General features: G+C 42.0%; 3 protein-coding genes and 1 non-coding gene across 5 annotated transcripts in view; 1 reads left to right on the top strand and 3 right to left on the bottom strand.

Annotated features, from left to right (window-relative positions):
• Positions 1 to 52,079, top strand: part of LOC126187391 (acetylcholine receptor subunit beta-like 2) — a 66,812-nt gene extending 14,733 nt beyond the window's left edge. The window contains exons 5-10 of the mRNA XM_049928444.1: positions 21,934 to 22,040; positions 23,953 to 24,163; positions 46,748 to 46,916; positions 50,960 to 51,112; positions 51,200 to 51,372; positions 51,455 to 52,079. Coding sequence (XP_049784401.1) covers positions 21,934 to 22,040; positions 23,953 to 24,163; positions 46,748 to 46,916; positions 50,960 to 51,112; positions 51,200 to 51,372; positions 51,455 to 51,640 — 999 coding nt within the window. The 3' untranslated portion in view covers positions 51,641 to 52,079. The remainder of the gene's footprint in view (positions 1 to 21,933; positions 22,041 to 23,952; positions 24,164 to 46,747; positions 46,917 to 50,959; positions 51,113 to 51,199; positions 51,373 to 51,454) is intronic.
• The window catches only part of LOC126187392 (vesicle transport protein USE1), a 152,550-nt gene extending 77,822 nt beyond the window's left edge, over positions 1 to 74,728 (bottom strand). Inside the window, exon 1 of one of the 2 annotated variants that reach the window (XM_049928446.1) lies at positions 74,598 to 74,728. The gene's annotated coding sequence lies outside the window, so the exon portion shown is untranslated. The remainder of the gene's footprint in view (positions 1 to 74,597) is intronic. The other variant, XM_049928447.1, reaches the window with a different exon arrangement.
• A 32,018-nt stretch (positions 74,729 to 106,746) lies between these two features.
• On the bottom strand, positions 106,747 to 270,153 carry LOC126187389 (protein patched). The gene is made up of 23 exons (XM_049928441.1): positions 269,658 to 270,153; positions 231,841 to 232,033; positions 150,463 to 150,658; positions 144,933 to 145,002; positions 144,742 to 144,845; positions 144,487 to 144,601; positions 136,160 to 136,252; positions 130,651 to 130,772; positions 130,420 to 130,567; positions 130,188 to 130,328; positions 128,512 to 128,670; positions 128,333 to 128,428; positions 127,871 to 127,996; positions 125,413 to 125,781; positions 123,241 to 123,396; positions 122,560 to 122,872; positions 119,445 to 119,854; positions 118,797 to 119,123; positions 117,541 to 117,683; positions 116,669 to 116,768; positions 116,195 to 116,446; positions 115,641 to 115,767; positions 106,747 to 108,126 (listed from the first exon to the last, which is right to left on the bottom strand). The coding sequence occupies exons 1-23, from the start codon at positions 269,817 to 269,819 to the stop codon at positions 108,032 to 108,034; spliced, it is 4,017 nt and encodes a 1,338-aa protein (XP_049784398.1). The 5' UTR covers positions 269,820 to 270,153; the 3' UTR covers positions 106,747 to 108,031.
• On the bottom strand, positions 218,376 to 218,450 carry Trnas-gga (transfer RNA serine (anticodon GGA)). The gene has a single exon. It is a non-coding gene; the product is annotated as a tRNA-Ser (tRNA).
• Positions 270,154 to 288,358: the final 18,205 nt, after the last annotated feature.

The raw sequence follows: 288,358 nt of genomic DNA, 5'->3' as shown, positions 1-288,358 counted from the left end.
GCAGTTGTAGGGCACGTTGCCGAACTTCTTTATCAGGAGCAAGCCGTAGAATAGCATCCCTAACCATTGAATCAGCATAAGATTCATGATGAGTGTCCATGACAAACTGACATTTCCTACTCAGACCGTGTAGTTACGCCGCCCAAGCCCAGTAAGATTGATGGGCTGTTTACGACACCGGTAGAACGCCACGCGGGCGGCAATGACGTGGGTGTTTTTTCGGTAATAGTTAGACAATAAGTCACACATTTCCTGGAAGGACAGAGAGGCAGGTTCCCGCAGAGGTGCTAACTGAGATAGCAGCTGATAGATCCGTGGGGAAACCCAAGATAGAAATAACGACTTACACATCGGAGCGTCGACAACGCTGAAAGCCAAGACGTGTTGCCGCAAACGCTTCTCATAATCCTCTCAGTCTTCAGCGGCCTCGTCGTAAGGAGGGAACGGAGGCGGAGAAGAGGACGACAGACGATGAGTAAGCGATGTCGACAACGCCTGAATAGCAGCCGTCAGCTGGGTTTGTTGTTCAATGAGCGCTTGCATAAGCTGTTCCATGTCTGCCCAGACACGAACGCGCAATACACCAACGCAGGAAAAAAAATATCCGACCTCGTCGCCAAAAAGTGTTATAACTTTTAATTCACTAATAACATGCGTAGATATACAAACGTAGAAACAATAGTGGGTTTCATGCTACCAACTCCGTAGCTGTCACTCAACTGCCGTGCCGTGACATGCGGCCGGCGCCGTTCATAGCCAGGTGGCGCTCCCGCGCTCAGCCGAGCTGCGGAGCGCCTCTATCGCCGTGTTTGTGTACTGACGTAGCGGCACTTATAAATCTCGTGGCACTGTCACAACAGTAAAGCCACTGCAAAGTGCATAGCAGGCGGTATTCCCCATAGTACCATGTACAAGGATTTCTTCTTTTTTCTTATGTGTATGTAATGCCAGAACAGTGATTGCTCAAACAGCTCTGTAATTAATTTAATTTTGTCTTTGAGGTCTGCACAGGAGTGATACAAATGGGCAAAAGATGAGAAACAGAGTGAGTACAAGTCCAAAGTTGAGGGTTGCATACACTAGAACTCGAGGTGCCACTGTTACATCAATGCTAGACCGGCTACCTTCCTTCTTACTACAGTTCTGAGAGTATGATGAGCCTGAAAAGGCCAGTGCTGTGGTCACTTCCTACTTGTTGATTCATTCTCTCTTACTGAAGCATACAGGAGTGAGGCCAACTCAAACTTAGTACTGAAGTCTAGTGCACAATCTCACTACAGTACGGTAGCATTGGCAGGGCAAATGACCGATTGTTGGGATCAGATGGCCTCTGACAAAGCTGCCTTTTGCAAGATTGTGAAATGTGTGAGACAAAAATAGAGTGATGCAGTGTATACAATAGAAAATGTGGTGCATCAGAGGAAGAATGATGTTTGGAAATGTTTAACACTATATTCCAAGCTTCACATGAAAAGCATGCAAAGTTCATCCAATTAAAACAAAATTGTTGTTTTCTTGTTTGTTTCACCTCCACCATATAGTCTACTTGCATCCAACTACAGATTCGAGTGGAATAGGCAGTGGAAAAGATTTGCAAGTTGAGTATCTGAGTGTATAGAGACAGGGAGTTTGGAGTTGAAATTGTACTACCTGCTGGCAAGTTTAAAGCAAGTATGTGGAGCTCTTTCTAATCTCTAGTAGGGGCCCCTAGATTCCTCATTTAATACTAACTCTTGAAACTTTGTAAGTAAGCTTTCACAGGATAGCTGATGTCTATCTTCAAGCGTCTGCCAGTATAGGTTTTTCCATGTTTCTGTGACAATCTGCTTTGTGAGTTGAACAAACCTGACTACTTTTGCTGCCCTTAAAATTCAATACAGCCTGTTAGTTCTGTGTGGTATGGGTCTCATACACTTGAGGAGTAATATTATAGGTGTGTCACATGAGTAATACGTAAGCAGTCTCCTTTGAAGAGTGACTGCTGTACAGGCTACCACCAGTCTATGGGGTATCGGTAGTAATGAGTTAACAGTTTGAAAAATTTTTCATAACAGCCAGTACTTTGATACTTCCTGTCATGGCCTGTGAACCAGTTTCAACAACCGTTACAGCCTGGAAGTAGTTATTTCCAGTTAGGATTGCTTGTGGGCAAAGTGTTCCCATGCGTTGACTGTAAAAGCCAACAAAATGAGTGAGGGAGGTATTACGAGCTGGATGCAGGGGATATGAGTGGAGTGTTGGTTGCACAGCTGACTCTCTCTCTCGGTGGATTTCTTTCCCCCTCTCCTTTCCTACGTCCCTCACTCTTCTGAGTGACTGGTGCTGCTACACCAAACCAAGGGCACGCCCATTGTACTCTGTAATGCAGAATATATTTTGGTTTTACCTCTTAAATGCATTGTTTTCTTATGAACATGTCTGGATGACCCACATGATGACCCATGTCCACCTGACGGCTTGTACTTGCATTTTTCCAGTAACCTACCAAAATCTGTCACTTTACCCATGACTGATTCTATGTTTCAACTTCATGTCTCCACAAACTGTTATAACCAGACATTTGCATGATTTAACTAACACCAACTGAGACTCTCAGTATTGTAGTCACAGAATGCCACTATTCTGCATTTTATGAAGAGCACAATTTTACATTTCTCAAAGTTAAGTAGGTTGTCTATGTGACCTGATGCTTTCCCATCATACATGCTGTTTGAAGGGTTCTCGGATGTCAAGCCAGATACAATTGTCAAATGCCCATGATATTTTGGCAAATAACTGTTTCACCATCATCAGGTGGTCTATCATCACCACCTGATGATGGGAGATCGTTGTTCGCTGAAATATCGTGTGCATTCATGATTATATCGGGCTGGACACCTGAGAACTATTATCAACCTCTGACTGAATATTTTGGTGCAGTTTTTTTTTTTTTTTTTTTGGGTAGCACTTCATTAAAGAAAAGAGGTGTCACTATTTTGCTAGGAGATTTAGAGGTCCTGTGGGAGATTATCCAGCCCACAGGAGAACAAACAAGAGTGGTGAGAGATTAGTGGAACTGTGTAGGACACACAAGATGAGAATAATGACCACCCATTACAAAGATAAGTTAAGCAAGAAAATAAAGTGGGTCAGCCCTGAAAACAGGATTGGGGAAAAACAGCTAGACCATGTAGCAATCCGCGAATAGAATCACAGAGAGATTATGAAAACAAAAGTGAGGAAAAATACCACGATGGAATCAGATCACCACCTTGTCGAAATAAAATGCAGATGGATACCCAACAGAGCAAGGAAATGTAGGACCATAAACACCCACAGAATCGACCTAGATCTTCTGAAAAAACACAGAGCAGAGTATGCGAAGAGAATGGTAGTTCAGAGCGATTGGAAGAGAGTGAGAGGAATGATGGAAGAAGAGGCAGTGCAACTGGCCACTCACAACAAGAAAAGGAGGCATGAGTGGTGGACGGAAGAATGTGAGAATGCAGTCAAGACTAGGAGGAAAGCATGGATGAAATGGAAATCCTGTAAAAAGCAAGAAGACTGGTCGAAATTTCAGAATGCGAGAAAAATTGCTAACAAAATGATCAGAAATGCCAAGAGAAGTAGATGGAATGAGAAACTTGAAGAAGCAAACACAGCCTTGAAGAAACACAAACCACATATCTTTTTCAGAGAAATGAAGAGCAGAATTAAAGGTTTCGAGGCATAAGAATCCTTCGTAATAGTACAAGATGGCACAATAAAAATTGTGCGAGAAAGAGGTGTGCGAGGAAATGGCTAGGAATTTTAGAGATTTGCTGAATGCAGAAGCACCGACAGTAAAGTGGACCCCTTACGCTCTACGGACAAAAGTCAGCATAGACAATGTACCCAACATGGCAGAAGTTGCAGAGGCAACTAAAAACCTCAAAAACAACAAGGGATTAGGCAATGATGGTATCTGTGCTGAAGAGATCAAATGGGGTGGGCCTGAAATAGAAAGAAGTATGTACAATATAATAATGGATATCTGGAAAGAAGCCATTATAATACCACTAAACAAGAAAGGGGACAAGAAAGTACTGGATAACTACAGGGCAGTCTCTATCATAAACATAGGGTACAAGGTTGTGTCGAGAAGCTTGCTCAACAGAGTTGAAGAACAACTGGGGCAGACAATAGGAGAGTACCAGTGTGGCTTTAAAAAAAGGGAGGAACTGTACAAACAGATATTTGGAATAAAAATGATAATAGAACACAGGCACAGGGAAGGAAAAAAGACAATAGTGACATTTGTGAACTTTCAAAAGGCCTATGATTCAGCTGACAGAAGTATTCTGCCTGATGTGTTATAAGATAGAGGACTGGATGCTACATCACACACAATAATAAAGGAAACGTTAAGCAACACTACTGCCAGGATCAGGCATTGCAGTACGCTGTCACACAGTTTTGAAATAAAAACCGGAGTCCAGCTAGGGGACGGATTGTCACCAATTTTATTTAACCTGGTTTTGGATGAAGTAGCGAGACAGTGGAGACAACTAAATAGTAACATGAAGATCAAAGAGGTGCAAATAGGGTACAAGGTCAAACATAATGCAATAGTGGACTGTCTGGCATTCACAGATGGCATGGCACTTTTAAATGAGACAGAATAGGCAAAGACAGCACTAAAAATTTTAGCTGAAACAGCAGAAAAAGTCAGACTGAAGATTGCATGTAAGAAGACCAAGACATTGAACACTGAGTCTGACTGGAAGATAGATGACCAAATGGTTGACAAAGTCAACAGTTTTTGCTATTTTGGGGAGAAGATAACTGGTGGCATACAAAGCAACAGTAGACAGGGCACAGCTTTTGCAGAAGTTTCGGTATGCGCTGAATTTAACACATGACAAGAAAAATCTGTCATGGAATTCAAAACTGTGACATTACACAGCAACTGTAAGAAATGCTGCTCTGTATGCATCAGAAATGATCACACTTGGCAAGAGAACTTCTATACAGCTGGAGGAGCAGCAGCGGAAAAATTTGAGAGGCATATGGGACACCAAAAAACATGGGGATATCTGGATACACAGAACATGACAGGAACTGTATGAAAATATTTAACCCATATCGAGTGAGATACAGAAGAGGAAGTTACGATTTGTTGGGCACATCGTGGGGCTGGATGAAGAGAGGTCGACTAAGAAGATATGGAATGCAACATGTCATACAGGAAACAACAGGTTGAAGGAAGTCAGAGATGACTGGAAGGCTGTAGGAATAAAAGAAAGGAATCTGCAAGCAATAGTACAGGACAGGGAGAAGTATAAAGGGTTGGTGGATGGTTACAGGTGGCTGGACAACAAAATCAAAGTTTCTTAACAGAAGAGGAAAGAAACAGAAGAAGCAAAAGAATGAAGACGTATTGGGAAGAAAGAAGACTTGCAAAACAAGTCACATGTGATCCTGAATGGTCTTAACAAAGCAGAAGAAGAAGAAGAAGAAGAAGAAGAAGAAGAAAAAGAAGGGAAGGGTATTAACAAAACAGAAGAAGAAGAAGAAGAAAATAAAATGCATCATCTGCAAAAAGTCTGACATTACTATTAATATTGTCTGTTTGATCATTAATAAACAAGCTGAACAACAACAAGGATTCACACACTTCCTGGGGCACAACTGTAGTTACTTCTACACATGTCAGTGACTCACCATGCAAGATAACATGCTGTGTCTTCCCTACCACAAAATTCTCAAACCCGCCACAAATTTTAAGTGATACCTTATACCATTGTACTGTCATTAAAAAGCACTGGCGTGCTACAATTCTGAAAGTTTTTCAGAAGTCAAGAAATACTGCATCCACTTGTTTGCGTTGACCCACGACTTTCGGAGTGTCATGTCAGATGAGTACAAGTTAGGTTTCTCATGACTGGTGTTTTAAAATATATGCTGGTTGGTATGGAGAAGGTCATTCTTTCCAAGTTACATCATTACATTTGAGCTCGGAATATGTTCCAAGAACCTATAACAGATGGATGTCAAGGATACCGGATAGAAATTTTGTGGATCACTTCTGCTACCCTTCTTGTAGATAAGTGTGCCTGTGCTTTCTTTCAACCACTAAGCACAGTTTTTTGTTTGAGACATTCTTGTTATACTGTGGGTCAGAGCGTAGCTATCTCACCTGCAAATTCAGCACAGAGTCTGCCTGGGATTCTAATGGACTGTAGGTCTTGTTCAGTTTTTGTGTCAGCTGTTTTTCAATGCCACTGCCACTAATATCTATATCCAGAATGAGATTTTCACTCTGCAGTGGAGTGTGTGCTGATATGAAACTTCCTGACAGATTAAAACTGTGTGCCAGACTGAGACTCTAAATCGGGACCTTTGCCTTTCGCGGGCAAAGTGCTCTACCAACTGAGCTACCCAAGCACGAGTCACGCCCCATCCTCACAGCTTTACTTCTGCCAGTACCTCGTCTCCTACCTTCCCAACTTAACAGAAGCTCTCCTGCAAACCTTGCAGAACTAGCACTCCTGAAAGAAAGGATATTGCAGAGACATGGCTTAGCCACAGCCTAGGGGATGTTTCCAGAATGATATTTTCACTCTGCAGCGGAGTGTGCGCTGATATGAAACTTCCTGGCAGATTAAAACTGTGTGCCGGACGGAGACTCTAGCTCAGGACCTTGTCTTTCACGGGCAAGTGCTCTACCAACTGAGCAACCGAAGCACGACTCACGCCCTGTCCTCCCAGCTTTACTTCTGCCAGTACCTCGTCTCCTGCCTTCCAAACTTAACAGAAGCTCTCCTGCGAACCTTGCAGAACTAGCACTCCTGAAAGAAAGTATATTGCAGAGACATGGCTTAGCCACAGCCTAGGGGATGTTTCCAGAATGAGATTTTCACTCTGCAGCGGAGTGTGCGCTGATGTGAAACTTTCTGGCAGATTAAAAACTGTGTGCCGGACCGAGACTCGAACTCGGGACCTTTGCCTTTCGCGGGCAAGTGTTCTACCAACTGAGCTACCCAAGCATGACTCACACCCCGTCCTCATAGCTTTACTTCTGCCAGTACCTCATCTCCTACCTTCCAGAGTGAATATCTCATTCTGGAAACATGCCCTAGGCTGTGGCTAAGCCATGTCTCCGCAATATCCTTTCTTTCAGGGGTGCTAGTTCTGCAAGGTTCGCAGGAGAGCTTCTGTTAAGTTTGGAAGGTAGGAGACGAGGTACTGGCAGAATTGCAAATTGATACAACATTTTCCTTCTGCTCATCCTTCCTTATTTTCAAATTATCAGTTAAAAATGTTTTGCATGGACCTGTATGAGGTGCTACGTTCTTTGCTAAGCCCTTGAATTGTTATTCAAATGTTTTAACAAACAATTTTTCTCACCTTTTGCATTTTTTCTGTTTTTTAGTTTAACAGACATCCCAAACGTCGTTCGTTTTCTACCAACTCATTTCCACTTTTAAATTGCTCATGGCAACTGTCTTCAGAGTTACAGCATTATTGCCATTGACCTATTTCAACATTTCATGAGTTTCTTCGGCAATTTTTTGCGGCATGAAACAGGACTATTGAGCTGCACAATGCATGACACACGCAGTAAACACCACCTCACCCTGGCGTCTCTGGACCCTGACTGACAAGTCAGAATGTGTTCCAACTTGATGCTGGCTGTCTCAATGGATCAGGCTACTGGACAAATTACATCAAATGATTGTACTGTTTGCACTTTCACCATATTTTTTTGATCACACTTCGTACAAGCTCATTTTGTCAGATATTAGAATCATTGTTTAACATTAGGATTTCATTTTATTTTGCCACATAATCTGACAACAAATTTCAATTCAAAATCTTAAGTCTTAAGAGAAAATTGTTTGTAGAGTAATTGACCAGAACATTTCTGGAGACCGAAGAGCCAAAGTATTATTTTCCTCTCCACACGCAAAATAAATATTTCATTCACCATGTTTTACACTGATGCAACTTTACATTACTTAATGAAATCATTGAATAGAAACATAACCTGGAAAAGGAATAGATAAATAGGACATGAGTGAACGAGACTTTTTAAAATGGATCACAAAATGAAGGTTAAACAAATTTACACATCATTATGTGCTCTTTCTCCTAATTTTCTTCCATCAGCAGCTTCTTCCCTTTTCCAGTTTAATAAATAATAAATATTTTTGTGTCCCTTACACTTGTCTTTATTTACTCTGTTTTTAAAATCTTCCTTTCCTTGAAGCTATCTCCTCCTTAACTCAGTTTGTCCCTGAATATAAAAAAATACCCCAGTATTTTATACGAATGTGTGGTGTCTTGTTCTCTTGGACACGTTAGGATCATTGTTTGGTATTTTGCCACAGAATCTGATCAACAAATTTCAATTCAAAATCATACGTCTGAAGGGGAGCCGGAGGTGCTTATGCTGCCCATGTTAAAATCACTAAGTTTGAGGAACATTTATGAATAAACTACCAAATAGAAAAATTTGAATTTTTTTTTACATGTAGAGTGGTTTAGTATTGCAGTTATGACGGAGGGATTTTGGAGTATCTTTTCTAGTTTCCTTCCAATTATTATTTTTATTAATGACCCAATTTTTTTTACAAATAATTGCTTTATAATTAAACTGAAATGAAACTACTGGACATATTGCCAAATTGCTGTGTTACAATGTAAGTTTGACCACTAGGAGTGCTGTATAATAATTTCATCTCTCTAGCTTGAGTGGATTTTGAGAAAACGTTCCTTATATTCGAAAAATTCTAATTTACGGGAAATGGCTATCAAAGTTTCTCAATACATTCCTGCACTATAGGATGGATTATCAGGGTCTTCTTCTTCATCCTCCAAAAGCTTCCTCTTCTGTCTTCTTTTCTGGCCTTTTGTTCCATCATACGTCATATGCCTTTCTCTTCTTTCTGCTCCTCTTATCCTTTCTCTGTCAATATTTCTTAGTGCTCGTACAGTGTTCACCCCAGCTGTAAATCCTAATGCCTTCAGAACTTCACACTTCACACTGTTCCCTTGGTTGTAGGTTGCTATTGCATCATAAATGCCAAAGTGCAGTGTTTTTATGCTTACAAACACCCTTTTAGGAATCACTTTCCAAATCAAATTGTTTACGCTCTCATTAGGATTCTGCGTCTTTCCGTGTAGACATTTGTGTAACAATTCTGGCTGTGGCAAGTCATGAAAAATTGGTTTTATTGTTCCCTCCTGATTCTTGTACATACTGCATATTACCCGCTTTACACAAGAAGTATAATACTACCAACAACAGGCGCAACACTGAACTAATTCGAAACGGTAAACAGCAAAGAGACGATGTTCCACGCTCTTATTCATTGTAGTATCGCAACTTGGTATTATTGTTAATTTTCTTTTCCCTATGTTCTTCCCCTTCTTATATACAGGGTTACTAAAACGTGGCATTGTAACCAGAACAAAAGTGTACGACAATATTAAATGGAGCAAGATGTTCGAAATTCTGAGGAAAATAGAAGTAAGCTGTAAGGAAATACGGGTAATATTTATCACAGAAAACAATATAGCCAACCCTTGCACACTCGCTGTATGCGTAACATAAGGCGCTGTATGCGTAACAAGCCGAGAAAATCCCAAGCAGTTCACCAGGAAGTCACGAGAGGGTGTTCGATGCATTCAGCGGCAGCCCATTTCCTCTGCAGGCATGGGGGAAAATGGTAACAACTCCACGTCTAGGGTGAGTAGAACAATAATTCAAAGTTTACATTAAAGAGGAATGTTCCAATTAATTTTCGGTAGGAAAAAAAAAAAAATATCGTAATAATTTTTTTGATTTGACCACCTCCGGCTCCCCTTAATAGAAATTTGTCTGTAGAAAAAAGAACAGACACCATACAGAATCCACAGCTATTATACATTATATGTAAACTGAAGGTGAGGAGGTGAAGAAGGGAAAGGAGGGAAGGGATCACTGCTGTCAGTTGCATCGGAACATTATGCGGGATCCGTGGCTACAAGTGAAAATGTGTGCCGGACCGAGATACAAACCTAGGATCTCATGCTTACCAGGCGGCCTGGTCTGGTCTGGTCTGGTCAACTCAGTGCCACCGAATCTGTGTGAGGCCCCGATGCAGCAGACAGCAGTGATTCCCTCCCTTTCTTCCCCTCTCCACTTTCACTTTACATGTAGGTATAACATTTGCGGATTCTACATAGTGTCTGTTCTTTTCGTATGATCCGATTGACCTAGCTGGGCAATGAATCCACCTTCTTCAGTGCAGATGCACAAATATGTCCGACCTCCTTTGGGAATTTCAGAGAGCAAACATGGAGGAAATGGACAGGGGCTGAGCATAGATGGCACTCTATAGTGATGGAGACCGATGTGTTCACCAGGGTCCTGAGGGAGCCTCTACTAGGCTAAAAGACTTTACTATATTCAGGAACATATTCTGTAATTTTTCTACTTTCTTTCACCTCGTTTATTTGGTACACTGGCACTGTTATGAAACTACTTCTGTCACTGCGACACTGTACCCATGGCTAACCTGCTGCACCATGTAATACAAAAAAATGTGAACTGAAACTGAAAGTTGTTGGTCTTTAATCTGAAGCCTGGTCACCTACACACACACACACACACACACACACACACACACACACACACACACACATATCCATCCGGATATCTTTTTTTCCCCCTAAGGTAAGTCTTTCTGCTTTCGGGATTGGAATGACTCCTTACCCTCTCCCTTAAAACCCACATCCTTTCGTCTTTCCCTCTCCTTCCCTCTTTCCTGACGAAGCAACCGTTGATTGCGAAAGCTTGAATTTTGTGTGTGTGTTTGTGTGTCTATCAACATGCCAACGCCTTCGTTTGGTAAGTTACATCATCTTTGTTTTTAGATATATTTTTCCCACGTGGAATGTTTCCCTCTCTCTCTCTCTCTCTCTCTCTCTCTCTCTCTCTCTCTCTCTATATATATATATATATATATATATATATAAACAAAGATGATAAGACTTACCAAACAAAAGCGCTGGCAGGTCGATAGACGCACAAACAAACCCAAACATACACACCAAATTCAAGCTTTCGCAACAAACGGTTGCTTCGTCAGGAAAGAGGGAAGGAGAGGGAAAGATGAAAGGATGTGGGTTTTAAGGGAGAGGGTAAGGAGTCATTCCAATCCCGGGAGTGGAAAGACTTACCTTAGGGGGAAAAAAGGACAGGTATACACTCGTGCGCGCGCACACACACACACATATCCATCCGCACATACATAGGAAGGGAAGGAGAGGGAAAGACGAAAGGATGTGGGTTTTAAGGGAGAGGGTAAGGAGTCATTCCAATCCCGGGAGCGGAAAGACTTACCTTAGGGGGAAAAAAGGACAGGTATACACTCGCGCACACACACACATATCCATCCGCACATACACAGACACCCTCATTAAGTTTTATTTACATTCCCTCCGCAAACATGCCTTCACCCTAGCCAGATTACACTCCCATATTTTATTTTCTCAGGCTTGTCTGACATTTGGCATCACCCCCAAAGGCCTCACACTTAAAGTTCCCATCTCTGGCTGCAACCCTTCTTTCCATCAGTCCCTATACCAGTTCCAAACTGAACAATCCATTGCCCTCACCCACCTAATCCTTCACCTACACACCAACTCAGCCAATCAACACACCCGACAACTCCTATCCTTAATAAAAGTCCTCAATCTTTCCTCTCCCACATCCACACCGGCTATTCAGAGCATCCTCCTACAGGCCAACCGCCAATTAGAACAGCATGCCACCCTTCACCTCAAAAAACTATCCAATCTCCTGGTTTCCCACCTCCGGAAAGGCAACTCACTCACCCTTCACAACCTTTCCAGCAAACCTCAACCTCTTCTAATTGCACACAAACTTAGTCTCTCCCATCTACTCAATCTCCCACTTCCAGCTCCACTCCCTCCAAAACCTCAAAATTCCAATCAACACAATCTGGAACCACAACACCCTAATTCATTAGTTAACCTTTCCTCCAAACCTCTCTCCCAATCCGAAACCTCTGTCCTATCCAAAGGCCTCACCTTCAGCCCCACTCCCAGATTCAACCAAACAGCCCTCGTCAAAGATTTACTGTCCTACACCGTACTCTCTGATGGAAATATCACTTTGCCACGAAGAAAAATGATCCTAATCCTACTCCTAATGATCCAGGTGTCTGTGTATGTGCGGATGGATGTGTGTGTGTGTGCGCGCGAGTATATACCTGTCCTTTTTTCCCCCTAAGTCTTTCCACTCCCGGGATTGGAATGACTCCTTACCCTCTCCCTTAAAACCCACATCCTTTCGTCTTTCCCTCTCCTTCCCTCTTTCCTGATGAAGCAACTGTTTGTTGCGAAAGCTTGAATTTTGTGTGTATGTTTGTGTTTGTTTGTGTGTCTATTGACCTGCCAGCACTTTTGTTTGGTAAGTCTCATCATCTTTGTATATATAAAAGACAACGCGAAAATTCTACTAGGCGATTTCAACGCACTAATCGGCAGAGAAAAACGCTACAGAAAAACAGTAGGAAATTTCCCTGCACACAAATTCACCAACAAAAACGGCACCAGACTGATCGAACTCTGCCAGCAAAACAACCTCAAAATCATGTCAACCTCCCTGATGAAAAAGCCCAAGAAACAAAAGACGTGGCGATCACCAGTTCACTCACTAGGCGAATTCCAGATAGATCACGTGGCAATCTCCTATGAATACCAGAAAGAAATCCACGATGTCCAAGTGAGAAAATAGATTCGGACCACTACCTAACAAGAATCAAAATCAAACTCACACCAAGAAGACAACACAAAAAGAAATTGACCTCACCGAAATTTGATACAAGAAAGATCAGAGAATCGAACATCACAGAACACTGGGAAAAACAAGAGGTGAAAGATTGGACCAGCTTTAAACAAAAAATTGTGAACACAGCCAAAGAACTGATCCCGCTGACTAGAAAACCCAGGCACCCTTGGTGGAACACTACCTGCGAAATCGCCCTACAAAATCGAAGAACAGCTTTCACAAACTACAACAGCAAGAAAACACAAGAAACACAGGACAACTTCTATGAAATTCGAAGACAAACATCGAAAACAATAAGACAAGAGAAACGCAAATACATAAACGATCAGCTAAACTCCATCGAAGAAGACTTCAGAAATTTCAACACACGGGATTTCTACAGGACGTTCACCAACCAAGTCAAAGGATACTCACCACAGAACCTCTGCTTCAGAAAAGAAGATGGAAAACTGGCACTTACCAACAAAGAAAACTGTGAAGAGCTCGCGAAGTACTGCTGAAGAACCTAGGACCAAACTCGCTAAACGAAATCACACAAATCATACAGAACACCTGGACAACCGAAATCATACCTGACGTCTGGAAGACCGCACTCATCCACCCGCTACACAAGAAAGGTGACAGGACAGACACAAACAATTATAGAGGAATTTCCCTGCTACCGGTCATCTACAAAATTCTATCAACCTGCCTTCTCACCAGAACGCAAGGACAACTGGAACCCGCCATCTCGGAATACCAAGCGGGTTTCAGACCCAACAGAGCCTGCCCCGAACAAATCTTCAACCTGAAATCAATCATAAAATCCCACATGACAAGCCCCAAAAAAATCATCTGCACAAATCATCTGCACTTTCGTCGACTTCAAAAAGGCTTACGACTCGATCGACAGAAAGTCCCTCATCCAAATCCTCAGAGAAAAAGGCCTGGACCAGAAGATTCGAAGACTAATCGAACAGACACTAACCAATACAAAATCCAAAGTCAAATTCATGGGCGAAATCTCGGACCCCTTTGAAATCCACACTGGCCTAAGACAAGGAGATGGACTATCCCCGCTATTGTTCAACATCGTCCTGGACAAAGTAATGAGCGAATGGGAAGCTGAAGTCAGGAGACAAAACACCTGGAGACCAGTCACATTAGGAAAGAAAAGAATGGAAATCCCTTACCTAGCATTCGCAGACGACCTAACGATACTGACCTATGACCCAACATCAGCAAAAACACAGATCGAAATCCTGAAAGAATGCGCCGAGAAAGTCGGCCTACAAATCTCTTTTGAAAAAACGCAAGTCCTAACAAGAGAAGGCGACGACATCACAACCAAGTACGGCAAAATTAAAGGGGTCACACACTTCAGATACCTAGGCGAAATCATCGAACCGACCGGAACAGAGAAACTGGCTTACAAAGACAGACAACAGAAGACACGGAAATCACTAGGCATGGTACGAAACGTCTACAACAAACAATGCATTTCCAGAAACACCAAGATCAGACACTATAACACAGTGATCAAACCCGCCGTACTGTATGCCAGCGAAACACTAGCACTTAACAGGAAAATCAAAATTGAAGAAATCAAAAAAGAAGAACGCAAAATCATGAGGAAAATTTTAGGAGGAAGACCCACACCAGATGGCTACAGACTACAGAAGAACTCAACAGTAGAAGCATATTCAAACATCGAGAACGATATGAGAAAAAGGCGCCTTAAATTCTACGGACATTTAGATAGACTCCCTGAAACAAGACTCACCAAGAAAATTCTAGAACACATCAAGACACTTAAAGTCTCGACACCCTGGATGGAAGGAGTCCGAAAAGACCTACAAGCAATTGGCACCACAAACACCACAGACAGAAGCACCTTCCGAAAACACATAGACAATTGGGAAGTAAAGTCAGAAGCGCTAAAACAGCGGACCAAACAAGAATGGTCTGAGGAGAGAAAAGAGGCCCTCTCCAAGAGAATGAAGGAGTACTGGAAGGACAAGAAGAACAAGCCTTCAAAGTCATAAGCTTAACGATTTCCTTTTAGGGAAAATCTGCCAACAATAATAATTATATATATATATATATATATATATATATATATATACAATAGAGGGAAACATTCCACGTGGGAAAAATATATCTAAAAAGAAAGATGATGAGACTTACCAAACAAAAGTGCTGGCAGGTCGATAGACACACAAACAAACACAAACATACACACAAAATTCTAGCTTTCGCAACCAATGGTTGCCTCGTCAGGAAAGAGGGAAGGAGAGGGAAAGACAAAAGGATAAAGAGGGTAAGGAGTCATTCCAATCCCGGGAGCGGAAAGACTTACCTTAGGGGGAAAAAAGGACAGGTATACACTCGCACACACACACACACACACACACACACACACACACACACACACACATATCCATCCGCATATACACAGACACAAGCAGACATTTGTAAAGGCAGGCGCGCACACACACACACACACACACACACACACACACACACACACACACACACACACCTACCCTACCTTTCACACACACACAAAAAGCAAGCACACATCATGCACACACAACTACCAACTCCAGCATCTCGGGCTGGAATGCAGCTGATGAGACTTACCGTGGCCTTTACAAATGTCTGCTTGTGTCTGTGTATATGCGGATGGATGTGTGTGTGTGTGTGTGTGTGTGTGTGTGTGCGAGTGTATACCTGTCCTTTTTTCCCCCTAAGGTAAGTCTTTCCGCTCCCGGGATTGGAATGACTCCTTACCCTCTTCCTTAAAACCCATATCCTTTTGTCTTTCCCTCTCCTTCCCTCTTTCCTGACGAGGCAACAGTTGGTTGCGAAAGCTAGAATTTTGTGTGTATGATTGTGTGTCTATCGACCTGCCAGTGCTTTTGTTTGGTAAGTCTCATCATCTTTCTTTTTATATATAAGTCACATCATCTTTGTTTTTAGGTATATATATATATATATATATATATATATATATATATATATATATATATATATATATATATATATATCCAAATTGAACCATGCCTGGAACAGTTCCGTCCTCCGTCACAGCGGGACCCACCTCCTCTTCCTCAAAATCACCCTCTCCTAACCTTCCAGGAATTTCTGACTTCCAGCCTTGCCTCTCAATCCTTCTTAAAAAACCTTAATCCTACCCCCAACATCACCACTGCTGAAGCCCAGGCTATCCGTGATCTGAAGGCTGACCAATCCATCGTCATTCTTCCGGCGGACAAGGGTTCCACGACTGTGGTACTTGATCGTCGGGAGTACGTGGCTGAGGGACTGTGTCAGCTTTCAGACAACACTACTTACAAAGTTTGCCATGGTAATCCCATTCCTGATGTCCAGGCGGAGCTTCAAGGAATCCTCAGAACCTTAGGCCCCCTACAAAACCTTTCACCTGACTCCATTAACCTCCTGACCCCACCAACACCACGCACCCCTACCTTCTACCTTCTTCCCAAAATTCACAAACCCAATCATCCCAGCCGTCCCATTGTAGCTGGTTACCAAGCCCCCACAGAACGCATCTCTGCCTACGTAGATCAACACCTTCAACCCATTACATGCAGTCTCCCATCCTTCATCAAAGACACCAACCACTTTCTCGAACGCCTGGAATCCCTACCCAGTCTCTTACCCCCGGAAACCATCCTTGTAACCATTGATGCCACTTCCTTATACACAAATATTCCGCATGTCCAGGGCCTCGCTGCGATGGAGCACTTCCTTTCATGCCGATCACCTGCCGCCCTACCTAAAACCTCTTTCCTCATTACCTTAGCCAGCTTCATCCTGACCCACAACTTCTTCACTTTTGAAGGCCAGACATACCAACAATTAAAGGGAACAGCCATGGGTACCAGGATGGCCCCCTCGTACGCCAACCTATTCATGGGTCGCTTAGAGGAAGCCTTCTTGGTTACCCAGGCCTGCCAACCCAAAGTTTGGTACAGATTTATTGATGACATTTTCATGATCTGGACTCACAGTGAAGAAGAACTCCAGAATTTCCTCTCCAACCTCAACTCCTTTGGTTCCATCAGATTCACCTGGTCCTACTCTAAATCCCATGCCACTTTCCTTGACGTTGACCTCCACCTGTCCAATGGCCAGCTTCACACGTCCGTCCACATCAAACCCACCAACAAGCAACAGTACCTCCATTATGACAGCTGCCACCCATTCCACATCAAACGGTCCCTTCCCTACAGCCTAGGTCTTCGTGGCAAACGAATCTGCTCCAGTCCGGAATCCTTGAATCATTACACCAACAACCTGAAAACAGCTTTTGCATCTCGTAACTACCCTCCTGACCTGGTACAGAAGCAAATAACCAGAGCCACTTCCTCATCTCCTCAAACCCGGTACCTTCCACAGAAGAACCCCAAAAGTGCCCCACTTGTGACAGGATACTTTCCGGGACTGGATCAGATTCTGAATGTGACTCTCCAGCAGGGATACGACTTCCTCAAATCCTGCCCTGAAATGAGATCCATCCTTCATGAAATCCTCCCCACTCCACCAAGAGTGTCTTTCCGCCGTCCACCTAACCTTCGTAACCTCTTAGTTCATCCCCATGAAATCCCCAAACCACCTTCCCTACCCTCTGGCTCCTACCCCTGTAACCGCCCCCGGTGTAAAACCTGTCCCATGCACCCTCCCACCACCACCTATTCCAGTCCTGTAGCCCGGAAGGTGTACACGATCAAAGGCAGAGCCACGTGTGAAAGCACCCACGTGATTTACCAACTGACCTGCCTACACTGTGAAGCGTTCTATGTGGGAATGACCAGCAACAAACTGTCCATTCGCATGAATGGACACAGGCAGACAGTGTTTGTTGGTAATGAGGATCACCCTGTGGCTAAACATGCCTTGGTGCACGGCCAGCACATCTTGGCACAGTGTTACACCGTCCGGGTTATCTGGATACTTCCCACTAACACCAACCTGTCTGAACTCCGGAGATGGGAACTTGCCCTTCAGCATATCCTCTCTTCTCGCTATCCGCCAGGCCTCAATCTCCGCTAATTTCTAATTTCAATCTGCCGCCGCTCATACCTCACCTGTCTTTCAACATCATCTTTGCCTCTGTACTTCCGTCCCGACTGACATCTCTGCCCAAACTCTTTGCCTTTACAAATGTCTGCTTGTGTCTGTGTATATGCGGATGGATATGTGTGTGTGTGCGAGTGTATACCTGTCCTTTTTTCCCCGTAAGGTAAGTCTTTCCGCTCCCGGGATTGGAACGACTCCTTACCCTCTCCCTTAAAACCCACATCCTTTCGTCTTTCCCTCTCCTTCCTTCTTTCCTGACGAAGCAACCGTTTGTTGCGAAAGCTTGAATTTTGTGTGTATGTTTGTGTTTGTTTGTGTGTCTATCGACCTGCCAGCGCTTTTGTTTGGTAAGTCTCATCATCTTTGTTTATATATATATATATATTTTTTTTTAGACATGTCTGCTTGTGTCTGTGTATGTGCGGTTGGATATGGTTGTGTGTGCGAGTGTATACCTGTCCTTTTTCCCCCTAAGGTAAGTCTTTCCGCTCCTGGGATTGGAAAGACTCCTTACCCTCTCCCTTAAAACCCACATCCTTTCGTCCTTCCCTCTTTCCTGATGAAGCAACCATTGGTTGCGAAAGCTTGAATATTGTCTGTATGTTGGTGTGTCTATCGACCTGCCAGCACTTTCGTTTGGTAAGTCACATCATCTTTGTTCTGTGCCACAAATTTATTTTCTCCTGAAATCCACTCAGTGTCTCCTCACTGGTTATCTGACCTACCCATGTAATCTTCAGCATTCTTCTGTAGCACTGCTTTTCAAAAGCTTCTTTTTCTTCTTATATGACTTAATCATCATCCACATTTCACTCTTATATAAGGCCACAATAGAGACAAGTACCTTAAGAAATGACTTCCTTATACTTCAGTTTATATTTAATGTTAAAAGCTCTATGTTTCTCGGAAACGCTTTTGGCAGTTTGCATTTTATATCCTTGCCACTTCAGCCTTAGTCAGTTATTTTGGTACACAATAACAAAACTCACCATCTACTTTTAGCACTCATTTCCTGGTCTAACACACATGGAATCGCCTGATTTGACTACTCTCCATTACCCTTGTTTCACTTAATGTTCATATTATAACTTCTGCGCAATACACTATCCATTTTGATTAACTGATCTTCCAAGTCCTGTGTCTTCTCTGACAGAATAACAATGTCACCAGCAAATATTACAGAAGTTTTCATTTCTTTTCCCTGAACTTCAATTATCTCTGCTTTCTGTCACATTCTTTGGCTAAATACTCATAAAATTAGTAAGTCCTCCTCCCTTCACCCTTTAAAACTTTAATGCAGGAGTCTCAGTTTTACAACAATGCAAGAAAAGACAGATTGCTACTTACCATAAAGAAGGCTTGTCAAGTTGCAGACAGGCATTATTAAAAGACACTCCATAAAGAGTTCAGCCACAACCTTCATAAGTAAAACACACACACACACACACACACACACACACACACACACACACACACACCTACCCTACCTTTCACACACACAAAAAGCAAGCACACATCATGCACACACAACTACCAACTCCAGCATCTCGGGCTGGAATGCAGCTATCATGTGGTGGGATGCAAGCAGCAACCTGGAGGAGGTGGGAAAGTGGAAGAGGAAGGGGTGGGGATGGTGGAGAGTCAGTGAAGGAAATGGTTGGTGTCTTTGACGTGGGAGGCTAGATTACTGGCAATTGATTGGAGGTGTCAAGTCACTGAGGGCTGAAAATCTTTCAGTGGGGGCACAACAACCAGCTACAATGGCGCGTCCAGGATTGTTGGGCTTGTGGATTTTGGGGAGCATGTAGAAGGTACATGTGCGGGATGTCATAGGGGCAAGGAGTGAAATGGATTCAGGGGAGATTTCTGGAAAGTGCCTAAGGCTTAAAGCAGGGACTGGAGTTTGTGTTGGACTTCTGGGATGGGATCACTCTGGTAGAGTTTATAGGTGGGGAAGTCAGATAATTGGTAGAGGCCTTCTGCCAGGTAGTCACAGCAATTCATAACAACAGTGGTGGAATCTTTGACTGCAGGTAGTGTGGTTAGATCAAGATTTGTTTTGACATTGTTATGGCTGTTCTTTCTTCTACTTAAAGATTGGTGTTCTGTCTCTCCTATCATCTCCTCCCCATTCTCATTTCCCACCTTGTTTATTTGCAGCCCTCATCCAATGATCTGCCCATCTCTCCCCACTCCTCTCCTTTTCCCCCCACCTCTCTGCCCCACACCCTTCTGACACTGCCCCTGTTGGCAGTTTAGTCCCTGCACACTCCACCAGACAGAGTTCATCTCTCTCCCCACCCACACACTACTATCCCTTTCCCTTCCACTTTCCCATCCCCTCCAAATTGTTGTTTCCATCCCGTGTGCCAGTTGCATTCTGGCCCGAGATGCTGGAGTTGGCAGTCATTTGTGCATGGAGTGTGCTTGCTTGTGTGTGTGTGTGTGTGTGTGTGTGTGTGTGTGTGTGCGCGTGCATGTGTGTGCCTGCTTTACACTAAGTAGCAATCTGTCTTTTCTTAAATTGTTAATATTCCTAGCTGGAGTTTCCATTGTTTGATTGTCTCAGATTTATAGTACGTAAGTAGGGCCTAAGGCTAAGCTCGATCTTGATGGTTGTCTTGAATACCACTGGGGCCACTGGCTTTTTCTTCTAGCAGAAGGGTTAGAGGGGAAGTATAAGGGCTGAAGGAAAAGGACTGGTGAGGTTTATGAATTGGGAAGAGTTTGGAAAAGTTGCCCTGGACCCTAGGTCAGGGAAGAATTATTAGACAGGAAGAGATGGAAAGTTACTAGCTTACTGATTACTAATGAAACTCACATAAAAATTAAAGTATTGCTATCCAAAACTGTACTGGTGTGAGATAGTATTATGAAGAAACAAATGAATCATCTCTCACTGAAAACTCAATTCCCTACAAGGGTAACTAAATTACACTCATCCCTCAAATAGTAACATTACTGGATGTGATAAATGTTCATAAATGCAGGTCATTAAAAACTGATTTGGAACACACACACAGGGTTGTACTGTAGCTTAATCTGGCAGTGCGAGCATTCATAGGAACCGTCTTAAGGCCTGTCTTGAGTACTAAAACGGTTCTTTAGTTACAGGTGTCATACTTTGTGAGCATCTTTTGTAGCTGGCATAGGATTTTTGACAGGAAGGAGCCGTGATATCAGTTTCCATCTGATCAGTCTTTCTGTTAGTTATTTTCATCTGCAGAAGAAATCCAACTGCTTTCAGTAGCCTCACTCCTTTGATTTTAATGGAGGTAAGAACCTGCTTTGCTGGTGACAAGTTGAAAAGTTTTAAAATATTTTTAACCAAATTTTATAACTGAATTCATTATTTTACCTCTCTTATGGAAAGATATAACTGCCATTTGGCTGTGTAATATCCTTTATTACATGACCCAGATTTCAGCCTTAGACAATTACCAAGTGTTACAAATGTCAAAAATAATGTCAAAAATCGTCTGACTTTTTTGGAAAACAAGACATCATTAAAATATTTCTCTTCAGTTACATAAACCTGATGTTATTAAGTAAAAATGAGAACATTTTTGTGATATGTTATGTTTATGTTGGTTGCTGCTTACATACAGTGAAACGAAGTCTGAAGCTGTAATTTGGTCATTCATTTTATTTCACAACCTCATCATGTACATAAGTTATTCAAATTGCCACCCATTTAACACATCACAGCAATGTTCTCCCTTCTACTTACGAAACATCAGGTTTATATAGCTGAAGATATATATTTTAACAATAACTTGAGTTCCACACAAGTCAGAAGGTTTTTGACACTTGATAATGGCCTACCACTGAAATCTGGATTGTATAATAAAGCATATCAAACAGTCAAATGGTGGATATATCTTTACATAGCTTTTATATGACTGTGGCTCCACATCAAGGAAAAATCGTTTTACCTATAATTTGCTGTGATATGTTAATGAACAAATATAAATTGCTACTTTTATGTATGAATCTGTATTCTGTAAATTATATGTCTGTTTCAGAAATGGAATGATGAGAAAATGAGGTGGAATCCACTAGCGTACAACAATGTTTCACTTCTGTATTTCACAAATCGAGAAATATGGCAACCAGATATTATTCTTGTCAAGTAGGTCTACTTCTATTATTCCTTGACATGTAAATTTTAACGATAAATATCATAATATTTTATCAAAAGACATTTTTATTTTTAAAATTATTAGCAGCATTCTTCATTTGCAGTACAAACCTAGAATGGTACTTTAGAAATTCTATCTGTTTCTCCAATAGGCTCTTACGCTATGTTTTCTATGGCATTCAAAGTGTTAAAGCAGATAAGGAATTCCATGGCACAACCATATCTCACCAAATTAATTTTTCCGAAGATCACAGATTGTTCTGCACTACATACAGTAAATTCATTTATCAAAGGGAGCTCGATTATACAATCAGGGAAAACCAAACAGCAGCTTTGGGAGAATCAGGCCTAACAAAACTCTACCATCTAGTGAGCAAGATGTATGAGACAGGTAAAATACCCTCAGACTTCAAGAAGAATATAATAATTCCAATCCAAAAGAAAGCAGGTGTTGACACATGTGAAAATTACCGAACAATCAGTTTAATAAGTCACGGCCGCAAAATACTAACACGAATTCTTTACAGATGAATGGAAAAACTGGTAGAAGCCGACCTTGGGGAAGATCAGTTTGGATTCCGCAGAAATGCTGGAACACGTGAAGCACTAATGACCCTGCGACTTATCTTAGAAAATAGATTAAGGAAAGGCAAACCTACATTTCTAGTATTTGTAAACTTAGAGAAAGCTTTTGACAATGTTGACTGGAATACTCTCTTTCAAATTCTGAAGGTGGCAGGGGTAAAATACAGGGAGCGAAAGGCTATTTACAATTTGTATAGGAACCAGATGACAGTGATAAGAGTCGAGGGACATGAAAGGGAAGCAGTGGTTGGGAAGGGAGTGAGACAGGGTTGTAGCCCATTCCCAATGTTATTCGATCTGAGTATTGAGCAAGCAGTAAAGGAAACAAAAGAAAAATTCGGAGTAGGAATTAAAATCCATGGAGATGAAATAAAAACTTTGAGATTCGTCGATGACATTGTAATTCTGTCAGAGATAGCAACGGACCTGCAAGAGCAGCTGAACGAAATGGACAGTGTCTTGAAAGGAGGATATAAGATGAACATCAACAAAAGCAAAATGAGGATAATGGAATGTAGTCGAATTAAATTGGGTGATTCTGTGGGAATTAGATTAGGAAATGAGATGCTTAAAGTAGTAGATGAGTTTTGCTATTTGGGGAGCAAAATAACTGATGATGGTCAAATTAGAGAGGATATAAAATGTACACTGGCAATGGCAAGGAAAGTGTTTCTGAAGAAGAGAAAGTTTTTAACATGGAGTATAGATTTAAGTGTCAGGAAGTCGTTTCTGAAAGTATCTATATGGAGTGTAGCCATGTATGGAAGTGAACTGTGGATGATAAATAGTTTAGGCAAGAAGAGAATAGAAGCTTTTAAAATGTGGTGCTACAGAAGAATGCTGAAGATTAGATGGGTAGATCACATAACTAATGAGGAGGTATTGAACAGAATTGGAGAGAAGAGAAATTTGTGGCACAACTTGACCAGAAGACGGGACCGGTTGGTAGGACATGTTCTGAGGCATCAGGGGATCACAAATTTAGCATTGGAGGGCAGCATGGCGGGTAAAAATCATACAGGGAGATCAAGAGATGAATACACTAAACAGATTCAGAAGGATGTAGGTTGCAGTAGGTACAGTGAGATGAAGAACCTTGCACAGGATAAAGCAGCATGGAGAGCTGCATCAAATCAGTCTATGGACTGAAGACCACAACAACAACAACAACAACAACTGAATAATCAGTAAGACAGCTACAATGACATTGTCTTATCCACAGTTTTTCTGTACCAGTTTTTTTTAAATACCATTCTGTAGATTTTCTTTCATTTAAATAGCTATGTATGGATGGCTTTTAAATTTCACTATTTTTCAGTTCTGCTGGTCATGGTTCAGGTCAATTTGGAGAAACTCGAGTACTCGCAAAATCAGATGGTTCTGTATCCTGGTTGTCTCCAGTTCATTTAGAGTCTTGGTGCTCATCAGATCTGAATAACTGGCCAAAAGATCAACACACCTGTGAACTTACACTAACCTTTGCCTCTAAAAGTCAGTTGCTTCAGATGATGACTGACAATAGTACAATGGTATGTACAAAATGCTTTGCTTCTAAATATCAGTTGCTTCAGATGCTGATTGACACTAGCACAAAGGTATGTACAATATGACTAAATTCTCAAACAACCAGTAAAATGAAAGGATTTTATCATTGGATAACTAATGATGCCACCTTATTCTCGTAGATTTTACGCAGTATCAAAAATAAAATTAGCCTTTCAGTAAGTGTTTGAGATGTTATATTTCATAAAATTTGGGGGAATGAATGTCATGAAAGGTGGTTTGGAAGTGTAGAGCACTGTTTATTCTAAAGTTGATATGGTACAAGCTATAGCTATAAAATATAAATTACACTCCGCACAATGGATACCAACCTGCTGCTACATAATACAGGGTGATTCAAAAAGAATACCACAACTTTAGGAATTTAAAACTCTGCAACGACAAAAGGCAGAGCTAAGCACTATCTGTCGGCGAATTAAGGGGGCTATAAAGTTTCATTTAGTTGTACATTTGTTCGCTTGAGGCGCTGCTGACTAGGTGTCAGCGTCAGTTGATGCTAAGATGGCGACCGCTCAACAGAAAGCTTTTTGTGTTATTGAGTACGGCAGAAGTGAATCGACGACAGTTGTTCAGCGTGCATTTCGAAGTATGGTGTTAAACCTCCTGATAGGTGGTGTATTAAACGTTGGTATAAACAGTTTACAGAGAATGGGTGTTTGTGCAAAGGGGAAAGTTCTGGACGGCCGAGAATGAGTGATGAAAATGTAGCACGCATCCAGCAAGCATTTTTTCGCAGCCCAGGAAAATCGACTCGCAGAGCTAGCAGAGAGCTGCAAATTCCACAATCAACTGTATGGAGAGTCCTACGAAAAAGGTTAGTTATGAAACCTTATCGTCTGCCGCCAGGCAGCCCGTGACAGAGCACTTCATCACTGGCCTCCAAGAAGCCCTGATCTTACCCCCTGCAATTTTTTCTTATGGGGGTATGTTAAGGATATGGTGTTCTGGCCACCTCTCCCAGCCACCATTGATGATTTGAAATGAGAAATAACAGCAGCTATCCAAACTGTTACACCTGATATGCTACAGAGAGTGTGGAACGAGTTGGAGTATCGGGTTGATATTGCTCGAGTGTCTGGAGGGGGCCATATTGAACATCTCTGAACTTGTTTTTGAGTGAAAAAAACCTTTTTAAATACTCTTTGTAATGATGTATAACAGAAGGTTATATTATGTTTCTTTCATTAAATACACATTTTTAAAGTTGTGGTATTCTTTTTGAATCACCCTGTACTACAACCATTAAATCTAGCATGTAAAAATATGTAATACTTTTCTAAGCTGCAGGAAAATGGAATATGAAAGGAGGCAGTCTTTCTGTACATTCAGTAAAGAACATCAGATAAGCAGACAGGCAGGAATTACAGCTTTTGATTTAACAATCACTTTCTCTTCTCTCATTGCATACTAAAGTGCATTTTTTTCCAATAGGATTTAACATCCAGTCAATACTAAATTGGAGGAGATGAATCACTGTTTTCCAGGGGCTATGATTCTCAACAGCATTCTGCAAAGAGGGTTTCTGTGATTTATGACCCATCCCTACAGTTTTTTCCTACTCACATGGTGAAATTACTAACATTCAATATGGAGTGTCTCACAGTTCCATGTTGGAGCCCCTTCTCTTCTTCATTTATCTCAATGATACAAAATACTGTACTCTTAATTTTAACATAAGCTGTGTGCAATACTTATGACAGTCTAGAGGTACTGTGCAACAGTGTTACCAATGAAACAGAATACTGTTGCAGTGAAAGCTTTGTAAATCTAAGTGCTACAAACAGTGCCACAATGGAAATTTAAAACTAAGAAATACAGTTTGGTATGGAATTATCCACAAGAAACAAATTTGTGAAAAAGGAAATCTGGATAAAATTATTGGGAACCACAATCCAGGACAACCGTAAATGTGACATGCATACAGAATCACTTATTATTCTCATCAAATTTGAACTATATGGTAGAAGTATGGAATGCAACATGGCAAACCAAATGAAATATGTTAACACTGCAGAAAAAAGCTGCCGGAATTATTTGTGTGCCAAAACCAGAGAATCACGACATAACTTTTTTCCTAAATTAGGTGTGCTTAGCACTGAAAGTGTATATACAGGGTGATTATAATTAAACTTTCAAAACACTGTAGACATAACACCACTGGTAAGAATGAAGTCAAATTCCAACAGAATATTATTGGATAAGGGGGAAAACATACGGCAGAAGAAAAAAAATTGTGTGAAAATTGATCAATAGATGGCGTTATGTGTCATAATATGTAAATGGAAACACCTGTCATGCGCACGACCCATTGAAGATGGTATAAACACGCCAGGTACACAGCTTTTCCTCCTTTCACATCTGCGACGTTCGCCATGACTGCCTCAATCCAGGTTTGTGCTCTGCTTGTAAAGCTGTATTACAAGAGGCATAATCCGTATCACTTCTGGCAGGGGGGTTACCTTCATAGTCTCAGATGTTATTGAATTTAGCATATGTTAAAATTCAGGAGTAAGTAAGAAACACATATTTTTTTGTCTTCTCCAAAAAAATTGCTGCCTCAAGATACAGGCCTCCAAAGATGAAACTGCGAACACCACTTTGAAGATGCGAATTTTGGAAATTTTTTTAAAATGCTGTGGCTCTGTAACATTTGTAGATATTACATTAGAGGTTTTTTTATTTAAAAGATAATTGCTTTTTGACTACAACGGCATCCTCTGTTTGGACATATATGTCAAAGTTCTTTTTTTATAATTTACAGATTTTTTTTTCAAAAATGCCAATCCAAAAAAGTTAGATTTTTTTCTGTTGATTAGTACCATGTAGTACTATATTCTCTGCAATGGAGAGCTTCCACTTTTAAGTTGGAAAGGTTTTATTTTAAATCATCATTTTTTTTTAACTTTCAGGGGTGATGTATGTCTTCATTGAAGTTGTTTCTCACTAATTTCTTTGTTACAATTTTTATTTCTATTGTCTTTGTTGCAGTACTTCTTATCACTTTTTTTGTTGCAGTTATTTCTTTTCACTTTCATTGTTGCAGATATTTCTTACACTTTGTTTTAGTTTCTTGTCAGTTGCTTTGTCGTGGTTGTTCATTGCAGGTTTTGTGTATTGTAGTTGTTCAGTGCTCATTTGTTTACTGAAGAGGCTTCTACGAAATCTGAGACCATCCGGTGAGTTCTGCATTTTCGTGAGGAATTTGCCAATTGACACAGTTGCAGTGTGTGTTGTGAAAAGGACTGTTTGAAATGTCTTCTGACTGGGGCCACAGGAGAGTGAATTGTGCTGACAGATTGCATATCCACAAAAGAGTGATATATAAGACACACGACTTTGTTCAGGTTGGGAATAAGTGTTCTCATTTGAAGACTCTGCTTCAAAGTGAAGATATTTCCTGTGACGCCTTTGTGTGTTCTAAATGTTTTGACAGAATAACAACAATGATAGTATCTGAACAAGGTGAAGCCTCTCATGGTGCAGATGATGCAGATTTTGCATCAGTAGAGGAAGAATTAAATACCCTGAATCAGTCAACTACAGAGATAGGTGTTAGTCCTATTAAGAAACCGTGGTCAGTGAAGTCGAGTCATAAGCTCAACGCATCACAAAAGCACAGAGAAATTACTAAAGCTACAGATGAATACACTGCAGCAAATCTGACCACACTCTTCAAAGTAGAAATTCCATCTTCAGAAGAAAATGAACCAAAGCATTCTTGCACCTCTTGCCAGGAATTTTTCACAAATATCAATTCAGCTGTTTACCATTGTGCATCCTACAGTGAAAAGGTGCAAGTATTAAATATTATTCCAGAGATATTTTCAAAGAAAACAATTTTGAACCACATTCCATCAGTATCAAAATACATGGCAGACAAATCAAGAAATGTGAGGTCTGTAAAAGGAGTCTTTATATGAACAGATCCCTATTATGGTCATCCTTAGAAGCAGCTCAAGTTCAAATAGTGCAGTCATTTTATCTGGAAGATAAATGGGACTGTTCTTGCCAGAGTGCCAACATAAAAGACACTATAAATGTAACAGTAGAAGGTCAAAAAGTTGTGAAAGTGAAGAGGCACATGACTCGCAGTATTAAAGAAACTTTTGCAGTTTATAGGAGAAACTATACAACTTTACACATTGGAAGATCAAAATTTCATGCATTATGACCTAAGTGGGTAGTTCCACACCTATCCAGAGATATCTGTGTATGTGCGTACTGCGCAAATTTTGAACTTTGTGTGGTAACTGTGAAGAACTTACTGGAGCAAGTGAAATATAACACCTTGGTTGGGCATGTGAAGTCATTAGTAGTCTGTGGTGTAAAGTGAGAGACTTGTTTGTTTCAAGAATGTGGTGACTGCCCTGGAAAGGGAGGACTGTCTTTACAGACACTTGGCCTGGAAGACGTAGCAGATAACTCACAGAAATTACATATGTGACATGGGATGAAAATATACTACTTAAGAAAACTGTAGCCTTTGACAGTTTCACTGATGAACTTGGTAAATGGTCAGTGAAAGCAGTAACACACCAGTATCTGAAGAAATTGCAACAACAACACATTGCAGAAGTGAAAGGGTGTGTACAGGCTGAAGAACTGTGTTTAGTGCTTCACTGTGATTTTGCTGAGAACTGGTCTGTAATTCGCCCACAAGAAGTACAAGGGTATCATTGGAGTAATGACCAGGTTTCAATTTTTACAGGAGTGACACACTTTCAAAGCAAGACCACAAGTGTTGCAGTTATAAGGGATGACAAAGAACATGACTCCGCACATGCTTTGCTAGCAATGCGCAAAATTCTTCAACTGCAAACAGGGGCCGAGAAGATCATAATTATTTCTGATGGTACTCCTAGTCATTTTAAAAATCATTACCAGCTGTTTGAATTTGGTAAATCACTTGTGCTAACTGACTGGGTATACAGTGCTACTGGTCACAGGAAGGGGCCTTGTGATGGTATAGGAGGCCTGCTAAAGCACCATGCTACAGAACATAATCTTTCCAGGCCACATAAATACAGCTGCAGTTCAGAATGCTCAGGATTTTACGAGAGTTGTGAAATCTTACACATCCACAGTCCTCATTCTTTTGTCCAAAGAAGAAATCGAAGAATTCCGTGAGCAGAAAAAAGAAGAATGGTCCAAACAAGCTACTCCTGTGACAGGAATTCAGAAGACACATTTTTGGACTCAAAGTGATGGGCAAACACATATTGCACACACTTTAAAGAGCAAGAAAGAAGAAATTATGTTCGTTCGGCCACCACCTCAGAAACAGCAGGATAATATTCAGATTCACAAGCTGAGAAGGGGGATGTTTCAGTACAAAACAAGAGTGCATAGAAACCTTTAAGTCTTAGGACCTTTCTCATACATTTTGGAACCATTTAAAATGCTTGAAAAATGAGTCTCTTACTCATCTTCCAAAATTAAAATTATGTTAAATAAGACTAGGTTTTGATTTTTATGAGCCTGTTATGTGATAATGTGGTAATAAAACAGGTTTTATGTATGGCAAAAATTTCAACTGTTTGTCAAACCTGTTCAAACTAAAAGTGGAAGCTCTCCTTTTCAGGGAATGTAGAACTATATAATCAACAGAAAAAAATCAAATTTTTATGGATCCGCATTTTTGAAAGGAAAATTTATTTCTATAAATTATAAAAAAAAAGTTCAGAATGCTATAGTAAAAGAACTTTCACAGATAAGGCCAAATGGAGGATTCCTTTGTAATCTTAAAGCAATTACCTTAAAAACAAAAGGTTCCAGAGATAGAGCATTTTAAATGTTTTTCCAAAATTCACATCTTCAAAATGGCATTGTCATCTTCAGTGGGCTGTACCTTGGAGCAGAAAATTTTTTGGAGAAAACCAAAAAGTACGTGTTCCTTATTTAGTCCTTAATTTTAATATATGCTAAATTCAATAACCTCTGAGACTACAAAGGTAAGATTTTTTCCTAGCCTGCCTGAATTGATACGGACTATGCCAAGAATGACGACTGTGCACACGTTGCTCTGCAGAAGTTCCAGACACTGATGGGTTCGAAAAAAGATGTTGGTCCGATGACTGCTGTGGGTCTGGAGAAAATGATTCGGAAATTCGAAAAGATGGGTTCTTTTCGTGTGCAATCTGGTAGAGGGAGGAAAAGAATTGATTTGATGTCAATGGAAGCTGTGGCCACAGCAATGCAGGAGGAAATGAGTGGTGGTGTGCAAATGTGTAGTGCATGGAGAATTGTCCGAACAGTGGACATACCAGTGAGCATGATGCGTAAAATCCCATGAAACATCATTCTTTGCTATCCATTCAAAATTACCCATGAGCACAAGCTGCTTCCTGTTGACCTGCCAGCAAGAGAGACCTTTGCTTTAGAATTTCTTGCTCGCATGGAAGTGGACAATGATTGGCCGTGGAAGATTTTGAACAGATGAAGATCACTTCCAACTGGCAGGATATGTCAATACACAGAACTGCCGAATATGGGCAATGGAAAATCCGCACACAAATCAACCAGTACCACTCTCTGTAGCATATCAACACTTCTCTCAATTCATTTAATCACAGTCCAGTCTTAATGGCAGTCTCTGCTAAGCACCCTAAAGTTTCTATCTCTCCCTCTGACATCGCTATAGCTGCAATGCTGCTTACATATCCCAATAACTGTGATGTTGCATTCAGCTTCACCTTCCTGCCTTCTCTTTCCATTTTCTGAACTACTTTCTCCGTGATTAAATTATAAAAAGCAAACAGAATGGCTTCAACTTGTCGTAAATGTGTTCTGATGCTGAATTCATTGGACATCTCCTCCTGGTATTGCAGCTTGCCTTTTGTCTCCACTGTACACACCTTTGCCAAGTTAATTAACCTCCTTGGTATGCCAAGCACATCAGGATGTTGCACATACTTAATTTGTGTGTATTATAACAAGCCTTTGAGGAATCTACAAATGGTTGAATTCCCAGCACTTCTCCCAATTTGTCTCATGGTGAAAATTTGACTCACAATTGATCTTGCCTAAAGACCTGCCCGATTCTCTCCAACAATATGTCCACGAAAAGACCTTAGCTTTTCAAGAATTATTAGCACTTTGTACAATACACTTAGTGAAGACATACCTCTTTTGTTGCTACAGTTCCTTTTACTGTTCTTGGGCAGTGGGACAACAGTAGTTGACATCCACTCTTTTGGTGTCTTCTCCTTTCTCCAAACTTCACTTATGAGACACTACATATCTTTCTGAAGTGTTTCACCTCCTGCATTAAACACCTCTGCCATTATCCTGTCTTCTCCTGGCATCTTATATTTCTTCAGGTTATTAAAATCACTTTCTATGTCCTGTTGAGTCACTTCAATTTCTTTGTCCTCTACACCCTCTCCAGTTCTTCCTCTGGGAAGACCTTCTCAAGATTTCCAACAAACAGATCAACATGACCAAATCAATATTTTAAATTCTGCTGTTTCCAAACACAAATCTCATGTTTACAACTGTGTTGCAAATGGACTAAGCTTGTAATCCAATATTCCCAGTTACAACACGGGCTAATAAAAAATTAAAAACTTCTGTGAAACATACCCTTACAAGTAATAGTTATAAATTATTCACATACACAAAACTCATTAATATACTGCTCTACTGCTTTGACTCTTAGCTTATATAACACCCCTTTCACAGAACAAATGATAGTATTAATAACTTTTGTAATGATTTAAACACATTGTTTCCAATTGACACTGTGGGTAATTTTATATTAGTAACAGATAATTTCAACCATTAAGTAAAAATGGCCACTTTTTGAACTAATATCAAATCAATAATGGAAACTGGATTTAAAAATATAAATCAGCAGTGTAATTCACACACTTGGCCTCTAATGAAAGGACATGCCACATATCGCAATAGATGTCTCCTATTTCAAAATGGAAATCTTGCCAATGGCTCAAAATTTTTAGTGTAACCCACTCTCTTATTTTCACAAATCTGTACTCCAACATTACTCAGTTGTTGCATGAAATTCAGATTCTTCTTTCAGCAATAATGCAACTTCACCTGAATTGCCTTCCAGAGCATTTTTTTTTTTTTTAGATTTAGTTATACAAAATTGTTGGCAAAGAACAAATCCCATTTGTCATTACATAAGGTTTCATTCTGGACTTCATTTAAATTTTTTGAACTTAGTATCCAGGTAGAATGATTTGTTGGACAACCAGTACCACTAACTCCATTCATAATGTAAATATTTTAGAAGGAAGTGTCACGTGGTTTTTGCTCCATTCCAATTGTGAATAAAGTACGTAAAAACAAAAGAAATGAATTCCAAAATTTTGTAGACCATTTGTTTCCGAGTAGATTTTACATCTATCTTCTCACAATGTTAGTGACAGTGCAACTGAAGGGGTTATGTGGGAATGTGCATGTGGTGTGGATAACAACTTAAAATCCAATCTCTCTCATCAACTCGGTGAAAATCAAAGTTCTAAACTGTTCACAAGTTCTATATGAGCTTAGAGCCCCCATGTAATACTGCACAAAACGATTTACCTTCACATTACACAGCAGAAACACTTTAATGGGCCCCCATAAATGTGGCTGCACTTAAAAGTTTGGCTATGTTCGCCCATGGGGCACGAACTCATGTTCGTCACAATTTACCCAATGTTCCATGAAAGTATTTAATATGAATGCAGGCAGTATTTGCTACACAAAAATCATGTGTGCCCTCACAAATTTTTTAAAGTTTCACAAATTCGAGTTTATTTCCAACAATAATGTAGAAAAATTGAAAGCCACAGTTCACAACAAATTAATTTCAGAACCTGACGAAGTTTCTTAAGATCTTGGAAATGGTTAATAAACCATTATTAATTGTATGACTTATCTTTAGAAAACAATTTAAGTTCCACAGTATCAAAAAGTATAAATTCCATAATGGCTACACCTTCTAAGCATGGCTTGTATCATGCACCACCCGATAAATAACAAGTCCATCAGATGCCGAAAGATTTCTATGTTTGAAAGTAGGAACACTGAATAATTCACATATACAAACTAGTGGCTATTTCACTGCTCATCAGGTAAAACTTTCTTGAAACACAGTCTCACCGCTTCCAAAAGTGTCCGAACATAGACTCCCCACCAAAAAGCCTGTTCACCCAGGAAACCTCATTCAAACACCACTGAAGTCAAATAATTATTGAACATGAAAAGTACTGAAATTCTTAATTTATACAAATATGATACATCAAATAGCATGGAAATTTTCTGAGAACTATTAAGCTGTTATTAGTTCTCTTTTATCTGCCACAGTTTATTTATAAACAATAATTTCTACGATTTTCCTCCATTTTTGGGTTTATAAGTGTGAATATTAACAAAAATTTAAATTACACATTAAATAATTTCCTATATATTTAAAGTTTCTCTATTTATTTAATAAGAAAATCTGTTTTTAATTGCGTGAAATCCACTTTTCAGTAAATCTATTCCTACAGTTCTGCGAGATGTATCCGTAGAGCCTTCGTGTGTTGCAGTTGCATAATGCATTGCCGAGATATTAACTTTTACAGTTCAGGAATTGTTTATAACATTTAACTTACAATGACTTATAAACTAATGTGGGTACTGAAAGCACATCTTCACATGTGGCATCCATCTTTTCTGCTTCGAAGGAGCCTACTGTGTTTTCAGTGACACATATGGTTCAGTATTTATTAATTTTGGGGTAAGCTTTAATTCTGCACTGGATGCGAAAAGTGGCCATGAGAAACGAGCAGCCATTGTGCTGCCCAACCGACAGGTATTTTCCCATCACACAGTCACCTTCTGTGGAGTATAGTGGAAAACTCGCCCTCCATGTGCTCCTGTCAAGCTAATTTCAGCTGTCAACAAGAATGTGACTCGATCTTAACCCCACTTGTGGATCCGCAGTTGTGTGTTTGTGACTGAATAAAGTGTCTCTTTCCTTTATAATTGGCTGACATGTTACAAATATGTATGTGTAACACCACAAAAATGATGATTTATGAAAATAGTGCAACCAAAAATCTTTCATTTTGTACATCAGTCAATGAGGAGTATTATTTTTATTATTATGCTATTTGCAATTCAAACACAACACAATGGCTAGCATATCAAATATACAAAGTTCTAGGAGAATGTGAATAATTTAAGCAATGCCAGGACATTTTCGCAGATAGGTTAAGATGAGGTCAGAGTTGCGTTGAGTGGGATGCATAGAGGGGCACAGAGGGGAAGGCAGGAAGAGGAGTTGAGGATGGGTAGTTAGCAAGCCAAAGGGATGCAGCAGGTTTGCTGGCTGGGAATGCAGAAAGGTGGGGTGGCATGTTCACAGGCTGGGCATGTGATAAACAGGTACTGGAGCTGATGAGGTGCAGCACACAATGAAAGTGATGTGGATTGGGAGGAGTGATACGACAGAGGAAGGAGGAACTGTTGGATGGAGAGTGTGGGGACAATGGGTTGTTAGAGACTGAGGCCACGCGTGTTACAGGAGCAAAAGATGTGTTGCAAGGACAACTCCGTTCTACATAGTTCAGTAAAGCTAGTGATGGAACAAGGATCCAGATCGCCCAGGTTCTGATGCAACCATTGAACTTGAGCACGTTGTACTCTGCTGCACGTTGTGCCAGGGGGTACTGAACTTTGTTCTTGCCTACAGTTTGGCAGTAACCATCCATTCTGGTTGGTTGTCAAACTTACATAGAAAAAGCTGTGCAGTGATTACAGCAGCCTTGATAGTTGACTACAAACGTTCCCTTGAATGGATCCCTCACCACCATCTACAATGACCATTTTTTCAGATTCTGCCAGACCCTACCCCTCACAAACATGGTACGTGGAAACTCATCTCCTCTCCACATCACAGGTAACCAAGAACCACCTCTGCAAGATATTGTTACTGTGCAATCCTAACTACATACATCACATCTCCAAAATTGAAACCAAATGCTCTCCAACACCTGGAAGGTCATTCCAGGCAATACCTCCATAAATTGTCAAAACCTGTTAACATCCTACTCCGAACCTGGAGAACAATTGCCTATCAACACCTGTCCTCCACAGAGTGGCACTGAGACCCCTCATTGACACCTCACAGCACCCAGACCCCGCCTAGCTGACCTTTTCAATTTGCCACATCCTCCAAAACTCCCTCCAAGCACTCCACAAAATCCAGAATCAAATCCTACAAAGTTTCAGTCCTATCCGAAGTCCTTACTTTCAGCCAACACACAAGTGTAACCATGTTGGGCTTGTCAAAGACCCACTCTCATTCTCTCAATACCTACAGTGGAAACACTTCTTTGCTACCAATCCCTCCAACCAAAGCCAACCTAATCCCAACACTGAACCCTGTTTCTCCCAATTCAGGCCACTATCCAACCATGAACCCCAACCCCTCTAAACACCTCCTGGTCACCTTCCAGGAATTCCTTACTCTAACTTGGTCTCACCATCCTCCCCATGTCCCTTGCTAAGAACACCAATTTCTCAACAGAAGAAAGGTCAGCCATTCACACCCTCAAAACAGATCCTGATCTAATCATCAACCCTGCAATCAAAACCTACACCACTGTCATTATAAATCACAGTGACTACCCGACAGAATGCTCCTGCCAACTATCTGACTCCTCCACTTACTAGCTCTGCCACAGAGATACCATCCCAGATGTCCAACATAGTCTCCAATCCCTACTGTAATCCTTAAGCACATCCCAGAATCTTTACCCTGAGTCCATCTCCATCCTCACCCCAACAGCCCACACAACCACTTGCTCCTCAAAAATTTACACACCCAACAATTCTACATGTCCCATTGTAGCAGGTTATTGTGCTCTTATTGAAAGATTTTAGCTCTTATTGACCAACACATCCAGCCAATTGCCTGAAGCCTAACCTCTCCCATGAAAGTCACTAAGCATATCCTTTACTGACTGTCCACCATCCCCACTCCTTTACTGCCAAGATCCCTACTCATCACTGTAGATGCCACATTCACATAAAACAACATCCCTTATAACCCTCACCATGCAGCTACAGATCATTTCCTCTTCCAATATTCTTCAGAGTCCACATCTCATGCTCATACACCTTACCATATCCTGATGCACAACCACTACTCCTTTGAGGAGGAGATATACAAACCAATCCATGGCACAGCCATAGTCACCCACATGTCACCCTCCTATGGCAGCCTTTTTAAGGGCCATCTAGAGGAAACCCTCCTAGCCTCCCAAAATGTCAAACACCTTGATGGTTCAGGTTCATTGCTAATATCTACTTAATATGGACTCAGGGCCAACACGTCCTATCTTCATTCCTCCAAAACCTTAACACCTTCTCTCCCATCGGCTTCATCCGGTAACCACCAACAGTACCTGCATTTAGACAGCTGTCATGATCAGCCCTGGGTATAGCGCCATGATCAGCCCTGGGTAAACACTGCTGTAAGGCGTGTTAACACTGAGCTGAACAGGATGCTCCAGACACCGGCAAAGTCTCACATGAGTGTTGTTCCAGTTGATGCTATTGGTAGGTGGGGTTACACTACACATGGCCTGCACCTTAATAGGAAGGGAGAAGATAAGTTAGCTTCTCTATTAGCAGGTTCTGTAAAGAGGGCCACAGTCACACATGGGGTGATCCCTGTGGTTATTGGGACCAAGCAGATAGGTTTTTTAGGCTAAAGCCAAATTCCAGACAGACACCAACCAGAGAAAATAGAAGAAAAGAAACTTTATGCACAGCAAATAGGGATAAAGCTAAGGGTGGTATCAACTTACTTCACCAAAATATCAGGGGAATAAAAAATAAAGTAGATGAGCTGATAATGTGTTTAGATGATCTCAAAAATAAGAATGAGATTGATATACTTTGTCTGTCTGAGCATCATGTAACTGTGGGAATGGAAAACGTCAGTACGAATGGGTATAATTTAGCATCTTACACTTGTAGATCTATTATGGATAAAGGAGGAGTTGCCATTTCCATAAAACAAGGGTATAAATACAGAACTGTTGAAGTAAGCAAATTTTGTGTTGATTAGCACTTTGAGGTTTGTGCATGTGAACTTCAGCTAGATAATGTTGTGTTGATATTAGCAACAGTGTACAGGTCTCCACTATGAGATTGGGAGCTATTAATAAAAAAGTTTGACTCCCTATTATGCTGTCTGTCAGACAAAAAGAAGAAGTTATTAATCTGTGGTGATTTCAGTGTTAACTTTCTAAGCAATTCTGACAGGAAAAGTGAACTAGAAGTGTTGTTAACAACATATAACTTAGAATCAGTGATCAATTTCCCTACACCTATAGCTCAGGACAGTAGTACTCTAATAGATAATGTATTTGTACAGCAAGAGGATGTAGAACAAACACATGCTTTCCCTGTGGTAAATGGATTATCTGACCATGATGCACAACTGATTAATTTACAAAACCTAACAGGGTGCACACTTCAGAAACCATTAAGTAAAAGTGTGAGGGTGCTCAATCCGGTATCTATAGATCACTTCAGAGAAAGTTTAGGAAATGTAAACTGGGAAGAGGTATATAATGAGCCAAATGCTAATGATAAATGCAGCATATTTCTTGATAAATTTATATCCCTTTTTGAACATTGTTTTACAAAGAAAATTACTAAATTTAACACCACAAACTTTTCAAAGAAACTTTGGATTACTACAGGTATTAAAGTGTCTTCAGAAAGAAAAAGAAAACTGTATGAGACAGCAAGAACTAGTAAAGATTCAGAAGTAGTTTTACACTATACAAATTATTGTAACATACTGAGAAAAGTTGTAAGGAAATCAAGGAATATGTATGGTAGAGAAGAAATTAACAACTCCAGCAATAGAATCAAATCAATATGGAATGTTGTTAGAAGGGAGACAGGAAAAGTAACCACTGGGGTAGGTAGTATTACTGATAAAGAGAATGAGACCATCTTAACCAACAGTACACAAGTAACCAATGTATTTAACAATCACTTCTTACATGTAGGAGAAAAAACAGGTGAGAAAAGTTCAAAAGAAAAAGCCAGGCAGTACATGGAAGAGTCAGTTTTGAAAAATTTTAGTCAGGTTAAGTTTCATCTAACAGCCTCTTGTGAAATAAGGAAAATTGTTAAATCTTTGAAAAATAAATGTTCTGATGGAGTAGATGACATCTCTAACAAGTTATTAAAACAAGGTGGAGCAATTACAGCTGATGTTTTGAGTCACATCACTGACTCAGGGTATTTTTCCAGACAGGTTAAAATATGCCATTGTCAGGCCTCTCTACAAAAAGGGGGAAACCACAGATGTCAATAATTACCAACCAGTATCCTTGCTTAAAGCATTTTCAAAAATCTTTGAGAAAGTAATGTACTCAAGAGTGGTTAGCCATCTCAACAGTAATGGGGCACTTAGTAAATCACAGTTCGGATTTCAGAAATGCTGTTCCACTGAGACATCAATATTCAGTTTCACTGTCCACATAACAGAGTCTTTAAATAGTAAAATGTCAGCAATAGGAATATTCTGTGACTTATCCAAAGCATCTGATTGTGTGAACCATGACATTATGTTAGAGAAATTACAAATCTATGGTATAAATGGAACAGCATATGAGTGGTTTAAGTCATATCTACAGAACAGGAAGCAAGTCTCTTTATATGCTTCAAGTGATTCAAAGGAGTTTGCCGCTTCATCTAACTGGGCTGAAATTACATTAGGTGTTCCACAAGGTTCGATCATGGGTCCCCTCCTGTTCCTGATATATGTGAATGACCTCCCTTCTTATGTGAAACAAAATGCTGAACTGACACTGTTTGCTGGTGATACAAGCATAATTATTAATCCAGTAAAAGAAAGTCCGATAGAAAATTATACAAATAAGGTCTTTGGAAAAGTTATTAATTGGTTTTCTGCGAATGGGCTTGCTCTGAACTTTGAAAAAACACAGTACATCCAATTTTCTGCACATCAAAAGAAGTCAGTAGCCAGGGTAGAGAATACTAAGTTTTTGGGTGTACATATAGATGAGAATCTTAATTGGAAAATTCATATTTTGGATCTCCTAAAGCGACTAGGTTCAGCAACTTTTGCAATCAGAATAATTGCCAATTTTGAGGATGTAGAAATTAGTACGCTAACATACTTTGCATACTTCCACTCTCTGATGTCATATGGAATAATATTCTGGGGCAACTCAACACTTAGGCAAAAGGTATTCGCTGCTCAAAAGAAAGTAGTTAGAATAATGTGTGGGGTTCATAGTCGCACAGCCTGTAAGCATCTGTTTAAAAGGTTCGGAATTCTTACAACTGCTTCACAGTAGATTCACTCAGTAATGAAATTTTTTCTCAACAACATGGACCAGTTTAAAATCAGCAGTGACATTCATGATTACAATACCAGAAAAAAAGAAAGACCTACACTAGCCTTTAATTAACCTATCTTTGGCACAGAAAGGGGTAAAATGTGCTGCTATAAAACTTTTTGATAAATTACCAGATGAAATAAAATGTCTGACAGACCGCAGGAATAGTTTCAAAAACAAATTGAAATCATACCTCCTTGACAACTGCTTCTATACCATAGATGAATTCTTGAATATGAGTAAATAAATCTGGAGATATAAGCACTCCGTCTTCAGGCCACGAGTGGCCTACTGGGACCATCCGACCGCTGTGTCATCCTCAGTGGAGGATGCGGATAGGAGGGGCTTGGGGTCAGCCCACCACTCTCCCAGTCATTATGATGGTATTCTTGACCAAAGCAGCTACTAATCGGTCGAGTAGCTCCACAATTGGCATCACGAGGCTGAGTGCACCCTGAAAAATGGCAACAGCGCATGGCGGCCTGGATGGTCATCCATTCAAGTGCCGACCACACCCGACAGCGCTTAACTTCGGTGGTCCAATGGGAACCAGTGTATCCACTGCGGCAAGGCCGTTGCCCAAATCTGGAGATATAATATATGCATTTTGTGCCATTTAAGGGAATGGGATAGATAACAGAAATATTCAGGTATAACTCTATCACGTAAAAAAAAAAAGAACTTGTTTCCTGTGTGCATTTCTTGTGCATTTGACATGTTCCACATCATAACGGTTTTTCCATGCTACTGATCAATGGAACACATAACTAACTAACTAGCTCACCCTTTCCACTCTGAAAAAATCACTCCCATACAGCCTGGCCATCTTGGACAGCTTATCTGCAGCGACAAGAATTCCCTTGCCCAGGGTGCTGAAGTCCTCATGAGAGCCATCACAGACAGGCATAACCCCCACCCCAAAACCTAATCTGCAAACATATTTCCCATACCATATCCTTACAAACCCCTAATTCTCCCATCATCCTCAAGAATCAGCTACAATGGAGCATTTCCCCTGGCACCCAGTATCACCCTAGACTGGAACAACTGAACCATATTCCTACACAAGATTCTTCCCACCCTTCCTAAAATGGTATTCTGCCATCCACTCAACATCTACAACACCCTTGTCCGTCCTTATGCTGCTGTCACACCCAACCCTTATGGAAGACCCTGATGCGAGACCTGCTCAATCCACCCACCCAGCACTACTCCAGCCCTGGCACAAGCTTACCTTATCCCATCAGAGATATGTTCGCCTGTGAAAGCAGACATCTCACCATCCAACCTTGCTGCAATCACTGCACAGCTTTTTAATTATGTTGGTGTGACAACCAACCAGCTGTCCACCAGAATAAATGGCCATTGTCAAACTGTGGGCAAGAACAAAGTTGACCACCTAGTGGCACAACATGGAAATGAGCAGAATATGCCGAATTCAAAGGCTGCTTCACAACCCAGGCTATCCGGATCCTTCCCTCCAACACCAGCCTTTGTTAACTATGCAGACAGGAGTTATCCTTGCAACACATCCTTCGCTCCCATAACACTCCTGGTTTCAACCCCACTAACCCACTGTCCCCACACTTTTCACCAACAGTTTCCCCTTCCTCTGTTCTATCACACCTTCCAAATCCACATCCCCATGTCACCTTCAGTGTGTGCCACACCTCACCAATTCTGGTAATGATGTTTCACATGCCTTACACCAGCAACCACTTCCTCCCATATTCCTAGCCAGCAAATCTACTGCCTTCCTCCAAGCTGCTAGCTACTCAGGCACAACCTTTCTCCCTGCCTCCTGTCTCTCTTTCTTTCTCTCCCCCTCTCCTCCCCATCTGACTCAACCCCTTCTCTACTGTGTGTGTATATGTGTGTGTGTGTTGGGGGGGGGGGGAAGGGGGGGGGACATGTAGCAAATTTTCTACCTCATTTGTGTGTACCTGGCGATGACTCTTCACTTGTGCTATTCAGTAAATGGCCTCCTTTACTCCTAAATTATTTACTTTTTATACAATGCTAGTGAAAATAGTCATATCATCATAGAAATCCAGTTAATCTTAAATGGTTCCTCACAATCAACAATGAAAAAAAAACACGTAGAGAAACTCTGTGACCCTGGAAGAGCGAAAATTATGAACCAAACACTGCATTCCACAACTGTTTCACCTTTGCAAAGAAGTGCATTATATCTGATGGCAATTATTTTGGTGTGAAAAATACCAACACTAGTAAACACTGTTTTTAAGTTAAATATATTTCTTTGAAATGACATACCTACAGACACTTTGAGATAATGATTTACATTGCAAAATTACAAAGAAAAGGGATGCTTTACCTTTAGAATGTGAAACTCCAAGTACTGCTGAAAGACACAGAATATAAAGAAAACACCTATCCCAGAAACTTTTAGTTCTCTCCTGGGGATATACATGGGGAATTGGAAAGGAGGGGTTGGTTACTCAGACATCAGTTTTAGAGGGACTCAAGTATTGTGAAGACAAGGGAAGACACAGACGGAAGATGAGGCAACACAGAAAGCTGTGGCTTCAGTCCAGAGTTGACAGAAGGACAGAGTGAGACGTGAATATGGATTGAGAGGAAGAGAAATGAGATGTAGAATGAATAGTACCAATCAGAAATAAGAGGAAAGCAGAAAAAAAGATGTCTTCCCAGTTTTCTTAGTCTACTGTTGTCCTCACCACAGGTAGGTCACTCTTGTCCATGTGTCTGAATCGAATGACCCTCCAACTAATCCCTCTTTCTTCACTGAGGAAGGAACAACATAACAGTTCTGATTAGGAATTTTTCTTTCTACTTTCAAGTGTGTCTATCAAAACTGCTGGAATTTCACCTCCTGAAGGGAAGTTCTTACCAGCAATTTTGTCTCCATTCTGATTTAACAGTTCTCTCAAATGAATGTTCCTTTTGATGCAATTCCTACTTAGACTGTTTGATAAACTACCTACACAAATTTAGGCAAGAATAATTCAGCAATTCTTCCCAAAGTTAATGACACTGTTTCTGTTTCTTATATTAAGCACTAAATTAAATGTAATGTATCTGGCAAACCATTTTAGTGCAACACCGAAAGTTATTTTGATCTTCTGTTGCCGAAAGATGTTAATGCCATCTTCTGACTCGTTTATATATTTTAACTTTAATAATGGATTTTAAAATTACATTCTTTGTACAACTGTTGTTTAATACACTCTTACAATAACCAAAACATAATTAGCTCTTGTCACTGCTGCTGCTGCTGCTAATTGTGTGTTTATGGAGCCTAAACATCTAAGGTCATGTCTCCTACACATACCCTAGGACAGAATCAGTACACTTCATCTGTCTGTGTCTAAGAGTAAATTCTATGTGCAAGGGTGAGAAAGTTTCATAAATGTTTACAAAGCATTTAGCAAAGGCGGAAGGTGCGTACAAGCCCAGTATTCCCCTAGTGGGATGTGGGAAACTGCCTAAAAAGCACATCCAGGCTGGCCAGCATGCTGGACCTTGTCATTAATCTGTCAGGCAGATATGAATGGGGACCAGTGCACCTCCCCGTACTGGAAAATGCAATTGGCGTTCATCAATCATTGATGCACTTCTTTTGCCACTTCACTTTCGTAAATACGGAACCCAAGTACTTGAATTCTTGAACTCATTCAGAGATATGCCCATCAACAACAACAGAAGGAATTTATTTATTCATTTCTTGTTCCGTAGATCCAGTTAGTGAGTCAATCACAAGGATATGGAATGTGTCAAATTGTACAGGTTTCAATTTAAACTTATAATAAATACAAGGGCAATTCAATGTCAAATTGTACATAGTTTAATATATTAAAAACAAAGATTCCATGACTTACCAACGGGAAAGTCCTGGTAGATACACACAATAAAAAAACACACGAACACACACACACAAAATTTCAAGCTTTCGCAACCAACAGTTGCTTCGTCAGGAAAGAGGGAAGGAGAGGGAAAGACGAAAGGATGTGGGTTTTAAGGGAGAGGGTAAGGAGTCATTCCAATCCCGGGAAAGGAAAGACTTACCTGAGATTGGAGTGACTCCTTACCCTCTCCCTTAAAACCCACATCCTTTCGTCTTTCCCTCTCCTTCCCTCTTTCCTGACGAAGCAACTGTTGGTTGCGAAAGCTTGAAATTTTGTGTGTGTGTTTGTGTGTTTTTTTATTGTGTCTATCTACCAGCGCTTTTCCGTTTGGTACGTCATGGAATCTTTGTTTTTAATATATTTTTCCCTTGTGGAATGTTTCTTTCTATTTTATTCATTGTACATAGTTTAAGTAAGACATACTATAAATACAGCAATAGATACAATGTCAGCTAGATAACATAACAACCATTTAACAGAAAAAGGCGTTTCAAATAAAGGTTAAAGATAAGAGCACAAAGTTAAATCAGATATTAGGCCTACAAGAGTAAATACAGGTACAGCCAATTTGTTGTTACAAAAAGTGTGCTAATGCTCAAATGCACAATAAAATCAACTGAACTACTTCTAGACACAATAGGTTTAGTGATGGTATACATTTTCTTTCAGATATTCATCCACAGTATAAAAAGATTTCTCTGTCAGGTAATCTTTGAGAACTTGTTTAAATTTTGGCAGTTCTGTATGAACACATTTGATATGTAGTGGTAGAGCATTGAACAGCTTAATGCTGGAGTAGTAAACTCCTTTTTGTACCAGAGTGAGACATTTCATTTTGAAATGTAGATTGTTTTTGTTTCTGGTGTTATAGCCATGGAATTTACTGTTGTCTTTGTAGATAGAATAATTTTTGCACACAAAGGTCAGCAAGGAAAAAATATACTGTGAGGCAGTTGTTAGGATACCTATCTTCCGAAACAATTGCCTGCAAGAGTGTCTTTGATGGACCCCACACATTATTCTGATTGCTTTTTTTTTGGATGGTGAAAACTTTTTTTGCAAGTGGTTGGTTCCCCCAGAATATGATAGCATATGACATCAGTGAGTGGAAGTAGCCAAAGTAGGCAACCTTAATGGTGTCAACTTCAGCCACTGAAGAAATTACCCATAATGCAAATGTTGCCGAGCTGTTTTTTACATAGATGAAGAATGTGAACTGACCAATTAAATTTACTGTCTATATAAGCACCCAGGAATTTTGTATCTTCAACTTTCTGTATTGGTTGATCTCTACATTTTATGTTAATTTCATCGAGATTACTTTGTGATGTATGGAACTTCATATAATGAGTTTTATCTGCATTGAGTGAGACACCATTTGAGGAGAACCAATTTAAGATGTCATTAAAAACAGTATTTGTAGTTTGTTCAAGATCATGATCAATCAAATCGTCAATTAGAATTGTGGTATCATTAGCAAACAGGGTAAATTTGCTGTTTGTCTCAGAACAAAGAGGAAGATCATTAATAAAGATGAGGAAAAGCAGTGGGCCCAAAATGGAGCCTTGAGGCACACCACACGTTATCATGCCCCATTAAGACGAGGCAGGTTCTCCAGAAGAGCCATTTAGCATTACAGTCTGCTTCCGATCCTGTAGGTATGATTGTAGCCACAAGCCAACAGTACCACCTAAACCATAGTATTCTGCTTTTTTCAAAAGAATTTGGTGGTTTACACAGTCAAAGGCTTTCGTAAAATCACAAAAAATACCCACTGGAGACATTTTTTTGTTACTGGCTTCCAAAACTTGGTTGCTGAAAGAGAATATTGCCTGTTCAGTACAAAGACCGGCACGAAAACCAAACTGATATTTGCTTAAGATACTGTAAAAGTTGAGATGGTCTACAATCTTCCTGTGCATGAGTTTCTCTAGAATTTTCGAGAAGGTAGTTAATAGAGATATTGGGCGATAGTTTGTAACAATGCTTTTATCACCTTTTTTAAAGAGAGGAATCACTACAGCCAACTTTAGTCTGTCAGGGACAATCCCTTCTTGTAGGGATGTATTGTATGTGTTGCATAGGACAGGACTAACAAATTTATAACAGTGTTTCAGTATTGTACTAGAAATATTGTCCACACCAGCAGAATTTTTATTTTTTAATGATCTAATTACTCTTATGACTTCACTTACAGTAACTGGAGGTAAAGATAACTGTGGGATTCTGTTGCTAATAGCTTTCTGTAGGAGGGACAATGATTCTTCCATAGAACCATTACAGCCTGTCTTCTCTGCTGCTCTCAAAAAGTGGTTATTAAATATTTCTGCAACCAACTCAGGTTTCTTTATGATACTGTCCCCTGTTTTAATCTCAACCTGAGACATGTTCCCTGTTGTCCTGCCAGTTTCCCTCTTTATTACACTCCATATAGTTTTAATTTTATTTTCTGAGCTTTCAATTTCTGATTTTATGCACATACTTTTAGATTTATTTATAACCTTCTTGAGACTGCTACAGTAAAGTTTGTAGTGTTGTCGTTTCTATGGATCATAACACGTCCTGAGAGAACTGTATAACATCCTCTTTGTTCTACAAGATGTTATTATCCCTGTAGTGATCCAAGACTTCTTGGCATTGCCTATATGACTATTTCTAACTACTTTTTTGGGAAAGATGGACTCAAATACAGACATGAATTCATTTAAAAATGAATTGTACTTTTTGTTTACATCTGTTTCCCTATAAACTGGGCTCCAATCTATCTCTTTTAGGCTGTCATTGAATTTTTTAAGGCACTGTTCATTTATTATCCTAAAAGATTTCCTAAAAAGAGAGCTTGACGGCTGTACAAATATAATTCTCTATGACCTTAAACAATGTTGATCTGACCTACTGGCATTTCAGCAACTCTTTCTTTCTCCTATTCAAAAAATGGTTCAAATGGCTCTGAGCACGATGGGACTTGACATCTATGGTCACCAGTCCCCTAGAACTTAGAACTACTTAAACCTAACTAACCTAAGGACATCACACAACACCCAGTCATCACGAGGCAGAGAAAATCCCTGACCCCGCCGGGAATCGAACCCGGGAAACCGGGCGCGGGAAGCGAGAACACTACCGCACGACCACGAGCTGCGGACTTTCTCCTATTGTACAGATTCTGAATATTCTCCAGATCTGCAACAGAATGATTTACTAATATAACATTTTGTCATGTTTAATACATTACTGGGTAATACTGTAGTTTTTTCTTTTTCTTTTCCTAAAGGGTACTGATCAGAGCACTGGGTCAGAGTGGAACATAATTTCACACACAGTTGAATCTGCATTGGTCTCCGTTCCTGGTTCAACTGATCCATTATCTGGCATCGTTATTCAAATTACAATCAAACGAGATAATGAATCATACAAAACACTGTTTGTTGGGCCGTTCATTGGTAAGTAGTATACCATAAGATATTCTGTACAAACTCTTCTAAAAATCTTACTGATTATGAATAATGTTCTAGATGAAATTTTATAACAAGGTTACCTTTTCTCTTACAATAACTACGGAAAAGATACTTGTGTGTGTTTACTTTTTTGACACAGGCTGTGGCCGAAAGTTAATGTGTGTCTTTTAGTTGTGCCTTTCTGCAACTTAATATGTCATTTTATGGTATGTAGCTATCTATCTTTTCTTTAATTGTTGCTATTCCAACCTGGAGTTTCACTGTTTGATTTTCTCCCACAATCATACAAATAATGACTCAAAATGTGGAATAAAACTCAGGTAGTTAAACAAGATAAAACTGCCAGAATGAGATTTTCACTCTGCAGCGGAGTGTGCGCTGATAAGAAACTTCCTGGCAGATTAAAACTGTGTGCCCGACCGAGACTCGAACTCGGGGCTCCCGAGTTCGAGTCTCGGTCGGGCACACAGTTTTAAACTGTCAGGAAGTTTCAAGATAAAACTGTGTGGAAAAAATTCTAAACATAATTTTTGGTAAGGCACAAAATCTGCTTACACAAATAAACTTAATGATGAGAGGAGGTGTAAAAGTGTTCAATAATAACTACATTTAAAGAGTGAAAGCTGAAAATATAAGGGACAACAAAGAAATATATTCATGAGCTGTTGAGTTAGACACATAACAAGTGGTTTGCAGAACACACCCTTTGTCCTGTTGGTGACAGCTACATATGGTGGCAAGGACCACATGAAACATCAAAAGTGATTGTGCTTCAGACGTATTCAACAGTACAAAAGTTAGAAGGCATGTTACATGGTAGGTGTAGGATGGAAACGGGGGGTGGGAGGGGCCAAGAGCACACACACACAATCTCATATCTATTGAATGTTCCTCAAACCATTTGTGACAGAATTTGTGAGTGATACTGTGGTTTATTGTCTTGCTGCAGGTACAAGCTGCTCGATGAGTGTTATAAGTGAACAAACCCATACACATCATCAGACAATATGTTCCAGTATCATTTGCAAGTGAGAGGTTACAGCATACCTGACACATATTGCATTGCATCTCCTGTAATCATATCCCTATATGAGAATACCTCCACCACCTTCCTACAAGGTTCCCTGGTAACAATTTGTATGGAGTGTATCATGTAGTTTTTGAAGTAATCATATTCTGCCACTGGCATTTACTGACTTACAGTGCACTCTGACTCTTCAGCAAAGGCAACCTTTCTACGCTCTTTGATCATCTAATGGTGATATTCCAGTATCTACGCTAATCTCAGTGCCATGTGATGGGTACAGGTAATGTCCTCTGCACCCCATAATGAGATGCTGCTTTTGGATGGTATAGTTACCTTGACGTAGTGGCATGAGTAGAGTCCAGTGTCCATGAGATGCTGAAGATGAGTCACACATTAGGCACCCACGATCTGGTCACAATCAAACGTGTTGAGATTGCATGTCTTGTCATCCTGTGCTCAACGTCGTTATAGCCAGTGCACGGTCTGATGACATCCTACTCGTTTGCCATAATGACAGAGGTGCTCTTTATCCAAAGCATTAGTTGTCTATAGTTCAAGTATTCAGAAGTTTATTGTACTTGATGCAAAATGCTAATGTGAAAATGAGGAATGAATCTATACTTCTTATCTGTATTTCTTTTATCAACATATATCCCTACCTTAAACAATCACTTCAATACTTGCAATATCTGACTGTTACATGTACTTAATATTTTACAACCATACAATATCAGTCGTCTTATTCTCACATCAATTCATTCCCTCTCAATTTCAATTTCTTTTCTTAGTGTACAATAAATCTAACATTATTTAAGTACATGTGGACAATTATCTTCCAACCTTTTCTCGCTTGTGTACACATTTGACAGTCCCGCCTTTTATTCCTTCTGTTCACATGTACCACCTTGCAATTCTTACTGGGTCAACATATGCCTTCATTTCCCAATATCCTTTGTTGTGTGTTTCCCTTTATATTATAATTAACCATCCATTACTGTAAGAAAAAGTTTATTGTAAATAAATCCACAGGTCACTCCTGTATTTGGCAGTATGCAAATAAATACTCAATGCATTCACTGAAAGCGAAATCACTTGACATGATATAGATAATTTTAAAAGGAGTTTGCAGTTATCATCCATTACTTAACAACTGGGAATAAATTAAAAAAAAAAGTCTTGTAACATAGGAAATGAGAAGGTGAGGGAATGGTACACGAGAGACAAACTTCTTTGCAGAAGCAACTGATGTATGTATTATTAATTACATAAAAATGATTGCTACATAAAATCTCACTTCGGCTCATCATCAGTGAGGTAATGTGATCAACATAAATAAGTTTTGTAAAATACTTTCTGTTTGATGATACACATGTACTTCACCCAAAAAAATTATGTTATGTACCCGAGTGTGCATATGTTTAATTGTTTGTGACAAGTTATGACATTAATTCTCCAATATATTTCTGATTTTTGGACCTATTCCACATACATGACACCATTTTACTTAGGATTTGTGAGAAGAACATTATTATATCTTTTCTGTATGTAACATATACTCTGATAAGCCAAAACATTACGAACACTGCCTAATGCGATGTTGGATGCCGCCTGGTGGTGTTGGAGGTATGTGACGCAGTAACAAAAGTATGTAAGCATAGCAGACATGGACAAGGAATTACCGGAGTGAAGACATGGGATACAAATTGGGAAATCCATTGATATAAGTGACGTTGACAAAGAGCTGATTATTGTTACACGGAGCCTGTGAACAAGTATCTCAAAAATGGTGAAGCTGGTCGAATGTTCACATGCTATTGTCATGAGCATCTGTGGAATGAGGTATGAGGACAGTGAAACTACCACTATATGCTAAAAGATTGGATGTCCACGACTCTTCACAGAATGTAGAGCTTTGAGGCTTATCTGCTCTATAAAGTAGGATGGATGGTGATCTGTTGCATCTCTGCCGAAAGAGCACAATGCTGGTGCATACACAAGTGTTTCGGAGCACACTGTTCATCATACATTGTTGAATATGGAGCTTCGCAGTAGACCACCCCTACGTGTTCACATGTAGATACAACGACATTATCAATTACAATTGCAGTGGGCACAGAACCATCAGGATGTGATCATTGATCAATGGAAAAATGTTGGCTCTCCTGGGGAATCGCAGTTTTGCCACACTAGCTCGATGGTTGTCTCTATAAATGCCATCATCGAGGTGAATGGCAGCTTGAAACATGCAGCACACCACGGACACAGACTGTGGGAGCAGTATTATGCTATGGAAGAGATTCCCCTGCACTTGGATGGGACATGTGGTAGTAATCAAAGACACACTGACAGCTGCGAACCATCTGCATCCCTTCACATTCTTGATGTCTTCCCCAACATCGATGTCATCTTTCTTCAGTATAACTGTCAGTGTTTCGGAGCCAGAACCATGCTACAGTTGTTTGAGGAGCATTATAGTAAACTCACACTGATGTCCCAGCAACAAAATTCACCTGATGTAAATCCTATGGAACCCATCTGGGTCGTTATTGGGCACCATCACCACGTACACAAATCAGCGAGCCATTATTTACACAAAGTACATGAACTGTACATAGACATCTAATGCTGTATATCTCCACACATCTCCCAACAAACTGTCAGATCCCTGATACACAGAAGCAGTGATGTATTTTTTTCCAAAGATGGACAAATAGGCTATTATATTAAGCAGTGGTCATAATGTTTTGGCTCATCAATGTATACTCGCTTTACAACATGTTCTACATCCTTGCAGATCTCCTTGCTGTAGATCCATATAATAAATTGTTTGCTAATCTAATCTAACATGAATTTATTCTTAATAACAACCAATTTTCAGTTTATTCTCTTAGCTTTTAGATTTAATAAAAATAACATGGAAAGTTGACATTAACTGTTGCACTGATCAGTTGGGAACAGCTGTGCAGAATCAGTATTCTTAACAAATACCATTCTTTTTCAGCTTGCATTTTGATGACATTGGTGTCATTTTGGCTTCCACCTGATGGCCAATACAGAATTCTTTGTTCTTGTTGTGGTATGATCATACTGTCAAAATTTATAATTGAGTTTGGGAATCTGTTGCCAACTCCAGCTTACAATGTACCACCTATTTGTAAGTATGGCTTATTGATTAAGTTTACACATATAAAGCTGAACAGTGAAAGGCAAGATCCAACTGAACTCTCTGTATGTCTTACAGTGTTTGCATATTGCTCAGGATTAATAGCAATGGCTCTTTCGCTTTTTATTTCCACTCTTGTCATCTGCCTCACACGTTATAAGTTTAGATGTGCTCTGCCAAGGAAGGTGTGTTATATTCTGTCGAATAAGTACTTGCACAGAATTCTGTTCCTGCCACCAATAATGAATACAGTAAGTAAATGTGTTTTCCAATATGTTCTTGCTTTATTAATATGTTTTTTGTCATTGTACTAAACCATGCCTGGTGTTTCAGGAAGACTACTCTTACGCAACTCTTGATGAGTTAGGGTCAAACAACAAAGAAACTTCTCCAGAAGAAACAAAAAATACAGAACAAATTCAGCAATACTGGACAATCTTAGCCATTGTAATTGACCGTATTTCCTGTTTTACCTATGCTGTGTATTTAAGCATTTTACTTGCAACAAACAGTCCATAGTACATGTGTGTTTATTTTGACAAGCATGTCATTAAGTGATTCAAATCTGTAGTGAAATATCATTGACATCTTATTTTATGATGATCCAGACATGGCATGTTATAAAAAAGATAACACATAATATGACAACCATAATATGTGTAATGTTCTAAATTAGAAATTACTACTGAAGTATGTAGAGTGGCAAATAGAAAAAGTTATTGTTTGTCCAGCATGACACACACACACAAACACAACACACACACACACACACACACACACACGCCACTGAACTACGGAACACAAGATTACATTGGAATAGAAATTAAAAAGGAACATGACAGAAAAGATTAAAAATCCTGAAATCAGAAACACCTTATACATGACATGTAAGTATAAATGGAAGGGGCAAGTAGATGTAATTGTAAAGCAAAAAATTAAATACAAAGAAATTGGAAAACTGAATGTGTATAAGACCTTAAAAAAAAAAGATTAAACTGAAAAAATAGAAATTGATCCGTGCATTGTTCCTAACATTACTTTGCATTCATTTCATTCTACTTCTGTGTTCAGAGTTCTTTGATATTATTTTCATTTCTGCCTTTTTTAACTGTTTTACTTCCCCTATCATTATTTTTTACCTACCTATTTATTGCTCTTCTTACACATTCCCTTCAGTTTCTTCACCTCTGCACTTTTACTGAATAAATAAACATGCCTGCCTGACATAGGACTGTACCATTTTTTCTGCTTTTAGCATTTGATATGCTGCGTTTCACACAATGCTATCTAAGCATGGCAGCAAACAAATACATGATATTCCAGTCACTACAACAATTCAAATAAGGAACTACAACCTGTGAAACAAAGTAACTGACACACGAATTGTTGTAGTTTCTTGACTTTTTTGTAATTGGTTTAGAACTACAATGTTGACAAACAATTAAGTCTTTGCCTTTCAAATGTGTATGCTATACCATATAGGGAACACATAAGATCTGCACCCAAACTAAACCAAGGCCAACAGATTGTGTTGGAATGCTGATTGTTCCATACTGCTGTAGCATCATTTCCTGCTTAAAGGAAACAGATCTAGCTGAAAGAGAGAGATCTCACAAAAAGCTAATACACACAGAAACTAAAGAAGGACTCCTGTCCTGTCAGGGCTAGTATACAACTACGCATAATTCAAGTTACCATAATGTGTGAGGACAAGGCTATAATTAATTTCAATAATATTTCTCACCTCTTTCCAATTTTCCTTCTTTCATCTCTCCCCTCCCAAATACACTTTGCCACCCTTTCTCTTAAAAGAGGAATCCTTCCTTGTTTCCAACATAGATCTTTTATATGCCTGTATTGTGACTACATTTTATTTAGTTCCCTTCGATGTTAAATTACAGTTGGGGAATATGAAGTTTATTACCACAGGTAAAAGAGAGACTGAGTGTACAATGTGACTGTATGTATTGTGTATTTTGTGTGTGTCTTGCCACATTAACTGCAACAGACACAGTAAATTACTATTGGTTATCTATCCTGCAGATGTAGATTTGTGGAACACACAGTTTTACATTTATCCTGTATTATGGAAATAGTTTGTCTAGAAACACTTGGCCCTGTTCCATTCTTTATCTACCCAGCACCCTCTACAAATCTTAGGAACTGTAAGTCAGGTTTACAAATACCTTATATAATGTGGATCATACCGTAGCTATAAGAAAAAAGTCACTTCATACAGCTAGAGTGTAAGAATTATTAAAATGTTTGGAGAAGACAATGAACAAAACACAATAAAGAAGAAATTTATGTAGTTCTGGTGGACAGACAAGTTAGTCAAATAAAATGGTGAAATACATAGGTTTTTTAGTGTTGTTTGACACAAGAAAATTTAACAGGGGGTTGTTATCAAGAGTTCTCTTCTGATTTTGCCATGTATGTATGTATGTATGTAACAATGTAATATCCAGGCTGGAATACCAAAAACATTAATTAGGACAGATTGTTACTCACTGCATAAAGGAGACGGTGAGTTGCAGATGGGAGGATTTGAAAGAAGACTAAGCTATTGGATGAAATCATTCATCAGATTTAGAAAAACACACAAACATTCATACATGCAGGACTGGTAAAGGTTAAGGCCAGCAGGGTTACAGAAAAAAGGATATATATCAGGGAGAGTTCCCACCCATGCAGTTCAAAGAAGCTGGTGTTAGTGGGGAGGATCCAGATGGCATAGGCAGTGAAGCAATCAAGTTAAGCTCAGTGAATTGCACAGTATGCTCAGCAACTGGATGGTCTGGGTGCAGCTCTCCATCAGTTCCACAGTTTGGTAGCGGCCATTCACATGAACAGACAGCTTGTTAGCAGTCATACCCACATAGAATGCCACACAATGGTTGCAGCTAAGTCGGTAGAACACATGATTGCTTTCACAACTGGCCCTGCCTTCGGTCAGGTAGGAGATGGCTGTGAAGAGGTTGGAGTAGGTGGTAGGAAGATGTATGAGACTGGTCTAGCAACTAGGGCTTTTACAGGGATATGAGCCATTGGACAATGGGTTGGGAGCAGGATGGAATAGGGACAGCAATTTATCCTAATTCATATTGTTATCAGTGCAATACGATACTGACAATATACGGATGTTTCTGAAAATTTCAATATCCAGAAATAATGGCCTGAAATAAATGATTAAGTGTGCACAGAAACCCTGAGAAGGTCACTGCTACACCAATCTCAGACAGTAAAGAGCCATTAAATGAAGTGAAAATGTGAAGCAAGTAAAAGAGAGAATATTAGCATGTGAGAAAGTTTGTAATAGTGCTAAAATTATGTTCACTTAAGGAAATAGGCTTATCGTACCACAGTACTTCGACCAACACAGAACATGCTGCTAGAATAGTGATGCATGGGTGGAATCAGCGGACAGAAGAGGATCATCCGCAGTGCCAAGTAGATATTGAAAAACACAATGTGATCATAGCACATGATGACACCAACTTGTTCACAGGGACTTAACTAATGATACAGTTTCACCCATGGAGTGGATTTGACACAGCAACTATGCAATAGGCATTGATCTACAATATTTCACAGACTATAAGACACACTTTTTTCTTCAAAAAATTACCTCCAAAATGTAGGTGTGTCTTACACTCAAAATTAATATAAAAACATCCAATGTTTGATTTAAAATACCTGCCAGTCTTAAAAATGGCCATATATTCAATGCCACTGGAAACATATCTCTATCTGGCAACACTGGATTCAACTAGCAGTGGTAGTGCACCAATGCAAGGAACATGAGTTGCGGGGGTTCACAAGTTTGCTAACACTGTCTTCCTCATACAATGCCATCACAAACTCAGAACAATGTCTGGTCTATGACGCGTCATCGCAATCAGCGGTGCCAGTGGACTTGAATTGAAAGGGCTTGTGTTACTGATAACAATACAATGTTTTTGTTAATATCTACTTTCATAATGGGAAAAAATAAAAGGTATTCATATGATGTGAGCTATAAATTGAAAGTAGTATATGCAGAAGAACACTGAAACAGAGTAGGAGAGTGGCATTTCAGCCCTGCACCAACAGGAAAAATCATTCGCGATTGGCATGCTAGTAAAGAAAAACTGAAAAAAATAAGGGAGACTAAATGTGCAAATAGAAAATTGAATGCAAAATGGCCAAAATTAGAAGATGGCATACTGGAATGGATTCAAGGCACTATCAAAATGGCTTTGGAACTGATACAAAAATGATTCAAATACACACTCATAAGTCTGCACTACAGTGGAACTTAACAGACTAAAGTATAAAGAAAAAATATTATCTTTCCATTGTTTTATTATTGAACATTGAAAGATAACCAATGTGGAACTGAGTAAATAGTGAATGTGGATGAAACTCCTCTGACATTTGATGTGCCACGTAACAGAACTGTTGCCATGAAAGGGCTAAAACTATAACTATAAAAACAATATTGTGAAAAGGAAAATTACTACTCACCATATAGCGGAGATGCTGAGTCATAGATAGGTGCAACAAAAAGACTGTCACAAATAGCTTTTGGCCAGTAAGGCCTTCGTCAGAATTAGATGGCAAACACACATACATACACAAACGCAACTCACACACACAACTGCAGTCCCAGGCAACTGAGGCTACGCTGCCAGTTGCCTGAGACTGCAGTCGTGTGTGTGAGTTGTGTTTGCGTGAATGTGTATATGAGTGTTTGCCATTTAATTCTGATGAAGGCCTTACTGGCTGAAAGCTATTTGTAACAGTCCTTTTGTTGTGCCTATCTGCGACTCAGCATCTCTGCAATATGGTGAGTAGGAACTTTCCTTTTCACAATATTATTCCATTCCATCCTGGATTTTCCATTGTTTAACTACAAAAACATGTGGACATGAAAAATCCACTACATTGTTGTCCTTTCATGTTGTGCTGAGGGTGCTAAACTTAATTCAATGTACATTCTGAAGTGTAAAGCAATGTAAAATATTCTGAAATCCTGCACGTGGTGTTGTTCATGTACACTACAAAGGTTTGATGGACGAGGCTGGTATGATATTATGGATTAACAGAGTATGGGAGAGAAGGAAAGGTGCTTTATTGAAGAAGAGTTCTGTTCTTGTGCTAGATCAGTTAAGCAGTCATTTAAAAAATTCTGTGAAAGAGATACTGAGACAGGAAAATACAGAGCTTCCTGTTATTTTGTGAGGGCTTACTTCACTATTGCAACCTCATGATGTCTTCATAAATAAACCATTTAAAGTGTATATGAGAGAGGAATGGAACAAATGGATGATGGATGAAATGCAACATGAATTTACACCGAAGGGAGCTTTAAAACAACCTATATTCAAGCAAGTGTGTCAGTGAATAAAACAGCTGTGGTCTAAGAGTGAGAGAAGACATTATTGTTAAACTTACAAGAAGTGCGACATAAGTAACGCTCTCAATGGCAGTGGAGGAGGAGGAGGAGGAGGAGGAGGAGGAGGAGGAAGAAGAAGAAGAAGAAAGGTCACAACAATTTTCAGGGATTTTAAAGGTCAATTTGGTTTTATAAGCTCCTTTTTTTTTTAGTCTGGCATTTCAATCTAACAGAAAAAATGGTAAAAATATTATTTTTTAAAAAGCTGCTTAAAAATTAAGGTGTGTCTTATAACCCGTAGCATTTCAATAGTCCATAAAATATGGTATTGCATCAATCCTGTAGAATGTAATTGGACAGATAAAAAAATCAACTCATCAAGCAGCTGCAGGAGAAAACAGAGCTTGGTGGGTATCCAACTATATTATATTTTCAAAATTGATTATTTCCATCAACAGTTTGATACTCACAGCGGCAGACTGGACTGGTGGCATGCATGATACCACATGACCTCCCATTGTAGAAAAACTAAAAACATCATGTACAAAAATAGTTGGAATGCTGCATGAGAAATGTAACTTGGGACAAGTACCATTTCAACCCATCCCACATTCATGGTCACTCGTGTTAGTCATCACTGTGATAAACACAGGTTGGTGGCCTGTGCTCTCGAAAAGCATAATAGACATACGCAAAGCGTGGTGGTTCAGGGTGTTGTGAGGCCACCACTTCTGCATTTTGATAAATATGCAAACAGATACAAATTCTGTGATGTGTGATAAAGAATGGATTATCAGCTTTGCTATCAATAACGAGATTTGCAGTTGCTTGTTTTGTGCATGCACCAGCCCGGGAGACATTATAAAGTGAAGCTTACTGATGCAGTTAGTTGCTAACAGTCAGTTGGAGGAAAAATTCAAATGGTAGGCTATTAGTGTACTGAACTTTAAAGATGTATGTTAAGCTAAGTGTATTAGTAATAATAATAATAATAATAATAATACTGAACAACAATTCAAAAGAAGAGTGTGTTGCTCAAGAGACAACCGTTTATGGGAGCTGAAATTGTATTCAAATTTTGTGGCATAATTTCATCACTGTAATTCAATAATCTGTTCCAACAAAGGATATAATAAACTAATAGCAACATTTCAGTCAACTGTGCTTAATGAGTTCCACCCAGTCAATCATCAAATAATGGTGATTAATAAACAATCAGTAATCAAGGAGGAGAGGAATAAGTATACAGGGCATTTCTGTAATTGCATGCAAAAATGTAACAGGACATAAAGAATGCTCAACTGAACTATTTGAGATAGGGAACCTGGGGTCAAGCCAGCTTAAGAAGATATGGAAGTAAACTTATCTATTGCCTTGCCTGTTTTCCAGCTTATTTACAACTAACATGCATACACATTTTCACATACTATGCTGTTTATTTACATGTACAGTCTTTACTTCCAGCGAGGACACGAGGAGGATGTAACTGATTACCAGGAAGTCATGATGCAGGTTTTGTTTACTTTACTTGTCCATAAGGTGGCCCTGTTGTATCATATTTACATTGTCTCATGACAGAATGCGCTATGAATCAATGACAGATCCATTCATTACTCAGTGTCATTTAGAGACATACAGTACAATTCAATAGAGAAGTACTGGTACAGTATTTCATGGCCACTGGATTGGAAGGGGAGGTCCTATTCCATGGCCTGCAAGGTCACCTGACCTGAGCCCCCTTCATTATTTCCTATGGGAATATCTAAAGTCACTTCGTGTGTGAGCCCCTGGTGGATATGGAGATGGAATTGGCTGCCAGGATTGTGGCTGCCTGTGATGTGATTCAAAACACAACATGGATATTTGTCAGGGTGTGTCAGAATATCGTTCGTCGATGTCATGCTTGCACTGAGGTTGATGGCTATCAGTTACAACACATTTTGTAAGACAAAATACAAATGGTATGTTCATGATGTCAGCAATGGCATTTGCAGTTAACTGTGACTAATGTAAATTAAAAAGTACACAGTGATGTGATTTTATTCCTACTATCTCCTTAAACTGGCTTCTCCGACCTGTTTCCCTACTTCAAATTGTTCAGTGGAGCATCCTTTATGTCTTGTTAAATTTTTGCACACACTTCTGGAAACACAGTGAGTGCAATGGGAGTGCTCACAGCATCTTTGGATACAATATGTAACCTCGATCTATAAGTTCTGGGAGCAATATGGACAACAACAATGTACTAAAATCTATAGTAGGAAGCTCATTTCAGAGATATATATCGATTACTGAAATTAGAGTTGTCACAAATTATAGTGTAGCAGCTGTCACAATGTTTAGACAAGGTATGGGAAGAACACTAGGAAGGTATTTATAAAGCAGAGAGTACACAACAGAACACTTAATTCTTTCTTAAACATATTCCTGTACACTTTTGACCTCCCTGAAACACATTAGGGCAAAATTATACAGAAGTATGGAGAAAGGATGGGTAATATTGACAAGAGTGAATTACTTTTTGTGTTGAACAGAAAGTAATATATCATTCGAAGATAAGGTTGTCATCAAGGGTCAAAACTTCTTTAGTATCAACACTGTAAAATCATTTAGTCTATTATATAAAACAAAAGCTTCTGACTACAAAAGTGCTTTCTGACATTTTTTAATTAAAAAATCCTAGAATGCATTACTGATTTCTGTAAAAAGCCATGTACAACCTCACAAATGAATTACTGGCAGGGGTATTTTCCGTGACCTTGCAGAGAAATCTGATTGCGAGGGCCAAGCGAAACTGAAGTATTATAACTCTTCATGGAGGTAGATTAACTTTGTAACAAAAATCTGTGATTCACAATTACAAAATGTAACATAAGAGTGAAATTAAACAGTGTGGATGAGCACTAAGTACAGTATCTGACAAGATTTCAAGTTGGGTTCAAATCATGTTCCACAGAGGCCTCTTCAAAGTTTTTTTTGTGTCTTACACTCATTTTGCAGTAAATTTACTTCTCAATGGCATTTTTGGATACTAAGAAAATGAAACTGCCATTCACGCTCAAAAAGTACATCATACAAAAGTTATTTCGATGTACACTTTGCCTTCTTGCCTAGTATTAAGGGTGGAAATCTTTAATTGAGTGTAAAAGTCTTATGTTCGTCATAAAAATGCTTCTATTCTAAAAAATGTACATAATTACTACTCTTAAATCAGCATACTCACATAAATATTATGCAAGCGGCAATAGATTAAACTCTAACACTTTATGTAACTTAGTAGGCTGCAGCCATTTTCAAAATAACAGCTTTTTAGTTAACTTTACTTTTCAATTCTGGCAAGGCTTCACAGCAAACGTGCTCTGCAAGAATACTGTGGGCACAGGCCTACAAGCAACAAGTATTGTACATCCTTCATCATCACAGGGAATAGGGTGGGGACTTTGTGGAGACTTATGTAAATGATGACATTGATCCTGAGGGAAATACTTGGAGATATCTAGAATGTCTTTATATTCCCTGCCACATTGTAGGTCAATTACTTTAATCTGCAAATCAGTGCAAACAAGGTACTGCCAGATTCTTTTGTTTTCCCAGTCAGTTGCTCTAAGAATCCTGATCTATTTCATAACACAACTTGTGCTCTGTATGTAGACAAAAACTAACAAATTTCATGATAACCTTATGCAAAAACTCTTTACAAAGATTTTACAAGCTGGTTCTGAATGTTGTCTGCCATAACCTGTGAGTGAAGCATAACTGTCGTGTTTGATAATGGCATCACGTGAAACTGTTCTACCTGGGGTGGACACAATTTTCCAGCTGCAGCTACCAAGTATTCTTTTATTAAATCACCTTCTGTGAAAGGATGCAAGGTCTTTGCTAAAAGTAGTGCAAGTTTATAGCTCATTCAAATGACACTCACTTGTTTCTTTTTTCTCTCTCTTCTTCTTCTTCCTCTTCAGAGAGCTTCCTTTTAACTTTTGAAACCTCTTGTGCATGCTCCGATTCTACCCATTTTCTGTTTCCATATCTTTGATGTAGAAAGACACACAGCACCACTGTAAACTGAATTTCCTGAAAGTATTCAGTGCCTTATGGTTTTGCTTCTTTTTGTGCAAAAATATGTGATTCCTCACGCTGAGGATTGAAATGCACGAGACTGTTGGTGTTACACAATGCTGACTTGCCTTTGCTGCTATTAGATGGCACCACTGTTAAAACTGGCTCTCCCCTAATTCACAGCTGGTGCTTCTTCCATGTTGTCGCGACCACATGGTGTAATCAGATTTCTCTTCACCACATTGCAAGAGCTCGAGCATGCATGAGTGCTCATACTCAGAATCAACAAGGTGTTAAGCCCTGGTTTACAGCCTATGCGGAAACAAAGAGAATGTAGCAGTTTAACCGCAGTTAACTGTTAATGCAGACTGCACAATTAGTTTCTGTTGGTTACTTCTCGTTTATGTATATTTTGCCTCATTCTACTTCCATACATATTCTTCTTCATACATCGTCTATGGAACCTGATGAATACACTGCCACACGGTCAGGAAGCTTTTGTAAACAAACAACTTTCTTTCCCTCACGTGAAAAGGAATATGCAAGATTTGATGTATGTACCACAATATTTTTCTTTCTTTACTTCTCTACAATAAAAACTTCTCTTAGCTATCAATCTTGTAGGTTGGTTTTATGTATTTTTTTTAACACACACACACACACACACACACACACACACACACACACACACACACACACACAGGGTGGGTGGGGGTGGGGGGAAGGGAGAGGGAGGGAGGGAGGGAGAGGGGGGGGGACTTTGTGAAGTTGTGATAGACTGGCCAAGGAAATTGGCCCAAAAAGTTTTTTCAGCATTCCACAGTAACATAATCTAAACAACAAAGAAATAATCATAAATTGAAACAGAAATCATCATAAACTGAGGCAGATAAATATTCTCAGCAAGATGAAGCAACAGCAGACACTACACATGCAATCTTAGGCAATAAAATCTCTTGGTCTTCAATCATCTGATCTGTCCCTGTGATTTTTACCTGTGGGGTAAGTTAAAAGTTAAGTGTACACAATAAACTCACACAAGAGAAGAACTATAGCACAACACTGAAGACACTACTGCATCAAAAACAAATATTCACATCGGTTGTATAATATTTTTGATTATGTATTTAACCCTTTCAGGGGAAGTGGTTCCGTTTGAAACCACCTACAATTTTCTCATTTTGTTGCAAAAGGGCAGTGGCTACCTTTGGGGACACCATTCAGCAGCCTAGTTGGTGCTGCCCTCTAGCGGCTGTTACTGGAACCGCTTCAAAATCTGTAAATATTAGCAAGTAGTGAGGCGAGTTGGATAGCCATTTTTGTACGCTCTGCGCGAATGTCTTTGTTCTCAAATTGTGACTGTATTCTTCTGTATTAGGTAACTTTTAAGCATGTATTAAATGCAGAATACTGTTCTGTTTACATCAATACTATATGTACTGCAATATAACCAAAATAATGCATTTATTTCCGTGAATGTTGTGGTGGTTCCATTTGAAACCACTGTCCTGTAACGGCAGCATTAGCAGGTGTGACGAACTTTTTTATTCCAGTTTCACGTGATGTATTCTCACAGACTAAAGGATGAGGAAATTCTGGAGTGCCTTTTCGCAGATATTCCTTCAGATCCTGACTCACAGATTGACACTAATAGTGACAGTGAAAGTGATGTGCTATCTGAAGACAGTGATCTGGATTTGCGAATGAAAACACCTGTTTTATCTCAAATTATTTCGGAAAGTGAGAGTGAGGACTATTTTGACAATGACAGTGATGATAGTTTCAGCACTAATGACGATTTGCCACTGTCTTCCATTGCGAATTTTTCATGGAGAAAGGATGTCAGGGCAATGAACTTTGCCGCCAATTTTTCAGAGGAAGGTGGTGTACGAGGAAAAGTTAAAAATGACAGTGAAGGTATGCAACCAGTAGATTTTTTTTTTGTGTCTGTTTTGTGACACTATGTTAGAACACATAGTTTTCCAGTATAACCTGCACGCAACACAGAAAGGTGGCAATTTCAGGCCTCTTTCTAAAGCAGAACTAAAATAATTTTTGGCTATACACATTCTAATGAGAATCAAGAAACCTTGTTATTATCGTGATTGCTGGTCATCCCATATGGAACATCGAGATGAGTACATTTCCTCACTAATGTCGGTAAAAAGGTTCAGCTGGATTTTGACCCATATTCACATCAATGACAACGTCGTTATGCCTTCAAGGGAGAGCAGAAATTATAACAAATTATATAAAATCCGTCCATTAATCAATCAGATACTGATAAACTTAACAGAATTCTACGCACCTGCTAAGGAGCACGCTATAGATGAATGCATGGTGAAGTTCAAAGGACGAATCGCATTCAAACAATGTATGCCCCAAAAGCCAATCAAGAGGGGGTACAAAATCTAGGTCAGAGCTAATAAGCTTGGATATATTTGTGATTTTCAGATATATACTGGAAAAGTTGAAGGCATAGTGGAAAAATCCTTAGGGGAAAGAATTGTGAGAGATATGTGTAAAGGCTTGGAAAGAAAGGGATACCACATATGCTTTGACAATTTTTTTACCAGTGTCTCACTTTTACAGAAGCTAAAAGATGACGGACTTTTTGCCTGTGGAACAATTAGATCACATAGGAAAGGACTTCCTACGCTAAAAACAGACAAAGAGATTCAAAGAGGAGAGTTTGAATGGTCAGTTCATTCTGATGGCATTGCCTGCATCAAATGGAAAGACAAATGTGTAGTCATGTTGCTGTCTACAATTGATTCGTCTGTATGTGTTGAAGAAGTCAGCCGTAAAGAAAAGGATGGAAAAATCACAAAGATACCTTGCCCAAAAATAGTGAAATTATATAATGTAAATATGGGATGTGTCGATAAGGGAGATATGATGAACAGTTTTTATGCAATAGACAGGAAATCATGAAGGTGGTGGCTAAGACTATTTTGGTATATAGTTGATATTTCTATTGGAAATGCATTTATTCCATTTCGATTATGTAATCCAACAGCGAAGCAAGTGCTAAAGGATTTTTGAAGACGTGTTGCCACAGGCCTTGTAGGCAGTAATGTCTTCAAAGATAGTCCTGGCCATCCCAGTACACCGTCAGAACCATCTGCAAAAAAATTCATAACTGTTGTTCCCCATGAGAAACGTATATCGGAAACAAAACATCTGCCAAAACATGGAACCTCAAGGTGCTGTGTGCACTGCAGCACAAAGAAAGAACCCCACAGAAGCTGATGGAGATGTACTTACTGCCAGGTAGCCTTATGCTTATCTGCAGAAAGGAATTGCTTTTTACTCCATCATCAAAAGTGATGACATTTAGTGGGCAGTGGCTCCATTTGAAACCACCCTGTATGTGTTCAGTTTATGTATACTCCATTTAATTTTTACATTTTTGTCTCACTGTATGAAAATTAATACAATAAAAACAAGGAAAAATTAAAAATTAATTTTTTTTATTTTGCCCCTGAAAGGGTTAAAAAAAAGCCTCTGCTTATGTACTAAACAGCCACAGGAAACTCCTATATTTTTGGTTTTTGTTTTAAAAAGGACAGACAAGCCGATAATGTAAACAACTATCATCTAGTACCTCAACTGAAGTGTTTTCTCAAACATAACCAAGTTTTTTACAGTCTGCTTCAAAACCACACTGCAAGAATCTCATTACTATCACAAAATCAATGTTGTTTTAGCAAATGCACTTCTACATCAACAGCTATGTATGAGTTCTTAGAAGCTGTCTTTAAACCACTGGACAACGGAGAACATGCAACTTGTATACTCCTAGATCTGTAAAATTCATTTGCCGTAACTCACCACAATACTCTTATTCATTAACTAGCACAAAAATGTGCACAAGCATGTCAGACCACAGGGTAAATTCTCACCTGCAGGACACGTAGGATACAGTGATATTAAGGCATCAAAGTGTTTATCAGAATAACTACAAATTGATTCAATAAAGCAGTAAGTATTGTGTACCACTGCACTTTGTCCTAGGACCCCTATTGTTCCTTCTTTACTCTTGTAATGTAGACTATTTTACTGAAGACGGGGGAAAAAAAAATTATTTGCATGTGACACCGGCATTTTAATTATGGCTGCAGATTATATCTCAATGAAATCAGCAACATATGCTACACTTCAATATAGTAAAAAATGCAAGCAATCAGTATACTCTTTGAAGCATGGCATACACTTGGTATATGGCATCTGCAATGTTTTTATTTATATGTTTCAGTTGCACATAGCATTTCTGTGTTCTGTTTGCAACATATCATTTAGTTCTTGAGGGTGTGTACTAGATCAATATATACCTAGTGCAGACGGCAATCCACTGAGAGGGATGATGTTTTGGATCATGTTGTAGACTAGTCCTATACAGGTTTAGTTAAGACGGCAAGTGTATTGAAGAGTTCGGCATTGATGTTCTGCTTTGATGAGTTATATCACTGTTCACAACCTCCTTTTTTATGAAAAAGTTGTGGTGACAAACCGATTTGTAGCATGGTCAGAAACCCAGGTTAGTTGTAAGGTGCCAATGTTGTTGAGAGTTGGTGAAGTCAATGAATGTCATGATACTCTTTTTTTATATTTCCACTGTGCATTCCATATTACATTTATGTCCCTAAAAAATCCTTATATTTTTCCACTCTTGTCTGATATTTTCCAACTGTTAATATCAAACATATTAAAAAGGTGTTAATAACAAGGCAATTCCCACTCAAAAACCCCTACTCCCAGAGGCTTACACCTATGCTATGTCAATGACACCCTCAGTCTATTGATGATGTGTCACATTATTTACAAATCTCAGCTTTATTAGCTGGTTCCATCAAAATAAAATAATAATATATAACTGTGTTCACAAATTTCCATTTTCTCTGTTTTTTACAAGAATTAGATACAATAAAAAGCTTCGGCAATACATTACTGAAGTCTGTTATTGAAACTAAATTTGTAGGAATAGAACTACAAAATAACTTCAAATGGGACTGTTGTGTAAAACTTTTCAGAACAACGACTTGAGAAGTTTGTTCTGCTTTTCATGAATTAAGGCAAAGTGTAAGTAATTCAGTAGTGATTCAAACAAATTATGCCTATTTCCAGAGCACCAAGTAGTAATATTCCAAATTTTATGACCAAATTAGAAGTTCTGCTGAATAGTGTCAGCTCATTAAACATGAGAATAATACTTTGTGGCGATTTTAACATTGATTTATCAAAACACAGTAATGCTAAACTTGATTTGTTAAACATGACCAAATCCTTTAATATGACCCCCACAATACACTCTCCAACAAGATCAACAGAGCATACTGATTCAATAATTGATCAAATCTTCATAACTGATACTTGTTACAAATTCACTGGCGAAGTACTGAGCATGGGATACAGTGACCATGATGCTCAGCTACTGAGCGTTGACATGGAAAATAGTAAAATCAGCCCCAAAAAAGTATTTCAAAGAAGAAACTTTTCAGATGGCAATATTAGGATTTTTAACTTCCTATTAGCTAAGGAAAATTGGGACAGTGTTTACATGCAAACAACTGTTGATAATATGTTCTTAAGCTTCCATAACACCTTCCTTTATTACTTTAATACAGCATTTCCTTTTGAAACAAAAACTTCAAGCAATCAAAATAGAAAGTCGTGGGTAACAAAAGGAATCAAAATTTCTAGTGAGAGAAACAGATTTCTCCAATATTGCTACAAAAAATACATAGTCACTGAAGAATTTTCTGACTATTGTAAAGCCTACAAAAAAACTTATCTTAGAGTGATTAGACAGGCAAAACTTTTATGGAATGACAATTTCATAAGAAACTCTTCAAACAAAATGAAAGCTAGGTGGAATGTTATTAAAAAAGAAACTTGTAGTTCAATACCTAAAAAGGAAAACATTTCTCTAACGCTTAATGACTCTAAGGTCACAGATCCATACACAGTTGTAAACAAGTTCAATGAATATTTCACCTCACTAGCAGAAGATCTCATTCAGGCAAACTGCAAGGTATCGTTCTTCAATTCCACCAATACGTCAAACAGCACTAATGCTACAATGTTTGTTTATGAAACGAACCCTGATGAAATTATGAACATAATAAAATTGTTACGCAATAAAATCTCTAGTGGCTATGATGAAGTACCTGACCTCATATTAAAGGTGTGTGCTCCCCATATAGTAAAGCCATTATCAACCATCTACAACCAATCATTAAAAACTGGCATTTTTCCAGATGCTCTCAAAATAGCTAAAGTCTCACCATTACTACAGAAGGTTCCCCTGATTTAGTATCCAATTATAGACCATTATCCATATTAAGCATCTTTTCAAAAATCCTGGAAAACTTTTTTATAACAGGCTTATAAATTTCATAAAAAACCACGCACCAATCAGCATTCAACAACATGATTTTAGTAAATCTTTATCCACCCAGACAGCAATTTTTGAACTGTTGGACCACATACTGAAATCAATTGACCAACATAATATAGCTGCAGGTATCTTCTTAGATCTCTCTAAAGCCTTTGACGTACTAGATCATAAAATACTGCTTGCTAAATTGGAAAGAAGAGGAATAAGAGGTGTGGCTCACAACTGGCTATGCTCTTACCTACAAAACCGCAGACAGAAGGTATCACTTCAATACGATATTAATGTACAGAATAAAATAAATACCACAGTTTTCCTCTCGGAGGAAAGAACAATAAGATGGTGTTCCCCAGGGTTCTGTTCTAGGGCCATTACTTTACCTCATTTACATAGATGATATTGTTGAACGTATGAGCCCACAAAAAACTATCCTGTTTGCTGATGATACAAGCATAGTGTTGACTGGATCTAGCCCTGAATCCCTTCAGACAATATCTGATAACTCTATGAAAAAACTTTCTGAGTGGTTTAACAAAAATGGCCTAATTGTTAATAGTGGGAAAACTGTACGTATCAACTTCCATCTAATTCCCACATCCAGTCAAAAACTATCCAAGTAAAGTTAAATAATGATAAAATTGAAAATGTAAATGCAACAAAATTTTTGGGTCTCTAGTCCAACAAAATTTAAAATGGGACACACATATAAACAATTTATCAAAGAAACTCTCATCATTGTGCTATGGACTAAGAATACTAAAATCTACTACAAGTAAATCCACACTAATGCAAGCATACCATGCGCAGTGCCACTCATTGCTCCACTATGGAATCATCTTTTGGGGAAATTCAACTCACAGCACAAATATATTTAAACTACAAAAAAGAGCACTGAGGATAATCTGTGGCCTCAAAAAGCTGGAATCCTGTAAATGTCAATTTATAAAACTTAATGTTCTAAGCATCCCATCCCTATTCATTCAAGAAACAATCCTATTCACCAGGGAATACCTCTCCAGAACAGGCAAATTAATCCAAAACAATTTATATACACACTCATTATACCAGAGGGCAATCTAATATCCATCAAATTTTTTCAAGGACATCATCATACCAAAAATATATAACTCATCTGGGTGTCGTATTATACAATAAAATTCCAGAACAAATAAAAACTGCTCCAGATCCAATATTTAAAAATAAACTAAAGGCATTTCTGACAAAGCACTGTTTCTATTCAGTACAAGAATTCCTGGAAATGAAAAATTATAAAGTTCCTTTGTAAAATACTGTGATTAGAGTAAAACATTCTGTAGGCAAAATAATAACCTAATTTCTACTATACACAACTATGTTTCAGTTTCACTTCCCAAAATTTTTCAACTCGCTTTTTGAATGTACAAGTACACATTCTATTAGTATTAAAACTTAATTGTCTGTGAAACCTCAATGTTAATTTCATGTTTAATGTAGTTTTTAAATGACATTGTCCTTCTGTTGTGTTTCCAGTTGACATTTTCACTATTCTGTAATCTCAGTGGCTATTTGTGTAAATTTAAAGTAGCACTACATTGCCTACATGTTTCTTAGTTCCCCAAGTAAATTGTTTGTATTCTCTGTATGTGAAGTTACTATATTCATCAATGAACAATTTTGTGTACATTTTTTAAAATGATATTTGGTAATAAAAATGACTTGTCCTATATCATGTATACTTTGTACAATATGTGATCCACAGGATAAATAAATAAATACAAATACAAAATTACTTCATTATGGGCTAATCTTCTAGGGCAACTTGAACCTCATCTAAAAAGTCTTTATGATGTAGAAAAAAAGCTGTCAGGGCTGTCTGCAACTTAACACAAGAGCAGCAGAGAATGTGATACCTCTAGAACAGCTGGAAGGGATCATTTGAGCCCTAACAAGATGTGCATTAAAAATCCACAATGTGATTAAAGTCGGACCTGTACTATTTTCCATTAATCTACCCAGAAATGTGAGTTATTTCTGCAGTTCCTAAGATCTCTTCATTTATCTCACTTGCTTGTTTTGAAACATTGAAATTAAACTTTGTTATTTCCCATTCATCAGTTCATTTACTAGCTGGAATGAACTCCTTGCCTTAAGATTATTTTTGGTTATCTCACAGTAGATGATCGACACTTTTATTGCTGGCATGTCTAGGATGCAGTAAAAAACAAATGTCTGCCATCTTCTGCAAGTAAAATTAGTTGAATAATGTTGTCATTGATTTCCACACCATACTTTGTAGTGTTATAAAAGCTAACATTTTTAAGGTTTTTCTTTCATTCTTCGCTCACTGCTATTTCAGGATGTAGTGCACTGAGAAAAACAACTTCCTTATTCTTCTTCCTTTGGTACACTCTGACATATCAGTATTCTTCAATGAGGGAATGTACGTCAGACTTGTTCCCATTCATGTAGTTAGGGAGTTTTCGATGAATCTTGTTGATGATTCCCTCTTATGACATTTTATTCTGTCGAAGTTTCTTGGAAAGCTGAAGGGATGTGAAGTAGTACTCTGCTGTCATATTCCTTCCTTGGTTTAGAAATTACTCCATGAGACCAAAAATGATATACTCTCCCAATGGCTGATTGTCTGGTCAGACATTTCCCTTGCTGCAGTACGGGAATGCACTGCAGGTGTACTTGGATGTCACATTTGCAGCTATTCAAATTTGAATCTGTACCTGTCAGGTTTGCTTCGCATACACTGGGTAAAAAGCTGCACCTTGCTTTGCTTGGAAGCAACTGCTCATCAACAGTAAGATTTCCACCGGGGTGATATAGCAGAGACAGCTTTGTGCAGACTTGTTCCATATTCCAGAAATAAGAGCGCACATCTCTGCAGTAATATGTTGAATTTGAGATGGCTTCTCATTAATCCGTTAAATTGATGGAATCTGTTTGTCATCGTTTTATCCCTGATGAAAATAAGACTCTCAAAAATGTGACCAAAAGTCATTCAAGGAAATATGTTTAGCGCAAAAAGCACCTCTGGCATACACGATACCAATCACTGGCTCCAATTATATAGCCTAAATGATGATTTAAAAAAAAACATTTCAGGAATTTAATTCTGTGTGTTTTATATAACACACAACATCACTCATCCACTTGGTGGCATGCATTCGCAATGGACCCGCCCTCTCTCCTTCAGGACATTCAAAGCAATCCTCCTTCCAAGTAGTGGTGTGTTAGTAACTTTGCATTCTATTCCATCTCTAGCTGACATGTTCAACATTACAGTAACTGATCCCTGAGACTGTTCTGGAAACAAATGAGATAGGGAGTCATCTACTGATGGTAACACCTACTAATCTTCATCATCAGTTGTCTCTGACAGAAAATCGCCCTAATCCAATAAGCCATTTCCTAATTAAGTGCATACATCATCATTCGAGGCAATTATTGTTAACCAAAACAATAGGCAACACAAGAAGATTTGTAATTATTAGAACAGCAGTATTCTAAAAATGAGTTATGGCACGGGTCAATGACCTCTGCTGCTGTTGCATGAAATCATGAAACTCTACTAAATTACAATAAACAGAAATGTGAAAATGTCACAAAGTTTGGTGGAAAGATATTAAAAACTGAATTATTGTGGAATTAAAAGTTGAGGGGTCTCTTTTGACCACTCTGACTACTCCACTGTTGAAGAAACTGGGATCACGTAGACCACACTTCACACTCAGCTGAAAATAATGAACCTGCCAAGCCTACACATCTACAAGTCTGTACTACTTGCAAATGAAGATTTTTTAAACAGAACTGAGGAACTGCACCAAAATAACCATGTTCACAGCCACAACAGGAGAAGCACCCATAACACTCATGTCTCATTGTTGGACAGCAATGAATCATTTGAGCTCAAACACAGTTAGATATCTCAAACAACATGCTCTCTGTACCAACCACCATGGATCCCGAAAACATCGATCACGTGAAACTCAACTCACACTTTTCTCACATGACATACAAAAGCTTTCGACGTCAAGGCAGTCAGGTAGATGCAGTATCACTTATTGTCAAAAGTATGATCATATGGGGTGTCAAGTGCAAATTGGACCGGACTGAAGATTTTTTGATACAGAGAATGCAGTATTTTATCACGGACGGAGATTCATCGTCAGATGTAGAAGTAACTTCAAGTGTGTCCCTGGGAAGCGTGTTCAGACACTTGCTGTTCATGTTGTATGTTAATGCCCTTGCAGACAATATTAATAGTAATATTAAGATTTTAGCAGATGATGCAGTTATCTATAATTAAGTACCATCTGCAAGAAGCTGCATAGATATTCAGTCAAATCTTGATAAGATTTTCAAAGTGGTGCAAAGACTGGAAACTTGCTCTCAGTGTTCAGAAATGTAAAACTGTACACTTCACAAGAAGGAAAAATGTAGTATCCTTTGACTACAAAACCAATGGGACACACCAGTAATCAGCCAAGTCATACAACTATATAGGTGTAACACTTAGTAGGGATATGAAATGGAATGATCACATAGGCTCAGTCACGGCAAAGAAGGTGGTAGGACTTGGTTTATTGGTAAAATACTAGGGAAATGCAATCAGTTTACAAAAGAGATTGCTTACAAATCACTGGTGCGGCCCATTCTAAAATATTCCTAAAGTGTGTGGGATCCATACCAAAGAGGAGTAATAGGGGTATTGAATGTATACAGAGAAGTGTACCATGAATGGTCACTGGTTTGCTTAATCCATGGGAGAGTGTCACAGAGATACTGAAGGAACTGAACTGTCAGACTCTTGAAGACAGGCATAAACTATCCCGAGGAAGTTAATTAACAGTTTCAAGAACTGGCTTTAAATGATGACTCTAGGAATATACTATCACTCACATTGGGACCGTGAAGATAAGATAAGAATTATTACTGCACACACTGAGGCATTCAAAAAATCATTCTTCCCAGACTCCATAAATGAGACCCTTAAACCATATCTGGTGGAGTAGGCTACAGCTTTTATTCAATAAAATAATTCTTGAATTATCAAACAGCTTTAATAGACTGATGATAAAAGACCGGAAAGTTGTGTCATTTAACTTGCAAAGTATGTAAAAAAGGGTTTCAATGAAGTTGCGGCCTGGGTCATGTTTGGTAAATGAAAGAATCAATGAAATGATTCTCATCATGTAAAACAATTTAAATGTAACTGCAAAAAGTGAAGCTGTTCATGTGCCTGTGGCATCACCCACATAAGTCAATGCTAAGAGCTATTATGACTGCATAACTGGTACGTAACTATTTTAATCCCTAATTTCATGTTGCTTGTAATTTGTGAAAGATGATAATACCCAAATTCAAGGATCGCAGTTGTAAAACTGCCAGGATTAAGCTGGATAGTCAGGTAATATACAAATAACATTTTAGTGGCCAAAAATTGCAACATTCTTGAAGAAAACTCTTATGCATACATTCTTTCCAATGCAAAAATTAATGCAAAAAATCATATGTGTGTCAAAATATACCATGGTGAACTCTGTAGTAGCCTATTGTAACATCCTATTGAAGTTTTAATTACTGCACCTCTGATGGTATTACCCAAAAAACGTATAAAAATTTTCATTTGCAAAGAATAATAGATTTTTAATGTGCTGTGATGGTACAAGCAGTTCAGTGCTGCACAGAAACTCTGTGTTGAAATAGCTTCTTTGCCGTTTTAGTGTGAAGCAACATGTAATACACCCTACCCACAGCAGAATGAAATAACAAAATATGTATGTCCACATTAGCTGATTCATTCAAAGATAAAAAAGGATAAAAAATACTATTCAGAAACTGTATAGATAAAAATTGTAATCTGCTTTCACAATCATTAAATTTACCAGGTTTCACAATACACTCAATTGTCATCATATAAGATCTCTGAATAGCCATAAACCACTGAAATACAAATGAAATGAGTGTTAGTGTCAGTGGTGTTGAGAAGCAGCTGGAACAGTTGAAAACTGCACAAAGCTCCAGGCCCCAATGGAGTCACTGTCAGATTCTATACTGAATTTGCAGCTGAGTTAGTCTCTCTTTTAACTAAATCTATCATGGATTCCTCGAACCAAAAATGAGCCCAGTAGTTGGAAGAACATATGGATGTTTCATATACAAGAATGGTACTATAACTGATCAACAAAACTACTGTCCAATATCTCTGAAATCAATTTGTTGTACCATCTTAGAACATATTCTGAGCTCAAACTTAATGACCTGCTCCATGGCAACAAGCATGGATTCCAAAAACATCATTCATGCGAAACCCAACCTGCATTTTCTCATGACATAAAGCATTGGATCAAGGCAATCTGGAAGACACAATATTTCTTCGACTGCCAACAACTATTTACCTCAGTACCAAATTTACGCTTAGTGTCAAAAGTACGATCATGTGGGGTATCAAGCAAAATTTGTGACTTCATTGAGGATTTTTTGGTAAAGAGAATGCAGCATGTTCTCTTGGATGGAGAGTCACATTCAGACACAGAAGTAACTTCGAGTGTGCCTCAGAGAAGAAAGTTGGGATGCTTGTTGTTCATGTTGTACCAGTATGTTATGATCTTGTGGACAATATTAATAGCAAAATCAGGCTTTTTTTCCCAGATGATTCAGTTTTCTATAATGAAGTACTATCTAAAAGACGCTAAACGGAAAAAAATGTAGTATCCTATTACAGTAATATCAATAATTAACTGTTGGAATCAGCCAACTCAAAACAAATACCTAGGTGTAATACTTAGTAGAGATATGAAATGGAATTATCACATAGGCTTAGTCATGGGTAAAGCAGGTGGTAGGCTTCAGTTTATTAGTAGAATACTGGGAAAACGTAATCAGTCTAGAAAGGAGACAGCTTACAGATGAAACTCGTGCGATCCATTCAGGAATATTGCTCCAGCGTTTAATGTGTGTGACCCATACCAAAAAGGGCTAACATGTTATACAGAACGTATAGGGAGAGAGAGAAGAGCAGCACGAGTTGTCACACGTTTGTTTGACCTGTGAGAGTGTGTCACAGAGATGCTGTACGAAAAACTGAACTGGCATTCTTTAAGATTAATGTGATCTGTACCAAAAAAGTCTACTTAAATAGTTTCAAGAACTGGCTATAAAAGATGACTCTAGGGCTATAATATAACCCTCTACTTACTGAAGTAAAAGACCCGATCATTACTAAGTAAGAGCGTACATAGGTCCAAGCAGTTCACAACACAAATTGCCGGTGAGGGAATACCTTACGAAGGAAGACGCTGTTGCAGAAATTTCATCAAAACACCATTACTTCTAACTACATAAGGTATTATGCTTGTCTCAATGAAGCATGTGCAGACGCAAAAAAATCTTAGCATATAACTGTGTGAGAAATCATTTTAAATTTTCCCACAGGCAAAGTCGCTCCTCGTTTTTGCAATTCCTGACAAAAAAATAACGGCAACAATAACATTACTGGCGTATCATTGTTCAGAAACGCAACATTCAAGTAAAACATAGTCATCAAGATCTGTTTTAAGTTTGACCCCTTCGTATACGAGATTAGAACTAATGGTTTTACAATACATAAAATGGATTGTTGGTTTACAAGTACGTATAATAAATGCACATACTGTTATCAAACCAACCGTGAGTACTTCGTCATTCGTAAGCAGCGTACAGCAGGTTCACCGCTGTGTTGGCTAAGTGGCTACACTGACAATAACATGAGGTTTAAGAAACCTAGCCATGTGCAACAAAAGACTAACGCTGACAAATCGCTTGTTGCCCTGGTAACGCTTCTTGTTGTGTTTGGAAACAGTTCGAATACAAGTTGATGAATTTGGTGTGCATACTTATCAGTGTACGAGATAAATCGTATTACATACTGTTTCATCTGCTGCTTTATCGGATGAGACACAGCAAACTAGATCAGGTAATTGCATAAAATATACGGAAGCTTTTTTAATCGTTTACGCAGATTTTATTTCTTTCCGCATGCAGCTGAAATTTTACATATTATACGATAAATAAACAACGAATAGGACTCTGATAGTAAAGCATAATATTTTCACTTCGTTCATGATTAAAGCCGTACCCCAACATTGTCAACTCCTGCTTTCACATGTTAATTCACAAGTGCATAAAAAATTATTAAGTGGCACACGAGGGAGCTGTACGCTCATTGACAATTTGTTGTAAGGAAATGTTCAAAATATTGGGTTCGTGGCGTAAACATAGTTGTGTTCCATTTAACATCCGCCCCGTCAACTCCATATTGCCCGCATTTTTTGTAGATTTCCGCTATTTGCGAGTTAATTACGCCAGTTTAATTTTTTTTTACATATTTCCATGTATTAAGCTCACAGATCCTGTATCACTCTAAAACGATTCCTTGATGAATGAATCCCTGATAGCAATACTAGTTTGTGACAACATCGACAAAAGCTTTGAGACTCCAGGCTCCAAGAAGTTTCAGGAAATCGGTAAATTTTATCCCACCATTGTCTCCTGGTATAGCACAGAATCAGCATCTGAGTTATTAATAGCTTTTGTTTTTAAAGGCAACTTGTAATCTCACTCATTGTGAAACCTGGTAAATTTAATGATTGTGAAAGCAGATTACAATGTTTATCTATACAGTTTCTGAATAGTATTTTTTATCCTTTTTTATCATAGAACATCAAGGCTAGTTTCAAGTCATTTATTTTATTTTTTGACAAAAGCAATTAGCCTATATTGTATATTCTATGAACAAGAATGTCGTTACATGTTCAGAGAACCCACCAACCACAATGCACAATGAAGCTGCAGATTCTAATACTGTTACATAAAGCTGCTGGGGGGGGGGGGGGGGGGGGGGGAGCTCTCCAAGGTCATACTTGGATCATTTTAGCAAATGACTGACCTTTCTTATGAAATTTCAGTGAAGTTCACAATGTGCAAATTTGTCTACAGCAGTCATTGTGGCATCCTTGTTCTGAATTAAGAGTGGAAGGCTTGAACCAAACACTTGTTCATTTTCACTCCTAGTCCTCCCCCCCCCCCTCCCTCCCAAATCTCTCCACCACCATTCCTTCCCAAGGTAGTAAATATGTGTTGGTCAGAGTTTCTTTTCTCCATTCTCTGCACTGAACTGACTGACCAGTCAGAAAAAGCTCTTCCGCATGGTATATGTGTTGGGCTTTTAATGGAAAGTGAAATAAATTGTTGTCCATTCTGATAAATATGCCCTCTAGATTATCAAAGATACAAAAAAAAGTTATGTAGTTTTGGAACTGAAAACATTTTATCTAATTGAAACTTATTACGCTACATCTTCAGCATGGGACAGAGAATCTTGAAACTCGTTGAGCAAGAAATGAAACAGCCCAGCTACTACAGGATTAGACAGAACTTCAATTTGGAAACACACATTCACTGTTATAACAGTCTCCATTTTTAGTCTCCTCGATAGAATAGAAGGAGTGACCCAGGAGGGAACTTTTCAGTTTCGATTTGAAAGCGTGTGGATTACTGCCAAGATTTTAGAATTCTTGTGGTAGCTTATTATTGAAAATGGATGCAGCAGTATACTGTGTGATCCAAATGTAGATTGGATCTTTGCCTAGTATTAACTGAGTGAAAGCTGCTAATTCTTTGGAATAAGCTGATATTGTTAACAAGAAAGGGCAGTAAAGAATATATATATTGAGAGGCCAGTGTCAGAATAACCAGACGATTGAACACGGGTCATCAAGAGGTTCGCAAACCTACTCCACTTATTGCCCGAACTGCCCGTCTCTGAATCAAAAATATTCTTAGAGAATGGGAATAGTTGCCCAAAATATAATACCATACAACATAAGCAAATGAAAACAGGCAAAGTAGACTAATTTTAATGTTGAATGATTCGTACTTCCGATAACCATTTGAGCGAATGAAAATAAGCAAAGTAGACTAAGTTTCATGTTGAATAATTCGTACTTCAGATACCGTTCGGATAGTAAAAATGGCAGCATTAAGTCTTTAAACAAGATCCTGAATGTGGGTTTCCCATGATAGTTTACTACCAATCTGAACACCTAGAAATTTGAACTGTTCAGTTTCACTATTCATATGCCCATTCTATAAAATTAAAATATGGGGTTTTGTTGAATAGTGTGTTAGAAACTGTAAAAACTGAGTCTTACTGTGATTTAGTGTTATCTTATTTTGTACAAGCCATGAACTTATGTCATGAACTGCACTATTTGAAACAGAGCCAGTGGTTGCACACAACATCCTTTACTACCAAGCTCATCAGCAAACAGAAATATTTTAGATTCACCTGTAATACTAGAGAGCATATCATTTGTATAAATAAGGAACAGGAGCAGCCCCAACACTGATCCCTGGGACACCCCCACTTGACTGTGCCCTACTTGGACCCCATATCACAGCCATTCTCAACACTGTGAATAATGACCTTTGTTGTCTGTTGTTAAAGTAAGAGGTGAACCAATTGTGAGATACTCCCCATATTCCATAATGGTCCAACCTCTGGAGCAATATTTTGTGATCAGCACAATCAAACAAATGCCTTAGTGAAATCAAAAAATGTGCCTAGCTTTCGAAACCTTTTGTGTAATCCATCCAAACCTCACAGAGAAATAAGAATGTATAGTATTTTCATCATGGTAAATGATGACAGCCAAAACAGTTGCAGGATAAAGATTTATTAAAATTCTTGACCACGGTTTCGGTATATTTAAATATTCCTTCATTAGAAGTAAAATACACCTGTTCTCAGGATAAAGATTTTACTTCTGATGACGGTATATTCAGATATACTGAAACTGTGGTCAAGAATTTTAATAAATCTTTATCCTGCAACTGTTTTGGCTGTCATCATTTACCATGAAGAATTTCAACAGTTGCTGTTTCAGCCATGTTTAAAATCTTATGATAGTATTTTCAGTTGTTAAACCACTTCTAAAGCCGAACTGTACATTTGATAGTAAATTATATGATATAAAATGATACATCCTTACATACACGTGTTTCTTCTTTTATGTGTGGCTATTGACAATTCAATGCTTCTGCCTTTCCAAAGGATACCTCTGATAACTAGGAATTTTCCTTTCTTTTGTGTATGTTTATTGACAACTCAACGCCTCTCGTTTTCGGTAGTGGTAATCTTCAGTACTAAAGTATTTATATAGTAATTCATAGTTGCACAGAAAATTTCCCATCTCTTGTCTACATTTTTTCACCATAAATCTCCTAGTTTTCTGTTTTCAGTAGAACTTCCAAGACATTTATGTTTCTGGGTTAGTTAACCACAAGTTCTATGACTATCTTGGTGTGGTCTGTGGCATACCACAGTTGTCTTATAAGCCTGGTCCTGGCTACCATACACCTCTGTGCTTCACTATGGTAAAAACATTGGGCATTGCTTTTAAGTTGTTGGAATTACCATATTCATTTCAAAACTATGTTCCTCCACACCAGTACTGGTGCCTGTTCCTGTCTCCCAATTGTACCTCATGACAGTTGTGATATCTTGTTAAAAGTCTCTTGCCAGTTAGAACATCAGCTCCTTGCAGTTCTCATCAGCCTGAATTGAATGCTCTGCATATCACAGATCCACCAACAAATGACTACACCCTGTCTTTGCTCTATGACAGAGGGGCGGCCTCTGTTGCTGCCCACAGAAACCACACCACAAGAACTTATTCTGTCTGACCCATCAGTAAAAGGCTGTCTAGGTGTTTTTCTCATGTCTAGCAACAAAGATCAGGTTGCAACCTAACAACAACTTGATCTGAGGTTTTGGCATTCATCAGCAAGGGACATTGTAGCATGCCTTGTGCCAAACAATTTGGATGAAGATATGTTTGGTGCCCAGCTCTCTCAGAAACAGCTCTGATGTTGATGCCACAGCTCATTACAAGACATACTGCAAAATATTAAAGTAAGTAAATTAGTATGGACGTCAAAGAAAAGGCATTATGAGAAAAAGATAACCATATCAGATAACAAAATAAAGAAAATATGGGATCTAGGGATGGAGGAGTACGATCCTCACAGTAGAAGTATCCTCCATAAAAAATCTTTAAAATCAAAAAGTCTTGTGATTATGGCAAAATATTAACAAAATAAACTAGCCTAATTAAAGAGTGTGCTTTGAGTTTAATGCCATATTAAGTTAACTTTGTAATCAGTCATTTATCAGTATAACATTTCCTCAGTGGCTGAAATATCTGAAGTTAAGTCTTCATTTAAGAAAGGAGATAAAGAAATAACTGTACAGGTGTAGCAGATGCCGGTTCTGTCCCTCTTGAACTGCCTCAGCATCTGATGTGAGACACTCTATCTGCTGCTGCAAATAACTAAGTGATGTGTGTCTCCTCATACCCGCCCATACCTGCGACAATATTACGTCTGACAGTCCTTCTTTGCTTACAATTCCATGTAAGTGATGCCAGTATTCCCATATGTTTGCCATGTATCACTTGCTGTAGTCATTGTTCCACCACCTTGCACAGGTGGTTGATCAATGTTTTCCTCAGGTGGGAATATTGTTGGTCCCTTAGCAGCCTCAGTACAACTTCAGATGCTATACTTGCCACTCTGGAATCAAGACTGTTGGCTGTCACTGCAGATTTCGTGTGCCCATCAGTCATGCCAATCTGCACAAATGCCAGATTCCTAACAAAGCATTGGGTTCATACCTCCTCTTAAAAGCATTTATGTGTAAATTTTACTAGATTTGTATTCTGTGTCCTTTAAATTAATAAATATATAAAACTTAACAAGATTTTCATGTTTTTCACTCTACGCTTCCACAGTTATACCTATCAAAGTGAACATCACTGTATCAACTGCAAAAAGCAGGTTTGATATTCGTGAATTTCTAAAAATTTATTACTGTAAAGGCAGGGGTCTACCAAAACACAAAAAATAGGCAAACAGTCTAAGAGACAAAAAAGTTTGGTAACTTCTGCTATAGTTCCATAGTGAAGAGACCCTCCTGGGTGTAGAACATGACAGAAAGACAAAAATAAACATTAAATATTTCCTTGTTTATCGTCATTATATAGACACAGAATAACGATTCAGTAGTGCTTATCCTAGGACGTTCTTCATGTTATAGATATCCCTTTTTTCTCTACAACTTTTATATTTGCCAAATATAAGGTTAAGTAAAAATATGTTTAAGATTTCTTAACTTATCCTGTATCCATGAGGACCACTTTGCTGTGGGTCTGTGAAAAGTACATTAGCATATTTGTTTTTCTTTGGAAAAGTAAAAGATAAGCCTCTCTCAAGCCAGAATTGCTGATAGGTCTTCCTAAACTGTTCTTCATTAGTGCTTATTACAGGAAGTTCTTTGTGTTATAGATATCACTTTTTTCAATGTCACTGCTATAACTGATAATCCACTGTGGGTACATTCATAGTCAAAATGTCCTCAAATCTAGTTTCAGAGTCTGTGTGAAGGACATTTAAATGTTGAACATAGAGTTAAACATCATCATCCTGGCAGTTTATGACATGAGAAAATTCACACCATCAGTAGTTTTGCTCCATTAGTTTAATTCTAGCAAAAAAAGCTGAAATGATGGATATTGTTTTTAATGAAATTAGACTGTCATCAGTGTAACTATAAGTTAATTAACTACAGTAAAAGAATCTAGTAAAGAAGCAATATTTGGTTTCCACTCAATTAAAACTGGATTTTTGGCATCCCAAAACGAAAACATTCTCAAAAAGTCGGAAAAAGCATGTCAAGCATAAGCCTATTGACATCCAGCATACTTCAGCATGAAGGAGTAACCAATAATAGTTCTCATCATTTTCTTCATATAATTGTGCAAGTAAGGTAGAATTCAACACATTTTTTCAAATTAATTGTGCCAATGACAGATGGAAGAGATTGTTGCAATCTACCACTCAAATTTTTAGCAGCTAAATGTCATTGATGGATAACATGAAGTACTGCAAACACCCAAGGCACATTTTGTTTTAAATGGCTTATAAATCCATAATAGTACCCAAACATTGTAGGTGCTCCACTTGCTGCTGCTGATATTATATTTGATACAGGAATTGCTTTTTCCATGTATAGTCTTTCAAAATATTAAATACTGATTCACCTTTAGTGCCTGCTGTCACAGTTCTCACGCAGATTTCTTTGTTCATAACAAAATGAACATATGTCAATAACAGTGCTTCATTACCAGCGGAAGCTGACTCATTCAGTTGTATGGAGAAAAGGGGTCATTTGCAGATAATTACACAAGATATTTTCAAAATCATAACTCATTTCATCAATACATCTTTGAAGTGTTGTTGTTGAAACAAATTCTTTTGAGTATATTGTAGGCAATTTGTGTAGAACAGTTTTACAATCTCTTCAGTGGCTGCCAAAATTAAGTGCTCCCTGATAGTGCGCAGTTTTCCAGATTTTGCCACAGGTAGAGAGACATCGCAAGAGAACAAAACCCTAATCATTTCTCTGTGCCATCAAAGCGAACATACTTTCCACTGTGGGTCTCTTCTAAGTTTTTCTCTAAGTCTTTCTTTAAGTATTGGGGAGCGTTTCAAAACTGTAGCTGTTTTATCAGGGTGATACATTCCCAGATGATCCTCCAGCTTGGATGGTTTCATAGTGTCATTGCTTAGCACTTGTTTGCATAAAAGGCACGTCAGTAATCATTTGTTCAGTAATGGTGCAATGAAGCCAAGCTTAAAATAATCTACACTGTACTGTCTTCATTTCTTTTTAAATTCTGCGATGTTTAGCATCAGTTATCTATGGACAAAAATTAGGCTAATTAGGTAAATACAGTAAGACATAGCAATCAAAAGCAACCCTCTACACAATTTAAGGATCTACAGAAAGCTGCCTTCATTTCTTTTTAAATTCTTCCTTGTTTAGCATCAGTTATCTATGGACAAAAATTAAGCTAATTAGGTAAATACAGTAAGACATAGCAATCAAAAGCAACCCTCTACACAATTGAAGGATCTACTAAAAGATGAAAAATAATTTACTTATTATTTTCCGGCACCCCCAAACAACATGACATTGATTCACCTTAACTTTTGTAGCCCTTAACTATAGCCTGCTCACAAAGTGATAAATGGGTGCTCCCTAGTTTTGGATCAGTAGTTGGTCAACTTCAGCCTGCTCATTTTATGTCCAGCTGCTGCTGACCTCAGCTATGTAATGCAGAATTCAGTGTATGTAATGATTGTGAAGTGATTGTTGTGCTGAGTTGCAAATTAGTGCAAGCAGGAGTGTGAAAGTAAAGAGTTACTCCACCCTGTCTCTTATCTGATGAGATGAACAGTTACATACACTCTATCTAGCTTCAGCTCTGTAAGAAGAATTCGGAATTTTGGTTGCGACATGCCTAAGTGGCAACCACATTTTCTTTTCTTGCTGCTGTGGAACCTTTGCAGGTTGAAGTCAACCCCTGGGGACCGATATAGACCACTTTGGGATCACTGATTTATTGTAACAAGAAGTTAGTCTAATTTAATCAGCCATAAACATGGATGGCAACGTGAATGGTTATCACCTAAACAGGTTTCCTGGGATTGTGTCCACAAGTAATTCAGTGCAATCTGTCTACATCACATGTGTTTTATAGTTATGGAGGCTCTATCGCATTTCCCTTAGGCTGTACAGATGCCTTCCGTATCAGCAGATACTATGATACATTTGTGTCATGGAAGTGTTATCATGAGTGAGCCCCAATTTCAAGCTCATATATTCACTTCCTTTTCAAGGATGAATGACAGTCACCATCTCTTCCCAGTTTTGTTCCATCTATTATCAAAGCACATGGATATTCAAGATGGCTAAAGTGCTAAAAGAGTTAAAATGCTGTATGGTACTCAAAACCTTCTTGAGTAACCTCTGCACACTGCCAGTCAGTGCAAAAGTCCAATTAGGTCGAACTCCTCTTCCCAAAAAACCAGCACCCACTTTATTTTGCATGGTAAACATTCTGTCCACAGAATGTAGTGCTTGTCTAATAGTATCGGTGCTAAATCTCTGTGAGCGCCCAACATTACACTTAAAGTAACAATTGTATGTACTGCCACTTTTCATATCTTTTATTTTATTAAGTTTATCTAAAAACAAAGATGATGAGACTTATCAAACAAAAGCGCTGGCAGGTCGGTAGACACACAAACACAAACATACACACAACATTCAAGCTTTCGCAACAAACAGTTGCTTCATCAGGAAAGAGGGAAGGAGAGGGAAAGACGAAAGGATGTGGGTTTTAAGGGAGAGGGTAGGGAGTCATTCCAATCCCGGGAGCGGAAAGGCTTACCTTAGGGTGAAAAAAGGACAGGTATACACTCGCACACACACACATATCCATCCACACATATACAGACACAAGCAGACATATTTAAAGACAAAGAGTTTGGGCCAAACTCTTTGCCTTTACAAATGTCTGCTTGTGTCTGTGTATGTGCGGTTGGATATGTGTGTGTGTGTGTGCGAGTGTATACCTGTCCTTTTTTCACCCTAAGGTAAGTCTTTCCGCTCCCGGGATTGGAATGACTCCTTAACCTCTCCCTTAAAACCCACATCCTTTCGTCTTTCCCTCTCCTTCCCTCTTTCCTGATGAAGCAACTGTTTGTTGCGAAAGCTTGAATTTTGTGTGTATGTTTGTGTTTGTTTGTGTGTCTATCGACCTGCCAGCACTTTTGTTTGGTAAGTCTCATCATCTTTGTTTTTAGATATATTTTTCCCACGTGGAATGTTTTCTTCTATTACATTCATATCATTTTATTAAGTTTGTTGTTTCTGCCTGCTCAGTTGAGCTACTTAGTTGTTATTTTGTTGCATTAATTGCCTTCAAGTGACATATAATATTAATGGCTTTCACTCACATCTGTTAAAGTTAAAACACTTTATTCAAGGTCCTGTGTGAATTTCCCTCTCACCACTTGTATGAATCTGTTGCATTCCATTTACGTTTCTCCTCTTTTTCCTGCCATGAAAGGAAGACTGACATGCAAAAGTATGATTTCCCACAACTTTTGCCTGTACAGATAATGCCAGTCTTTCCTCTGGTTAAATTTCTGTAACTGATAAATACACACTTTTATTTGTTTAATTCACATTCGTTAAACTTCTGAATGTACGTGTTATTTCTTACATTTCAAGTAACAGATTATATATGTGAAAAATGGCAAGTCGCATTATGTTTCAGTGGGATATATGTGAAGTGTTTAATGACAGCCGTAGAAAATTTTTATCAAAATACATCTCACGAAACCTCTTTACAAAGGAAGATCCAGGTGTACTGCCCAGTTATTTGTTGCAGCATTGCAAAAATGAGGGTGTAGGTAGCCAGTGACATTATGAAACAACTAAGATTACTGAAATTGAAAAGGCACCAGGACATCCTGACCATATTCTGTATAGAATTTGCGGCTGAATAAGCTCCCTTTTTCAACCATAATCTACTACAGATCCCTCAAACAAAAAATATGTCCAGTAGTTGAAAGAACACACAGGTCACACCTGTCTACAAGAAAGGTAGCAGAAATGATCCACAAAACTACTGTCCAATGCCATTGACACCCTTCTGTTGTAGAATCTTAGAGCATATCCTGAATTCAAGTGTAATGAGGTATCAGGACCTCTTACATTCCAGTAACATTGATCATACAAATCCCATTTCAAACTTTTTTCACATGACATTCTAAAAGCCGTGGATCATAGGAGTCAGATGGATGCAGTTTCTCTTGATTTCCAAAATGTATTTGACTCCGTACTGCACCAATGCTTATTAATCATTTGCTTAATAGTAACCTTAGATGTTTAGCAAATAATACACTTGTGCGTAGTCAAGTACTATCCAAAAAGAGCTGCACAAATATTCTGCTGGGTCTTGATAAGACTTCAAAGTGGTGCAGAGTTTGGCAACTTTCTCTAAATTTTCAGAAATGTAAAATTGTGACCTTCACATGTTGTATTTCAACAACAACATCTTTATTAAAGAAACTTACACCAACACAGTTCTGACCCTTGTAGTCACGTAACTTCATATTTTTTGATTGGACTTGCAATACTGGTCAGTGATTCATGTCCAATGCACAGCCAGAGTCTACAATTGAAATGCACAATAAATCCGAATACCCACCATGTTTGTGTTGTAGAGAGAATCCATTTCATTGTTGATAGTTCTTCTAAATGTAGTCTTGCTGGGCATTCATGGAGCAATTTGAACTGCAGGCTTTTGGCAGGGCAGCAGTATTTATCTCTGGTCCTATAAGTGTGGCCACTGACACGAGGCAGAGGTACTCGTAACATCTTTGCTGAAGACATGACTCAGATATTCAGTGGGTCTTGAAAAAAAAATACACGTTTTTGTAGGTTACAGAGCAAGAGAAGAAAAAAGCAGATGAAGTCTACAGATGTCCCTGCTGAATTTCGGCATTGGCAGTATCATCCAATAGTTTGCACAGTATGGGATTTCACATGTTAGTTATTCCAGATAACGTTGAAAAATGACATGACACCAGTATGATCCAAAAGGTGTATTCAGAACAAGATGTTGAGAGTCCAGGGCCAATGGAAGCTGTAGGTAAGCATCTGCCTGCTCAATTTTAGGAAAGTATTATCCTGATGCTAATTTTGAATGATGCTCCTTGAGCCTCAGAATAGGTTACTAGTCGGTGATGGCTTGAGTATTGATGGTGGCCTTGAAATTTCTGCAGATGCACAACATACCCAAATCACTGAGGTGAGTGCAGCCCAACTGCTGGTGATGACAGTTCAAATGCACCAAAGGTCTGATGGCAAACTGTACTGTCCACATGCAAAAAATTTGGGAACTTTTGTGGGCTTGAGAGAGTTTTTGGCTAGGACAGCATTAGCATAGCTGAACCCAAGCTTGCAAAGGGATGCATATTTTTGAAAGACCTTCTGAATATTTGTAAACATAATGGTATTAGACAGGAAACTGACAGAACCTGAGATAGAGAAACCAAACAGTGAAACACATCTAGTGCAAATATATTTATAATTGTTTGATTGTTGGGGGGGGGGGGGGTGTCTTGATGACCACTAGGTCCAAGGAGCAATGAAACTGTTATTACATTAATTGTGTAGTGATTATGCTGCACATGAGGATGACTTATTTGTTACATGCAATGAGCTTGTGAAGTGACTTCTGCAATATCTGTTGTTCATTAACTTCAAGTTTCACAAAAAGATGCATGAGGACATCTGGTGGTGAACATGCCTTTGCTGGAATAGCATGAATATTCACTGGCACATCAGAATCATGGGCTTGTCGTTTGTTTTTACAAATTTCCGCCATTTGACCCTTTTTTCCAGATTGTATACGTGTTTCAGTGCAGTATAGGTACTGGGATTAATAGTGGTTCCAGAAACAATCCCAGGAACTATTACCATGTCAATTGTCAAGGGTGTTCCCCAGATTGTGGGTCAAGCTTGTTGGCTGTAAAGGAAGAAAACATATCCATGGTTGTGCTGCATCATGTGAGGGCAGTTTAATGGCAGGACCTTCACAGTTGTTGGGAGCCTCTTGTAGCTGTAAGTCAGCCAAGTGTGCTGTTTCAAAAGCAGAAGCAATCTGGAGGACTTCTGATAGCAAAATTATAGAAAGATTAAGGTCAGTAGAAAATCTAGCAGTCATGTTTTGGTTAAGAGAATCTGCATGAGATTTCTGACAGCCATCACTTGTAAAACCACAGCACCAATGTAGATCAGTAGACCATGTCCAATAACATTGATTTGCTTTCTTGTGACAGGACAGGAACTGAAAGTGGAAAGCCACAACATGAGCTTGAGCATGAAAATTGCTGTGTTAGAGGTTTCCAAGTGCATCAGAAGCTATCTGATCAGTGAGTGGAGACAGTATATGTAAGAGCTGTAGATTTTGGAAGCAGACCAAGCAAGAAAATGAGATTTTGGAGCTTGCGCACCTAGTACTTGGTACACTTAACATGCTGACTGGCCATTTCTCAAAACTGTCTCAATCCCCCTCATCCCCTAAAAATGATGTGGATGATAGTGGTTACACTTTTGAGTGGGGATATAATTTATGGAGATTACTTATGCTGACTGGCATTTTTTCAGGAATGCCAGTAATGTCTGTAGTTGCTCCTGGTGTTGCTTTTGTATGAGAGTGATACACTGCTGATTACATTGCTGTTGCTTGTCATGATAGTGTAATAACTGGAGACCCATTTTAATCCATTCTGAAACTCCTGTTGTGCTCCATGGGCCAAGAGTGCATTCTGATCAGGAGGTTGGGTGTAGAGTGAAGGTGAGTGGTCAGGTGCATTGCTGGAGCTGTCAGCAATACAGTAATATCTTTAATAACATTTATTTATCATGCAGAGCATACAGGGCAATAAGTGTCTTTAGGGCTGCAGTTGGTGGCCGGGCATAAGCACCCATGCTGTGAAGGAGTGCTGACACATCGTCAGTGAGTCATGACATCTCCATTGCAGATCAGTGCCATGGCTGCATGCTGTGTCAGCAACTGCCTGCCAATTTGTTCCACGGTGGTGTAGTGTGGCTCCCACATCAGCACTCTCAAATACAGCCCGTCATCCGCTCAGGTGGAGACTGACACCTGTGACCCAGGATGTCAGTTGTCATGGAGACTAGTTCCTGATCAATCACCATGATTGACCAAGACTGCAGCAGATGCTAACAAGTCGGCCAAGAGGCTATGCAGACACACCTTGCCTGGTCAGTGTGAAGATGGCAGCTGGCAGACCATCCACAGTGATTCAGTAGTGGAGGAGGGATGGCCACTCCTGAGTCTTCTCATGAGCAATGACCTAGTAGTCAGCACCAACAGACCACAGCTGTGGTATGCATCAGTTCACCTGCGTCCTGGTGTTGATGTCAGCAGCTGGCCATCATTAATCAGCTTGTTGTGGTTTCACTGAAACTCAATAAACTGTCTTTCTCTTTGGTTCTAGCAATATGGACAGAATGGCAATGCAACAGAATGTGTTCTTGAGCTCCAAAAGCCTCTCTATTTATTGAGCCAAGTCGGTACCCATGACGCGGTGGCTCTGACTATATGAGTGCATTTGCCCTCATTTACCGGATCCGCCATTAGGTCATTCCATGTCAAAGCAACCAATTGTGCTACATGATTTGAATCATGACCTCTCAGATTTTGATGAATTTTTTTCAGGTAATTTACCCACTAACACTAGTTTAAATTTGAAATTTCAGATTTTTCTGGCCTTTGATTTTTGAGTGTCAATGGTTTAAAAATAAAAAAAACCCTCTGTTTTTGATCAGTTGATGATTTTTTTAATATGCTGTAGCTCAAAAACTATACAACCTAGAGAGCTCAAACTTGCACCATTGGTTTCCTCTAAAAATTCCCTTCAATTTGATATGTAACACGACTATGCTACCTAAATCTGAAAATTTTAAACTATTATAAAAAAAAAACATTTTTGAAATTTCCAAAATACGTACCCTCAGATTTTTTTTTTATAAAAATTGTATGTGTTGTCCAGTCTAACTGACTACCTGCATGCAAAATTTCAAGATGTGCTCTCAATGGGTTCTTGTATAAAATAATATTTCACTACCGCAATACACACTAGTGAGGTGAAAAGCAGACTATTTCTAGGCTATGAATACTAAGGTAGGCCTATGTAATTCTAACAAACTTAAATTATTATGTTAGCCTTTTTATGCAACATTACCCCCTTATTGTTTGTTAATTCATTAAAAGATATAGTGTTGTTTTAATTTAATGTTCATGATTCTTTTAACTATGCATGAGAAGGAAGTGAACACATTTTAATTGGTAATATACATGCTACAAGTTAAAATTTTGAATAAAGCCACTCACCTTCATCCTTAGTTGTAATGGCAGAGATTATTTTTTTCTTGGTTTTCCAGTGTTATTTGTAATCATTTACAAGTTCCTTATATTAGAAATTGGCATATAAGTAATTTCACTTGGGAAAAAGATTAACTTTTTGATATTTGCATGGATAGAACTGTATTTCTAATACTAATTGGTATTTACAAATTTAATACACATGGTATTTATACAACTTAATTTTTAGTGAGGGTGGGTGTTAAATAATTTAAATCTGCTTCTTTTATGATCTTTTAAGATATCCAAAGCAAGAGAAGACAACCTCATTTCTTTAGCACTTAAAGTGTAGGTTCTTCCTATAGCTGTTGTTGGATTCGCTGTTTGTAAAAGAGTATTTCCTGGGACATCTAATATATCTGTTGGTTGTGGTAGTAAAAAGACTGGGCTGGACCCTTTGGGTGTAAAAAATTTATTTGGTACATGCCATTGTATTTTTCTCCAATGCATCCTAGCCACCAAGAGTCATCATATGCTACTGTCATAAAACCAGCAGTAATATTTTCCATATGTGTCGGTGTTATTTGGTTCTGTGTTGTCACATATTCAAGAGACTTGTCCAGACTAAAATGATAAGGGTTGACTGTAATTTGACATTCTGTGCAGGGTTTATATGAGTGAAACTTTTGTGTTCCCGCAATCGCTTTTGATTCACTGTACCGAGGAAGTAAGTATTCTTTGGTCAGTTCATAGTCCTATGCTGTGCAATATTCAAAGTCAGTGTTTTTTTATGTTTTCCATGGCAAATACATAAAGTGATTTGGGTGTTAAGATTTGTTGGTCATATGGCCTTTGTAAGCTGGCTTTAGCAGCTAGCCGCTTAACAGTTCCGCCAAGGCCATCGGATGCACTCTTGCCATGGGATGTTGCAAAGAACTCCCACTCTGCCTCAACTTCAAAATCAGTTTTATGCAAACACAAATTAAGGAAGTTTTTCGTATTTTTATATTGTGCAGCACTGTCATCAGAAAAGTAGCATAAGTGATCTTTTTAAGTGCAAAAGGCGAGGTTTGCTTTGTGATTTCTAGCAGTTTTTTCTGGAATACATAGAAAGCGACTGTATTATGTTTCAGGCAATCTGATATGAAGACATACTGCAGATGTTTTAGTTTTTCCTCCCATTTATAATATATGATGAAAGGATGCAGTGTAGCTTTGGTGGTAGTCCAGTGGAATGATTGTATTTCATCTTGTACTATGAAAGAGTAGTTTTCTGCAAAATCACAGTTGACTACTACTTGGCCTTCAGTTAAATTGTCCTTGATTTCTCTTTAGTATTCTTTCTGCTGACTAGCTATAAATGAATGAGTTTTTATCTTCATTAGTGTGTCCAAACACTCATCCATAAAGTCATCAGTACTTTTTACTACAGTTTCCATCAGACACCTATCTACAATTACCCACTTTTTGTAGGTAACTTCATCAATCATATCGTCAGTGAACTTTCCATTCAATAGATCTTTACGTCTAGAGACACCAGGACATTCTTTACAAATATCCATAAAACATCGTTGCGATGGTGGATTGCACATCATCGTGACTAGGCAGGAATGATAAGATTTCAAAGCAGTTTTATTTCCATCCAAAACAAAACTTTGCATTTTAGCACCATTCATCATTAGCTTAATGTTTTGGTGTAAGGTACACACACAAACAGTATATGTGCCACTTCTTCCAGCCAGGATACAGTTCCTTGGTCTTAATTCACAAAACTTGGAAAACCCAATTTTGTTTGCAGGGATCATTTCCTTAAATAATTGGTATATTTCTTGCAAATTTGCCAACACTAGCCTCTTTTGAACCTGGTTCTTTCCATCTTTATTTCTTATGGTCACACAATCTTTTTTCCCCGACATCATTCTACTAACGTCAGAATTTTAGAAGTCTTTTACACAGTCAACAATATTCTCATTTAGAGTTCCTCCGAGTTTAGTATTAGGATTTGACAAAATTCCATTTTCTTTTGCTAACAGTTTTACTGCATGAGCCATGTAGTTTGTCACTCCAAATTCTTCTTCTATTTTCTGACAGCTCCAACTCATAGGTAAGATAGACAAAATCATCATATTTTCACTTCTTTTTGTTGTTTGAGCAAACTTTTATTTTAACTGTTGAATAATCTCTGATTCATCTTTGGAATGTTCAGTAATAACTTCTTCAGGGCTCGATTCTGGTAGTAAGTTCTTTTCTAAGCTAGACTTTTATTTTATCAAGTTTTTTCTTTGTATAGGTAGGCACAGCAAACGTTTTCTTCTTTAGTGGTGACTCACCAATGAGTTACAGTGACTTGTTCAAACAGTCTACGGAAGATTGAGGATCAATAAAAGAATAGTTTACATTTTCGCTACTGCAAGGTAAAACTTCTTCTTATGTTTTGTGTTTGACACTAACCTTTTTCCTACATACAGCACATATTTTCATGCCACTAATGATTCCTAAGTCTAGAGAGTACATCCAGTCTGTTACATTTCTTAGTGATTGTACATGGACTTTCTTATGTTGTTCTACTTTAAAAGGGTTACAACATTTAGCAGCAATAATCTCCCAATTTTTCTGAGATGCCATTTCTGTAAGGTAACAAATTCTGCTATCAAAAAGTAAAAAACAAAGAAATGTTTCTATAGACAATTGAATATTGCTTATTATAATCTATGGTAGGACTGGCTCGTATTCCAAAGGAGCTTAAAAGTGCACCTGTTACATCAAGGTGGCCATAAGTGGGGTAGTGGCCAAAACTAGAGCCTTGACCCTGTATGAAAATCTCATCTTTTTTATAATAAAAAGTGAATGTTGTATAAAATTGTAAGATTCTTAAGTTATTACTTTTTTATGTATTTTATTCTCGCATTAAAATGTCATTTAATGAATTAACAAACAATAAGAGGGTAATGTTGCATAAAAAGGCTAACATGATAATTTAAGTTTGTTAGAATTACATAGGCGTACCTTAGTATTCATAGCCTAGAAATAGTCTGCTTTTCACCTCACTAGTGTGTATTGCGGTAGTAAAATATTATTTTATACTAGAACCCATTGAGATCCCATCTTGAAATTTTGCATGCAGGTAGTCAGTTAGACTGGACAACACATATAATTTTTTATGAAAAAATCTGAGGGTACATATTTTGGAAATTTCAAAAAATGTTTTTTTTATAATAGTTTAAAATTTTCAGATTAAGGTAGCATAGTCATGTTATATATCAAATTGAAGGGCATTTTTAGAGGAAAACAATGGTGCAAGTTTGAGCTCTCTAGGTTGTACAGTTTTTGAGCTACAGCATTTTAAAACAATCATCGATTGATCAAAAACAGAGTTTTTTTTTATTTTTAAACCCTTGAAACTCAAAAACCAAAGGTCAGAAAAATTTCAAATTTAAACTAGTGTTAGTGGGTACATTATGTGGTAAAAAAATCATCCAAATCTGAGATATCGAGGTTCAGACTGTTGGTTGATTTGAGATGGAATGACCCCATTGTTCCTTGCCTCAGTGTGGTAATTCAGTAATAATTCTGTGTTGCTGAACTCGTTTCTTTTCTTGGCGATGAAGTTACGTAGCGTTATCTTGCATCACCTTATTAAGAAGCACAGCAGTCAGAATGAAATTATCACTCTGCAGCGGAATGTGTGCTGCCCACGAAAGGCAAAGGTCCCGAGTTCGAGTCTCGGTCCGGCACACAGTTTTAATCTTCCAGGAAGTTTCAAGCACAGCAGTGCTTGCATTTGTGTCTGCCTATTTCTGAGGACTGTTGCGTAGTTGGTACACCCTGTTGACATAAAAATTAGTGGTCCAGCCAGGTCTAATCTACTCCATTCTGGACTCACCTGGTAAAAATTTTTAAAATATTTAAATGTGTACAGTAAAATTATTCTGCCAAACTTATAATGGCAATGTTTGCACTACCTTGTTCTCAATTTTTTTATTCCAACAATTACAGTTTTATTGGATAAATTTACACATACAGTTATATCTCCAATAGTCGATTAACGAACACTGACTGGACCTGCAGTAACAGTCAGTAATTCATGTCTGTTGCACAGCCAGAGTTGTGGCCACTGACATTTGGCGGAGATTCTTATAACATTTCCTGGTGGCACTTTCCATAGCAGAACAATGATGTGCTGCCCTTGAAGCTGCAACTGACTGATCATTAGATATCTGTGAATTCTAATTTAACATCACAAAAGTCATAAACATACTATACTATGATTAAAACATCAGTGAGTCACAATTAGATTCGATCTACTTGTGCAGGTACCTGAGTGTGCAACAGTTTGAGGTGGTATGAATTGGAATGATCCCTTAGATGTAACCATATGTAATGCAGGTGGCAGACATTGATTTGTTGGTAGGCTCACAGGGAAAGGTAATCAATCTATGGAAGAGATTGCTTACAATATTGTCATTGCTCATCCTAGAATTTGGCATGGATCCCATACACAATAGGGCTAACAAGTGATATACAACACTAACAAAAAAGGGCTGCCCAGTTGTTGACAGATTTGTCTGAGCCTGGAGTGTGTGCCACGAAATGCTGAAACCCCTGAACTTGCAAACACTTGAAGATAGACACCAACTATACCATGAAAGTCTACTTACAAAGTTCCAAGAACTGTAGCATCCTTCATATTGCCCCCATTGGATTCCAATTTTTGAAAACCATTATCTCGATTCATTAAATTGTCAGCAAGACAGAGTCCCAGAAGCTGGAAGCCAGTGCTAAAATTTTGGTATCATTGTATTCCATTGAATGTCCCATGAAAATACAATGATCTGCTACTGCTGATTTTAAGGGTTACCACAGATGGGTGTGTATTTTGTGTTCTACACAGCGTTCCTGAACCGTTAATGTCGTCTGGCCTATATATGCCGAGCCACACTCACAGGGAATTTTATAAACACCTGCCTTCCTCAATTGTAAATCGTCTTTAATGGATCCGACTAAGACCCTGCTCTTTGCTGGTGGATGGAAGATGATGTTGATATTATTCTTTCTAAGCAATCTGCCTATTTTAGAAGTTACATTCCCGGCATATGGAAGGAATGCAGATGATTTATAGTCATTAGTCTCCTCAGAGCATTGCTTCTAGTTATTATAATTGTGCTTGGCCTTCCATATTTCACACGAAGTATAGCCATTCTCTTTAAAAACACAAGTACTGAGAACATCGGCAGTTTGTGTGGGTGTTAGCAGCTGGACGCCTGAAGAATACAGATTTTTATGTGTGGGTTTTCTGTCCCCAAGACCCATCATTTTTATGGTGTACTAACATGTCTAAAAAGGGTAAAGTCCCATCTTTCTCAATCTCCATAGTAAACTTGATGTTCTCATGTAAAGAGTTTAAATGACAAAGGAATTTTTCCAGTTCTTGTCTGCCATGAGGCTATACAACGAAAATATCATCTACGTAATGCAAAAAAACCGGTGTCGCCATTAGGAGTCCCTTGTCCCCTGTGGTGGCCAATCTTTTCATGTGAGGCTTTGAGGAGAAAGCTCTTGAGCCTGCTGTCGTAATGCTTACGATTTTTTGGCGTTACGTAGATGATATGTTTCTGGGCCAAAATATCATGGCAGAATGTTGACGGGATCCGGTTGCAAACCCGAAAATTACTGGAAGAAAAAACAGGATTGTCCTACAATAAAACTTTTTGTTGAATAATTAAAACTTTATATTCTGAACAATAATTTAGGATAACAAAAGTGCATATAATTGTACTAATAATGCTCAATAATTTATATTTAAAATTAGTACGAGATTCACTTCCACGCTACAAATTTATTTAATTCCACGCTTTGGCTACAAAAATCTGGAAAGTCTCATACCCTCACATTCTTCATCTTTGTGTTTCTCCTTCCCCCAACAATTCCTGCTTTACCTATTTGCACTTCTTTCAGTTTCATCTTTTGTGTGGCTAAATACTCTTGTGTCTGTTTCATTAGCTGGGTTATTATATTTTCACCTTTCATCAACTAAATTTAATACATTGTGTGTTATCCAAGGATTTCTGATGTTTTATGTCTTTTAGGCTAATGCTTGATTTGCTGGCTTCACCTTTTCATCTCATAAGCTACTCATTCATTCCAGAATGAGATTTCCACTCTGCAGCGGAGAGTGCGCTGATATGAAACTTCCTGGCAGATTAAAAGTGTGTGCCGGACCGAGACTAGAACACGGGACCTTTGCCTTTCACGGGCAAGTGCTCTACCGTCTGAGCTACCCAAGCACAACTCACGCCCCATCCTCACAGCTTTACTTCTGACAGTATCTCGTCTCCTACCTTCCAAACTTTACAGAAGCTCTCCTGTGAACCTTGCAGAAGTAAAGCTGTGGGGACAGGGCATGGCTCGTGCTTGGGTATCTCAGATGGTAGAGCACTTGCGCGTGAAAGGCAAAGGTCTCGAGCTCGAGTCTCGGTCCGGCACACAGTTCTAATCTACTCATTCATTGTCTGTTGTATTTCTGTTGCCTTTTTCAGTTAGTTGTTGCCTAATGCTCTCTTTGAAAATCCTATCACTTTATTGTTGTCTCTATTTATCCAGGTATCATCTTCTTAATTTCCTAACATTTTTGCATTTTCTTCTGGTTTAGTCTGTATTTCACAGACAATAAAGAGCCCACCGCCATGGCTGAATGCTTAATGTTGCTGCCGTTTGTACGGAAGGACCCACTTTCGATTCACAGTACCTCCTCAAATTATTCTGAGGTAGGTGAGGTCAAATGAGGAGCAAGGCCAAATGGGAGCTGCTTGAATAAAGAAGCAGTGGCATCATCAGGATTAATTGCTGGTAATAATAGCTGGAGAGGTTGGCGAAATGCTGATTACATGTCCCATGATCATAGAAGATCCTTTGTATTACCTTGCAGGTAGCTGTCAGCCAGTCAGAACAGGCCTATGGCCTAATCCATGAGTGGTGTTTAAATGCTTTACTTAAATTAGTCAGAATCCATATCTGCTTCTGGAAACAATTTTTATAATCACAGCAGCAGCATGTTAAGCCAAAATAGTGGGTGTCTAGTAGTCTTTCAATGATTACAAACATTCATAAAACATAACACATAGACAAATACTTTTTAACTTGAATTTAATGTGACATTTCCAAGTTTTTGTGTCCTATAATATTACTGCTCAAAAGAAGAAATCAATGTTTTAAGCTGGTAATATTGAACTCGTTGTTATTGAACTAGTGTGTGTAGTGTCCCTGTGTGTATGTCTATGAAGGACAATATCTCGAGTGGTGTCTACTACTTCCACAGCATACATAATTCGTACGCATAGACAAGGTACTCCGTGGTGCAGAAGCAGCTGTCATCTCCGATGGTTGCCTGTAAAATTCTTGAAATGTAAGATAAAGAAAACTTCTATAGGATCTTCTCGAATTGGAACACTGCCATTCACATTTGGTCATTTGATAATTGTCTGCGAGGGAAATGATTTCTTTTTAGCAGAGAAAACTTTCTCTATGCTTTTGACCATGTTATTGAAACAGGTTCTACAGCAAACATCGACCAACAAATGTTCAAAGTCCTATAAAAGCTTGTAGTACATAACAGTTCATCACCGAATCCTTTGATCAAAATTAAGTACGTACAATTACCTTTGAAATGCAACAGACTGTTTTATGGCCATTACTAAACTCCACATTAAACACTAATTAAACAATATGGCGGCTAACAATGACTGTTTCATTGCACTCACTTCATACATAATTTAAACCAATAACAATAGGAAGGTTGTTGAACTGATCAGCTGATTGATCCACGATTTCTACTAGCTAGCACGGGCCAAGGGATATTATACTGCATATGTACTGTTACTTTATTTGTTACAGGGCTCAGTGATGTATCAACAGTGGAATTGAATACCGTTTGCAAACAAAATTTACTCAGATCAGCCTAATGTATCTACAGGTGACATGAGAGACAGTTACCAAAAACAGTCCAGAGAAAATGTCAGACAACAAACTATAGACAGCCATCAAGATGTGGTATGCAAAGTCTAAAGAAACAGGGAATGTTTGTGGTCTCCTTAGAACAGGCAGGCCTTGACCTAGAGTGTAGACAATTCAGGTAGTGAGAGATGCCTTCGTGAGAAGTCCCAGGAAGTCAGTCCACAGAGCCTCACATGAGTTGCAGATTTCGAAGATGTCAGTGCATCGCATCCTATGTAAACAACTTCTTGTCTATGTGTACAGAGTCCAGATCATGCAGTCCCTCTAGCCAATGGGTCATGCACAAGATAATCATAGGACCTTCTTTCCTTCAATGAAATGACAATCATATTCAGTACCTATCTTGGTATGTTGCATTATTTGTTGTGTCACAGATTCAGGACATTCTGGACTTAATTTTCCAACAAGATGGTGTGGGTTGTGTAGATGCTCTTGTCTAGTTGGATACAATATTTCCGGGAAGATAGAATGGTCCCGTCAGCTGGCCTCCATGATCATCGGATATAACACCACTGGATTTATTCCTTTTGGGTTATGTCAGGGACCAGGTTTACCAAACACCAGTGAATGACATTGCAGCATTAGGGTGCAGAATTATTAACATCATAACATCCATCTCTCACGAAATGTTGAGTAACACATGGGTGATTGGAATATTCCCTGGATATCCATTGGACAATGAAAGGAGCACATGTCGAAATTTATTAATTGTGTGTGTACACAAACTTGAATATATTACCTGCACTTCAAGATAAATGTCTTGTGTCTGTGTGTCATATTTTCTGCGTTATGCATGTTTGTAATCAGGGAAAGGCGTGGGGACACCCTGTATATTTAAAATTTAAGTTTTCTGATGGTGTTGCACATACATGATGATGTATGAACTATTGTATTTTTATAAACTTTGAGACAAGTTGGTAGTTACTTAAGCATAACTTTTATTGCAACTGACAGTGAACTCTGTTTTATAAATTCAAAATTTTTATGAGGTTTTTCCTTGACAATTTATGATTAACAGCTCTCATTCTGATGTTCATTTAAACTTAATTACGCATGTGATGATGCCAGTACCCAAAATGTCATTATAAATTAAGAACTATATTAAATGATCTAGATAATTTATTAAGCTTTGGTATACTAATATCGGAAGTCTTTTGTCCACCTTAAATATTGTGTACGCTGCTTGAAATCTGCGGCTGCTGTATTCCCACACGACACCTTGCAAGCCTCTGTTGATCTCACTGATGGATGCCAACAAAGAAGAACACTTTGTGTGCTTTGAGAATTGCTATGCCTTCCATGTGAAACACTCCTTTCCCTGCAGACATGGTATTCAAATTTTTTACTAAAATACGGTGCTCATGTTACCACTGTCTCTCTTATGGTGGCAAGAAAAGGCAGATAACTCGCAAACGAAGTGATTCAAATTTTCTTCTGCTGGTGGGCGCTTGGCTACTTGTGCCACTGTCCCCCCCCCCCCCCCCCCCCCCCAACTTTGTCAACAGTGGGGTGTGCACCATTCCCCCTTTTCATCAGAGTGCACCATCTTCTAAAGAGGAAAAAAAGAAATCCAAGAGTACAAGACTTGACTGACCCATGTATCAGGAGGCCAAGAAGAAATCTGATTGCATCCTGTATGTATGACGATGACATTTGCTAAGGCTATGACAATGTCATCCTCTCTCGCGACAGCACCCTCACCCTCCATGCCTTCCGCTTTGGGCACTCGGAGCCACTCAACTACACCCACTCCTTTGGTGGTGGGAGCTCTCCTCCTGTTCCCCAACATCCACTTTGGTAGTGTTGACTCCCCATCTGTGGGTGATGTCAATCCCCAACTGCCAGCTGGAGAAGCAACACCGTCTGCTGGCATCTCTCACTAGGAAGTGGTCCCTTGGAATGCTCCCCTCCCAGGATTCTGCTGACTGCGACCGAATGCCAGCCATTGGAGGAAGAAGTCACAGATTGGTGGTTGTAGAGCTCCGTGTTCCTCCTCTGTTCTTGAAACTAGGACAGTCAAGCCCTCCCAGACATAGAAATCATCCAAGGAGAAGAGGGACAAAAAGAAGATAGGCAGGATGATGAAGGTTCCAGTAGTCCCCATGCTGTTGGACCTTCCATGTCCTGACTGTATACCCAAGGCAGAGTTCCTGGTAACTCCACTGGTGCTGCCGAATCCCCCAACACAACCTGCTTCAGAATCGGTGTATATTGATGCTGTATCCTTGCAATTGATGGCACCAAATGACCATTGGGCATGAACTGCATCCTTTGATCCTTCGCTGCACACTTTGTTACTTCACACCCTCACAGGATACTGATTACACGATCCTCCAATGGAAATGTAGCAGTTTTTTCCACCACCTCGCTCAGCTACGATGTCTCTTATGCATTTCCCCAGCTTTCTGCAATGCCCTTCAGGACACTTGCTTCCTGAATTGCTAATTGCTACACTTCATAGCTGTCGGGGCTATTTAAGAATCAAGCTAACTGTGAAAGGGCTGGGAGGTTGCTTGTACATTCTGAGCCCTGTCTACAGCAAACATGTGCCACTCAATAAGACTTTGGTGGCTGTGGCTGTTCGTTTGAGGACTTCACTGTAATTTGTATCTCCCACCCAATGGTGAAGTGTCCCAGGCTGTGCTGTCTGCACTGGTTTCTCAGCTCCCTCCATCCAACTGATTTTGGGTGGCCTCAGTGCCCACAGCCCCTTATGGGGTGGAACTGTGACCACTGGCTGCAGTCAGGCGATTGAAATTTTGCTCCCAGAGCTCAATCTTTGTCTCTTGAGTATCGGTGCCCCCACACACTTCAGTGTGGCATTTGGATCATATTCAGCCATTGATATCTTTCCATCTGCAACCCTGGCCTTCCCTCCACTGCCCCCCCCCCTCCCCATCAATTGGAAAGTCCATGATGACCAATGTAATAGTGATCACATTTCGATCATTCTGTCCCTCCCTCAGTATCTCTCAACTGGACCTCCACCCAGGTGGCCTCTAAACAATGCTGACTGGGATGCATTTGGCACTGCCATCGCTCTTAGCAACCTGCCATGTGGAAGTATTGATATGCCTGTCCAGAACACAACTGCAGCCATTCTCTCGGCAGCAGACTTAATGAATCCCTTTCATGGGATTCTCCCATCAGAAGACACTTCAGACATCAGAAATCACTGTGATTGCAGATGTATTCTCCAATGCAATAAGCCTCAGCCATCGATGGAGTACCTCATCACCTTTAGTTGATGCCTGGGTCTGCCACCTAATAAAATGACAGAAACAAAAATACTGGGAGCATTATGTTACTACCTTTGGGCCAAGTACCCCTTCTTCACAGGTTTGGGAAAAGTTTTGATGCCTCTAAGGACACCATTCCCCCACAGGTTTATCTGGTGTCTCCATGAAGTGTGTTGTCTACACTGACGCAGATGCTGTCGCCAAATGTTGTGCTCTGCATTATGCTTGAGCTTTTGCATCTGAGAATCACGGCTTGCATTTCGTGTGCTCAAACAGCAGGTGGAACAAAGTCACTTATCTTTCACTACACATCACGTGAAGCCCTATAATGCTCCACACAATGAGTGATAATTCCGCAGTACTGTAAACATTTACTGTGACGTGGCTCCAGGACTAGACCACATCTGCAGTCAAATGCTCAAACACCTATTGGTGGATTGCCAACATCATGTCCTTGCCATTTTCAAATGCATCTGGAGTGAGGGTTAGTTCCCATCCCATTGACAGGAAAGCGTGATCGTCCTGGTACTGAAACTGGGTAAACACTCCCTTGAGCAGAATAGCTGTCACATTAGTCTCACAAATGCTTTCTGCAACTTGCTCAAATGTACGGTGAGCCAGTGGCTGTATTGTACCTCGAGTCTTGGGATCTTTTGACTCTGTGCCTAAGCTGTTTTGATGCTGACAATGTGGACTGCAGGGAGTCTGCTATCTAAACAGCTCTTGTCTGGCATCAACACCTTATCACTAGTTTCTTCGACTTGCGGAAGGCTTATGACATCAACTGGTGTCATAACATCCTCATTGCCCTACACAAGTGGGGTCTCTGGGGCCTGCTCCCAATTTTTATCTGGAACTTCTTGTTGTACTGTGCTTTCCAGGTTCAAATTGGTGCTTTTCCTAGTATCTCACGTGCAGGAGAGTGGGGTACAATGACAAGCCCTTTTTCTACTGGTTATGAGTGGTCTAGCTACAGCTATGAGACCTACAGTGTTTCCTTCCCGTATGCTGACAATTTTTGCTTTTACTATTGCTCCTCCACTTCAGGTGTTGCTGAACATTGATTGCAGGGTGCCATACGAAAGGCACAGTCCTGGAATCTCACTCATGGCTTCCAGTTTTCAGCCACCAAAACATGTGTCATGCACTCCTGTCACCATTGTACTGTCCATACACAACCAGAACTCTACCTTTACAGCCAATAGCTCAATGTGATGAAGTCTTACTAGTTTGTGGGACTTGTCTTCAATGCCTGGTCGACGTGGTTTCTCCGTCTTTGCCAACTTAGGTGAATTTGCTGGTCACACCTTAATACTCTTCACCATTTCAGTAATACCAGCTTGGGTACAGAATGCTCAACCCTTTTGTGGCTTTACAAAGCCCTGACCCAGTCCTGTCTTGATCATGGAAATCTAGCATATGGCTCGACATTGCTTTCAGCATTGTGGATTCTGGACCTGATAACCATTGTGGGGTTCAACTTGGAGCAGGTGCCTTTTGGACCAGCCCTGTGAACAGCCTACTGGCACTACAGAACAGATGCCAACAACTACAGCTCAGCTACATGATACACATTTACTGCTCCTCTGAGCATGTGAAATATCATGTCCTCCTTCTGAGTCTCGAGAGCCATCTACCACATTAGAGGCCCAGGACTGGAGTCACGATCACGTACTGCATACATGTCTCTGCCCTGAACTCCAACTTTCCTCTACAGTCGTCTTTTGTCAGGGAGCAATCGCATATGCCCCCATGGCGTGTACCCTGTTCTCAGTTCTGTCTTGGCCTAGTCTTTGGCCAAAAGACTGTGTTGACCCCATTGTCTTTTGCCACTTGTTCCTGGCTGTCCTTGATGCATTTCTGGGTTCAGAATTGGTATACATGACAGCTCTATATTCAACAAACGAACTAGATTTCCCTACACAAATGTAAAGTATTGGGAACTACGTTCCCTGCCAAACAGATGCAGTGTATTCACTGCAGAATTGGTGACCATCACCTGAGTCCTCAATCATGTTTGTTCTTGCACCATGAGACCACCTTAATCTGCAGTGACTCCCTGAGTAGCCTTCAGGCTATTGACCTGTGCTACCCTTGACACCCAATGGTTGTGACTGTCTAGGATCTTTCCGACCTCCATCAAGCTGGACGGTTCTCTTTGTCTAGACCCCAGATCACATTGGGATCTCAGGGAACAAACAAGCTGACCAGTTAGCCAAGCTGGCTACAAAGATACTGACTTTGGAGGTGGGGCATCAGAACTCAACCTTTAGTTGACCCTATGTCATCAGTTGTTGGAGGCTTGAAATGTGAATGGGTTGGCCCTTGTTTCTGAGCAAACTGCGAGTAATAAATGGAGTCACAGGGCAGTCTTCACTTTCATGCTTTTCACAGGCAATCTACCATTCTCGGTGGGCTTCATATTGGCCACACTTGGCTGACTCATGGCTACATCCTACAACGTAAGGATCCTCCTCACTGTCATTGTGGTGCATGTCTGGCGGTGGCCCACCTCCTACTGCACGGCCCTAATTTGTTCGCCTTACAGTGGAAACTTAAACTTGCAAACATGTTGCCTCTGGTGCTAGCGAGCAGTGCAGGGCAGCTGATCTGGTTCTGTGTGTTACATGTGGAGATGGCTTCTACTTATCTGTGAGGTAGGGCTCATTGGCCATGTTGGCCACTTGAGGAATTGGAGGGTTGCCCTCACCTTTTTAATTCCCCTTATTCTTTTGCGTCTGTTGTTGGTTTACTGTCCTGTCATTATTGTTCTCTTTCTTGAGATTTTATCAACTTGTTGACATCACTAACTTTTTGTGGTAATGTAGGGTGAGGAAACACTGGTCATATGCAGCAGGTGCATCTCCCATTGCATAACATGTCCCAGGGACCGCCATTTGTTTCTGGGGAGAGCAACTCACCCATCTTCACCCCCTTACCCCTCTCTCACTTCTACTTGCTTCTGTCTCTTGGTTTTATTGATTCTCGGTTACAGTGAGGTTCATCAGATTTGTCTTCAGTGTCCTCCTCCTCTGAGGATTCTTCCTGACTTGACACTTATAGGATGGAAGGACTGATAACCTCATAGTTTGGTCCCTTTAACCTCATCAGTCCAATTCAGTCACTTCTGATTATACTATATTCACATGCACATTTTTGGTGCATCCAAATCGCTAAATGTTACTCACTTTAGAAACAACTAAAGAGTAGCATTTCTTCTTACAGAATAGTATTCTGACCCAGAACACAACTAATTCCCCAACTGGGGCTCTTATTTTCTGAAACTCCATCCCAAAATAAATGCTGCTGACCATTTCCCTCCTGAAACCGCCAGGAGTACTGTACTTTTCTCTCAACCTCTGTAAAAAAACTAGCCAACCCCTGTACCTTTCCATGCCTTAAGTTTCTTACTCTTGTGGCCAACTGCCGTCTGTAGCACTGTCAGTGGTAGTATCTGATTCAATAGATAACATAACCATACATTTGCAGATGTACAACTGCTATTTAGTTTTATATGTCACCCTGACCACCACTAAGCTGTGACAAAGAAGAATGTGTAGAGAGTGTGTACTCATCACCAAGGAATTTCAATTTTTTTTTTCCATAGCTCCATCTTATCAGAATATTGCAGATGGGAAATTCCTAAACATTATGTTCTTTATTCCTACCCACTGCTTGTCCCAACCTGTGTGAGAGGCTGTGGGAACATCTTCACAGAGCACCACACAAACTAGTAAGCACTCAAAGTCAGCATATATGACAAGGGGACAGCATTCATGGTAATGGGTGTTCTTAAACTTTAAGAACTTTTTATCCTTAGTGAGCGTTTCCATACATACCAGTTCCTGCCTCGCGCAGTCAATTAGAATGCTTTCAAAATATGCCAATCACTCGTTGTCCAAATCCCATTCACAGCGTCCCCCATATTCACTGATTTCAGTCTTCATTTTCCACCGTATTTGAGTTTTTGTCTCTCTCTTCATATTCTGTTGTGTTTCTTGATGACATCCCCACCATGTGCTTTTAATTTTCTGCTTCGTGATTGCTGTCCATTATTCTCTCATCTATACCTTTAGTTTCAATCTGCCCTTTTATTAGCTCCTTTTTTTCTGCTCTCTTTTCAGATATCATCTGTTGTCATGATTTTCCAATTTTTTCCCTTCTCCTCTGCTATGTTTCACTCGCCCTGGCTTTGTGATTGACTTTCGACTTCATTTCTGAAGTGGGTCATTGCTCCATCTCTTTCCTTTCTCGTTGTTAAATGAAAGACCTTACCACTTCCCAAAGCTAATATTTTCTGCCACTGTTTACTGTGTATGTCTGTTGTTGCTTTGTAACTATAATATTTTCACCATGTATCTGTTTTTAGTTTTGTGAAGTGAGTAAGATGGTGGACATTAAGCCAGTGGATTTAGTCATTAAGGGTAGAGTTCAAACTCACATTCAAGCAGCTTGAATTATCTACTGGCCATTTATTTTGCACTGTATTGCTACATAATATGTATTTCACACAGAGTCCCTCGCAAATTTAGTGGTATCTTATAACCTAGCTTAGCAGTATCCAAATCCCGAACACAACAAATTTTCATTGTGTTGAAACATTTTGTTTCCAGCACTTCTTTTGGTTAGCTGTGGAGTACTTTCTGTCAGCTGTCCATCTGATTGCTGTGAATGCCAGCAGGTGCAATAAGTGCATCTAGATTGCTCATGTGTCTTCTGCATCAGTGAGATTGGCAGGAATGATAATGCTTTTTGTGTCAAGTGTACTCACTGGAGTTTTCAGCAGTATGATGGCCCTAAATTAATCCCTTCAGTCACATAGACTATTATAGAGCTTATAATCTCAGAGGGCAACCTAGTTTTGAAATGTTCTGCACATCTACCACCAACTGTTGTCAGCCAGTGACAATTTGTGTCATTCTGGGCACCTTGTCATAATTCTGGTCTCTTCCATAATGCATTGTAGCCATGTTTCAGTGACATTGTGACATTGTAATCTGACTCACAGTGCAACCAAATTGTTCATCGCCAGCAAATGATATATAGCTGTGAATGTTTATCTGCAGACATACAAGGGCAATCTGTAAATAAATGCCTGATCATTGCACCAAACATGAAGTGCTTTACATGCAGGCAAGATATTTATTTACTCACCATGTTTATACATTCCTCAGGTGTTTGTCTAGAAGCAGGATTCCTGTTTTTGATATTTTGAAGTTACAAACATGAAATGTAGAAGCATGTGGCATCATTGTGAGAGCCATGCAGCAACACATTTGCAAGGTTTGGTAATGTAGAAGGTTTCTCTCTCTTTTCTCTTCTGTCATGCTTCATGCATCCACTGATTTCCCCCCCCCCCCCCCCACTGTAGTGACTCAGTAACCTCACCTTACCAAAACTAACGGAACAGGATTCCTTAGACCAGACTGAATGGACATTGGTAGACCTTGCAGAGAGTAAATTACTCAATTTGAGGAAGCTGTGGCACTCCAAACTGTGGACATCCCAGTATCAGGACACAATCTATGGCCAAGGAACTTAATGTACCTAGTGTCATTGTGTGGAAAGTACTGCATGAGATGGGCACACATCCATTCAAGTATCAGAAGGTACAAGGCCTATCAACTGATGATGTGGAAAATGGAAAATCCTAAGACAACTCTTGTACTCCACCATAAACATAGATTCACCATAAAGTGTTGGCTAGTGTGTTTATGGCCATCTGATTGATAGGTGTCTTCTGCCTAACTCACTTGCTGTAAGAAACTGAAATACCTTTCTCTATGAAATATCACGGAAAATGTTGGAAAATATTCGGCAAGGAGTCAGGCAACAATTATTCCAGCATAATGGGGACCCACTCCATTTTACCATTGATGTCTGAACATTTAAACAATGTTTTCCCCAACTGCTAGATTGGGAGGACTTGAACAGTATTGTGGCCTTCTCATTCTCCCAACCTCATTCCTAAGAATTTCTTTTTTGGTGGTGGGGGGGGGGGGGGGGAGTATTTGGTGTACCAGACACTGAGAGACACTCCAGAAGAGATGGTTGCCCATTTGGCTGAAGCTGCAGCCATTATTTGTGAAACTCCCAGTTTTGCAGTGTTAGACAGTCAGTACGCAGAGGCCAGTTGAGCATTAATGTCAATGGATGGCATGTTCAGCAACATCCTTAAAACAATATTCATTACGTGGCAGTCTGAACACTGTGATCATCACTGGCATCAAAACCTTCATGGACCCTTAGTGGGGAATGGTCTACCTGTGACATTTTTGTCACATAACAAGTTTCTTTTTATCTCCTCTAAACACTTTAAAATGTGTATACAGAAGTTTTTACACTCTGTATAAACTTTTTATACTTCATTGTAAGAGCTTGTCAACGATAGAAACGTGTATTTGGTGCAGCACTTAGCAGCAGCATAAACAAAAGGTGGCTCTCAAACTTTCAGGTCTCTAGGTTAGTTGGGAGAGACCAGGGAGAAAATGAAGAGGGAAGTACTCTTGGATAATGCTGAGAAAAGTGACAGGTGAATTATAACAGTGATCAAAATATAAACATTTGCCTTGGTATAGCTATAACAGAGTTAAAATAAGTATTGAATCTAAAGTAGTTGATGTAAATAATTTTTTTAGCACTCAGGGTATCAAAATAAATAAATGCATTTCTCTTTTCAAAAGTTTATGAAAGAAAGTATATTTTTCAGTTATCATTTTCCTTGACTACACATTCAATACAGTCTTCATTTTTGATCATGACAGATTTTTTGCCACAGAAGTTTCTGTATTTTTCTGCAATATGTCTTTTTTAAATAAGTGTGACTAAGTACATACAAATTCCTTGGTTCATTTAGTTACCAAGAAAGTAGTTCATACATATGTTACAATCTTCTTAAGAGGTATTTGTATCTGTAAAACATAGTTTTACACTTGTTAAATTATTTACATAGAATACAATTTACATATATTAAGTATAGTTACATCTTTGATTGTCTGTACAATTATTTACATTTTTGTACATTTTTCGTTGTGCATTATTGCTAAGTAATATTTGGCTCCTTATAACGATCCAATATACAAATAAAGTGGCACACTTTCTGTACAAATAGTATAAAATTAAAAACTCTCATTTTTATAAATAATATATATGTATGTTTATGAATATATATACGTTATGAAGACATGACGTAAATGCATTTACAAGCACAAAACTGCATTATGCAGTTCATAAATTAAATGAAATCTGAATTGATAATATAAATAGTACTATATGATTAAAGTAATGGTGTAGTGATTCCCCTCAGACAAAATGGGGACCTGTTTTCCTTAACTCCGGGCATTTAACTACACCTTTGCCAACACCTCTTCAGTTAAAAGTGATAAAATAAACTGGGCATACTATTTGATCTAAACCTAATGCCATAACTATTCATTTAATTTCATATAAAATTTAAGTAGGTTTATTTAATATAATTTTTATTAAAATATAATCATATAACATAATTTTTCTAAGAAATCCTTTTTCTTTTTAAACATTTCTGACATTACTTACAACCAAGCTAAAATTGAAAGTGTTAGCGAATAAAGCAACATTCGGAAACTTGATTAAAAGCTTTTAGAAAATGTATTTTACTTCTTTCTATGTTTCAAAATACTGGAAAGTATGAAAACAGTTTCTTAATACAAGTGCTTAAACTAGTGCAACAAATTTCTCTAGAATAACCACTTGTGTTGACTTCTTTCTCATACAAAACTGTATATATTAATCATTGGTTTGTTTTTATGAAGACTGGTAACATTATGGCTGCAACTAATTGTATCTCTTAGAGACCAGTAGTGTAGATGTTTTAAATGACCCTGGAGTTAGAAATACATACACTTAAGGTTTTTGAGGTACACACTAATTGTGAATTGTGCAGGTACATTAATTTATACTTGTTTGTTGAATGTCCTATGGACAATGGTAACATGACATATAAATGATAGGTTAAGAAGCATTTTTGTCTGTGGAATCACGCTCAGAGCTTGAATCCCTCCGACGACTCTGGCGAGACTTGCTACTGCATTCCCTTTCCATTGTACCTGAAGAGGCAACAACAAATTTTTTTCAGCAAATTATACTTTGCAAAAGATATTTCTTTTAAAATTATAGCTGATAAATGCACAGAGTTGTAAGTGATTATTTACTTCTTCAAAATGAAAATAAGATCTTAAAAACCAAAGGTGATTATTACAACTATCATAGTGCCATTCCAGAGAACTACATACAGTAGTTCTGTGGTAGTCTTTTAGAAAGATCACACCATAGTGTCTGCACTTGCAATAGGAGTGAAGTAGATACAGCTACGAGGCTACAACCGAAGGAGTAACATACTGAATTTTGCCATTGTCTGTCAGGAAGGTAACATGAGAATAGGCTGAAATGTATACGTCACAGAACAGAATAAATTTGACATTATCGATAATAAGTGTAGTTACTGCTTGTAATGTTACCTACAGCTGTATGCTTGTTAATATTTGTGATATAGCAATGTGTTAAACTGAAGATATAGTATGTAAGAAGGTGGTGTACACATTGATCTCGGTATGCTACAGGGTGGGCAGGAAACTATCCCTAACTTTGAAGTTTAATTATTTTAAAAAAATGCAATGTAGAACAAAATTGTATTTTGGTATCAGTAGGATACAAATTGAAGTTAATTTCATGAGGCATTAAACAACAAATCTTCCAAGAGACTTCTCTCATTGTTAATACACTGGTGTTCTGCATAACTTTGTGAAGCTTCTGTAGTGCAATGCAGCCTACTTCAAGACTTATTCCATGCTTCAAGGTTCATAGGGTTGTGGATTGATGTTCATACACCTTAATCTTGAGATAAACCCATAAAAACTAATTACATGGAGTTAAAACCGGCAAGTACACAGGCCATGGATTGTCCCCATACCAGGAGATCAAGTACCCGGGGAAGATTTCCTTCAAAACAGTCATCGAATTTTTAGCAGCGTGGTCCATGGCACTCATGTGGCTGAGTGGCTGAAAGACAGTAGTCCCAAATCTATTTGTTGATGCTGTAGTTCAAAAAATTGTTGGATCATGGTGACATTGCTCTGATTTGATGGTAACAGCATGGTCGTTCTCCTCGAAACAGTAAAGCCCAATTATGCTTTCACTGTGTTCCATGGAAGTTCTTCACCCGTAACAAAATTGATTTCCAGTCAGGAACAGAGTTTTGAGGGGGGGGGGGGGTATTTGATAATGAGTACGTACCATATGCTGTACTGCAACAGTAGACCAGTTTTGGGAAAAGTGCATTTCAACAGCAAAAGTGCTCTTTTGACCAAGCCATGTTTACAACTGACAGTGGCACCAGTTGGAACTTCCACTGCTACTGCATCGATAGAGCCCATCCTCATCCTTCCTATCCTCCCTCCCTTCACAAATTCGCCTTGAGAGAAGGGATACTTCCATGACCCACCCTGTATTTTGTAACCATATTTATTTTAATTAATTCTGCAAAGTATTCAATTAACAGCCTTTCAATTGTTGAAGAATAAAATCAATGTTGTGTAGTGATAAACTGGGGTAATAGTATTACCATCAAAATACTCTAAGGCACAGCAGTCAAGAACACAGCATTTTAGGCAGTTTGTTGAATTATGCCAATGTGAGTTCTACCAGGTAACTGGCTATTTTCATTTCTCCTTTCTTCATAAATAGAATTAGTGTTGTATGGGGAAACAAAGTCAGAAATTCAGTGCACAGTGTAGAGTTACATTACGGATCTATTAATGATTGCTCAGTGTTTCTGTCAAAGAGGAGAGGAGAGGGCATAGTGAGCATTATGAAGTTTTTTGAAACTGTGTAAGGGTGCAAGCGTGACTGGGGATGGAGTTAGTTCATTGAAAACAGTACATTAATAGAAGCTAGATGCACAGGAGATAGGTAACTGCAGTAGATCGATAATGGAAAAAGCAGCTGTTTTCATACAATACATTTTAAAAATGTTAAATAAAACCTGGTGTTGATGTGAAATAAGATGTGGGCCCCATGTGGCATAGGTTTGTGTGTGACCAGTATTCAACTGCACCTATCCAATTCCTTTTTCCTTTCTGAAGATATATGTATGACAAGTTATTAATACATCTGTTCAAAAACACAGCAGACAAGTGAAAAGGAATTAACTATAGTGAAAAAAATATTCATTCTTTGACAGCATTGTAGTATATCTAAGTGGACTTCTCATTTCTGTCAAATTTCAACTTCAAGATGTATCAAATATCATGATGACACGATACATCAAATATCATGATGACAGTGACAAATGTATGTGTGCAGAAGTAGTATGTGGTGGCAGTGTTTGCTGATAGAAGATTTTTGGTATTAAAGCAAAATATTAATGAACTTTTATAGGTATATTTTAGATATCCAGTTACTTGCTGGGACTTTTTTTATGTTCTTACTATGTGTATACAAGGCAGGAGACTTAACCTGTTTGCCAACTCAGTGACAATTTCAAGGTCAGATGGGAAGTATAATGCAGTGGAAAGTGGTGTCTAGTAGACTGTAATGGTAGAAAGAACTTTTATAAATGAAAAGGAAAAATGCAGAAAAATGTAACTTTTGTACAGAGCATCAGGTAGAAGGAAGGAAGGAAGGAAGGTGCAAGGGATGAGTAGATCAGTATGTGTGTGTGTGTGTGTGTGTGTGTGTGTGTGTGTGTGTGTGTATGTGTGAGAGAGAGAGAGAGAGAGAGAGAGAGAGAGAGAGAGAGAGAGTTAGAGTATAGTGTCTTGAGATGGCAGATGAAGCTAATCTGGAATCATCTGGGTAGTCCCAGTGTCTGGCTTATCTGTAGTTGGTGAAGTCCTGTTCTGTTATTTTATGTTTGCTGGCTTAGGTCACCCTCCAGCTAATGGCCTTAAAAATATATGATCATTTGTAGTACGTCTCTTACCCTTGATATTTCATTTCTCCTGTCTCTTTACCTGTTAATCTTCACGTTATTATTATTATTATTATTATTTCTTTCTTTTCTCAGGCGTTATATCTGGTCAAAAATGGAAAGTGACGCGGACCTTGATCAAGTGTGACTTCCTTTTAACTGTTCGGTATATGTTATATTGCATTTAGGAACTTTCGGGTAATTGAACATGTATCAATAATTACGGATTTCTGTAGTTGTAAATATAAGTTTGGATGTAGCTGTATTGCATTGATGTACTGGTGGATATTGTGTGGTATGACTCCTGTAGTTGATAGCATAATTGGTATAATGTCAACTTTATCCTGATGCCACATGTCCTTGACTTCCTCAGCCAGTAGGATGTATTTTTCAATTTTTTCTCCTGGTTTCTTTTGTATATTTGTTGTATTGGGTATGGATATTTCGATTAGTTGTGTTAATTTCTTCTTTTTATTGATGAGTATGATGTCAGATTTGTTATGTGGTGTTGTTTTATCTGTTATAATGGTTCTGTTCCAGTATAATTTGTATTCATCATTCTCCAGTACATTTTGTGGTGCATACTTGTATGTGCGAACGTGTTGTTTTATAAGTTTATGTTGTAAGGCAAGCTGTTGATGTATTATTTTTGCTACATTGTCATGTCTTTTGGGGTATTCTGTATTTGCTAGTATTGTACACCCACTTGTGATGTGATCTACTGTTTCTATTTGTTGTTTGCAAAGTCTGCATTTATCTGTTGTGGTATTGGGATCTTTAATAATATGCTTACTGTAATATCTGGTGGTTATTGTTTGATCCTGTATTGCAATCATGAATCCTTCCGTCTCACTGTATATATTGCCTTTTCTTAGCCATGTGTTGGATGCGTCTTGATCGATGTGTGGCTGTGTTAGATGATACGGGTGCTTGCCATGTAGTGTTTTCTTTTTCCAATTTACTTTCTTCGTATCTGTTGATGTTATGTGATCTAAAGGGTTGTAGAAGTGGTTATGAAATTGCAGTGGCATAGCCGATGTATTTGTATGAGTGATTGCTTTGTGTATTTTGCTAGTTTCTGCTCGTTCTAGAAAGAATTTTGTTAAATTGTCTATCTGTCCATAATGTAGGTTTTTTATGTCGATAAATCCCCTTCCTCCTTCCTTTCTGCTTAATGTGACTCTTTCAGTTGCTGAATGTATGTGATGTATTCTATATTTGTGGCATTGTGACCGTGTAAGTGTATTGAGTTCTTCTAGATCTGTGTTACTCCATTTCACTACTCCAAATGAGTAGGTCAATATTGGTATAGCATAAGTATTTATAGCTTTTGTCTTGTTGCTTGCTGTCAATTCTGTTTTCAGTATTTTTGTTAGTCTTTGTCTATATTTTTCTTTTAGTTCTTCTTTAATATTTGTATTATCTATTCCTATTTTTTGTCTGTATCCTAGATGTTTATAGGCATCTGTTTTTTCCATTGCTTTTATGCAGTCGCTGTGGTTATCCAATATGTAATCTTCCTGTTTAGTGTGTTTTCCCTTGACTATGCTATTTTTCTTACATTTGTCTGTTTCAAAAGCCATTTTTATATCATTGCTGAATACTTCTATTATCTTTAGTAATTCGTTGAGTTGTTGATTTGTTGCTGCCAGTAGTTTTAGATCATCCATGTATAGCAAATGTGTGATTTTGTGTGGGTATGTTCCAGTAATATTGTATCCATAATTTGTATTATTTAGCATGTTGGATAGTGGGTTCAGAGCAAGGCAGAACCAGGAAGGACTTAAAGAGTCTCCTTGGTATATTCCAAGCTTCATCTGTATTGGCTGTGATGTGATATTATTTGAATTTGTGTGGATATTAAGTGTGGTTTTCCAATTTTTCATTACTATGTTTAGGAACTGTATCAATTTAGGATCTACTTTGTATATTTCCAATATTTGTAGTAACCGTGAGTGGGGTACACTATCAAAAGCTTTTTGGTAATCAATGTATGCGTAGTGTAGCGACCTTTCTTTAGTTTTAGCTTGATATATCACCTCTGCATCTATTATCAGTTGCTCTTTACATCCCCATGCTCCTTTGCAACAGCCTTTTTGTTCTTCATTTATAATTTTGTTCTCTGTTGTATGTGTCATTAATTTCTGTGTAATGACTGAAGTTAATATTTTGTATATTGTTGGTAGACAGGTTATGGGGCGATATTTAGCTGGGTTTGCTGTGTCTGTTTGATCTTTAGGTTTCAGATAAGTTATTCCATGTGTAAGTGTATCAGGGGATGTGTATGGGCCCTCAATGTAACTGTTAAATAATTTAGTTAGATGTGAATGTGTTGAGGTGAACTTCTTTAGCCAGAAATTTGCTATTTTATCTTTTCCAGGGGCTTTCCAATTGTGAATAGAATTAATTGCTTGGGTGACTTCATGTTGCAAAATTATCACTTCAGGCATTTGTGGTATCATCTTGTATGTATCTGTTTCTGCTTGTATCCACCGTGCATGCCTGTTATGTTGTACCGGGTTTGACCATATGTTGCTCCAGAAGTGTTCCATGTCTGTTATGTTTGGTGGATTGTCTATTGTAATGTGTGTGTTATCTATTGTGTGGTAAAATTTCTTTTGGTTTGTGTTGAATGTTTGGTTTTGTTCCCTTCTATTTTCACTTTTTTTGTATCTTCTAAGTCATTTGGCCAATACTTGTAATTTCTGCTTCTTTTCATCTAATTGCTCTATTGCTTCTTGTTGTGAGATTTTACCTAACCTTTTTTGTTTTTTTTTCTGACATTTCATTTCCTATAAATTGTGTTAGCTGTCCGATGTCTTTTCTCAGTTTTTCTGTTCTGATCTGTAGTCTGTGTTGCCATGCTGGTTTTGTGGGTTTCTTCTGTGTGTTGGTTGGTTCTGATCTCTGCCTAGTGTGTATATTTAGTGTAGTGAGTGCTTCTATATAAACCAGTAGTTGTAACTCTTCCATAGTTGTGTTTTCATTTATTTTGTTGTGTATGATTGTGTTGATAGTTTTTATTGTTGTTTCGACTTGTGGGTTATTTGGCGGTCTATGCAAGAATGGTCTAATGTCTGTATTTGTGCCTTTGTATTCTATATACGTCAGCTGAAATTTTTCTTCTATATCTAACATGTGTGTCACTTCGTGTTCTATTTGTGCTTGTTCTGGTTGCTGTCTTAAGATTTCGTTTTCCTCTGATTGTTTAATTGATGTGTGTTGTCCTTTTTTTGTTTGCTCTGGGATGTTTGAGTCCATTACTGTATTTTCTTCTTCTTCTGATTGCACATTATTTTGTTCCAGTATTTGTTGTACTTGTTGTTTGATGTTTTCTAATTCTGACTGGGGTATCCTGTTATTTTTTATTATTACACGGATCTGATCAGCTAGTCGTTGTTCTGTTAAAAATTTTAATTCTGGGTATCTGATAATAAATGTTGTATGTACTTGTGATCTGTATCCAGTTGTGTTGGTTCCTAGGTTTGTTGCTTGGTTATTATTATTATTATTTCCTTCTTTTCAGTTCCAGAGCTTGTTTCCTGCAGTTCTCAGTAACCTTTACCATTGAATCAACTTTCCCTACATCACATATCCTTACCAATGAAGACAGTGTGATTGTTGAGGAACTGCATTTTTGTTTGGGGGGAGTGGGTTCCAACTCCCCATCCAACTTTCAAAATTTTGGTTACCTAGGGCTTTACAAAGTCAGTTAAAGTGAATGCCAGGATAGTTCCTTGTCCTACTTGAGCTTGTGATCCATGTGTAATGATTTATTAATAGGGACGGAAAAAAATAGGGACAACAAAAAATAGGGACAGAAAAAATGTTTTTTTTTTGACCAAATTTGGTGCTATTTTCTGCCAAATTTGATGTTATTTTTGCCAAATCTAAAAATATTTTTTTACCGAATTTAGTTTATTTTTGCCAATTTTGGCAAATATTTTTTCAAATGCCTGTACAATTTTGTTGCCAATTTTGATATTTTTTTAAGAAATTAGTTTTTTGTTGGTTTCTGTGTTCTTTTGCCAAATTCCCAAGGTTACATTTTCTCTAGTTTTGGTTATTTTTTGCCAGATTCAGTGGTTTTATGCCAAATTAATTTCACTGTCTTTTGTAAATTTTTGTGTGTTTATTGTCAAATTAACTGTTTTTTGTCAATATTTGTGCTGTTTTTGACATCGCATCATAGTTCATTGTGCAGGAAAGGAACAGTCATTTTAAGATTATACACAAACCTCAGCTTGAAGGGGGAAGAAAAGGCAAAATCCAATTTAAACATTCAATAAATATCAGTTACGAATATTGGTAAACCTGTCTTCGCAATTTTGCATTATTTTTGCGTTATCATTTTGCTGAAAAGCTGCCCCTAGTTATCTATGATGGAATGTGAAATCCTAATCTATCAGTGTTCCTATTTGTTGTATTCTGTAGTTCTATTTATGCTAGGCACACCATAGTCTGCTTTGAGATTTTTACTAGTATTTACTTCATGATGCAGGTAGCTGGCTTATGTAATTAATATTCTAGAAATGTTCTATAACCTTTTTGGATGTTACAGTTTGCAGCAAATTAGAAGAAGTTGGATTAAACTGCCAGAAATAGTGCACTCAGCTGGAAAAAAATTTAAAGACTAAAAACCCTTCCACTTACTTGGTAGCGGTGTATGGACCTCAACCTTGACGTGAGCTGTAGCAGTGACCTTTGTTGTAACATGTGGCTGTGGTGTTGGTGTTGAGGTTGAACTTTGTGATGAATTATCACTATTCTGAGAGGAACTCTGTAAAAAAAAAAGAAACAATTTTTATGATTCTGACTTCAAATATCATCTGTTCATCAGTGTTACATGGTACTGAAGCAACAGTAAAATGTTTGTTTCCAGTTCAGTGCCTGAAATAATACTTGTTCATTTTCTCATAAAAATTGTGAGCTATAAAAACAATCCAAATCATTTCCAAAACAAGTTTGTGATGTAAATAGGAACTGTTGTATGAAATATATTAATTAATAAGTTATTAATTTGAAGTAATCTAATTGGGACAGTATAGTTAGTTATCACTGTTTCCCATAGCAGTGGAAAGATTAATGATATTAATTTCCTAAATGAATGCAAGCACAGTTTACACATTAGCAGCTAATCCAAATTTTATCCAAAAAATTCCATTTTAAGTGCAGAATATTATAAATAAAACACAAAAAGAACTCACTGAAGCTGTTGCTGGAGCATATGTTGTTTCAACAACAAGTTCCGGTTGCACAACTATTTCATGTGTAGAGTGCCAAGAGTTTCCTTCCTCAGTAATTGTTGTGAGGGAGGGTTCTGCATGCAGACGGTTGCAGTGCGCACTGCGACGCGGTGGAGCCACTTTTGTTATCCGACAAGAACCCGATCGGCCATGTGCAGGTGATGGAGGTGGAGTAGGTGTGGAAATTCGATCAGTGTGCTCGTGAGGAATTACCTACATAATCAGAAAACATTTTTAGAGCATGTATGAAATGTAACATAAGTGAAGACAGAGAAAGCGCTATATTTATACGAAATTGGTGTAGGAAAAAAATGGAAGCTTCAAATGTAAAAATCAGTGGTAAGCCTTATCTTATTTGCACACTTCATCAAGAAAAAGAATTCAGTACACCAAATTTTGTTACATGTATCTCCCATGAGTGTATGTATTTCTTACCTCAGCTGGAGGCCCAATCATCGACAATAGAACAGGAAAGAACAGGAGCCCATTAAGAAGTCCCACAGCAATAAGTATGAAGAGCACATAGAAAAAGTACCTGAAAATGAAATAAGTACATTTTACACAATTGAAGATAAGGAAGGGTCATATGTCTGACTTCATGATTAAGTGTATAAAACAGAATTCCAAACAAGGTTAGGAGTATCGTGTTCTATTTAAGGTGTTTTTATGAACAATACTAGGAAAACCATTTACATGAGTGAGCTAGTACTGATTTTCATGGCACTAGTTTTCAGTTTTATAATATCTATGAGTTTTTATGTCCTTGTAGTAAAACAGTCTTTCTAATAATCCTCAACAATTAAAAAAAAATCTTCAAATGTGTATGAATTCTTAAGGAACCAAACTGCCGAGGTCATCAGTCCCTAGACTTACACACTACTTAAACTAACTTACACTAAGGACAACACAGTGCACGGCAACAATTTGAAAGAAGTGCTGTCATTCACAATGCATTTCCTGATAGCGTATAAAAAGTCTGAAGGAGTTAAGACTTTAGCTTAATCATGACAATTTTGGTGATTGTTGTGAGTGTGCCCCCCCCCCTTCTCCCTCCCCCCGTTTTTTTTTATGCTACTGTCTGTTGGTGTTTTTAATTGTGTGTACTTATGTAGTTCCGTGATAAAAATACAGGAAGAGACTCGCATCACTTTTTTCTATTTTGTTCACATTGACAAAATCTGCATCTGTAAATGTTATTTTTGCAGTGTGCACATCACACCTGACTGAAGAAAACGAGTTTCAGAACATCTTGTGTTAATTTTAAAATAAATAATGTAGGATTCAGTTGCTATTTTCATTTTACTTACCTTACTATAAAATCAAATTCTGAGAAGGCAAGCATAAGAACTCCCAGAAGAGTAGCGAATGCCCCATGTACTACTGGTGCTAGCATGTACTCTAGTGCCAGTTTTGTCCTGCGCTCTCTACTTCCAATACAAGTCACAAAGCCCTGAGGGAAAAAAGAAGTCTTTAGTGTTTTTTAATCAGATATTGGACAAAAAAAAGAATTTCAGTACACATTATTTAAGAGGAAGTTTACTGCTGAGCAAGAGGGGATAGTTATAACCTACAAATGCTGCTATCAGAACTTGTACCATTTTTTTAAATTTAAATATGCATATATAATGTTCACATCTAGATAGGAGAGATTTCAGTTGGATAAACCAGTGCAGCATTATTTACCATTGTAGAAGCAGAAACCCAAGACATGGAGGGTAATGTAGTTGCAAAAAATGCTTTTATAAATTTATATACCTTTACAAAATACCTTATTCTCCCTCCCTCCTCTTTAAGAACATGTATCAAAAGAAAGGTGAAACTTTTTCCTCATACTTGCCACCCAGTTTAGTACTAATAAGAACAGACAACAAACTTTCATTTAAATGTCTTGTTACTAATTAATCATCTGATTTACAAAGGCAAGTGTGTAAGACAGACATACTACCAATCAGTTCTTCTCTGCATAGTTGCATATGCGGAGAAGCTGAAATGCAATACAGAGTATCATGCCAGCCAAACATGTCCTTTCGTATTTCTAGAGTCCATAAACTGGAAAGAGGTACCCTAGTCTAATCTCTGCTGTAAGGCTTGGTTTTATGAGAAACAGAAAGTTGGTCTTAACATCCTATGAACAACAAAGCCATTAGGAATAGAGTGTAAAAATGAAAGGGACAAGGGTGTTTGGGTAACTGGCTTGGAAACAACCCAGCATTCATATTAATTGTATTAGGAGAACGAAATCAGGACAGCCAGATGGAGATTTGAACCACACTACTCCTGACTTTGAGGCAAGAATGTTAAATGTAATGTAGTTAATTTCTAGAATATAATGCAATCACTGTCAAAAGTGGATGTATGTAATATATCCTGGTGGGGTATACAAAGTATTTATAAGTTCATCCAAAAACATTTAGTAATAACTGTGTAACACAATTCTGCTGTATCCTCAGCTAAAAGCAATTGACATACACAGTAATTTCACAGAAAAAGAAGGTACTTTGGTTGTTAGATGGTGGATGTAAATAATTCTAATTAAGCTAACTGCAGATAGGTGTAAACTTACCAGGCAGATGTGGACCGTAAAGTGGACACCAATCCCTACAGCAACAATGAGCAGCACTGCAGGGATGGCACTGAGCTTAATACCAAGCATGCCCATGGCACCCAGTAGCTGCAGCACGATCGCAGCCAATGAGAGTGTGATTAGTGCTGCTGCACGTGGATTCACAAGCAGAACTGTGACAACAACAAAAACTGCTGCAAGTGCACAAGCTAGTGCCAAGCTCAGTGACTGCCGAAGCCCCAGGTACTGTTCCCAGAAGAGGAATGGTATTCCCGATGGAAAGTTCGGCAGGCCACGCTCTTCAAATTTCTCACATACTGCACGTACCTGTTGTGTTAGATCACAAGAAATTACGTTTACAGAATTAACAACATGAAATTCCTATACATTATTTGTTTCAAATTGTGTAAATTTAGAACTTTTTCCTGAATATTCACTTAAAAAACTTATAGAATCTACACTGAATTTGCTGGTAAATGGGATCAAATATCTTTGACTATAAATACATTTACATATTGATGGTTCCATCTGCCCTTGTGATACTCTGACATTTTAAAATGAAATCTAGAAATCATACATCATTTGAATGTTTACTGTTATTGTTGCATTGACAAGTGTATTTAAAACATTTGAAAGCATGTGTCTTACCTCTCCAATGAGGTGTGTGATGCTCTGTGTGTCACCAAGCCCATGCAAGTAGAAAGGCATCTGTGCATATGTAAGTGGTGGTGACTTGGGGATCTTGAGACCAACATCACTAGGTGCATGCAGCCATGAACGTGGTTTGGGTCTCAAGTTGCCCTGGGATGCACCGTATGCTAGTACATCATTTGTGGCCCAGGCACTCAGGTAATTATAGAATGCCTTCGGACTTATAATGCCCTCTGCATCAACAAGGCGTAGCTGGCGAACTTGTGACTTGTCTACAGGGTTGTCCACATGTCCTGTCTGGACTAATAGCTTGTATGCTAGGATGGCTTCATCGGAGGCATTTGCATACCATTTCTCCTGTGTTATGCAGCCACGCTCCCAGTCATGATCAAATGCCTTTTGGAGCTCTGAAAATGAGAAAAGAAAATATCATTTTTGTGAGGACATCAAATCCTGAAGGTGAATTAAGGTATAACTTCTTCTTCCACATAAGCGTTCTTGCACAAATGACATGTAAGGAAGAATATGGATCTCTGAAAGGCAGATTCAAACTCCTATATAATGATCCATAATCAAGTTATTTTATGGTTCTCATTGCTGTATTTTCATTTTTTATGAGTTATAATAGTTATCTTAGCAATCCATTTCTAATTTGTCCTGAAACATTTTTTCATAGCATATCTCTTCAAGTCTAAAATTCAGACTTCTTTTTCATATATCTTTTTTTATTTGCTTTTTTAAAGTATTATTGTTGTGGTCTTCAGTTCTGAGACTGGTTTGATGCAGCTCTCCATGCTACTCTATCCTGTGCAAGCTTCTTCATCTCCCAGTACCTACTGCAACCTACATCCTTCTGAATCTGCTTAGTGTATTAATCGCTTGGTCTCCCTCTATGATTTTTACCCTCCATGCTGCGCTCCAATACTAAATTGGTGATCCCTTGATGCCTCAGAACATGTCCTACCAACCAATCCCTTCTTCTGGTCAAGTTGTGCCACAAACTTCTCTTCTACCCATCTAATCTTCAGCATTCTTCTGTAGCACCACATTTCTAAAGCTTCTTGTCCAAACTATTTATCGTCCATATTTCAGTTCCATACATCGCTACACTCCATACAAATATTTTCAGAAATGACTTCCTGACACTTAAATCTATACTCTATGCTAACAAATTTCTCTTCTTCAGAAACACTTTCCTTGCCATTGCCAGTCTACATTTTATATCCTCTCTACTTCGACCATCATCAGTTATTTTGCTCCCCAAATAGCAAAACTCCTTTACTACTTTAAGTGTCTCATTTCCTAATCTAATTCCCCTCAGCATCACTCGACTTAAGTCGACTACATTCCGTGTTAATCACTTTTGTTGTTATTGTTGCTATATTTCCTTACATTGTAAGATTGGTGCTAACAACTGATATTAGTTCAACATTATTCAAAAAAACTTTGGTCTTTCTGACTTACACTGAAGATTTTCAGTGACATTGACAAGGAGACATTACCAAACTTGACCTAATATTTTAAGCAGAAAAAGCACACTTGCAAGACATCAGCCCCAGGAAACTATCCCATACAACAATTTGGCCCTAATTTTGATAATATACTGTTCTGACCTTCTGAAAGTAAAGCTCTTAAAACTTTCACACACACTGCTTGTCACTTGCTCTACCCCACTGCAGTTGCCTTATGCCTAAAGTGCCACATCTGCCCAATGTGTTTTGAAATCTTGATCGAGAACAGATGTTATTCTACATGAAAAACAGGAAGTACTATACCAATGAGTATGTAATATGTCAGCCTCATGCACATGTAAGTTCAGTAACATTTTAACAATTTCTCGTATCGATATACAGCTATCGCAGATGTATATATGCCATAACAATATGAATAAACCTAAGAACCTGAAGAACTTTTTTGGAAAGAAGTTAGTGAATTTTGTTTTACAATTTAATCATATTAATCTCATTGAAGAACAGTGCCTCTCCTGAAAATGAATAACAGTGATGTTAAAAAAATTAAATAGTTCCACTCTACTTCAGTAATGATCCACTAATTTGTTTCATTCATATACATTGCTTTTGTGAATCGCAACATAAAAATGTTCAAACCAAAGAGATCTCAGTCATCAACTACATGTTAGAAACAGTCAACAAAATATGTTATTGTATAGTACTTCGTACTTGGGCATGAAGTGACTGCAGTAGGGCAGACTGAGTGAGAAACAACTGGTGTGAAACTTCCTGGCAGATTAAAACTGTGTGCCCAACCGAGACTCGAACTCGGGACCTTTGCCTTTCTACCAACTGAGCTACCAAAGCACGACTCACGCCCGGTACTCACAGCTTCACTTCTGCCAGTACCTCGTCTCCTCGTTCATATCAGCGCACACTCCGCTGCAGAGTGAAAATCTCATTCTGGAAACAACTGGTGTCCATAAAAATTTAAAAAATGTACTTTCAGAAGGTCATAACTACGTACTGTCAGAATTATGGCACAAATTTTCACATGTTTGATTGCTGGGGCTGATATCTTGCAAGCGTACTTTTTTCCCTTAAAATATGAAGTCAAGTTTATGATGTTTCCTTGCAAGAAAACAAAAGTGAACTGTACCTGCATCGAACAATGAACCAAAAAACTCCTTTGCGAAGACAATATCTTGTCACATACACGCTATGCAAAGGTTGCAAAGATCTGTCATGCCTACATAGCATTTGGCAGGTTTTTCTGGAATGATCTGAGATTTTTTAAAGTAATGAGATACTGTATTTTAATACTGTGGATTCAAAAAATTACTTTGTGAATGTTAAATCAAACAATGGAAAATCCGGGATGGAATGCAACAATATTACGAGAAGGAAAGTTGCTACCCGTGATATAGCGGAGATGCCACACTGCCAGTGTGGTCTCAGTTGCCCAAGTTGCATTAGCGTGCACGCAGTGTGTGTGTGTGTGTGTGTGTGTGTGTGTGTGTGTGTGTGTGTGTGTGGCCGAAAGCTTTAATTGTTAGAGTGTTAGATATATGGTGTCATGTCAACACAATCACCGGTAAATTCATTTTTCAAAACCAGTTTCTATAATCACTCGGGGAGTACTTGACGAAAAGAACACTCACCTATGAGCCAATCTCTGAACATGCTGAGCCAGAAATCTGGAAGACCACCATTGTCATTTTTAACAATGTTGGGCACCCTCATAAAGGCCTCGTGGTATTCATACAGCAGCCTCTGATTATTTGGATACTCAAAGTTTCCCTGAGTGACAGCATACATGTTGTAGAAGCCAAAATACTTTTCTTGTGCACCAAGGAATGCATGCTCTTCAGTGTTCTGTGGCACAATATCCGTCAGATCCAGCCCATCACTGACTTTAAATACTCCCCACACACTGCCAGCGAGGACGAAGATCATTAGCACCATGGAAAATACCTGTGTGAAAAAAAGAGCACAAATATAATGACTATTCCAAGATGAAATATGATAAAAGTGGTTAGCTGGATGAACTGTTCTTGGAAATTTAATTTTTGCAGTGAGATATATTTTGCTTTTAGACAATGTATATCACAGCAGTAGTAAGTTGATGGTAAGATCTATTTTCATGTTCTGAGCAATGTCTCCAATTTACATACAAATACATTTAAGCCAAGATTTTTCTTATTACCTCATACAGTAGAGAACACTGATACTGGGATTTCTGAGTTGTATAAGGTTATTGTACTCACATTTTTAAATGCTTAACTCGTCAAAACTGGCAGACAATAAAGAGGTGACTAGCACTGCATGAATGTGATACATACCTTGACACTGGTTTTGGCAATAAAAGGTGCATAATGTTGTGCAGCTGCTCGTGTCAGTGACCACCGCCAACAGCCATGTATTGGACAGCTAGTGGAATGCTGTTCACCGCTCTCTGGATCCACTGTCAGTACTTCTCGTGAACCCACCCAACATTCCTGCAAGCAATGTTGCAATTATACATTTACAGAAATGGCGCTTGAGATGTTTAAACAATTTTTTCAACTGTTCTAAAGTTGCACTAAGGTATCTGTACTCATTTCTGCTTGGACTATATGAAATACTAATTATGGACAAAAAATTATTTAATTGGTCACTGCATCTTTGAGTAAGACACATACATGTCTCATACCCTCATATTTTCCCTTTCTACTGTCAAAATGTGTGCTAGTTCTATATAATTCTGTTACTTAAGCAACGCTTGCTTGGGGATTCAGCAGTATTTCTTTAAACACTTATGAAATTCCTATAAGTTTGTGCTCTTTTGTATACACCATTTGCAGAAACTAGAGCTGTTTGTTTCCCTTTCGGAAGTTTGAGAAAAGGCAGAGTCGTATGGCATTGTTGGCTGAGATACCCCAAGGGCTTATTAAGCTATGTAATCACAAATGTCCCTTTTCATGTAGTGCATGGGAGTTGTTTCATACGTGTATCTGTTGAATACGTGTATCTGTTGAGTGCAGATGACCGCAGTGGGTGTGTGTACAGTGCGGTGCCATATTTGTGTTGTGTAATGATGACAGAAAGGAAGAGAGTTAATCCTGCAGTTGCGAGGTAGTATATTGCTCTTGAATGGCACCATCAGGCTTAATGCCCCATCTAACAGATGGAAAAACAGTCCCTCACTGCTTGAGATACTGCAGGAGGTTTGGAATTTAATACAGGGCATTGCCACAAAATCTGGTGACCAGGAGCTTTACTCCATCACCTAACCTCCATTTGGAGCAAAATACTGGTGGTGATGATTTCTTCCACCGCTAAGTTAAGTAACACCATAACACCACTCAGGTGTATGTTAGTGACCTTCTCAAGGGAGGCAAGTTAGCAGTACTGAATAAAAGTCCCATGTAAACAACAGTACTGTTCATGAAGATTTTCAGTGCTAGCTTCAGAAAAAGGTATTAGGCAACAGAGAGAGAGGCAGCTTCACTAATGGACAACAATAGCTGTGGGGAGGGGAAGGTAGGTTTCGCCTTGTTAATCTTGCACTGTCAATAAAACAACTGGAATTTGTGTTTCTTGCTTCTTATAGAATGCTACCCTGGAATGTGAATGCTTAAAAGCTTCCTTTAATCAAAGAAATTCTTTCTTGAAGAGGTTATTGTATTGTATATGACTCTCCAGAAAGAGCTATTGTCACTTATTTTTTCACAGTATTCTGGAAACACAACAAAACATTGGAATTTTGTGAGTTCTGTGCTACAGCATTGTTGTATAATTTGATAGAAAGAAGAAACTATACTATTTGTCTAAAAGGCACTTCTGATCTTTCCATGCCTCTTCCACCTATGCTGATATGTTTAACCAGTCTACTTTTTTCCCATGCATTATCATCACTTGTACAAGAGGAAATATTTTCATGCAGTTGCATTATTTTGTATCCTTATTACCTACAATTGTTATTACTAATTTCATTATCTTCATGTTACCCAGCTCAGTAGTTTTAACAGTTTTATGTTTCCTTCTTCCACTGTGTTTGCCCAGGATTATTTCCAGCAGTATTCTCCATTGTTTATCTCCACTGACTTTTTCCAGAGATAATTTATATATTCTTTCTTTCTCTGTCAATTCAGAAATGTACCTCATCCCCTAACAGGTAACCAGATAGGCATGTATATAGAGTGTGGGGCAGTGTGTTCTTACACGAACAGAAGATAATAAACTCAGCTACCCTATTACAGTCCATGTTTACGTGTTTATCTATCCCTAAGTGCCTCTGCAATATAGTGAGGGGTTATTTAGTGCTTTATTTGACTTCTAGCAATTAAAGTGTGGGTATTGAGAGACAAAAGAGAACCTGGTTGTTACCAGGCATGAAGCAGTGAGATTCTAAGTACAGCTAAACCAATATATGGAACGGAAAGATACATACTATAACCATTCCCAATATATAATTAAAAGGCACAAAACTGAAGTGTGGTGGACAGTGCTAATGTGTAAAATAAAATACTCACAGCAGAATGATGTGTTCGGGAGGTTAGTGGTGAAGGTGGAGCTGTAGAGGCACCCTGTGTCGCTTGAGGTGGTGCTGCAAGCACAGTGACAGTTTGCTGACGGTCTGGAGGCAGTGCACGTGTGATAGCTGTCAGCTTGCGTGGCTGAGGTGGGGGCGGCTCAGGTGTGATACGTGTAGCCCTGGGCCGCCCCCGATCTGACTCCCCATCTGACGTCACACAACTACTTGTAAAAGCTGGCTGCTGTGGACAAGTGCAGCAGCAGAGGACATCAGCTCGACCGGCACGTCGTCGCCGCAGGTCAAGGCTTACAATTGCAGGGTACACAAGCAACATTGCTGCCAGGTTAAAGAGCATGAGCACTGCTGCCTGTAAAGCAGAAATGTTACAATATAAATAAACATTATGGAATATTTTATAATAATAAATACTTTGATGGTAGAAATTTTAACACACCTTATACAAGAATGTTTTAAAAATAAAAAATAAGTGAAGTTAGATGGTTAACAGGTTTTTTATGGTGATCATAATAATAAGCAATTTCATGGAAGAAACACCTGTAATTTTGTAAATCCTGGTTGGAACAACAGGTATGGACACACAACTCACAACTTTGAGATCTAATAATAATAAAATAACACTGGAAATGAATATTTTAAAACTAGAGCAAGATCTCAATTATAAGACTGTGGATCACCCATTCACAAAATATGTTATCTATGCATTGTTCAGCAATTTTTGAAAAATAAAAAAAAAACTATGCCTGAAGTATTTTATTATAATTAAAAGAAATATTTTTTTAAACACACTACATAGCCTTGAAAAATTTCTTGTTGTGAATACATAGGTAACAAAACCATTCACAAGTGGTTAAGTAACAGTGCATGTGAACTTGAAATTGAGCAGTGAGGTTGACATGCATGTAGTGAACAAAAGTAGAGGACAAGAGTGAAGATGAGGGGATTGAGGAAACTGTAATCACACACTCCTAGACAATAAAAGCGTTATTAGAACAAAATTCATTTGACTATACCGATGTTGTGGCTCTTCAGAAAGTGAGAATCATTGTCAAGAGGAAAATGAATGAAAAACAAAAAAAAATTGGATAACTATTTCCCAAAAACAAACTAAGAACAGGTGATCCAAAATACACTGCTTTTTAAACTTAATTTTGTAAGGAAGTTGTTGGCACCTGTTGAGTAATGCATAAGTAATGTGAGCTTGAAAATGTGTCATGAAGCAAGTTTTTTAAATATAGTAAATAGCAGTTTCCAAAATGTGGAGTGTCTTTGTTTTTTGATCATCTGAGCAGTCTCTGGTCTGCAATAATGCAGAAGCTTGGTGTTTCACTATATTCATTTGGATGAAAAAACAGAATGCTACAACTATGGCAGTCAGAATAAAATTCATGGTCAGGTCCCTTGGTGAGAGACCTTTTTCCTTCTTTTATGCAATTTAATAATTGCTGTACTAGCCTTGTCAAAAACAAGCTTGGCCTCAAGTGGTAAAGATGTAAACTAGATTTAGCAGTCAGAAATATGACACTATGACTCTGCCAAAGTTGTTTTCAGTTTTTTAGTTTAAAGTTTGCTTATAAGGCAGAAGAAAGTATCATTTACAAACAGATTAATGGGTTGAAATTCTGCCATGCAATGGCTATCATTATTGATAGATCTTGGACACATGCCTTTTTGAGCTCTTATTATTTCTGTAGAACAGTGTTGATAAGTCAACTGAGAAACAGTAACATTTACTGTTGTGTATTCAGTGATGCTGCACATTATTTTCCTTTGCTGTTGTGTGATATGTGGTAGATATAAAAACTGAGGACAAAATTTTATGGTAATTATGTGATTGTCTGAGCACTTACATTTTTACAGGCTTGTTTGTGATAACTTATAATACTAAATGCTGGAAAGGTTGTCAATACGAATAATTTTTATATTTAGTGCTCCATCGTTATATCTGCCAGTTGGGTGGAAAAATCGGAATGTGGAAGCAATAGTTACATGAAGATTTCCAGATTATAGCTAACCAAATCCATGATTCATGCATATGTGCATATCCAGGTGTAGGAAAATGTGATAAAGGGTTATATCTGAAGCTAATTTTCAACATAATTTTGATTTAAAATTAAATTCTTAATGACATAAGAAAATGAAACACTATTAAGATTTTATCTTTTCCTCAATTAAGAAATTACGAGACTGAATTAATACCATGTTTGATAATTTTTCTAAAAAGTTACTGCCATATTTAAATAACTATATAACCTGTTTTAAGAAGGATTTCTGCTGTTATTAATTAAAGGTATAATGGAAGGGTAAAACATACATAAAAATAGGGTGTGCGATTGCAATATTTATTCAAATAACTTGTTTAAATATAACTGTTACACATTCTTCCTTTTAATTTTATTTGCAATTAGCAGACAGGTGTTTAATGTTTTCAAACTAACCTGCAGTGAAAAGACTCTGAGCGCAGGAATGGGGATGAGTGCAGCAGCAAAGAAGGCGCAAGCATTGCTCAATGATGTCAGCAGCACGCTGAGACCAGACCGCTTCAGGACCATGCCTGTTTGTTCCTGGAACAAAAGAGGCAGTCCTTTTGATGAAATACTTAATGATTGGACAATGATCATAGTAATTTTACAACTTATTTGTAATTTCGCTTGGTATAAAAAATTAGCATGTTTGATGAGTCTAAATTATTGAGACCCTGAATATTACTATGATGCAAGAGCAAACAGAATCAGCATCACAGTTGTATAGTGTCCTGCTATTTTATTCAAGTCACTTTTTCACATTTTTGTTGCAATGATATGTATAATCTTACAACGTACTTAGTTCCTGTGTGAGAATAGGATGCATTTTATGGACAAGAATAAGATGGGAAAATGCTTTATGCAATCTGTACTTACATCTGTTTGTATGTTGGTGACTTCCTGGTCAGCATAAGTGTGTGTCAAGAGAAACATATCATCTACACCAAGTCCAAGTGCTAGAAATGGCACAATCTGCAATGGAGAGCAAGTCATGAGTCAGCCTGTTGATTGGCAGTTGTGCTGCTAGAGAGAACAGCTGTGGTCAAGGTACTCACCTGCGTGGTCGAGGCATTGAAGGCGATGCCAAGCAAAGCACAGAAGCCCAGACCAGCAGCCACTGTAATGGATACTAGCACCACACCTGCCACACCCACACCTGTCTGTGAGCGCACCGGATCGCTCCACCGCAGAAGCGACAGTCCAGCATATAACAGCTGGAAATAAGTCACTTTGCTTCAAGAAAAATCCATATTCATTCCATTGTTTGCTCAAAATGACTGGGGATGAAATTGTAATGATATTACTTTTGTTAAATATCATGAATTAACTTTATGCTATGTTTTGGTACAGCTAGGTGCACTGCAGCCAAAATTAATTTTGAGATGTTTTGACACTCAAGAGAAGTGTCAGTTCAAACTATATTTACTGATATTTGTCATACTAAGATAATTCAGTTTATTATGTTGATTACAGAAGGCGTTATACTCTAATGGCTAAGTAAATTGAATACACTGGAGGGTACATGACAGTGGAAATCTTATTCACTCTTTAAAACAAAGTGGAGTGGAACCCAGTAGTGCTATGGCAAGTATAACAACTGATGCCAGGAAATGTACTGACAAACTGGATAAGTACTTTTGGGCAGCCTATGACCACTCAAAACAATTTACTAACTATTTTCTAAGAAAAATACTGTTTTGTGTGCTACTTTAGGTTCCAGGGAGAAATGGGGGAAAGAATGAAGTTTACCACATTTGTTTATGGCTCCATTGAATTCTTACCTACTGTCTGAAAAATCTCATTCCTCTGTTGTAATGGTAAATTTAACATTGTGCAAGTCAGTTTCTGGAGAACAAAGTGGAGCATTCTAATAGAAAATATTTCCTAGAAACCCCCCTGCCCCCCACCACTAAAGTCAGCAGAGAGCCTTTATTGTATGGGTCAGGAGAAAATCCTGGATCTCTGGCCCAAATATGGTATTCTGCCAAGGTGCACGTCAAAAGTTATCTTGTTATGTTACAGCTAAAATATGAGTTGCTTAATAGCTGTTGGAACTCTTTTCTAGCCGGTTCAAATGCTTAGCATTCCATGCTATCTTAGAGTCAGAAAACATCACCATTAAACTTCATTCTTGGCATGCAACAATAATACACCCTTTTGTTACGAAAAAATATAGAATACTAATAGGCCTTTGAACCCTCTGAGTACCAGTGATCTTGCATCAAACCACTGCATTATTAATTTTGTTTTGAATTACCAATGCCTTTTACATGGAACAACCGATGCTATTGCAAACCAGAGACATACTGAGGTACTTTACAAATGTAGTGCATTGTAGCAGTTATTTACAGCATTTAAAGCAACAGTCGGCATGGAGATTGTGCTGCATGGGATTTTCGAGATGTGAGATTGTGTCCAGGAAAAATTCGAAGTTGCTTTCAAATACATCACACAAAATGAGGGGTAGTTGTAAACTATACATCCCAGAGATTCCAAAGTGAAACCAACTCTTTAAAAGAACTGACTGTTTGCTTTTTGCCAGTTTCTTATTTTGTAACACATTTCTTATGTTATAATAAAGGTTAATTATGTGAAAAATTTTAAAGTGATATTTTTTCATATCGTTGGGACTTTAAAGGGTTAAACAAACTAATCTCATTTCTGCACTATTGTCTACGAGGTTTGTTTTTATACTGATAGAAGGTGATTAGTTAGTTTTTACATGGCTTACCATTAATACATATCCAGCGATTACTTTCTCTAACCGCAGTTCCGAAAATTGACTTAGAATATCATTCAATGTAGTAGTGGAAAATGAATACATGCTATATGGAGATGTACCGTTGTCTCCATTCATATACTTCTGAAGTTCCTGCAAGTGGATAAGAAAGAAGTATTGATAAGTAATGTGGGAGATACTGTCCATATTTAATTAATGTCATTGGAAGTACATAAATTCATACCTCTGAGAACCTCCTCTGCCAAGTATCGAGCACCAAGGCAGCTTTTTCAGGGGTCCATTCAACATGATGGACTTTGTACGATGCTGACCAGAAATCATATAACTCTCGTTCTCCCATCAACTGCACAACAGTTTGTAGAGCTCGAGCTCTGAAAATTATAAACAGGCATTAGTGATAGCAGGACGTAGAGTATGAACAGTGGCGAATACCAGAAAGCAGACAACAGCTTACTTTTTAATATGTCCAGTCTTATTCTTGACTGTGCCTCCAACTATCAAATCCTCAGGCCAATGCATATACTTTGCAGCAAAACCATAGCAGCCACCTGTCAGTTCTGCCCCTATATCAGGTATCTGAAATGTAAGTTGAAGAAGAAAAAAATAGTACCGTATTCACATATCAAATATTTCAGAATCATTATGGCATGAAATGTGGTTTCAACTGGATTAATGTTCTTCAAAGAAATCACTCTCTCTCTCTCTCTCTCTCTCTCTCTCTCTCTCTCTCTCTCTCTCTCTCTCCATACACACACACACACACACACACACACACACACACACACACACAATTTTCAGAGGCAAATTATTATTTGAAAAATCATTGTAAAAGTGGAAATGTTCATGGTAACATAAACAACAGAGTAAAGGGAGACTTTTGTTTCCACTCAGACACAAGTAGTGCTATATGATTGCAGCATGGCACACAAAGTTATTTGTGCAATTAGGCTATGATGAATTATATGGTGTTCTCTACTGTGCTAAAAAACTTCAAGTCACACAGACAGTTCACAAAAACCAGCAGATATATGTATAACTGAATAATCTCTGATAAGAAAAGAGGATACCTACACAGAAAATCCAACGAGGATGTGAAGCAATTCTGAAACTACTTTGTACTGAGCTTTTGTACAGTTTCCAGGGAGTATATTGTCAGTTATCAGTGAGGATCTCACTATAAGTTGTTGTAATTTTCACATCACACTGACTTGCTTTACTGTCTGAGATAGGGGTCTGAGGATCTCACTATAAGTTGTTGTAATTTTCACATCACACTGACTTGCTTTACTGTCTGAGATAGGGGTCTGTATGGGTTGGTGGCTCTTTTAGTGCCAGATGAATAATGTAGGTGTATGAAGCTCAAGTTCCTGTCGATCCTATAATTTTTCAATTTAATATACACAAGGCATGACCAGAATGCCAGGTAATTCATTTTTTGTTTGTTTGTATGTGTATGTTTGCAGTTCTAGTATACATTGAAATCATCACACTGCAATACCTTACTAATGTGCCAAACATTATGGCACAGTCCACTAATATAGGGGGGGGGGGGTTATGTATGAAAAGCTTTCACAGTTTTATCACCTCAAAATAATAATGTTAAGTCATTCATTTTTTGTTTGTTTGCGGGTACGTGTCTACAGCCATGGTGCACTTTATACACTGAGGTGATAAAAGTCATGGGATACCATGTTGGATCGCCTTTTGCCTGGTGTAATGCAGCAACTTGACATGGAAGTCCCCTGCTGAAATATTGAGTCATGCTGCTCCCCTGCAGAAATATTGAGCAATTCTGCCTGTATAGCCATCCATAACTGGTTGCACAGGATTTCGTGTATGGACTGACCTCTCGATTATGTCCCATAAATGTTTGACAGGATATATGTCGGCAGGTGTTCTGGCTGGACAAATAATTCACTCAAATTGTCCAGAATGTGCTGGGTCTTGGCTTTGTGGAGTCTTTGCCACACTTGAACACTATCATCAGCTCTTACCAACTGAAATTGGGACTTATCTGTCCAGGCCATGGGTTTTCAGTCATCTAGGATCCAGTCGGCATCGTCATGAGCCAAAGGCGCTGCAGGCTATGTCGTACTGTTAACAAAGACACTTGCATCAGTCGTCTGCTGTCATAGCCCATTAATGCCAAATGTCGTCACACTGTCCTAACAGATATGTTCGTCGTATGCCCCATTTTGATTTCTGCGGTTATTTCATGCAAGACTGCTTGTCTGTTAGCATACACAATTGTACGCAGACGGTGCTGCTCTCTGTCGTTAAGTGAAGGCCGTCGGCCGCTGTGTTGTCCGTGATGAGAGGTAATAACTGAAATTTGGCATTCTCGGTAAACTGTCGACACTGTGGATGTTGTTTACTTAATTCCCTAATGGTTTCCGAAATGAACTGTCCCATGCGTCAAGCTTCCACTACCATTCCACGATCAAAGTCTGTTTGTTGCCGTCCTGCGGCCATAACCACACTGGAAAGCTTTTCACATGAATCAGCTGAGTACAAATAACAGCTAAGCCAATGCGCTGCCGTTTTATACCTAGTGTACGGATTGCTACCGCCATCGGTATGTGCTGATTGCTATCCCATGACTTGTCACCTCAGTGTAAAGACCCTCGCCACAGTACCGTTGCACGCCGCTGCAGAAGCCAAACAAAATGTCCACTTTATCAATCGGCTGCTTCGCTTCTTTTTCTGGCTCCTCTAGCGTCGAGCTACGGTACTGTAGCGCAGGGAGTTCAATGTGTAGCTGGAATGCAGACATATAACTTTATTTTTCGAGGTCGTAATTAAAACTTAGGACTACACCTCGTATATAAATTTCGCCTCGTAGGCTTTTTTGTTGTATAAAAATGTCGGGCTGCACCATGGTGTTCAGCTGCCACTGAATGCTAAGCAATTTCATTGTCCGGCTACTATGGAAACTGAATCAACTTTGTGCTATAAACCAAGCCAGGAGCGACGCAGCCCAAAGAGAAAAATACGAGGGAAGGGGGCAGCAGACCACCGACTCGGACATGCCAGGTGGCGGCCCGTACCTTGCATTCTCGGCCTCCGCTCACCTACCTGCCGCTATTGTCACGCGGCGATACATCAAGCTACCCACCGTCGGGCCGTATTGTGTGCTGACTGGCGACTGGCGGCCGTACTTCCCATTACGAGCGGAAAAGTGTCCCACAAAAGCAGTCCCCGAAATTGAGATATCCGTGGGGCTGTGGCTTCTCGCGACCACACAAACTCCGCCACGGTGCCTTTTAGGTTTCAAAGGGAGGGAGAATCGCTCCTCGTCCTTCTCTGCACCTGTGCCGAGCGCACAGTGTGGAATTTTTGCCAGGTGTCACATATAAGCCGCGTTTTTCACCGCCTATTCCCGCATGGCGCACTCTGACGAAAGATTTAAGATGTTCAGAGTGTCAGATACAGTTTCTGCAATCCAGTTCCATTTGCCAGCGCTGTTGATTCAATACACAAGGCGATTCTGAAAAAAAAGCATGTAAATTTGTAGGTCATGATCTATAGACAGTGTGTCTTAGTTCTATGAAGACTGTGGCTATGAAAAATAAAAGTCATGGGTTACGTTCAGTAAGTCACTGTTTTTATTCCAAATAGTCTCTTCTGAATCGAAACACAGCTGAAATAGTTTTCAAAGTGTTTTCAACTAGCCACTGTAACAGTTTTTCGGAGGTGCATTTAGTACTGCAGGACAATTTTCGTCAGTGGCCTTAATTGCATCATAATAGTGTCCTTTTACTGCCAGCTTCAATTTGGGAAACAACCAGAAGTCGGCTGGGGCCAAATCCGGCGAATACAGTTGGTGATCCAGGACTGTGATCCATTTGCTGGCCGAAAACTCGTCTACAATCTTCGCTTGTGGGATGGGCTGTTATCATGGAGGAGCAACCAGGAACCTGCCTCTCGGTATTCGGGTCGAACACGAATTCTCGCCCAGAAATGTTGGAGGACCCAAATCGCTTGATGTTGCCACACTGCTCCATTGCCGGCGAGCGTCAGATACGTACTGTTGTTACATTCGCGGCCAGGATGCCTGCTGCAGCTTTTGACTTGTACAGCTGTTTTTGAAACTTCAAGGATCGTAACACCGCAACTCACCACGAGATAGCCCTGCAGTTTGGAAATTCACACAAGCAGTCGTGACGTAATGGGACACACTGTGTCACCCCATTTACATGAGGCTCCCAGAAACGGATTTCGTGAACCGATTTCCTAGTACCGCTTCTGGGTGGTCATATAAATATTTCAAAATCTATTTTAGATATCCGCTCCTGGTTGTCGGTTTTCCAATTCCGCAATCGATTTTCGCTCCCATGTAAACGCAGTCGGTTTTGAAACTTGCTTGGGCTGTCAAGTTTCGTCTAGTCTTTGAAAATTTTCGGCTAATATGGACGGAGTGGCTTTTTGTATAGTGAAAGGTAAGTAGAAATTAAACTGAAGCTGTTTACATCTCGCCTACTTGAAGAGAAATAGCGATTGTGTTGACTAAATCAAACTGTAGCGGCTGTTTCCCAGGCACCATATTTAACTGGCCTACAAAATCCGCTTCAGATCTTACCATGTAAACACGACAGCGGGAAACTGTTTCCGAAATTCAGTTTTTGTCTTTCGGAAGATGTGTCGCATGTAAACGTAGTATGTAAGACATAACTGAAACGTTATAACTCTACTCACGATTCAATCGTTCAGTGAAATACTGTGCCTTGCAGTTATGTTTCACTGTGGACATTTTGTATTTAGACAGCACTCGAACTTTATTAAGCCCGGTAAGACCATGGCTGACATCCTACCCTGTAGTTGTGACTGGATTTACCAGTAACTGTTGCCGCACTTTTTTCATACAGGGTGGAATAACAGTCGGCAGGGTGTCAAAAAATACGTAGGCGGTGGCTGCACGCCTGTGATATGTGACGCAATTAGTACTTTAAATTTCCTGCGAGCATCTGCTTTTTCCGGAAGTTACAGCGTCAATATTGACCTCGTCCAGAACGTCTACAGGTAGAGAAATATAGCCTGAATTTTAATACTTGTCTCCGATCCGACAATATAGACAATAACAGTAAGAGATATGGAATTCGTCTGAAAATGAGAGACACCAAGAAGTTAACGATGAATGGATTGTTGCAGTGAGAAGCGCCTAATTTGACGCTAATTTACCCCTTAATAGCAGATAGCTGTTATTTGTTAGTAGAAGTAGAATCAGGCAGCAACCAGAGGGAATTTGCAACTAATGTTGCAGATACACTACTTTCATTGTTGGTATTTCCAATCCTGCTTTATGATATATAGTTAAAGCCTTATTTAACAAGCTATTGTTCGTCTCTCGCGGTCCCTGGAAAAGATCCTCACAAATCGAACAAATCATGCCTCACCACACAACAGACGTATTATTTCAGTATCAGTTTGAAGCACGGTGAGATGGATACTGACTAGCAGTAAGTGTCCTAGATCCATTTCTCGTGAAATCTCAAACTGTGAGTTGCGCCCCATCTCAGATCCTGGGCATGCTCTTGTGCACAGTGTTGAGAAGCCTGGAAACCTATGGTATCTTTACATGACAGTGGTATATATTGATCCCGTTTTCTGCTGTAGTACGTTACCCAGCGTTCCCATCGCGTGAATTAAGCAAAATCCCAACAACACAACTGAACTCAACCTCGAAACATGGCGCTTGAGACAAGTAATCTCGCTGGTTATTATTACCTCGGAACTATCAGAAGCAATGGCTGGAACCTTAAGTTATAGGAATACTCGCTCTGCAACGATTCTCCCCTGCGAAAACTAGCATTTTGTCAATATCGTACCGCTGTCGAATACACATTGAATGAGTTGCTGATCTGCCACTGCTTGTAATATTTGGCTACGGAGCTGGTCGCGGTACAGCGCTTGGTAATTCACAAGACATTATTTTGCAAGAGAGCTCCGAACACAGCGTGGCTTACCTGCCCCGTCTTCTTGTTGGGCGCTGTCTCTGGACACTCGGGGTCCAACGGGTTGAGGCAGGGCTTCTCCTGGTAGGCGCTGCTTATTCCCGCCTGTAACACAAAGCCAATAATTAGGCACCTCGGTCTCCACACAAGTGCAGGCTTACTCAAATTACACTGATCTCTCGTGTACTGCTGCAGCTAAATCGTATTACAATCTCTCCGTCTATAAAAATCTTGTTTTAGTTGTGCCATACCAATGCATAATGTACTGAATAGCAGATGGATTCATCACTAACCAACACTAACTTGTAAAGGAATTTTATGCTGAGTGATTCAGTTTTATCCATTCACGATCCAAACAGCATTCCTTTCTTTAACTGATGGGATTTGGTGCTATTATGAGCATTAATGATCACTGGAGATTGTACACTGGGAAATAAGTGGACAAATGTAATACCACTGAGCGGCAAACGTTTCTACTTTGACCACTGACAAATGCATGTAATTGTGCCTCTAATCACTGAATGTTGACCCTGTGTCAGTATTCGATGGTAAGAGTACGATAAATTTTCATGTCTGCGCCTGAAAATGTAATGTCTTTGAGGCCAAAATCGATGGGAATTTTGCAAGTAATTGATAAGTATTTAATGATGAAGTGCAGGTAATTGCAGTAGAAGACGAGTAAAACCAGTTGGTGGCCTGAAAATAACAGATAAAAAGGGATGCGGACCGGAGGGCAGTAGGAAATGTATCATCTCGTTCCACAGTCCCCTAGATTAACAGGGCTGCATCAAATGGAAGTTTTAATGTGGCCTTCTCGTCTAGACAGCATGTATTCATGTGACGATCGAGAGACGATAGTGTTTGTCTGGGGAAATTAATCAGCATACTAGTTTGAAAAGGATTCGTAATTAATTAATCCGAAAATTCAGATGAGTAAAATCGTACTGATGTCGATGATATTCAGTAGCCACATAGAGAAAGTTGTGTGTCGGAAATTAATGTAAATGGGGAATTTGTCAAGTGGACCCGCTAGTTGGAGTAACGTGATTTCTCAGTTGGGAAATGAAGTGCAAGCTGAAAGTACAAATCGAGGTTGTGAGGTTCTGATGGCTCCTGCATTGCCGTAATACGCTTTCATGAAGCCATAGTTCTCAACAGTTCTAAATCTCGTAATGTTGGAAGGTATGCAGTGTTTCGTACACCGCAGTAATAACGTAACCGGCATGCACAGTGCTTCTGCGAGAGCGCATTGGTAATATAAAGGGAAACGTGGAATGCCTTGGTATCAATTAATGAGTATTTCATTGAAATTTAGTGGGATTTACGAATTTCACCGTCCTAACGTTACTTGCAAACCAGAAACAACAGCGAACAAACGCCAGCTATTAATTTATGGCCTGATCATTTACGCCTGGTCCATAGGTGTCCACTACAGCGGAGGCGGGAGCTGGGGAGGGAGGAACACCCGTCCCCCTCTGTGGAATCTAGAATACAGATTTTTTTAAATTTATTACAGAATTCTCAAACGTTTCGAGAAGTGATTTCCTATAATTCCGCTACACCCCTCTTTCAGCCAGTTGTAACATTACGTGGCTGATCGCAGTGAAACAATACTGATTTACACTGTTCAGCCTGAACATTACGACCATCTGCGTAATAGCCTGTATGTTCACCTCTGGCGAGGATAACAGTGGCGAAGCGTCGTGGCATGGAAGCAATGAGGCCTTGGAAGGCCGATGGAGGGAGCTGACGACACGGAAGGAGGGGCGATGAGCTCTGATGCCACGTTCAGTCGCATTCCAGACGTGTCCGATCGCGTTCAGGTCTGGCGAGATGGGGGGGAGGGGGGGCACATCAATTGGTACTCGCCATTGTGTTCCTCGAACCACTCCTTCGCACTCCAGGCCTTGTGACATGGCGCATTATCATGTTGGAAAGTGCCACTGCCGTCTGGAAACATGATTGTCATGAAGGGGTGTACGTGGTCCCAACACTGGCACATATACGGGTCGTCAGCTGTGGAGGCCCATCGTTAGGAGTGCTCGGTGCATTGTGTGTTCATACACAGTTGTACTCTGCCTAGCATTACTCTGATGTTAGTTCCGCCACAGTTCGCCCGCTGTCCTGTTTTAGCAGATTGCCCAGCCTACGATGTCCGACTTCTGTAATGAGGAATGGCCGCCCAACCTACGACATCTGGAAGTGGTTTCACTTTGGTTACGTCACGTGTTGATGATCGTCAAAAATGGTTCAAATGGCTCTGAGCACTATGGGACTTAACATCTCAGGTCATCAGTCCCCTAGAACTTAGAACTACTTAAACCTAACTAACCTAAGGACATCACACACATCCATTCCCGAGGCAGGATTCGAACCTGCGACCGTAGCGGTCGCGCGGTTCCAGACTGAAGCGCCTAGAACCGCTCGGCCACCAGCGGCCGGCGACGACCCTCACCACAGCACTCCTCGATCACCCTACAAGTCATGCAGTTTCCGAAATGCTCGTGCCGAGCTTCCTGGACATCACAATCTGCCCTCGGTCAACTCCGATAGATCGCATGCGTTCCCCATTGTAAACATGTAGAGCACCTTTACTGGTTCGCCCGGCGGATTTGTGTCGAGGTCCGGTGAACCGGCCAGTCTGTGGATGGTTTTTAGGCGGTTTCCCATCTGCCTCGGCGAATGCGGGCTGGTTCCCCTTATTCCGCCTCAGTTACACGATGTCGGTGATTGCTGCGCAAACAAGTTCTCCACGTACGCGTACACCACCATTACTCTATTACGCAAACATAGGGGTTACACTCGTCTGGTGTGAGTCGTTCCCTGGGGGGTCTACTGGGGGCCGAACCGCACAATAACCCTGGGTTCGGTGTGGGGCGGCGGAGGGGTGAAGTGGACTGCGGTAGTCGTCGTGGGGTTGTGGACCACTGCGGCTGCGGCGTTGACGGAGCCTCTCCGTCGTTTCTATGTCCCCGGTTCAAATACAAATACAATACCTTTACTGATACTACATGCACAGTGCGTTTGTCCGATTAGCAGTCATTCCTCGCCAGATGACGCTGCTTTTCCGTGGTCTGCTAATCTGAATCTAATAGGAAGCGTTATTTAGTTAATACCTTCACCGTGACGCGTACAGTAGTCGAAAATAGCGAGTGGGGCGCACCCTCCCTAGCTCTCAGCGAAGATAAAAAATACAGCGTAGACAAGAATTTTTTTATTTCCAGAGATTGGTTTACGCAGGTTTTTAACAATGGCAGGAACTACAACATTTTTATAGTTGCTTGCAAGTCACCATTTGTCTTCCAAAATATTAAAAATACTCCAATGTCTAGCCGCCCCCCCCCCCCCTCCCTTACAACTGCCGTATGGGCGCCCGTGTCAGCTGCTGAAACGTTTTCTAATCAGGAATGCTTAGCAGAAGCCTATATGCGGATGGCTGTTCAAGACAGAGAATGTCGTAGGGTCGCTTCGAGGTACCGCTTCAGTACGACCTACAATACATTCCAGGCGCCTGATGCGGTCCAAGCTGTTCATCGCAGGGCTGTCCACCAAAAGCTCTTAATTGTTCTCCTTCGGTCGATGGCCGTATCCGTTTGATGTCTCCGTCTCTCTCTTTCTTTCTTTCTTTCTTTCTCCTTTCTTCCGTTGCTCCGCTTTGCTCCCTCCGGATTTACAGCGGCGGTGCGCGCGCGGGAATTCCAGAGAGGAGAGGGCGGTCCGAGGCAATTGCGTTATTTATGCGTGGCGTGCGTGCCCAGGCGGCAGCCCCTGGGTGGTCCGGGCTGACAGCAGCTACCTCCGCGGCCGGTGGGCCGCTCTCAAAATACACGCCGCTGAGCCAGTCTGAAGGCCCGGCGGACACGCAGGGGGGCTGTGGGCTGAGCACGGCGTTTACAAAAGGTCGTCTCACAGCTGCGCAATGACACGCTTACAGCCTCGACTTTACTTTCATCACGAGACAGCGTCGCTGCTTTACACTGCGGTGACGAAAGTCATGAGACAGCAATATGCACATATACAAATGGCGGTAGTATCGCGTACATAAAGTATAAAAGGGCAGTGCATTGGTGGAGTTGTGATTTGTTCTCAAGTGATTCATATGAAAAGGTTTCCAAATTGATTATGGCCGCACGAAGGGAATTAACAAACTTTGAACGCGGAATGGTAGTTGGAGCTAGACGCATGATACATTCCGTTTCGGAAATCGCTGGGAATTCCGAGATCCACAAGAGTGTGCCGAAAATACCAAATTTCAGGCATTACCGCTCACCACAGAAAACGCAGTGGTCGTCGGCCTTCACTGAACGACCGAGAGCAGCGGCTTTTGCGAAGCATTGTCAGTGCTGACAGTCAAGCAACACCATGCGAAATAACCGCAGAAATCGATGTGCGGCGAAATTTGGTGTTAATGGGTTATGGCAGTAAACGCCCGACGTGAGTGACTTTGCTAACAGCACGGCATCGCCTGCAGCGCCTCTCATTGTCTCGTGACCATATAGATTGGACCGTAGTTGACTGGAGAACCGTGACCTGGTCAAATGAGTCCCAATTTCAATCGGTAATCGCTGATTGTAGGGTTCGAATGTGGCGCAGACACGACGAAGCATGAGCCCAAGTTGTCAACAGGGCACTGTGCAAGCTGATGATGGCTTCATAACAGTATGTGTTGTGTTTACGTAGAATGGACTGAGTCCTCTGGTCTGGTGAACCGATAATTGACTAGAAATGGTTCTGTTCGCCTACTTTGAGATTATTTGCAGCAGTTCAGGGATTTTACGGAATTTTTATGGATGACAGTGCGCCATGTCACCGGCCACAATTGTACACGACTGGTTTGAGGAACATTCTGGACAATTTGAGGGAATGGTTTGGCCGCCCAAATCGCCCGACACGAATCACATCGTACAATTATGGGAGGTGATCAGTTCGTGCACAAAACCCTGCAGCGGTAACAATTTCGCAATTATGGACGGCTATAGAGGCAGCAGGGTTCAATATTTCTGCAGTGGACTTCCAACGATTTGTTGAGTCTACGCTACGTCAAGATGCTGCACTACGCCGGGAAAAAGGAGGTCCAACACGATATTACGCAGTATCCCATGATTTTTGTCACCTCAGTATGGTCGACTGATACAACGGAGCGACGCGGCCAAGCGGTTTCCCTCAATTGCTCGATGCCAGTGCTGGTATGGTTCCCACGAAAAGAAGAAAGTCCATTTCCTAATCCATCCTTCACCATTACAAGTTTCTGCTCTGCATCTATAGAATGATTATATTATTTGGCATCTGACTTTTCAGGTCCGAAGTTGTGACGTTTTCGCGAGAAGTACTATCTGTATGCAAGCGTCACGGCGCCCCGCGGCGATAGAAAATCGATTTAAAATATCTATATCCTGAAAAAATGACGTAAAAACATCTGAATTTCAGGAATGGCTAATTTTCGACAGGCTGTAAGCCGTAACTGTTTGCGAACAAATTGACTAAGAAGACTTGTTCTATCAAGTCGCGAAACAGTATTAAATTGGCCTGCAAAAGATGCGCGCCGTCCGAGATTTTAGCTAAAATCGTACTTGAATATTAACAACCCCTTGTTGTTGCACTTATTAAATTTGAAACTGACGTTTGTGTAAATTTTGGCTCTAAATATTGTGAATTTAAGAGCATAAAATTCACAATTAAATCGCGTTGTTCGTCTTCCCTTCTAAATTTATCCTTGCAAGCACGGTAGTTTCATAATTGAACTGAAAACGTAATGAATTTCCGCATAACGTTTACAAACTTTTTCTCTCAATACTCTCACGGGAAAGAGTAAAATAATAATGTTAGCGAAATAGCCAACTAAGCTGCTGGTGTAAGAGAGCGAGATGATATTTAAAATTTCGCGCGGCGCGCATGCTTATTTTGGGCCAATTTAAGGCTGTTTCTCAGCTTGCTAGGCCAAGTGTCCTGTATGAAATGTTCAGCTCGACCTCCCCTACACTGTTGTGGTACATTGCAAACAGTTATCGTTTACACCCAGCATAGCGCCCCTAAGCTTGTCAAGAACTATTCTTCATTTGAAGTGGGCAAATTTTTTTGGGAACTTACCATGTCACATCTCAAAAAGTATTGAACTCACTGAAATACTCTCTTATGATAACCAAAATACCTCGCTCACTAATGGATCTTTCCAAATTTGCGTGTCGCATAGCGTTTGCTATATATGAGGGGCGTTTAATAAGTAATGCAACACATTTTCTTTCTCGGCCAATTTGGATTGAAAGAATGCGGAATTTGTTGTGGGACATATTGGAATATTCCCGCTCCAGGCCCTATAATTTCGTGAGTTTCCAACAGGTGGCGGCATCTGTACTGGAGGTGCGCTCCAATCAGAAAGCTGTCATTGAGTTTCATTTGGCTGAAAACCAGAGCATCGTAGATATTCATAGGCACTTGCACAATGTCTGCGGAGACTTGGGAGTGAACAAAATCGCAGTGAGTCGTTGGGCGAGGCGACTGTCATCTCCGCAATAAGGTCGCGCAAACCTGTCCATATGCCGAGTGGCGGCCAGCTGCGCGAAGCTGTCGCACCTGCAATGCTGGAACATGTGGACACTCATTCGAGGTGATCCACGGATCACAAACAATCACCTCGCTGCTCAACTGGATGAACCTCTTGGTAGTGCTGACACACTCGTCCAACAGTTGGGCTGCTCACACGTGTGTGTATGCTGGGTTCCTCGCCGCCTGCCCAAAGACAATAAAGAGCAACGAAGGACCATCTGTGCGGAATTGCTTCCGTGTTACGAGGCTGTCGCGACAATTTTTTGTCGAACATGGATTCATCAATTCGAACAGGAAACAAAACGAGAATCCATGCGGTGGCGCCACACCTCCTCTTCTCAGAAGAAAAAGTTCAAAGCCGCACCCTTAATTTTATGACGTAGGTCTTCTGGGACTGTGAAAGGGTTATTCTGTTTAGGTCCTCCCTCGTGGTGCAACGATCAACTCTGAAGTGTATTGCCCTACCCTCAGGAAATTGGAGAAACGACTGCAGCGTGTTCACCGCCACAAAAATGCAAACACACTTTTCCTCTTCCATGACAACCCAAGTCTGCGCACCCAAGAGAAGCTGAAAAAACTTCATTGGACTGTTCTTCCTCATCCAGTCTACAGCCCGGATCTTGCACCTTACGACTTCTATCTGCGTGGCCCAATGAAGGATGGACTTCACAGGAAGCAGTGCGTGGTTACTTATGTCGGGGTGGAACCACGCGGGCATACAGTCCCCCCCCCTCCCCCCCTAGTAATGTGGCGTAAGGCTGTCGGACTGAACGGAGATTATGTTGAAAAATAGGGTTTTGTAGCCAGAAGAATGGGGAATAGTATGGTGCATTGGAATAAAAAAAAAAAAAAAAAAAAAAACAAGATGCTTTCAGAAGAAAATGTGTGTTGCATTACGTATTGAACGCCCCTCGTATAAACTTCGGAAAAAGTCATTTTTTTCAATTTTCTCAATATTTTTATTCGCAACAATATAAAGCCTGAAAACTCTAACTCCCATCAAAAATGACATAAAAATTTTGTAATTCATGTATAGCATAGATGTCTATATTGTTACTAATTATGTCAAAATATGTTCTTAATTTTAATTAGGGCCAGGAATATGTTTTTCCTTGCGACTGGCGAATTTACGCTTCCAGAAAAGTTACTTGGAAACTGCCAGGCACAATGCTTTGCACAGCGCGGTGTGTGTGTGTGTGTGTGTGTGTGTGTGTGTGTGTGTGTGTGTGTGTGTGTGTGTGAATGTGGGGGGGGGGGGGGTGCAACAAAGTGACAGCTGAAAAAGCCAGGCTACCATTGCTCATATCAGCGCACACTCCGCTGCAGAGTGAAAATCTCATTCTGGATTGCTCATATTGTTGACAGTAGTAGTCCAGTCAATATCTGTCAAACGTCAACTAATTTAAATCAGACTGTAAGTCCACGTAGTCGATGGGATGTCACACCTTAATTTTCCTTCCTTCGGCTGTTATTAAGAAGCTTTCTTCCACAATATTGGTATGAAATGGAAATATATTTAAGAAGGCTAACTTTCACTAAAGATGTCATATTTTTGATACGCTGTAACTTCATAGCTAGCCAACAAGGCACGCTAAAGTCGTGGAGCAGCAATAGGGAAATAGTGAAGCGCGATTTACATGACACTTCATTTCCAAAACTGTCACAGTGTCAATTAAATGAAGCGTGGCACCTCTAATATACTACATACAACGTCAGTCGGCGCATTTAAAATAATCGTCCGACAAAAAAATAGATTCGTCAGTAAGCTAAAAGAGAAGTAAAACAATCGTACTTACTCTCTTCATGTATCCTTCCAGCGTACCGAAGTGGAAGTTGAAGTCGAACGATTTCATCTGTTCAACTAATTTCTGTGGGTGCAAGTTCGTCCACCGAACGTTAGATCCGATGACACTGTAAGAAACAGAAAAAAGAAAAATGGTTGTGATGAATGATGCGCTAATTCCAGGAACACTTACTATATTATTACTAGTCAAGCGCCATGAATGGAGTTTATCATAGGTCGAAACAAGAGATAAGAAGCAGTCACTTACGGAATGGTAACGGGGTATCCTGGTTCTGGCCCTAGCAGTTTGGAGCCTTCCCAGAAGCAGTCCAGGGGAGAGATGAAGGTGCACGGCATGATGTTCTCGAATATCTGCGCAATAAAACGACAATAAATGTTGATCCTGTTCCTTTCGTAGCACAACCGTGGAAATGACAAGAACGGGAAAAATGCACATACCTGCTCAATGTAATGCTCTTCAAAATCTGGCACACTGGGCGAATAACACAGATCTTTCAACCTCCACGTTCTGCAACAAGAAGGAAACACGGCATTTGTCATCAAGCTTACTTGTAACAGGGACTGCCATAAGCATGCTTAATAACAATCGGCAAGCATCAGTCTTGGAAGACCCGAGGTACGTAATGCGAAGAGATTCCACGAAACATATAATTGTTCGTTAAACACCAGTGAAGAAGTAACACATTTAATGTTGAAGAAAGGAATGGAGAGCGCACTGTTCCGGAGTAGGGTGACTACCTACCACGTACGACCGCTATGCGGAGGGCCTAGGTTCAGTTCGCGGAACTACAAGAGACTTTCTCCTTTGTATGTTGACTGGAACAGGGTCACCCAGGCTCGTGATGCCAATTAAGGAGCTACTTGGCCGCGTAGTAGCAGCTCCAAGGTCAGGAATGCAAACAACGGCCGAGAGAGCGGTGTGCTGATCCCTTACCCCTCCACCCTGCATCCGGATGATGCCATGTGGTACGGGGAAATGCTGCATCGCGCGGTTCTCTGTGCCTGATCACGGTGTTAAAGGGTTTTTAAACTGGAATTTCAACCCCAGTCCTTTCGAAAAAAAAATGTTTGATGCCCTACATCTCCCAGCAATAAACTTTATACGTTGCTGAACTTCTGATTGGGAACTACAGCTGCCACGTGACAGCGGGTATACACAAAACACTTTTTTCCTTTTCATTTCCTTTTCTATCCAACATACTTTACTAATTGCTATACCTACTGATCGGTATTTGTGTAGCTGTTTTGAGCCTCTCACTTGTGTAATCCTCTACTCGCTGCTCAACGGAAATGCGGTGCTTTTCAATTTAATTATCCAATCTGGCTCGCATTTTTATTTGGCGCCGCGTATTGATTGCATTCTAGGTTCAGACCAGGTTGCATTTCATGTCACTGCATCTTCATTAATTTCATCCCCATTGTTGTGTCGTCCGAGCAAGACACAGCTAGGGCAAAAGCACCACAAGTGCGCAAAGATGCGAGCTGGTGCCACTGCCACAGACTCGTCACTTGCGCGAGTTCCACCAGCGCCACGGGCGGCGCTGATGATGAAGATATCGACTTCGCCTCGGGCAATTTCCGGCCGAGTACAGTCCACCAATGACAGAACAACAACGGACAGAAGCCTACTCGGAAAATAGAAGAGCAGCTCTCGCCCATTTGGTTATATATCATCAACAATGGTTCAAATGGGTCTAAGCACTATGGGACTTAACATCTGACGTCATCAGTCCCCTAGACTTAGAACTACTTAAACCTAACTAACCTAAGGACATCACACACATCCATGTCCGAGGCAGGATTCGAACCTGCGACCGTAGCAGCCGCGTGGTTCCGGACTGAAGCGCCTAGAACCGCTCGGCCACCGTGGCCTGCTATATATCATCGTCCAGGGCTGACTTAGACAGGGAATGTAATTTAGTGAATTCTTAGAAGCGAACAGACAATTGTAAATTGCATTTGCTATGTTCTGTGAAGTTTACCTACGATTATTACGTCTAACCATTCAGCGCCTTTTTGTGTTATATTACAAGTAGTATTGCGGACTTCATTATTCGACAAGTCACACAGATAAGTAAACCTTTTTGACTCATTTGTGTGACTTTGTTACTAATTTTTTGGTTGTAGAACCTTCGTTCTCCTATCCTGTTACGCGGCTCTGGGCCATAGCTGTGTAATAGTGGCAGAGAGAAATTGTCTTAGCGATGTACTGCACCAGAAGCCGTTTCACGAACTCACAGACTCGGCCTACCGTAGCAACAGTGGCAACTCTGTCTCCACAGCAGTAGCGACAAGGCCTTTACAAAACTGGCGACGAGGGTTTACAAAACCCATAGATTTCAGTGCATGTAATTCATTGTATATGGACCACAACAATTTCTGTAACGTAGCATATAGCGTCACTAACGGTATGTTGCAGCTTAACCTAACCTAACATCTTAATTCAGTTGCGCATTTCAGTAAGTAACAGTAAAACAAGACGGATGTTCACGGAGCAAAATGCGAATAGTTACAAAGACCGGGGCGCCGCTTTTTTATAAATACTCTGATGAGCACTCATCTGAAATACAAAACAAACGGGAAAGGTGGTCACCAGAGTCGCGAATGTCGGCGTTTATTCACGAAACACGAACTTTTTGTTGTACTTTAGCGTTGATTGGCAGAGAACAAAAATAGCGTAACCTTGAAAGTAAAAACGTTGAACTTTAAAAATAAAAAAAAAGCAACCTCACACTCTGCACAGATGCCACACACGTACTCGCTCGCAGCACGCAAGAACTTGTTCAAAGGTGTCGTACATTTCCTCTCCTCCCCTGCAACGCACGCCTGCGAGCATAATTTAGCCCCGGCTAAAATATTTCCGACAAGTATTTACCATACGCCGGCTGCTTAATGAATAAAACCGCGTGTCTCGTTTGTAATTTACACTGCAGTTACAAACGGCACAGCGGTCGGCACTATTGGCTGTCAGTGAAGCGCAAGCCGGCTCGTAAACAGCAGGAGCGGGCGTGGGCGAAGCCTGCGCTCCGCGAGGTACGCAACCCGCTGCGCGCAGCTCTGGTGGCGGGACGACCAGCTATGCAAATCTCCACGCAGCCGCGGGACTAAATAACAACGTAAACGTCCGTCTAATATGTAGTAGGTACTATTTTAACATCCAAAACAGCCTGGGTCTTCGATCCTGCTAAATCCATTCCCTCTCCCAATTATTTTGATGAGGTATGTTAGAAGAGAGAAATAGTCTTTATTTACAGAGCAGTATGGCTATATAATATTATCTGATGTTCATAGCCAACTGAAGCAACGAATAAAAATTTGTACCAAGGCCGGGATTCGAACCCGAGTCTCCTGTTCACTACTCTGATGTAACCACTATGCCACCTTGGCACAGTCGGATTTCACAACTACACGGACTACCCTAGCACGACTCCTTCCTCAATTCAACTTCCTCGTCACGCCTCAGGCCACGTGGTATTCCCCCTAATACTAACAGCACAGTAGACACTCTCCAACTGTATCCAATTGGAACCTCTGCATCAAATGAAATTGGGGGGGGGGGGGGGGGGGAAGTCCTGCCTGAAAACCAGGTGTAGGTGCTTAATAAAATGAAAGTATATGGTTCCAGAGACCTGTCCAAGTCCAAGCATCTGTAATATACGTGTGCCGACTGAACAACGAATGAAAATTTGCACGAATGCTGGGCTTTGAACCCGGGTCGGTTTGTGCATCTTCTTAATGAGCAGGAGACCCGAATTCGAATCTTGGCCTTGGTATTTGATCTGGCGATAGGCTGAGGCCAACAACAAATAAGCTTTGGAACCGAAGTCTTGCTATGAGCGTGTTCACGTACTTATTTTCTAGATTCGTAGCCAGATTGGTATCCTGTCGTCCGTGATACTTCTCGTCACCAGGAGCGATGGTGTGGGGAGCCATTTCTTTTTATAGTAGGACCCCTATGGTTTTCATCTGTGGCACCCTAACAGCACATCGGTACGTCGATGATGCCCTACGCCCTGTTTTGTTGCCCTTCATGGCAAGCCATCCTGGGCTTACATTTCAGCGAGATAATGCCCGCCCACATACAGTGGGAGTTTCCAAAGCTTGTCTTCGTTCTTGCCAAACCCTACCTCGACCAGAGAAGTCGCTGGATCTCTCCCAATGTGAGAACGTTTGGAGCATTACGGGCAGAGCCCCCAACCAGCTTGGGATTTTGACGATTCAATGGGCCAATTGGACCGAATGTGGCATGATATTCCTCAGCAGGACATCCAACAACTATCAGTCAATGCCAAGCCGAATAACTGCTGGCATAAAGGCCAGAGGTGGACCAATGCCTTACTGACTGGTTCCGTTTGCGAAGCTATTTCTCTCGGAAAAATCATCCATTTTTTCTTAAATTTAATCATTTGTTTATCTGTACATGTACATCACACTTATCGAATTCCGTCCCATTCAGGTAATTCCTTCGATTATTTTATTTATTTTTTGTCTTAGAGTCTACGACAGCTACTTTCTGCTATTCTGTCACGTTGGCCTTTCTTACGGCTGTGATTCCGTGCAACCGACTTGGACAATCACTTCCTTTCACTGCCATGACTTACGTCAGCCGTGGGGCATCACACGACCGGCTGGTACCAGTTCTACACCATCCACAGAGCCTCCAACGAGGCCTTTCTGCTCCTGAAGGGGTATGACTAGCAATTATCCGGTGAGCTTAATACAACAAAAATGATGTATTTGTTGAGTATGTGTTGGTGCCCCCTACATATTTCGGCCACTGCATTTTTGTGCCTGTTTCGCAGGCCAGGTACGGCCCCTGTCTCACTTAGGAGGTTATATGGTTATCTGTAAACAGAAGAGCAAAGTGCTATGTACAGTCAAGCCGACAGCAGTCGCCACAGCGACCAGGGGCGCTAGTCTCACCATTACTTTGCGTGCAAGTCGCAGCACGAAGAGCTGCTGTTGCGAGCACTAATTTATGTCTGCACTGCCACATCCTCGCGTGATACCACACATGTATCGTCTCGTAGGCGTGTACTTAAGTCGACTCCCCGCTAACGTAGAGCCAGTTGAATCCCAAGCTCTGAGCAACCAACAGCTGCCTCACGTCTACGCTATGGACACCGCCTGCTGCTTTTACTTCGGTATCCGCCAACATGCTGTGCCACCCCCGTCCCGAGTCACGTCCGATGCTCCGCTTCTACCAGCCGCTCCAAAGGCACGGCTTTGCAGTATCTGTTGTGACTGTCCACGTGCTCATCGTCCTGTGGAACAGTTTCTTTACCAGTACACTGCCTACAAGCCACCAGCCTCGTAGGACTGTGTCGCTACCAGTGCACTGCCTACGAGCCACCAGCATCTTAGGATAGTGTCATTACCAGTACACTGCCTACGAGCCACCAGCCTCGTAGGACCATGTCATTACCAGTGGACTGCCTACGAGTCACCAGCCTCTTAGGTCCGTGTCGTTGCCAGTGCACTGCCTACGAGTCACCAGCATCGTAGGACTATGACATTACCAGTGCACTGCCTACAAGTCACCAGCCTCATAGGACCATGTCATTACCAGTGCACTGCCTACGAGTCACCTGCCTCATAGGACGGTGTCGTTACCAGTCGTATGCCTACGAGCCACCAACTTCACATGCACCGTGCCATTACCAGTAGAATTTCTACTAGCTATCAGTGTCATAGGACCTTGTCACAGCCCCTCATGCTCATCAAGAGACTGCCTACGAGTTACCAGCCTCGTGGGACTGTGCCGTCGTTAATCTTCCTTGTGCTGTTCTCAAGTTTGGTAGATATTATTATCAGAGGTTGTATTTAGCTTAGTTCTTGTAATAAACAATTACTGCGAAGAGTATGTCTCACATCAGCGAGTGTCGCTCCTCTAGATGAGGATAGAACAGTATTTTCACAGTGACAGTAAGCAGAGCATGTCGCAAGTCTCTGGAGGAGAGGTACTCACATGTCGAAGAGGGTGACGGTGGCAGCGGAGGCGGCGCGTACGGCGGCGAGGTGTGCCAGCAGCGCCCCTGGGTGCAGCAGGGAGCCGCCCGCGTCGGCGTCGCGCGGCGTCTGGATGAACAGCTGGTGCGTGCTGGCCGCCGCCTCGCCCAGCGCCTGGCGCGTGTACGCCAGCTCCTGCTCCAGCCGACCCCCTTCTGTGGACCAAAACGACAGCATGTTAGCGTCCCAGAAAGCTGGATAAGGTGCCGGCGCCTTATCACTATCAGTGTCCCACAAGGCTCTATAGTGAGACCATCCTTCGTTCTTGTTCTACGCAGGATGACTTTGCGATGCGCGTGGAAACGTCGCCTGCAGGAAGTGCAAATAACTTGCAAACAAAAGTTCCTCTTGCAATTTTTTTGGTGGATTTATGCGGTTTTTAGTTATTTGGAAAGAAAAAGTTTATATAGGGTGAGGTGGTACAAACCGATGCATGATTGGAGCGAAACAAGATTAAGGAGCTATACCTTAAGGGGGGACATGTGAGAAAATACAGAGATACATAAAAGCTGATGCAAGTTTTACTGTTTAAGAGATAAATGACCTAGTTTTGCACTTGTTGTCATTACGTTACTAGCTACAGTCTGGAATTTTTCTCAATTTATTTATGTTATAATCCGATCAGGACGTTGTTTGACATTTTTAGAACATCTACTATCACAAGAGGAATATTTCTCAAAGGTTACTTTACTCACCACTTTCAAAATGTGGTAGTTTATTCCCAGTAATTAGATAATTCTGTGTAGCAGTTTTTTTAACAACTGTCTTAGAGCTCTCACAACAATATTTGACATTTATGATATGATACATAGCAATTAGCAAATTTGATTTCACAAAAATTTAAATAAATTTGTCAGTAATGCACGTTGAAAAATTTTATACCGTAGGAAGTTTTGTTATAGTATGTACTCATACAAAGTCTCTAGAAAATTTTATCATTTGATCTGCAATGGTTCATCAGAAAATATTCCTTATAAACTGAAAAATGAAAAATGCAGGAAATGAAAAAGATTTTATTAGCATTTATGTCAGAAACAAGTACCCTAGTGTTGGGCAAAACAATATATTTGCTCTTTTTGGTCTTCATTTAGCTCTCTTCTAGTCTCATCCTTCTGGCGTGTCCTTTTGCCAATATCCCACACCAACATTTCAGAACTAGCGGTACGCATATCATCATACGTACGTTTTCAGGGAAGCAACCCGGATCTACCGCATCTAATCCTAGTCTCATAAGGGTCCTGATTCTTCCAAAGTTAATATCACTGAACATCGCACTAGCATCATATGAAGAAATTTCAGCAATAGTAGAGGAGCAAAATATTGTCTTTCGACGTTTCTTCCAAATAAGGTTATTAAAGCTTTCGTTCGGGCTGTGTGTTCCCCCCACGTGTGCGTTTCTTTAGGAAATTGTAATTAATCGAATCGTAAATGGGCTCACAACCTTCTATACTCCACAGATGTCTCATCTGATGGCAGGAAATAATAAAATAGCGCAAACAAGCACGGAGTCATGTACACAGGGGGCGTGGCACTGCGCATTAGTTTAAACAAGATGGCTTTTACATCATTTGTAGCACGAACTGATCTCTGAAAATTGGAGACAATATTTCTAACATGCTACAAAACTTATCTGGTGGCAAAAATAATTTCAAAATTTTTGACCAATTTAACACACATCCAGCCTTAAGCGAAAAATCAGTCAGAACTGGCAGAGAACTGAAGGAGGGATTGCGAAGAGGAATCAGACATGGATGTCGCCTTTCACCTACGCTGTTTGCCATGGAACGAGAAGAGTGAGTCGAAGGCAAAACGGTGGGTGTGTATGCATCGCTGACGACATGGCGGTGTTGGCAGAATCCAAGAAGTTAAAGGTGAAGGCATTGTGTGCGGCGCAAGCCCGTGGCCGAGCTATTGGCTTGGCTGCAGGCAGGGTGCATATTTTTTTCTGCCGCGGCGCTAAGGAGGGGGAGACTGGTGAGGCCGTCGCTCCAGCTACCTTTTACCACTGCGAAAGATCCCCGGTACTGATTGGATAGGACAGTGAGAGGACATGTAGCCAGCCTCGAAGGAGGAAAAATCTTTGCCTCTATCCGGGCCGGAACCCAAGACCTCTAGGGTCGGAGTCTAGTGCTCTTCCCGCTAGACAACATGGCCACTACGTCCAAGAACGTGTTTAGTGAAACTGTTCAAAATCTAAATAGCAAATGCGAAAAGTAGGAATGAATAAAAGACCAAAAGCTTGATACTGGTAGAAAAAGGCGAGAAAGCCAAAATTACAATAGACAGGCAATTAAAGAAAGTTGCAAAATTCAAGTGCGAGGGGCCTTCAGTAAGTCATGCAACACTTGTTTTTTCAGAAAGCAGGTTGGTTTTATTCAGGATTCCAATACGTCATATTATTCACCTCTCTTCTGACTACAAAATCGTATTTACCAACGTAATCTCTGTTGCATGTGACAGCCTTATACCACCGTACTGGAAGTGCCTGTAAGTACGCATGGTACCACTTTGTTGGTGGACGTCGGACCAATGTCTTGCTGTATCAATAACCTCCACATCATTCACATACTGTTTCCCACGGAGTGCATCGTTCATTGGGCTAAAGAGATGGTCCTTCGCTGCTCTTTATGGTCTTTTGTTAGACAGCATGGGGCTCAGCGGCCACACACCCTTGAGTACCCCAAATGGTGGACAGTTGTGTCTGTACTACCGAGCCGGCCGGGGTGGCCGAGCGGTTCTAGGCGCTACAGTCTGGAACCGCGCGATCGCTACGGTCGCAGGTTCGAATCCTGTCTCGGGTATGGATGTGTGTGATGTCCTTAGGTTACTTAGGTTTAAGTAGTTCTAAGTTCTAGGAGACTGATGACCTCAGCAGTTAAGTCCCATAGTGCTCAGAGCCGTTTGAACCATTTTTTGTACTACCGACAGAGATGTCCAGGTCGACAGCGAGGTGTTCGATTGTGATCCGTCGATCACCTCGAATGAGAGTGTCCTCACGTCCAACATTGCGGTAGTCACAGCTCTGTGCTAATGGCAGACACTCGGGAGGTCGGACTGGTTTGTGCGACCTTGTTGCGATAACAGATGCCTTGCCCAACTGTGTTTTCATTCACCGCCAGCTTCCCGCAGACACACTGTAAGCGCCAATGAATATCTGCTATGCTCTTGTTTTCCACCAACAGAAACTCAGTGACAGTTGTCTGCTTGGAACGCACTTCTGTTATAGATGCCATTTAGAAGGCTATGTATAGCGCCACCACCTACTGGAACTTCATCAAACTATACGGGCTGAAGCGAGAATATTCTACGACGTCCCACATCAAACTCCGCATTTTTTCAACCGAAACTGGCCGAGAAGAAAAAGGGGTGCATTACTTATTGAACGTCCCTCGTAGTTGGGAATTTGAAGAAAAAAAAATCATTTTGTGGCCGTCAGCTGTACACATTCAGTTTTATTCTTTAACGCTTAGGTTACTATAACCAACATCACTGTATGAGTAACCAACAAAAGCAGAAAAAACGTTTGTAGTATACACAGACGAGAAGAATGAAAATCTCAAATTTTTTACTTAGGTACGCTTTTAATCATAGTTAGTACTTACAAAGCAGTACCTCAGAAGGATGAAAAATACGTAAAAAAAACTCGGTCTGAACAGGCCTTGAAAGGCCCAACGGTACAGACCGGCCGCCGTGTCAACCTCATCCACAGGCGCCACTGGATGCGGATATGGAGGGGCATGTGGTCAGCACACAACTCTCCCAGCTGTTGTCAGTTTTCGTGACTGGAGCCGCTGCTTCCCCATCAAATAGCTCCTCAATTGGCCTCACAAGGGCTGAGTGTAGCCCCGCTTGCCAACAGCGGTCGGCAGACCGGATGGTCACCCATCCAAGTGCTAGCCCAGCCCGACAGCGCTTAACTTCGGATCAAAAATGCATACTACTCATAAATGTCTCAACGGCATACCAAAGATTACGATGTTCCTTGGTTGCATGTAAAATTTACATAATTTGGCTAATGCCATAAATCACACTAATAGGTTAAACTCTAATATATAACAGGTGGTGTAAAGACTATTGGCAGTTAACAAGCAATGTCATCAAAGTAGTACGCAATCTGAGATCTACTCATCTGCCATTACACCGTCGTTTAAATAGTTTCTTACCAGTTTTCTTTGCCAATCTTCCGCAGCTAATGTAACTTGTGTGGCCCAGCTCTCCACATTTCGATTTCGTAACGGTCACTATGACACGAGCATCACACACATATTAGTAGATAATTTCTATACGATTGTATTTGACTGTTCATTGGGATAGTCCGTGTAATATCATATATTTGACGTGTTAGGGATCCTAGCGCATGATGTTTACAATTTCACAATCTGCTAATAACGTAATTGGACATATTTTTTAATTTATACAGCGTAGCTATTCATAAATCTGGAACTTCCGATTCGCATTCCATTATCTCTGTTTGCCTTCCTTTTTTAGATACATTTGCACTACCTCAGTCGATAATGAATTTTCCCTCTGCGGTGGAGTGTGCGCTGATATGAAACTTCCTGGCAGATTAAAACTGTGGGCCCGACTGGAAGTCATACCTAGGATCTTCGCCTTTCACGGGCGAGTGATCTACCACCTGAGTTACCCGAGCACGACTCACAACCCGACCTCGTAGATTTACAGGGTGATCAAAAAGTCAGTATAAATTTGAAACTGAATATATCAAGGAATAATTTAGATAGAGAGGTACAAATTGACACACATGCTTGGAATGACATGGGGTTTTATTAGAACCAAAAAAATACAAAAGTTCAAAAATGTCCGACAGATGGCGCTTCATCTGATCAGAATAGCAATAATTAGCATAACAAAGTAAGACAAAGCAAAGATGATGTTCTTTACAGGAAATGCTCAATATGTCCACCATCATTCCTCAACAATAGCTGTAGTCGAGGAATAATGTTGTGAACAGCACTGTAAAGCATGTCCGGAGTTATGGGGAGGCATTGGCGTCGGATGTTGTCTTTCAGCATCCCTAGAGATGTCGGTAGATCACGATACACTTGCGACTTCAGGTAACCCCAAAGCCAATAATCGCACCGACTGAGGTCTGGGGACCTGAGAGGCCAAACATGACGAAAGTGGCGGCTGAGCACACGATCATCACCAAACGACGCGCATCTGTAGGATATTTTGTGAACTTGGTTTTTTTTTGTTTTTTTGGTTCTAATAAAACCCCATGTCATTCCAAGCATGTTTGTCAATTTTTACCTCTCTATCTACATTATTCCGTGGTTTATTAAGTTTTCAAGTTTATACTGACTTTTTGATCACCCGGTATTTCCTCCAGTACCTATCACCTACCATCTTAACTTCACAGAAGTTCTCCTTCGTAACTTGTAGGACTAGGACGCCTGGAAGAAAGGTTACTGCTGAGACATGGCTTAGCCGCAACCTGAGGAAAGTCTCCAGAACGAATTTTCACTCTGTAGCGGAGTGTGCGCTCATTATTTCTGGAAACAATCTTCAGGCTGTGACTAAGCCGTGTCTCTGCAATATCCTTTCTTCCAGGCGTGCTAGTCCTGCAAGTTACGCAAGAGCACTTTTGTGAAGTTTGGAGGATAGAATGTACTGCGGACGTAGAGCTGTGAGGTCGATCGTGAGTCTTGTTTCGGGTAGCTCAGTTGGATAGCGGCACGGTAACTCAGCGTATTCGGTCAGAGTGTTAGCTGCCCTCTGTAATAAAAAAAAACCTGAGTGAATGGATCAACAGAGAAACTGAACGGGTGTCATGGGACGTCCGCCTGGAACAAATGCAACGAATAATAACGGAAAAAAAGTTGGGAGAGCACTTGCCCGCGAAAGGTAAAGGTCCTAGTTTCGAGTCGCAGTCCGCGACACAGTTTTATTATACTAGAAAGTTCCAATTCAGTCAACTATATATGAAAATGTAACTACTTCAAAATGTGTGTTGTGATTACAGAAGTGTGAGTGAGTGGTCAGGAATATTCCTCTATGTATTCTTCTATGTTTTCACGGCAGCCGCGACATAGGATACAGGTCTTCGTTTTGACTAATAGCACACGATGCGACAAGTGAATGGCGCTTTATCTGAGCAGTGTCGTGAGCAACCGTGCAGCTTAACGGGAAAACGTTTCAGGCCACTGCATTCAAAGGTAAATTAATTGGCTGACACTGAATTCTTGCGGGATATTGTTTTTATGAACGTGAGGGTGTTTGTTGCCTGGGAGGCAGCGGCCTGGATGCCGCATCCTTCCGCGTAGCCCGTGCGCCTCCTGCCCTGTGCTCTGCAGTATTCCAATTACCCGCGACCGCAATTACAGACTACTCGCCGTCCGTCCGGGCCATTACTGGCCGCTAATGCATTAAGCATGCAATGCTACTCACGAGGGCCGCTTCATTCTACGCTACGCTGCGCTAATCGCGGCCTCTGAATGAAAAAAAAAAAAGTTCACCCATCGGGCCGCCAGCAACAAAATTTCGCATCTTCATGTCTCTGTGTTTACTTACGTGATTGCCTCTTCCCGAAGTAAGTAGTTTAATGACCTGAATCAATCCCCGCGGCACGTCTCTTCTGTTTCAACCGTGAATGCGTGTAGCTGCCATAAATCAGCAAAAATTGGCACGTCGATACCAGCAGATTGCAGGCCGGTAGAACACATTTGCTACGTGACCAACGCGAGCGGCCTGTAGGATCACGACAGAAAAGAAAACACTGTAACACTTGTTAGAATGTTGCGAGACCGTGGCGGGCACGGAAAAGGAGAATGGAGTATACCGGGCTGAGCGTAATGGTGCGGAGCCCAAGAGAAATACGGGCCCCCACAACGAACTTGTGACATAACACTAGTCGGCTTGTCCATCATACTTCGCGAACGCTAGGCTCATTGCAGGGCTCACGGGAAATTGGTATGTCAATGGAAAGGTGCCTACTAAACGTCTTAACTTTGCCGTGTGCTATCGAAAGTTTTCGGGTATTTAAACGCGCAGTTATGAATTGTTAAACTCATCTGAAGTAGTTACGCACCCCCGCCGGAGGTGGCTGCTCGCACTTGTAGGGTCTGCAGCGTCACGTGGCGTGACGTATGCGTCGCGGCCAGTTTTTCTCGTGGGCCTCGTGTGGTGGTGTTGACATCATAACACATAGAGAGCAGAAGCACATTTCGATTAGAAATGAAGAGGAATCGACGACGACCATGATGAAGAAACCATCCTGGCATCAGCCTGAAATGGGCGAGGGAAATCGCGGAATACATAAATCGGTATGGCCGGGTCTGGTTTCGAGCTCTCAGGTACGAATCTAATATGGGACGTATTTTTTCGATAAATTTTCCAAGTGTGATACTTAGGCTATCATCCGCTCAGTGTCAGAAACTGTTTTGAAGTTGTATGGAAATACCTTAATGACCTCCATGATGCTATACACAAGGAGCTCATCGCTGTTTGGTGAGAACTGGAAAGAACAAGTAAATGAGTGGCAAAACTGAAATAAAATAACAGTACTCCTAAATATGGCGGCGTGATCCCGTCCACCAATCGACTCCTCTCTCTGTCGTTAACAGCAACAACTCTGTCCACGGAGAGAAATGAAACCAAACCTAAGCGAATGTAAGATCTGCAATTGGCCAATTTCGCTATATTTTGCGCGTCACCAAAGGCGAGAATAGTGCATTTATACAGAAGAGATTTAGTTTGTGTGCTAGCTTTCTGGGATTCGGTTGCATAGACTTCAACCCAAATCATCTCGAAGACACTGTGAAACATGGACGCTGCCTCTGTAACTGTAGGAGGTTTCTTTTCGAGGCGTGCTTTGGGTACTTTAGTAAAAAATTAGCCTAACATTACGTGAATCGTTATATGTAACTATTACGTAACGACACCATCCGTTACCAAATTCCATTTAAGACTGCTGGTACGTTGAACATCGCAAATTTTCCGCATGCTACGTGAGACCGAGATGAAGTCACGATTATAGTATGATATTGGTAGCTTTTAAGTCAAATCGAAAAATTTGTTACTGCGCGGCGATCTAGGGTGAAAAAGAGCGTTCACAATCCTCAGTGCGCTTTCTGAACTTAGCTTGCTGTTTGACAAATCCGGTACCATCGATCTTCTTCACCATAAGTGATTCGAAACACCAAGATCGGCCCAAGTAGCTGCCAGAAATGGGAAGATAAGTATAGGAAGTACGATGTTGACTGATGTCAACTGCGGCGGAGGACCAGAATAAGAAACGACCCGTTGTTGGGGTATGTAAATGACCTGTCGCGAGCAATTTCGCATCCTGACAGCCGCCTCGAAGTGGACGACGCGCCGGTGAAAAACCTGCACTCTTTTCTTTCATGTCTGCTACTACATTGGAAATCAATCTCCTCTGCAACATACAGCACCAGTTCTTTAGAAGGGAGGCTACGTCCAGGGCGTCGTCTTTCGAGTGATGCCCTTTTATTCGCCTCCTCCTGGAAAATCTATTTGCTCTCTTCTCTCAGACTGACAAAATTCTCTCTGTGCAGAAGACATTGCTTCTCATATTTACCACAATGAGCAGCGTCAGATCTCGCACGACCACTGTAGTACAGTGAGGCGTGACTTATCCAACAAGGCACATTGCACATGGAAAGCCGCAGTCAAATTTTCTGTTGTAACAAGCGACGCACTCTGTAAGCGACTTTTCAAACGTAACAGAATACGACAATGTTTGCTGCTTGGGGTAAATACTTCTTATGAGTATATCGTGATTGAGAATTCTGTATACAACCGATATAAAACTCTGTATGAAAAAACTTCAATTGTATCACTTCCGAATTTCAGTCCAGCCCACACACTTGGAAAGATCTACCTACAAGTCAGAGGTTCGAGTCCTCCCTCGGGCATGGGTGTGTGTGTGTTTGTCCTTAGGATGATTTAGGTTAAGTAGTGTGTAAGCTTAGGGACTGATGACCTTAGCAGTTAAGTCCCATAAGATTTCACCCACATATGAACGTTTGACAAGTCAGAGAAAAAAAAGCAAGAATGTTAGAGTATACGGTATCTCGGCAATATCATCTTGAATAGATAGCGCGGTTGGATATGGATGGGACAGACAAAGGACCACTGCATATTCAGGAACAACGGGAAACCTAAATCACAACGGCCGGACGACGATCTAAAAGCGGTTTTAAGTTAATTTTTACCTCTTCTGCTAGTAACTGTTCAATACCTTACAATCAATGTTTAACGCTTGCGCAACACCACCATCATAATTTCTTTTCATTTTTTATTTTTTAATAAATCAAGCGCGTGCAAGGCTGCATGATTAGCATGTAACGCCTGCCGGGCTTTAAAGCCAATATATGAATCGTCTTCGTTATGGAGCAGTTTCTCCTCTGGCACGAAATACGTAAGCGGGATCTCCGCTGAGATTGTTGTCAGTTATACTAATTAATGGCTGCCCAATAAGGAAGCTAGCTAATGGGCGCATAGATTGCATGGAACTAGATCAGTGATCATAAATTGACTTGAATTTCTCGAAGCGGTATACGATATACATTGGCGGCGGTCTATACATACAGATAAGTAGAAGTCTAAGCAACGAAACAATCGAATGGATCCTAGAATATCTAGAATTACATAGCTGAAATGAGACACCTTCAAATAAATATTAGATATCAAATAAATTGATAACGCTTCAGTTTTATGACCTGTGCAAAACGAAATAAATCTATATAGTAAATTTCGAAAATGGATATAGTTCAGGTATATCGTCAGTAAAGGGAAGGGATAAATTTTCGTAAATTTATTTGAAACCTTTTTGCTTCAAGTAAAAGCCTGGAATCCGGGGGAGGGGGAGGGGTCTTGGGGGGGGGGGGGAGGGGAAGACGTCGTCCTATAATTAAACACGTGATAGTCAGACAAAATAGTTAATAAAACAAATCTCGTCATACAAGTTTTAAGCAACAAAACAAAAAAGTCTGAACCTCAGCACAAATGAAACATTGTTGTTGTTGTTGTGGTCTTCAGTCCTGAGACTGGTTTGATGCAGCTCTCCATGCTACTCTATCCTGTGCAAGCTGCTTCATCTCCCAGTACCTACTGCAACCTACATCCTTCTGAATCTGCTTAGTGTATTCATCTCTTGGTCTCTCCCTACGATTTTTACCCTCCACGCTGCCCTCCAATACTAAATTGGTGATCCCTTGATGCCTCAGAACATGTCCTACCAACCGATCCCTTCTTCTGGTCAAGTTGTGCCACAAACTTCTCTTCTCCCCAATCCTATTCAATACTTCCTCATTAGTTATGTGATCTACCCATCTAATCTTCAGCATTCTTCTGTAGCACCACATTTCGAAAGCTTCTATTCTCTTCTTGTCCAAACTATTTACCGTCCATGTTTCACTTCCATACATGGCTACACTCCATACAAATACTTTCACAAATGACTTCCTGACACTTAAATCTATACTCGATGTTAACAAATTTCTCTTCTTCAGAAATGCTTTCCTTGCCATTGCCAATCTACATTTTATATCCTCTCTACTTCGACCATCATCAGTTATTTTGCTCCCCAAATAGCAAAACTCCTTTACTACTTTAAGTGTCTCGTTTCCTAATCTAATTCCCTCAGCATCACCCGACTTAATTCGACTACATTCCATTATCCTCGTTTTGCTTTTGTTGATGTTCATCTTATATCCTCCCTTCAAGACACCATCCATTCCGTTCAACTGCTCTTCCAAGTCCTTTGCTGTCTCTGACAGAATTACAATGTCATCGGCGAACCTCAAAGTTTTTATTTCTTCTCCATGGATTTTAATACCTACTTCGAATTTTTCTTTTGTTTCCTTTTTCTGCTTGCTCAATATACAGATTGAATAACATTGGGGAGAGGCTACAACCCTGTCTTACTCCCTTCCCAACCACTGCTTCCCTTTCATGTCCCTCGACTCTTATATAACTGCCATCTGGTTTCTGTATTTTACCCCTGCCACCTTTAGAATTTGGAAGAGAGTATTCAATAAAAAGTATGCGACATAGGATTGTTACTTATTAAAAGCAATACTAACTATTTAATTATTGAATACATTACAGGGTTACGTTCGCTCGATAGCAGAAATTATAAATGGAAATCATATACTAAAACACACTTCCTGGGACCTAACTCGTTTCCACGTGGCATCTTCTCACCCCAGACGTTCCAAGAGGGCTGGTCGTAGCAGAACAGCCATGTCAGCACTTTCACAAGGTGGCTTTTGTTTAACGGCTATTCCACATTCCTCGTGGAGGGGTAGAAGCACAGACATCGGGGTTCAAACACTTAGGATGGACACTTAAAGCGGAAAGACGTTTCTGCGGGGGCTGATGCATTTGCTGGAACAAGCGGCTTTTCACATGTAGTATGCAGGCACACTAAGAGTTTGCTTCTCGCCTACCAATAGTCTGCAGTGTGCTGTAGTCCTTGACATGTATTACTAGCAACTAGTTTTCATGTACGATGAAAGGTTGTAAAGCGATCAGTCAGATTTTGATGATAATTTATATTCCCTTTACTAGTGTGAGGCTGCTTTTCTTGTCTTCAGAGGAGGTTTAATTTACGATGGATTCTGACAGTTTCGTTGTGAGTTGGTGGAGATCAAGGAATGTGAAAGCTGAACACCTGGTTGTGGTACCATACTGGCCTGTTGCTTAGCGCGAGACCTAGGTTTGGTTGAGAAATGACACTTTGGTTGTGAGTTTGTGAAGCTAACGAGTGTGAAAGTAAAAAACTGCCAAAAGTGTCTTGCGCTCGGTGGAAATATCAACGCATTCCATCTCCGCATGTGTGTCACTCGGCACAACTGACACAAACTTCAGGCATCATATTTCCTGAGGTGGTATCTAACTCTTTGGTAAGATGTGTTGGAATCAGACAGTTGAAAGTCAAGGTACTCGCAAGCGCAGCCGACGAAGCAAAGTAGCGACAGACACGCTTTACCTGAAATACCAGAACGCATTTAGAAATTAATAAATAGTAATTAATATGGAGGTTTCTGTTCGACATTCACAACGAAAGGTTTCGTTTTAAGGCACTTTTTTAAAACAAATATTCCTGTTTAATCGTTTATCCCTTCTCTTTGCTGAGACTGTGACAATTTATTAGCCCTGCTATTTCTACTTGAATATGGAGTAGGAATCTCTTTGCTTGAGGGAAACCAACATCGAAGCAAACCGCCACGCTGGTGGAGCCAGAACTTTATTCACATGTGTCTGCTCTTTCGGACATGTCCGAAAGAACAGGCACCATTTTAGTATAGCAGCAGCCATTATGAGTTAAGACACAAAGGAATCACAGACATCAGTTATGAGCGGACATTGATGTCAGGCAATGAGGAAAACTGAAAATTTGCATCATACCAGATTTCAAAACCGGGACTCCCGCTTACTAGGTAGATGTTCTGATCACTAAGCCATCCGGACACTTGTCATCGTAACTACACGGACTACCTTAACACGCTTCTGTCAGACCCAGATTCTCCACCTATCCACACACTACCAATGTAGTGCCCTTTGCTCATTATCCTCATTACTTGTGGCATTTCACCGATTCGCATTACGAGTTCGAGCCTGGTTTGGATCTACACTGAAGAGATCGTTGGCCGTCTCGACTTAATTAAACAGAAGAGCGTATGTGGTGCCTGCTCTTTTAGAGATGTCTAAAGAACAGACACGATTCTGATCCAGCAGCCATTATGAATTAGGACACAGGAGAACTACAAACATTGGCTGCAAGCGAGCGTTCATTGAAAACACTGGGTAAAGTCCAACATTTCTACCAGACCAGGATTCGATCCTGGGTCTCCTGATTTCTAGGCAGTTGCGTTGAGCCACCTGGACACAGTGAACATCGCAACTGCATGGACTATCCTTGCACATATAATTAATTAATACGAGGAAGGCCAGTGATCTCTTCAGTGCGAATACACACTAGGCTCAAACTCTTACGAAAATCGGCGAAATGTCGCGGGTAATGAAGATGATGGGCAGGGACACAACATTAGTAGTGTGTGAATAAGTTCAGAATTTGGGTCTGACGGGAGACATGCTGGGTGTAGACCGTGCAGTTGCAACGACTACTGCATCCAGATGGCTTAGCGATCGGAACATCTGTGTAGTAAATAGGACAGCTGGTTTCGATTCCCGGTCCAGCACAAATTTTCAACTTTCTCCATTCATTTCAATCAATGGTCGCTCGCAGGCAATGTCTAGAAGTCCTTCGTTGGTTGGTTGGAGAAGGGACCAAACTACGCGGTCATCAGTCACTCCGACCTTAGATTAACTAAAAGCGATAAAATCCCACATTAAAAGAGGGAACTACAGTATCCATAAAATGATAAACTATTGACAGGGAAGGAAGGAAAAGGACAGAAGGAGAGGTGAGAGAAAGAAAGTGACTAATGACAGGGGCGTGAAGGAAGAAACACAGGAGACAAGAGAGATGCTCAAGATATAAGTCCTTCGTGGCCTACGACTTTATTGTGGAATCTCTTGCCGTTAGCGAAGCTGCATTCACCGTAGCTGACAAATCTTTCCCAACCTTATTTCATTTCGGAGTTGATTCTGCTAGAAGGACTAGTTTTACGACAGCTGTGACACTTCAGTTACTCGTTCACTCTTCGTCCGTCACTGACAGCGGAAATGATATTCGTAAGAAGAACTGTTGGATATACTGATAGAGAGGAAATAAAAAACGAAAAAAATCATAAAGGAATTCAGAGATATTTAATATAAAAGATGGCGCAGATGAGCATCAAAAAAGCAATTGGTACGAACGTTACTTATGAATGGAACACAAAAGGTCTGCAAACTGATGAATGAGTGAATGTTCTAGTAACGTAGTTATCGTACATACTTTGGCGACAACATTCAATAAGTATGCTACACGTTTCTTTCTCGCCCAATTTCGGGTGCAAAAATGCTGAATTTGTTGTGGGACATCGTGGAATATTTTCGCTTCAGATTTGTCCCACCATAAAACTATCCGAAACAGAACGGCATTTAAATAGTTAAATACTTGTAGTCTTGATTTCAGGCGGTAGTCAATCTGATGGTTTGTTCAAACCCCTTAATACTTTACTGGGCATTTCCTTACGTCAAAATACGCCTTGCACTGATAATCGTAACCATAATGAAGAAGTTCCGATAGTTGGTAGCGCTATACGTAGCCTTCAAAATGGTGTCTACAATGGAGGTGCGTTCCAAGCAGAGAACTGTTGATGAATTTCTTCCGGCGGAAAACCAAAGCATCGCAGATATTCATAGGCGCTTGCAGAGTGCCTACGGACACCCGGCAGTGAACAAAAGCACGTTGATCGTTGGGCGAAGAAACTGAAGAAATGACTTCAGAGTGCACGTCCCCACATTAATGCAAACTAACTTCTCATTCTCCACGACAATACATGGCCTCACACAAGTCCGCACACTCGAGAGGAGCTCAGCAAACTTCATTGGACTGTTCTTCCTCATCCATCCTATATCCCGGATATCACACCTTCCGACTTCCATCTGTTTGGCCCAATGAAGGATATAATCCGTGGGAAACAGTACGTGAATAATGGGGAGGTTACTGATGCAGCAAGAAGTTGGCTCTGACGTCTACCACTAGCGTGGTACCATGCGGGATTACAGGCCCTGCCGGAAAGGCGGCGTAGGGCCGACGCACTGAACGTAGATTACGTTGAAAAATAGAGTTTCGTAGCCAAAAGAATGGGGAATGATGTGGTGCATCGGAATCCTGAATAAAACTAAACTGCTTTCAGAAAATGTGTTATATTTCTTATTGAACGCCCCCTCGTGCAAAGATGAGAATTAGTGACTATCGGTACGAAGTCAGAAAAGGAAAAATATTCATGGAATCGACATGAAATTCTGGATATCGCTGATGACTCACCAAACGTCACATTCATGAGTATGTCCAAAAGTCTGTACCTTTATATGACGTAGCGTTGAGCATGGAACAATATTGACATTTTCAGAAATTTAATACAGATGTTCCCTATATAGAACCCCTAGTTTACCTATTGAGCCAACAGCCCGTCGGATCACCTAAATTAAGCGCTGTCAGGTTGGTCTAGCTCTTGGATGAGTGACCATCCAGTCTGCCGAGCGCTGTTGGCAAGCGGGCTGCACTTAGCATTTGTGAGCCAAACTGATAAGCTACTCGATTGAGAAGTAACGGCCCCAGTCTCGTAAACTGACACATGGCCGGGAGAGCGGTGTGCTGAACACATGCGCCTCCATATCCGCATCCAGTGGCGCCTGTGGGGTGAGGATGACACGGCGGCCAGTCGGTACCATTGGGCCTTCATGGCCTGTTCGGGCGGAGTTAGTGTATTGAACCGGGGACCTAGATACGACGGAGAGGCTTCGTCCCGCCGCAGCCCACAGTGGTCCACAACCCCACAACAGGCCACGGCAGTCCACCCACCCCACTGCCACCCCACACCAAACCCAGGGTTATTGTGCGGTTTGGCCCCCAGTGGACCCTCCCGGGAACGTCTCATACCAGACGAGTGTAACCGCAAATGTTTGCGTGGTAGAGCAATTATGGTGTACGCGTACGTAGAGACAGTGTTTACGCACGGACGGAGTTTAGTTTCTTTTAGTCTACCTATTTAGTGAAGAGGTTCGACAAATGTTTAGTTCGCTTTCTTAAATTATTTCTTTTTGATTGAACCTGTGAAGACCTCTCGTGGGGGCCCGCATCTCGTGGTCGTGTGGTAGCGTTCTCGCTTCCCGCGCCCGGGTTCCTGGGTTCGATTCCCGGCGGGGTCAGGGATTTTCTCTGCCTCGTGATGGCTGGGTGTTGTGTGCTGTCCTTAGGTTAGTTAGGTTTAAGTAGTTCTAAGTTCTAGGGGACTTATGACCACAGCAGTTGAGTCCCATAGTGCTCAGAGCCATTTGAACCATTTGAACCTCTCGTGGGGATCAGAGTTCATAAAAGTGTGTAAGTGAGACTTATGCAGTACGGTGGTTCAGTTGGTAAATTTCAGCATGCAAATGCAAATGAATGCGAGATCACGATTATCAGTGTGTTGGGCAAGGCGTATTTTGACGTAAGGAGATGCCAAGTAAAGTATTACGGCTCTTGAACAAACCATCAGATTGACGACCGCCTTAAATCAAGATTACAAGTGGTAAACTATTTAAATACCGTTCTGTTTCGGCCAGTTTTATGGTGAGGACGAGTCTGTTAGAGCAATACCGGGACGTGTACAAGAGAAGTAAATGCGCAAATAAATTATCGTGTTTCAATAGATGGCCATCAATAGCAGGAGAGATGTACTGCAGGAAATATAGACCGTGGCCTGGACATGACAGATAAACTTATCGTTGCGAGTCGTCGTTAATCCGTGGCAGCTGCTTGACCACACACGTAGCGCCTGAGATCGCCGCCCGTCGACCACACAGGGCGATGCGGGACTGCTGACTCACTGGCCGCGGAGGAACAACACCGAGCTGCGAGTGCCACCAGCTGGCTATCAGCGTCACGAGGACACACAAGTCCGACTATCACAATCTACTGGCGTAGCTCTCACCGTACACCAACACACGCTGAAATAAGCTAAAAATGTTCGAGTGATACACTGAAGCGCCAAGGAACCTGGTATAGGCATGTGTATTTAGATGCAGGGAAATTTAAACACGCAGAATACGGCGCTGCAGACGGCAACGCCTATATAAGACAACAAGTGACTGGCGCAGTTGTTAGATCGGTTACTGCTGCGACAATGGCAGGTTATCAAGGTTTAAGTGAGTTTGGACGTGGTGTTATGGTTGCCGCACCAGCGATGGGACACAGCATCTCCGAGGTAGCGATGAAGTTGGCATTTTCCCGCACCACCATTTCACGAGTGTACCGTGAATATCAGGAATCCGGTAAAACATCATATCTCTGACATCGCTGCGGTCGGAAAAAAGTCCTGCAAGGACGGGACCAACAACACTGAAGAGAATCGTAAAACGTGACAGAAGTGCAACCCTTCCGCAAATTGCTGCAGATTTCACTGCTGGGCCATCAACAAGTGTCAGCGTGCGGACCATTCAACGAAACATCATCGATATGGGCTTTTAGAACCTAAGGCCCACCCGTATGTACTTGATGACTGCACGATGCAAAGCTTTACGCCTCGTCTGGGAATGTCAACAACGACATTGGACTGTTGATGACTGGAATGATGTTGCCTGGTCGGACGAGTCTCGTTTCAAATTCTATCGAACGGATGGACGTGTGTGGGCATAGAGACAACCTCATGAATCCATGGACCCTGAATGTCAGCAGGGGACTGTTTAAGCTGTTGGAAGCTCTAATGTTGTGCGGCGTGTGCAGTCGTAGTGATATGGGATCCCTGGCATGTGTAGATACGACTCTGTGAAGTGACACGTACGCAAGCACCCTCTCTGACACCTGCATCTATTCATGCCCTTCGTGCATTCCGACGGACCTGTGCAATTCCAGCGGGACAATGCGACACCTGACACGTCCAGAACTGCTAAAGAGTGGCTCCAGGAAATCTCTTCTGAGTTTAAACACTTCCACTGGCCACCAAACTTCCCAGACATGAACATTATTGAGCATATTTGGGATGGCTTGCAACGTGCTGTTGAGATGAGATCTCCACCCCCTCGTACTCTTACGGATTTATGGACAGCCCTGCAGGATTCTTGGTGTCAGTTCCCTCCAGCACTACTTCAGACATTACTGGAGTCCATGCCACGTCATACTGCGGCACTTTTGCGTGCTCGCCTGGGCCCTACACGATATTAGGCAGGGGTACCAGTTTCTTTGGCCCTTCGGTGTATGATCACTACTGAAATAGAGAAGATCCAACGGAGAGCAGCGCGCTTCGTTACAGGATCATTTAGTAATCGCGAAAGCGTTACGGAGATGTTAGATAAACTCCAATGGAAGACTCTGCAGGAGAGACGCTCAGTAGCTCGGTACGGGCTTTTGTCAAAGTTTCGAGAACATACCTTCACCGAAGAGTCAAGCAGTATATTGCTCCCTCCTACGTATATCTCGCGAAGAGACCATGAGGATAAAATCAGAGAGATTAGAGCCCACGCAGAGGCATACTGACAATCCTTCTTTCCACGAACAATACGAGACTGGAATAGAGGGGAGAACCGATAGAGGTACTGAAGGTACCCTCCGCCACACACCGTCAGGTGGCTTGCGGAGTATGGATGTAGATGTAGAAATACCAAGGAAGCAGCTGCAACGGGTGTCCAAAAAGGCAAATGCGAGAGGAAACGGAAACAGTGCAAATAAACAGTAAAAATAAATAACTCGAAATTAATTTTGTGATAGTATTTCGTGACGTCAGCTGTATTAGGTATAGACCTACGAGGGTAAGACGAAAATTATCCGCAATGCTGACGTAACTGTTCTCACATTATTCATACTGATATCTGTCATGGTTTAATTTATTGTTGTGCTGTTGTGGTAATGTTATGAAAGTCTGATCCTACTTCCACCATTTGGCTTCCTTTTGTTGCAGATAGATCATGGCCGCACCACTTCACGTTTGTACCAACGAGGAACAACGAGCGGCGATCTGGTTTTTGTGACAGGAAGGTGTATCTGGGTCTGCAGTCCATCAGACTTTCGGCACAATACGGGAACCGTGTCTTGCTGCAACGGAGTGTTTACCAGTGGATTGCAAAATTAAGAAATTGTCGCCGTGGTGTTGCCCTTCAGGAAGGAGCCGGACGATCATCCACGGCGACAAATGCCAAGACTGAAAGAGCACGTGGCACGGTTCTGGTAGACGGACGAGTGACTACTGATAAGTTACACATCGTTTGCAGATTATTCATGATTCTGCTTACGAAATTATCAGCAGCAGACTTGGGTTTCATAGAATCTGTGCAAGATGGGTTCCGCAACAACCCACAGTCGTGCACAAACAAACGCGCTTGGACATCTGCCAAAAAACAGTTGGATCGCTATGGTGAAAAAGTGACGGCTCCTTAGACGGAATCACAGTTGGTGATGAAACACGGATCCATCAGTACGAGCCGGAGAGTAAACAGCAGAATATGGAATGGAATATGTCGAAATGTGTTGTGTTGTTGTACGACATACCGCTGCGCACACTGGTGAAACGCAGCGGGAACTCACGCTTGAAGGAATGGCTCTCTCGCCGTACACTCCTGACCTTGCCCTTTCCGACCTTCACTTCTACCAGTCGAGAAAATCGATTTTAACATAAAGGCTAGGCATATATCATTTTCTGATAGTGTGTGAACTCTGACAACGTAATGAAATAATCATTCTGCTGGGGTTGGAAGCTCCTGTTGATGCTTTTCCGTTTTGTGACTACTGTCTACATGGCATGTAGTCATGTCACAAAAAGTACAAAAGTAGGAGAGCCTCTTCAATCACTTCTTTATGAAATTTCAAGTAAACACTTACACAGACCAATTATCCATACATCCTTTGGGTATAAAATAGGAAACCAACCAAATTATTTTTTATAAAATTTTACAGAAATAAAACAAGACCCACTGAAAATACGCAAAGGTTTCAAAACGTGTATGAGTAAATAACGAAAAATAAGAAAAACCATTTTGTTCCAGAAGGGGGGGGGGGGGCTTTAAAACTCATACTCAGCATGACGAAACCTACTGAATCTCAGGATTTCCTCACACAGTGAATTATTTGTTTTACGTAATTTATCTACAAATGGGTATTAATGGGTATTACTAACAGGGATTCCGAGGTTAATGAACACAAACTTCGCTACCTCATTAATTAAGTTATTTTAAGAAAATACGCCTATACAGCAGCTTTTCGCCAGATAGCAGTTAATTTTATAAGCAGAAGAGCAATAGAGGCGCCGCAGTAAAATTATCTCTCCCACGTGTTTTTACTGCCACACAGCAATACGTACACTATCTGGTCAAAAGTATCCCGAGAGCTTTTACTGGATATTAATATGGGTGTGTCTGACCTTTACCTTTATGACGGCTTGATCACTACTGAGGACACTTTCAGTTAGATGTCTCTTCTTCAAGAGAATCGACCGGAGGTCGTGGTGATTTTGGACGCAGGGATCTGGGGAGAAGTCGGGGCTCTGACTCATCCGTGTGGTGTGCTATTGCGTTCACGTCGGGATTCTGGACAGGCCATTCTATTTCAGGTATGTTATTGTCCACAAAGCATTGCCCCACAGATGGAGCTTTATGACAGGGTGCATCGTTATGCTGAGCAAACCATCATCACCTCCGAACTGTTCATCTACTGTAAGCAGTATACAATGCTCTAAAATGTGTTCATAGCCTTCGGCATTTTGCGTTTTCTTGACCGCAAGGTACCACATTCTGCACAAAAAAAACATCCCCATAACGTAACACCGCTTCATCTGCACGCCACTGTTGCCACTACACATGATGGTAGGTAACGTTCTCCAAGCATTCGGCAAAACCGACTTGCCGCAGGGTATAGCGTGATTCGTCGCTAAAATCACTCGCTTCCATTCATCCACTGTCCGGTGACCATCTCGAGCGTCGCTTAGCACTGACTACAGAAATGTGGGCCTTTTGAGAAACCTGCTCGAACATTGTATCTCTTTCTTTTTAACTCTTTATACGCAGTTATTGTGTTAGATGGACTGTTGGTAGCACTTGGGAAATGAAGACTGATTCCTTCCGCTGATTTCACCCAAGTTTTGTACAACCGACCTGTACAATGCCGAAACGTTACTCAGACGACTTCGAAAGACAAGTCCACGTTCGAAGTCGCTGTGATCCCCTGATCGAGCCATTTTGCTGTTGTTGCTTCTCTGCTGTCAGCACAACACTCCCTTCGTCCTCTTACACTGGTGGATTCGCCGATCGTACCATCATACGAGTGTCTAGATACTTCGGATCAGGTAACGTATTGTACCTTCTTTATTGATTGTAAAGGGCAAGCATTTTGAAAAATATAGCTTCATGCTCAGGTACAACGAAAAACGTTACAGGAGATTCCTGTGGCGTTGATACGTTTTTCATTAGAAGAAAAGTACAAGAAAATTATCAAAAGCTGATTAGATGTTTTCCAGTGGACTCAAGAGTGTCACCTACATGCATCTGTTCATGTTCCAGTTACTTATGGTTATAATAAACGGAGCACAGGCTCGTATCAGACATCCGCTTTTAGTGATTTAGAGAAAGCACGAGAAACCTAAATCAGGACAGTCAAATACTAAATGGAACTCCAGTTCTTCGAAAGCCAATCCAGTCCCTTAACCGAAGAGAAACCTCCCTCTGTTCCGCAGGAAAGGGAGATACAGTAGAAAGAAATCCCTGTAAGTGATTCGTGTTGAATATCGCGTCGTGGAACTGGTGTGGTATGTACGACGCGCGGCGAGCAGCCGTGGCGCCCGCTTCCGAAGGAGTTCGCGTGGAGCGCCTCCGGCGAGCTGCTGCGCTAACAGGGAGTCCTTGGCGAAACATCTGTCAGCGAACACTCTCCTAGGGGCGGAGGGCAGAGGAGGGGAGAAGGAGGGAAAAGAGAAGGAGAGGAGACGAGACGTGAGGCCACCCCGGCGCCGGAAACAGCCCCAGCTGCCATTCCACGCTACACCCTGCCCACGCAGTTCCGTTCCCTGGCCCCACACGCGCATGCACGCAAAACACGCGGCCGCTATTATAGTTCCAATGGCAGTTATTCACGTAGGTCAGGAGCTTGCTGTGACGTAATGAGATCGATATTTGACAACGTGTCTTTGAAGCACACCGAGAGAACGACCTACGACGAAAAAAATCAAAGATATATAAAACAAAATTTAGTGTAGGAAAGTTGTTACAGAATGTAAATACTTTATGGAGTCCACTCCTCCAAATGCAAAGGCTCTTGGTCGTCGATAGACATACAAAAAAAACTTGCAAGAATTTCGGAGTTGTTCTTTGACGAGCTGGAGTAAATTAAAATCAAATGTACACACACACATACGTACGCATACAGACGCCTGTGCCCCTACACGGGGTGTGTGTGTGTGTGTGTGTGTGTGTGTGTGTGTGTGTGTCCGCATCTCGTGGTCGTGCGGTAGCGTTCTCGCTTCCCACGCCCGGGTTCCCGGGTTCGATTCCCGGCGGGGTCAGGGATTTTCTCTGCCTCGTGATGACTGGGTGTTGTGTGCTGTCCTTAGGTTAGTTAGGTTTAAGTAGTTCTAAGTTCTAGGGGACTGATGACCATAGATGTTAAGTCCCATAGTGCTCAGAGCCATTTGAACCATTTTTTGTGTGTGTCTGTGTGTGTGTGTGTATTTTATTTCAATGTGCTCTAGATCGTCACAGTAGAACTCCGAAAGATAGTTTTTGTATGCCTATCCACAACTCAGCGCTTCTGCTTTTCGGTGAGAGGTCTCCTCTAATCCTGAAGTCTTTAAATAAAACATTTTTTTATGTAAAATACATTCGTTCGCACTGTACATAAAGACCCCGAACTAACGAATGTATCGCCTTCCATCGTAAACTCCCAGACGGCAGTAAATTTATATTTAATGAACAACAGGAACGAAAAGCAACAAAAGACGTGCTTTTGGCAAAAATGCATGCAGGAATAACGGCTGGAATTTTCTATGGTACAATGGCCTAGTGCAAGTTCAATTAGACGCCTCGTTTGTGACTCAAGTGTCGCTTATCTACCTCAGTTATCCAGTGGGGAAAGAGGACCTAAGTTAAATGTGGAATTCGGATTACGGAGCGTTCCTTGTGACGACTGGTGTAACATAGGAAATTCCATCTGTTATTCCTGCGTGCATAGTTAAATGGTGAAGGGTAGATTAATGCGACCACTGCATGCTTGACAAGCATGCATGCCCATACGCAAATTCCTCGCTCCTCTCCACACGGCTCAAGCGTGCTTGTACAAGCGTCAGTTTGTTTTCCAGCAAATTCGATCTCAGACGACAATGTGTTGGATTTGGTGGCCGTTTTGCTTGTTACGAAAAGAAAACGTGATGTGGAGGAAGGAGTGGTTAAAAATACAGACGAAAATATTATTCCCATATTAACCAGTCTCACACTATCGCTGCTTTTCCAGTCTTTTTCTCCATGCAATGCTGTGTTCTTTCACTTGTCATACATTATAGTACAACCTTTATACAGAATGCAATTTAACGGGCCCAAAAACATATTAAATCAAACCACTGACGAATGCCTGCACAAGTCTCTCTATTCTCAATCGCGCACATGCTTGACGCTTGCACAGACGCGCATAGTCGAAATTCGATCAAGCTACCTGTGCAGTCCTGATGCTTGCGCAAATTTATCCTACACACGGTCAAGCGTAGTTGGCCAAGCACACTAGTGCATGCTTGATGGTCAAACATGCAGTTGCCTGCCTTTAATGGCAGATTGGAAATTTCCGTGGCCAGGATGGCATTCGTTCCCACAACCTCTCGGTTTCCGGGCACAGGCCTTACTGCTAGACACCACACCTGTCTAAGCGGGAATAACATAGGTGGAAGCAAGAAATACACGTAGTTTGTTAAGTTTGTTATATTAGCCGCCGGCCGCGGTGGCCGAGCGGTTCTAGGCGCTTCAGTCCGGAACCGCGCGACTGCTACGGTCGCAGGTTCGAATCCTGGCTCGGGCATGGATGTGTGTGATGTCCTTAGGTTAGTTAGATTTAAGTAGTTCTAAGTTCTAGGGGACTGATGACCTCAGATGTTAAGTCCCATATTGCTCAGAGCCATTTGAACCATTTTTTTTTATATTAGCCACACCTGGATGCAGTTTAATTGTCTGGCGACTCACTTGTTTAATCAAGAGTCGGTTAATGAAGAAGAGGATAAAATATTTTAAAACAGGTGCAAAAAGGATCACGTCAAAGAAAGGTGATAAGACGGCCGTGTAATAATGTAAGACGAATTGTATTAAAGAGAAAGTAATGAATATTATTAGACGAAACTTTTCCCGGATCAAGCTGGCAACCTTGGAGACAGATTCATTACAATGTCAGAAAGAAATAACGTCGTACAAAACATATTTCGTCCGTTTCGCAATATTAGCTTCCTTCGAAACGTGCATGTCAGAAACACAACGTTCATTGATAATGATTTTGTTACCTGGAGGTATGAAACCAGTTAACATTTACTTGAGATTAAAAGTTTTTATCCGCGTCCGCTAACGAAATGTAACCTGTATACGTTACTAGATGGCCATAAATTTAGAAGGATTCCTTAGTGATTCGGATCCATTCAGATTATAGTGAATGGCGTTTACGGAATTATTTATTATTCAGCGTGAACATTCACATGTCAAAATATACATGTTCGCCGGTAACGAACAAGGCGCGCAGCCACAAGCTTACGACAGCCGGCCTACCAAGGCTGCGTTCACTGAACTCTCTCGCAGGTAAGAGTGTAACGTTACGCGCTCTTGGATGGAGTTGCGTTTTGTCCGTGCATCTCATGTTGTATAGATCACATCACATATCAACAAATTCCTCATTTTCAGAAATGCTTTTCATCCTGTTGCCGCTCTGCATTTTATATCCTGTCTACTTTGTTCATCATCTGTTACTTTACTGCCCAAATAGCAAACTTCGTCTATTGCTTTCAGTTTCTCATTTCCTAACCCAATTCACTCACCATCATCTGGTTTAATTCGATTACACTCCATTAACCTTATTTCTCTTTTGTCGATGTTCATCTTACAATCTCTTTTCAAGACACTATCCGTACCATTTAAATGCTCTTCCATATCCTTTGCCATCTCTGACGGAATTAAAAAGTTTCTTCTCCATAGGATTCATTTCCCCACCACAAATTTCTCCTTGGTTTCCTTTACTAGATTGATTAACATGGGAGACACTCTAGAACCCCATTTCACTCCTCACTATGGCTTCCCTTTCACGTCCTTCGACTCTTATAAATGAAGTCTCATTTCTGAACAAGATGTAAATAACCCTGTAGTTTATCTCTGCTACCTTCAGAATTGCAGAGAGTGTAGTCCACACCACTTTGTCAAAAGCTTTCTCTATATCTAAGAATGCTATAAATATAGTTTTGCCTTCCTGCAACGTATCTTCTAAAGTAAGTAACTGTCTCGCGTGTTCCTATATTTCTCGTGAGCCCAAACTGATCTTTCCAAGGTTCGTCTACTAGTTTTTCCTTTCTTCCGTACATAACCCATTTTACCCTGACTTATTAAACTGATGGTCCCGCAGAGTTCACACCTGTCAGCACTTGCCTTATTTGGAAGTGGAATTATTATATTCTTCCTGAAGTCTTAGGGTATTTCGCCTCTCTCATACATCTCGTACACATCACCATAATAAGTCGTGGAGCTGCTAACAATGCACAAGGTGCTCAGTTGCAGAAGTTTTTCTGGAAGCAGATAATCGTCCATGTTTTGGCTTCTCTCCAACCATCACCAGAATGAAAGTTATCTGGACAAAGGTCTAGCGGACGATGTGTAATACTTAAGAATTGTAGAACTACCATAGGCTACAGCACACTATCATAAGTAAGTGTAGACTACGGCAGTTCTCCCATAGCTTTGGTCAGTTAAGGTCCTACCTGTGCTATCTTTACCATAGGTGTGTTGCATACCTATTGGACGTTCATTACATATGCGATCAGTGTCTTACTAGATCCTTCCAAAAACAGAAAGCGGTGAGCTATCTAGAAACTGACTGAGGATTTGCAAAGGGTTGGGTAACCCACGGAACATTTTTGTTAAACATAGCTATCCTCCTGTCAATTAAAATATGAAAATATTTATAGTAAAATTGAAATTGTCAATGTTTAATTCAGGTTTTGTTGATTTGTAACCTGAAACAGAGGGATGTTGTAGTTAAAATAAAGAAAACAACACAAATTTACCATATAGCGCTAGAGAACGCAATTTTCTAAACGAAAAGGGAAAATCAAACAACCTACACAAAAATATATCAAAATCGCTTCAATACTTCGTCGAACTTATATAACACATGTTTCTGTTGTTCATTAACAACTTTCGCATTTATCAACAATAAAAGGAAACTCTTGCCTTCGACCATCTTAAAGAATTTCTAGTGAATACAAAATAACTACCAAAATTAAATATATTATGTTTGTGCATGTAAATTTTACTTACATCAAAGGTAACTTCTTTGGTTACATAAGGTGCAGAAGATACGCGATCAAATAATATCTATCACTCAGAAAATGCAATTTAAATTATGTAAGGATATGAAATATGCAATAGATTAACACTGAATGATGTCTGGCTCTAATTATGTGCGAAACAAACAATGAAACGAATTAACAAAGAATGTAAATAAAACAGCAACCAGTCACTTTTTTGAATAATTATGTTCTATTCCATGAAACGGTTTTCGAACCTTTACAGGCAAATCTTCAGGTGGTTTCTGGAGGTTACATCCTTATAACTAACAAAGAGAAGTCGTCGGCTCCCAGTTTCTCTCACACACATTCACTTATGTTTCTTTCCCTACCGGTAATCCTACTACTGACTAGGTCATTTATGTCATATACCAAAAATTAGATACCGAAGCGTAGTTTTGGCAGAGCGCACAAAAACTGGTGCGCCTCACCTACTGGTTAATCATCTCTAGTCGAATTGCTTGCGTAGTGGCAACACTGTGTCGAAAGCTGGCTACACTGCATTTTATTGTAAAGTTGAATGCAACTGCGTGTGTGTGTGTGGGTGTGTGTTCGTGCGTACGTGCGTGTGTGTGTGTGTGTGTGTGTGTGTGTGTGTGTGTGTGTGTGCGCGCTTCAGTTGTCGTCAGAAGATCGTATTGTTGAGTTGTTACAGTAATTGGGCTGTTTGCATTAGAACAGTGAATTGATATAGTGGAGTGTTGCATAAAGATAGGTTTCATCAAAAAGAAATGTTTCAGGCGAAGTATTCTGATAGGAAACTCCCCACGACCAGCACTATTCAAGATCTGTACAAGAAATGGGAGGGTTGTAGGATCCGTACAGGATAGGCGACTGACAGTAAGGACCCCTGAAACTATAAACAGAGTAAGTAAGGTGGTTATCGCAGCAGGATATCGTGTCATCGTGCACTAACTGATATGAAGTTAAAAGCCAATCGTGTGAGTGTTGCGCAAGAGTTGAAATTTGAGGATCAGGAAAAAAAAGAAAAACAGTTCTTTATTATAAGTGGCTGTTAACATCAACTGCTAACGTTTACTTGGACCCCTCGGTTTACTTCATATCAGATGATGTCTGGTTTCATTAGCAGGCTATGTAAGCTCCCAGAACTGCAGATAAAGGTCGCGGGAAAACCCACATTTTCTGCTGGTGAACCTTTCTACTCAGAGAAAACATGTGTTTGGTGTGCGTTGTCCGGCCTGCGCTTTATTGGCCCCTTATTTTTCAATTACGTCTTAAACAATGCCAAATATCTTGAGATGTTTGACTCTTTCTATGCACAGTTAATAGATGCATGGAAGCTGTATGCAGTCAGTATCCCAACTAGATGGAGCAACCGCTCACACATCCAGCCAAAGTATGGCTCACATCATCAACGTGTTTCCTGAAGACAGACATGTCAGTAGAGGCCTCTGGCCCCCAAGGTCCCCGGACTTGAGATCGTGTGATTTTTATTTATGGGGCACACTAAAAAGCATATAAATGCTGACAATCTTTGCACAATAGACGATCTTAAACGGAACATTGCTAGGAACTCTGACATCACGCCTGCAGAATTACGGGGTGTTACTGATAACGTCGTCACACGAAGTCAGCGATGTTTGGATGCCCGTGGCCACAGCTTTCAGCATCTCTTGTAGACAGGTAACTACACTTTTTGAGTTAACTCATTGTTACCTGTATCTCGGGCGTGAGGCGCACCGATTTTATGTGGGGCGCCTTGTAGTACATCGAGCACCTCAGCTCATGAAGCGTCTGTGGGCACTGGTAAACTGTCTCCTCAGTTTGTTTGCTCTTGTTACAGAATTCTGCACGAAGCTTTCGGATCGTAAACACCCTGCGCAAGGTCGTAATTACGAAGTGGCAGGGAACGTTTCGGCTCGACCTCGCCATCGTCAGGCGCGAGCGGCGCTGTAGGTCAGGGCCGGCCTCCTGTAATAAGCCGTGCCGCGCCGCATGATGTATGGCCGGGCCTCGGGCCGCTCCCTTTACTGCCCGATATCTGTTCCCCCCCTCCTGCCTACTCGCACGCCAAATTATTACCTTCCCTACCACTTTTTACGTGCCCATAAGATACACGAATTTTATCCTTTCACTTCCGGATCGTATGACTGTTAAATTATTGGTTTTCCGCAACATAATAAAGCAGATTACAACCTGCTACCACCGTTCAGCAAAGTTCCTTTTTATACGGCACGTTCCAAACGCCAGTCTCTGGAGATACGTAAAACTGGGTGTGTACTGTACACGGTAATCCCGAACTCCACCGACGAAATTACGGATGTTTTCCTGGATATTTTCTCAGTATTTTGGTACACAGACCCCTGGCCATATATATATATATATATATATATATATATATATATATATATATATAGAGAGAGAGAGAGAGAGAGAGAGAGAGGAGAGATGGGGGGGGGGGGCCTGAATATAGTAAGTGGGTTCAAGTGAATGAAGGCTGCAGGATTTACGGAAAGACGGAGGCATTTACACCGTATTGGCTACCTTGGAGAGCTCCATCAGACCAGGTTTCAGACTGATGAGCACAACAGCTTTTATGACCAGGCGAAATTACCTTCGTCTGGTCACAACTCTAGGTTCTTTGATTGCTCTCAAAGAAGGATGATGAGGCTTTAACGCGTGAAATATTGTATTAATGAATAAAAGATTTATTTACCTCTGGCACAGTTTTATTCCACAGGAGTACTGGATAATTTACAAATCTCGCACAACAGCAACTGATGATGGTCGAAGTAGAGAGGATATAAAATGTAGACTGGCAATGGCAAGGAAAGCATTTCTGAAGACGAGAAATTTGTTGACATCGAGTATAGATTTAAGTGTCAGGAAGTAATTTCTGAAAGTATTTGTATGGAGTGTAGCCCTGTATGGAAGTGAAACATGGATGATAAATAGTTTGGACAAGAAGAGAATAGAAGCTTTTCAAATGTGATGCTACAGAAGAATGCTGAAGATTAGATGGGTAGATCAAATAACTAATGAGGAAGTATTGAATAGGATTGGGGAGAAGAGAAGTTTGGGGGGGGGGGGGTCAGGGATTTTCTCTGCCTCGTGATGACTGGGTGTTGTGTGATGTCCTTAGGTTAGTTGGGGTTAAGTAGTTCTAAGTTCTAGGGGACTGATGACCACAGATGTTAAGTCCCATAGTGCTCAGAGCCATTTGAACCATTTTTGAAGTTTGTGGCACAACTTGACTAGAAGAAGGGATCGGTTGGTAGGACATGTCTTGAGGCATCAAGGGATCACAAATTTAGTATTGGAGGGCAGCGTGGAGGGTAAAAATCGTAGAGGGAGACCAAGAGATGAATACACTAAGCAGATTCAGAAGGATGTAGGTTGCAGTAGGTACTGGGAGATGTAGAAGCTTGCACAGGATAGGTAGCATGGAAAGCTGCATCAACCCAGTCTCAGGACTGAAGACCACAACAACAACAACATTAGGCAACCAGTTTCGACTTTCCAACCACGTCTTCTTCAGGACTGATGCGTGAATAACAGCAAGTACGCCTTTAAGTACAGCTGTCAGTGCTAAGAGACAAGCAACAATGCGTGAAATGACGGCAGAAATGAATATGGGACGTACTGCGAACGTGACTGTTGGGACAGTGCGGCGAAACATCGTATTAATGGGTTATGGCAGCAGACGACCGACGCGAGTGCTTTAGCTAACAGCACGATATCGTCTGCAGCGCCCCTCCTGGGCTCATGAACATATCGATTGGACTCTAGACGACTGGAAATTCGTGGTTTGGTCACGTGAGTCCCGAGTGCAGTGGGTAAGAGCTGATGGTAGGATTCGAGTGTGGCGCAGGTCCCACAAAGCCATGGTCCCAGGTTATCACCAAGGTACTGCACAAGCTCCATAATGGTGTGGGTTGGATTTACGTGGAATGGACTGAGTTTTCTGGTCCAGCTGAACCAATCATTAACTGGGCTAGGTTATGTTCGCCAATTATTTACAACCATTCATGGAGTACATGTTCCTAAACAACGATGGAATTTTTATTGTTCGAGATTGATTTGAAGAACATTCTGGACAGTTTCGGGAAATGATTTGGCCACTCAGCTCGCTCGACATGAATCTTATCGAACATTTATGGGACACAATCGAGCGATCAGTTCTTGCACAAAATACTGCACCAACACTTCCGTAATTATGGACGGCTATAGAAGCACCATGGCTCAATATTTCTGCAGAGGACTCCCGACGACTTGAGTTCTTTTCGGGCAAAAGGAGGTCCGACACGATATTAGGAGGTATCCCGTGACTTTGTCACCTCAGTGTAATGCGCAGCCTCGTCGCTCGTCAGTTGTACACTACTGGCCATTAAAATTGCTACACCAAGAAGAAATGCAGATGATAAACGGGTATTCATTGGACACATATATTATACTAGAACTGACATGTGATTACATTTTCACGCAATTTGGGTGCATAGATCCTGAGAAATCAGTACCGAAAACAACCACCTCTGACCGTAATAACGGCCTTGATACGCCTGGGCATGTGTCAAACACAGCTTGGCTGGCGTGTACAGGTACAGCTGCCCATGAAGCTTCAATACGATACCACAGTTCATCAAGAGTAGTGACTGGCATATTGTGACGAGCCAGTTGCTCGTCCAACATTGACCAGACATTTTCAGTTGGTGAGAGATCTGGAGAATGTGCTGGACAGGGCAGCAGTCGAACATTTTCTGTATCCAGAAAGACCCGTACAGGACCTGCAACATGTTGTCGTGCATTATCCTGCTGAAGTGTAGGGTTTCGCAGGGATCGAATGAAGGGTAGAGGCACGGGTCGTAACAAATCTGAAATGTAACGTCCACTGTTCAAAGTGCCGTCAATGGAAACAAGCGGTGACCGAGACGTATAAGCAATGGCACCCTATACCATCACACCGGGTGATACCCCAGTATGGCGATGACGAATACACGCTCCCATTGTGCGTTCACCGCGATGTCGCCAAACACGGATGCGACCATCATGATGCTGTAAGCAGAACCTGGATTCATCCGAAAAAATGACGTTTTGCCATTCGTGCACCCAGGTTCGTCGTTGAGTACAGCACTGCAGGCGCTCCTGTCTGTGATGCAGCGTCAAGGGTATCCGCAGCCATGGTCTCCGAGATGATAGTCCATGCTGCTAAAAAACGTCGTCGAACTGTTCGTGCAGATTGTTATTGTCTTGCAAACGTCCCTATCTGTTGACTCAGGGATCGAGACGTGGCTGCACGATCCGTTACAGCCATGCGGATAACATGCCTGTCATCTCGACTGCTAGTGATACGAGGCCGTTGGGATCCAGCACGGCGTTCCGTATTACCCTCCAGAACCCGCCGATTCCATATTCTGCTAACAGTCATTGGATCTCGACCAACGCGAGCAGCAATGTCGCGATACGATAGACCGCAATCGCGATAGGCTACAATCAGACCTTTATTAAAGTCGGAAACGTGATGGTACGCATTTCTCCTCCTTACATGAGGCATCACAACAACGTTTCACCAGGCAACGCCGGTCAACTGCTGTTTGTGTATTAGAAATCGGTTGGAAACGTTCCTCATGTCAGCACGTTGTAGGTGTCGCCACCGGCGCCAACCTTGTGTGAATGCTCTGAAAAGCTAATCATTTGCATATCCTAGCATCTTCTTCCTATCGGTTAATTTCGCGTCTGTAGCCCGTCATCTTTGTGGTGTAGCAATTGTAATGGCTAGTAGTGTATTTGGATGGTACCTTCCGCGATTCACTATTAGTATCTTGCGGATGTGTCTGTGATGCTGGAAAGAGGCGTAAATATCGAGAATGAATGTCGATTTCGGAATAAAATGTGGACGGGGGAGGGTCGCCGGGCAACGACCGGCCGTCGCTCACCCACTTCCGAGGCGGCGCCGCGGCGTGCCGCGAGGGGGCGTCCGGGGCCGGTGTCTGGTCGCTGGCGTGCCGTGCGCGGCGCGCTGCCGCGTTGCCACATGGCCCGCGGGCGACGTGTGTGGCCCGGCCAAAGGCCGCCGACCACCTGCCGCCCCGCTGCCGCCCAGAGCCGGGCCCTGCCCGCTTCCGGACCGCTCGCCACCGCCTTACCTACTTTTGCCCAGCCGCGGACCGCGCCGACACCACCCGCATCACCCACCCACTAACCTGTACAGCGGCCCTGGCGAACACTTAATGTTCCGTCGAGAATGCTGACGGAGTTACGGATCACAAACAAAAAATGCTTCCGCTTCTTCAGAGCATGCAGGCTGTAGGGTGATGCAAGAGTAGAGTCATACTGACTTGATGCGACCCTAGAGCAACCGTTGCTGTAGCATACGTACCGGGTGATCAAAATGTCAGTATAAATTTGAAAACTGAACAAATCACGGAATAATGTAGATAGAGAGATACAAATTGACACACATGCTTGGAATGACATGGGGTTTTATTAGAACAAAAAAAAAAAAAAATAGAAAAGTTCAAAAATGTCCGACAGATGGCGCTTCATCTGATCAGAATAGCAATAATTAGCATAACATAGTGAGACAAAGCAAAGATGATGTTCTTTACAGGAAATGCTCAATATGTCCACCATCATTCCTCAACAATAGCTGTAGTCGAGGAATAATGTTGTGAACAGCACTGTAAAGCATGTCCGGAGTTATGGTGAGGCATTGGCGTCGGATGTTGCCTTTCAGCATCCCTAGAGATGTCGGTCGATCACGATACACTTGTGACTTCAGGTAAACCCAAAGCACTGACTGAGGTCTGGGGACCTGCGAGGCCAAGCATGGCGAATGTGGCGGCTGAGCACACGATCATCACCAAACGACGCGCGCAAGAGATCTGTCGGACATTTTGTGAACTTTGTTGTTTTTTTTTTTGTTCTAATAAAACCCCACGTCATTCCAAGCATGTGTGTCAATTTTCACCTCTCTATCTACATTATTCCGTGGTTTATTAAGTTTTCAAATTTATACCGACTTTTTGATCACCCAGTATATGAGGTGCGTTCAGTAAGAAACGCAAGAATTTTTTTCCCGGCCAATTTCGATCGAAAAAAAAAAAAAATTCCGTACATCGAGGAATATTCCTGCTTCAGCTCCTTAATTCCGATACTTCGCGGCGCTATACGTAGCCTTCAAAATTGCGTCTGTACTCATAGGCACTTGCAGAATGTCTACGGAGATCTGACAGTGAACAAAAGCGAGGTGAGTCGCTGGGCGAGGTCTTGTCTTTGTCGCAACAACGTCGCGCAAACCTGTCCGATCTCCCACGTGCCGGCCGGGCGCACACAGCTGTGTAGGAACGTGCGGACACTCTCATCAGAGGTGATCCACGTATCACAATCAAACACTTTGCTGCTCAACTGGACGTCTCCGTTAGTAGTGCTAACACATACGTCCCCCAGTTGGCGTACTTAAAAGGTGTGTGCTCGTAATATCAGAAAATTGAGTCCGCCTTGATGCAAAACACCTTGTTATTCGTTTATTTCTTTATTTTCCCAAACTAGTTTCGGCGACAAATATCACCAACACCAGTGGTTTTCTCAAAATCTTATTTATTGTATGTTACAGCATGTTTTAAGCAATTACTTCTGGATCAGAAACAAAGTGCGAAAGTTTTGTTTTTCTGTGTATAAAAGCAGTTAAATACCATCCAACGAACATGACATGATTATCGCTAAGTAAAATACGGCAACAGAGAAAAAAAAGCGCACAGAAAATTTGTTGCAAACAGCGACAATAATTGCTTAAACTAGTTTGGGAGAATAAAGAAATAAACGAATAACAAGGTGTTTTGCATGAAGGCGGCCTCAATTTTCTGATATTACTGTTTTCTATGCAAACACGGACCAAATGGAAGAGTTCCAAGGTAAAATCATTGTTAAGTCTGTGCTTGCTTTTAAGTCCTCGCCGCCAAACAGTAAACAACGACCATCTGTCAGGGATTGCTTGCGCGTCACGAGGCTGATCATGACGATTTTTTGTCGAACGTCGTCACAGTCTATGAAACATGGGTTCATCATTTCGAACCGGAAACAAAACGGCAGTCCATGGCGTGGCGCCACACCACCTCTCCTCCGGAGAAAAAGTTCGAAGCCGCACCCTCAGCCGGTAAAGTCATGGCGACGGTCTTCGGGGATTCTGAAGGGGTTATTCTGTTTGATGTCCTCTCTCGTGGTGCAACGATCAATTTTTGAAGTACAATGTGGTATCATAAAAAATTGAAGAAACTACTTCAGCGTGTTCGTCTCCACAAAAATGCAAACGAACTTTCCGATGTCCATCAGAACACAAGGCCTCACACAAGTCTGTGCATCCGAATGGAGCTTCTTCATCCGCCGTACAGCCCGGATCTGGCACCTTCCATCTATTTGGCCAAATGAAGGATGCCCTCCGAGAAGCAGCACGTGAATGATGAGGACATTATTCATGCAGCAAGACGATGGCTCCGACGTTGAGTAGTAGAGTGGTACCATGCGCGCATACAGGTCCTCTCAATTACGTGGCCGTCGGATTGAACGGAGATTATGTTGGAAAACAGAGTGCTCTACTCAACAGAGTGTTGTATAGGAACCCTGAATAAAACCAACCTGCTTTCATAAAAGAAATGTGTTGCATTATTTATTGAGTGCCTCTTGTACAAACACAGGTTGGTTCTGTGATGACGTTACAAACATCCAAGGAGTATGAAGAAGTGTAAATGTATCATTTTGAGGTGAGGAACCCTGGCCCGGAAACTACCTACTCGAAGGTTACTTGTAATATCGTTCCGACACCTCTGAGAATGGAATACATCTACCAGTACTATTGTTGGTAGATTGTAGAGTAGACAACTTTCAGAAGTCGTAATATGAGCCAAAACAAGAAAAAAAGGGCTCTAAAGTACACACGTAAAGAGTGAATGCATAAAGAACTATAGGCAATTGCCCAGATTCTTTACGTGAAAAACAGTGTCTTGTAAACTGCTACCAGCGAAGTCTGCTCCCAGAAAAGGGAGAGGAAGGGTCCACTAATCCCCCGTCCGAAATCCGTCGCTTGCCCAGCAGGTAGAAGAGCCGAGGACCCGTACGTGCTCTGCTGATGAAGCGGACTGGAGACGCTTGAACAAGAACTGTAATGCCCAAATTCTTACAACCGAAAGTGTTAACTTCTTTGATTTTATGTCGGACCCAATAACACTTTTTTAACTTACGATCCAGATCGTCAGAAAATACAACCGAAAAGATTCAAATCGAATCACATACACGGATTTTAAAAATAGTATTTCTCGACAAAGCATTCTTTTAAGATAAAGTATGGTCTGTACGCGTGAATCAGCATATTGTATGTATAACGTACATATGATTCGTTGCCAGTCTAACGAAAAGTCAATATGCATGTATACAGGGCGAGCCAAAACTCCATCGACAAATTTTCGGAGTACACCCAGGAACATTTTCTGAGTACTTTGAGCCCGCATCTCGCTTCCCACGCCCGGGTTCCCGGGTTCGATTCCCGGCGGGGTCAGGGATTTTCTCTGCCTCGTGATAGCTGGGTGTTGTGTGCTGTCCTTAGGTTAGTTAGGTTTAAGTAGTTCTAAGTTCTAGGGGACTGATGACCATAGCTGTTAAGTCCCATAGTGCTCAGAGCCATTTGAACCATTTGAGTACTTTGATATAAGGGACCGGTTGTCTCCCGTGGCTCGTTAGAGAGTAATTACATTTCGTTCGACTCGTTACCCCTTGTATCGGTATTGCACTGAAAACATCTGCTCAACACTGAAAATGTCGGCGGTATGCACTGTATATCTTTATGGGAAATAAACTTGTCCCATCTACTCACTGTACTTGCCGTTGACAACAGAAAGGCCTACTTTGCTGTTGGTGCTCAAGCTCGCATTCAGTACTGCCCGGTCCAATCTCGGGTTTATTTTGCGGGCAGCATTAATTGTACGTTAACAGTGTTACCCAGCAGTACGGATGGGTTTACAGATGAAAAATCCGCCGTTATGCAATACACACTTATCAGCCAAAATATTATGACCAATGCCCCTCGCGACGATGGATGCCACCAAGTAGCGTTGTGGGCTCGTGACTCGGTAACAAAAGTATGTAAGCGGAGAACACATGGACGGAGGATTACCCTAGCGAAGATATAGGCTGCAAATGGGGAAATCCGTTGAAGTAAGCGATTTTGACAAAGGGAGGATTATAACCACGCAGAGCCTGTGAACGAGTATCTCAAAAACGGTGAAGCTGGTCAAATGTTGATGTGCAACTGTAGTGAGCATCTGCGGAAACAGGTAGGAGGGCAGTGAAACTACCACTTGGCTCCAAATGGTTGGACGTCCACGACTCTTCACATAATGTGGGGTTTGGAGGCTTGTCTCTTCTGTAAAGTACGATAGATGGTGATCTGTGGCATCTCTGCCGAAACAGCAAATGCTGGTGCACGTACAAGTGTTTCTGAGCACACCGTTCATCGCACATTGTTGAACATGGAGCTCTGTAGTAAGCCACCCTCACGTGTTCACATATTGATCCAACGGCATCGTCAATTACGATTGCAGTGGGCACGGCACCATCGGGATTCGACCGTCGATCGATGGAAACGTGTCGGAACTTGGGGCGAATCACATTTTTGCTACACTAGGTCAATGGTCGTCCCCTCAAACGCCGTCATCGAGGTGAACGGCGGCTCGAAACGTGCAGCGCGCCACTGACTGATGCGAACCATGTGCTTCCCTTCATGCTTGATGTCTTTCCCGACGGCGATGTCGTCTTTCAGCGGCATAATTTTCCGTGTCTCGGAGCCGGAACCGTGCTGCAGTGGTTCGAGGAGCGTTACAGCGCACTCGCGTTGATGTAAATCGTATGGGAACCCATACGGGTCACTATCGGGCGCCATCATCGCGTGCGCAAATCAGCGGTCAGTTGTTTACACAAATTACATGACCTGTGCGTAGACAGCTGATGCCACATACCTCCACAAACCTACTAACAAACTGTCGGATCCCTGATACGCAAAATCAATTATGTACTTCGTTCCAAGACGGACAAACAAGCTCTTAAGCAGGTGGCCATAATGCTTCGGATTATCAGACTATGTTAACTAAATGCAATGGAAAATCGACATGACGACGATATGCTCTACTGTTTCTGTAGTGACGGCAACTATTTGACGGCAGTTTTGCATCTATAAGAAGGCACCAAGGAATAACAGGATCCTTTCGTGTTACTGCGTTTCGATGATTACATTTTACTGGATTTTTCACTGTTAAAGTATTATCACAGGAACAAAGCCAAATAAAATTATGATTTCATTATTACTCTGTAACAAGTCACCGGATATCATAGTCCCCTTATACCCAAATACTCAGAAAATATCTCTGAACAACCTCCGAAATTTTGTCGGTGGAGTTCTGGTTCACCCAGTATAGGTGACTTGAGTTGTACGTAGTTCCTTGTCCCACTTCATCCGCTACGTGTGCGCTTTCTCTACGTGTGACTTACAATCACGAAAATAATTTTCTTTAGCGCAATAATTCTACATCTACACCCATACTGTGCAAACCACTGTGAAAACATGCCAGATGCTACTTCCCATTGCACCAGTTCCTACGGTTTCTTAACACTCCATTCACGAATGGAGCACGAGAAGAACGATTGCATAATCACTCTAAACTTGTCCTTGTGATCACTGCTGGACCGTTACGTAGGAGGTTGTAGTATATTCCTAGATTCATCATTTAAAGCTGGGTCCTGAAAGTTACTAAATAGGCTTTCTTGGATCTTCAAGTGTTGTCAGTTCAGTTCATCAGCATCTCCGTGACACACACTATTGGTCAAACAAACGTGTGACCGTTATTGCTGCGCTTCTATGTATACGTTTTGTAAATCCTTTTAGTTCTACAGTCCTATCTGGTACGGGTCCCACACACTTAAACAATATTCTAGGATTTGTCCCGCGAATGTTTTGTTACCAATCTCCCTTCTAAATTGATTGCACTTCCCCAGTATTCTACGAATAAACCAAAGTGTATCACCTGCTTTACCAGAAACTGAGCGAATGTGATCATTCAGTTTCATAACCGTACAAATTCTTCAGCCCAGGCACTTGTATGTGTTGACCTGCTCCAATCATGACTCGTTGATATTGTAATCAGGCGCTACCATGTTGCTTTCGTTTTGTGAAGAGCCCAGTTTTACATTTCTTACCATTTGAAGCAAGTTTGCAATCTTTTAACGACTTCGAAATCATATGGAGATTTTAACTGAATATTTATGCACGTTTTTCAGACAGCACCTCATTATGAATAACTACATCATCTGCGAAAGGATTTTAAAACATTGTCTGCAAGTTCACTACTATACGACATTAACAATAAGGGCCCCAACACACATCCGTGTGGCGCACTCGAAGTTGCTTCTCTTTCCATAGAGGATAACTTGTTGCGTCCTCACTACGAAAAAATACTCAGTCCAGTCACAAATTTTGCTTGGTACTCCATGCGGTCGTACTTTTGATAATAAGCGTAGATGTGCTACTGACTCAAAGGCTTTGGGGAAATTTGAAAAATATTGCATCTACCTAAATTAAATGCCTTGATCCATGACTTTCAGCATGTCATGTGAAAAAATTGGGAGTTGGTTTTCACATGGCCGATGCTTTCGGAATTCATGATGTTGGCACGGAGGAGGCCATTCTCTTCGAGATATCATTATGTTTGAGCGCAGAATATGCTCTAAGAATGTGTAACAAATGGATGTCAAGGATATTGGATGTTAGCTTTGAAGTTCACGTCTAACACGCTTCTTGTGGATAGGTGTGACCTGTGCCTTCTTCGAACTACGGGACACCTCTTTTTGTTCGGCAGGTCTACAATAGATTATGGTTAAAAGAAGAGCTAACTCAGACGGAAATCTGGTGTAGAATGTGATAGGGACTTCATTCGGTTCTAAAGCTTTGTTAAATTTTAGCGGTTTCAGCTGTTTCTCACTACCTCTGACACTAATATCTGAACCACTCATTGTTGAGTTCCACTCCAAGTGCTATCTAGTGGCATTTTTGCAAACTGGCGAGGTCGGTCTGTCCAATACAATCCGTCCCTTGTGGGGAAATATAACTTTGTGTGTTCCGAACTGGATTTTCCCGGTCCTTTGTGTTCGCAGGTCCTGCCGAACATCCGTTGAGAGCGGATGCCTCAGGTAGCTTGGAGGCACTGCAGCGAGTAGACGTGTGTCTCGACCAGCCAAGGCTGCAGCTCTCGGGCACCTTGTGAAGTATTACCGAACATCATCACCCTGTGCACTTAGTAAAGAAACACGGAAAAGGTATTTTTATACGGTATGACAGCTGTGTCCCGTCTAATTGTGGAGCGGGAACAAGAGGAGAGAAGTGAGTCAACTCATATTACACACTTTAAACTTAAATGTACGAATGCTGGACTAGGGGCTTGCAAGTGAACTGCGTACGCTCATCTTTGCAGTGGTGCGAGACTTATGTAAGAGCAATAGTCCTGGATTGTTCTGCATATCATTGTTGTTATCGGAAAGTGAAAGGGCATTATAAAATTGTATACTGACACATTTTAAATGAGCGGATTGTTCATCACAACTTACGCAAGAAAATAACAATCGAATTTTAAGGTGACAGTGCATAACGATTTTTCATTTTAGGATAGAGTGTGCATCATAAAAGGAAAAGCAGGATATTAACGTTAAAAGAAATATAACCAGTACCATATGCGTATGTATGAGGGATTACCGCAGAAAGTTATGCAGACAATTGGTGGCGCTCTTGCGTTTATTCCGGCAGTAGGATATTTTGTTTATTTTGGTCGTTTGCATGGCGGCGTCGACGCGGCTCGCGCAGGGATGTAGGGAGCGGGTGAGCATGCACTCGGGGTGGTGGTAGGCCGTGATGAAGTGAGCGGGTACTTTCCAGGTATACTGGGTGAAAATTTCACTATTTCTGATTGGGCAGAAATTTCACTGGGTGCAGGTTTCATATGTGCCTGAAAAACATCTCTTTAACTGAAGATGAATCCATAGCTTTTAATGTATGCATTTTAGAGCCCTTATTTACTGGACACATTTTCTTATTTTGATCCATATTAAATTCTCCAAAAATATAGGAACCAAAGAGCTTGCAGTAGAAAAGATGTGTTTCAGAATTGTGGAAGGTGAACAAATGCTCATAGCTCTCAAGTTATGCATGTTTACTAGACCTTTTTTCTTGTTTTGGTCCATACTACAACCTCCGAAAATTTGTTGGTGAAGTTCTGGTTTACCCTTTTATCCTGAGGACGTGACTTTTGGATCACCCTGTATTGTTGGCGAGCAAGTGGCAGTTATTCGTTCAAAGATACATTGTTACAGAAGTTCAGAGAATTATGTTTCAAATGAGTTATCAACGGTAAGCGTTAGTTGCTAATGAGGCAAATTTTCTATTTGCTTACTCTGAGTGTTCGGAGTAGAATGACTGTGAACAGAGTTCATTCAACTTCTTTACGCCAAAAGACGAGATGCCTGCGTCGATAAGCAGGTTGCACGGCGACGAAAAACTTTCAAAAGAGGGGTCGAATGAAAAGACTTGTAAAGGGTGTACGTTTACATACGGTGCACGGCGGAGGGTATATGCTAGTCATTCCCTTTCCTATTCCACACAGCGTGGCCAATATGCTTCAGTACGAGTCCCGATTTGTCTCGTTTTGTCTTCGCGGTCCTTACGTGTTATGAACGTTTGTGCCAACAGAAACATTCTGCAGACCTCGCAAATGCAATTATCTAAAATTTCTCAATAATTTTTCGCGAAAAGAACGTCTTCTTCCCTCCAGGGATTCCCATTTGATTTCACGGAGCTATTGCTTGTGCGTTGATCGTATCTACCAGTAACAAACCTAGCGATTCACCTCTATAGATGAAGGTTTCTTAGTCACTGCGAATGTAATTATAAAGTGTTTCGACTCGCATAAAGGAATTAAAGCTGGAGTGAATATTTGTGCGTCACAACAAGGGTTTTATTGATTTTCCTCGCGAGAGCCTCCGCTATACGAGGGGCGGAAACGGTGCCGGCTGCAGGGGTGATTCTGCGGGACCGGAAGCGACGTCACTCGAGAAGATGCGGGCGATAGCCCTCCACGTCACGAACGCATCGCGGAGCACGATCGACTTCGATTCTGCCTTTACGGCAGCCACAAGGAAACAAACAAATGAGGCACGCAAGAAATATGAGCTACCTGACATTCAGTTTCGAATGTGAGTACTGATAGCAAATCGTAGTGGTATGACCAGGATCATACTGAAATCTGAGCGTCAGCATTCTAACCGGTATTTTAAATTCAGATATAGTAGTAGAGCAGTGGTTCCCAACAGGTGGTCGACGGACCCCCGGGGGTTCGCGAGCTACGCCAGAGGGGTCCTCAAGATGCTATTAGAATAAAAAATATATTAAATACATTTCGAATGATAACAATTTTTTTTTGTTTTGGCCGCTCAGTATTTTTAAATAATGAATGTCAATGTTTTCTAAGTACCAAAAATAGAAAACGTATAAAAAGACTCTTCATTTGGCTTTTTTAGGTACTTGATACTGTGATGCGACAAGGTACCAGTCATGCTCGATGTGGGGGTCCTCGAGAAAATTTTGTTGGGATCCCCTGTAGTAGAGAATGAGTCAACAGTGCACCAGGGAAACTGGAGACCATTCGGAGTGCATTTAATAACAGAAATTTCTTTACATTAGCAATATGTGATGTTTGGGAGTTTATTGATTTCGCTGTGCTCCTGTGCATGGGCCTTTCAAAGTAGGTCGAAAATGCAGCAGGTGCTTTTTAAGAATGTCTGGAAATGTCGGCCGCGCGGGATTAGCCGAGCGGTCTAGGGCGCTGCAGTCATGGATTGTACGGCTGGTCCAGGCGGAGGTTCGAGTCCTCCCTCGGGCATGGGTGTGTGAGTTCGTCCTTAGGATAATTTAGGTTAAGTAGTGTGTAAGCTCAGGGACTGATGACCTTAGCAGTTAAGTCCCAAAAGATTTCACACACATCTGAACATTTGGAAATGTCGACTTTTTCCCCATGCTCCAAACGTGGTAGACAATGGGAGTGACATGTGAAGTATAAAGAGGGTGGGACACGATCTCGCAAACCAAGGATTCACGTGTTGTTGCGGTCCATTGTGCCGAATGCTTCTTTATATATCTTCACTCAGTTTCTAGTAGGGACCGATATCCTCAGCAGTTTGGTCTCTTAGGAATTCACACATTTTTTTTCAGTTTCTATGGGTTTCACAGTTTCCGATTTTCAGGGAAATCTGGTAAGACACTGATCGCACATATAAAGAAAACTAATGTAATGAGGTAACGCCCGATATGTATTCAACACACCTAATGTACAGATAACGTGGGTACGGACCTTAACCTGACAAAAGCAACTAAAAAACTACAGTAGACTACGTTTACCTATTGTAGTTTACTGTAGTAGTTTTACGTATAGTCTAATGCTTTCTTCGTGTTCTGTACAGTAGCGATACTAGGGAGTTGACATCTTGGGTTGTCGGGTGTTCTGCCGGATATCAGCGTCGTACTTGCACGATATCCGGCAGAACACCCGACAACCCAAGATGTCATTAGATCGCCGGGAAAAGCCTGAAGAATTACACGAAGGGAGTTGTTCATTCCCAAATTACTCACGTAATACTGGCTGTTGAAACTTCTAAGCTACGCTACCGCGAGATAATTTACTTCTGTCTACAAGCGTCTTCCAGTTTCGGTTTCTCAGCATTTATTTTTCGCGCTTTTGTTGGTCAAATAACGGCGATTACCTGGTAAAGCGAAGTACTAACACCACCAGTAACAGCTTTGCCTAACGATATGACCGAATGTATTGTACTTTCCGAATGGGCTTCATTTAAACTGCAACAAATGGGCTTCATTTAAACTGCAACAAATTTTCTAATACGTGCAAGAGTTTATGGATGTATCCATATTTTTGAAACAATATCCACCGTAGGCTAATACAAATTATCCTTTATTTCCTCTCGTTCCAGCGCTGAACATAGGTTTCTTTGCTGTCATTTACATTTGACCTGCCATCTTAGCGACTAAGACAGTCGTCTTATCACAATGTTAAATGGTACACGTCCTTAAAATGAAGCTTATTTGGTTTCTTAGTGTTTTAATAAGTCTGTAGCGTTACATTCGTCGAAACTTAGAACTAATTAGTAAATTAACAATTCATTTATTAAGGAAATTGGTATGCAGGAAGATAGTCAAGAGTTTTGAGTCGCAGACTGCAGCCTCCGATGCTGAACAGTACCGGAAAATGCCAACCGGCCTTAGCAGAGTGGGCGAACCTGGATCCTGCGCCATGGGCCCGCTTTCGGCGGCCGCGGTGAGCCTAGATCCTGGCGTGGCCGGCCGTTACGTCTTCATTAAGAGCGCGGCCGGCCCGTGCCCGTCTCTTGCGGCCGGGCCGCTTTCGCTCGGTTCTTGTTGTATACCTGCTTCCGGCCACACACGGCGGCGTAACCTGGACAAACCGGCAATGGCGCCTAGCTGGCCGCCGGCGCACCGCGCCGAGCGCCGACACAGGTTCTGATGGAATGCCGCACCTACGCTAGCGCGCGGCGCCGCCTTGCCCACTTCTCTTATTCCGCAAATCCGCGCCGTGTGTGACTCCTGTTACCGCGCCATCATCCCTATTATCCCCTTTATTTCACTTCGTTGCCTTCGAAGATGTAAGGTGGAATATGATGTTCCGCTTCCCGAAAAGGTTGGGTATAAAGTACTTGATAGTCAAATAATGGAGAGCAATAAAAAATTACGAATTATAGTTCATAAAAATGCGTGTTCGTGTTTATAAAATGTCAGGCAGAGCTGAAACTTTTCACAATGATTTTTTACCTTTTATGCTACATACTTTATACACTGATCCAGCGGGCACCAGCCCGGGAGACCAAGCGCTATGTTTACAATCTGTCTCCACTGTAATCTGTCCATTCCCGTTTCCACCCAACACACATCTTTTAAAGCTTCCGCATCCTTCCCATCTCTTTTTGCCCAGCCCAGGGTGTTTTTTTTTTTTTTTTTTTTTTTTTTTTTTTTTTTTTAGGCAATAAAAGCTTGCTTAGGAACCTTGGTCTCTGGCATACTAACTGACCAACCCATTAAAGTAATCTGCTCTTTTGATATTTTGAAACATTGGGCTGGTTCAACGTCTCATAAATTTCATTATTATTTCTTGTCCTCTGCTCAGCTCTGATTGAATCTTGCACTGCACAGTGTTCCCTCTACAAATATCAGAAATGTACTCCTACGGTATGCTATCGCTCCTAGTACTGCAGTGCCCGGAGATTTTGCAGCACATCGCTGCCTAATGCACTCCCACAGTTGCTACTTTCCTAGTCGACACCGCCTGCTCGGACGACCGTCACTGATACGTCAGACATGGCTCTCATCACTAAACACAACGTTGCGCCATTCTCCGAGTTGCATCGTTCGCTATCCTTAATAGGCTTCACGATGATGAAATATGAAAGGAAGTCTGGTGAGTGGAATATATATCTGCATAGACAAGGTGATTCAGCTGCCCCTATCGCTGTCGTTTTATGCAACCTGCAGTATTATATCTGTCTGTCATGCGCATGCGCAAACTTTTAGTCCTATAGAAAAAGCGAACAACATATTTTTGTAGGACATTTCATGTAGTTAAATTTAGTAGTGAGATACGTTTTCGCTAGAGGCTGTAGTTTTCCTGTTATTCAAGAAATACGTACAAAAGTGACATTCAAACACACCCTCACCCCCCCACACTCAGATCCGACTGATCAGGATTTCTAGTATGTTGTTCATGGTACTCCCTCCTATCTCTGAAAATAGATTTCCGACAGCAAGAAGTATTTCCCACATACGATCTTTTTTGGTCTTGATTATCTGGCGTTACTACACCACCGGCTTAGCTGTGCACTTACAAATTGCAAGATTGACGTTTATGTATATTTTACCAAGCAATTTTGTGAATTTTATCAGCATAAAATAAACAATTAGATCGTCGTATTCGTCACGCCTTCTGCCTACCAAACTATTGTGATTGTACGGGTTAAGTTTGGATCGAATTGTTAACGTAATTAGTTTTAGCGAAACATTTACAAAAGTAGTTTTTCGTTCATCACCCTCACGGGCACGTTTAAATTTATTATGTTAACGAAGTAGGCGACTATGTTGGTAGCGTAACAGCCGTATCAGTAGAGACCCAAAAAGGTCTAACATTGGGAATAGTTCGTGGTAGGATATTTATTTATTTAGCGTATGGCAACAATTGTGGATTACATAATTTTACAAATTTTTTCAAAAATATATTAATGTCATAATTTTTTAAAAATAAGACTATAAATTAATATCTAATTTGTCGATCCATTCAAGGGCTGCCTCTGTCACTTCAACGAAATCTTCCAAGTTCCCCTTGGTACGCTCTTCTGCTACAACTTTTTACAAGGTGATGGATCGTGTGGCGTTCATTTCCACAGTCACATTGAGAAGATGAAGTCCTTCCTCATCGGTAGAGGTTTTCAGCACAGTCGTCGTGGCCTGTGCGAATCCGATTAATTGTTTTGCAGGCACGTCGCGTTAATTTCATACCGGCTGGTCTTGTGTCAGGTCTTTTGGAGGGTCTGATGTTTCTCGTGGGCAGTAGTGTTCCACATTTTTGTCTATTTTTTGTTGATACTAAAAGTAGCTGCCTGTAGCGAGTGTGCCAATAGGACAGATGGTAGGAGGGAGTGCCACGAACAACACACTAGAAGTCCTGACTGGTGACGGATGAGTGTGGGGGTGAAGGTGCGTTTGAAGGACATTTTGTACGTTTTTCTGGAACTCGAAAACCGTGATCTCCAGCGAAAACATATCCCAGTACAAAATTTAACTACATTACATTTCTTACAAAAGGGTTCTGTTCATTTTTTTTCTGTAGGACCAATAGTTCGCACGTAGCGCGAGAGAGAATATGAAAATTTTGCGCATGGTTTATGAATGCCAGATATTACATTCCGGGTCGCATAAAACGACAGCGGTAGTGACTGCTGAATCATCCTGTTTGCTCTACGAGCCACTGGACAGTGTATGGCAGAGATACTTCGCACCGATATTGGCAATTTTCTGTTGCGTTCTATTCGCGGATTGAGCGACAGGAAACTGACTGTTCTGACGTCTATGCATGGGCCTTCATCTCTGCCATCTTATTTTCCTGATCCCTACACGAGGTTTACGTGGATGGCAGCAGAATGTTCGCACAGCTTTCCTCGAATACGTCATATTTCTCTCCCAGAGTTCTTCGATCATCTCTATTGCTCTTTCGTATGGACTATACCGACATTGTGCACCATTTCGAATAAGAAGGTTGCAAGATGTGCGTCACTCGTCATGTATATGTAAACATTGGTTTAAATCTACACTTTTAGGATTGTGGATTTTAACAACTGACAAGCATCAAAGGATTGCTACATATGTAGACATGCCAAGTTACACAAGCTGCATTTTACCAGCGCATATTTTTACTTGTCAGAAACATGTTTGTAATTTTATTTTTGACAACCCCGTGTGGAATGTGCAGTATACTCTCCACTAAAATGTTAACATGGTATGAGTACTGAATGCACAATGGAATGTGACGTACAACTAAGAAGTTTTTAAAGATTTGAAGGTGACAACCACACCTCTCGAAACTAGTCAATAGAAACAGTTCGGAACGAGCTTCTGGCTATATTTTTTTTAGAACACATGCATATCACTACTTCTCGTTTCTCATAATGTTTCCTGCAGCACACACATTACGGTGGTATACGGAGAACATGTTAAAGGCATCACAACTATCAATAGAGGGGAAAAAATAATGTACGTCTGTGTAGCTAGAATTAATGAGTGTCGAGACATCTAATTGGAAAGTTCTAGGTTCGTACGTTGGCTGGATATTTTAGTTTCCTGCTGTTTAATGTGTGTTGGTTTCATTCCCAGCATTTACAAGCATAAACGAAATGGAAAGAGGCGTGTGCAGAGGATAAACGAAATGGAAAGAGGCGTGTGCAGAGGAAGCCAGATGTTCGCCTCCTTCCGCTATTGACAAACATGTGAGCCTGGGTTATCTAGGTTCAGCTGGTGCCCATTGCTACTTACAACTTGAGATGCGTCATCGCTTAAACCTTCACCAGGTCACAGCCATTCACTGGACATATTCCTCGAAGAATCATCATGTCAGGCAAAGATTTCGGGAAAATGTAAAGGCGGTGTAGTCTCAAAATCGTAAGGCGTTACTTTTTATGCTTTCATAAACGCTGGGTTACATTAACTCTTGGTGCAAACGCTAATTTCGTTTATCCGAAAAGTCGAAACGGACGTGAGAGCAAACTTGCAAGCGAAGCTTTATACTCGTCTCTGAACTTTCGCTTCGAGAACGTTAACATCATGGCAGTGTAGAAATTTGATTTTGTGCACCATCACGGAATGGAAAGCTGCAGTCACCATTTTCATGAAACACAGTGGGTGCAGTGAGAGTCAGTTATAGAAAAGTGTCGTATCTCGGGTAATTCATACGAATAAGATGTTCCAGTCAGAAAGTAGCAGCTGCTGTAAATGACCGTCATCAGTATCATCATAATCAAGATCCCACCGCTTCTTTCACCACCACGAACAGCACCATCTTCAGTATCTAATGGAACAAATGTTAGGAATTCTCTGCTGCTCTTGATGTCCCCCACAATTTTTTACCTTCAGAGTCTTGTTTACCTTCGCTCCACAACCGGCCGCAGTTTTCTAAGAAGCTATTCTGCTTTAGAACATGGTTCTCCTGCCCTCAGTTTACACAAGTATAGTGTGTTTTACACTGACTGCTTTCAGCACCATGCTGTTGGAATGTTTTCTATAAATCCAAGATGTCCTGACGAAATTTAGCAAAGATAAAATCCTATCCTCTCCACCCAGTACCTTCCCCAGTTTCGTACAGCTATAATGAGCGCCATTTACTGCCGTGTAACAATGCGTCTTGCTAAACAAAATGCAGGGCGTAAAGACTACGGATACAAAATTTTGGATTGTTTAGGAGAGACAAAATAAGACTTTTTTATCTGACGAAAATTTCACAGGTGCTATAGGGTCTGTGAAAGTTTTGACACTGGTAATGTTCAGGGCTGTGTTCAAACTGCCGCGTGATGAATATTGTTTTAGAGGTGTTACTGGAAATTCCATCTTTTTACATTAATGCACAACGGGCATATGCTTGCTAATATGATAGTCTAACAGGTTCAGAACAACCAGTTGTTTCATTAATAGTGGCTGCAGGCTCTTGGCCCCTCGTACACCAACGGTTCATCTCCCCCCACAATATTAAACTCATAGGAGCGACACAAATACCTAAAACAGACTTATCAGATGGCATCTTGATCATCGCGTCTGTACATCAGTAGCGTCAACACCTTCGTAGACCTTTAGCGAGAAAACGGTCGACCTGTGACCTTTTTGTCACATAAAGTGTTGCTTTTTATCTTCTCTAAACACTTTAAAATTTTGTGTACGTAGTTTGTCTTTCGCGGGCAGACATAAGGGACCGAGACCGATGACAAACCGACAAGAGAATCAAGTCTGTACAGGTAAGTATTATACTGCACGTTTTTGTGGTCGTTGTCGATATAAGTAAATATATTCTGGTTTGCTAGACTTCGCCGTTTCTCTACGCCTTCTTCACTAACTCAACGTTTCAAAGCAATTTCTCTCGCGATGGAGAAGGGACTATCTACACTGACGGGAAAACAGAAAAATAGCAATACCAAGAAGGAGTTGTGTGACATATACGAAACTTGGTACACGTGTTGCTACACATGATCAAAGATGATGTCTACTCACATTTCATGCCAGTTACATGAGAGTGGAGCTAGTAGCGCCACTATGGACGTGGTGATTTCACGTTAGTCAAAAGTGCCTTTAAGGCGACAAAAGCGCCATTATCAACATCTCACTGAGTTTGAACGACGACGTGTAGTAGGGATACGAGAAGTTCTATGTTCCTTCTGCGATACTGCAGAAAAACTCGGCAGAAATTTAGCCACTGTACATGATTGCTGGCAATGATGCTCACGATTGTGTAGGTCGCAAGAAGATCTGACTCGGGACGGCCACGTGGCACTACCGAGAGGGAAGACCACTATTTCCGGCGTATGGCGCTGGCGCATCGTACTGCATCTGCAGCAGTTGGCCCCATAGTGACGCAACGAGCTGTAACAGATCTGTTACATCAAGGACAGATCCAAATCAGACACCCTACAGCGTGCATTACACTGACCCTAAACCACCGCCGTTTGTGACCTCAGGGGTATAAAGTGAGAGCCCATCGGAGGGCAGGCTGGAGAGCTGTTGTGTTTTGTGATGAAAGGTGGTTCTGCCTTGGTGACAGTTACCAACCTGCCTGCATGCTAGACACACTGCATCTCCACCTGGAGTTACGGTGTGAGGTGCGATTTCGTGTGACAGCAGGAACGTTCTCCAAGTTACCCCACACATCCTGACTGCATTATTATACGTCAGTCTGATGATTCGATCAGTTGTGCTACCATTCAGGTGGTCGTTTCCAGCAGGACAACGCTCGCTAACGTATCGCTGTTGGAACCCAACATGCTCTACAAAGTGTAGACAAGTTGCCTTGGTCTGCTCGATCACCAGATCTGTCTTCAATGAAGCACATATCAGACGACAATTCCAGCAGCTTCCACAAGCAGCATTAACAGTCCCTGTGTTGACTGACCAGCAGCAACACGCATGGAACTCCATCTCACAAACTGACATTCGGCACCTGTAAAACAAAATGCATGCATGTTTTGCATGCTTATATTCAACATGCTGGCGGTTACATCGGTCATTAATGTACCAGCATTTCACATTTGCAATGGCTTATCTCGCACGTGCATTAACTTGCGATCTTGCAACGTTAATCACTTAAATGTGCTACCGAGGCAACTGCAATCCCGAAATTTCATTACTATACATTAATTTTTTTTGGCGATGCGATTTTTTCCGTGAGTGTATTTCGTTAGCGTTTAGGCACTAATAGAGTCCTCGACAGGCATCCCAAAAGTGTGTTGGAAACATTGTTGTTAATGAAGAAGAAGCAGAGAAGAGAAATGACGGGGCCTCACAACATAGATGTTACCCAGGCATGCCGGTATGGTTACAGCCAACCGTCATCATACTATATAAAATCTTCTGAGCTACTAGGCAGCTTCATTTCTCAAGACTTGTGCACCCTACAGTTTAGGTATTTGCCACAGAGAACTTCTTTAAGACGATATTTCTTGACCAACCGCACAAACGTTGCTCCAGAATACAATCCCTGCAGCGGGGATCGAATTTTGTTGAGGTGGACAATATTTTAAGAAAGAAGCTGTCTGTAAGTAATTAAACGTCTTGTGTTTAAAGGCGTGGCTTCCTATTCGCTGGACGAATTTGGCTGTATCCTTATCTTCTCTGGAGGGGGGCGGGGAGAGAGAGAGAGAGAGAGAGAGAGAGAGAGAGAGAGAGAGAGATTGAGAGAGAGAGAAACATTAGGCACCCATCACTTCGGAACCATTTGTGATGCTTTGAACGAATACATAAGGCTTCACGAACGGACTACCGGTCTTGCTGATTCTGGTGCGTTGCAGCGCCTCTGAGACAGCTACCGCAGCGGCGTGTTTGTCGGTGGGATTCCCACGCACAGCTGCCCGGACGTGTTTGGCTGCTAATAGAGCCGGCAGTGTGGGTGACGTGGGGCCTTCCATTAGCCGCCATTGTGTTCGCCACCTGCCGCTGGACACACAGCCGATGGCTTCGCAAAGGTACCGCAGCCTCTTTATGCTGCCTACCACCTTTCGTCACAGAGAGCGATAATACTATTCTAATCATCAGTAATGTCGAAAGGGATGGCGGAGACGGGGGGAGACCGCATGCGTACTGCGCCAGACAATATTAGTAGCACGCTCAGTCCATTTTGCAGAGGATTCAGTTATCTGTAACGAAGTGTTGTGGTTTTCAGTCCGGAGCCTGCTTTAACGCCGCGCTGCACATTAGTATATCCTTTGTAAGCCTCTTCATCTCTGCATAACTATTGCAACCTACATGCATTTGAACCTACTTATTGTATTTAAGCCTTGGCCTCCCTCTACAATTTCAGCCACGCTTCCTTCCATTATCGAAATGACAATTCCTTGATGCTTCCTACAACCGATCCTTTCTTTTAGTCAAGTTGTGCCATAAATTTATCCCCCCCCCCCCCGCCACCCCCCAAATTCGACCCAGTATATTTTCATTCGTTGTCTTATCTATCTATCTATCTAATTTTGAAAACGCTGACGATTTCGCTTTCCCTTCCAAATACTTGTGTTGTCGTTTTGGTCTTCAGTCCGAAGACTTGGGTTTGATACAGCTCTTCATGCTACTCTATTCTGTGGAAGCCTCATCATCTCCGAATAACTACAATAACCATCTCAATCTGCTTACTGGATTCACTGGGTTTCCCCATACGATTTTTACCACCCCCCACCCTCACTCTCTCATTGGTGCTCTCTTGACCTCTCAGAATGTGTCCTCCTCCTAGTCATGCTGTGCCATAAATTTCTTTTCTTCTCAGATCTATACAGCACCTCCTCATTAATTGCGTGATCTCGCCATCTTATCTTCAGCATTTCAAAAGCTTCTATTCTCTTCTTGTCCAAACTGTTTATTGTCCATGTAACTTCCGTACATGTGTACACTCCATTCAAATGCTTTCAGAAGAGACTTCTTAATACTTAAATCTACATTCGACACTAACAACTTTCCCTTCTTCAGAATCGCTTTTCTTGCCATTTCCAGTCTATATTTTACATCCATTGCCGGTCTATATTTTACATACTCTCTACATCGGCCATCATCAGTTATTTTGCTGCCCAAAGAACAAAAGTCACTTTAAGTGTCTCGTTTCCTTCACCAATTCCCCCTGCATCAAAGCATGTAATTCAACTATATTCCATGGCCGTTTTTGCTTTTGTTGATGTTCATATTATATCCTTCTTCCAAGGCACTATCCATTCCATTCAACTGCTCTTCCAAGTCCTTTGTTGTCTCTGACAGAATTACAATGTCATCAGCAAACTCAAAGTTTTTATTTCCTTCCCCTGAACTTTAATTCCTACTCCAAATATTTCTTAGTTCATTTTAGGATCGAGGACCATGTTTAACATCCGTCTCAACCACCGCTTCCCTTTCATGTCCCTAGACTGCCGTCTGGTTTCTGTACAAACTGTGTATAACCTTTCGCCCCCTGTATTTTACCCTTGCTGCCTTCAGAATTACAAAGAGAGTATTCCATTTTGAAATACATACAGTAAATAAAAGTCTAAAAACTAAAGCACAGACAGACGGCGGACTTAATGCCTGTTCAGATTTCATTATGGGTCTAGAAAATAATTGTTGTTAATAGCTTGGCTTACTCACCCATTTTTACAGTACCAGTATGTTGATATATTCTCTCGAGAGACAAAATATATTTTTTCTATGTAATCTCCATCTCTTTCAATTACCTTACACCACCATGGATTTAAGGCCTGTATAACCCCATTTCAGGAGCAGTATGTTTGAGTCATTGTTTAACAGCCATCTTAAAAGACCCAGCATCTTCAAATCTCATTCTGCGAAGGGATTCCTTCAGTTTACCGTAGAGGCGGTAATCAGAGGGTGCCAGATAAGGACTGCAGGGAGGGAGTTCTCAAGTTGTCCACTCAAGCTTTGTGATCTCTGTGATGGTTCTCTCACTGACGTGTGACCGGGCGCTGTCATGCAACAGCGAAACATTCTGCTTCATGTTTTTGCCGATGTTGTCGAGCGCGACACATTCGAGTATGAAGTTTTTGTCACATAGCCGTGAGCATTGATAGTGTTTCCGTGTGGCATGATGTCCACAAGAAACAGTCTTACTGAATCAAAAGCCATAGTAGCCGTCATTTTTCCTGCTGAAGGTGCAGGTTTGAATTTCTTCTTGTCCGGCGAGTTCCATTAATGCTATCCCATCGATTTCCGTTTCGATACCGGTTCAAAGTGATTCCGTCGTATTTCATTTCCCATAACATTTCTTGCAAGGAAGTCATCTCCAAAATTATCGTACTGTTCTAATAGTTTGCTGCATACTCTTTTCCGTGTTTCTATGGGTAAACATTCTCGTGCAGAAAGGCAGCAGCGCAAGTGGGCATATCTAGACTCTCCGTCAACGCATTCTTACAACAGATCTCCGGACGTACACGTACAAGATGACCTCCGCTCAGAAGCCCTCTGCAAAACACAAGCGGCAGAAACTACTGATTGCTCGCTGGGCGGAGACTAGGAACCAAATTCTCAAAAACATTGGTTTTCAGATGGGGCGCATTTTCATATGGACGACGTCGTCAACAAAAGAAATGTACGCTTTTGGGCTACTGAAAATCCAGAAGCGCTTCATGAACGACAATATCATGCTCCGAGGATTACAGCGTGGGTCGCAATTCCCAATCACGGGCTTATAGGACCTTTTTTCTTTGAATAAATCAAACAGTGAGCGTTATTTGAGCATTCTCCGCAATTAGTTTCGTTCCACAGCTTCTTGCTACTGTGTTTCCCTTCAATATGCAGTGATTCACGCAAAATGGAGCAAGGCCAAATACTGCAGACACTGTGTCAGATTTCTTTTACGAGCTTTTAGATATGCGGGTTATAGCTTTAATCTTTCAGAAAGTTTCATATCAGCGCACACTCTGCTGCAGAGTGAAAATCTCATTCTGGGAACAGAAAAGTAAATTACCAGTAAAAGTTAGCCGCAAAGGAACTAGGCCTCGGAGAACAGATCCTCTGACTGGGTGAGTGACGAAACCAAATAAGCGTGACTACAGGCGAACATTTAACAAGGAAGTGTGCAGTTACTATAAGCTGTTGTGCGGCAACAGCGTAAGAATATCTGATTTTAGCCCAAAAGTAAGTTCGTGAACACATCTGTTAGGGATCTTCTACATTTGGTCCGAAAAAAGTGGAAAAGCACGAAAACTCCCACGTACACAAAAATGCGAAATGGAGAGTTGCAGAAGCTTACAAATTATTTCGTTATTGCACTGAACTGGACTTTTAATTATGCAGAAAACAACAAAATTCCACAGAAACAATTCTTTCTTTTGTCATATAATTATACATATTACTATTATTATTATTAGTGTTATTATTATTGGCAGTGGTTGTATTTGTATACACTTGTTGATAAGCGTAGGTGTTATACACCAGACGTTATTAATTTCACACTGACATTTATCTGAATCTAAAAATTTGTGAACTTCCAGAATGTACACTCATGAGCCGCCACTGAGGGCACCTAAAGGAAACAACTTTCCCGAAACATCCACGTGATTTCATGGAGCTCAGACGCCTTATTCTTGAAGCTTGCAGTCAAATCAAGGAAGGCATGTGGCATAGGGTTATCGCTAATATCAGTGTTCGAATGAAGGAAGTTAGGAATGAAGATGGTGGACATCTTGAGAACGTCATGGGCTAAAACAATTCTCCACAGAATTTATGCCATGGTAACACATGTTGTAAGTAGGTTGTTTAGGATTTTATGTTGGTAACGCCACGTAGCTCTCTGTGTGTAAATAACTGACTGTGCTGTGTGCAATCTGTGGCTGGTTGGCATTGTTGGAATATTCGCTATTGTAGTGTTGGGCAGTTGCATGTGAACAGCACGTTGCGTTGGGCAGTTGGAGGTGAGCTGCCAGCAGTGGTGGATGTGGGGAGAGAGATGGCAGAATTTTGAGAAAGGACGATCTGGACGTGTGTCCGTCAGAAAAATGAAATTTGTAAGACTGGATGTCATGTACTGAGATTATATATATCTAATGACTTTTCAACACTATTAAGGTAAATACATTGTTTGTTGTCTACCAAAATCTTTTATTTGCTAACTATGCCTAGTTAGTGCCTTCAGTAGTCAGAATCTTTTATTTAGCTGGCAGTATTGGCGCTCGCTGTATTGCAGTAGTTCGAGTAACGAAGATTTTTGTAAGCTAAGTAATTCATGAAAGGTATAGGTTATTGTTAGTCACAGCCATTCTTTTGTAGGGATTATTGAAAGTCAGATTGCATTGCGCTAAAAATATTGTGTGTCAGTTTAGTGATGGTCAGAATAAGTAAAATGTCTGAGTACGTTCAGTTTTGCTCAGCTGTTTGAAAGCCAAATAACGTCAGAGGTTTTCCTGCACTGTCATTTATTATTTTCCAAAGGGGACGTTTCAATGTTCCTTCGAGTTTGTCATAATAGCAAAGCGTTTATTCAAAAACAAAATGGTGTCATTTCGTGTGCCGTCCTGTTCCAAGAAATAGTCATAATGGAAATGTGGTATTGGACATTAGGGGGCAGATGGCACGAAGGAATAATAGGAGAGGTTAGCTGGCCAGGCCTAGGTATGGCACCTGGCAGACAACACAGGCGCGCTGCCCGCGTTTCATGTTGCCGGCACGGGCTGCCCTGCCGCTCGTACTTTACGGTGCGGCCGTGCCCCCGCCTTTAGTGCAGTTTAATTGCGAGCGCACGACCTAGCCCAACGTCCGCCATGTCGGCGCACGCTCGCCGGCCGCGCGTTTAAACCTCGCAATTACCAGACCTCCCAATCTGCTCGCTCCGCGCCGCGGCCGGCGCTACACTTCCAAAGATTTCTTTTGCCTTCCCGTGACCTTGAGCAGAAGGCACATCCGCTTCTCCTCACTCGGCGCGAATGTAAGACACGGATGTTGCGATCGCAGCGTCATGATAGTTGCGTCTTAGTTGCGTTCAATATGCAACTTAGACTGCAAAAATGAAATTTCCAGTCTCTCAAAGAACCGCACCATCTGATCAAAAGTATCCAGACATCTATTAGTGAACAAGGTATGATGGTGTGGACACCCTATGACGGCTGTTGACGACTCTTTCAATGAGGGGTCTGATGATGCGTGGGGGAGTGGCAAGCCATTCTTCCTCAAGAGCAGAAACTAGAGAAAGTTCTAGTGTTGTTGGACGCTGAAGTCTGGAGCAAAATTGACGTTCTAACGCATCCCGAAGTTACTGCATTGGATTCAGATCATAACATTGGGCTGGTCAGTCTACTTCATGAATGTTGATGTCCACTAACCATTGCTTCATGGATGCATCACATGGTGCATTATCATGCTGCTACAAACTACTACTCTGCATTGTGTATGCTGTAAAAAATGCTGGAAAAGTGGGTTCATATCCGTCCATGTACAGCATTTCCTTAAACGCTAAATTATCTACGATAACGAATTATTGACACAGTCAGCACGGATTCAGGAAACATCGTTCTTGTGTAACACAACTAGCTCCTTATACTCACGAAGTAATGAGTGCTATCGGCAGGGGATGTCAAACTGATTCCTTATTTTTAGATTTCTAAAAGGCTTTCGACACCGTTCCTCACAAGCGTCTGCCAATCAAACCGCGTGCCTATGGAATATCGCCTCAGTTGTGCGACTGGATTCGTGAGTCCTGTCAGAAAGGTCACAGTTCGTACTAATAGACGGAAAGTCATCGAGTAAAACAGAAGTAATATCTGGCATTCCCAAGGAAGTTTTACAGGCCCTCTATTGTTTTTGATCTATATCAAAGACATAGGAGACAATCTCAGTAGCCCTCTTCGAGTGTGGAACTTTAGAGACAGCTTCTTGAAGGTGGTTCATTGAACCCTCTGCTAGACAGTTATGAACAGCAGAGTAATCACGTAAATGTAGATGAACCACGAGGAACACCCCATACCGTAACACCAGCTCTTCTGTACTTCACTGTTGGCACTACACGTGATGCCAGGTACCGTTCTACAGGCTTTCGGCAAACACACGCCCTTCCATCGGATTGGGTTGGGTTGTTTAGGGGAAGGAGACCAGACAGCGAGGTCATCGGTCTCATCGTATTAGGGAAGGACGGGGAAGGAAGTCGACCGTGCCCTTTGAAAGGAACCATCCCGGCATTTGCCTGGAGCGATTTAGGGAAATCACGGAAAACCTAAATCAGGATGGCCGGACGCGGGATTGAACCGTCGTCCTCCCGAATGCGAGTCCAGTGTTTAACCACTGCGCCACCTCGCTCGGTTTTCAATCGAATTGCCACAGAGTATAGTGTGATTCATCACTACAAATCAGTCGTTTCCAGTCATACACTATCAAGTGGGGTCGCTCTTTGCACACCTCAAGCTTCGCTTAGCCCTGACTACGTAAGTATGTGCCAATTTTCTCTAGCGTAAATACGAGGTTTTCAGTTCGCTTTGCGTAGTGACACAGTTGGTTTTTTATTTTTCCCAGTGTTTCCACTTACGATTTTGGTTGTAGCATAGTTTCTTTCTGAATTATCCCTAAAATTCCCCAAAAATCACGAGATTTAGAGAATATAATTACCATAAAGAACAACATTCCTTCAGATATTTAATAATATAAAATTCTTCTGCATCAAACCAGTCTCAGGACTGAAGACCACAACAACAACATAAAATTCTTATAGTACACTGTACGAATCATTCACAGATCTACGGGCTCAGAAACAGAAAGCATTACTTGTATATGTCTTCACTGCATTTAGCATAGCACTGTTGGATTCTGAAATTGAGCAATTAGATAGTATTTCCAATTTTATGTACATTGAAAGTGGAGGGAGAAGGGGGGGGGGAGGAAAGGAAATGAAAAAGAAGGGAAGCAAATATTGAGGTCAGCTGCATCGGGACTTCATGCGAAATCAGAGACAACAAGTGAAAATGTGTGCTGGAATGGTATTCATACCCGGGGTCTCCTGCGTACTAGACAGTTGCACTAACAACTATGCCATCCGGACACAGTGTTTATCGCAATTGCCTCCCGGCCGATCCACACCCCCTCTTAGCGCCGCCCATCTGCAGTTGCGGTCCCCGTCCATGTCCTCCATGCTCGCTATTTTGAGATTCCCGCAGGAGGTCTAACGTAACTGTGCAGTGGCACTGGAGGAGGTGGATACATTGCCCACTGAGGCAAATCAATTACATGAATGTGTGGCGTCTGTTCTTTATGAAAGGTCCGAAAGAACAACACTACATATTCATATAATTCCCAGTTTTGTATGAAGCAACTACTTGTGGTTGTCTATTCCATCTGGCACTTTTTACATTTTTGAGAACACTGAATAATCTTTCTACTTCAGTAGTTCACGATGAAATTGCTAGTAAAAGTGAAATGTCCACTTTGACGTTTTCGCAAGTAAAATGGCCACGATGATCTTTCAGGGTTAGTAACTTATTTCAGTAAATTTAATATGTTATTTTTTAAATTTCTTCCTGACCTTCAACCCCAAAATTCTTAGCTTCGATGAGAGCTTGACGTCTGCATTCATTATCTACTTTTTGTCAGCAGAAAATGAAAATGGCTACACATATCTATCACAGACTTTCTCCACATTCCGTGCTACTTGGGATCAGCTGGAAAACAAACACGAAAATATTTCCCTTCTCGCATCCCGACACCACACAGTGTCACATCTTCACACGTCCCGGTGTAATCTAGCTTTTCGTGCGATTAGTACCGAGCGAGGTGACGCAACGACGGTTCACACCCGCTTCCGGCCACACAAATTTTGGATTTCCGTGATATACCTACATCACTCGAGGCAAATGCCGGAATGGATTAAAAAATGGTTCAAATGCCTCTGAGCACTAAGGGACTTAACATCTGAGGTCATCAGTCTCCTAGAACTTAGAACTACTTAAACCTAACTGACCTAAGGACATCACACACATCCATGCCCGAGGTAGGATTCGAACCTGCGACCGTAGCGGTCGCGCGGTTCCGAACTCAAGCGCCTAGAACCGTTCGGACACAACGGCCGGCTCCGGAATGGGTTCCCGGTAGGGGCACGGCCGATATCCTTCCCCATCCTTGACACAATCCGAGCTGGTGCTGTGTGTCTAATGACCTCTATGTCGACGGGAAGTTAAAGCCAATTTTCCTTCCTTCTTCCTTTTCTGCGATTAGTGTAGTAATATGATTAAGCTCTGATGACACCCTTACTGACGGTAATAGCACAGTTATTACAGCAAGTGCAAATTAGACGGATTATATGCAATAACAGTCTCAGGGAATCTCCTTTGATAAATCGGTGCGGCCACAGAGAGGGGCCCAATAACAGGATTACCACTTCAAGTTCGATTTTACCCCAAATTCCCCTAAATCCCAGTCAAAATGAAATACAGGGTGTCCGAAAAGTCTTTCCCTGATTACACAGATTGATAACTCATGCTAGAAGATACAAATATGAAACTTGTGTCGAATTGTTTAGAACTATCAAAGTCTTTTTTTTCTGTTTTAGGTTCGCAGTACGTAAGTAGTGGATGAGGCGCAGTGCCCATGAAGTCATGTTAACCAATCAGGAGAAGGCACAGTGTGTCCTGTGGTACCATGAGACACGATCATCAACCACAGTGCAGAGCCGCTTCCAGACAACATTTGCAAGGAATCCACCTGATATCAAGAGCATTAAAGCCTGGTATGAGAAGTTCAAGAACACAGGATCGGTTGCTGACCTTCCGAGGTCTGGCCGACCAAGAACCTCAGCAGACAGGGTGGAAGCTGTAAGGCAGTCTTTTCTGCGAAGTCCGAAGAAATCGGTGCGCAGGGCCTCACGTGAATTACAGATGCCAAAACGCTCTCTCCATGACATTTTACACAAACGTTTATTGTTTCGTGCATACAAAGTGCAAATCGTTCAGGCCTTGTTGCCCAATGACAGTACACGTCGTTATGACTTTGCAGTCGAAATGCTATCACGTATTGAGGACGATGATGGTTATCTCAGACGAATTGCCTTTTCCGACGAAGCGACCTTTTTTGTCAGTGGAGTAGTGAATCGCCATAATGTGTGCATTTGGGGTTCACAACCCCCTGGCGAGGTCATGGAGTGCACCAGAGGCAGTCCAAAGGTGAATGTTTGGTGCGCGCTATTGCACGATCGAATTATCGGGCCATTCTTCTTCGCTGAGGCTACCGTCACATCTGCAGTGTATCTGGACGTGTTGCAACTGTATGCTGTTCCTCAGCTGTTTCAGTACCATCCCGGTGTCTTGTTTCAGCAAGACGGTGCACCGCCTCATTGGGGTTTGGACGCCCGTGCCTATCTCGATATGACCTTTCCTGGGCGATGGATTGGTCGTGATGGGCCAGCGGTTTGGTCTCCACGCTCTTCTGACATAACCCCATTAGACTTCTTTTTATGGGGTTATGTCAAGGATGAGGTCTACTGAACACGTTGAAACATCCCCTTAGATAAATTATACATGACTGTGCTTAAACTGACACACAATATTTTTAGCGCAACGCAATCTGACTTTCAATAATCCCTACAAAAGAATAGCCCTAACTAACATTAACCTATACCTTTCATGAATCGCTTACGTCACAAAAATCTTCGTCACTCGAACTACTGCAATACAGTGAGCGCCACTACTGCCAGCTAAATAAAAGATTCAAACTACTGAGGGCACTAACTACTGATAGGCATAGTTAGCAAAAGAAAGATTTTGATAGAGAACAAACAATGTATTTACCTTAATAGTGTTCAAAAGTCATAATATATACGAGGTGCATTCAAGTTCTAAGGCCTCCGATTTTTTTTCTCTGGACTGGAAAGAGATAGAAACATGCGCATTGTTTTAAAATGAGGCCGCGTTCATTGTCAATACGTCCCAGAGATGGCAGCACCGTATGGCAGATGGAATTTTACCGCCAGCGGCGAGAATGAGAACTGTTTTAAATACTTAAAACGGCGACGTTTTCCTTACTTGAACAGCGTGCAATCATTCGTTTTCTGAATTTGCGTGGTGTGAAACGAATTGAAATTCATCGACAGTTGAAGGAGACATGTGGTGATGGAGTTATGGATGTGTTGAAAGTGCGTTCGTGGGTGCTATAGTTTAATGAAGGCAGAACATCGTGTGTCAACAAACCAAAACAACCTCGGGCTCACACAAGCCAGTCTGACGACATGATCGAGAATGTGGAGAGAATTGTTTTGGGGGATTGCCGAATGACTGTTGAACAGATCGCCTCCAGAGTTGGCATTTCTGTGGGTTCTGTGCACACAATCCTGCATGACGACCTGAAAATGCGAAAAGTGACATCCAAGTGGGTGCCACGAATGCTGACGGACGACCACATGGCTGCCCGTGTGGCATGTTGCCAAGCAATGTTGACGCACAACGACAGCATGAATGGGACTTTCTTTTCGTCGGTTGTGACAATGGATGAGACGTGGATTCCATTTTTCAATCCAGAAACAAAGCGCCAGTCAGCTCAATGGAAGCACACAGATTCACCGCCACCAAAAAAAATTCAGGTAACCGCCAGTGCTGAAAAAATGATGGTGTCCATGTTCTGGGACAGCGAGGGCGTAATCCTTACCCATTGCGTTCCAAAGGGCACTACGGTAACAGGTGCATCCTACGAAAATGTTTTGAAGAACAAATTCCTTCCTGCACTGCAACAAAAACGTCCGGGAAGGGCTGCGCGTGTGCTGTTTCACCAAGACAACGCACCCGCACATCGAGCTAACGTTACGCAACAGTTTCTTCGTGATAACCACTTTGAAGTGATTCCTCATGCTCCCTACTCACCTGACCTGGCTCCTAGTGACTTTTGGCTTTTTCGAACAATGAAAGACACTCTCCATGGCCGCACATTCACCAGCCGTGTTGCTATTGCCTCAGCGATTTTCCAGTGGTCAAAACAGACTCCTAAAGAAGCCTTCGCCGCTGCTATGGAATCGTGGCGTCAGCGTTGTGAAAAATGTGTACGTCTGCAGGGCGATTACGTCGAGAAGTAACGCCAGTTTCATCGATTTCGGGTAAGTAGTTAATTAGAAAAATAATCGGAGGCCTTAGAACTTGGATGCACCTCGTATATCAGTCCATGATATCCAATATTACAAATTTACTCTTTCTGATGGACACACGTCCAGATCGTCCGCTCTCAAAATTCCGCCATCTCTCTCCTCACTCCACCACTGCTGACGGCTCACCTCCAACTGCGCAACGCTACGCGCTGTTAACAGCCAACTGCCCAACACTACAATAGCGACTATTGCAACAATGCCGACCAGCCTCAGACTGCACACAGCACAGTCAGTGATTTTCATATAGAGCGCTACCTGGCGTTACCAATATAAAAACCTAAACAGCCTACTGACAACGTGTACCAGACCTTGAAACCCTGCGGCAACAGATAATCACAGTCGTTGAATCGATCCCTCCAGTGATGTTGGCTAATGTGCGGACGGAAATTGAATGTCGCCTAGATGTGCTACGTGCTACCAAGGGTACTCACTCATATGGGAGTTTACTGATGAGTGAAAAAAACTTTGATAGTTTGTAAATAATTAGGCACCAGTTTCATATTTGTATCTTACTTCTAGCCTGAATTATCGATTTATGTAATCAGGGAAAGACTTTTCGGACACCCTGTAGGTCTAAACCACAGAAAACTTAAGACGTTTCGCACTGAAGAACTGCCGAAATGCCTGAAAGTGGGAACAATGCTTTTTTCTACAGTCGCGTTGCGCAACATTACGCTGCACGGCGGCGCCGGAGAAACTGCCCAGCCGAGGCGCCTGCCCGCGGTAGCAGCGGAAGACTTGTCAGCTCCCGAGCCCGGCGTAGCAGACCAGCAGCTACGCAACGCAGCGCGCAGCTTTTCCGGCTCCATCGTCGGCGACCGAGAGCGCACACAGGCATGCGGCGCTCCGTGCAGGCCGGGTGTTTTCCCTTCCCTTCGTTTCCATTCCCTCCATTCATCGCGGCCGTGTGGTCCGCGACCTGGGTGGCCTTCCCTCCCCTCCCACCGCTGCCTGGCCTGGCCCGGCCCCCACCACCAGCGGCAGGCAGCTGCGCCAGCACGAGGGCAACCGGTTTGTGACGGCGCTGCGCTGGCCGGCCGGGCCGCCGCTTACTACACAACAGCCCCGGCGAGGCACGCGGGAATGCACGGCCACGGGCGCTGCGCGCGCGCATGACTCACTCGCCGCTGCGTGGGCGCGCGCGCTGCCCGGTGGCACTCGAGTGGCTGGCTGCCGGCTACCACGCTTTACGCGCCCACTCTCAAATCGAGGCACCCCGCGTGCGTTGGGAGACGCTAATTCACTTCTCCGTGACGTCACTATGACGTGTACCGCGGCCAATGATAAATACGAGCCTGAGCGCACGTCTGTGTGACGTCAGCAATGTAGTGTTCGGGGCCAGCGATAAATACTTATCAAAGCCCTTTGGTTAAATCTTTGGCAGTGTAGTAGGGAAGCTTTTAGCAAAGATCTTTGATAAAAGCTAAAGGGGGGCCGTTCTATATACAGTGAGTCCAAAAAGTATTCGTCTAGCTGTAATTTTTTTTAAAAAAAGCTAAGTATATGTCACGTGAAAGGAAGGGAACATAAAATGTGAACATCTAGTCATACGCAACGAACTTTGGTAAGTTATTTTTATTGATGGACAAGGAAATACATACATCCATAGCGATAACAAATTTGACAAAATTGAGAATTTATTCAAGGGCTACTTCAAAAAGTATTCATCCACTCAAATTTTTTATTTAAAAAATCCCAGGCATGTACAGAAGGCAATGACAATCGTCCACAATGCGTTCCCATAGTTCATCGTCAGTGTTACGAGGGCTGGAATACATCAAAGGTTTTAAATATCTCCACAAAAAGAAAATCCAGGTCGTTCAAGTCTGGAAACCTGGCAGGCCGTTGTATTGGCGAGCAACGACCATTATACTTGTTGTCCAAAAGCTGTTTGCCAGTACTTAGGTATCTGGAATGATGATAAGATCAAACGAGGGCAGCTTATTACATTAGAATTTACGCCCCTTGCGGTGTTTGGAAATAAACTTAGTCTTAGACATTGCCACTATACTAACGCAGGCATGACTGCACTTGCGCAAACGTCGCATTGGGGAAACAGCTGGTTTTCGGACATATGTTTATTTCGATTATTTCCTTGTTTCATTGTTCTTTATTGGCCCCTTTCGTTCGTTGCCATAATAGTCAAACACTGTTTCATATAGTTTGCTCGCATTACCTTGTGGAACGCTTATGAGAATTCTAGAGATGTAGAATATAATGAGTTCGTCTGTGTCTATGTCCGTGAGAAATCACTACGGGCGAAGAGGTCAGGAAGAGAGGGTATTGGTGAGCGGCTGTCTCCGGCAAGAGCCAACCTACGAACAGGACGCTGTACTTACGACCTCAGCAGGGAGTGTATGGTGTGTAGTGTGCACGCCGGCGAGCAGGGAAGTTGGCCCCGCCTTATCAGCTGACGGGAGTTTCCGCACGGAGGAACGTCTTGGCAGCGCCTCAACAGAATTCCGAGCCACTTACGCAACCCGCCGGCTCAGCGAGAGGCGTTGCTCTCGTATCCCAGCAAGTTTTTCCGAGTTTATTTAAAAAAAAACTTAAATTCTATGTGATTTCCGTAAATTGCTTCAGATGAATGCTGGGATGGTCCCTTTGACAAAACTGCAGTCTGTTCGTCTCGCTATCCTTCCCAGACTAAGCCAGTGTTTAAGCTCTAAAGACATGAAGCTCAAAGTTTCTCCTTCCAATTCATTCTGTGCCGGCCGAAGTGGCCGAGCGGTTCTAGGCGCTACAGTCTGGAACCGCGCGACCGCAACGGTCACATGTTCGAATCCTGCCTCGGGCATGGATGTGTGTGACGTCCTTAGGTTAGTTAGATTTAAGTAGTTCTCAGTTCTAGGGGACTGATGACCTCAGAAGTTAAGTCCCATAGTGCTCAGAGCCATTTCAACCAAATTCATTCTGCCATTAGCGCTATTCTGATTTCGTCTGTCAGACACATGATGGCACAGCACAGAGCCACATACAGAAGGAGCGTGGCTTCCTCAAGCTTTCCGTGGTTTTCTTAAATCAGTTCAGGAGCATAGTATGATGGCCCATTTAAAGGACCACTGCCCATTCCTTCCTCAATCCTTCTCTAAATACTATAATGAAACACGACTTTGACGGGACCCTATTGTGTACGCATACTTCAACTCACTGTTACGTGGAGAAACTGCAAAGAAAGGCGCGTGCAATTCCAGAGTTGTCAGTTAATTTTCATCAAAAGTACGAAAGTCGAATATATCGATATTTTACATCTGATATATCGACAACTGGTTTTCAATTCCCGGCACTGATTGGGATTTTTTTGGTGAGAGAACCAGAACGGTGTGTACTCAGCATCGGGATGTCAGCTGAAGAGCTACTTGAATGAGAAGTAGCGGGTCCATGGTCTGCGAAGCTGACAACGACTGGGGGAGTGGTGTGTTGACCACATGGCCATACGAATGACACCATTAGTAGAAGATGGCACTGCGTCGGTCGGTTCTGGACGGCCCTAGAGAGCCGGACTGAGCTGTAGCTTTTATACAGACAGCACTAATATCATTTGCGCGATTTAATGAACATCGATGTATCGATACTTCCCTACCTCAGAGAACGAAGGCCAAGTTTTATCCTCGTTATGTAATCTTTACGCTACAAGGAAGGAGAAATTGTGTCATGCCAGATGCAGTGGCTTCAGTCTTTACCACATTCAACGCGTCTACGCTGATAAACTTCGTAAACTCGCGCCAATTACTTAATTTGAATGATTATTAGTGTGGTATACACTGAGGTGACAGAAGTCATGGGATAGCACAGATGGCGATAGTACAGTGTACGCAGGATATAGAAGGATAGAGCATTGGCGGAGCTGTCATTTGTACTCAGGTGATAAACGTGAAAAGCTTTACGGCGGGATTATGGCCGCACGACGGTGATTAACAGACTTTGAACGCCGATTCGTAGTTGGAACTATACGCATGCGACGTTCCATTTCGGAAACGGTCCGAGAGCCATAGTGTCAGGAGTCTGCCAAGAATACCAAATTTCAGGCATTACCTATCACCACAGACAACGCATTGGCTGACGCAGCGGTTTTTGTGTAGTGCTACCAGACAAGCAACACTGCGTGAAATATCCATTAGGTCGGAAATTTGGCGTTAAAGGGCTATTGCAGCAGACGACCTTTGACTAACAGCACGACATCGCCTGCAGCGCCGCTCCTGGGCTTGTGATCATATCAGTTGGACCCTAGACGACTGGAAACCCGTGATCTGGTCGGATGAGACCCAGTTTCAGCTGGTAAGAGCTGATGGCAGGGTCCGAGTGTGGCGCAGACCCCACGAAGCCATGCACTCAAGTTGTCGACAAGGTATTGTGCAAACTGGTGGCGGCTCCGTAGTGATGTGGGCTGTGTTCACATGGAATGGATTCCGATCCAAATGAACCAATCATTGATTGGGAATCGTTATACTCGACTATTTAGCTATTCATAGACTTCATGTTCATTTCTACCAGAGAACCCACCCCATTCCATGTTAACGCAGCCCACGCCATTACAGAGCTACCACCAGCTTGCACAGTGTCTTGTTGACAACTTGGGCCCATGGCTTTGTGGGCTCTGCGGTACACACGAACCCTGCCATCAAGTCTTACCAATTGAAATCGGGATTCATTCCAGTCGTCTACAGCCCAACCGATATGATCACGAGTCCAGGAAACGCGCTGCAGGCGACGTCGTGTTGTTATCAAAGGTACTCGCGTCTGTCGTCCGCTGGCACAGCCCATTAACGCCAAATTTCGCTGCCTAACGGATACGTTCGTCGTACATCCCACAATGATTTCTGCGTTTATTTCACGCAGTGTTGCTTGTCTGTTAGCACTGACAACTCTACGCAAACGCCGCTGCTCTCGGTCGTTATGTGAAGGTCGTCGGTCACTGCGTTGTCCGCGTTGGAGGCAATGCCAGAAATGTATTCTTGGCACACTCTTGACACTGTATCTCTGAATACTGAATCCCCTAACAGTTTCCGAAATGAAATGTCTCGTACGTCTAGATTCAATGACGATTCTGCGTTCAAAGCCTGTTAATTGTCGTCGGTCGGCCATAATCACCTCGAAAAGCTTTTCACGTGAATCACCTGAGTACAAATGACAGCTCCGCCAATGCACTGTCCTTTTATACCTCCTGTACGCGATACAACCGCCAGCTGTGTGTGTGCTTGTCGCTCTCCGATGACTTTTGTCACCTCAGTGTATGGTTGTTGCCGGACTGCCTGCTCGGGTCACCGTCGTTGGCGACGTCAGGAAGAGAGGCAAGCGCCGTCGCCGACGCCCACGCCCACGCCGCCGTGATGTAGTGGACAGCGGGCGCGTTACCGCCGCCTGTAATAGCGGGCGCGACTCCACGGTCGCAGTAAATACGCCGCCATCACAATGCTACGCGCGGGCGTTCCCCGTAGCGTACATTACCCGCTATCGTGGCTTGTAAATGTTTCCTAAGCCAAACATCGCCGCCCGTACAAAGGAGAGACACACACACACAGACAGAGAGAGAGAGAGAGAGAGAGAGAGAGAGAGAGAGAGAGAGAGAGAGAGAGAGAGGAAGGAACTATAATCCGTACAGTTTTCTTTTTGTTTCCTCTGGCGCTTTTACAGAGCGCAGCAAGTGTCCCTGGAAATGGAGCGGGGCGAGAGAGGGAAGCCCCACTTTGCTCCTGTAGTGTTGCCAACAAGAAAGATAAGAGCTGGAATGAGAATTTCACTCTGTAGCCGAGTGTGCGCTGATATGAAACTTCCTGGCAGATTAAAACTGTGTGCCGGACCGAGACTCGAACTCGGGACCTTTGCCTTTCCCGGGCAAGTGCTCTACCAACTGAGCTACCCAAGCACGACTCACGCCCCGTCCTCACAGCTTTACTTCTGCCAGTACCTCGCCTTCTACCTCCCAAACTACTGGCGGAAGTAAAGCTGTGAGGAAGGGGCGTGAGTCGTTCTTGGGTAGCTCGGTAGGGCACTTGCCCGCGAAAGGCAAAGGCCCCGAGTCGAGTCTCGGTCCGGCACACAGTTTTAATCTGCCAGGAAGTTTCAAGATAAGAGCTGCATATTGCTCTTAGCGTGGAACAGCTACAAGGATTTTTCGAGTTGCTCCCCACATTTTGTCTCTTTTGTGTAGGTCCGACGCATTGTGTTGCAGTAGAGTTCGTTTAGTAGGCTCAGTGGTTGAAGTGCCAGACTACTAACTAAGAGGTTTCGGGTTCGATATCCTGTCCGTCCTACGACTTTTTTTTCTTTTAGATCCGACAATATATGTTATTAGGGGCAGATAAATGAAAATTGAAAACCCGCCACAGGGGGACCATGGAATGGCTCCATTCAAAAGTAATCACCAAATGTGTTTGGAGCACGAGGACAAATTGCAAAGCCAACAGTGGAAACATACCATATCTCCCCCGCCAAAAAAAGTCGAGAGCTGTTCACACTACTTTCGGTAAGGGCGGACTCATTCTGTTGTACAATAGCGCCTGCCCCCACACTTAGCGATGAGACAGTCAGTTCCTGTTACGGAGAACGTGGTCGGGGGCTGACGTATCCACAAAGTGCATCCACTGTTGCACTTCCTCGTCCGACTGAAACCGAGGTCCACGCATGTCTTTCTTCAGATCGCCAAAGATGTGAAACTGATGCGGTGAAAGATCCGGGCAGTACGGGGGATGTTGCAACGTTTCCCAAACCGCTGAGGCGTAGCCTTCGTCCGAGTGGCAGTGTGGTGGCGGGCGCCATTGTGCTACACGATTATTCCGTTCGTCAGCATTCCTGGGCCTTTCGACATAATGGCGCCTCAAATTTTTGCGAACTGTCTTCATAGCGCTGCGGATTAATTGTGGTTCGACGTACGGGAAACTCGACGAGCAGAGGGTCTCTGCAGTTGAAAGAGATCATCATGACCTTACGTGGTACCACCATTTGGAGCACGAGGTCAAACGGCAAATCCAACAGTGGAAACATACCGTATCTCCCCCGCCAAAAATGTCCCGAGCTGTCCACACTACTTTCGGTAAGGGCGGACTCACTCTGTTGTACAATAGCGCCTGCCCCCACACTGCCAATCGGACGAAGGCTACACTTCAGTGTTTGGTTGGGAAACACTGCAACATCCACCGTACAGCCAGGGACTTTCACCGTCTAAAACTTCCGGGCAGATTAAAACTGTGTGCCGGACAGAGACTCGAACTCGGGACTCAGTTGGTAGAGCACTTGCCCGCGAAAGGCAAAGGTCCCGAATACGTGTCTCGGTCCGGCACACAGTTTTAAACTGCCAGGAAGTTTCATAACAGCGCACACTCCGCTGCAGAGTGAAAATCTCCTTCTGTTTCACCGTGTAGTTTTCACATATTTTTGGGACCTGAAGAAAGACTTGAGTGGACGTCGGTTTCAATCAGACGAGCAAGAGCAAAGTGGGTGCAGTTGTGCATCCGTCAGCAGCCGACCACTTTCGACGAAATGGGAATTGATCGTCACGTCTCCCAGTGGGATAACTGTTGTAATGCGTGTGATGACTGCATTTGAATGGATCCGTTCCATTGTCACGTTGTGACGGGTTATCGGTTTTCATTTGACTGCCCCTTATATTAAACGTCTAACACGGGGCATAATCCCAAATCAGGACTGCGTAACTAATGGCTTGCGGGTCAACAGATATTAGATTTTTAATACTTCATCCAATTATTGGCTGAATTTAAAAATTTAAAAAGCTGCCGTAATCTACTCATTAATAAGTACAATCTTACGTTAAAATTTTAACACGTTAAGACAAATGTTACCGTTTAAAACGGTATGTAAGTCTTGAGGCATGGTAATTCATGACACGCACATTATCCAGAGTATTTTCATATAGAATTTCAGAATGATAGTACTTGGCGACTTCCAACAAACTTTACAGTAATTTCAAACATTTACGAAACTGTTTCTCCCTGACGTCCGCCGTAAAACGGTAAAATGAAGAAGTTTATCGTTTACTACATTTTCGCTATCCACGCAGCACAATTATAGAATTAGCCATCATGTTTTGATTTGTGGCTTCTTTGCTACTATATTCCCAACACATTTTGCAGACAGTATCCGCACTGAATACACTTGCAAAACTATGTCATTGTACGAAACATAATTCAGGTTATATGACCTCAAAAACATTGAGTTTTGTGTAATACTAGCTTCTGCTTAATACGGCGCGCAAATTAACCAACCAATAGTCGTCTAGTGAAATGAGATGAAGTGATCGTATGGGCACTGATGACTGGGAGTCTCCACGTGGGGAAGTTCGACCGCAGAGCCGCAAGTCTTTTCAGTTGAGGCCACAATGGGCGACCTGTGTGTCGATGACGATGAAATGATAAGTACACCACAACACCCAGTCCCCTAGCGGAGAAATCTCCGATCCGGCCGGAAATCAAACCCAGACCCGCCTGATTGCAGTCAGACTCGCTGGCCACTCAGCTAATGTGGTAGACAGTCATCTAGTGTTTCATAATGAGAGCACTTAGCGATTTCCAATAAAATTTAAATATAAGTCAAACCTTTCCTAAACTTTTTCTCGTTTATGCTCTTCACAGCAGATGTTTCAACACATCACTCATTTGTAAAGTAGTCACTCGTTTGAAGCTGTTTAGTGGGTTTCACTGGTGTTTCTTCTACATCTACATCCATACTCCGCAAGCCATCTGACGGTGTGTGGCGGAGGGTACTTGAGTACCTCTATCGGTTCTCCTTTCTATTCCAGTCACGCATTGTTCGTGGAAAGAAATATAGTCGGTATGCCTCTGTGTGGGCTCTAATCTCTCAGATTTCATCCTCATGGTCTCTTCGCGAGATATACGTTGGAGGGAGCAATATACTGTTTGACTCCTCGGTGAAGGTATGTTCTCGAAACTTCAGCAAAAGCCTGTACGGAGCTACTGAGTGTCTCTCCTGCAGAGTCTTCCACTGGAGTTTATCTATCATCTCCGTAACGCTTTCGCGATTACTAAATGATCCTGTAACGAAGCGCGCTGCTCTCCGTTTGATCTTCTCTATCTCCTCCATCAATCCCATCTGGTACGGATCCCACACTGGTGAGCAATATTCAAGCAGTGGGCGAACAAGTGTACTGTAACTTACTTTCTTTGTTTTCGGACTGCATTACCTTAGGATTCTTCCAATGAATCTCAGTCTGGCATCTGCTTTACCGACGATCAACTTTATGTGATCATTCCATTTTAAATCACTCCTAATGCCTACTCCCAGATAATTTATGGAATTAACTGCTTCCAGTTGCTGACCTGCTATATTGTAGCTAAATGAAAAAGGATCTTTCTTTCTATGTATTCGAAGCACATTACACTTGTCTACATTGAGATTCAATTGCCATTCCCTGCACCATGCGTCAATTCGTTGCAGATTCTCCTGCACTTCGGTACAATGTTCCATTGTTACAACCTCTCAATGTACAACAGCATTATCCGCAAAAGCCTCAGTGAACTTCCGATGTTATCCACAAGGTCATTTATGTATATTGTGAATAGCAACGGTCCTTCGACACTCCCCTGCGGCACACCTGAAATCACTCTTACTTCGGAAGACTTCTCTCCATTGAGAATGGCATGCTGCGTTATGTTATCTAGGAACTCTTCAATCCAATCACACAATTGGTCTGATAGTCTATATGCTCTTACTTTGTTCATTAAACGACTGTGGGGAACTGTATCGAACGCCTTGCGGAAGTCAAGAAACACGGCATCTACCTGTGAACCCGTGTCTATGGCCCTCTGAGTCTCGTGGACGAAGAGCGCGAGCTGGGTTTCACACGACCGTCTTTTTCGAAACCCATCCTGATTCCTACAGAGTAGATTTCTAGTCCCCAGAAAAGTCATTGTACTCCTACTTAATACATGTTCCAAAATTCTACAACGGTTCGATGTTAGAGATATAGGTCTATAGTTCTGCACATCTGTTCGACGTCCCTTCTTGTAAACGGCGATGACCTGTGCCGTTTTCCAATCCTTTGGAACGCTACGCTCTTCTAGAGACCTACGGTACACCGCTGCAAGAAGGGGAGGAAGTTCCTTCGCGTAGTCTGTGTAAAATCGAACTGGTATCCCTTCAGGTCCAGCGGCCTTTCCTCTTTTGAGCGATGTGAAAAATGCCAAGTTGAGCAGTCCAAATTAAACAGTAGGTCCCCCTTTAACTCTTTGGGTAAGTCAGTTCGCAACTGGCAAGAAGCCCACGGGATACTATCTCCAACAAGACCATGCTTAGAAAAAAAAAAAAGTCGTGTTTAATCGTATCTTCAGATGGATGGTAGCTTTACTATCAAGGTGAAACATAGGGAATGTGCAGTTTTACTGGGCTTGTGTAGCTCTTTGGTTTTCGTGCCGGCGGATATCGTCAGAGATAGAACGGGCAAGTGCACACCACGCTTGTTACCACTGCAGCGCGCTCGCGGTCATCCGGAAGCAGGTGGGGGCGGCGCGCCCTCGGCAGGCGGTTGACCGCGACCTTGAGTCGCAGCGGGGCGAGGACGCAGCACGCATACCGCGTCGCGAGCTGGCAAGCCGGAGGGGACTTCTGTTGCCGCGCGTCATGGAGACTGCAGCCGGTCCCCTCACTTCCTGGTGGCGTGCGTGACTCTCCACTATTTTACATAAAGAGGAGGTATCCTGTAAGCTGTGCCCAGTGCGTCCAGACAAGGTCGAGGAAAGGTCCACTAATACCTGAAGTTGTAAAGCTACCGTAGGCTAACGTAGACTACCACACGTGAGCATGGACTGCCATAGTTCTCCTAGTAGCTTTGGTCAGTTAACGTCGTACCCGCGTTACCCGTATGTTGAGTGTATTGCGTACCTTCGGTGTTACTTCAGAACGATCGCTTTCTTTACGTATGCGACCACTGTCTTAATAGATTCCCCGAAAAACCGGAAGTTCAAATGGTTCTCAGCACTATGGGACTTAACTTTGAGGTCATCAGTCCCCTAGAACTTAGAACTACTTAAACCTAACTAACCTAAGGACATCACACACATCCATGCCCGAGGCAGGATTCGAACCTGCGACCGTAGCGGTCGCGCGGTTCCAGACTATAGCGCCTAGAGCCGGCCGAAGTGGCCGTGCGGTTAAAGGCGCTGCAGTCTGGAACCGCAAGACCGCTACGGTCGCAGGTTCGAATCCTGCCTCGGGCATGGATGTTTGTGATGTCCTTAGGTTAGTTAGGTTTAACTAGTTCTAAGTTCTAGGGGACTAATAACCTCAGAAGTTGAGTCCCATAGTGCTCAGAGCCATTTGAACCATTTATAGCGCCTAGAACCGCTCGGCCACCCCGGCCGGCAAAACCGGAAGCGGTGAACCGTCTACAACCCTAAAGGGCAGGGTAACCTAAGGAACATTTTTGTTTTACGTAATTATCCTCCTCTCTATTAGTTAAGAATGTTGTTGTTGTGGTCTTCAGTCCTGAGACTGGTTTGATGCAGCTCTCCATGCTTCTCTATCCTGTGCAAGCTTCTTCATCTCCCAGTACCTACTGCATCCTACATCTTTCTGAATCTGCTTAGTGTATTCATCTCTTGGTCTCCCCCTACGATTTTTACCCTCCACACTGCCCTCCAATACTAAATTGGTGATCCCTTGATGCCTCAGAACATGTCCTACCAACTGATCCCTTCTTCTGGTCAAATTGTGCCACAAACTTCTCTTCTCCCCAATCCTATTCAATACTTCCTCATTAGTTATGTGATCTACCCATCTAATCTTCAGCATTCTTCTGTAGAATAAACGTTGTTTATTGCAGAACTGAAATTGCCACCGTTTAATTTGCGTTTTTTTACGAAAACTGTTGATTTTTAACGTGAAACAGTGGGATATTGTTCTAAAAGAAAAAAACAATAAACATTTGTCATACAGCGCTAGAAAACCCAATTTTCTCAACAAGATTGTGGTGTAAAAAAATCCGCAAAACAAAAATGAACTAAAGAGTCAAAGAAACTGGTACACCTGCCTAGTATCGTGTATGGCCCCTGCGAGCACACAGAAGTGTCGCAGCACGACGTGGCATGGACTCCAATATCTGAGGTAGTGCTGGAGAGAATAGACACAATGAATCATGGAGGGCTGTCCATAAATCCGGAAGAGTACGAGGGGGTGGAGATCTCTTTCCAGATCTGCTCAATAATGTTCATGTCTGGGGAGTTTGGAGACCAGCGGACGTGTTTAATCTCAGAAAAGTGTTCCTGGAATAACTCTGTAGAAATTCCGGACGTGTGAGGTGTCACATTGTCCTGCTGGAATTGTACAAGTCTGTCGGAATGCACAATGGATATGAATGGTTGCAGTTGATCAGACAATATGCTTACATACATATCACCTGTCAGAGTCGTATCTAGACGTATCAAGGTCTCATATAACTTCAACTGCAGATGCCCCACAACATTACAGAGCCTTGACGAGCGTGAACAGTCCCCGGCTGACATGCAGGTCCCATGGATTCATGAGGTTGTCTCCACACCCGTACACGTCTATCCGCTCGATACAATTTGAAAGGAGACGCGTCCGAGCAACTTGTTTCCAATCATCAACAATTCAATCCCAGTGTTGATGCGCCCAGGCGACGGGTAATGCTTTGAGTCGTGGAGTCATCAAGAGCCTTCGTCTCCGAAAGCCCATATCGGTGATGTTTATTGATTGGTTCGCACGGTGACACTTGTTCATGGCCAAGCATTGAAATCTGGAGCAGTTTGCGGAAGGGTTGTACTTCCGTCACGTTAAACGATTCTCTTCAGTCGTCGTTGGTCCCATTCTTTCAGGATTTTTTTCGACTGTAGTGATGTCGGAGATCTGATGTTTAACGGGGTTCCTGATATTCACGGTACACTAGTGAAATAGTGATACGAGAAAATTCCCTCTTCATCGCAACCTCGGAGATGCTGTGTCCCATCGCTCGTGCGCCAACTATAACGCCACGTTCAAACTCATTTGAATCTTGATAACCTGCCATTGCAGCAGTAGGCGTTGCCGACCGCAGCGCTGTATTTGCCTGTTTACATATCTCTGTATTTGAATACCCATGCCTTTATCAGTCTTTTGGCGCTTAAGTGTATATCAAACATCGCTTTAGTACTTCGTTGAACTTGTGTAAAACATGTTTTCTGATTCATAAACAGCTTTTGGATTTATCAGTAACTCTTGCCTTTGATCACGATGAAGAACGTACTACTGAGGACAAACTACAACAATAATTATAAATTTTTATGTTTGTGCATGTGAATTGTATTTGCATCAACAGTTATCGCTTTGGTTGGTCAAAATCGCAGAAGTCGCTCGATTGACTAATTTTTATTACTTATAAAATGCAATTCATATTCTGTAAGTATATAAAATATACAATGAACTAACACTGAATAACGTGCGGTTCTAATTAGGTGCAAAACGAACAACCAAGCAAACAAAATCGACAAGAGGAGTTGTAGACTCTGTTTCTCTCTTACCCATTCATTTATGTTCCATTCCCTACCAATTTTACCAAAACTACCGGTAATGGTACAATGCGTCATTTATGTAGTGTACCAAAACTACCGAACGGTAATTTTAGTAGAGCGTATGTCTACTAATACCCCCTGTTTGAACTAGCAATATTGTCCCGCAGGCAGTAGACCTGAGGGCTGTTACGTGTTTTTTTTTTTTAATGACTACTGACGTGGACTGGATTTACTGCAACGAGAACTGTAAAGCCAACACTTTTACACTCGGAAGTTGTCATAATACCTCGGGCCTCCTGCTCCGCCTAATTCAGTCTTAGCTTATGTACAGGAGTTGGAGAAAAATACGGAACACAATGAGGAATACATGCTTGAAAACAAATGCAGATGCAGGCCAAGCCTCAAGGTTGTGCTGTTGTATTTCACCACGAACGGCACATGTGCAATGTCCTCATTATGTTGCCACTGTCGTGGTCAGAACAGTATTCTGTGTAATTGTGAGTGCATTATGTCGGAGTTTAATGAATTCGAACATGGGCAAATTGTTGTTGTCCTTCTCGTGGGTGCTTCCGTAACCGAGGGACCCAAAGTTTTTCATGTTTCAAGACGCACCGTACCGAAGATTTATACCACACACAAGGAAAACGGAAAAACATTATCCGCTAAGTCACAACGTGGACGCAAGTTATGGTGACAGACAGACATTGAAGAATACTGTGGTGAAAATTAGAATAACGACAGCTGCAAAAGTGACTGCAGAACTGAATGTCGCGCTCGAGAACCCCGTTAGCACCAGCACAACACGAAGGGAACTCCATAAATTGGGAACTGGAGTGCGAGCTGGAACTCTAAAATGACTCATCAGTGATGCAACTGCCCATAATAGAAAAACCTGGTGTCAGAGCCATAAAACATGGACAATGGAGCCATAGAAGATAGTTATTTGGACAGATGAGTTTGTTTCACACTGTTCCCAACTTCCGGCCGTGTTTATGTCCAAAGACTGAAACATGATGTGGGTTCGATGATGGTTTGGGAGACCATATCGTGGTATCCCGTGGGCCCCATGCTTACACTGGAAGATCGTATTACTGCCAAGCATTATCTGACAATTTTGGCTGATCAGGTCCATTTCCTGGTACAATGTTTGTTCGCCCACGATGATGCTGTGTTCTACGACGACAGGGCCTCTGTTCACAGAGCTCGTATCGTCCAGTACTGGTTTTTAGAGCACAAGAATGGATTGTCGCCTTTCCCCTGGCCAGCACACTCGCCGGATCTCAATATTATTGACCTTTTGTAGTCTACTTTGGAGAGATGGATGTGTGATCGCTAAGCTCCAATGTTTTGGACCTGCATTTATCCATTCCTAGACGACTGGGAACTGACTGAATGCCAACGGTTTTCCTATACCCTATTAGCCATGATAATGCGTTGTGTTTTTGGTCGTTCCATATTTTTGTTCTCCTCTGTACTTTATGCCTTTTTCTATGCCTGATTCAGTCTTATGTACTTCTAAGCGAACATTATCCGGAGCTCCACATTAATAATCGTTTGAACCTACAGTTTTTGGTCTGAAGTATTCCTCGACAATAAGCCAATTTCTGTTTTGAAGAGAGTCCAATCACCATCCCGTCTACTTTGGTTCTTTTTGTGAGATATGAGTACCCTTCTTAGTGGGAATCCGGCCTAGCACGGAAGGTTGCGAAAACTTCCGTATCGAACCTCTAAGCACACAGACATACAACAAGCACGAAGTTAGTAATACGAAAGTTAACCGTAGGTTCAAGCGCCCATCCAATGGAGTGGACGAAGTACAGGCAGACAGTGACACACACAGGGGGCGTTTCTGGTGGGCGAGAACTCTCAAGTTGCAGTTAGGCAGTGATTTAGTGAGCAGGTAGTTCCAGGACACATCTAGCATGTATTTTAGACACTTGAAAATCACACAGCCGAACCCGTGAAAAAGCAGGTAATCCAAAGAAAAAGATATTTTATTACAGCTAACGACAGACGTTACTGCAAATTATGTAAGTCTGCAGGCTTTCCTCAGGATCTTCTGGTGTCCACTACTGCTAGTGGACACCAGAAGATCCTGAGAAAGATCCCAACAGACCTAGGGGTCGAAAAGTCGATCATTTTAGAAATATGACGCAGCCTAACAACACAGAAGATTTTAACTTCCATTACTGCAGATTGCTGTCATTTAGGAAGTTTTTGTTGCTGTGCATCGTTTTGGAAGACGAGGAGCTATGTGAGCTGCAGCTTTCGTGGAAAATTAACTAACATTTTGACGAAAAAGGGATGATAATATCAAAGATCCTTGCAGAACTGTATAACCATGAAACACTGCAACAATTTTTTTTTTACGGATCTTATGTCTGTTGAATCCACTCCTCCATTTCCCTATCCTTACTTATCTACCACACCCTGCCAGGTAGCCCATGGAATACACACGCACCTTTACTCAATTTGCGGTACTAAGCAACATCAAAAGCTTCTTACACGGGAAAAATTAGTTATTTTGCAGTAGTGTTCAAACGCCACGAAAAATCACTCTATTAGTGCTGGAAATAGCTAAAAATTCTTCCAGAGGAAAAAATACGTTTGCCTTATGAAGGAGCACAATATGGACACCCTCTCACCAGTGCATGATCGGTTGTTCAATATGATATCATTTTCGTTACACCATACTTTCTGATGCACTTCTTATTTTGTAATCCAATAGGCGTCACGTCAAAAACCCCAGCAGTTCTTCATTCTCACACGTGTCAACCACAGTCCACTGTCTCCATATCGACCGAGGGCGCATTTGAAACTAGCGATAACATTTTTTACTGAAGCACAGCTCCTTCAACAAACAGGTTTTGCTGTTGTTATCAGCAAAGATTTTTGGTCCCAGTTTTTTTCCTCCTTAGTTCTCGATTATGACGCTCAAGGATTGAGATTGTAAACTCCCTGAAAGAAAAACTCGGACGCGAAGAAAAAGTGCCTGCCCTACTTGCCGCCTAGAAAGTTCGGTGTCTGGTAGCTTTTCCAAAATTTAAGTTTGCTTTATGTCAGTATACATGAGGTCCTTTAGTATATGCGTGTAGACTAACGTCATATCTTACTCTGTGTGAAGAAGGGTTCCCACAGGTCATAAACTGGAGGAGCGTAGCACACTGATAGCGAATGAACTCCCTGCTGTCAGCAGCGGGAGCAGCTATCGTAAGCTTTTTATGACTTAATTGCCCGGACTTCTTCTGACCGTGAACTGATTACTCGGAGCAAAAACGATAACAGCGACCTCTGGGCTGCCTCAAGACACAAAAACTACAGGCGGAAACTACAGCGTGGCGTTTACGCACCAGCGGTTGTACTCCTTTCGTTCTGCTTCGCAATCTTGTACCGTTCGGCATAGAGAAAACAGCTAGCGGTTACGTCTCACTGAAATGCGGATTCCTTCCGTATTCCTTTCCAGATCGTCGGATAGTTTAAAAGACTTAACCGGAAGCACGACCGTGAAGCGCATTTTGTTTGGTAGACTTGGGATGGGTGAAGTCTTGAGTAGCCCACTGTAAGTAGTAATTAGAATGAGCTTAGTCGGCAGTTACGGCGATTTGGTATCGCTCTAAAGTCTCGCTCTATCGCAACGTTCGGCATGTACACTGTCGACAAAAATGCACCTTAAAGACAAGGCCATTTTATTAAAAAGCGATGTGACAGGTGGTTCATCGCTGTATGAGTATATGATACAATTTCAGAGCAAATGAAATACACATGTCACAATAAAGGGTGCCCAAACAGTCGCACCAGCACACAGTGTAGCCCACTCTGACGGCATCGCAGGCGTGTATTATCGCGTGCAAACGATCTTGAAGGTGCCGAATTGCCTACTCCGACGTGTTGTCCCACACAAATTGCACATTTTGCTGCAATTCGGCAATGGTTCTTGCAGGCTCTGGAGAATGAGTAAGTTCCCGCTTCACCATGTCCAACACGTGATCAGTTGGCGAGTGATCTAGAGATATTGTTGGCCAGAGCAGTAGTCGTACACTATGAGGAGCACATTGCGTCGAAACAGTCGTATGTGGAGGTGCACTGCCCTGCTAAAGAAGCACATCATCTTCATGTGGAATAAATGACAGTAGCACGAGGATAACAGCCTGTGCATGTAGTGGGCGGTGGTTGCATTACCCTTCAGCAACACCAAATGGGAGCGCGAGCTGTAACTGATGTCTCGCTGCAGCATGAAGTCTCGAGTAGAACCCGTGTGTCGTGGGCGAATAGCGTATACTCCGGAATAGGCTGCTCGCCAGTTTTACACCTTACACGTGTATGTCCAACTCGCATACAGGCAGAACCTGTTCTCATCACTGAAGACAACAAGAGTGACACTCCACTCTCCAGTCGATTCTTCCATCACACCAGAGTAGTCGTGCTTGGAGACGTCGTGGTGTGAGTGGTAGCGTGTTCAGAGGCACACATCATCTTAGTCCTGATACAAGCAATTGTTGCCAGTGGTCCAGTGAGATATCAGGTGCAATATACGGCCAAATTTCTTCCCTGGACGATGTTCGGTCGGCCACTACTGCTCTCGCAATGCGTTATCTTTATGTGCGTCTGCACTATATGGATGACCCGACCTGGCCAACGGGTGTGGAAATGTTCTGCTGACTACTAATGAAAGCAGCAACACACCATGGATACACTGTGCCCAACATGTGCAGCAACCGGCCGATGCAGCCATCCAGCTTCCCACAGTCCCAGAACGCTACCCTTTTCAAATGGCTTAAGTTCTTCAACAGGAGTACGTATTCGTCGGTGCGTCATGGTTGTACCCTAGAATGAATGTTGCACACGGTGTTCGCCTCTGAACTCAGCACGGTTACTACCTGCAGTGTGAAAGCAAAGGGCTTACAGACAGGGCTCCAGAGCGTCATTTCATCACTGATGACCGTGACAAATGACTCACAACACCTTACTATGGACATAGACACTGGTGGCACTGAACAGAGTCCTTACAGGTGTAGCATTTCTTCCCGGCAGTGTATGTTTTATGGGCATGTTGTGGTAAGCAACACACAATCGGGCATTTTCTGATCCATGAGGGGTTTACCCTGTAGTGGCAATAGGACTGTAATCATGAAGTCTAACGTAAGGATGTATGCAGACTAATGCTTACCGCCAAGATAAACTCCCCTTATCGGTGGATCACAATAATAGTCTATTCTGACTTCCTAGACCTTGGTATCTGCTTAACCATCAGGGTTTCCCAACATGCCCAAAGGCAACTTCAGTATTTTAGAACTCATCTGTGTGTTCTCCAGGCTTGACTCTGGGGATTCACCTTCGAGAAAGGGTCAGTGGCTTTCAGCAATTGCTTCTTTCTCGAACGTTAATCCCGAGAGTCGAGCCTAGAGAACACAGAGGAGAGCTCTAAAACGAAATGTCCATTGGGCGTATTGGGAAACCCTATTGGTTAAGTAGATGCCAATGTAATTGTAATCAAATTTAAGAGTGGTGACTATTCGAAAGAGATGCGTCTCTTCTTCTTCGTAACTGTTACCGGGTACGCAACTCTCTGTGTCTTAATGACTTGGGTTTTATTTGTAATCCTTGACTTCATGGCCGGGTGCTCTTCCTGCCCCATTGGGAGTGATACTGAGCTTCACTGTCAAAACACTGTCTGCTGTTTGAGAGGGCCCAGCGAAAGGAGTGATCCCTCCAAAAATGGAAAAATTTTTGCGAAGCATGGGGACTGGCTGGCCAAGTGGTAAGTGACGTAGCTACTGACCTTGTACCCAGAGCTGGTCGACGCGCGAGTGCAGCTGCGCAGACTTGAGTCCGACGCAGAAGGTGGAGAGCACGAGCACGGCGACGAAGAGCACCTTGCCGGCGTGCCGGTGCAGGAAGCGGCCCAGCTGGAACAGGTGGCCCTGCAGCCAGGCGCGCGCCCACAGAGCGCTGCGCACGCCGCTCGCCTTGCCCTGCAAAAGCAACTCCGTCACACTCTGCTCTACCTGCCATATAACGGCAGCACAGTATGCAGCACACGCTCAAGATGTCTGGCGCAGTCACCTGCTAGGGAATCACACATTTACATTACTGTTTGTTAAAATCGCAGGAGCTCGACGTAAACTGTTATATGATACGATATGAATGTGTGGTGTCAGTTCTTTCGGACATAATTGATTCTGCTCGATGGGTGGTGTCCGTTCTTTCAGACATTTTCGAGAGAACAGACACCGTGCATTCATATAACTGAATTGCTTCCACAGGCAATGAATCCACCACTTTCAGTGCGGATGCACAATTACGTCAGACCACCTGTGGGAATCTCAAAGTAGGGAGCATGGGGGACATAGACGGGGACCGTAGATCGTCTAAGAGGCGTGTCGAGATAGTCCGCGCAATTGCGATAACACAATGTCCGAGTGGCGCAGTGGTTACAGAACGGCAGCAAGCCTCAGATGACCAGTGCTGTCTGAACAGCTATGTTACGTATATACATGGTGTTCATAATCATCAGATCGTACTCCTCCTCCTCCTCCTCATCATCATCATATCATCATCATCATCATATCATCATCATCATATCATCATCATAACATCATCAGCATCAGCAAAATCATATCATCATCATCATATCATCATCACCATCATATCATCATCATCATCATCACCATCATATCATCATCATCATCATCATCACCATCATATCATCATCATCATCATATCGTCGTCATCATCATATCGTCGTCATCATCATATCGTCGTCATCATCATATCGTCGTCATCATCATATCGTCGTCATCATCATATCGTCGTCATCATCATATCGTCGTCATCATCATATCGTCGTCATCATCATATCGTCGTCATCATCATCATATCGTCATCGTCGTCACATCATCGTCATCGTCGTCACATCATCGTCATCGTCGTCACATCATCGTCATCGTCGTCATATCATCGTCATCGTCGTCATATCGTCATCGTCATATCATCGTCATCGTCGTCATATCGTCATCGTCATATCATCGTCATCGTTATATCATCGTCATCGTCATATCACCGTTATCGTCATATCATCGTCATCGTCATCCTGATCATCACCACCACCACCACCACCACCACCACCACCACCACCACCACCACCACCCTCCTGTGTAGTCGAGATAGTTAACATAGGCCTGTGTGGTGGCACTCAACTTGGAGGTAGCTGGTTGGCATCCTGGTGGTTGAAGAAATTTTATCAAGGGAAGAAGAGATGTTGGCATAAAATTCCTGACCACCAGGCTTTCCACCACTGTGCTGCATTAAATTCTAAACTACTCCATACAATCACGTGATGGAGTGAGGATGTGTAACACTGGTGGTGGTGGTCTGCAGGCCGGGTGGGGACATTAAGCCCAACAGTCCCCTTGGTGGTATTCGAAAGGAACAATCTATGTGCCTGAACAGAGTTTCGTCCTCTCCATTCTTTCACCATCATGCAATACAAACATGACACCACGCATTGGACAAATCCATTACAGATACTTACACACAACACATGCCTTTAAGATGCAACTCTGCCACATGATGAGGAAAGCTGCCATTGTCAGCTATTGAAAAAAAAAAACCTTTTCCGAAGACGCCTGAACCCATCCTTCGAGGTTTCCCAGCCAACAGTGCCACATGAGCCTTCTTTTATCAGATTGGACATCCGTTTAATGTAACTGCTGTTAGCGAAAATGTGTTCTTGCAGGAAATTGTGCTATGGTATTAGTCTTGCATTAATACTGACATGTTCTCGCTGCATTATTATACTTTGCAGTTACACAGGTGATATAGGAAGAAGCTGTTCAGGTATAAAAGTTAAGATTCGCGTTGCGACGCAGAAAATCGCTCATGAGTTCCATTATACACTAATTGATACGGTGGTAAGGCTGTGTAGTAAAAACGTCAGAATTTTCACATAGGACCAAAGAAAATACGTCAAAAGTTTTGAGCAAACGTTAGTTGGATGAGTACATGTATTATCATATTCATATTTTACGATAGTCTAAGGTGAATGAACTAATTCCTTCCGTCACAAAATTATCCTATGCAATTAGAGGGAATACTACATTAAAGATTAAATTTGTGACCGACGCAGATATCATATTTTCTTCAAGATTATCGGTCGCAATCCACAAAAAACACATTATTAGCGATGAAACAGTTTTTTTACACTTTTGAACATGTGATTTGCTCTAAAAGCAGACAGATGGGGTACACAGACTGCGTCTCGTCGAGGGGGGAAGGCGGTGGGGGGGGGGGGGGAGGAGGAGGGGGGAGTAGTAGCGTCAGGAAGAGCATCCGGCCCCCCACTGTCGCTAACATTTCCAAACCCTATACAACAAACCGACCCTACGACAACTGTGACAGGCAAGGAAGAAGAAGAAGGCGATTCAACCTGTTGAAAAGTCCCATGATACTACTGTAACATATAAAACAGTACAGTTTTACGAATGCAATTTTGGACTTGCTAGGAATTGTACAGTGACTTGAGGAGTAACCTAACCAACAGGCGAATCCGGCCGTGGCAGCAGTACCCTATGAGCATTTGTGCTAATCAGATGAGATGGTCCATGTTTCACTAAATGTCTCCTACCTCAGGTGATAAAATCGTTTCGAGAACTGTGATCCAGTCACCGCTGTTACTGCACCCAGACGTTCGTAGTTGACGGCCCCTTCCGTCCATTTGGTATTGCTACAGGAAGCTGTGAGAGGCGGGAATCAGCTGTTGCGGGTTTTTCTGAGTAGTTCAAGTCGTTTATATTTTTGGTCTTTAGGCAGAGATTCCTGCTAGTTCGCATAAGCCAGAATGCGAAACAGTTGTTTGGTATCGGCACTGGCTTCGTTGAGGATACCACAGAGGCTTTTTTGGAGTGTTTTATGTGAACCATAGAGAAGCTAAATCAGGATGGCAAAAACGAAAGTAAAGTCACCTCCGTCCTGCTTCCTACTCCAGGGTCCTAATTGCAGCGGCTTCTGTGTTGGTTCAGATTCGCACCGGATAGTAAATTGTAGGAGGCGGAGGGAGGTCACCAACCGGAAAAATTATTTAACATTGCAAAGTTTTAACCTGCCTCCATAGCCGAGGCCACTGAAGCACCGCTGTGTGATGGTAAGTGGGTTCGAATCCTTGTGCTGGATGAAATATTCAAGAGCAGTACTTGGCCGGTATGGGAAGGAGAGGCGGTGGTGTAAAGCTTCTGATCAACAGTCTTTGCGCCAGTGTCCTAGAATAAATTCCAAACCTCTCATGAAGTGAGACTTATTGGTGATCCGCCTGTCGGATAGGGAAGTTAATCTCGGCGGCATCTTGGTCCTTTTCGAGAGGATTAGGGTAAGTACCATTACTGGGTTTCACCCTCTCTCTTCCTTTCATCCATAACAAACCCAACACAACAGTGTATAAACATTCGTCACAGTCATTGGCACGACATATACACACGTGACACCTCATAACAGGTTTGAGGGAGTTAACGGCAAATCATCTCCTCTAGGACCTCGCATAGAAAGCATAAGTCAAGATTACAATGCGTGCTCTCAGAAAGTATGCGTGTCGCCGTTGAGGAAGCAACGCATTGGCAGTAATGGGGTCAGCTGAAAGCAACAGGTCTGCCCGCGAAGCCATACAAGCGCGGCCAGGTTCCACAGGTGTGTAAATCAGCTCTACTGAAACAAGACCACCTGGGCGTAAAACGATCCCCCATCGTGTGGCTGTGGTGACAACCACCTGGCTAGCTACTTTGAAACTATTATAACAGTTGCGAAAAATAAGAAATTGCACACAGTAGAAAATTGCGTTCCACTTGAACTGGAGGGAAGCAGCAGGAGTAGGAAAAGACGTAACTTCCTTTACCCTTTTCTCTCTGAAGTCCTCACCTGTGACATGAATATTTAATAAATGGGTGAAGATTGTGACGAACAATATTACAGATACTGTATTGATAGGAACGTACATACAGGGTGGTCAGAAACCGTCTGAAAAGCTTGTAAGGGTGTTGCAGGGTAGATTGTGCTGAGATATAATCCTTAAGAAAAAAATCGATATGTTACGCCGCTTTCAAACTAGTTAACATCGAAGTTAGTCAATCAGGCCGTTGCGCGAGCAAATTCAAGTGGCCCGCCACAGACTGAATAGCGTCGCCAAGCGTTTTCTTCGCTGGGATTCCTAAAAATGAGCAAGAGAGCGATACAAAAATTGGACGTGGAACGGTAGTAAGGATATAAACCGACCCAAGTGCTGAAGTCTCGCGTGCTATCATCTGCGCTATGAAAACACCTGACATTAGTTGTATCTTGCGGGCCGCTTCAATTTGCGCTCTCAATCAAGTAGCTCCTCAGTTTGCCTCACAAGGGCTGAGTGCACCCCGTTTGTCAACAGCGATCGGCAGACGGGATGGTAACCCATTGGCTAATTTCAACCGTAATTCACTCGGAAACAGAACAACGTTTCGAATTTTTTTCTCAACAATTATTCCTCAGCACAACCTATCCTGCAACACTCTTACAAGCTTTCCACGGTGTTTCTGACTACCCTGCACATTTTACGCAAAAACGATCTCCACATCTTATGAAGGCCTCGTAGCTGCTTGAACATTTTTCCACTGTTATACTGTAGCGTCGTGTTAACTTAGGCGTTACGACAAAAGTATGGGAAGGAATCTGTTACGGCACCGTGGGAAAGATTGCGTGGCAGTTCATTACCATGTGACACGTACTCTTTACTGCCTGTGATCTACCTTTTACGCAAAACGGCAAGCAAATAACTTATTAATGATTTCGAAGATTAATACTTTGAGGTAAAGTTTTTTGAAAGGTATAATACTTTATTAGACGTAGCCGTGTTCGATGTGGTATTATCTATTCCGCCGGCCGGTGTGGTTCTAGGCGCTTCAATCTGGAACCGCACGACCACTACGATTGCAGGTTCGAATCCTGCCTCGTGCATGGATGTGGGTGATGTCCTTAGGTTAGTTAAGTTTAAGTAGTTCTAAGTTCTAGGGGACTGATGACCTCAGATGTTAAGTCCCATAGTGCTCAGAGCCATTTGAACCATCATCTTTTCCTTCTTCGACGTGAGAACGAGCTTATGACCCTAGTAAAGGATGGACGTATAGTGGAATCAGAATGAAGGTGTTAGTTTCTCAGAGAAAGCCCTCGGAAAGTGAAAATGCCAAGAAATAGAGGCAGCATCTGACATTATAACTGCTGGTCTATCATCTACGCAACTAAGTTACGGTGATGGGAGTTTTACTGAATAATCTCACTTCAGGAAAGATATACGTGTCTTAAAAGAGAAAAATAATTCAAGTATATCTGATCTTCTTTAACAAAGCTATGGCCCTTCCGTGAGGTACATAAACGTAGTTTAATTAACTAGCATGTTTTTCATGCGTTATATGTGAATTTGAATTACATACCGTATCAAAGAATTAGGTTTACGTAACGTTAGGGCTGAAAAGAAAATCTGAAATATAGAAATAAGCGGTAGCATATGTTAAATATACGTAAATCTCACTTCAAGCTCTGCATTTATGCACCACACTTTGTAGTACATGAATTGTTCAAAAGTGCTTGTAGTTGCCCATCCAGTACCGTCAGTTTCGAAATTAGAGAAAATGCATTTCTCTTCTCCTCCCGAACGGGCCATGAAGGCCCAACGGTACCGACCGGCCGCCGTGTCATCCTCATCCCATAGGCGTCACTGGATGTGGATAGAGAGGGGCATGTGGTCAGCACACCGCTCTCTCGGCCGTATGTCAGTTTCCGAGACCGGAGCCGCTACTTCTCAATCAAGTAGCTCCTCAGTTTGCCTCACAAGGGCTGAGTGCATCCTGTTTGCCAACAGCGATCTGCAGACCGGATGGTATCCCATCCAACTGCTAGCCCAGCCCGACAGCTCTTAACTTCGGCGATCTGACGGGAACCGGTATTACCTCTGCGGCAAGGCCGTTGGCGAAAATGTATTTAGTTAGTACTAATGACAAATGTTAAAACTTATAAATGAATTTGTCATCAATGTTGATTTGAACTCCAGAGTGCTTTATTGGGGGTGATTTCGCTTCCTCCGATGTTTGAACTAACTTACCGAATCATCCAGAGCTGCGGGCTACAGATTAGCATGACTCCCAACTACGATGTGCTTGGTTCGAACCCTGGACTTTTGTGCTGGAGTTCAGGCAATTATCCGTGAACCACCAAGCCATACTTTATGGATAATCGATCGTTTAATGGCGACAACTGTAGCTAAGGTACCAACACGCATATGAACTGAAAGAAAACAAACACTCGTGCATACAAAATAGTTTACACGCAGAGTTTCAACTTCAGGAACTCGTTGGGTGGGGAGGACTCGATATATTACTGAAATATAATTTCACAGACGCGACTTTGAAATAACTTTGTGCGATAGACAGGCTGCAAGATTGTAGTTTCTCGTCTCGTCGGTAGCCATTAAAAACGGACAACTAGATCAGTTCGAGAAAGATGTTGATAGGATGTGACTTAGGAGTTTTTAAGAAAGTTTTTGCAGTAATCGTCAGAGGTAATTTTGGGATACCTAAATCTGTATGATACGATGCTCGTTCCTCTCGAATGCGCGGCCCGAAACCGTGATTGTTAAGTGCGCTATTTCCAGCACCATTCACACTGCTTGACTGGCACTAGTGCTACAAATGAAGGATTCATTCCAAGCCGGCTCCTCTTGGTGCAATCGCCAACTCAGTTTTGGCAAATGGTTGACTCAACGGAGGCGATGACCCAATCGAAGACTAACCTCCGCGGCCGCTTCTGCGCCAGAGGACGGCGCCCTCCCAGTTTTACGAGCCATAAATTCAGGCAGATTTAGGGTGAGGGAGATCGGGGTGTCAAAACACAGGCAGCTGCGCCTGCCCAGCCGACCGCGTTCGCAGACGCGTTGCGCACGCGTGGAACTCAAGGCCGCCTTCCGCAGACGGTGCCGCGTCTGTTGGTGCCGATTCTGGACTCCAGTGAGGCTTCTGTAGACGCTGATGTACATCTTCTTCGACCGTTCCACTGTCGAATACCGCGTGATAAAAACGAACACCTCAATATCTCCGTACGAGCCCTGGTTTCTCTAATTTTCGCATTGGGATGAGAAATTTGGTGATGGAGATTACGTGAAAAGATCAAGCTGCGTTGAAAAACGCCTTTGTTTTATTTATGACCACCCCAAGTCGCGTGTCGTATCCGTGACACTGTCTTCTCTGCTTCGCCACTATACGAAACCAACTGCAGCTGCCCATCCTTACCTTTCTCGTCGTGTTCTGCCAGTATTATCTGGTAAGCATCCCATACCGCGCAGCAGTAAGCAAGAAAAGGACGAACAAGCATAGTGTAGGCAATTTCTTTAGTAGAATTGTTGCATTTTCTAAGTATTTGCCAATAAAGCGCCGTCTTTGGTTCACCTTTCCACAATATTTCCTGTGAGATGGTTCCAATGTAAGTTGTACTTAAGTTTAATCCTTAGGTATTTAGTCGAATCAGCTAAATTCAAATTTGTGTAATTTTTCGTGTAAGTGAAATTTAACGGATTTTTTGTACTGATTTGGAATATCTCACTTATAATTGTTCAGGGCCAACAGCATCAGGCACAGATCTCGACTATATCTTTTGAAATTCGTATTGATCTTCTGATGACTTTACTCGACGGTAAACGACAGCATATGTGCAAACATTCCTAGAGGGCTGCTTACATTGTCAGTTTATATAGATTACGAAAGGTAGAGAGACTAACATTTCCTTGGGGAACGTCAGATACCACTTCGATGACTTCCCGTCAGTTACTACGAACATAAGTTATGAATCCAGTCGCAAAAATGAGGCAGTATTTCATACGTGCAAAATTTGACTAGAAGCTGCTTGTGGGAAACGGTGTCTAAAGCCCTCTACAGATCGAGAATATAAAATCAACTGTCGATAGCAATCATTACCTCGTGTGGATAAAGAGCCAGTTGTGTTTCACAAGAACGATATTTTCTGAATCCGTCCTGATTGTGTGTCAACAGATCGTTCTCTCCGAGATATTTTCTAATATTAGATCACAGTGTTCGTCAGTGCGAGAGTATTTTACGTATCGAAAAAAGCGTTATTAATCAATAAACACCTAGTTTAAAAGGCAGGTTTCTGCTCTAGTTCAGTTCCAAGCCATTGCTAAATGTGAAAATATGTCATGTACAAAAAAGAAAGAAACTTTCTTTTAACCGTGCCAGTTCAGAATATAAACTCAGTTACTTTGGATCCTACGGAGAATGCTTTCTCTGGCATTCACTAAACGTAAAACTGAGAATTGTACAGAGATCTGTCGTGGCGAATTTCAAGAAACTGAATCTTTATCCATACATCTACTTATTAGAGATTCTCCAGTAAAAAGAGGCTTTGGAAATATAAAGCCGTTGCAGTACTTTCAGTACCGACGTTAAGTACATGCTGTTTGCCGGAAATCCGTCTGGTCGTAGATAATTCCAAAGGAGATATAGTTATGGAACTTTTAGACTCTGTAAGTGCAGAACAGGGAATCAGTGATCATAAGGCCGTTGCAGCATCCCTGAATATGGAAGTTAATAGGCATATAAAAAAAGGGAGGAAGGTTTATCTGTTTAGCAAGAGTAATAGAAGGCAGATTTCAGACTACCTAACAGATCAAAACGAAAATTTCTGTTCCGACACTGACAATGTTGAGTGTTTATGGAAAAAGTTCAAGGCAACCGTTAAATGCGTTTTAGACAGGTACGTGCCGAGCAAAACTGTGAGGGACGGGAAAAACCCACCGTGGTACAACAACAAAGTTAGGAAACTACTGCGAAAGCAAAGAGAGCTTCACTCCAAGTTTAAACGCAGCCAAAACCTCTCAGACAAACAGAAGCTAAACGATGTCAAAGTTAGCGTAAGGAGGGCTATGCGTGAAGCGTTCAGTGAATTCGAAAGTAAAATACTAGGTTCCGACTTGACAGAAAATCCTAGGAAGTTCTGGTCTTACGTTAAATCAGTAAGTGGCTCGAAACATCATGTCCAGACACTCTGGGATGATGATGGCATTGAAACAGAGGATGACAAGCGTAAAGCTGAAATACTAAACACCTTTTTCCAAAGCTGTTTCACAGAGGAAGACCGCACTGCAGTTCCTTCTCTAAATCCTCGCACCAACGAAAAAATGGCTGACATTGAAATAAGTGTCCAAGGAATAGAAAAGCAACTGGAATCACTCAACAGAGGAAAGTCCACTGGACCTGACGGGATACCAATTCGATTCTACACAGAGTACGCGAAAGAACTTGCCCCCCTTCTAACAGCCGTGTACCGCAAGTCTCTAGAGGAACAGAAGGTTCCAAATGATTGGAAAAGAGCACAGGTAGTCCCAGTCTTCAAGAAGGGTCGTCGAGCAGATGCGCAAAACTATAGACCTATCTCTCTGACGTCGATCTGTTGTAGAATTTTAGAACATGTCTTTTGCTCGAGTATCATGTCGTTTTTGGAAACTCAGAATCTACTATGTAGGAATCAACATGGATTCCGGAAACAGCGATCGTGTGAAACCCAACTCGCATTATTTGTTCATGAAACCCAGAAAATATTAGATACAGGCTCCCAGGTAGATGCCATTTTCCTTGACTTCCGGAAGGCGTTCGATACAGTTCCGCACTGTCGTCTGATAAACAAAGTAAGAGCCTACGGAATATCGGACCAGCTGTGTGGCTGGATTGAAGAGTTTTTAGCAAACAGAACACAGCATGTTGTTCTCAATGGAGAGACATCTACAGACGTTAAAGTAACCTCTGGCGTGCCACAGGGGAGTGTTATGGGACCATTGCTTTTCACAATATATATAAATGACCTAGTAGATAGTGTCGGAAGTTCCATGCGGCTTTTCGCGGATGATGCTGTAGTATACAGAGAAGTTGCAGCATTAGAAAATTGTAGCGAAATGCAGGAAGATCTGCAGCGGATAGGCACTTGGTGCAGGGAGTGGCAACTGACCCTTAACATAGACAAATGTAATGTATTGCGAATACATAGAAAGAAGGATCCTTTATTGTATGATTATATGATAGCGGAACAAACACTGGTAGCAGTTACTTCTGTAAAATATCTGGGAGTATGCGTGCGGAACGATTTGAAGTGGAATGATCATATAAAATTAATTGTTGGTAAGGCGGGTACCAGGTTGAGATTCATTGGGAGAGTCCTTAGAAAATGTAGTCCATCAACAAAGGAGGTGGCTTACAAAACACTCGTTCGACCTATACTTGAGTATTGCTCATCAGTGTGGGATCCGTACCAGATCGGGTTGACGGAGGAGATAGAGAAGATCCAAAGAAGAGCGGCGCGTTTCGTCACAGGGTTATTTGGTAACCGTGATAGCGTTACGGAGATGTTTAACAAACTCAAGTGGCAGACTCTGCAAGAGAGGCGCTCTGCATCGCGGTGTAGCTTGCTCGCCAGGTTTCGAGAGGGTGCGTTTCTGGATGAGGTATCGAATATATTGCTTCCCCCTACTTATACCTCCCGAGGAGATCACGAATGTAAAATTAGAGAGATTAGAGCGCGCACAGAGGCTTTCAGACAGTCGTTCTTCCCGCGAACCATACGCGACTGGAACAGGAAAGGGAGATAATGACAGTGGCACGTAAAGTGCCCTCCGCCACACACCGTTGGGTGGCTTGCGGAGTATAAATGTAGATGAAATGTAGATGTAGATGTAGTGCATACGTTTTCGCCCCTCGCCGGTACGACGTGTTAACGTCATTAGCCAGTGATAACAGTTATACTATGTATAATCAGGCGTGGCTCTAAACTGTAGGTTCCCTTTCCCCAGGGCTGGATGATTTAGAACACATTAAGGACAAGCAAATCGCCGAAGTAGCGTCCGGTTAAAAGACTTTCACCAAACGAAGAAACTGCTGTGCTTGTAGGGTTCCAAATGCTGTAGCATTAAGAGACTCTTTTAGTCACGGCGAACAGGAGGAACGCAGGGAGGCATTTCTTCTAATATTGATATTAAGTTTGGAACTGACGCAGCTGGAATATCGAAAACACTTGATAGCCTTCACCCGTTTGTAGGACTCTCGGGAGCTGCAAACTTTAAATACCTCACGCGTTATCCAGAGACATGCGCCGACCGGGGTGGCCGAGCGGTTCTAGGCGCTACAGTCTCGAACCGCGCGACCGCTACGGTCGCAGGTTCGAATCCTGCCTCGGGCATGGATGTGTGTGATGTCCTTAGGTTAGTTAGGTTTAAGTAGTTATAAGTTCTAGGGGACTGATGACCTTAGAAGTTAAGTCCAATAGTGCTCAGAGCCATTTGAACCAGAGACATGCCGATTGGCTCTCAGGTGGTCATTACAACTTTCCTGGCTGTCAATAAGTCATTCGCTTGTACCAAATCTTTATAAAGTAAGCACCTACAGTCCTAACTGCTTCCGGTTTCAAGTAAATCTGCTGTGCCATTGTGAAGAGTAAAGGTCTAGGCTGTAAGCAATGGTAAAGGACAGTCGATGAGAAACAGAGTTGTTGCACGTAAAACGCGGCACGTGAAGATGGTTCCACGATAAACCGAGAAATGGCAGCTCCGTCTCTAATTTCAGATACTCAGTAGTGGAAACTTTGTCAGGATGTGTGCATGTAAACGGTGGTAAGTGTCAAAAACATGGCCGCCAGTAGTAGTAGTAATAGTAGTAACGTGCGTGGTGTTAGTGCGAGGGAAATGCTTTTCAGGCACGTTTAGTACAAATTCGAGGGTGAGTGCTTAACTACGACTCAGATAAAGATTTTGAATGCGTTCCTGAACGCAAATGGCCTTAAAAGTTATTGCTAATCTGGTAAACGTGAATAATCATTTAAGTAAGTAAACAATATTGTGTCCCTTGCCACTGTTTACGCGAATTTGTGCGACACGTTGATGAGAGGTATGTCAAGGGCCATCTTTAACATGTTTACGTGCTACACTAAGGCGACATATCGTTTTTAACATAGATTAAATTTCTGAAGTAGTTATAATTACTACTGCAAATACTGATAATGGAAATATCAGTATCATAAACTGAAACAATTCGGACGTTTTAAATTTGTGTTGAGAGGTTTCATAGTAACGTTTCGTTTACTGTCCTAACAAGTAAGCAGTTGTACGTCAATTCTATGCCATGTTAAGTGCACTCAGTTTGCATGTAAACAATGTTAAATACCCACTGACGCATTTTAAGAACAAAATTTTGGAAGCAATGTACACTATTAAAAAGTCTGTCATTACTCTTGAAATATTTGAAAACAGTGACTTATCCGAATAATCTTAATGGATATAATTGACATAACTCATTTATGAGATTTTATTGAAAATATATTGTGCAATTTCTCAAACCAACCTTGCTGTTGTTTACAGCCGAGGTTGTCATATTTATTTAAACAGCGCCATATTCAGAGCAACCATTACTTTTAACTCTTCTTTGCGGGTATCCATGTTCGTTTGTCCGCGAAATCTGTCAAAAGTATGCTTAACGTGCCACAGAGACCGTAATTTCTTAGACTGATTTCAACTGCAAAACGAGAAAATAGCGTTTCGAACAGCAACTAGGGATTCGAGGAACAACTCTAAGCGTTATTTGTATGAGTGTTTAGAAAACGTCTGGTCATACTAATAACATCGGTGTCGGCAGAGACAAAATACAATATGAATGAGAGTCAGCTAAGCAGTCGAATCTCTCGCTTTAGATATAAGGTCACAGATGCGACGGGTACATCTACTTTAGGGAGAGTTGTTGGCAGGCCTCCAGCAGACACTGAATGGCCCCCAGGCGCATGCCTTCTGAGAAGAGCCGGCCGCTGGACGCTTCCTGATTCAAGATAACGACTCAGTCCACATCAGAGATCGTCCAGTGGGCACACTACCGAAGGCGCCTGCTCGCGTAGTCCACACGCACGGCGGCAACTACGCGGTCTACTTTTAACGTAACAACGTAAACCAGGCACACTGCCGTGCAGCTGTGTCAAATCTGGATCGCCCTCTAACGTACAAGCAGCGCTGCGAGAATATGAGAATGAAGGTGAAATCCTGAAATAGTATTCTTCGCAAGGATTACTGGTAGCACTTAGGGCCCTCGACCACAAATCCTGAAAACGACGGCGCTGTTAACATGTTACAGTGCTGCAGAGTATGACTTGCCCAATATGGTACAAATCCATATCCACAAAAATTGTTGACAAAGTGCTAAACGAAACGTGTAGCTTTATTAGAGGTTATCTGAAACTTACACAACTTTCAGCGCTTGAACCAGAATCGTGTGCCTCGAAAGAAATACTGAAGAACCATAGAAAGTGGCACACCTGCCTAATTTCGTGTACAGCCCCTGCGAGCACGCAAAAGTGCCATAACACGACGTCGCATGAACTCGACTAATGTCTGAAGTAGTGGTGGAGGGAATTGACACCATGAATCCTGCAGGGCTGTCGATAAATCCGTAACAGTACGAGGGGGTGGAGATCTTTTCTGAACAGCATGTTGCAAGGCATCCCCGATGTGCTCAAAAATATTCAAGTCTGGGGTGTTTGGTGGACAGCGGAAGTGTTTAAACTTAGAAGAGTGTTCCTGGTGCCACTCTGTAGCAATTATGGACGTGTGGGGTGTAGCATTATCCTGTGGAATTGCCCAAGTCCGTCGGAATGCACAATGGACATCAATGGATGCAGGTGATCAGACAGGATGAGTACGTACGTGTCACCTGTCAGAATCGTACCTAGACGTATCACACACTCCAACTCCACACGCCCCACAACATTACACATCCTCCAACAGCTTGAACAGTCCCCTGCTGACATTCAGGGTCCCTGTATTTATGAGGTTGTTTCCATACCCGTGCACGTCTGTCCGCTCGATACAATTTGAAAGGAGACTCGTCCGACCAGGCAACATGTTTCCAGTCATCACAGCCCATTGTCGGTGTTGGCAGGCCCAGGCTAGGCGTAAAGCTTTGTGTCGTGCAGTCATCAAGGGTAAACGAGTGGGTGATCGGCTCCGAAAGCCCATATCGATGATGTTTCGTTGAATGGTTCACACGCTGACACTTGTTGATGGCCCAGCACTGAAATCTGCAGCAATTTGCGAAAGGGTTTGCACTTCTGTCACGTTGAATGATTCTCTTCAGCCGTCGTTGGTCCCGTTCTTGCAGGATCTTTTTCCGGCCGCAGCGATGTCGGAGATTTGATGTTTTCCCAGGTTCCTGATATACACGGTACACTCGTGAAATGGTCGTACGGAAAAATTCCTCATTTCATCGCTATCTTGGAGATGCTGTGTCCCATCGCTCGTGCACCGACTATAACACCACGTTGAAGCTCACTTGAATCTTTGTAACATGCCATTGTAGCAGCAGTAACCGATGAAACAACTGCGCCAGACACTTGTTTTAGTAGGCGTTGCCGACCGCAGCGACGTATTCTGCCTGTTTCCATATCTCTGTATTGGCGCTTCAGTGTACTACGTTTAATATATTAAGTGACTGGAAACAGCCAATCAAAGAGTAAGTTACATATTAGTATGGCAGGCCAAGTAACTTTTATTGAATTCTGCAATACATTTCAAAGTGACACAGATAAAAGGCAGTATTTTTCAACATAGTTCTCAAGTTTCCGTAACGAATGGTAGGAACGTTCAACCAATCGTTCAGTTCCTCGACGATAGAAATCTCCTCCTTGGTCACGGAGCCATTCCAGAATCGCTATGTGAACGTCCTTATCGTTGGAAATCCTCTCGCCCCCCACTGCCCCTCCCTCCAGATATTCTTTAAGCTTGCCGATTCCCTGGACACTGTCGTCTGTGTTCGATGCCGATGACTTTTCTTTCCCTGCCAGAAACATTTATGTTTGCGCTGCCTTGGTGAAACTACTGGCACGATTTAACTACAGCTGGCCGCGACAGTGCGTTTTTGGTCCAGACACCGCCAGAATTTCACGATTAATCTGTGCGCCATTTAGACGTTTTGCCCGAAAGAGCCACTCTGTCCAACTTTGGAGTACGTTTCCAGTTACCGCACAATTTCACTCCCACATTGTGATGCACTTGTTATCCGTAACGCAGCGTAACTGTGTCTTCATGAAACACAGAACGTGTACTCTCTTCTGACAAATTGCCACTCAAGTTGCACAATGCTCTTAGCTTGAGACGACATGAATTACTTTCCGAAGTCCTTACGTAATTTCCTACTTTTGTGTTAAGTGATGTATCATTACTGGGACAACATACATCATGTTGATACCAGATATTTTATGCTCAGTCGAAAACTTGTACTCTAGCTGTCGAAAATTACTGGTATGCTTTCTACGGAAAACTTGGCAAAATACTATAGAAAACAAGAGAAAAGCGACATCGACGGTATACAATAATTATTTTCTGTGGATCCTCAGTTACAAAGTAATAACTATAGTTCAGTACAAAGCTACAGACTCACGATGAGCTACCTTTCCAGTATAATTATCCAGTCGCCAGTAGTAACAACAGCGAGGGCAGAGACCACATGACAGAGAGTGTTTATTTCGCAAGGCTACGCCCATAGTAAAACTAGTTCTAAATTGCCGCCCGTAAATGGGAGGCTGATGAGCTGTAATAGTCATAGGAAGGGTTCGTGCGGGCAGAGACGGGCGTACCGTTGTGGACGCTTTACTTTTTGTGCTGATTTGATAGCTGCACGACGGTGGACGCTGCTCGCGGTTATACGAGGCAGCGCCACGACGCGAATATTTTTGCTGCCTGCCATTATAGGCAAGTAGGACTACAAATTACTAGTGCTCGCAGGTGGTCCACATCGGATGAGGTTCTCACATCTCCACTGACGAACACTTTATTGTGCCCATTCCCATAGCAAGTGTCAGCTAGGAGCACGGATGAGGGCGGGGGGGGGGGGGTGGCACGAGAGATCACTCGTCCCCCCCTCCCCCCCCCCCCCCCCGCCGGTCCCCCGGCCACCCGCTCAGCCCCGATGGAATCTGGACTTCAGAGTTTTGATCGTTTGAGTGGGCAACCATCAGTTTTCTGGGATACAATAGGTTATAAGGACATCTATAAAATTTAGTTCTTAGGGAATGACATGTCTCGAAACTGAAAAATTTAGACGCTGAGAACCATAAGCCCCTAAAGCACACCGTCGTTAACTCACATTTAATTGAATATCAGAGAAACAGGCGAGACAGCTTTTCGTGAATGTTCATACATACAATGTTGGCCTACAGGACAGATAAGCCTGACTCATCACAAGATCAACGGATGTGAGAATCATGAATACAAAGTACAATCACATAATCGACGATGATGTGCTTTAGGCCATTATAGTTCTCAGCGCCACCATTCATTAATATCAGAAATGGTATTTTTAGAGTCTACCCCTCCCTCCTATCTTCCTACCTTCTCAGCGATCACAGGCCCTGTAGACCACGCGCTGCATCAACGATCTGCTTCCACCGTCTTCTATCTCTCGCAGCCTCTCTCCACCCTGCGGAAATTCCTAATGCTGCGATATCCTTCTCTATGTCATCTTTCCACCTTGTACGAGGTCGGCCCAATGGTCTTGTTGCCTGGAGAGTTCCTTCAAATGCTTTCTTCGTAATCCTGTTGTTTTCCGTTCTGGCCACATGTCCAGCCCGCTGCAGTCTCCTACTTTTTAATTTCTGGATGATAGTGGGTTGCTTCAGTAATTGATAAATTTCATTGTTCTTTCGAATTCTCCATGCGCCATTCTCCAACACAGGTCCCCAGATTTTTCTCATTACTTTTCTTTCGAAAACATTCAGTTTTTCTCTTTCATTATTTGTAAGAGTCCAGCTTCCCGAACCGTATAGTACTATGAGGCAGATAGTAGTGTTGTATATCTTCATCTTTGTGGTGATTGACAAAGCTTTACTTTTGAGTGGGTTGCTTAGTGAGTACAGACATCTTGACCCTGAGGCTATTCTTTCATTTATATCCATTGTTATGATATTTTTACTGTTGAAACGTGATCCAAGGTATTTAAACCGGAGAACTTTTCTGAATTTAGAATGTTGATCAATTTCAAAGTAAGGATTTGGGCTTATGACTCGACCTATTTCCATATATTCGGTTTTCTCTGGGTTAATCAAAATCCCGATTTTGCTGGCACTGTGCCTGAGAGATCTGTACATGTCTTTCAGTTCTTCTTCAGTTTCACACAGCAACACTATATCATCTGCATAAGCCAGGAGTTCACTGTGTTCGAATCGGAGACCATTGTATAGATGTAAATTACTCTCCCGAACCACTTTCTCTAATGCAAGGTTGAAGAGGACACATGAAAGAGCGTCTCCCCTTCGTAAGCCTGTTTTAATTGGAAAGGTGGGGGATATGGATGTAGTATGTTTAATGGTTTTACCCCTCCCTCCCCTGGAAAAATTTCTTCGGATGCCCGTGTTACCTTCCACATTTGATGTCTAGAACGCGTAGTTCTTAGCGTACGTCATCTTATGTGCATCAGAAAGCGAATAAGGTCCTTAGACGTCTGCAAGGCTGCATGTATCCATTTCGTCCATTGCTGTCAGACGTAAATGAAGATTTTATTTGAGCTACAAGAAGGGATAATCATTGCCTTTCGGGCCGAAAGGATCCATATTTATGAAAGAGAATTAGACTGTTCATGGGCATCTGTGGTGAAGTGCATCGTCGGTGGATTAATGGCTTAAATGAGCGTCTGGTGGATTACCTCTTTTCTGTCACTATGCTCTTCAGCCTGATCAGACAGGATGAGTACGTACGTGTCATCTCTCAGTCTGCGTTTCGGCAAGCGAAACTAATCTCTTGTGTTTAGCGCCATGATTCAGAAGCGAGGCTTGGCACACATCTCTATCTCTCTCTCTCTCTCTCTCTCTCTCTCTCTCTCTCTGTCTGTCTCTTTCTCTCTCTCCCGTTGAAGCGGATCCTACATTTGAGCGGGGACATTGGATCTTTCTGAAGAACTTTAGACATTTGTTCACTCAAATCGCCACGGAAGACCTATTACTTCTGAGTAAGGAATTTGACTGTCTACCGCTGAGCACAATAGCCCGTGCTAATGGTCGACCGATTTGAAGGACCACGTTAAATGAGGAGTGTACTAGAGTCAATAACAATAGCGCCACAACATAGGACATGGCAGTAAAATTGCACCGTACAACAGAGTAAAGATTGTCAAGGGTTTCGTTTGAAGAGAATTCTGAACACGTTTAACGAATTATTTTGCTGCCTGTTTCGCCAGATGTGACGTAATATATCGTCTTTGACATACTCGCAAAACAGAACTTTCTATTCATGTGTCACATTCTCTGTTTGCAACAATCAAGATATTGGGAAAGGCTATCTAGATGACACAGACTGAGATGCCTTTCAAGTGTTTAGCCGACAGACTCATGACAAGCCAAGTTGCTAGATAGGCCTAGATAAGGAGGTTGTATACGACATTGGGAGCGTATTCCAGAACTTTTGGCTCTTCAGCGTAAATGAAATGACAAACAATATCGATAGCAAACTAACTGTCACACTTCACGCAGATGCTACTGAATTGTTTTCCAACAGACGACGTTCTGAAGAGATTGACATGAAATTCTGGAATACCTCCTGAGAATCTACGCTTCGCACACAGTCCAACAGAGTCGAACCCAAGTCGGAAAAAGATGCATTTAAATATGCACGAAAAATTCTCTTTTCATTTAACTATAATGTTGGCAGTTTAGCATTCACCTGGGTTATATGTGTAAGTTAAATCGTTATAAACACTGGAACGAGCAACTGAAAGAAAAACAGAGGAAAAAAGCGAGAATTCTAAGAACACTTCGCTGCTCGGTATCTTTCTTGTGAATCTTTCCTCAGTTATTGTTAGACAGCTTGGAATGCTTGCGGTACGAAACGGAAAAAGTCCAGAGAAGAGTTACGTTTCGCGTCGGGTTTGTTCAGTCGGCACAAAAGCGCTACACAAATCCCCACTGAACTTTGAGGAAGCCACAACAAGAACGACGCAAGGATGTGCGTCTGAGATTTATATTATTATCCCAAGAAATACCTCAAGGGAAGAGCTGAAAACAAAGCAGTTGCTTTTAGCGACTGTGAACCCGATAAGATATTGCATCCTAAGTACCTTCGAGTGAATTATATTTACTACTAAGTGGAAACAACAGTAAATCCTATGGTATGGTTACAGATCCATTCACAAATCAAGTTCATAGAAGAATCACATTAAAAGTGTTTACGAACCAGAGGGACGCGCTGTTGCATTACCTATACGGTGGTGCTAAAAACTTTAAAGTGTCACTTAACGTAAACGTCTATTTTGGTAATAGTTTGTGCTTGTGACAAATTTCGAGTTAAACTTCATCCTCTCCCCCCTTCCTATCTCCTCCATCTGATGAGTTACCTCTCGTGTAGAAGGAATGCAAGAATATGCAACGTCTATGATGAGGATGCTGAATAAATTAGTGGTGTGCTCTGAAATAACGCGCGTACGAGCACTATTAAAGGATTAAGACACTAAGTAACAAAAATCATGGGATAGCAATATGCATATATCCAAATGGTGGTAGTGTCGCGTACACAAGGTATGAAAGGGCAGGGCACTGGCGGAGCTGACATTTGTACTTACGTGATTGATGTGAAAAGGTTTCCGACGTGATTATGACCGCCTGACGGAAATTAACAGACTTTGCTTGCGGAGTTGTACACTACTGGCCATTAAAATTGCTATACCACGAAGATGACGTGCTACAGACGCGAAACTCAACCGACAGGAAGAAGATGCTGTGATATGTAAATGATTAGCTTTTCAGAACATTCACACAAGGTTGGCGCCGGTGGCGACACCTACAACGTGCTGACACGAGGAAAGTTTCCAACCTGTTTCTCATACACAAACAGCAGTTGACCGGCGTTGCCTGGTGAAACGTTGTTGTGATGCCTCGTGTAAGGAGGAGAAATGCGTATCATCAAGTTTCCGACTTTGATAAAGGTCGGATTGTAGCCTATCAGGATTGCGGTTTATTGTATCGCGACACTACTGCTCGCATTAGTCGAGATCCAATGAGTATTAGCAGAATAGGGAATCTGGAATCAGGAGGGTAATACGGAACGTCGTGCTGGATCCCAACGGCCTCGTATCACTAGCAGTCGAGATGACAGACATCTTATCCGCATGGCAGTAACGGATCGTACAGCCACGTCTCGATCCCTGAGTCAGCCGATGGGGACGTTTGCAAGACAACAACCATCTGCACGAAGAGTTCGACGACGTTTGCAGCAGCATGGACCATCAGCTCGGAGACCATGGCTCCGGTTACCCTTGACGCTGCATCACAGACAGGAGCGCCTGCGATGGTGTACTCAACGACGAACCTGGGTGCACGAATGGCAAAACGTCATTTTTTCGGATGAATCCAGGTTCTGTTTACAGCATCATGATGGTCGCATCCGTGATTGGCGACATCGCGGTGAACGCACATTGGTAGCGTGTATTCGTCATCGCCATACTGGCGCATCACCCGGCGTGATGGTATGAGGTGCCATTGATTACACGCCTCGGTCATCTCTTGTTCGCATTGACGGCACTTTGAACAGTGGACGTTACATTTCAAATGTGTTACGACCCGTGGCTCTACCCTTCATTCGACCCTGCGAAACCCTACATTTCAGCAGGATAATGCACTACCGCATGCTGCAGGTCCTGTACGGGCATTTCTGGATACAGAAAATGTTCGACTGCTGCCCTGGCCAGCACATTCCCCAGATATCTCGCCAACTGAAAACGTCTGGTCAATGGTGGCTGAGCAACTGGCTCGTCACAATACGCCAGTCACTACTCTTGATGAACTGTGGTATCGTGTTGAAGCTTCATGGGCAGCTGTACCTGTACACGCCATCCAAGCTCTGTTTGACTCAATGCCCAGGCGTATCAAGGCCGTTATTACGGCTAGAGGTGGTTGTTCTGGGTACTGATTTCTCAGGATCTATGCACCCAAATTGCGTGAAAATGTAATCACATGTCAGTTCTAGTGTAATATATTTGTCCAATGAATACCCGTTTATCATCTGCATTTCTTCTTGGTGTAGCAATTTTAATGGCCAGTAGTGTAGTTAGAGCTGCACGCATGGGACATTCGAGTTCGGAAATGTTAGTGAATTCAATATTCCGAGATCCTCAGTGTCAAGAGTGTGCCGAGAATACCAAATTTCGGGTATTACCTCCCACCACGAACAACGCAGTGGCCAACGCCGTTCACTTAACGATCGAGAGCAGTGGTGTCTGTGTAGAATTGACACTGCGTGAAATAACCATAGATATCAATGTGGGACGTACGGCGAATATACCTGACACTGCGGGGAAATTTGCCGCTAATGGGCGATGGCAGCAGACGACCAACGCGAGTGCTTCTGCTAACACCACGACATCACCTGCAGCGCATCGCCTGGTCTCGTGACCGTATCGGTTGGGCCTTAGTCTACTGAAAAACCGTGGCCTGTAGATGAGTCAGTTGGTAAGAGCTGATGGACCCCACGAAACCATGGACCCAAGTTGACAACAAGGCACTGTGCAAGATAGTGGTGGCTACACATTGGTGTGGGGATTGTCTACGATGCATGGACTGGGTCCTCTGCTCCAAATAAGCCTATCATTGTCTGGAAATTTTCACTTTCGGCTACTTGGAGACCATTTGCAGCCAAACAACAATGGAATTTTTATGGAATAAAAATGCACCATATCACCATGCAACAGTTGTTCGCAGTTGGTTTGAAGGACATTGTGGAGAATTCGAGCGAATGATTTGACCAGCCAGATCGTCTGACAGAGCCCGTCGAACATTTATGGGACATAGTTGTGAGGTCAGTTTGAGCGCAGTATCCTGCACCGGCACCTCTTCCGTAAAAATGGACGGCTGTTGAGGCAGTATGGCTCAACATTTCTGCAGGGGACTTCAACGACTTGTTGAGTCCATGCCATGTCGAGCCGCTACGCCGGGCATAGGGAGGTCCGACACGATATTAGTAGGTATCCTATGACTTTTGGCGCAGTACAAATTGCGATGGGAAATTATTAGTCTCGCATATTACAGTCTCGACTTTGGACAGTCATAATTCGCCTTCTCAGTGATATCTATTGTGGAGAGAGACAGTTTTCTTTAGCTTCAAGGACTGGGTTGAAACTCAACGATTCGAAGCACCTACGAGGTGTAACTGGCTGAAATCACGTGTAATAGCATTCCCGAGGCATCTGGAACCTCTCCTGTTACGATATCTAAAAATTTTTCGGGCGAGTTGGTAACTACGTAGAAAAAATACTCCCAACATGACGGTGAAGGCGGTGAAGCAGTTGTTGTCTTCGGTTTTCTCTATACCCTGTGCTGAACAATACTGACAGCAGATTCTTCTGCTATGCTCATTAAACTTGTTTGTGGAGTATTCATGTGTGGTTAACTGTAGAGAAGACTTACTCATCCCGTCACATTTGGAACCAAGAGGTCTCAATCCTGTGGGCGCTGTATCCCGCGACCGTCGTAACTTTAAAACGGGCCTAGCCGCCTGTAAGGAGCTCCGGCGCGTGCTAAAAGCCACTCTGCGGACACAGGTCACGCCACAGCCGGCGCCTTTTATTTTGATAGCTCGAATCGTTCGCCTTAAATCCGGCCTTATTTATGGGTCGTAAAACTGAAAGCAGCCGCCTTCACTAGGAGCACCAAAGGACGCTTGGCCTCCGATCTTCCCCTAGAGACGCTCGGAGCATCTTCCGCAGTAACTGCTAGTTTCGCGAGAATCGGATGGTACCGAGTGGAGCTCTGTTACAGAGTTTAATTTGCTAATGACAACGCTGTAAGTCAGCAGCCTGAAAGTTGACTTAGACACCAGCATACTACACAGTGTGATCGGTTTATCTGAAGACACTGAAATATCTCGAAAACAACACATTGGATACAAAAAATGTTCGTCTCGGGGGGTAGGGAAGGGTGGGGTGGGGGGCGGTTTGTGGGCGTGGGGGGAATCCAATGGTACCAAACTCAACCCACACCTTACCCCGTATATGGGGACGGGGTGGAAGGGGGTCTACTTTGAAGTCTTAAATGCGAAACCCCATTTTTTAATTACAGATTCGGATTCTACGGAAATGCTTCAGTTTTATCTGAAATATTTATTCAATCATACATTGTTACAGAGACTGCGATTTAATATGTGCTGTACTGTGCGACCATAGTTGTGTTGGAAATGGTTTTCATGTGCCTCAGTGCACTCTTGTACGCGCCGTAGCGTGTTCTGTCATACGTTCACATTGGCCATGCTGCATGTGAACAGTGTCAAAGGCAGCATCCATATGCTCCTCCAGTGTCTAAACATCTGGAATGACTGAATGATGATGATGATGACTGTTGTGGGTCACTCAACTGTGTAGTTACTGGTGCTCATACAAAGTCCCAATTTTTACACAGTCAAACATTTACACATTTCAACTTTTACACAGTCCAACTTTTACACAGTCCAACTTTTACACAGTCCAACTTTTACACAGTCCAACTTTTACACAGTCCAACTTTTACACAGTCCAACTTTTACACAGTCCAACTTTGACACAGTCCAACTTTGACACAGTCCAACTTTGACACAGTCCAATCTAGCCACCGTCACAAAGATGATGATGATGGTGGTGAGATGATGAGAGCAGCACAAACACCCAGTCCCCGGGCAGAGAAATTCCCCAACCCACTGGGAATCGAACCCATGACTCCGTGATCTAGAGGCAGAAACGCTAGCCACTAAACCATGAGCTGCACACATCTGCAGTGGACTCTGCATACACGTATTTTAGAGATGGTCCCATAACCAGAAATCGTACGGGTTTAGATTCAGTGAACGAGCAGGCCATGCAAATGGAGCCCCCTCGTCCGATTCATCGACCATCGAAGACACGACTGAGATGCGTTCGGACGTTAATGGCCAAGTGGGCTGGAGCACCACCATGTAGCAGCCACATAAAACTTTGAATCATCAATAGCACTTCTTCCAGCAGGTGCCGCAAAGTCACCCGCAAGAAACGCCGATAGTTCCGCCTGTTGGCTGACGTGGAAGGAAGACTGGTCCGAAAATATCGTCGCCAGTAATCCCGGCCCACTGGCTGCACCGATGCTGACGATTCACTGCCATTATACCATGGGGGCTCTACATACCATCCCCCACAGATGACTATTATGAAAGCTGAAGATACCACTTTGCGTAAAGGTGGTTTCATCTGTGAATAGGATGGATGACCCAGATGCCGGAATCATGGTTGCCTGGTGAAGAAACAGGGAATGGACACAGCCCAAACCACTACGAAACCATCACCAGCTTGCACAGTGCCTTGTTGACAACTTGTTGGGTCCATGGCTTCGTGGAGTCTGAAACACAATCGAACCTTGTTATCAACTCTTACCACATGAAATCCGGACCAGTCTGATCTAGCAACTTTTTTCCAGTAGCCTAGAGTCCAACTGATACGATCATGAGCCTAGGAAAGTCTGCGGGCGATGTCGTGCTGCTAGCAGAGACACTCGCCTAGGCCGTCTGCTGCCATAGCTCATCAACGCCAAACTTCCCTGCACTGTCTTAACGGATATGTTCTTCGTATGTCCCACATTGATTTCTGCACAGTGTTGCTTGTGTGGCACCACTGACAACTCTACACAAACGCCGCTGCTCTCAGTTGTTAAGTGAAGGCTGTCAGCCATTACGTTGTCTGTGGTGAGAGGGAAAGCCTGAAATTTGGTATTCTTGGCACATTCTTGACACTGTGGATCTCTGAGTATTGCATTCGCAAACGATTTCCGAAACAGAATGTCCACTGGTCTAGGTCCAACTACCATTCCTCGTTCAAAGTCTGTTAATTCCTGTCGCGTGGCCAGAATCACGTAGGACAGCTCCACCAATGCACTGTCCTTTTGTACCTTGCATACTCGATGTTACCGCCATCGGTATATGTGCGTATCGCCTCAGTATAAATACTGTGGGGATAAGAACCAAAGGTGTTCTCCTGGAGTAGGCGTGATAACGTCATGAGAAAAAAGGTCTATAGGAGGAGATGGAAAGAGGGTGAAGGAGAAGATGGACAGAGGGGAAGGAGCAGATGGGCAGAAGGATAAGAACAAATGGGCACGGACAGTCGGGAGGAGGAGATGGACAGCGAGGGGCGTGGGAGGGGGGGAGGGAGGAAATGGAAGTGGTGAATAGGGAGATGGCTTGTAGGAGATATGGACTTCAAGGATTTGAAGGAGAAGATGGACAGAGAGAACGGGAAGAAGGAGAATGACTAACAGAAGATTGGAATCGTATGCGGGCAATGCTGAGCATTTTAATAAAGCAACATGTGGCCAAGTCAGACTCTTATAATCTGTCCGTATCCCTTTTTCTAGACGAGCGAGGTATTTATGGACGAATTTGTCTGTGCGGACACGTCGCACAAGCACTAGTTGTCGGAATGGGCGGATGCGTGCGCACGCCACATCACGTCACGTGACGGCCGACAATGGGCGGTAGAGCCCCTCGCCGCAGCGCTACCGCGGGCCCGCGCGCCGCTGTTTCGCCCGTGTGACAATGGCGTGACGTCACCGGCGGGACCACCCGCGGCGCCTCACGGCCGACCGCCGCTTATCCCCGCCCACGCCTACGCGCGGAGCCGCACCGCACCAGGGGCACGCCCTCGCCACAACTGAGGCGAAGGACGCGGCCGCCGCCGTCCGTCCGAGGCGCCACCTGCAGGCGCTGCCTTGCGATGCGACTTACAAACACTACCCAGTAGAGAGTATCCGGGCACATATTAGTGAACATAAATAGGGGTATGCCCACATTTCGCCTTTGTGACTGCTTGAACTGGAGACACTTTCAATGCGGTGTCTGAACGCAGCATGACATTCTCAATCGAGAGAAGTCTTCCGAAGTAAGAGTGATTTCAGGTATGCCACAGGGGAGTGTCGTAGGACCGTCGCTATTCACAATATACAAAAATGACCTTGTGGATGACATCGGAAGTTCAGTGAGGCTTTTTGCGGATGATGCTGTGGTATATCGAGAGGTTGTAACAATGGAAAATTGTACTGAAACGCAGGAGGATCTGCAGCGAATTGACGCATGGTGCAGGGAATGGCAATTGAATCTCAATGTACACAAGTGTAATGTGCTGCGAATACTTAGAAAGAAAGATCCCTTATCATTTAGCTACAATATAGCAGGTCAGCAACTGGAAGCAGTTAATTCCATAAATTATCTGGGAGTATGCATTAGGAGTGATTTAAAATGGAATGATCATATAAAGTTGATCGTCGGTAAAACAGATGCCAGACTGAGATTCATTGGAAGAGCCCTAAGGAAATGCAATCCGAAAACAAAGGAAGTAGGTTACAGTACGCTTGTTCGCTCACTGCTTGAATACTGTTCAGCAGTGTGGGATCCGTACCAGATGGGATTGATGGAGGAGATAGAGAAGATCAAATGGAGAGCAGCGCGCTTCGTTACAGGATCATTTAGTAATCGCGAAAGCGTTACGGGGATGATAGATAAACTCCAGTGGAAGACTCTGCAGGAGAGACGCTCAGTAGTTCGGTACGGGCTTTTGTTGAAGTTTCGAGAACATACCTTCACCGAGGAGTCAAGCAGTATATTGATCCCTCCTACGTATATCTCTCTAAGAGGCCATGAGGATAAAATCAGAGAGATTAGAGCCCACACAGAGGCATAACGACAATCCTTTCCACGAACAATACGAGACTGGAATAGAAGGGAGAACCGATAGAGGTACTCGAGGTACCCTCCGCCACACACCGTCAGGTGGCTTGCGGAGTATGGATGTAGATGCAGATGAATGCCTGTGGAGGAATGACAATCCATTTTTCCTCACTCTACAGCCAAAACCTAAGAAGATAATATTGCTAACTGCTGTTCTGGGAGGCCAGTCCAATTCAGGAATGTTACGAGGGCTATTCGGAAACTAAGGTCCGACCGGGCACGAAATGGAAACCACAGTGAATATCTGATGAAGCTTTGCACAGATGTGTTGGACCGTGTCTCTAGTATGCCCATCGATCACATCACAGCGCACAGTAATCACGTAAAGATACCTAGAAAATAGTGTCTCCCACAAGTATGAGGATCTGGTGAAACATTTCGCCTGATGCCAAGCAGCCCATATAACGTAACTGTCATGCGTTTCCTTCTTCATGACAATTCTCAACCGCACTCCGCAGGGCAATGAAGAAGCGAATACAGCGTTTTCGATGGGAAGCGTTTGATCACTCACAATACAGCCCATAACTGGACTCTCCTGAGTTTAATATCTGCTCACGGAAACCGCTGGCTATGAAAACATCTTTTTGACACAGACGAGCTGCAGACCAGCGTAGAGAACTGGCGGAAAGCACTGTCTAATTAGTAACATCCTGACGCAGTTGTTTTCAGTCAAAAACAACTTTAAATGACTCAACGAGATAAGTTTGTGAATTCATATTTCTTTTCGCTTGTGTTAGGAAGGAGAAAAGCTCCTTATACACTGCATAAGTCTGAGGCTTCTAATTTTATTTTTAATATTGCTATCGTCTTTAGAGGAGGAATTCGAAATAAGGAACAAATATGCCATGGGCCTGCTGTTCGCCAAACAGTTTCAGAATTCACTCCTGTCCTCTCAAGCAAACACTTAATCTACCTAACGCACAGTGCGAAAACATTCCTAGTGGCTAAAAGGTTAACAACGTACAAGTAATTAATTATAAAGTATATATAAAACGTCGAGGCACCACTGGCATATGTTATATGCATTCTTTAGTCACTGAAAAAATGTATAAAAAACATACTTTCATTTATTTTTACGTCAAGGTTAGCTGGTTATCCATTTGTAACGTTTCACCATCTATTTTTGTTTCTGATATATTGTTTACCTAGACATAGTGAACAAAATAATCTGTACAGTTACATGAACGTCTATAATTTTTGAACAGGATAAGAGTGCCTGCAATGATGATACAAACACATACTCCTACTGGAGCATGTCAACATTTATGTGAAAAGATTCTATCCTTTATTCATTAAAGTCATGTATATTTGTTATTTTGACTTACTGTGTTCGCTGGAGGAAATTGTCGGAATGGCATTTAGTATATGTCGTCATAAACACAGAAAACCGCCACAGAGGCAGTGTTCGTCACACGTGTTGCGGAAACCTGCACAAGAATGACCTCGAGCAGCTATGTTGCTTAAAATGTGTGTACAGCTATAAGGGTGACATCAAAATTACTCACATTCTACAAGCGCACTGACGTATGTTTCTTAATGCAGCGCGTTAGGACATTTCACCTATTTCACAGTCACTGCCAATCATCCAAGTATACATGTTTTTTTCTCTGTGTCTACAGCTGGAGAGTCAAGTTAACCTACAAGAAGCACTTCTAGAAAGAAAGCAATATTATCACTGCATTATTAGATATACTTACGCCGGCTTAGTGTTCCTGATACTGAATGTGGAAACGATTAGCATTTTGAAATATTTCCTTTTAAGAAAAAAATGTATTAATTTCAATTTATCATCACCCACATTGAAATAATTTTACATTTATTAGTTTCGTACGCTGGAACGGGGAAAAGCAATATTAGTTTGTCTAACACACACGGCGGAATACAAATGGAGCTACACCACCGTCGTAGGGCTTGTTACCTCAAGCAAAAATTCAGTTCCTGACCCCTCATATCTAAAGGAGCAGGGTTTAGTCCTCAATCGGTCTTCTCTTTCTTTCTGTCATTATAGTCTGTTAATGTGAAAATTCTACATCTGTATTTACTTGCTATCCTGTGTCACTGCCATTTATTTCCTTTCCTGACCCACTCGCAAATAGAGCGAGGTATCTTATTTTATCTTCGAGATTCTTTCGCGAAATGTATGTTGGCAGCTATAGAATCGATCTGCAGTCAATTTCAGATGCCGGTTCTCTAAATTTTCTCAACAGTGTTTCTCGAAACTAACGTCACATTTACCTTCAGGGATTCCCGAAAATCCGTAACACTTGCGTGTTCTTCGAACCTACCGATAACAAAGCTAACAACTCGCCTCTGAATCTGCATCGATGTCTTCCTTTAACGCGACCTAGTGCGGATCCCAAACACACAAGCAGTACTCAAGAATAGGTCGCACTACAGCGTCCTATATGTGGCCTCCTTTACAAACGAACCACGCTCCACTCTTTCCCAAAATTCTCCCAGTAAATCGAATGTCAAGCTTTCCCTATCACAATCCTCATATGCTCGTTCCATTTCATATCGTTTTGCAACTTTACACCTAGACATTTAGTCGACGTGACTGTGTCAAGCAGGACACTACAAATGCTGCATCGGAACATTACGAGTTTGTTTTTCTACTCATCCGTATTCATTTACATTTTTGTACATTTAGAGCTAGCTGCGAGTCATCACATCAACTAGAAATTTTGTTTAAGTCATCTTTTATCCTCCTACAGTCACTTGGCTGCGACACCTTCCCGTACACAACAGCATCATCAAAAAACAAGCTTTTAAACTGTTCTGTTGGTCTGTCTAGATGGTACTTAGAGACTTGCACAGATATTCAGTACTCTATCCCGTACTTTTGAAACAATTCTCAAAGGACGTACGAAGAATATTTTAACATTAATTTAGATATACGTCCATTAATGTTGAGTAAATTGGGAATATCCCAAATGTATACCAACGTCAATTTATCATTTCTTATTGTATTAATAGAAGGATTTTTACAGTATACGACCAGTGTGTACCCTGTGTTACGTGTTCGTCTTGTTTACTCGTTTTCGTATACTCTGGTAGTAAATCTTATTTTGTGTCGAATCAGCCCTTTGTTACTCCTATGTTACACACTAACAAGGTACGCCTTAAATAATGTCTGCCCCATTAATTGTCAAAACCAATTGTAATGTGACATTTCCTGTGATAAGGTGGCTGCATGGACAAGTTCTGAAAGCCCAAAAGGTCAAAAAAGGAAATAAAAGAAATCAGCTAACAACCGCAGACTGCTGTCCACCCGATCCGCCAGATCATTTCTGTACATAGAAAATAATAGCGGTTCTGTCACACTTACCTCGGGCACGGTAACAACCGTCGCCGTCGTTCTGAGTCTACAATAAACTGCAGGTCTCCCAATAATTGGCAGGTAAATGATTTTAAGGGTTGGGGAAGGCAACGATAAAATATTTCGAACAGGGAGAAGCTTTCGGTTTAGGGACAGCTTTGCCTGGTCTGCATCTATATTCTGCAATTCACAGTGAGGTGTATGCCAGAGGGTACATCCCTGTATTCCAGTTATTAGAGTTTCTTCCCGTTCCCTTCGCGTACGAAGCGCGGGAAGAATGATTGTTTGAATGCCTCTGTGCCTGCAGTAATTATTCTAACCTTTTCCTCGCGATTCCTATGTGAGCGATACGTATGGGATTGTACTATATTCCTAGAGTCATCAATTAAAGCAGGTTAGACTTTCTCGGGATAGTTTACGGCTATCGTCGAGAGTCTTCCAGTTCCGTTCCTTCAGTATCTGTGACACTCTCCCACTGATCTGTGACTCGTGCTGCCCTTCTCTGTAGACGTTCAATATCCCCTGTTAGTTCTGTTCGGTACGGATGCCACACACTTTATCAATATTCTATAGTCATTTGCAAGCAATTCCTGATTGCACTTCCCCACTATTCTACCAATAAGCCGAAGTTTACCACCTGCTTTATCCGCGATTGAGCCTTTGTTATCATTCCGTTTCATATTCCTACAAAGTATACCCAAGTATTTGTACGATGTACGAGTTGGCCGATTCCAGAATTAACTCACTGATATTATAGTCCTACATACTAAGTTTTTTCGTTTTGTGAAGTGCACAATTTCACATTTCTGAATATAAGAAACTAGTTGCCCATCTTTGTACACCTTTGAAATCTTATCGAGATATGGTTGAATATTTATGCAGATTTTTTCAGACAGTACTTCATCACAGATATCTGCAGCGCCTGCAAAAAGTCTGTTACCATTAATGTTGTCAGCAAGGTCATTAATATACAATATGAACAGCAAGGATCCCAAACACTTCCCGCGGGTATATTAGAAGTTACTTCTACATCTGACTATGACACACTATCCAAGGTAACATGCTGCGTCCTCCCTACGAAAAAGTCTTCGATAAAGTTGCAAATTTCACTTGACATCCCGTATGATTATAGTTTTGACAGTAAGCGAAGATATGGTACTGAGTCAAATGCTTTTCGGAAGTCGAGAAATAGTGCATGTATCTGTCAGCGTTGATCCGAAGCTTTCGGTATGTCATGTGGGAGTCAAACTGATATTGAGAGTAATACATGGACTCGCTTCCGAAGAGTTTGCAGTTAGCTGCTTGGCACTTTCCTCTATGTCTGCACAACACTGAATGGAACTTCGGAAGCCTTTTGGCCGGCGTGCTGTTTTTGACGGAAGGGGTGTGTGCGACGGTGTGCGGACATTTGCCACGATTTTACCTGCTCCGAAGGGTCGGGTCCCTTGTCTCCTCCTCCTCCTCCCCATCGCTTACTGAGCCTTTCCGCTGGTTTACTTAACATAGAACCAGAATCTCTTTGCATTTTCCGCCACATTACTAGAGAGAGTTTCATTGTGGAAACTATTAAATGCATCTCGCATTGAAATCCGCACCAAATTTCGAGCCTCAGTAAAACTTCGCCAGTCTTGGAGATTTTGCGTTCGTCTAAATTATATTTGCCTTTTTCGGTGCTCCTGTAGCAGCTTTCTGTCCTGTTTTGTGTACCATGGGGGATCAGTTCCGTCTCTTATTAATTTATTTGGTATGAATCTCTCGAGTGCTGTTGATACTATTTCTTTGAACTTAAGCCACATATGGTCTTCACTTACATAGTCTGGAAGGATTGGAGATTCTCTCTTAGAAAGAAGTCAACCGAATTTTTAGCTGCTTTTATAAATATATATATTTCGTGTTTAGTTTTGGTGAATTTCTTTGTTACAGAATTGAGCCTCGCTACGACTGTGTGTTCACTAATCCCTGTATCCGTCATGATGTTCAGGATTATTTGTGGCTAAGAGGTTAAGTGTGTTTTCGTAACCATTTGCAATTTGAATGGTCTCGTGAACTAACTGTTCAAAATAATTTTAGAAAAAGCATTTAGAACAGTTACGGAAGTTGTTTTCTATCTACAATAGGGTCTGAAAATGTATTTTTGTTAACATACAGAAGGTAGATTGAAGTCACTGCCAAGTATAATTGCATGAGTAGGGTACCTATTTGTGATGAGACTCTAGTTTTCTTTGAACTGTTCAGCAATTGTTTCATCTGAAACCGGGGGTCGGTAAAAGGAGCCAGTTATTTATTTATTCCGGTTGTCGAGCAGAACCTCTGCCCATACTAAGTCACTGAAACTATCTGCTTCAATGTCGCTTGCGAACTGCAACACACATTACATTATTTTTCCTTAAGTTCTGCTTCTTGTTTCTGTTGTAGTGGAGATCATTACAATTACGGCATTTCCCTCCAAAACTTAGGATGCTTTCTCTGTGACCCTGTAAATACCAGAGCTAAACAGTGTAGAACAACAACGTACGTTACAAGCATAGCATTCTGTACTACTTCATTTCCTTATTTCTAACATTTTAAAATTTAGATGACATATCAGTCATAGATGTTATTATCTCTATTTAGTGAACGTATTTTAAGTCATGGTTTGAACATTGTCCCGCTACACTTTATTAACTAATGTTTCGCCGCAAGGGACATCGTATTTTAGAGAGTATGTCGTTCTTCTTTTCAAACATTCACATACCAATTTCTTCTTTCCTTATTGTCTTTTGGGCATGTAGTTGTAGTAATTAAAGTAGGCACAAATGCAGTGATCAAAAAGAAATGATTAGCGTACATTCGCATTCTCTTTACATCGTTCCTTTCTTGTTGCTCCCATGGCGATGGACTGTTTCAGTAAGCGTGAAAGGAAGCTATCGTACAGACAGAGGGATTTATATCATACTTGGCGGAACTAATTACATACTGACATAATCGTCGGTATTGCTTTCGTTTCCCAAAAGTTATAAATATTTCGACTTCGGAAAAGAATCTGTGTATTTGGCCAAGATGTCGAAGAAGAAGGTCCCTTACGTATTGGTTGTATCGAGTAAGATGTGGAGACGGCGGTTTGAAAGCGGACAGAGGTAGTGCGGGGAAGGGCGTCCCTTACCTGAGGGATCGCTACCTGGCGAAGGAGCAAGTGTGGCAAATGTCCGGCGTGGCACATGTCCGGCATTTGTGTGCGACAGATAGCAAGACGGGACCCGTGCGGCTGTCCCCACTTCGAGGCCAGGTCGGCGCGCGTCATTGGCGGGGGCTGATGTCAGTCAGCGTTACGTAACAGCCGGCAGGCGCCCGCGGCTCCATTCATGAGCTGGCCCAGTCAGCGGCGGGCGCCCGTCCAGCAAGCTACTGTGTGTCGTGCCCAGCCCGCCTACAACTCCAGACGAAGGAGGGTTACGGTTTCAACATCCGGCCAACCGTGAGATTACACACGGAACTCAAGCTCTGGCTGAAAGGCAGTCCTTTTCAAAGGCACTACTCTGGGCATTTGCCTTAAAAAGCTATTTGGAGAAACCACGGAAAACGAAATCTAGATGGCCTGACGGGATTTGAACTGCTGCCATCCCCCCCCCCCCCCCCTGAAAACACGACGAGTGGTTCATCATCGCTTTGAGCTCTCCATTAGCTTAGCCTAACGTTGTAAATGGCAGGTTATTCTCATACAGTTTTCTACCGACAGTTGAAGAACCATTACACAGATTGTTTACAATAATTACTGACACAAACTCACTCTCTGACAGCAAAGTTACTACGAATGCAGAAACAAAACAACCACAGAAATTTCACACAGTCTCAAAAGTGTATGTCTTCTTCACTGAATTTCGCTAGGTCCCCACCAGAGCGAGCGATCATCGTTGTTTTGTGCTCTTCACAAGATTTACATGACGAAGTTTGTAAATTAACGTAGGAAAATTACTGCAACATAGTTTGTTGAGAAATCCATACGGGTTGTTTACGTTCTGTGCAGGAAAAACTCACTCCCTGATATTAAAGGCACTGCATTTGCATGACCAAATTAATCACTGAAATTTTGCAGTGTCTCAAAAATGTATTTGTTCTTTACGAAACGTCCATAAATTCCTCTTCAATGGACGGCGAGCGATTCGTCAATGTTTTCTCCTCTTCACTACGTGTACATCACGAACTTTGTAAATTAATGTCGAAAAATTATTGTAACACAGCTTCTTTAACGACTGCTGACATTCAGTACTGGCTACTAACTCTCTGTCAATAAAGTTACTGCACTGCTTAAGCAAGACAGCTACTGAAATTTCTTAGTGTCTCAGAAATTTTAGGAAAGGTCCTGTAATTCCATCTTGTGTGATGGAATGGGGCGTCGCCTGCTCGAAGACCTGAAGAAAATAGATACTAACAGCTGTAATTTTATTTAGCTATCGGTTTCGATGGCTCACTGGCACGATCTTCAGGGCCCTATAACACGACTCTAGGTAAGTCACCCAGTCGTTTGTATTATTATAGGGACTTCTATATGCAACTGGTTTCCGTACACAGCTAGAACTTGTCAATAGATATGGACTCTCTACACCTCCAACAAAAACTGTGAGTGGTAATGCAGCACCGAAATAAAATTATTTAATAAAGTTACGGCTGTTGATATATTTTCTTCAGGTCTGTAGGAAAGATCCTTTTCCTTGGAAAGAATGAATTCTCACAGAACTCTAGGTCCACTGTTTTTTTAGTAACATCGAGGCTTACCACAAATAACAGTAGTGCTACGCTATTGACACTGAATACTGAAACGAAAATTGAAATCGATAATTCTGTTGAAACGCTGAACGTCAGCGCCAGCGGGGTGTTTCCACACTAAGTTACACAACTGTTAGTTGCTGCCGTCCTGAAAGGACCGTTCTAAAACGTATGTATCGACAAAACAAGTGAAATACTGCACAAAAGAGAACGGCAACCTTCGCATTACGTTTTCGGTGTGGATCATGAATTTCTGGTATCAAATGATAAAATACCTCGAAGTATATAATCTATATACGTTCAATAATGATATGCAATTACCAGGAAGTCCATTTCCAAGTGCATTATATCAGCTGCTCTCGATCACAGCTAAATAAGAAGCGAAAACTAAGTTTAACAAGTGCAGTGGTGAATTTATGCTGCCCAGTTGAAGTTAAATTGCACGAATATTCACCGAATAAGGTTTATAAGAAAGTAATTGTCAGAGGACTAGAAATGCAACAAGAAATATAGGAAGGGTTACAAGAGATATTATAGTACAAGTTGAGTTACGGTACACACTTCCGAGCCAAAAAATGTGCTCATCTCTCTCGTTTTTTGATGAATGGTTGAGATATACTCTAAATTCATAACAATTTTGTCTCCAGTGTATTAAAGGAATTGATGGATATACCAAGTCATTGTCACTGTTAGTAAAAATGCTACTTCTGGAGTCTATTTCGGTTACATAATGTGGCGTTTTTTGCAGATTTGTTCTTATTTTTACGGTCCTGGTTTTCGTTTCAAAATATCTTAATACGTGCACTTTTAGTACGACGAGCAAGAGGATTGTGCGGACGTGGTTTAGAAGGCTGTTATTACATCTACTTTTCTCCAACAAAGACGGCATTTTCCTGCTTAGCGAGGGTAAAATGTAAACAAAACTGGAAAATTTATTATTTAATGAAATATTCAGTATAGAAATACAGCAACCACTGATTAAAAATAACATTTACTTTTGCAGTTAGAGACTTGGAGTGACATAGTCAATCAAAAGTCGGCGTGCATTATTAGTTTAAATGCGGTCAAAGGCGTCAGCACGCAACCTAGAGACAACAAAGAGATGAGAAAGAACACATTCCTGACTTGTATCACAGAGGAGATGCAACGTGTGTTGGAAAAAGCCGCGGAAGTGTCAGAGTAGAGTAGAGAATGGATGAAGTGCCGGCGGCTGCATGTGCCGCAATGTAAATCTTTTAGAACCGTGTTACAGTCTAAAATAAATCTGTCAGAGATTGTTTATAAAAGACTTTTTATGAAATATTTGACGTATTTTGTAAGTTACAGTGCGGTCATAGATTTTATGAAAGGAATTATTATTGGTTTTTCCTTCTTAAGCTTACTGGAGTTAAATAAAGATAATTTTACACCAGACGCGTTTTGCTTTTATTTACAAAGCATGTTCTGTGGTCATTCTGCCAGTTTGGTTGTTTTAAATTAAAACCAACAATTTATTTTTAAAGTTGGTGTGCGATTTAATTACGGTGTTTATGTCTCTTGTTTACATATTCTCCAGTAGTTTGGAGAATTTGTAAACAAGAGGCTGAAATACAGTAAGCAAGTTGCCACACCAACCTTATAAACATAATACTGGTTGGAATCTAAAATAACGAAAAATGCAGATACATTTGTATCCGATTTGAAACGCGACTGGTGTAAAATTCTCTTGGATTAATTGCAGTAAGCTTAAGATGGGGAAATGAATAATAATTGATTTTGACAGCTGCTGCAGAAAATGGCCATGCAAACAAACATTATTTTATAAAATATTTGTCACAGATCTTTGATAGTGTAGCAGAGGACTTATGTACGAGCAGTGTGGAATTCTTCTCTTATTTTTCGCAGCACTAAGTGAACATAAACATTAACTGTGTTGAACAGGTTTATTATGTTGAATTAGAAATGTAAGTAAAAGGGAAAAACAGGTATTGCTACTAAATTTCCATTGTGCTCTCCGCAAAAACGTTCAACTTGGCAAAGTCCTGCTACAAGACAGTGGCTTTCTACGGTTTGTGATAAGGTATGTAAATTCACACTCGGAAATTATGGTGTTCCGTTAAATGCTTCGTCACCCAACTTTAAGGTACAGGGGCATAAACAAAACCGCTAATGAACGAATTAGTGTGATTCTGTGTGGTAAGCTGCCGGATTTATGCTTGGATGCCTTCAAAACTGGAGGTTTAGAGCGGAAGCTCTCAATACATGACGTCGAGAGGGGTTGACAAGTGGAGACTGGTGTTTTTTTTTTTGCAGTGTCAGGCAAGTGGGAAGCTGCACGGAGTGCCAGAGCGCCGCCTGTCACAACAGTTTGGGAAAGACAGAGTGGCGGCCTTTTTGTCGTTTTCTTGTCCTCCGCCGAGGAGGGCCGGGAGGGTCTTCCATAAAGAAAGCAGCGCGCCTCGCTTCGGTGTGGCGTGGATCGTGGGTGGTCCCGGCGGCCGCCGCAAAACGTGTCACGCTCGCCAGTCGCCAGGAAACTGGCGTCCCCGCGCATCGCCAGTTGCGCACACGTGCAGGGCAGTGCGCGAGATTTAAACAGCGCAGCCGGGCTCCGCCAGTGGTGGCGGCCGCGAGACGTCCTTGTGTATGTGTGCCGCGCGCCAGCTGTTGGCAGCACGGGTCAGCGGCCCTCTCCCTATAACCCGTTACCCCACCGCGCGCACGCGCAACTACTGTGCCACTGGCGCTCTGCGCTTACCTTGTCGACCTGGGCGAGCGCGACAGCGGCGTCGGTCCAGCTAGGCCTGACGAGCAGGTCCGGATCCGTCGGCGGCTTCGAGGAGGACGAAGAAGAGGACGCCCTCCGGGACGAGGTCGTCGTCGTAGTCGCGGTCGTCGTGGTCGCCGCCGCGCTCACCATGTCGGTGCGGAGGGGCAGGCAGCTCGGCCGTCCGCTTCAGCAGCCACTGCACGCCGCCAGCCTCCAGTATCCACATTTAGGCGGGTGGTGGCGGCGCTCCGCACTCGACAACACTCTCTGCCGTCACACGCGCCCTCGCGCCGGGGGGCAGGCGTCCCAACAGAAACGCGACCCGCTGGCTCGCGCGACGGTTGCTCTCTGAAGCCGGCACCGTGACTGACTACGATCGCCGCGGGCGCGGCACCGCACTACCTCTCAAACGACGCGCACTGTCGCAAGCACTGAGAACAACGTCCGCTACGCGCTTTTCGGTCCGGACTGATGCGCGTTCGCCTGCGACTTCCTTCTGGTATACTCCGCTCTCTGCCGCTCCTCGCTCCGCAGCTCGGCGGCGGCCGACGGCGGCCGGAGATGGCCGAGCGCTGGGATTGGCTGGCGCCGCGGCCGTTGCCTGGCAACCTGTGCCGAGGCCGCCCCCTCCCCACCCCGCGGCGCCCTGCTCTCCTCCCGCTCCCCGCCGCCGCCCGCGCCGGCGTCCGCGCCGCTGGACCACACACGTGGTGGCGGGACAGAGAAATCTGGCCCCGAGGCGGGCGTCACGGAGCGCGCTCACAAAAACCTCCCGGCCGGGGGAGAGAGAGAGAAAGGGAGAGAGGGAGAGAGAGAGACCGCGGCCAGCGGTACCCGCTCGCTCGTGACTGGCCCAAATGGCACTGCCATTAGTGCAGCAAATAGCTGCTCCCACCGGCTACTACGCATGTTGGCGCGTACCTACCGCTGCTTTCGCCGTACACGTGTCCTTCCTTCCTCCCTCCACCTCCCTCTCGAAATTACGACCACCTAGTCGCGAGCCAGGCTATTGTGCACCTGACGGCTTCCGACGCTGTCTTGCGAAGTCACCGCTCCGCTTTTGAAACGGACACCGCTGTCGTGGGTGGTTCCGCGGACCACCTGGCGGAGGTGGACATGTCAATTGTTCGCCGGCTGCCGTCCGAGGACGACCATTGATAAACGACTAGCTTAAAACCGGCAATAGAAATGTCCCGAGCGCGGCGCGCGAAACACTTGCTCGAGGCCTTTTCTTGCTTTTTGCGAGGAGTAAAGTCTCTCTCGAAGCAAAGCAAACACTATTTGCCATTCTGTGCGACAAACAGATTAACACAACAAATGGAGGTTGATTCTTGCAGAGATGACAATGGCACTTTTTATAATGTTACTTATTTTCATAAACAGCGCCGTTACCAGTTACGAACCGACAGGTTCATCATCAGATAGCCTGTCCACGTTAAGATACATTATTGTTGTAGTATACGTTAGCTTGCACTTTTTATTCTTCCATGTGGTAAAAATTCCTTGGAGTGGGCAATTTCTAAAACCGAGGTAAGCCTATTTCACCTCTCTAATCGCCTTTCATCTGCAAAGATCAGCCCACAGTTCGGCCCTCTTGGCACAGTCAGATACAACGAAAGCCCAAAATACGTGGGAGTCACTCTGGACAGAACTTTAACATACAAAAAACACCTTTCCAACTTGGCCAAGAAGATACAAACACGAGTGAACCTTGTGAGAAAGCTGGCAGGCAGTACATGGGCAGCAACCACATCGTCCTCCGAGGAGCATCCCTTGCACTGGTATACTCTGCAGCAGAATACTGTGCACCAGTTTGGCTCCGAAGCGCCCACGAAGTGAAAGTAGACGTCCAACTGAACTCAGTTATGAGAGCACTTAGTGGTACAGTCCGGTCTACACCTACTTGCTGGCTACCAGTGCTTTCAAACATCTGTCCACCAGACCTCCGTCGAAAGGCTGCTCTTTACAAGCTCTGTCAGAAAGTTTCTGAAAACAACTCGATCCCTCTTCATGACGATTTGCTATCACTGCCCAGGAAACGCCTCAAATCTAGAAGACACGCATATTATGAAATGAGAGTCCAAATGCTATCCACAGGATTCGACCAGGACGCAGAGTGGAAACGTGAGTGGCAAGCTACAAGAACCCGAAATAACGAGCTCGTAGACAATCCAACAGTTCCAGTTCCCGGCTTCCACCAACAAAGGGAGGTGTGGGTGCAGTTAAACAGATATCGGACTGAAGAGGGTAGGTACGAATACAACATGCACAAGTGGGGCTTTTCAAGTGACAGTGTGTGTGACTGTGGTGAAACCCAAACAATGAGCCACATTGTGAATGACTGCCCAATCATACGCTTTCCTGGTGGCATTGAGAAGCTCCATCAAGCATCCCACGAGACACTCCGCTGGATCGAGTCCATCGACATCCGAGTGTAGTCTGAGCCGTTTTAATACTTGTGTACTATATATAATTTCACATGTTCATTTATATATATATTTCTTTGTTTTGCTAAATGTGTATTACTGTAATTGATGCATATGATAATAATAATAATAATAATAATAACAATAAAATGTGTCTTAACGTGAACAAGCCGTCTGATGATGAACCTGTAGGTTCGAAACTAGTAACGGCGCTATTTATTTAAATAAATAGCATTATAAAAAGGAGCCGGTTGCGCTGTCTTTCTCTGCAAGAATCAACCTGCATTTTGCAGTCATGTTCTCAAAATGTCAGTTCTCAACTAAGCAACATAAACATACAAGCATATTTCTATGCATTACTGAAGAAAAGGCTGTAGCCAACCACACGTTTTGAATGAATGATTTAATTCATCGTACCGAGCCAGGTGGCGCAGTCGTAAGCACACTGGACTCGCAATCGGGAGGACAATGGTTCAAACCCGTATCCAGCCATTCTAATTTAGGTTGTCGGTGATGTCCCTAAATTCTTTCAGGCAAATGCCGGGATGGTTCCTTTGAATAGGGCACGGTCGACTTCCTTCCCTAATCCGATGGCCGTGCGGTTCTAGGCGCTACAGTCTGGAACCGAGCGACCGCTACGGTCGCAGGTTCGAATCCTGCCTTGGGCATGGATGTGTGTGATGTCCTTAGGTTAGTTAGCACACGCACACGCACATCTTCGCTACTGCAATATACAACTCTTCTACTCCATTTTCGGACGACGTACAGAATGCAGTAAACAAATGAGGACACACACTCCTGTGATGTTGTCCATGGATACACCATGCAGCAAACATTCGTTAGTATTCCTGTAAACCGTATTCAGAGGTCTGGGTAAGTAGGATACATACATTAGTCCTGATGGTACAAGTTTGTGGTGTGATAAGTTTGTGAAATGTCTTTAAATTGGAATTTTATCTTTGCACTTTATTAGTGACCTCAACTATTATTTGAATTTATCTCACAACAAGAATTACGGGCTGCAATAATATTTCAAGAGAATCAGTTATAAATTCGTGGCAATTGAGAGAAATGATTATTTAAGTTAAATAACATTTCTGAGTTTAGCGATGGATTATTAGCAAAGCATGAAACAGTTTTCCTTTTCAGAATGAGATTTCCACTCTGCAGCGGAGTGTGCGCTGATATGAAACTTCCTGGCAGATTAAAACTGTGTGCCCGACCGAGACTCGAACTCGGGACCTTTGCCTTTCGCGGGCAAGTGCTCTACCAACTGAGCTACCAAAGCACGACTCACGCCCGGTACTCACAGCTTTACTTCTGCCAGTACCTCGTCTCCTACCTTCCAAACTTTACAGAAGCTCTCCTGCGGACCTTGCAGAACTAGCACTCCTGAAAGAAAGGATATTGCGGAGACATGGCTTAGCCACAGCCTGGGGGATGTTTCCAGAATGAGATTTCCACTCTGCAGCGGAGTGTGCGCTGATATGAAACTTCCTGGCAGATTAAAACTGTGTGCCCGACCGAGACTCGAACTCGGGACCTTTGCCTTTCGCGGGCAAGTGCTCTACCAACTGAGCTACCAAAGCACGACTCACGCCCGGTACTCACAGCTTTACTTCTGCCAGTACCTCGTCTCCTACCTTCCAAACTTTACAGAAGCTCTCCTGCGGACCTTGCAGAACTAGCACTCCTGAAAGAAAGGATATTGCGGAGACGTGGCTTAGCCACAGCCTGGGGGATGTTTCCAGAATGAGATTTCCACTCTGCAGCGGAGTGTGCGCTGATATGAAACTTCCTGGCAGATTAAAACTGTGTGCCCGACCGAGACTCGAACTCGGGACCTTTGCCTTTCGCGGGCAAGTGCTCTACCAACTGAGCTACCAAAGCACGACTCACGCCCGGTACTCACAGCTTTACTTCTGCCAGTACCTCGTCTCCTACCTTCCAAACTTTACAGAAGCTCTCCTGCGGACCTTGCAGAACTAGCACTCCTGAAAGAAAGGATATTGCGGAGACATGGCTTAGCCACAGCCTGGGGGATGTTTCCAGAATGAGATTTCCACTCTGCAGCGGAGTGTGCGCTGATATGAAACTTCCTGGCAGATTAAAACTGTGTGCCCGACCGAGACTCGAACTCGGGACCTTTGCCTTTCGCGGGCAAGTGCTCTACCAACTGAGCTACCAAAGCACGACTCACGCCCGGTACTCACAGCTTTACTTCTGCCAGTACCTCGCCTTCTACCTCCCAAACTACTGGCGGAAGTAAAGCTGTGAGGAAGGGGCGTGAGTCGTTCTTGGGTAGCTCGGTCGGGCACACAGTTTTAATCTGCCAGGAAGTTTCATATCAGCGCACACTCCGCTGCAGAGTGGAAATCTCATTCTGGAAACATCCCCCAGGCTGTGGCTAAGCCATGTCTCCGCAATATCCTTTCTTTCAGGAGTGCTAGTTCTGCAAGGTCCGCAGGAGAGCTTCTGTAAAGTTTGGAAGGTAGGAGACGAGGTACTGGCAGAAGTAAAGCTGTGAGTACCGGGCGTGAGTCGTGCTTTGGTAGCTCAGTTGGTAGAGCACTTGCCCGCGAAAGGCAAAGGGCCCGAGTTCGAGTCTCGGTCGGGCACACAGTTTTAATCTGCCAGGAAGTTTCATATCAGCGCACACTCCGCTGCAGAGTGGAAATCTCATTCTGGAAACATCCCCCAGGCTGTGGCTAAGCCATGTCTCCGCAATATCCTTTCTTTCAGGAGTGCTAGTTCTGCAAGGTCCGCAGGAGAGCTTCTGTAAAGTTTGGAAGGTAGGAGACGAGGTACTGGCAGAAGTAAAGCTGTGAGTACCGGGCGTGAGTCGTGCTTCGGTAGCTCAGTTGGTAGAGCACTTGCCCGCGAAAGGCAAAGGTCCCGAGTTCGAGTCTCGGTCGGGCACACAGTTTTAATCTGCCAGGAAGTTTCATATCAGCGCACACTCCGCTGCAGAGTGGAAATCTCATTCTGGAAACATCCCCCAGGCTGTGGCTAAGCCATGTCTCCGCAATATCCTTTCTTTCAGGAGTGCTAGTTCTGCAAGGTCCGCAGGAGAGCTTCTGTAAAGTTTGGAAGGTAGGAGACGAGGTACTGGCAGAAGTAAAGCTGTGAGTACCGGGCGTGAGTCGTGCTTTGGTAGCTCAGTTGGTAGAGCACTTGCCCGCGAAAGGCAAAGGTCCCGAGTTCGAGTCTCGGTCGGGCACACAGTTTTAATCTGCCAGGAAGTTTCATATCAGCGCACACTCCGCTGCAGAGTGGAAATCTCATTCTGGAAACATCCCCCAGGCTGTGGCTAAGCCATGTCTCCGCAATATCCTTTCTTTCAGGAGTGCTAGTTCTGCAAGGTCCGCAGGAGAGCTTCTGTAAAGTTTGGAAGGTAGGAGACGAGGTACTGGCAGAAGTAAAGCTGTGAGTACCGGGCGTGAGTCGTGCTTTGGTAGCTCAGTTGGTAGAGCACTTGCCCGCGAAAGGCAAAGGTCCCGAGTTCGAGTCTCGGTCGGGCACACAGTTTTAATCTGCCAGGAAGTTTCAGTTTTCCTTTTACTAATATATGAACGCATTTATTGTCTGTCTCAACAAAAAATAAAGAAAAAACCACGGTAGAAACAAGTATGAATGAAAAGAAGTTACTGTCATTACGCAATCCACACTATCTTCCTCTAGTACAATTACAGTGACGACATTTGACTTGAATGTTTCTGAACAGTAAATGATAGGAAGTGACATAAATAAGGTTGAAAGAATCCTTTCAATCTTTATTATTTCAATTACAAAGTGACACTTACTTTCATCATAAGAAAGCAACAACCGCAAAGGAAATGTTAAAGGCAAACAGAAGAGAATAAATTGAGCGAGACATTGTCATGAATAACTATACAGGGTGTCCCATTTATCTTGACCACCCTAAATAACTGTTTATCCAGATGCAAATTACAAAAAATGTTTCAAGCAAATGTTGTTTAGCCGTCAAGGGGACATCAATCAGCATGATTGCCTTCGTTTTTTTTTTTTTTTTTTTTTTTTACAAAGATATGAACAGCGCTATGACTTTCTTAAATTACACTCTGTATTTTTTATTTGGTAATTCATTTCCTCTCCTAAAGACTTATTCAGAAATGTATCACAGTGTACCACTCACTGAAACAGAAAACAAACGCAAACCAAGTAAAAACATAACAAAAAATCGACTTTGACTCTCCTGTACCATTGCCAAGGAGTAGAACATTCAAAGGTGCTCAAAGTGGTGACCCTGGACACCGATACGCTGGTGCACTCGTTGAATGAAAGAATTAATATTTACTGCTTCCAGTTGCCTGTTGAAGAGAATTACAAGTAAGCACGATACGTTCCTGGATGTCCTCTGGAGTTGTTGGAGTATCGCGATAGAGAACGTCTTTAACGCATCCCCAAAGCAATAAGTCCAGAGGATTTAAATCAGGAGACATAGCAGGCCAAGTAACTGTTCCTCCTCGACCAATCCATCTGGCAGGATACCTTCGGTTCAGAACACGACGTGCACGCAAGGCATTATGTGCTGGACAACCATCGTGTTGGAACCACATAAGCATTCTGGTTCTTAGCGGCACTGCAGCCAGAAGAGGAGGAAGAATTCGTCTGAGGAAGTTGGCATACGCTGTGCCGTTTAGACTACCATTGATGAAATAAGGGCCAATAATTGTAGTACCAAGCATCCCACACCAGACGTTAATTCTCCACTGACGCTGAAGTTCCACCGGTCTAAGCCATCGTCGGTTGTCGCTGGACCAATAATCCATGTTCCTTGTATTTACCTGTCCGTTTGAGCAGGAAAATTCATCGGTAAATAGAACATTAGAGAAGAAGTTCGGGTTTGCTGCTGTGCCCACTGACAGAACTGTACACGATTCTGGAAATCATTCCCATGCAATTCTAGATGTAGGTGTACATGGTAAGGAAGGAACCAGTGACGTGTAGGAATATGATGTACACTGGTTTTAGGAATGCCAATCTCGTGTTCAAGCTGTCGTGTGCTCACATGTGGATTCATAGCAACGGAAGCGAGAACAGTGACTTCGGCAGCTTCGTCTGTGCGAGTGCTACGACGACTGCGTTGTCGTGGGTTGGAACTTCCCGTTTCCTGAAGCGTCGCAACAAGACGAGGAAACATCCGCCGGGAAAGTGGGTTCTTGTCAGGATATCGCTCTCTGTACAGTTCCGCTGCCTGCGTAGCATTTCGCCTACCTTCAACAACAACAACAACAACAACAACAACAGTAAAAGAAACGTTATGTCGATGCAGTTTGTAGGAAAAAATGTTCAAATGAGTGTGAAATCTTATGGGAATTAACTGCTAAGGTCATCAGTCCCTAAGCTTACACACTACTTAACCTCAATTATCCTAATGACAAACACACACACCCATGCCCGAGGGAGGGCTCGAACCTCCGCCGGGACCAGCCGCACAAGTTTGTAGGGACAGCCTTTATTGTAAGCCTACTCTACACAACAGTATTTAAAAGGACTAAACTACTGTACTAAATGTATCCGTACATAAGAAAACAGTATTGCAATTACTGTTCTGCTAACTTACATTCCCCATAGCCGAGTAGCGTTTCTACCTTCTCTTCGTTGGAGTACATTCTACTCACACAACTCTTCAACTGGCGACGGTTGACGGAATGACGGGTGTGCATTGTACTTATGTTTATATTTGTCCTCTGTCATGGTCATCACGTGGATGTGTTCTATTACCCCGAGTACCTGCACTAAGCGCTGGGGGCGTGACGTCAATATTTAGTTATGTAATTAATAACGTTGTGTTTCAGTGAATGGTACACTGTGATACATTTTTGAGTAGGTCTTTAGGAGAGGAAATAAATTACCGAATAAAAAATACAGCGTGCCATTTAAAAAAGTCATACCGCTGTTCATATCTTTGTAAAAAACAAAGCTACAACGAAGGCAATCATGCTGATTGATGTCCCCCTGACGGCTAAAGAACATTTGCTTGAAACGTTTTGTAATTTACATTTGTACTAACAGTTATTTAGGGTGGTCAAGATAAATGGGACACCCTGTGTATACCAGAACATGAAACAAAGCAGGAGCGCTATCTCCTTGCTGAATGCTTACATGACACTTTACATAAATCATAACACTATAGGATATAGTTACTTCTATTATATACGTAGAATTACTTTGATAAACGAGAATCTTTCTGACATTACTAAGTTGTTAATAAAGAGGCGCCACAACTTAGCACCATAATGGAGACCAGTTATTCCACACGGAAAATGGTAGCCATGGCTTTATGTCATGGTCTGGGAAACGAAACCAACGGCCGAGCCCGTGTACTTCACTACTGAAAAACATCCAGAATTAGGACTGTTGATATTTTTGGAAATATCGAGATACGATATGTAAATATTTAAAAAAGACATCATTATAGGCCTGAAATACAGTATCGATATATAAAAAATATATTGGCGTAACGGCCTATAAAAATAGCGGTTACACATAGTAAATATACTGCCGGTTTTAGAGCTGTATATTTAAATATTGATCTGTTATTCATTATTCTGTACATCAACAAGCTAGCATGCTGCTTATCCCCCTTAGAGCAAGAACTGAAAGGAAAACGATGCACGTCAACGCTTGGCGATAACCACTTTGCAAACAATGGCAACTGCAAGTAAGTGGCCCAAAAAATCGTGTCCGATGGGTCCGTCCCAGGTTTTGTCACATATCAAATTTGTTTGGAGCACTTCATATCGAACCTCTGTTTTTTCATTTCTGCAAGCCCCATCGACCCAGCAGTTTTAGTGTTAAAATTGCGTGGTGAAGTTAGTAGCAACGAGCACCGATATACGTCAGAATTTCTCCCTCTCACGCCTCCAACCACCGCAAAGACCAGTCTTGTCATTTACAATTTTGTCCATCATTTTCAGCAACTGTTTTGGAAGAAGGCCAATGTGAAGAAGTAGCTCACTAGTTGCGTTAATAATTGTTTTTAACGCAACTGGTTCACATCGTAAATCTTGCTACTCTACTCACACATTCACTCTCCAGTGCAATCTGACTTCTTTGTGGCACCTGTACTTGCTTCGTACAGTCAAAGAGAAGGACTGGATGTGATGAAAGCTCAAAAAGTAGTAAGACTCCTTCACACAGTGAAAGTAAAGTTATGTTCTACTACAATTTCAAAAGAAAGATTTCAAATATTTACCGAAAATTGGGAAAAATAGAATATAAAATAAAAATATCGGAATCTGTTATTGTCATTTCGATATCGATATATCGGGAAATAAAATATAGCCGTTTTTTTGTTATTCCTTGCAGAAAATATCAATATATCTAATTATCGATCATTTATCAACAGCCCTATCTAGAGTGCAGCGTAGTATCTGCGCAATTATTCAGCCATCTTTTCGAACGACTAGCAGACTGTGGCTTCTGATCTCCAACAACTGCCGGTGATATGGTTCAAGCATGATGGTGCACCAGCTCATTTTCTCCGAAATGTCCGAGAACACCTCAAAGAGACAGTCAGTGGGCTATGGATTGGTCGGACATGTCCACCATGTTGGTCAGCTCGTTCCCTCGACCTTAATTCCTTGGATTTTTTGCTGTGAGGACACTGGAAATCTTTCGTCTTTACAAGCCACGTTGATAACGTACGAACACTGCAGGAACGCGTCATCATAGCCTTCCAGCGCATCCGTGACCAACCCAGAGACTTTCGGAGAGTGTGTGATTCCCTAAGACGTCGGAAAGAAGCATGCCTTACTATCAATGGACACCATAAGCACACCTCCTTTATTGATGGCCCACAAGTGCAGGTCGTATGAAATAGCAGGCAGATAACATTAGAAGCTCTGCTGTTTCACACTAATAGCATAACGTGTTCTCAATTGTTTATTCGTTTGTTTGCTGCATTCTGCAGGTCGTTCGTAATAGCAAAGAGCTGGCGGTAGAAGATACGTGTTTCACTGTAGAGAAGACGAACAAGTGCCCAGAGTTTTTGCGATATGCATTTATGGTACGTTTACATGTGCCATAAAACTCCATATTGCCGACAATATATCCCGACTATCTTGTCCGGGACACCGCGGCCACAAAAAATTGCAATAACATGCACTACAACATTACCGACCACTATTGCTCGGAAATGTTTGCGGCAATAAATTTTCGGGCAAAAGTTTTTACAAGAGACAACACTACTGCCACGAAATGGACGGACGCGAGCTATATGAAGTGCGGCTCCACATCTTTTACATCACACGGGGAATACAGTAAAAAATAACAACAAAAGTCGAGCTTTGTAGATGCGTTACTTTTTAAGTAAGCGAAGTGTTTCAGAAAATTTAACTAGTAAACTGATGATGGATACATGTCTCTTCCAAATTTTCACCAGAATGTTGAAACACGATTTTGAATATCTCGTACAAGCAATTTGTTCAAAATGGTTCACAAGGCTCTAAGCACTATGGGTCTTAACATCTTAGGTCATCAGCCCCCTAGACTTAGAACTACTTAAACCTAACTAACGTAAGGACATCACACATATCCATGCCCGAGGCAGGATTCGAACCTGCGACCGTAGCAGCAGCGCGGTTCCGGGCTGAAGCGCCTAGAACCGCTCGGCCACATCAGCCGACAAGCAATTTGTCCGAGAACTGTTAAAACCGATGCAAATATGGGCGAGTGTATATCAGTTACAACCCAACTGGCGATCAGCCTTCTGCTCTTAGCCAATGTCGATTTTTACAGAAGTTTAATGTACCTCGTAATTCGTCAATAAGCCTCTTGATACCAGAAGCATGTAGTGCTTTTGTGGAAGGCCTGAAACATTTCATTGAGGGAAGTTTGAGAAAAAGAATACATTTTTTATTTTATTTTTGTTCGCCCAATGCTTACGTTATTATTTCTTACTCCGTGTAAATCTCGAGATGCTATGAAACTCCTGATAACAAAAGCAAACGACATGGCAAAAGTTAAACGATATTGATTTTGGTCAGACACGTGACTGCAGCGCTTTCGTCGAGGGAACAGGAAACATAGGTGAGAGCGAGAAGGTAGCACATGAAATATGAAATATTCTCCACTCCGCAATAAGTCAGCAACTATCACGAACAGCCCGCAACATCAGCAGTGTTGCCCAGTCTCATCGTAAAACTGCCGTCTTTTGCACCCACATTACAGCAACGCTGTTGCCGCCAGTTAATGCCGTAAAATATGGACCGTCTGAAGGCACCTGAAGAACCCATAATTACTGCACATTTTTTTCCTGTATTGGTCCATACCACCTTTCAAAATACGTCATCCTATTTTTTAACATATCGTATATAACATGCAGAACCACGAGTTAGACGAGACATTCTCGGTGACGTATGACAATGGGCCTATGCCTGCTGTGAAATAAATCACCCATTCAAAAAGTGTGATTGGTTGCAGTTTTCTCATCAGTGAAATTTACAAAAAAGCGGCGGTGTCCATAAATCATCTTGAGTAAAACAGTAAAGTTACTTGTACACTTGTACACTTGTACACAGATGCCGCTGTACGGCCACAATTACTTATTTATGCCACTGAGGAAGTGAAGAGTTTGAGACATGATATTGCAGAAGAATGCTGAAAATGAAGTGCACAGGTAATATGTAGAATTTACGAGAAAAGGAATATATGGGAAGCACTAACTGGAAGGGAAAGGATTATATGCATTGTGCTAAGAGACCAGGGAGTAACTTGCACGGCTGTAGTGAGAGCTATAGAGAGCAAAATATTGGAGGAGAAACCATAGATCAGAACACATAGAACGAGTTACTGAGAACGTTGGGTGTATGTCATACTCTGAGATGCAGAGATTGTCACGATATCGTCACAGGTTCGAATCCTGCCTGGGGCAGGGATGTGTGTGATGTCCCTAGGTTAGTTAGGTTTAAGTAGTTCGTTCTAGGGGACTGATGACCTCTGATGTTAAGTCCCATAGTGCTCAGAGCCATTTAAATAATTTTTGAACTTAGTGTTTCGCTGTTTGAATCAGTTCGTTTTCCATATTTGGTGCTTTCGGTTTGTTACTGATTCTTGTTTTGTGTAAGAGAGGTTCTCGGTGCTGATATTTGTCTAATTGCTGGGGGAAATCTCCATAGAAAACAACTGATGATTGGAGTTTAAAGTCCTGTCAAGATCATTAGAAATATATCACTAACTCAACTGGACAGATACGCCTCTTAGAAGGAAAAGCGCTAAGATCATCGCGGAGCTTGGCGTGTTAAATACCGCAGTATGACACAGAGGGCCGGTTTCCTGTCACCGGTTTTTTATTCTGCTTATGGATCTGAGACATCTTTCCTTATCCCCATTCTTTATCGATTTGCTTCTGAATGGCAATCGGCAATACATCCAAAAGTCAGTTCACTAATTAAATGGATCGTTTTGACAGTTTCGTAAGCACACGTTACAGTGAGATGATAAAAGTCGGGGAATACTTGTTAACATCGTGTCGGACCTCCTTTTGCCCGGCATAGGCAGCAACTCACGTGACACGAACTCAAGTCGCTGGAACTTCACTGCAGAAATATTGTGCCATATTGCCTCTGTAGCCGTCCATAATTGCGAGGGCATTGCCAGTGCAGGATTTTGTGCACGAAAACTGACCTATCGATTACGCCCCATAAATATCATATGGGATTCATGTCGGGCGATCTGGGTGGCCACACCATTCGCTCGAGTTGTCCAGAATGTTCTTCAAACGAATCACGCACAATTGTGGCCCTGTGACACGGCGCATTGCCATCTATAAAAATGTAATCGATGTTTGGGAACATGAAGTCCACGAATGGCTGCAAATGCTAAGTAACCGAATATAACCCTTTTCAGTCAATGATCGGTCCGGGTGGACCAGAGGACACCGTCCATTTCATGTAAACACAGCCCACACCATTGTGGAGTCATCACCAGCTCGCACAGTCCCTTGTGAGGTCTGGACCACACTCGAACCCTGCCATCAGCTCTTACCAACTGAAATCGAGACTCATCTGAGCAGCCCACTGCATTCCAGGTGTCTAGAGTCCAACCGCAATGGTCACGATATCAGGAGAGGCGCTGCAGGCGACGTCGTGCTGTTAGTAAAGGCTCTCGCAACGGTCGTCTGCTGTCATAGCCTATTAACGCCAGATTTCGCCTCACCGCCCTAGTGGCTACATTCATGGTACGTTTCACATTGATCTGTGCGGTTATTTCGCGTAGTGGTGCTTGTCTGTTAGCACTGACAACTCTACGTAAACGCCACTGTTGTCGGTCGTTAAGTGAAGGTCGTCGGCTACTGCGTTCTCGGTGGCGAGACGCAATGCCTGAAATTTTATATTTTCGGCACACTCTTGACGCTGTGGATCTCTGAATATTGTATTCCCTAACGATTTCCGAAATGGAATGCCCCACGCGTCTAGCTCCAACTACCATTCCGCGCTCGAAGTCTGTTAATTTCCCTCGTGCGGAACCTTTTCACATGAATCACCTGAGTACAAATGACGGATCCGCCAACGCACTACCTTTTTTTGTGCCATCTGTATCCGTGTATATCGCTATGTTCAAATGTGTGTGAAATCTTATGGGACTTAACTGCTAAGGTCATCAGTCCCTAAGCTTACACACTACTTAACCGAAATTATCCTAAGGACAAACACACACACCCATGCCCGAGGGAGGACTCGAACCCCCGCCGGGACCAGCCGCACAGTCCATGACTGCAGCGCCTAGACCGCTCGGCTAATCCTTCGCGGCGTATCGCTATTCCATGACTGTTGTCGCCTCAGTGTACTTTTCAACAACGGACCATACGACAAGGATATTGCATGAAAATAAATTTAAAATCGCGGTAGGGACATGACTGAAAGAAACTGCCTTATACAACACCACAGTTGTTTGATGGCGGATAAATCACTTTCGATTTCTTCATCGCTCTAATGCATTTTTCTTTGCTCAGACTGGATCACTCGCTATAGTTTTGCGTACTCTGTTCTGATACTTCCAGACAGATGAAAACTATTTGCCGGACAGGGGTTGAAACTCAGTACCCGGACTTTCGTGGGCAATGGTCTTACTGGCTAAGTTGTCAAGCCATGAATCCCAACCGCACTCGCAACAGAAAAGCAGTAGCAGAACCTTAGAACTTTGTAATGCTGGCAGCCACGGCAGTTAAACTTCATAATGCACGGAAGTAAAATGAGCAGCAAGACAGCTACAATTGATGATTACCTTCCGTATTCAAAAACCCCTCCGGGTTGACCTTATATCGCGGTCGTACTCACTATCACCTCCCTTCGTATATCATCTTTCCTTGTTAGTAGCCACATGACCGCCTTTCGTGCTGTACCGTTGCAATCACCACAGGATGTGTACAGATTCTCATTTTATGTTACTTTAAGTTATCTTAGTCCTTTACTACCTTATTATCTTACATTTCTGTCATGCTACGGTCTGCACTTGATATAGTCTGCCAGATTTAAAACTTCTATTGTGTCAATAACTATGTCAGTATGTTGGGGTTTTAATTTACTGTTCTCCATTTCATGGATTCCACACGAATGCGCTTATCGGCTTATTGCTCAATTAGCCTTACGGTATTGAATTTATCCATTTATTCATAATGGTATGAGGGTGAGTGAATGGGGAAGGGTGTGAGAAAGCGTTGGCGGGGAAGGGGGGGGGGGTGTTGGTTATTTAGCTCGCTGGAACCCCATTTTTGATCTTTGCTTATTTATATCTTTCGCTTCCACTCATTGTGCTGGTATATCTTTTTTTCCTCGTAGTGCGCCACCGCACTAATCGACCGGATATCATATTCTGTTTATTTTGACTACTTCCCCTCTTCAGGGGTTTGATTTTTGCCTACGAACGTTCTACATCTACATCTACATTTATACTCCGCAAGCCACCCAACGGTGTGTGGCGGAGGACACTTTACGTGCCACTGTCATTACCTCCCTTTTCTGTTCCAGTCGCGTATGGTTCGCGGGAAGAACGACTGTCTGAAAGCCTCCGCGCGCGCTCGAATCTCTCTAATTTTACATTCGTGATCTCCTCGGGAGGTATAAGTAGAGGCACGCAATATATTCGATACCTCATCCAGAAACGCACTCTCTCGAAACCTGGCGAGCAAGCTACACCGCGATGCAGAGCGCCTCTCTTGCAGAGTCTGCCACTTGAGTTTGCTAAACATCTCCGTAACGTTATCACGGTTGCCAAATAACCCTGTGACGAAACGCGCTGCTCTTCTTTGGATCTTCTCTATCTCCTCCGTCAACCCGATATGGTACGGATCCCACACTGATGAGCAATACTCAAGTATAGGTCGAACGAGTGTTTTGTAAGCCACCTCCTTTGTTGATGGACTACATTTTCTAAGGACTCTCCCAATGACTCTCAACCTGGTACCCGCCTTACCAACAATTAATTTTATATGATCATTCCACTTCAAATCGTTCCGCACGCATACTCCCAGATATTTTACAGAAGTAACTGCTACCAGTGTTTGTTCCGCTATCATATAATCATACAATAAAGGATCCTTCTTTCTATGTATTCGCAATACATTACATTTGTCTATGTTAAGGGTCAGTTGCCACTCCCTGCACCAAGTGCCTATCCGCTGCAGATCTTCCTGCATTTCGCTACAATTTTCTAATGCTGCAGCTTCTCTGTATACTACAGCATCATCCGCGAAAAGCCGCATGGAACTTCCGACACTATCTACTAGGTCATTTATATATATTGTGAAAAGCAATGGTCCCATAACACTCCCCTGTGGCGCGCCAGAGATTACCTTAACGTCTGTAGACGTCTCTCCATTGATTACAACATGCTGTGTTCTGTTTGCTAAAAACTCTTCAATCCAGCCACACAGCTGGTCTGATATTCCGTAGGCTCTTACTTTGTTTATCAGGCGACAGTGCGGAACTGTATCGAACGCCTTCCGGAATTCAAGGAAAATAGCATCTACCTGGGAGCCTGCATCTAATATTTTCTGTGTCTCATGAACAAATAAAGCGAGTTGGGTCTCACACGATCGCTGTTTCCGGAATCCATGTTGATTCCTACAGAGTAGATTCTGGGTTTCCGAAAACGACATGATACTCGAGCAAAAAACATGTTCTAATAATATTCTACAACAGATCGACGTCAGAGATATGGGTGCATCTTGGTGCGCTGTGAGTTAACGAGAACTGCGCTCTCATTTAAATACATGAATTGTGAAACGAACCCTGTCGTCCAGGATCGCATGCGACAAAGGGCGCAGATTCACGACGAGATGGGGAAACTCACACGCGTCTATTGTCTATTGAGGCCTAAGCGCTGTAGTGTGCGAGTGAGACAGACGAAAACCTACGTCATAGGGAAACCCAGCAGAAGGCTTGTTTGGCCAAGGAGACGTAGCAGTGTTAAATATGGCAGACCTAAGATCGGCCTACAGAAAACATTTATGAAAGCTATTTAACTCTGTGGTAGTACACGGAATCAAACCACAGTAATTTTAATCTACCATCCTCCATAAATTTTCATGGTGATCCCAATAAAACTTGAATATTGATCATATCTATAATAGTTTAGGATTTACTGTTAAAGTGAAATTCACAAGTTTTGTAACAAAGAGTCGAATGCTAAAATCTGAACGCCTTAGTCGATCTTAACGATCGATATTTCGTGTAGAAGTGCATCATTAAAATGACAAATGTTTTAAATATCAAGTCTGTATCATCATTTGTTTAAAAGCTATAGTAAATTTAAATCATCAGTATTTTCAGTGAAGCATCAGATCATCTTTTTCTCCACACAAAACACATTGAACGATGACAGTATGACACCTTATTGAATCATTAGGCAATAGAATATTTGTTGTAAAGTTTAGTGTATAACAGTTACCTTCGTTCTTTATTTATTTATCAGAAAGCACACTGGTGCAAGGCTACTGACAGTGACATTCAAAGTTAAGAAGGAAATTGTATTGGTTTTATGTAAAAGAATTTAACATTTATTATGTAATGGCTATTATTGTTACTTTATTTAGAACGTGGAAGTGGTCAAGCATTGGTTATTTAAATATGTTAAAATATGAAGTAATGTAGAATAAGCTGTATCCAATCAGATGGACGGCTTCAGGAAAGGGAACTGCCCTAATCAGTTGAGCGAGGATATTCGGCGCCCGGGAAACGCGGCCGGGGACGTACAGAGGTCACTGCGGGTGCAGACGCGAAAGGGACAGTTCGGATTGAGACACAAAAGCGGACAGACGGTCTTTAGGCAGGTAGGAAGTGGAACGATTAGAAAATTTCACGTTGTGTGGAATCTCGGGACTTAGTCACTGAGCGGTGAGCAGCCGCGTGCTTGGTGTGAACTCTAACATTTCGCATAGTTAATGAGGTGGGGTATCGAACTTGTAATTCGCGATGAGATTGTAAATGATTGAACTGTGTCAAATGCACATGCGCTCGAGTGTAATAGTAATTCTAAATACAACCACTGTCGCTATTTGTTTGCTTTCTGAATAAACATTAGTCTAACCAATTCGCAACTGTGTGGCCCACATCATTTATGGGTCGTTAATTTAGATTCCCGATATTATTATTACTGTTATTATATGTTATGTTAACTTTGTATTTCGCAAACTTGCCATCAGCCAGACAATTTAACCAAAGGGTCACAGTATCTAATTTAGGGCGTGTAATGCGACACGTGCGGTTCAACCCCTAGACGAATTTGATCCAAGACATTTCGACGAAGAGGAACCGCATGTGAGCCCGAACACATTTGGAATGTCAGCTCGCACCGCTAATGTGACACTGGTGTAAGAACCCTTTAATTTGATTTTTTCTTCCAGTTAAAATACCTTACAAAGAATCTATAAAAATTTTTAAAAAATTTCTTAAAAATTCTCGAATAAAACCAAAATTTAAAAAAAAAACTTTTAAAAGAATCTTATAATATTATGGTAGTATCTATTAAATGGGCTCCTTTCCTTTTTATGTAGTTCACGTCAGGATATTGTTTTAATGCAACGAAATAGGTCATGGCAATAAAGAAATCACTAATTATAGCGGTCTTACGGTTTTTTTTTACTTCCATGCACTACAGAGAAGTTTCCTTTTGACTACAGAAGCCAACTTGCGTGTTTTAGATTTTTACTTGTTGTGTCTTACGTATTTTCTTTTAAAAATGTAATATTTTCTGTTACACAACAATCTCAATACAGGAGTGCTAACTTTGGTAGGT

Source organism: Schistocerca cancellata, chromosome 5 (genome assembly GCF_023864275.1).
Source record: "Schistocerca cancellata isolate TAMUIC-IGC-003103 chromosome 5, iqSchCanc2.1, whole genome shotgun sequence".
In the NCBI taxonomy this organism is placed as follows: Eukaryota; Metazoa; Arthropoda; class Insecta; order Orthoptera; family Acrididae; genus Schistocerca; species Schistocerca cancellata.
Note: the sequence above shows the minus strand (reverse complement) of the source record. Positions and strands in the feature narration are given on the sequence as shown.

What these genes read in the sequence shown, in the direction of transcription:
- LOC126187389 (XM_049928441.1), bottom strand. Translation starts at nt 269,819, where the DNA reads ATGGTGAGCGCGGCGGCGACCACGACGACCGCGACTACGACGACGACC. An exon ending in CGACCAGCTCTGGGTACAAG is followed by an intron (nt 150,659 to 231,840) that starts GTCAGTAGCTAC and finishes TTTGGTCCACAG; the next exon opens with AAGGGGGTCGGCTGGAGCAG. An exon ending in TCAGAGTCTTTTCACTGCAG is followed by an intron (nt 125,782 to 127,870) that starts GTTAGTTTGAAA and finishes TCTGCTTTACAG; the next exon opens with GCAGCAGTGCTCATGCTCTT.